The sequence below is a fragment of the Plectropomus leopardus genome, chromosome 24 (genome assembly GCF_026936395.1).
Source record: "Plectropomus leopardus strain MGB_pleo_1.0 chromosome 24, ASM2693639v1, whole genome shotgun sequence".
Taxonomy (NCBI): Eukaryota; Metazoa; Chordata; class Actinopteri; order Perciformes; family Serranidae; genus Plectropomus; species Plectropomus leopardus.
The window spans coordinates 11,982,496-12,252,133 of record NC_142199.1 but is presented as its reverse complement, the minus strand read 5'-3'; the positions used below and the strand labels follow the sequence as shown (position 1 = coordinate 12,252,133).

The following is a 269,638-nucleotide window of genomic DNA, read 5'->3' as shown; positions in this document are numbered from 1 at the left end:
CCTCATCCTAAAAACAAAAAATCTTGTCTCTGGTGGAAAGGCATGAGTCCAGTTTCCAAAACCAGTTGGCTACAACTTTGCATCTTGCTTTAGTCAGTCCCAACAAGGATAATGAAAGTCCCACACTGCAGACACACTTGTCGACGTTCAATTAAACAAAGGGCTTTTGCTATGCAACCATTTGCTGATTACACAAAATATTACACTCCATATATCTATTTTTTCCCTCTCACTTAAAGAGCTGATGCAAACTGCCTCCGTTTTTTTCGTAATGTGTGCAATTTTTCACAGCTTTGAGTTGCTTTTAACTTTCAGTTGTTGTCACCCAAGGGAATAGAGGCACAGAGCAGCGGGATCAGCAGATGTTTTCATATTCAAGCTCCACAGTTAAATTCAGAGCGCTTTGGGCTGAAACTGTGTTTTACAGTTTAATATAAAGTATTTGATTTGTCAGTAGCTGGTGTGGCCATTCTGTTGCAAGAATATCAATCAATTGTAAATCCGTAGCAACTTTGGGTACATGCTAACATGCTCACAGTGCAAACATGCTGATGTTAAGCAGGTCATGTTAGCCATGCTCGCTATCCGAGCATCAGGTGTCAATCTCTGTCACATGTTAACAACAGGTTGTATAATTATTGAAAACCATGTTTATGTTTGAGGATAATATGAATGGCATATATAAGATACCCACTGAGGATCTTCCACTTGCAGTTCCTACAATAGCCACATTTTAACATCATAAGATGAATGGAAGCACTTAAATATTAATCTTGACGTTCAAACAGACTTCTTCTCGATCATGCAAAAGATTTTTGTTGTTAATTAGGTAGCTGAACATAATTACCAAAGAAAATGTTGGCATTTCACATATCTGCAAAACACAGAAACAAATTAAACCACATTTGTACATTAATATGTTGCGGATACTTTGTATTTCTGTATGTTTCAGCAACACCGTTGTTAATTTGTGGTTCGGTTTGGTGAAAGACCATGCTTTGGCTTAAAAAAAAGCACTTTTGGTGGCACAACTCTGGTGGAAAACACAGTAATGTTTCTGTAAATAACAGTTGCTTTTTGTGGCTATGTCCCAGCAGGAAACGCAATAATGGGACTGTAAAAAGAAAGACAGAAAGAAAGACTATTCTGGCAGCAGGAAAAGCAGGAATGTCTGTGTAAAATATGACTGCTTTTTGTGGCACTATTCATAGTGGAAAGACAGCAGCAGCTCGCTAAAAAAAAAGACCCACATTTGGTGTCTAAAACGCAACTATGACTCACAAAAAAACGACCGGTTTTGTCATTTGTTGAACTTGAACAGTAGTCTATAGTATGGTAGGCATCTCGCTGGTGTCATGCCTCCCACCTTCTCCCTTCACCCCTAATTGACAATTTCATTTCATATATGGCACTTTAGAAATGTTGATATGATACATCATCAAATGTAATGATGATAATGTTTGCATTTTTTCTCTGGAGAGTAGGCTGTATAGTAAGGGTTAAAAAGTTGTGTGTGGGCATGTTTACTTGACTGACAGGTGTCTCTGACTATCGCACTCAGCTGTGGCATTTCACCCACCTCCGCTTCACCCAGCTTTCGGATTATTTTGGTAGCTCCCGAAAAGATGGCGAGAGCAGATAAACCCAAATCCTAGCTTCAAAACATTTAAACCTCAAAAATGTCAAAACTTCAAAACATTTCTTTGCAGTCTGTGGCAGAAATCTTTTTTTGGGCTCACACTGCCCTCCCTCTGATGTGTCTGACAACAAGAAGCCTGAAGTTTAAAATCAGGCTGTGGGTCACTTTACAGATTTATCCCCCATAACCAGGCTAATGACAGTAATGAAACACAAATGAGGGTGCTTTTCTTTCTGGTTTGCATAATTTTACAGTCATTACACAGCCAGAAAAAAACTGAAGAGGAATGCATATGGTTAAATTAAACAAATTGACCCATTTGCCCATATTGTGCTTAAGCAAAGCAACTTGCAACCCCCTGCTGACAGCGGTTAGGATTTGAACGACCTAAGCTGCTCCACCAGCCCCTAACAACATGATCAGCAGCTAAGTCGGGCTCCACCAGGGAGCATAAGACCTGCTGATGAGGGCAGACATGCCTAATCATCTGCTTCAATGCCAGTGGGAAAAAAAAAGATTAAAGTGAACATTGAATGCTTTTATGAGACAACTATTTTATACTCCATAAAGATTACAGAGGGTGTAGAGCTGATCTTTATGTCAGTATCGTCTTTCCGTCATGCCTATGGACATGTTTGGAGATAATCTTGAGATGTGCTGGCTCACTAGGGAAGTGGTAGGATAATCTTACAAGCCACCCAGGAGGATGCCCTTGGTTTTCCATGTGTGTTATCTTGGTTAGATTCTGCATGTGCATCCATTTTTGTATTTTAGCTGAAAGGGTAAGTTGCCGAAATGGCCCTCTTGTTGCACATTGCTTTGATAAGAGCTGTTCTTGTGCACTGTAAACAACGTTAAAAGAGCATGAGTGATCAGTGAGGGTGGAATAGACGCTGTACAGTGGAGCTCCCATGAGACATTCAAAGACATTTCAAAGTTGTATTGCTTTTGTGTTTGTGTGGGTTGCAGCTGTCTCAATATCTCCCCAGAGCTTAAAGATCAGTCCTAATATGTTCCATGCCAACCTCTGGCACTTTTTAATGCTTTCATCATTTCTGTGCTGCAATGGAACATATTACAAAAGACCTGTTGTGTCTTGCATTACTTTAACCTAGAGGTGAGTGGGGCGTTTGCTTTCATGCTGGTACAAGTGTTCCAGCTGTTGGGCTGTTGTAGGTTAAACTTTTGTCCACTTGTGGGTTAAGATGGAAATAGTGGGAGAAAAATACCTCTGGAAAATGTACATTTCTAAATGAACGACGTGTTTATGTAAAAGTATATGCGACAACCAGAAGCACCAAATGGATGGTACACAGAGACATCTGAAATACGTCCATTGGAAAGGCCAGCACTTTGAAAAAAATACTTGGCAGGTGAATGGATGAATCATCTATCACCATCCCTCACAGGATAAGTTTAACCAATTAGATGCAGCAAAGCCTGTTTGTAAGTTTAACTTCTGCCAAAGCTAGTTGGAAAAAGAGAAAAAAAAACATCTTTCCATCAAGAAAAGTCTTCAGTGCCATTTTTTGCTCTTATTTTATTAAAGAAATACTAAATACTTTATGCTACAATACAAGCATGGATACATTACACTTGTATGATTCAGACTTATCAATGTTTCTAAAATGATATAGTTCTGATTACACATAAATAAGCTGAATTTCTTTGGTGAGACATTAATGGCATTTCCAGTGATGACTGTGTCAGCAAAATTGAGCACTTCAAGCTAAAGCCAACTTAGTGTGGACACAGTCTAAAGTACAAAACCTTTTCAAATAAAAGTTGGAACAGAAGCTCTGCCACATTAACTGCCACCAGCCACTTAGAAGAGACTTTAAAGGAGAACACAAGAAAGCTGTAGTTTAATTACATCTTGTTAAGTGACTTCTGTGTACCCAAGTGTTGCAGTTACTTTGCTGCCTCGAGGTGCAAACCTGCCCTCATAAAGCAGGAGTTTGGTTTCTAACCTCCAAAGTCGTGTACATCAAAGAGAATAATTAATGGGATCAATATGTTCAGGTTTATTTCCGTGCCGGCACACTCATCACACGCATTCCAGCTGTGTACTGTATACAGTTTGAAAGTGAAACAAACAGGTCAAGGCTGCTTTTAGGTGAGCATCAGCAGTTTTTTTTCTCTGCTGAATCTCCACAGGCAGCAGGTCAGCTCAGTACCAGAAGGGAATCAGTGACACACATCTACCGTCTGTTGACCCATTTAGCCCATCTGTACAGTAGAAAAAAAGGATTTAAAAAGCACATCTCTGGTTTTGGAGGCAATATAAATAGGTCTTACAGTGACTGTTTTCAGATATATGTCCCTGTTACATTGTAAAATCTGACAAGTTGATCTAAATTTTTTTTAAAAATCTAGGAAACTGATTTTTTTGTTATATTTGCTTTATATCTACTTAGGTTTTTTTTTAATTAAGTTCTGTTTATTTAATTTTGTGAAGTAGTTGTAACTTAAAAATGACAAGTTAAATTAACTTCCTCTTTGTAAGTGTTAGCACAGTAGCTTAACCAATTTAATTGTGTTTACTCAGTGTATTACACATATACTTTGAACTGTAATAAACTACATTGTAGGTTTTTAACAATGCACTTTATTTCGTCACTCTGCTGGTTGCAAGTCAGTCTCATTTATATGTTCTTACACATGTTAACAAAATAGAACTTGCAGCTATTCTAACTCCACCTCATTCAAAATCTTCTTTGTTATGATCATATTAAGTTTGACTAACTTGGCAATGTGTTTCCTCGATTTTTTTGAAGATCAACTTGTCAGATACTACCTGCCAGACAGTAAAGAGAGAACAGTGTGGTGACAGATGGCAGCCTTTTATAACTCTTAGTTTTTTGTTTGGAGTCATTTGTTTAAGTTTTTTCCAAAGTTTTATGACCCTGAATCTTAATGGGAAGATTTTATGGTAACAGTATTTGCTGTTTACTTCCGTACATCAAAAGAAGAGGCAGTTAATGCTGTGCTGCAGACATCTGACCCTTTTCTGTCTTCAGGGCATGAGGGTACTAATTTGTTATTGTCATATAAATTTACAGTAAAATATGGAAGGGTTATATTGTGCCCTGTTACTGAGTCATTCCATAAATGTTTCACATACTGAAACAGCCAAACCATTAAGAGCAAATATTCGTTTCTATTTGAAGAGTCAGACTGCAGAGCCATTCGAGCATTATGATTGGGGGACTGCTTAGCGCAGTAAAGGAAGTGAGAAAGGATTTAAATATTTGTTAATACATTTTTATGAGGAATTGTGGGACCAAAGAATGATAAGTTTTACCTAATGTGTTCAAACAAGGCAGATGGACTGCCATCAACTTGGTAAACAAACAAACTCTAATGTTTCCTCACTCTTTGCCACCAGGGATCTCTGTCAATAACTCAAAGACATCTGCAGGAGTCAAGGGGCATGATGACGCAAAGTACAGAAGTTGCAACGTCCTGAGGGACCAATCATCATAGTAAAGGACAAATGAGACAAATTCCCAGATATTTAAATGACTGTGTTGCCTGTAGCCCTCGAACAAGGCATGGGTGACCTATTTGCTCTTAGAAGTGCTGTATGTCTAAATTTATTGTGTTATGCCGAACACCCTGTGAGCCCAATGACACAATATTTTGTTATAATGCAAAAGCCTGGAGGTTTTCACAGGGGATCATTTAGTTCAAAGCCATATATTTTGAGCTATGAATACCCATTGCACTCCACCACCAAAACAAAAGGATGACATTATCAAAGAGAAGTCAAAAGGAGCAAGAAAACATAAGCAGTCAGACAATAATGCAGGTTTTGAACAAACCCCAAACATAGCTGAACTTATTTGAAAACGGTGAATTGTAATGTTTGTTCTATGCTTGCCTTAGTGTCCACAGCACGAGCTTCGCCTGCCAGAAAATAAGGTTATTACCCCTTTCATGTCAAATGCGAAGGTTCAGAAAGCTGTTGCACCCCTTGATCATGCACTTATGAATTTTTAAAACTAGGTGCACACTCTCCAAAAGGGACGCTTTTGAGGAAAGACCGGCCGAGCAGGTTCACTTGTACAGACATCTCTTATGATCTTTAATAATGACTTCTCATCTAGAGACCACAGGGAAAGTCAAACAGCCTGAAATTCCTGGAGAGAAATCGCCCACCACACGGGGAAAAGCAAAGGCTTTTGCCACAGGATGCAGAGGAACATAAGAGATTGCTGTAAAACCTAAAAAGTGGCTTCATGGAAAACTTGGAGACCCGGGGAAAGACAAAACAGTATGAAATAAGTTACAATTACAGCCCACAAATGAAATGTTTGACCATTGGTGTTTATTTCTGTTGCCAGGGATTTTTTTTTTAATTGGTTGTTGAGTTTTGTGCGCACTGCTGATGTTTTGGAGCACATTGCAATGAACAACAAATAAAGGCCTCTGTGCATGCTCGTACCTTGCACACCAGATCCGGGCCACCATCCCCTGCACTATTTTAGATGAAACTTAAGACTATCTTTCATAAGAAACCATTTAAACCATTCAAGATTATTTTCATTTAATTTCCCGGTATTTCGTTAAAAATATATTAAGATTTTGGCAATGGTTGCCCTTTTTCACTGCATTTGTGAACAGAATTAATTGATTGGAATGTGTAGTTCCTGTGTTTTTCATTTTTTGTGTGTGATTCGGATCTCAGACTTTTAAGCTTAAGTCAGCCTGACATATTTGTTACCTATAGACTGTTGGATCACCCTTAGCATTTAAATTCATTTCCGTGGGTTTTTTATAAGGGGCAGATTTTAACTGGCTTTATTGCTGCTATCATAGAGCAGACTGTGTTTAAAGAGAGGTTGTGTTGTGTCCTGACCTCTCTGTGTCCTGTATGTTTTGGCATTGTTGCTCTCCCCTCATGGTCCAGTACATTTTTTCTTCTCCAGCGCTGTAATACAACACCAAAACAGAAACTGGCGTTTACACTCTGCCTCCCCATGCCCAGTCTTCTGTGGCTTTTCCACTTGCCATATTACTCGGCATGCATCTGCCTCTTCCTGAAGCCCTCATGACTCGAGGCGATGCCTCGGGGCTTTAGAACATGCGTAGGGGGAAGGGCAAACATGTCATGACCGCTTACTCCTCTGTGCCAGCTTCTCGTGCCCAACTCCCTTGACCCTAGGACTGCCTTTAATTATCCTATATGTGCTGAGCTAACAGTAGGCAGCGAGACTCAGCTGTGAGGAGCAAACAAGCGAGCTGACCTGGAAAAAGAATGCCTTTACTCTGAAGGACCCGGAGGGTTTAAAGGGCACTATATAGGAGAGCGTCTGGCAGGGCTGAAAGCATTGGCAATATCGCTCCCATCAGCCCCGGTTGGGTTTGTTTACCGTGTACTGCTGTTTCAAAACTGCAGGAGCACGATTGCAAGCCTCCACATGTAAGACAGTAGTTCTGCAGTTTTGCTGTTTGAGAGACTTGGCTTTTCTTTATACCAAATCCAGATATTATAATAGTAAGTGAAGGACTCGGAGGACACTTTAAGACCTTTGAGCATCCCTGTGGCTCTCATTCTCATTAGATAAGGGATTGAATGCTTGCGAGGCTCTGTTTTACAGGGCTATATCCTACTGCTTCCTCCTCCGAGCGTGCGCGGTAATTTAATTAAGTCCACTGACTTTTCCAAAGGGCAACTGCAAGAACCAACACAATTAATAAAATGGGTGACTCCTCTGCTCTTTGTTGCTCTTTGTTCCCCTTTCCTCATTTGAGTGGCTCAGCACAATCCCCTCACGGCCCCCTGACTTGATTTGCATTTAGAAAAGTCAAATCTAGCCTGTAATTATTCATAAACTTTAAGTACAAAGTAAATAGCACATGAAGAATTGGGCAAGTGGAGTTCTGACAAAACTCTTCCAGGAATTTATACAAGTGCAAGAATAATTTGTATGCAGGAGGCAGCACATGGGAGAAACTAATATGAAGCTTTGTTGCATTTTTGAAAATATGTGCATTAAAAATCTTTATTTGGTAATGTGTGTGGCTCTACAGCATAATCTATATTTTGACAAGTGATGGTGTCAGTGCTGGTGTGTGAGATTGGCGCTCCAATATATCCACATTCCTCTGGGAGTCTACTTATCCTTCTCAAATGTCAGTGTTTAACTGATGATGTCGCTTCCAAAATGGTCGCTCCTCTTTGGGATTTCTCTCTGAAACTGAGGGTTATTAGCAGGCTGTGCTGTGGCTCATAGATGGCTCAGGGGTCCCATAGGACAGTTCAAAGTGTAACGAGGTTAATTAGCAAGAATCACGACCTAGACTAAAGAAAACTCCTAAGATACAGTATAAGATGTCTGGGTAATTTATAACTTGTTAATTTCAGATTTTAGATGAAGAACTATAGAAGCCAAACATTATAGTTTTATTCATCTAAAGTAGGATTTAACTGAAACTGGTTTTCAAGGCCACTGCCAGTTTTTTTTTTTTTTAATAATTAGTGTATTTTGTGATATGTTTTAGTAATTTTTTGTGCTGTATCTTTTAAAGATGCACTGATTTCAGTTTTATTGGCCAATTCCTATCTTTCAATTCATTTATTTTATTTTTTTTAAGTGTGAATTGTCGATTCCAAGTTTGGTCAAGTACATTTTTCTTTGTTGTTTTACTGTAGTTGACAGCATACATTGAAATAGTAAAAGTGCATATATGATATCAAGAGTCATGTTTTATCAAGCATCAAAGAAAATCTGTGAGGAAGTAAATGTTCATAACTATTAGAAAACCTACCTATACCACAGTCTGCAAGTTAGCTCAAACAGTAGCTTTCTAATCATGTGTTGCGTGCATGGGAATGATGTACAACTTTTGAAAGAAGATTGCAGTTAGTTGCAGCGAGTTGAGACATTGTGCAGTGCATGCATGTGAATTTATCAGCACGGGATTGGCCATCACTATGACAGACCAGCTGGTAAGCAGTCATGGCCGATCATGCAGAACATTGGCCTGTCCCTGTCACCAGCCGATTGATCAGTGCATCTCTAATATCTTTCTATTTTACCCTACAATATTATTAAATCAAAACCAGATCCAATAAATATGACAAACTGCATGCAATTCTCTCAGATAAATGTGTAGTGTTTTACGATAGCCTAAATATGCATTTAATCTGGGTGTTATCCATCATATCAAACATGAATTACTGCATGTGAATGTTGCTTTACACTGGAACAAAACATGAAGTTAAACCTAAACACACACGTTAAATTTAAACACATACACACACACACACACACACACACACACTCTCATACATACACTTGTCCATAAGGGTACTTTGAGGATACATTGGTCATACAGTCACCAGCAGAAGGTCAGTGTCTAGAGGGCTGCTCCCCACAGCGGTACAGAGAAAGGTTCTAGGGTCAAACACACAACAAGCACCCACAGAGACAGTGACCGAAAATAAGCAGTGTGTGTGGGTGGCTGTTCGTGTATGTTTGTGTGGTCAGTAATACAAATACATATTACTAAATGTCGTGGCTAGTCCTAGTTGCTGTACATTTCATCATCTTGCCTTCTCTGCCTGCATGGCTCTGTGCACTGCACATATGTGTCACTGTTGACACATGCTGAGAGGATTACTAGTCTCCCAGTCTCACAGTGTACCAGCATCTGCTTTCCATTGCACATCTTGAATTTTGTATCTCCTCTCACCTGCTTTTAGCATACAGTCAGCAGCGCCACTTTGCAAACATACAGTACATATAGACCATATGTGTATTTCTGTATGTCTGTGAATTTTTAATGTTGTGGCGTGTGAGCAGGTCACTCGTGTACTTCATTTGAATTTCAATTCATTATTTAAAATTACAGCAGTGGTTGTTCTTTAAGCTCGTCAATCAGCTTGGGGGTTTATACATTTGGGCTGCAGGATTCGATAAGAAATTTCAGTATAGAAATATTTGCAGATATAATCATTATAATTATAAATCCTCTGACTTCAGATTCAACAGTTGATGCTTTGTTTCTGTAGTGGTAAAGAATCTGTCATCCCTTAGCATAAAATAGCATGTCTATATTTGCTATATCATCCACATCTTAATTCCCAATTGAGATCATGTTGAGAGCTTTCAAATAAAAAGGCAAACCACAGCATCCACTTCTCTTCATGTATATTTTATACTCTCTGATTCTTCTACTGTATTTCTACATCTGTATAAGTCCATATTTTTACTTTTACCAAGCAGGTCCTCAGAACAATGCAGCCTTTAGCTCTTAGGAAGCATTAAGGTCTGTCAGATGAATCGGAAAAATCATGCTTGGAGAGGGAATGAAAAGCTCTCAAAAGCCACATGAAATCTTAAACACTTTTTCAACGCTTTTTTCTTTTTTTTTTTTTCTTTTTTATTCAGCTAGCGCTGAACAAACTTAAAGGTCTCGCTCAGTGGGTATGCAACACTCGAGTTCTGTTTGTAGCTTGTTTGACTTGTTTTCAAATCGGGTGAGAAATGTTGACTGTCAAAAGGGCCAAACCCAAAAGTGTGAACTCAGTTTAGAAAGCGAGTGTTGAATAAAAGGAGTTTTATCACTTACAAAGTGTGAAGCCAGTGAATATGCATGATTTTATGAATAAGTTGGAGATTGTAGTTCATGCTGTCACACTGAAAAGAAATGAAATTGAAATCTTTCTCTATTTCTTTAATATGCACCTCAACGATATCTCTCTTGCGGAGAGACACACTTTACTGATGCATGATTCTCATTGTACATATTTGCAAACCATGAATATGTTACATTTGTGTATTTCGTATGTACCATATTAAGTTTTTATCACTGAGCTTACTTTATCTTTGACTTTGAAGGTGAAGGGGAAGGTGGATGGCTTGACACCTGAGCCAGATGGCTGCTAAAACTGTAGACCACTGTTGTAGACCAACAGACAACAAAACCAGCTGTTTGAAGTGTATTTAGTAAGACATCTATGCCACCAAACCTGTTTTTTTGGGAGATTTCTACGCAATTACCAGCTGGGATTGCGTCAACAAACAGACATGTTTTTAGTGAGACATCAACTGCATTTCCAGACATAATTGCACCACCAAACAGCACGTTAGCAAGACATCGGCTGCATTTCTAGCCATGATTGTGCTACCAAAACCAGGTATTTTTTAGTAAGGCGTCTGCATCATTTCCAGCTATGACTTTGGTAGCAAAACTGGTTACTTAAAGCTACAACATGATCTTTTCCTAACCGCAAGTGTTTTTTTGTAAACATAAAAATAACCACTTGTTAATCAAAGCATTGTAGACATGTTACGTTAAAGCATATCCACTACATAAGAATGTTTGTAGAAATGAAAAACACCAATGTTTATTCTGGCATTTGGGTTGAAAAAAACAACATGAGTTCAGTAACTCAGTTGGTAGAAAAAAGCAAACTGGATATAAGTCCTAACCTCTTTTCTTTTCTTTTTCTTTCAACCTGTATAAACTGACCCGAAGAGGTGTATGACACTGCTCCAAACATGTCTCTTGTATTCAAGCTTCACCCCATCAGCTCTAAGCAGTTGAATTAAAAATCCTTTGAAATACCTAAAAATATCTTTGAAACATGCTGGTGGGTCATGCATAGGGCAATTTATGCAAACCTGTCCTAAAATTAGTTCCATCACTAAGTTTGCTGAAAATCCTCTTGCAAGTGTCGATTTAATGAGCTTATATTTTGTGCTGTTGCTCCCGATATGGAAATGTCGTTGGCAGATGGTGCACCCAAACAAGTTGCACCTTCTCCAGGCATGCAGGTCCTGTACAACAGTGCAATATGCTGTTTCCACTGCTAATGAAGATGATACACACATGCAAGGACATGTTTGCATGTGTACATGCCACAGGACACAGGCGCCCTGTTTGAAGTCAATGCACAACTTAAGTCAATGTGGAATTAATGTTCAGATCTGTTTGTATGGAAGAAAAACATGTGTTTGTTTTACTAAGCAGCAATATACCATGGTTCTTTGCTCCTCTGAAGCATGTGGACCCACAGAGTGGAGGTTGCCATGCAAAGCTTTTTCCTTCAAACACTTCCAGTCTGTGAAAAATGAAGGGAAAAACATTCAGAACAACTGAAAGGTAAAATCTTTCAGTGAAACCTTCTATCAGTGATCAGACAAACCTTTTATGCTCAAGGGGACATAATCCTTTTTTGGGACTGATCCTAATACAGGATTGAGATCTTCGGTTCTTTGGGCAAGACTCAAACAACCACACACACCACGTCACTTTTTCCACTGTACTTCCAGGAGCCTGTGGCTATCTGAAGCCGCTTTCTGGCAAGTCTAAAGCCAAACAATCTTCATGTGCTCCAACTTTCCAGTAGTCATTTTTACAAGCAGAGTCTTTAAAATGAGGGAAATATCACTACATTTCAGATGTTTTTTTTTTTGGCAACACTCTTAGTCACAAAACTTACGGCTAAAAAGCAGTTATTTCCAGCATATTTGGTTGAGGTAGAACAAATGTAAACAGTGTGGCGTGACCGCATGAAAAGTGTGAAATGACTTTTTTGCGGCATGACTGCCCTTTACATGTTTAGAGCAGAGTTTACCTGTCTGATGATTCATACCATGCCAGGACTGTGGCATGGCTCCAGGGATGGTACCAGTAGCGGTATCCAGGGTGAAGGCTTGTGTTTGTTGACCCATAAACCACCCCAACCTCCTCCCTACATGAATTTCTTGCTCTTTATACCAGCTAAGTGGTCCTGACATTAACCGTCACCCACTGAGTGACATCGTTGAGCCAGCAAATTTGTGTATCCACCATGACAAAGGATCCATTGGCATTGTGTGGTGGTGCCGGCACATAATATCAACACAACGCGTGCTACCACCCCTTAATGCAGTGTTAAGAGGCTGTGGTCATTTCATGGCTTTAGACTCTTAGTTTCATTTCCCCAATGCTGCTATCCAATTATGATCTGATGTATCGGATGTATTGAACTCAAACTAAACAGAAAAGGATGTTGTGTCTAATGTTACCTCAATTGTCGACTTTATGAGGCACTACCTAGTAAAACGTAAACTTTCACTGTAACTCTATCCAAGATGTTTTTCTTAGCATGTGTAATTTAGTTAAGTAAAAGCTTCAGCCATCACAGAAAGATAGAAATTTGCATGAAATTGCACACTCTGTGGGTGTCCACAAAGGCAGTTTCTCTTTGTTAGTACTTTAAACAGATACAGAATGACACAGCAAATTGAGGTCCTGGGAAAAAAACACGTTGGACACAAATTGTTGGCAGATGTGACTTGAAATCGGTGGCTTTACCCTCTTGAACTCCAACCAAATGATCACTTTGGATTTCCATCAGCAGTTGACAGAGTGTATGTTTGACATATTCAAAGCTACAGTGTCATATGATTGCGGTCATGATAAACAATAAGACAGTCGCGCTCTGTCAGAGAAATGGAAAGGACGGGATGCTGATGCAGTCATTTCTGACTTGGTGAAAGACCACAGATGTGGACCGACACACCCTGCTCAAACCACACAGTGGATATTTCCACTCACTGAGGACATGAAGCATTTTAGCTGGACTACTTGAGGCAAAACTGGAAAAGTGTAAGATTTTATTTGACATTGATCATACAGCTTTGGCTTTGATGCATAAGGGGAATAAATAATGCAGCAGTGTTCTTGTAAAGGTATTACAAGCTGAGGTTTTTCTAAAAGCAACTTAGAGCAAAGAATGTGCCTCTAGCAAACGTGGTCTTTCTACAGCAGGACAACATTTAAATCAGTTCTGCTTTCCTGCCATTCATCGTCCAAGGACAAAATCCTGTCCTCTGGAATATGGAAAGAATTATTTAAAAAGGCGGTGTGACTATAAACACTATGTCACCCTCCATCAGCCTTCACATCACCACCCCTTTAATTCCTTATAAGCTGCATAATTCAGGTATGATTGCAGTCAACATTTTATCCTCCAGGTCCTTTTGAGAGCTACTATCCAAGGCCAGACTGGCCTTTTTTTTTCTTTTTTTATAAAGCTGTAAAAGAGAGGAGGTGTGAGGTTAGATGCTTATTGAAGCCACAGGCTGTATTTGATGGTGACTTTAAAGTCATGTTAACAGAATTTATAGTAGATGTATTCTGCTTGCGTACTGTTGAAGTCCTTCTGCTGCTCACTCCTGTAACTATCTTGTCTCATTGACACAGAGAGAGCTGTCCATTAAAGCTGTGAACTGTATTTTTTATGGTGCTCAGCATTGCATTTTAATGCCAAGACATTAATTCTAAGACATTTGTAAAATTGCTGTAAACAAATAGTGCTCTGGCCCAGATGATCAGCAGACATTAGTCATCTATCTGGGTTCATTAATTGCTTAAAATAAGATTGCTTGCTCTTGCTGCAGAGTTTCAGCCTCACATTAGCTGACCTTGTCCTTGCAAATCTGCTGCCAAAGGCTCTTGTCATTTATAGTCCTTGTTCTTGGTCCTTTGACAAAAGGCTGGATACGGAACATGCATCTCACTCTTTGTGTAAGAAGTGCATTTATAGGAAATGCAGTTTATTTCGATGAGAAACATGAGCCAAAAACATCAAGCAGAATAAGAAGACCTGCCAAAGACAACCAAAAGTGTCTGGTAATGTGCAGTTTGCCTTGTACTGATGAAAATGAAAGGCACTGGTGTTCTATGCACTATCGTGTTTTAAACAAAGGCAAAAGTACTACTGCCATAACACTGTCTCCATGGGTCTGCAGTGCTTAAAAAAAGAAAAAAAGGTTGTTGGATGGGAGAAAATCGAAAAGCTAAGATTGTAACCTTCAGTGAAGCAAAACGGTCAGTTTTGGTTTCAAAGTGACACCAGAAAGAATTTCAGTTTAGGACATCTCTGAATCAATCATCAGGTTTAATTCTGCATTTTCATACTTAACTCACTTGTGCATGCAAAGTTCCACCATGTTAACACATTATTGTTACCACCATCGTTTCATCTGAGGCTGTCAAGAATTGGGTCATTAGTTCAGAGGTATCACCAAAGTGTTAGATAACAGGAAATTGTAATTCTATCACAAGTGATAACATTAATATAAGACAATGTGGCGAAACCCCAGATTTTATTAAGTGACATTTTAATGCAAAGCAATGTTCTGATTATGATTACAGCAACTTAAACACTTTGTTAACAGCTAAGTCTGATATTTTTCAATCTGGACCCTGTTTTCTATCCCTATCTAACCCTATCCAAGTTTTTGTGACTCAGTGACTAATGGGATCAACAATTTCTGTAATGACTGTTGGAACTGGACATAAACCATGCCCTGTGGATTAACCCAATAATTTGACCTGATGGTGGCACTAGCTGCAAAGTCAGAGGATCACCAGAACTGGCTGACCGACTTTTGCTATCTCGATAGCCACACCACTATTCTGTCTAAAAATAACAGAAGAGGACCGTATAAGAGATCATATCCCAGAGGGGAAAACCCCATGTAAAGTGAGACGTGCCATAACCAAAAAAGCTCTACATTAGATTACAAGCTTCTGTGGCTTCTATGCCTTACAGTTAAGTAATTCATGAGGAATCCTTTTCTTCTCTTTAGTGAGAACTTAGAGGAAGACATTTGGAGAAATATAAAAAAAAATACAAGGAATAGTGAAGGTTGGAAAAGACGGAAAAAAAGAGATGGAAAAAGTAGAAAACAGATGACACAGAGCTCAGCAATGAAATATTAATGTGCCCACTGTGTATGGCATGGGCATTTCTGTACATTTCTGTCAGACTCATTTCCTGTTGTAAAAAAACGGGAGATTGCTTATATTACACAAACCCAAAACTTTTACTGCAGGAATGTTCATTTTTGTGCAGTTTCCTCAGGCTTCATAAACACATGGCACGGCTGGCTGCGGGACAATGAAAATGTCAGTAAGTTTCCCTCCTGAAGAAAAGCAAAGGCAGATACTTCCCCCTGGATACTGGCCGTGAATTCAGCAGCCATGTGCTGGAATGTTTTGTGATTGCTTGGTTTTTCTGACATGCCGGGCACAGAGAGTGGAGGAATAGGATAACATAGAGGAGGACGGTACTGAGGAACAGAAATTGAGGCATTGAGCAACAATCAGCACAAGCCACTTGATTCCCTTTTTTTTTTATCAGTCAGTATTTTTACATGCACAGATAAGTAGAGTTACTGTTATAGCTCAACTACTGCCCTTATTCCACTATACAAGCACTGGGGGAGAATCGAGTTATTGACAGAGGTATGTCCGACTCCACCATGGATGGTGGAGATATGTCCCCTTTCAGCTAGTTGCTACAGACTGAATCATAATGTTTATCTATAATTTCTACAGGGTAGAAAAGTGCATCGTCACCTACATAAAATCAAATGGCACTGAGCAAATTCTGAGTTGATCAATTTCAAGCCCAAAAAAAGGCCCACCAATGTCATATTCAGTATATGCGATATTTACAATATTTTTACCACATTACTTTGCCATAAAACGGCTCTTACCAATGGGGATTATTAAGCCGTTATATCAAAAACACCAGATTCAATAGAGAAAAAACACTGTGCACCACCGAACAGTGGAGTTGCTGGTCTACTGCTGCCTCCATCAGCTATTATGTGAGGTAAAACGGAGCAAATATTCAGATGTAAACTTAAACTGATTTTTTTTTTTTTTTTTTTTTTTTTTTGTGGTGGCTAAAATATGTTTTGCCGCGGCCTTGTTCACAGCAGTACATTACCCCTACCTAATCCTGACCTAAACCCTCTAAGGGACTGTACTTTACTTATCAGAGGAGCGGGGTGGCTGGGGTGTGATTTTTTTAAAATTAAAATAAATACAAAATACTACCATTTAAAGTTCAGGTCTGACTGAGGTGTATACATGATGGAGTAGCTTGACTTCCAAACACATTATCTAGCTGTGTTAGTCCAACTTTTAGAAATTTGATTTAGTACGACGTCAGTCAGACTAACATATTAACATGTATTTTAAAAGTCCAGTTTTAGTCAGACTAACACAGTTATCGACTTTTTCTTACATCATGTTAACAAACTGACTGTCTGCCTTATGGGATTCTGAACATTTTTACAGGCAGGAAACAGCAGGATATGCTATTTTTCAACCTTTGTGGAGAAAATCAAGGGGGGGAGGAGAGGAAAAGCAACAGAAAGTGTATCCTCCAAAAAAAATCTGTAAAAAGGCTCCTGTTAAAGGAGGGAACTGGCGCTGGAGGAGAGGGAGTAAGGAGGTGTAGCAGAGCGAGGTAGCCCTATGCTTAAAGAGGAGCAGAAGTGACAGCCAGGTTCTCATATCCTATAATTATAGCACCCCCATCACTTCTCCTCTCTTCACCTCCCATCCTCTTGTTCCTCCTTTTTAACCCCCAACCTCTCTATCACCGTCCCTTCCTCCCCTCATACATTTTCTCTCCACTCTTGCCCTGTCATCTGTCATTTCCATACCACTCTTCCTCTCGCCTTCCCCTTCCTCTCCTGGAGAGATGTGGGCCACTTTGAGCTCACCCATGGGGACGGCTTTGCTGTTAGCTCACCCAGCAGTGAAAGTTCATCTCCACACTGCAAGAGGGCTGCTGTTTTGTCATACACGACTGCTCTAGCAAGGCAAAAATCCAACTGAATTCAGACTGAGCGGTGCTGTTAACTCAGGGACTGTAGCCTCTCTGCTGGGACATGATATTCTGAGGTGTTCAAGGTGCTATGTGTCACTTTTTGGTACAGATATACCGTATATTATTACATAGCCAGCTTATTAGAAATAATAAGTTTTAAAACAAAACACTAAATGACCTCATAAAAACTGAAGTATATATGAAAATAAGACAATGCAATAAAAACAATGATTTGTCTGTCAGTTATAACTACAATACATCATTCTACTATCACAAGGTGGTCCACTGGAAGGGGAGGGACTTCCTGGAGCTTTTGATCACCGTGGCTTACTTAAAGAAAATTAAATCAGCCTCGGTCATGCAGTCATTTAAAAAAATAAAATAAAATGATTGATCAAATGCCTCAGCGGTGGTTTTGATAAGAAGTTCCTTTACTTCCAGGCTTTTGTGCCATAGAACAGTTCCACTAAATCTCGTCCAGTTTGCAACACAGAGACTGACAGAGGCTGAGCGTCAAGTATCTACTTTGTTTCATCCGTGATGTTTAACAATTCCAATGTATCAGTTCAGCCTAATGTGGTTTGTGTCTTGTCTTGAAGAGTTGAGGAAAAAAATCAGACCTCAAGCTTGCTTACCTAACCTGAAGTGTGTCCGACTATACAGAAAAGAAAAGCGAAAGCTCCCATTCACATCCTACAAGCCAGCCAACATCCACACAACAACTTTTAAGTGGTGAATCAATATTTCACAAAGTCTCCTGTGCTACGCGCTGGGCTGCAGAGGGCCTTCACCAAACAATAGGATCCTGACCTGCATTATTCATCCCTCACTCATTCACTCCTCTCTGACTCAGACACAGGGCACACAGGGGAATTCAACTTTCCCAAACTAAACTTCAGATAAGAAAACCTTTCAAAACATCTGCCTTCTCCATCCTTGGAATCCCTGCGGTATTTTGAGTCACCCCTTACCAGCCCTTAATAATGTTAACCATGTTGAATAATGCATTGCTGATTCATATCTCAGAGTAGGGCCACACCAAGAGCCCCTCCATTTGACCAAATTTCAGTGGGTAATGCAAACTAAATTTATTGCAAATTTTAACAATGTATTTTAGTGATTTCATTTCCACATGGTAAAACATCACATAAACCCAGGTTGCATCACATTGTATCAGACATGCATAAAAATCCATTTGCCATCAGTAATAGAGACAGATCTATTTTTAGAAGTACTCCAATAATCATTAAATCTAACTTTGGGGATCCAATAAGCGTAACTATGTTATTACAAAATGGCTCAAATACTGGCAGACGATTTTTAATGAACTTGACATTTAATGCTTCGCGGCTTTTAGTAGGTTTCCCCTAATGTCTCTTCATAACGTGTAATTAGGCACGGACTTTAAATAATGTGTGCGTGCAAAGGTTCCCAACAGAGGAGATGAGGATAACTCAGCCTTAATCAGTGTATTATCTCTGCTCCAGACCATTACTGAAGCCGGCTACCTAATGGCCTCTGAATTAGATGTGGAGCTGATTGCACATTGATTATAGGAGAATGAGGGCAGGGGATGTCGATCGCAACATCCAAAGTGACTTTAAAGAGCACAGAGAGATGGCAGAGGAGGGTCTAGTAAATGCAAAGATGAGTCAGGATGTATTTTACCCTCCAAGTCTGTCTAAACTTAACCTAATCTTACAGTACGTCTTGTAAAAGGAGGCCCAGCCAAAGTTAAAGCACCTCACTTCTCTCTGGAAGTCTCAGCCTTAAACTGGTTTAGTCAAATACGGAAGTGCAGAAACACACAGTGTGACATATACACCCTTACACCTCAACAATGCTGTCATCTTTTCATTGATCACCTCTTTTTAAGTGCGTTTTTTAATGCTATAAGTGTGAAAGAACCACCATTAAACACCAAATTAACTTCTTTGTACAATTACTTGACTATTTGCTTTTAGTTATGTTAAAATCTAGAAAAACACAGCATTAGCGTGTTTTTAGAGTCTGCTTGAAAAGGTGGTCTCAGGCACAATTCATTCGTCCTTGAGTTCAGTCTGCAGGAGGTGTGAAAGCTGCTATGCGATGCTACGTGCGTGCTGCTGACTCTGCCAATTATAAAATAACTTCTGTCACTGGTTAGGTAGCATGGCCACAGTTGTTCAGATGCACTATAGAAATCAAAAGAGATTCCAGTCAACAACTGGTCTGTTTCACACCTCACGGACAACCACAAGTTGCAGTCAGCGAGTAGAGTTGTATTTTTTTTCCATTCCTCAATGCCTCCTGCAAGGCACATAAACAAATGTGCCTAGTTGATTAAGCGAGTGGTTGCTTCCTCATCTTTGTGTGTGTTGATGGATTGCATCCCAACTGTGTGCGTACCACCAACTACTGTATCGGATTGTGTACACATGCAAGTGTGCTTGGGCATTGAACAGGATCACTAATGTGTAAGCTGACCGGCAGAGGAGAGGGGAGGGGTGAGCAATTTTGCTTCCACACGATACAAAACAATCGAACTTAATGTGAAAACACCTCTAGTGTCATTTTTTTTTAACCATGACCTAAATATTTCCATTGCATTATAAAGCAGTTTTAGTTGTTTAAAGTTAACCGTACCTTAACCACAGAGGTGCCAGAAAACATTCATAAAAGTCATATTTGGAAGTGTCTTCTGGGTTGTTTTTGGAAGGCGCTGACAAAACCACGATTTTGTAGTTAAGATCTGAGGAATCGTTGAGTGTGCTGTGCTGAGAGAAAGAACAGAGGGACGCAAAGAAGAAATACGAAGGGGACGAGAATCAGAACAAGAAGATGTCATGGAGGGACCATTTTACCGCCAAGCCTGCAGAGTCATCAACATTTCTCCTTTTACTCTTTCTCGCCCTCATTGCAATGCAAACCGACTACAACAAGAGCGACACCTGAGAGGTCCTTCGATTGCTGGTGAGTGTTGTACATCGTTGCCTGGGGCAGTGAGCAGGTATCACTCATGAGAAATCAAACTCCTCCAGTGCCAGACAAACCAAAGGGAAACCAAGAGGAAGCAGGGGTACTGTTGCATCAACATGGCACCGCTCCCTGCTTCCCCTCAGCGTGGCTGTGTCCGGCTTTAAAAGCCAGCAGGTGAAAGAGAGGTGAAGTGACCTCAGTGGAGCTCTCTTTGGACAGCGGTATCGCGGGACGCGGCACGAATCGAAGCCAGCTGTGATGATGTGCCAGAGACCAACTACAGACAGGATCTTCTCACTATCACAGCTCTGCACAGAGCACAGCAGAGGATTCAACAGAAACCAGCTGGCAGCCACGCTTGGAGGCTCATCGCTTAAAAGCACACTTAGATGCTCAGTTCATCGAGGTTTTCAAAAGGTCCTTTTGAAGACTCAAAAAATGTGCCTGACAACATTTTTGCAACAGACCAAAAAAGGCAAAAGAAATGTTTGTAGAAATCCACCTCATTCACATGCTTACAGTAGCCAGAGCTAGATTCATTTAAAAGTAATATTTAAGGTTTATAAATGATGATGCCCCTGTTCATTTATACCACTACACATCTTCAAGTGTACTGATTTAGCTTACTAATTTTGCAGCCCCTAAAAGGTTACTCTTCATCTTCAATTTATAATTCAAATGTTTTATTCAGCTACTATAATTTATTCAAGAAAGTTTATGAATGACTAACAAAGAACTCTCTCACTTTGTCTCTCCCACACACATAGTTTTGGTATGAATCATGCAGACACACACATTTACAGGATATGGAGTGAAATTACAGTCTTCAAGGACAGCAGAGTTTCAGTGTGATGTCCTTCACATCTGGCTTTAAGTATCCTCTGGTCATTTGGACAAGCTGCACATCCATTCACCACACCTGCCCATTAAACACATGTGCACTACTTACATATGCAGAGTTTGTACGATAATAGACCTCCAATTATTATTTTTTTCTTTTTTGACTTTAAACTGTAACCACAATCTATCCCTTAGACAATGAAAACCAGGTTTATAGTTGCAAATAAAACCACATTTTAAATCTCTTACCTTAATCCTATATTGAGCCTATGTAACTTTCACTGACCAACAACTCAAACAAAACAGGAGACCGAAGCTCATATCAAATGTGAAACCAAAAGTCAGTCTTGTTTTATGTAATGTAACATAACTTACGTACCTCGGTCTCGTGTGAAACCACAAGTCATTGTTTTAAAGTAACGTCAGTCCATTAACATTCAGACGTCTCATAAAAATTAACATTACTTAATGTCGCCCAACAAACATACTTATTTTAACTCGACTTAACACAGAGATGCATAAAGGTGCCCTTTGCATTGTGTTGAGGGCTGTGGCAAAGCATCTGTCCTTAATGAGCTGGGTATCCATTAATTGTTAAAAAGTTAAGATAATTTTTATCTGTTAAATTATTTTAATGTGATGATTTAAAGGGTTTTTTTATGTTACCCATTTCTTATATTTTATAATGCAGATTTTCATCCTGGGTGCATTTTTTTTTAAGTATTGTATTCATTTATTTTATCATTATTTTTCCTTATTTCCCTCTTTCCACTGACATCTATAGTGCTCTCTCTTCCTACTGAACTGAAGTTAAAGTTCATTGATTACACCTATGCATGGTATATTTAAATGACACGGAAGCTTGTGTCTGTAAAAATGGAGAAAAGGGGGGGTTTGAAGGACCGAAATGTTTGCAACATTTTCACATGGTGCAAAGTGAGTTTGGAATCAATGGCAAAGAAATCCATTGCATGACGAGACCATCGCCTGCCAGCACAGAAAACAATGATGCATGACCTTGTTAGAAATCCAGTTGAATGGAAATAACAAACTGACTGTGGCAGTTTATCTGTCAGCGTACTCCTATAGAACAGGGCCATGTGGTTAATTGATTGGCCCATTACTTTCTATAAATATACGCTACTGAGAAAGGCTGTGTGCGTGTGTGTGGGTGTTGATGTGTGTGAACATGTGTACATCATGCCAGCATGCTCCTGAGGGCAGATCACTATATGTCATGGTTGGTTGGCCAGTGTCGTCCTGTCGCATAGCTACAGTAGTCACACTCATGAATGAACACATAGTGGGAAGAATAAAGCATCTTGTGGATCTAACACCACATACACAAGCCTCAATCCAGTTAGTCATAGTACAATTTGAACAGTCCAATTTTGTTGATCGTTTTTTTTTTTTTTTTTTAAGTTGTTGTGGCACTTGTGTACCATTTGTCATCTTGACTCATCTGCTCTTTGGAAACACAGACATTTGGTTGTCATCATTAGATCATAGTTTGTGGCTTTTTAAACCTTTTTCCATCAAAGGCAGAACTTTATTTTTTTTTATTTGTGCAATTTTTTGTTTTGGGGTCTCTGCCCATCACATTCTCATGAACGCAATATCTCACGAACACCCCCAGGGAATTTCTTTAAATTTGGCACAAATTTCCATTTGGGATCAAGAGTAACTGATTATAATTTGGTTGTTAAAGATAAAAGGTTCAGTTTAATGTGACCTCATGTCCCTCTTGTTTTTATGAGTGTCATATCTCAGGAACCACTCTAAGTGTTTCTTGAAATTTGGCAGAAATGTCCATTTTGACTCAGTGATGATCACTCAATCACTGTGGCCTCAAAACATAATTTTAGCCATAATTTAAAAATGAATATGCTAAATATGATAAAACTTCAAGTACACAAGTAGGATGAAATTATAACGTGATCTTCTAGATTTAAAAGGTCATGGGTCAACTTCAGTGTGATGTTATGATGTTTTCTGGCCAATATTCAGCTCCATACCTCAGGAACAGAAATTGAGACATTTGTTCACATTCTGAATTGGGGACACTAATCTTGGGTGTCAACCTTAAGACTGTTGCTATCTTCTGTGCTGCTGGGTTAAAGATGTGTGTGAAGCATCCATGTTTAGGAATTTAGCCTCTTTGCAGAAAAATCCATATTTGAAGCATTGTCTACGATATGAGTTTGGACAGACATGGATGTAAACTGTAACTTGTGTGGTTGGCAAAGGCATACAACCCCCTGCCCCCAGTAATTATAGTTTCAAATTTGTACAATATCTATCTATCTCAAAACTAGAGTACACAAAAGATTTTGATGAAATTTAGTTGAAAGTTTGGCTGAAGGCCAAGGACAAGGTGATGAGTATTTGTACAGATCAAGGGATTTATAAGGTTTAAAGGGATTATTCAGATTTGGCAACGTTTTGAATCTCTTTATAACAACAAATCACATGAAAAAACTGAAACTAACAATGAATATAACCTACTAACAGCAATTTGGATGGAATTAAAGCTGTGTGGTATGTCACAGCTTGGAGAAGTAAAAGTATTGCAAAACAGACTAACACGTTGTTTTTGGCCTTTGTTGGGCAAAGAACATTTCAGAATATCTGCAGTTTTCAAGGGACAATTCACCCTTAAAGCAAAAATACATATTTTTTTCTTTTACATGCAGTGCTCTTTATCAATCTGTTTTAGTGTGAGTTGCCAAGTGTTGGAAATATCGCCAATAGAGATGCCTGCCTTCTCACTACAGCCGCCAACAGTATCATTGCACAAAAGGAAGCACAAATATTTCATTAACTTTATGAACTAAACTTGTTAGAATGGAAGCAAACTGGCAAATTTCCCACAGTTTTGTTAGGTTTTTTTTTAATGCTCCTTCAGTTATTCAGAACTTTTTGCTGGATAGTGGCCTTGAGCGATCTCTGAGCACCTTTAAGGGTAAATATGTGATTGAAAGATGTATTAAAAAGCTAAAACCTTCTGTTTGTAGTTACTGATGTGTGAGATAGGATGTACTGTGAATATGACACAGTGATTTGATTTGTTTAACAATGATTTACAGATGGGTTAATCCAGGTCAGGAACCTTTTTTAGGTTTCCTAGCATTTCTATCTCCAGGCCACTTTTTGGAAAGCAACACATGATGAGAATGAGTCCACTGTTTCTGCTAATGAGGACCTTGTGGGTATGAATTCCTTTCAGGATGTGTGTGCGTTTGAAACCATGTGTTTTCTGCATGTGTAGGCAAAAAAAGCACAGTATCATGCACACATTTCTCCAACTGTGGTGCTCATAAAACATGCACTACCTCACATGCCCCTCCAAAAATGTGATAAAACAAACCAAAATCTTGTTTACTGAAATGCATGAGTTCCTAACTCCCTCCAGGAGTGCGGCTGAACTATTGTACTGGCAATTACAAGTGTCTCTTTGTGGATGAGTTCATGCATACCTATTTGTGCATGTGTATTTTTCTGGCAAATTGTCTTTTAGCTTGGCCAACTGGATAACGTTACTCCGGGCCAAGTCATTAGCCACTGAAATAAAGCAGCTTTGTTTTGTTGTCATGGTCCACAAAATTCTATTTAAAATCAGGCTCGCTTCCAGAAACCGACGAAAAGAAGGGGGGGGGGGGCAAAAGAAAACAGACGAGGCACACTCAGAGTACAGTATCTGAAGCAAACTGCCTCTCCACTTTCACTGATCACAATTAATAAGCACCTCCTCAAGCAGAACATGACATGCTCATTTCAAACGTCACTGGCACGCAGACAATGCTTTAATTGGTGTTGTGAGGGATGGACGCTGAAATGAAAGCACATTTTCTAGGATAAATAGCGGGAGGAGCAAAGTGGGAAGGGGTAGCTGACAAAAAGGAAAGAAAAATGCAACTAATATAAAAGTCCTCGTTTTGCAGTGTGTGCAGAGAGAATCAGATTTGGAGATCCAAGAAAAGATTCTAATTACTTTCCAAAGTTTCCAGACTTTAGAGTTGATCTGAACTCAAGATAAGCTGCAAGTGAGAGAAATCAAATATATTCTCATTATTCCCTGAGAAAGTAAGTGTTCATACTGCACGTTGTCTCAATTTCAATTATAAGCTTGCTCCCATCTGTCAGTCACACACTCTTAGATTCTGTCCCCTCACACACACATAGAGAAAAAACCCAAATGCTCATCCATTACCTTTCCCTGTGTGTCTAATGGTCTGCTAGCAGCTAATTTAACTTCTCTGGGGCTCTGTGAGGTGATTTGCTGTCAAGCAAGGCTGAGGACAATTGAAACCAAAAGCCATGAAATCTTCTTTATTTCCCTTTTATCTCTCCATCAGAAAAACACAACATTACCATACCTTTTAAACTTTGTTATACCTGTTTTTGCATTTACTATGACTGCTTTTGTGCATTGCATCCGATAGGTTGTAGTTTGGGTGATATTAAAAAGCAAAATGACCTTGATCTCAAACTTTGCTTCTAAAAGCCATCTGAGGCTCTGGACTGACCTCTAATGGTGTAATTGGGACATTACAACCAACACATCCAGCTCAAAATTCAGTTTTCTGGGTTGGAAAATATTCCAGATTTTCTTCCCAGGACAGTTGCTCAGGATGCTTCATTTAGATGCCAAAAAATCAAGTAAATATAAACATTAATTGAGACAATGGAGCACATTCAGTGCAGTAGCCCAGGAGATTCTTGACTTGTAGTTTCAGAAGAAGCTCTAATATTTGGTGTGTTGTCATGCTGAGCTGGTGTGTTTACAGTTGTATTTGATGAAAAGTGCCCTTCTACCTTGGGCCACATGTGTACCAGAATAGCTTTGTGTTTATGAGTGTGCACCTTTCCTGTTAGGGGGTTAAACATATCAGTCAGACGTCATCTTTATAGGAAACACAGACTTGTTGACTTGTTGTGGCCCAAACCCTGCACATAATGTTCTGAGATGACTCATCTGACATTTTTCCATCACACACTCAACCACTGTCTCTATTCTTTGCACCACTTCACTCACACACGTGTTTAAGGTGTAATAAGAAATTTACACACTAAAGCTCCAACCAGTGTACCTTGCTTTTTTGGGTTTATGAAGGTGAGACTTTGCATGCTCACGCCTCACTGACTCTGACATTTACAGTCGAGTGACTCAGAATTTTTGTTCTGTTTGTCCTTGCATGTGAAGACAGAGGCAGAGCCATCAGGGCTCCGGGTGAGAATGACATCTTTGTCTCACTGATCTGCTGGAGGAGCCTTCGTGCCTGAAACTGCTTTCCTCTCTCCTACCTTTTAACTTCCAGCAGTTGCTATATGTCGCTTTGATCTCTTCTTGAAGCCAAAAGCTGCCATAATAATGGAGACAAAACATGCATACAGAAGCAGAAGAAGGAGCACTGAATAGCTCTTTGAAATATATGAGTTTGTGTTCCCTCTTCAGTTTTGAATTAAAAACTGAATTGCATGCAGGATCTTTTAATTTTTCAAAATGAAAAGCACCTCTTCTATCCATAATGAAAAAAAAAGTGTTGAAATGTAGTGTTCCATTTATCTTTTATGAAAGCAAAACCTGATTAGTGAGTGTGCTGTGTGTGAGTACAGGAGTAAGGGAGAGAGCTCTGTGAATCCTTGAGTGGACCGTTAAGGGAAAGACTACACTACTGTAACCACACACCACACAAACAATAATGGTAGGCCACCCAACAGCAAAAATGTCCTGGCTATCCCTGAAGTAGCTCTGCACTGCAGGCAGACACACCCCAGACTCGAGGTTATGTTTAAAAAGTGTATATTAGGCATTATCTAATCCATAATCTAATCTAATGTGCCAGTGAGCATACAGACAGTGGATTGGGTGAAGTCAGGTTCCAATTTTCTGTTTCATTTTGACGTAGTAAAAGTCAAAGATTTTGCAGAGGGGCTTTGGGATGTCTGTTTTTATCTGCTTTATCAGAAATTACTGTCAACAGCCATAAAAATCAGTTATATAAAATTTATATAAATCAAGGCAGGAATTATGTATAGCCAAACTCATCTGTGCAAACCTGCTTCTGGCTCAGATTATCACACAAAGCACATTTCTTTAGAAAATAACCTTTTAAGACATGCTTGTATATTCTCATACATCTTTAGACCCCAAAAATAATACTTTATAGGTGAATGGGATAATACTTTAAACTGATAGATATCAACATGAATCTCCCACAGTTGATTTCTTACATAAAGGCAATCATTTTTGTGTTGTACAAGTTTTCTGAAATTTTATGTGAGGCTTAGTTAAATATGCACATTTTGCATACATTTTCAGAACATAAATCTGAAATGATTCGAACGCCTAAATATGTATTAATGTAGAAAAAAGAAGACATTTTATGGCAGCAAAATAACCCAAAAATCTCAAAATTGACCATTGAATGAAAGAAAAAAAACATTTGTAGAGCCTCCCCTCAAAAAGTAACTGATGACCTTTGACTCAAACAGCAATGGTTGCATGTGCCTATGTAGAAAATTCAACTTCAGTACATGGTTTCATATCTGTAAAAAGGACAGGACTCAAAGAACTCAAGCGAGAAAGCTCTGCTCCAGTAGAAATAATGATCATCATTTGCTCTGCCAACTGAACATAACTAACACTGACACCTGCTCTATTCGTGATAGATAAATGAGGAAAGCACCATTAACACTCCCTGTTAGCTACAGCTGTGATTTTTTTTTTGTTAAATATGACTGTGCAGTGCTAAAAATGTCCATACATACATGTCTGGGTGTGGGGGAGTATAAATGAGGCAGCGAGTGTACCATAGAGTGTGACAGAGGTCAAGACATGTGATGTGAGTGACGTTGAAGATTGTTCGATAGATAATGGACATGTTGATTCCAGGAAGTCAGAATATCTGATCACACTGCTCAGTCACACAACTTGCATGGAAACACCTCATGACTACATACAGTACAGTGTTATTCAGATATATTATGTTGCTGCATGCCTGTCATACTGCAGCATATCTTTAAATACATGACATATCCAAATACATGGCATACTGCAAAAAAAGTTGGTTAGGTGGCATAACCATTGTGCAACCCCATACGGGCATAGCTGTAACGTACTACACCTGTACATTTTGGTATTGTTTAGCATTTGGTCATAGTAATAGATGCTCTAAGGAGTTGAACGTTGTGTTTCACAGGTATGTATCTTGTATCTTGTTTAAATGGTCTTAAGTCTGTTTTTTTTGGGAGTGAAAGTTAGCAAAGCATTTAACCATATCTGTAAATGCACTGTGCTAACCCAGCTAGCAGCTACTGTGAATTATCTGCACCTTCTCATCCAAATGTGGTCACTTCTAGCTCTAACAGTCCAAGGTGACAACAGCCAAACTTGAGGCTTCAGAACAGGAGTCCACAAATAAATTGGTGACATAAAGGTGGCTACATACATTATTTAATAGCCTTTAGATGATATATTATCCTGCTAATTCTAAATGACATATTCTGCTGTGATTATAGATTATATCAGTCTTTGGACTGTCATTTTTCAAACCTTAAGTGGGTTATTTAGCCGTCACCATCTTGGTTTTTCAGACCCATACTTGGACAAGATGTTGAAGTTGGCAAGGATTCCCATTCCTACGTCTCTTTTCTGATTGGCAGTTAGTTGTGGAAGTGACTTGTCTCTAAATAAGACCATAATCTACAAAATTAACCCCATGCTGTAATGAAGACTTGAAATGAGCAATTGAGACCATAAACACATTCGCAACTGTTTTCTGAGATAATGAATCAAGTCAAGAGTACAGTCATGCTCTTTTAGATTTTTTTTTTTAAAAAGGGGGGTAGGAATAAATTAGTGTGTTCCTGCTTCTTTTCAAACATGTTTTATTTAAGTTTAAGTGTCTTGAGTATTTGCTTATTGAGACTGACGTATATGTTTTGTATAGGCCTTCTCTTTTTTTTCTTTTTGATCAATGCACTTTGTTTTTAACCTTGTTCGCTTTTATTTGCCTGTTTATGTTGTGCCCCTTTTTTTTTACATATTTGAAATACTCATTCATTTATTTATTCATTCTTTTATTCTGTACAATCAGTCTTATTTTGCAACCAGTAGAGCCACCCCGTTTGTCCTCAGAAATAATGCAGGTTTTAGGCCCTTTGCGCTTAAATTTTTTTATAGAGCCTTTGACTGTGACACAGCATTTTCTTTTTCCCCTCTCTCTTTTCATAGAGGGTCAATAATTTTCCCAAAGCATTGACTTCTACGGCAGGTGTAAACTTTATCATATTTAATTCCATGGTAGCATATTGATAACACACAGTACAAAAGCAATTACCAGACATTCCATTACAACTTGGACCCAGTATACCCCACCAAAAATACCGACAATAAACACCATAACACTATGTTTCTCTTGGTTCCATAGTGAAGTCAACAAGACAAACGTGGCCTTGGTTTGGGGAGACAAAACTAGGACCGGATTATTCTATCCATCTTTTTTCTTTTTTCTCTTCTTGAATAAAAAATGTTATATTGTTTTAATATATTACAACACTCAACAGAAAACAAAGTAATACAAAATTTTCACAAAAAATGAATCTTGAGCAATGCATGGAGAAACAACTTTAAAGAGCAAGACCTATGGCACATTTATTCCCTCACACAGGTTAACACATTTTCACAAAAAAGGTGCTTAGAATCACAAGCTAATTTTTTCCTAACTGAGCACAGATGCAGCCCATGGAAACGGTGAACTGTGGGAAGCAGCAACATGCATGTGCACATGGTCTGACATTAGATGGCGCCATAAGCCTACCACAATCCCTCCACTTCTTGCACTTGTGAAGCTCTCTTCCAGTGACTTTGCAAAGCCCACTTCTATGGAAACCAAAGAAAAAGTATTCATTGTGAGTCTTTAGATTTAATGCTGACGTGGCTTCAATTATCACACCATAATTTGAGAAAATGTGAAATATTTGCCAGCAAATACCCACTTGACTCTGATATTTGAGAGGACTTGGACATGTTGGTTGTGGTTGTATTTCCCCATCAGAATTAGAAACAATACTGGAATTGATATTAGGAAATATATCAGCAAACTTTTTTTTTTCCTAGCACCTTATTTGGACCACTGTAGTCTCATTAAATCTTTGTGAATTTCAATGGTTCCTAGAAAAAATGCCTCAAGCCTCTTAGACAGGTAGTGAGTATACGCTCAGTATTCAGTCTAGCATTAGAGGTGTAATAAAATGGATCAGTCTTATGCATGAATTACAGTTGATATCAGCACACAACATCATAATCATAGTTGCTTTTTTTTTTTTTTTGCTTGGCAAAACGCATACTTTTAGCAATTCATACCAGTATTTACAGTGAACTTTAAACATGGTAAATTAATTTCCAGGCTGTAGTTCATTCAAATCTTGTTCTTATGAAACCAGCTTTAGGTCAAAGCATACATCCAAATAGTTCTCAATGTTTAACCATCTTTACAGACCAAATTGACATAATCTGCCATATAGAATATTTCCAAAGTGAGAAAACATTTTATGAATCAAATTACAATTTGTACATGATTTCTGTTATATTGCAGAAATATGGAGAAAATCAATAATATCTTCAATCAGATACCTCTTTCAATATTGCAACAATTTTGTAGGGTTGACTATTGTTCAGGGCTGGGTGTTTTTAGTAAGATTTCAATTCCAGCACCAATACCAGTACCCATAAAATGATACCAATATAGTATCTCATTCGATACCCATAATGCTGGTGGAGCGGTGTCTGGTATAGCCAAAGTTACAACATTTTTAGGGGCTTTTCTGCTGTGTTAGCTTGTAACAGCCAGGTAGATGTTGAGTGACTGTTTGCCAAAAGATTCAGAGGTTGCCGGTGCAGGAAGGATCAATGCAGGTATCTTTGGACTGATAATGATTTGATAGTACTTAGCTTTGGGTTATTATGGTCAATACCTTAAATGTATCATGTAGCAATACCCAGCCCTGACGTTCGGTGCCTTCATAAAATATCTACACAATTAGATTTCTGGTAATTATGAGTAATGTGGATACGATAGAACAGCTATAACAGTCTGGTAAGATCAGAAAAAAATACATCACTGCAATGCACCATGAAAAAATGACATTTACCATTTTACAATAACCAAAGTCAGACCCTTGGATATTTATTTTATGGGCTCCTAAGACTTCTTCTTTTTATATCCTTTTAGCATCATGATCTATGATGCATAATTGGACATATGACCCTTACACCATCCTGATGATGACATCATGCTAGTGTCTAAAAATGTGCGTCTTTACTCTTCTACTTCTATGCTGAAATTCCTCACAAACACCTACTTAGGTCACGAGCTGTCAAGTCTTTTTTTTTTTTTTTTTTAAATGAACAATGGGATAAAATCACACAACTGTACTTTAAATATCCTGAAGTAAAAAAAAGAGACTTTGGCACATTGTTCCTGCCATACAGCAGGTGGCAAGAGCACATTTAAGCAAAGTTACAGCCTTATAATTAGGTCTAAGCATTTTTGCCATAAGTGAAGTATTCTACATTCAATATTAAAGACAGAAACAGCAGTCTGACAAACACCAACATTTGGACTGCCAGTTAAAGGGCTTACTTACTTTTAGTAGATTGGCAAATTATATACTTTACATGTCAATTTTTACATATATATTGTTTTTATGTTTGTATATATACATCAAACAATGTAATGTTGAAAAAGTAATTTAACATTTGCGTGGTTGAACAACATTACCACTATGCACTCAAAAAATCTACATTTAGCAGCACTTACTAATGGGTACATCTTAGTGTCTGTATGGTGAAAAAGTTTCAAAACATTTTACGATGATAAAATGAAAAAATAACTAACGAAAGGAAACCAGTGTTTTCCGATTGATTTCCTTTGAGATATGAAGAATGAACTGACTGAAAATGTGGTCATGGTGACATTCGGAGTTGTGAATGGATAGTTTTTTGAGGTATTTCTGGTGGACTTTTTTTAATGCTCCCAACTCATGGACAAAGTATTATGGGCAAGGAACAGAAGCAACTTTTGAACATCCATTCTGTACAAGAAATACTAGTGGCTCCTGGATGTAAAAGTCTGTATAAGGCAGCAGCTGCACACGTAAACAACGCCACGGCGCTAAGATGCAGGAGAAGCACAGAAGGTTAATGAATGGGTTTAAATTCAGAGAGAAATGGATAGAAGGCTGACTGAGAGAAAACACAAAATGAAGATAGGGATAGGCAGTGATTGTCATTGATCGTTTGAGCAAAATCTCTGCAGAGATTAAGCTGGAGTTCATGGTCTGACATCACACCAGCGTTTCAGGCAGTGCGTCGGCATTGTCCGAGGACAGCAGCTGCCAGATCTGCCACCTGTCCCTTTGCCAGTCCTGCCACTCTGGGCTATGCGGCCCCATTTGGTTCTCGGCTGTTGAAGCAGAGTTACTCTGCGCTGCATTCAGTCTTGCTTGCTGTAGAGGGGGCCGCTGAGCCTCTGCGAGCTGATGTGAACTTTGCAAACTAGCCAGTCGATGGTGGGCATTATAAGGGGGAGGAAAGCGGCTGTCATTAAGCACAGCAGGGCCACTATCACCAGTGTTTGCCCCGCCTTGAGGTCTGGAAGTCGGGTTAAGTCCATGCCCGCTTGCTCGATGCATGCTGTTGAGGTGTGACGTAGGGTTGGCGTTGAGCTGCAGGCGTGACTGTCCTGTCTCCACATGAGGGCTTGTACACACTCTGGTGATCGGAGGGTGGGGTCTACACTCAGCGATGCCAGGCGCTGTCTGAGTCCGATGCAGCGTTGCCTGCTGCCTGCCATCGCTGTGGAGTCCGTCGAGACCTTCCTGTGAGCTGCGGGAGCTTCCCTCTGACATGTTGCCATGGGAACCTAGAAACAGAACATCAACTGCTTTAGTGGAATTCATAATAGTTGAATTCATTAGATACAAATATTACTAGTTGATGTTTTACATAAAAATATGTAAAAAAAAAAAAAAAAGCTTTAATGACAAACAGCAGGACTCTGATGACGAGCTTTAAAACTCACAGAAGCTGCAGTGATTTTTGAACCTAAGATGCTCAGTGCTGCTCCTTAAATTTAAATGCCCTGCAGGTGTTTGCTCTTCCTTGATAGTTATTAACCACCACCAGGTGTCAAGCTCTTACTGCTCTGGCTCTTTAACCACCAGGAACAAATATTGCAGAAGGCCTTGACCTACTGAAAGCAGTTTACCTGTGTATGTTTGGTCCTTGAGTGCTGGTTTCAGCGTAGAGTGCCACGTCCCCCAAATGTTAGCATGCTCCTCTGATATGGCGTCTGAAGGAGGCAAAAGTGAGGTCAAATTCCTCTACATACTCAGTAATACAGTCATCAAAATTCCCAAGTTATTATGTCATTATCATGAGACACTTTAGCAAAATAATGACTTAGTATCTCATATATAATGAAAATTTCTCAAATAATGAGTTAGTATCTCAAACCAATGACTTAGTGTTTCAAATAATAAGTTACTATGAAATAAATAATGTCTTAGCACCATAAAATGATGAGATTTTTAATACAATAATTACCTAGTATTTCACAACTATGACATGGTATTGCAAAATGATTAAGTATCTCAAAAATGAGCGGATTTTTCAAAATCAGTTATTATCTCCAAATGATGAGTTATTTTCTCAAAATAATGACAAAATGACCCGATAGCTCAAAATAATGAGATTTTTTTCACATTAATGTTTCTCAAAAGAATGAAAAACGTTTTACTTAATATTTCAAAATAATGACAAATTATACCAAGTCATTATTTTGAGAAAGATTGTCATTATAATGACATAATTTTTTTTACCAAATTGGCTTACATAGCAGATCAAAGCTAAAATTAGCAAAAATTGTTGTCTGGATCCAAAACGTATGAGAACCTACGGAACTGTACATATCTGATAGGGAAATCTAATTATCTATCACTGAGAATAATTAGCACTGTGGAGTTCACCTTTGGTACCCCAGGTGTCATTCCCAGGCTCTCTGCTCCAGCCGGCCACCTGACCCACCAAAGTGTACTGTTCTGGGACACGAAAGAGCGGCTCGCTGCCCGGGCTTCCCGGTTCCCCTCTCCGCTCACTCAGGATCGGGGAGTTGTTGTCGTAAGGTGACACCTCACCACTGGACACCTTGTTAGAGTCACTGGAGGAATGGCGTTCACTCAAGGTGAAGGGCTCCTCTGGTTGCAACAGGTCAGGACTCCTGTGGTTAATCACAGACAGAAATAAGGATAAAACGAGGGAAACAGCAGGCCACATGCATGGCAACGCCTCATGTGTTTATGTATCTGGGACTCACTGGGATGCTTTTCTTCTCAGAAGGTAGTCCACCACATCTGGATCTGTCTCTAGCAAATTCATCAAAACCTCATTTTGCAGATCAGGAGGAACCTAAAAAATATGTTAACTATTAACAAAAAAATTGAGTGACATAAATAAATAAAGAACTTTTTTTCTGTTACTTTGTTGGAGTAAATAAAACTCAACCTGTTCAGTGTTCTAAAGCAGGAATCCAACCTAATAAAACACAGATCTCTTTGAGCGTTTCTTTCTAAACTAATGCGAAAACAACAGGAATAAATACTGAGACAGTTGAATGACTGTTCTCTTTGCCTTGTTACTTTCATATCCAGTACATTACTTATTTGGATCTTCACCTCCACTCATCACTACTCATCAAACACATGGATTATGACAATGCACACTGCCTGCAAATGATTCTCATCCTTGACTGCTTTGAAGACATAAGCAGGTTACGAAACAACTTTCAGATGTCATTCATAGAACTTGAGCCGCCTACAAATCTGTTTTTACTCACCATAACTGAGCAAGTCACTCCTGATTCACTATACACGATTAATAGCACTTCATTGGCTTACTGAAAGAATGTAAGCCTCTGGGGAACGGTAGTGGCAGATTGCAAAACATTCTGGGTTTCGGACCTGAAATGACCTTGACTGACTAAGAACTCCAGAAACAGAAAGGAACAATGGCGAGTGATGAGGAGGTTATCTGGGTGAAATTATCACCTCTTCTGTTGTCACATGAAGGCCTTCATGCTTGAATTTTGTGCTTTATTTTATAAAGAAGAGGTATTGGAATGAAAATTCCTTGATTGGCAAGAGTTTCTTGATACGTTTACTCACAAGAATTCAGGTATGATTTTGGCCAAAAAACACTCCTCATCCATCCGTTATCTTGCACTCTATTTGTTTTATCTCACTCACTTTATTTGTATCTCTCTTTTTTCTCCACTAAAGTAGGCAGAGCTCTGCTCTCATGAACTAAGACACCACCATTGTCTGCTAAGCCAGCAGGGATTGTCTTCTTTTAAGCCTATGCAGGAATGTGAGAGAGAAATTGTGCATGACTGAATGTAAGACTGTGTGTGTTTAGCAGAGGAGTGGAACAATAAAAGGAGGAAGTAGTGAGGATGAAAGTTAGAAACACACACGCTCAGTGACTGACCATGAAGAGGGTTTGGTAGCTGGCGATCATCCTCTGCAGCACGGCAATGACAGCGGTGCTCTCCTCAGCCCGGGCCGAGCTCTGCACGCTGAACTCCTTGTCCGAGCTCTTCTGCTTGTGGAGCAAGTTGGGGCCAAAGATGGTGGCCAGGTTCAGAGACGTCATCTTGTTACCTGTGATCTGTATTTGCAGAAAGAAACCGTTCAGAAGAGAAGAGAAAGAAACCGAATTCAGACACACAAAAATATAGCCATGTTAATCAGCCCCTCCTGATTGGTACAAAATTATGATCAAAACAATTAATGGAAATTTAATATATCTCTGTGAATTCAGCACAATCTTGCAATTTTATCCCATCAACACAATTTTTTATGCAAAATTTGACCTATCATTGTAGTTTCCTGTCAGTTTCGTCAGTCATAGCAGTTCCCTGCAAAACATCTCCAAAATCACCTCTTTGTCTCAGGTTGTGAAAATGCAGACATTTTAAATGAATGTATCACTATCACTAATCATTTACTAATCAAAAATACTTTATTGATCCCTTGATTGATTAATTTTTTGCTATTTACTTAAAAAGCCTATTAATATGCAATATGGATTGCAATGTTTTAGAAAAACTGCCATTAAATGAGGCATTTTAGGCCACAACATTTGATGAAGCTGAAATCAGCTGATTCTGTTCGATTAACCATTGAATCTTTACTCAAAAATATTAAATTCTTAAAGTGCTCTAAATGAATTGTCCAGCTCCAGAAAATATAAAATCAGTAAGTGGCAGGAGATGTTTTAATCACATTAAAAAAGATATTAAAAGTTTGATTTTCAAATAAATGTACATTTATACATTCAAATTAACTCATCTGCAACACAAAACATGCATAAGAAGAAATATTACTAATAGGCATGTGACAATCACCTCATCTGTATGCACGTTATGGAAGCATTTGATAGCTGAGTAGAGTGCACCTCTGTTTAAATGAATGATTGATGGCGATTGTTGTTGCACAAAGAATGACGTGCATAGACAGTGAGAGAGGAGCAAAACTTCAAGTGTCAGCCTTCGTGAAAAGCACATAACAGTTACAAAGTAAGAGTCTGTGAGCCTGTAAAGCCTGAAAAATACTGCAGAAATGACATCACACTGTTTTGCTGCAATTAAATGGTCCTTTGAGACATTTCCTCTCTTCCCTCATGACTTTTCTTCTCCAGTTCCCACTGACATCTCCACCCTTCATCCATCCTTCATTATGATTTTCTCACCTTTCTCTCCAACATCCTGTGTCTCTTACCATGTGTCCTGCCCTCTCATTTTGTTACTTTGAGCAAAAAATGGATAAAGAGTGGCACATGGAGTTTGTTAACACTAAAAGTGTTGGAGCGACAGCTGAATCTGTTTCTGCCAGGGTTGGGTGATAGTGTGCATCCTGTGACATAATCAGCACCTAAAGTCGCAAGCCCTCCAAAGCAAGAAGGACTTTTTTAGAGAAATTCATATTCCTGCTTCTTTCCCAGTTCCCTCCCTTTCCACTCCCAGTCCCAAAGGAGAGACTGTAACTACGAGCGGCCAAAAGTATTGTTGTGTTATTCTCAGATACAGATACTGAAGCCATGGAGTCGTGAAGGGAAAAAATGCGTACGCATTTATGTTTGAGTCCAGTCGCATGTGCAAACAGTAAGAAAAAAACAATTTTCCATCTGTGCGCAAATATATCAAAACACGCTCTGCTTCTCACAGATTTGAATAACACATACACTCCCTGAGAGTCATGCCCACACACACACGCAAAGACCCTTAAAATAAGTCTGTATTTCTGTTGTTCTTTTCTTTATTCTTTGGAGTGCCAGGATTGCCTTCCTGTTCACAAGTCATTGTCAAGTCATTGTCATTGCTCAGATCAAGCAAGTCATAAGTCACGTCGTACAAAATTCAGATGATTCAGAAGATACACATTCACATACCATGCTTTGCTGGTTTTGTAGTGACTAATGAAGTTGGATGTTGTGGTGGTTGTTGTCATTGTTTTTTGAGCTGCAGACGTTGCATGCCATTGATCTTTTCTTACTACCTTCATCAACAACACAGTCCTTGTCTCCAATTTTTTTTATTTTTTGACTAGTGGCCTCCATGATAGCTGCCTTGTATGCTGGCTCTGTTTTAAGATATCTTTCTCAAGTCATGAATACCAAGTCAAATTCAAGTCAAGTCTTTTCTAAACAGTAGTCAAGAAAGTTTCAAGTCAAATCCGAGTCCCCTTCTACTCTATTAAGGAAAATAGGAGGCTACAAATTGGATTATATAAGTCAAGAATCCATGAATTATATTTAGGGTCAGAATAGGTTTTGATGGAGCGCCTTGGTGGCCCAGTGGCTGCTATGCATGCCACATAACCACAAAATCCTCAGTTCGATTTTAGTCTTGGGACTACATTTCAAGTCCACACTGCCATCTATCAAAATAAAAGGCAGACTGCCTATTGACTTCACTGATTTAGCAGTAAACTTCTATTATTTCTGTCACGCTCAGGATGGGAAAAAAAGCAAAATCAATGCAGCAGTACTCTAGATACCGTTTTTTATTATATCATGCATTCTTCTTCTTGTCAAAATGTGGTGCTCACATTGCCCACAATGCAACTCAACTGCTAGTTTGACTTGAGACTGGAGTTTGCTTTGTGGCATGACTTGTGGCAATTTATTAGATCACGCAGCTCTCTCTGGAGCCACAATAGGCTTTATATAACTTTTTTCACATACGCAGTAGCACTACCTAAGACCTGGAAACAGACCGCCTGAGTTGTTTCAGGCCTGAAGAAATATGTGTGCATACCAGCCAAACACAGTGATTCCTATCACTTCTTTATTCTTTTCCTCCCAATGAGGTGAAAACATAAGGCAAACACAAGGCTGCCCATAAGCCGTTTGCAAGTGTTTGCAGGCGACTAAAAGACACTATGTTCTGGACTTTTTTGAGTTACGTCCCATGTTGATAAAAAAAATAGTGCTTGCCTCCTGTCCATCTTTGTCCTGTCGGTCATGGGCGTGGTTAGTCACAGTAGAGAGGAACTCCAGTAGGCGGTGTAGAGTATCACTGTTGCATGCTGGGAGCAGGTAGACCATAAGCTGAGTAACAGTCTGCTGCTCATCTGGATCCAGCACTGCAACACAGATTAGGATTGACTGAGTGGAGAAACAGAAGGAAAGACTCAAAAGTGGAGAGGAGGCCAGGCAGAGAGGGAAAAGCAGGGAAGATAAAGCTTACATGTGGTGTTGATGAAGGCTGTGTAGAGCTCCTTGGTTAGAAGAGGGTCAGGCATGTCCCTGAGGAACTCCTTCAGCAGCGCAGCAACATCGTGAACACTGTGCTCCTCATCCAGCTGGACGTCAATGCCACGATCAAACTCCTCTCGTAGCTAAAGGAAAAGAATAGCATGCGTACAGGAGAAAGAGAGGAAGAGGGGAATTCACACATAACAATGGACATTATAATCTAGGTAGAACACACACCCACATGCACTCACTTCCCGTTGCTCCTCAAATTGACCTGGTAAACTCTGCAACTAGTTTTACCAGTATGCATCTTAATACCATGGATCTGACCTTTGGATTACTTCCAGAGAATTAGTCTATTGTTGGCCATAGTTATGGATATATAGGGCTCATCTGCACAGCATATTCACTTCTACGTGAGTTTTCAGACTCACAGTAAATTGGCATTGGTGGCAAAAGCATAAATGTTGACATTGGATTGTATCAACACAGACCGGTAGAGAATGCAAAATGGGTATTTATACTGAACACAAACCATTTAATTTAGTGAGTATATAATAAAGATGAGGTGTTATAAACATACAAAGGGGAAGAGTGGTCCATCTAAGCACAATGAATGCAGGACTATTATATTTAATGGAGCTAATTCCAAATGTTTTAATGGTTAAAAGAAAAAGAGCTAGTTTGGAACAAGTAATCTTGTCTATTTAATTCTCTATTTGCCTTTAAATGCTGTTCTGGATGTTCCCACATTATGACACTTGCACGAATGCTGCAGGAGTAGTCTGGAAACAATACAGTATTTTATAGACAGAATGCAGTAGATCAAAAAATGCTATCAGAAAAAGGCCTGATTTAGTATATCCACAATATGCTGTTCACACAGGCTATTCCATAAAGTCATTTTTTTGGTGGCCCGCCACACTTAAAACATCTCCTGCCACTAATTGATTTTATATTTTTGGAGCTTGACAATTCATGAGGAGTGCTATTAGAATATAGATATATATATATATATATATATATATATATATATATATATATATATATATACCATTTGTTAATTGATTACACCTTTTGCTGGGCAGAGTGTAGTCTGGGCACAGACAGAGCAGCATAACATCAGCCACATTGACAGTTAAACTAAACCATACATTGCAGTGTGTCTAAAAGTTTCCTTTCGCTTCCCTCTGTAGCCATTAATTTTTCAGCTCTGACCGGATCTACAGAGCAATTACCCAGCCTTTGATACAAACTCTGCAAACTGCTGCTGAGGAAAAATAGAACTAATGACAAGTTCGGCCCGCAAAACGCCAAAATTTAGAGGGGACACAGAATGATAAAAAAGGGACACACACACACAAGCTTTAAAAAACGGAAAGTGTGCTGACCCATACCCCCACACTAATTCTGCGGAAAGCAGTGGTTCACATTCACAAATCAAATTCAGAATATTGTCATATTCTGAATCATAATTGAATATAAGTGCTCATGTAAACGTTACCATTAAAAAAGACCAGAGAAATTGAATATGTGGCCTGTAGAGCCTCTGCTCCTTCGACCTAAAGGTCAGTCTTCTATTTCATTAAAATGTAATCAATCAAGTGAGGCGGTCCACCTCCACTATGCTGCAAGTAACCCTAGACAGCTGCCTGAAGGTCAAAGATGTGTGCTTGTGTCAATAAGTGAATGAATAACCACACCGCCTTAATAAACAGTAAGTGTGTCTGGTTTCCCTTAACTGCTACAAGTGGAAAGCTGTTAAAAAACATACAAAGGAAAATATCATGTTAAAAGGATGCTTCCCACATTGATTGACCCATGACGCCTAACCCTGATTTATGTATTCTTTTGCTGTTGAGTAAAAGGCAATAGATAATGAAAAGTGTAGGAGTAAGTGAAATAACTTAGTGTGCATGTTGTGCTGGTAAGAATATATTAGCTTGTCTGACAAATACAGCTTTAGGACATGCTCTGTTGGATCACTGTGCATGTATTGCTTAGCAATATGCAAGAAGAAAGTGTCATATTAACATGTGTGTTAGCTCTGGCACCATGGACATCACAGCATTTTATGGTTATCACACAATCTGTTCCTGGAAAGGAGGTTTTGTTTGCTGCTTTTGACTTTTGTTCAATCTAAAAGAATGTGTGAAGAGCACATTTTGCACAAAAAGATAATTTCACTCTCCATCACCAAAACACCAAATGAGCTCACCTGTCTGACTCTCTTCTTGGAGCTTCCCACTCTAAAGATACCCACGGTCTGCAAACCTGAGTGAGGAAGAAAACAAGTCAATGACTAGAGAACAATAGCTGTCTGTAGCACCTGTGAGATGAATGAACATGTATGTTCGCCGCTCACCATATTTCTCGATGTGCTGACAGCAGCTGTCGACCACCCGGGGCACCTGACGGTAGATGGGATTGAGGCTCAGCCTCTTGTCCCGGTGCTTCTCCTTTTTACTAGGGGTCTCAGCTGGCAGAGAGAGCTGCAGGGCCTCAAGCAGGCGGGACTGGTTGTCATCAAGGTCTGTGATGGAGTCCACTGACATGCCTCCCTGGAAAGGTGAATCAAGCATTTCACTTGGACAGGTTCAGCTGAAAGAACACAAATGCCTGATCCCAGGTGTGTAGCTCAGACTGGGATTAATTGTCTTATTATGTCTCACCCTCCTGCGTGCTCGGGGTGCAGCCTCAGGTGTATTGGGTGACGTTGACTCATTGGCTGTCTCAGATGTAGAACTTAAAGAGGAGTTACTGCTGGATAACTCCTTATTGGACGGTCGCTTGGTGGCAAACTGAAGGAGGGATGTTTCAAGAGTTATGGGCTGACCAATGGGATATGCCATAGTCAATGACAGTAATATTCGCAGATAAAGTGACAGACCTGTAAAATGGACGAGACGAGGTCGGAGGAGTCCTTATGTTCCTCGCGCTGTGGAGGGTCCTGACGATAGCTGTCTTGGCGCTGCCTATGCGTTCTGTCATTAGCAATGACTTGGGAGAGTGCTATACTGAATGCCTGGGGTATGCATTCTGGAGTAAGAGAGTAGGGATAAGAATTGTAAGTCTATGGGGAAAATGGCTTTTTTGGCCCAATGGCATCATGTGATGGACCTGGAAGTTGTAATTCCACACTTTGGTCACTATATCAAGTTGTCTTTAAAGTCTGGCACTGTTCTTGGGGGGCCTGAATGTCGGTTATAATAAAGAAAGTTGAGCAAAACTTTATTGTGGTTGAAAACTTAACAACAAAAGTACAAAGTTAGCTGCAGGAAAAATAAAGCTCTATTAGAAACCTCCAAAAATAGCTTTTAGACTCTGTGAACATGGAACAGGAACATCAAACACATTCCCAATAAAACGTATTACTTCTGTTGAAGCTCATGTGATGAAAGCTCAGCAACACACGTTTACTATGTCCTTTAAAGCTCTTATAACACCACTACACCACATCTGTTTTCCAAAATAAGACATCCCAGTAAGAAGGTTGGCAAAATCCCTGGATATGACAGACCACTAATTCTACTGCCTTTGACCAAAATAGCACAACTTTGATGACTCTCACCCACTAGCAATGTCATGTTCTCCACACAGGCCATGTTTAGAAACTGCTCAGAACGCACACATTTCACTCATTTTAAAGTATGACGAGAGTCCATTTGTTTTTGGGAAGAAGTTGCAACAGATTCTAAATTGAGCAAGAGTTTATAGAAAATCTGGTCAAGCAAAGCCATCGCAATTAGCTTGTGCAAATTTGTGTCGTACTACTGAGGAAAGAAAGCATTTGAAGAAATGCACAGAGATATGATGTCATACCGGGCCATCGCAGGCTATATATTCCATTATACAGAACCCCAAAGCCCGAGCCAGCAGCTGAGAAAAAACAGTGCAGCTGTTCAGTGTGTGTGTGTGTGTGTGTGTGTGTGTGTGTGTGTGTGTGTGTATAAAAGGGGCAAAGGAAAACAGTGAAGAGAAATGCATTCCACAACCACAAGTGTTCATGAACAAAATGACCACGACCAGTGTGACACAACGAATTTGCTCTGCAGCCTCACAGGCTTATGTAACACACACGCACACATACACATGCTTGCACGTATGCACAATCTGGATCGCATAATGTACAACGTTTCACGAACGTAATGCAAAGCACTTCATAGTGCATCCAGGGCCAGACCACATTTATCATGCCATGTCAGATTTTCATAAATCTACATTTTCCAGACCTACAACGCCATTCTTGGTTTTCAGCACCCTTTTCTTTGTAGAACTAGTTCTTTTGCAGTGTGTTTTTATTAGCTCGATGTGTTCTCAGTCCATGAAGAAAGTCAGGAAAGTTTACGAAACTTTTGTTTTAATTTGCCCAAAGTGCCACATGATGACTTTACCACACAGGACATCATGCTGAAAGTGCCAAAAATGATTTTAGAGACCAATTTGTAAATCTTTACTTTGACTGACAACCTTCTCGATACTATCGGAGGTAAAAACCCATAAAGTGCTCAAAGCAGATTTTATCTTTTGAGCTTTATTTGCAAATATAGTTTGACTGAGGTCTGGTCACAACAACTCAGATTACTGTGGCTGCATTACAGAAGCCAGCATTCTCCCTCTCTCTCTTGCAGAGAAACAGCTCAGCCTACTTCAAAGTGAAAGGCAGCGCTGGTATTCAGGGACCCTGGGAGAAAATTAAACTTAGAACCTCATTTGGCATGTTAGACCACAGATACATCTGAGCCATCTGCTCTGAAAGGGTAGAGCCAGGCATGACGCGTAGGGAAAACCCACCTAAACTTAGAATCTAAACTTTGCCCAGACATCACATATTTACATATTTAATAACATATTGCTCCAAAATATAAATTAATCTTTTTTCTTTTATTACAGACTATGACATATAATGTAAAGGCTTTTTGATGATTTTTTGCATACTTGGCAGAGTCAGATGAATGCATGACTGCTTTTTTATGAATTGTTTATGAATGCTTAGGTCAGCTCAAGAGCTTAAGTGATTTTATGTTTCTTTGCTTTACTAAAAATGACTGCACTCACAAGGGTGAGGTAATGACCATTATTTACGCATTTTGCACCATATCAGCTATGTGGGAACACTGCAGGCTGAGTAAAAATCATCACCGGTGTTGCTTATTTTTGACATTTCTATTAGGGATGTATGATAGCAGGAAAGTATGTGTTAATGTTGAACATTGCAATAACCATATTGTGCTAAACAGATCAAATACAGCTACAGCCCAGTTGCTAGAAAAAAATGTTGGCATTGTAGTGTCTGCAAACCACAAATCTGATAATTCCACACATTACATACATATCATTTCAGCATTTCTAAAGTGTCACAGTATGTAAGCCAATTTCGTCAATGGGAGGTTGATGGCGGATGCTGAGACACATAAGCAAGATGTCTGCCAAGCTGCAGACCAATGTTGGCGATAAACAAACAAAACAGGTCATTTTTTTAGTGAGTCATTTTATTCGTCTCCAGCTGCTTATAGCCACCAAACGTGGGTGTTTTTTTTTGTGCCAATATCTTATCATATGTTTTCTATAGGGCTGTTGAAACATGAGGTTTCAATGTTTTGCCACAAGATAGCCTTCAAATGTAATGTGTCCATGGTTTGCAAAAGGCCAACATTTATTCTGTCAGCTGGGTTGACTGCTCAAAAAAATAGCAGTGTAATATCTCATTTTTTCCAATGTGTTTTTCCCACACAAAAATACATATATACAGTGCAGACCTAATTTCCATGTGAATTTACTGTAAACACGACCTGGAATCAGCACAAATTTGACAAGTGTAGACCAGTTCATTTAGTCTCCTGCTCCTCTCTGCAACTGGGCTCCATTTGATTAAGTCTTTCTTTCTGCCAAATATGCTTTGCTTAATGCAGCAGAGTGGCTGCTTCTCAGAGCCAGTCCCCTTACAAGGAGTCCCTCCACTTAAGCTAAATATAAACTGTTAAGCCCAGTAAACAGAAACTGTGTTTTTATAACCTCCCTGTTCACCTGCCCAATGGGCGGAGACCGCAGACTGGCCCTGTGCTGAGTCGTGACCAAGAGACGGTGAAAGAGAAGAGAAACCTCTGAGTGCGTGTTAAAAGAACTTGGCGTACCTTTGTCTTTACTCTTCTCTTTTGCTAGCGAATCCAACTTCCTCCTCAGGGACTTTTTCCTCTTTTGCCCATCTGTGGTAGAAAAAAAACAAGAAAATAAATCATCTGAAACAAATGGTTTCCATATCTGCTCTATCTTATCTTGCTTATTATATTGAATAAGCCTATGTCAGGATTGCAGATGTAAATTAACTATGGGGGGGGGGGGTTGTCTATGAGCTGAAATCCATTTAACTAAACGTCAGACAGGTTCAGCTATGGTATTAGCCAGCAGAAAAACATATTAAATCTCTGGCTAATACGCATTCAGGATTTATTGTTGTTTAATATGTTTATGTGGAAGCTTTACATCCAGGTTTTGGGCTGCTCTGAAAGTAGGAAAGCCACTTGTCAGCTGTCAACATGATGAATGACTCATGAAGTTGCTGATTAATGATCAGGGAAATCTGGAAACCATGGCAAATGCAACTTTAAAGTCTCCAAGTCATCATCTGGAGCCAGGATGTCAGTTTGTGAAACCTCAGCAGCTTTTATTGCCATCATTTGGTCACTCTGCCATTAGGTTCTTTTGGTCATCAGATCTCTGTAAACCTCTTGTGGAAGACTCTGTTTTGATCCTCTGGTTTAGCAGCCTCAGTTTGAACCCCCAGATGTTCCTTCAGCTGTATCGAATAAGTCACTCGGGGGGTTCAGGATATTTTATCCAACCCCAACAACACGCACGATGGTAGTCCGTTACGTCAGGAAACAGGTTCAGTTTCCTCATGTGTCCAACTCTCTCTGACATATCTGAACAAGTTGCTGCTGTTCTTTGGAAATAAATTTATTTACACTATGGTGAAATATGAGAACCAAGCTGTAAGGAAAACCATAGCACAAATCCTAGGGTGCATGAGAGAAAAATAGGTGGAAAAGAGAGAGAGTGTGTGTGTGTGTGTTCGGGGGGGGGGGGAAGCAGATGTTGTGATGGAGAGTGAGGGCAGTGAGAGAGCGAGCGGGGAGAAGTACAGATAGGAAATGGTTTGGATTTTTGACAGATGGCTCCAAAAGCCGTACGGAAATCCCCCGAACCTCCCCGGCCCAACTTCCCAAGCAGTTGTGAAAATCTCTGATGAACTTTTGCTTCTTTTCTGTCTCATCACACCCTCGTTCCATCCCTCTCTGTCTCCCTCTTCTTTAATCTGTTTTTGGTTCTTGAAAAAACACTAGAAACATGACCCCATGGCACTCGGATAAATATGAGAAACAGCAGGGCTGAAAAGCCCACATTAGTGCTGCTGAAATAGCACTCACTCACACACACACGCGCGCACACACACACACAAAACTCTTACACACGAGTTGAAATATTTCCCTTGCTAGCACATGGCGGCCGTCAGGGGCTCTGGAATTCATAAGCAACACAGACAAGTACGTATTAAATCATGATGGGGAAAGGTTTAACCTTCAGCTGGAATGCAAGGCCCTGGATAATCCACCGGCTGCACCATACCACTGCTGCAGCGACCACTCCACTCCTATACAGTGCACTATGGGACATCATTTCTGTCAGTTATAATACATACTTTAGTCTGGACACAGCAATCTGGTGCGACATGAAAACAACTGTTTAGCTGGACAATTTAAACCTTTTTCAACTGGAATTATTAGCTTATTTTACCTTTTCTCACCTGTATAAAATTCAAACTAATCTGAGAAAGCAAAAAAGACGACTTTTTGCCTACTATGCAATCTGTGACTTATAGCCATACACAGACATGAATCCATTTGTGGGGTCAAAAGACAATTAGGCTGGGAACTACTGCTTGAACACGTTAATTGGAGGTAAAACCGAATGAGCACACCAAAAATGTTTCCACAGAAAAACTGTGGGCACCCACAGATTAAATACCGCAGCAGTTCAGCAGTTTTTAGTCTTTCAAATAAGTCTGCCAATCTAGGGTTTTTTATAATTTTACATTAAGGTCAGTTTACTTAATTTTGGCAGGCTGAACACAGCAGCTGCTAATCTACCACTGCCTCAATCAGTTAGCTTGTTTGTGTTATTGTGTGAGTTTAGTCAATCTGAACTAACCCGTTTAAATGCCAAAGTCACACAATAACACAAAAAAACTAAAAATCTGCTTAGTTTTGGACCCCTCCACAGCAGTACATTGCCTGCCTTATGAGTCTGCTTCTCCAAACTGGGGGCACACTGACTATCATCTACAAGAAGTCTGCAATACAAACTGGGAGCATGGGTATTTACTGGGAAGGGGAAACCTAATGAAAGATGCAACTTAATTACATTATAGGAAGTGTAGGAGCTTTCAAGGGAGCAAAAGTCTGGATAATGTGGCCTCTGCTTCTTTCGCTACTACTAGTCTAACACTAAATAAATGCAGTTCTCATTTAAAATTTGTTTGATCGTCCTACTGCTTGTGTCATGTTGTGCAGAACCGTAATTTCCCTTTATATAAATATTAGCATTCAATCTGATTGCCCACATATTTGCTTTCAGTTGAGTGGGATTATGTATATTTCTCTTTCTATAAACTGTGATGCATGTAGACATTTTTAGCATGGGTGGGCCCAGTGGGAAACAAACCACCATCCGTACCAGTTTCAGTGCTCTGCCCATTTCTGCTATATCTGGGTTAATTTGTCTAATTCTGTCATTTTCCAAACCCTTATTCACTTAATGGTTCAGTTTACAAGACCAAAATACAGTTGTTTAGCTTAAAGACAGGGCCTCAGTCTGCTTTTGCAATATTTAGGACCTTTTAATAGATGGAGGGGTGACTGCACTCAGCCTCCGCTGCAGCAGAAAGGGAGTTGTGTATCACTAAGAGGAGGGGGTTAACAGATACCCCATCAAATCAGGAAGCACACGATCCCAATGTGAAGCATGGTTTACATCTGAATTCATGTGCTGTCACAACTTCCCAAACATGGACCATACATGATTTCCCTTAAGTACACTTGAAGGATGACAAGAGGATGTGGTCTGAGGCTCGAATTTTGGCTTTTCTTTATGGGGCACTTGAAAATAGCTGCGCAAGCAAAGACGAGTTAAGAATAGCAAAAGAGCAGTTCCAGAGTCAATCACAGATGTGTTTTGTCACAGTTAACCAGTCACATACATGTCAGGGTCTTGAGAAGCCGATGCTCTCTGAAGCAGTAAATCCCACCCATATTATGTAACAATATGCAATATGCATTCACTTGCTCCTACCTTTTGGCATAGTTATCTGACATCCCAGATCATAGTCCTGGTGTAAACGGGTGTAGGCTACTTCCTGCAGCCTGGCCCTCTCCAGCTCCGACAGGCTCTGGATGTCAACCGGCGTCAGACGCACACTCCGTCCTGACAGGCTGCTCCAGGTGAAATCACCCTAGGGGAGACAAAAGTTGACACAAAGACTATCAGAACATGTGACAAATAAATAGTGGATTCAATAGTGAATGTTCCCTAGACTTGATGCATGTGAAAGAGAGTAAACTTTTGGCCTCTGCATTCTTTGACTATTAAAAAAGTATTGGAAAAAAATTATTTATGTGATTCTCATAGATGATGAGTTTGGGAGTAGGCTATATTAGATAACATGTACAATTGCAGATCTGCAAAGTAAATAACAAACATGAAAACTCTACAACATGTGTGCAGGATATAACTTTTGCAAATAGTAGAGCCTGAGCCAAACTTAATGTATAAAACTGAAGTAACCTCCACAGACAGATAAACAGAGACATAGTGTGCTGAGGAAAAAAGGAGCAAGTGAGGACATGAAGTGGCCTTGCACTGATGGGATTGCAATATGCTCCCCACACGTTAAGCAGCATCAAGGATGCAAAGCATATGTGGAGGAGGAGATGTGGTTACTATGCGGCCAAAAGAATATAGCAGCGTGAGTCATTGCACTCTGCTGCAGACAGGTTTACTTTGCAGTTTAATCTGTAATCAAGGTGAAATTGAATTGAAATGAATTGCTGGAAACACAGAGAGCGCTTTATGAACATTTGAGTCATCTACGTCTCTGGTCATGCATTCCTCTGTGTCTACTGAGGGAAGAGGTCAGGAAGAGGGAGAGGTTAAGAGAGAGGGGGAAGAGAAAGAGAGGAGACATTGCTGCAATTTATCTAATGCCTTATCCAGACAGAGGGCTTACAAGTGTACTCCAATGTGTCTGTGTTTATATGGTCTTTATTTTGTGCTGCTGCAACCACAGATAAACCCTTTTACATCAGTTTACATCTAGAAAGAACTGAATTTCATCATGAATAATGTTTATTCTTCTTGACATATTTATTAAAAATGGGTTTTTCTGAGGCTTTGTCCTCTTGTACTAGGGTAAATTTATAAATGTAGCTTTTTCTATGAGTTTTGGCCTTTCTTTCAAGCAGAAACTGTGTTTTAGGTGAGTAAAAACGTATGATATCAGTAGCACCAACAGTGCCCTTAAAGTGATACAGATACCAATAGGGAACTGATTTGTTAGCCATAATGTGAATGGAGTGGCGTGTAGTATAGCCATACTTTCAAACGTTTTGATGGTGTCTCAGCACACCAAAAGCTCAATCAAATACATCAAAGACTGTATGGACTGTAGCTGTTGCTGCAGGAGTGTGAGATCTTTTGTGAAGCTCTGTCCCAAGATGTTCAGAAACTAATTTTTCAACAGGGGAAGTGTCTGGGTTGAGACCTGAGAGTGTTATCTCCTTCGTGAGGCATCAAAAATGAGGTGACATTTCATGCAATGGTAGACGTGACCAAACAGCAGTTCTAACCCTGCTAACATGACTTTTCACATGTTTACGCTTGAATATTCAGTTACTCTTCCACTATACTGATGAACAGAGGCGTAAGAATGTGCTACAGAGGTCATTGTTCCAGGTAGCCTTCCAGTCATAGCTTGTATTTAGGCCTCTGATTGGCCAACATCGTCTTCGTCTTTTTGCTCCTCTTTGTATGGCTTCAGCTTAGAGTTATCTCAATTTTATATTTGTATTTTGATTTGGAGTGGGGTTTTTTTAACAGTGCTTGTGTGGATGGGTATTTCTAATTGAGAACGAAGGAGGGAACACACTGTTTTCAAAAATACAGTGTGCATGTGGACTGGGGCTGAGACAAACTGAATCAATCATTTTGAATCATTTTTCATGATTTAGCCCCCATCAACAATATTTTCTTGAAGTCATCCCTCCCGCTGTCAACTCTCTTGTTATTTGACCTCACTCAGTGCAGTGAAGCAACAGAGCCATCACTCAGCCATGGAAGGAAAACAAGATGTGGACACAGGCAACCTGGAGAGCCACCTGAGTGCGTGTGCATGTGTGCGTCACGAGTCGAGCAAAAACACGGTTGCACGTTGGCCCCTGTAATAGAGCATTTTATCCAGCACAGCTGTTTGTGTGTATGCCATTCCTTATCGCTGGCTGAGGAAACCCTTTTCCCCCCCGCTTGACCTCACACACAGCTTGAGGGGGGCACACACACATGCCTGTACACACCCGCACATACACACACACTGCAGAAGAAAAGAAAAACAGTTGGAAAAGTTAAATAAGAGGCCTCTCCTCAGTCTAGCTGGTTCTGCCCAGCAGGATTTTTGAAGGGGATGGATGAGCTTCAGTTCTCAAGTGTCAACCCATGAAACCCATGGAATGCTGACAGAAGAGCGAATGGGGGCCAGACTAAATCCTGGTATCACGGCTGGACTCTGGTAACAATGAGCTGAAAGCCTGTGTGACCTGCAGGGGCACGCATTCAAATTTACAAACCGAGACGTTTCAATGAAAGAGTAGATTCTTGTTGAATGATCATGTTAGACTATTTGTTGTCATGTTAAGACAAACCACATCTGAAGCTACTGTGTAATCACAGAGATATTTAGATATTCATTTTAGAACATTCTTCACGTGATTTTCTTAAAGTGCATTCAGATAAGATTATATGTTTATCCTGGTTGGACTTGTTGTCCAAGAACACTGTAAATCCCACTTCTCTCACTAGTGGCTCGCAACATGTCTGGCGAGCAATGCAGATCAATTGTGCTCAAAGCAGAGTTGGTGCACATGTCAATTTTATCGTTTCACACATTGAAATCTGCAGCATACTGTAATGTAAAAAAAGGAAGCTAGTTTGTGGTAGCTGCTGCATATTTTACCTTTTGAGACAGATTATTGGTATGAACCACAGGCATACACCTGGACCAAATCTGACTACACAGTCACCAAAAAAAATCTTTTCATGGCACTATCAGCGCGAAGGGTCGCTCAAAAAGGCCCATGTCCATTGACCAAAAAGCCACTTAAAACGCAGCAATGACTTGGTAAAAAAAAAACACTTTTCATGGAACTATCCTATCAGGAAATGCAGTGATGTCTTGGTACAAAACAAACGGTTCTCATGGCACTATTTTGGCAAAAAAAACAGAGGTGGTTTGCCAATAAACAACCACGTTTGGTGGCTGAAAATTCACTGGAAACACAGCAATGACTTGCTTAAAAAAACAACTGGTTTTGTTGTTTGTTGGTCTCCAACAGTGATCTGCCAAGGTGATGCACCATCCACCATCCCCTCCTACTCCCAATAACAAAGTCAGCTCATATACCATGTCACTTTAGAAATGTGATGATGTTATGATATGTATAAAATGTACAAATGAAACATATTCATAGTTTGTAGAAGCATGCAGTTCCAGCATTTTCTTTTGTGACTGAGCTGCAGCAGTATACTGAAAGCAGCAGAAAATCAGGACCAGGTTCACTTTAATGAATATATGTTAATTTATTGCAAGTAGGTGGTGGTACTATGTTACTTTAGAAATGTTGATGTGACTTCTATGAAATGAACAAATGTAATGTATCGGTGATTTGCAGGAACATTTATTGCCAATATTTTTGTTGTGGTGACTGGGCTGGCCAGGAATAACATTGTGGTAGGGAAATAAAGACTCCTCGTTTTGGCCTTTAAGAATCTTAAGTCTAAAAATACTAAAATCAGCCTAACCCAACCACGTGTTTTATGTTTGGTTGGGGAATGAATAGAACTTTCCCACAGGCTGCTAAAACCCCCAAATCCCCAGAAAAAATGTTATCGCTACGGCCCTGTTCTTCACCAGAGAAACAAAAGAAGAAGCCTCAGTTTTTCTTGGGTCGCAGAAGGACAAATAATACTAAGAGTTTATGATGAATGTTGTTTTCGAACTAAACATAATACAGAGTGTGTGGAAAGCTACAGATTTCAGCTTTAAATAGACCCCCTTTCTACTTTGGCACTTCACTTACTGGAGGAAAAAAAAAACGTGATTTGGGATCTATTTCAGCCTTCAAGCAATTCGAATCGACGGCCAAGTCTACCTCGTCAGACATTCAAGCCTGGTCTTAACAGCAGCAGACACAAACACAGGAGCTGATTGCCATGGTGATAACTCGTTTTGAGTTCATGATAAAAATTAAGAGTAGCGCTTCATGTTTTTTCTCATCCTCCCCTGTAAGAAAATCCTAATTTGATTGTCTCTATCAGTGGAGTTATTAAACTATAGCATACAAAGATGATATCACAACCAATCTCCTAACATTGTTTTCTAACCCATTGAGGTCACATGTCACTGGACCATGCATCACATTACCATCTTCTCCTTCTTTCATTCACTTCATATACGGTCGACTGCTCATGCACCATAACACTGAATGCCTTTGGAACATACAACCAAAGCATTCATAATGCCTGAACTCAGTGTGGGATGTAACACTGTTTGAACAGCCTGTATAGAGACAGATCTGCTATGCGGCTACTGTTACAATCCTTTAACTTTTTATGTTTATCTCCAAAATATAGCTGGTTGCTATGTCTTTACACAGTCTGTTTTTCTCCTTATTTATTAGCAGATGTTGTTTGCTGGAATGGCTGAGCAGATCTAATCAGATAATCCTAACTTTAACAAATGGTATTTTCTGCTGGTTCACTACACTTAATGCAATTTTGCATTAGCAGAAATAAACCACAATATATCATGAATGATTTGCAGGAAAGAAAATGATTAGACATGTGAGGTCAAAGAATGCAAAGAGTGATTTGAAAATGCAGTTCATAAAAGCCAAACAACAGCTCACTGAGAAGCGCATGGGTTTTGACCATTTATCAAAATACTGCTTTTTAATGCTAAATAAGGGGACTTAAAGTGAAGTGTTTTGTATGTAAAATGTTATGTAAAGCTTCTATTCAGCACCTGATTTTTTATTTCTGCTTTGTGAAGCTGACAGATGTTAAACTGGAAAGATTAATGACTTTGTTAACTGGACTGGCACAATGACGTTGAATGACTAATGCCATTTGGACATACAGTGCACTGCAGCATGTGGTTTCTGTTCTATTTTAGACAAAAGGACAATGGCGCAAAAAGCCACGGGCAGAGGAAAATGTCAGTTTCCGTGGCAACGCATACACAGAAAATCAAAAGGGGCCAGAAAGTGAGGGAAATATTACTATGGTAACACACCTGAAGCACACACACGCAGGCACTTGTTGCTGTGATGCACTGCGTCAGTTATCCCCAATTTAAGGTTAATCACCTCACTGTTATGATCTCCTCTTTTTAACATTGTTAATAATATGCATCATCACTCTTACACAGTTTGATTTTCACTGCCACTTGATGTGACTGTCCTCTCTGAATCATTATTGTCCTGATGACTTATTGACAGCAATTCTGTGGCCAATAACAAACAGCACGGCTCCCCCTTCCCCGCTCAGTTTTTCCTGAAGTTGAGTCATCAATGAGACCGTTATTAGCCTGCAGCGTTGTGGCAATGCATTGACAAAACCGTGTTATTATTGGTCACCATCTGGTCATACACTTGTGACTGACATGGGATAGGCAGCAGGAGAAAACAATCCCCACTCAAAGTAATATATGCATACACACGCTGCCTTCAAATGCTGTTGGACATATCCTCAGTGTAACCCAGTGAATAGAGACAAAGTAGCAAATCTTCTTTTCATGAAAAAAGCTCTCTGTTAATAAAGCCTTTAATCCACAGGCTTGAGCAATGAACAGGGTGAAAATCCTGCAAGACTCCAATGAGTTTTGACCCTAACGATAGCACATGGGACAAATGCCAAGGCAGAAGGCCTGGAATTAAGACTTTCCAATGTGTGTCATGGTCAGCCTTGTTTTATTAGTATTATCATTATACACTGTAACAGGTTTTCATCACAAATTTTATAATAAAGCAATCCATTGCTGTAGTACTATATGGTTAAAATGATGTATGGATTCAACTTTTTTTAGTTGTAGCTTTGCAGCAGTGTACACAATATAAACAAGGAATTTGACATGCGCTGACATCACTTTGTTTCAAAATTAGAAAAAAGTATTCAGAATGGCCTGAAATGTGAAGGTTTTGGTCACTTGAGTTGCTTTATGCGCAATTACCTCATTGTTTGAAACTTCCACTATGTTTGATATGAACATCTGACATTTTAACATTGCATACTGTTCATGACAGAAAATAAGGAAAAGCATAATAGTTCCCCTTTCAACACCGAATGGCTATTCACTACTTTGTACACTGAAATATGTGAACAACTTTTACATGGATTCCTGTGGAATTTTGTGCAGACTTTCATGGTTCCTCAATGATGGATCCTACTTACGTTAGTGATCCTCTGAACCAGTAGGTTAGGTTTTTACATATCTTAGTGAAGTATTTCAACATCTTGATGGATTGCTATAAAATGTGGTGCCGACATTTGCGGTTTCCAGAGGATGATTCCCACTGACTCTTTGGACTTTTCCTCTACTACTGTGCTACCATGAAGTTGACATTTGTGGTTCTGAGTGAAATGTCTCTAGAATTATTGGATGGATTGCAGATTACAGATCTGCCAGCGGGAGGGAAACACAGGCTGCCACTTGAGGCATGGACACTCGAGTATCTCTGCCTTCCAAATGTGTTTTCTACAACCACAGGCATGTATACTTACACATCTGTGATGGCAAAGTCATGCTGTCTGGCTTCATATAAACTAAAATCAAGAATGACGTGTGTGGTGTTATTCAAGGAAGGTCCAGGAAGAGATCACTTAGAGCGACTACAGACACTAAAGGAACATTCAAAAATGTGTACTTTTGATCTGTTTTCTTTCCTATTTGTGTTGTAGCTGGCTTTAAACGACCCTTGAGCAGAGTTTCAGTGCCACAGCACTGATCCAGAGGAATGTACAAGTATTTTTCAACACTTCTCTTTTTTTTTGTCTGTTACAGGTCAGCCTCATGCATGTAACAGATTGCTTTCACTGACCTGGAACCTCCTAAAGGTGCACATCTGCATCTAAGTGGTGACCACCCCCGCTTGCTGTGTGTGTATGTGTGTGTGAGCATGTTTGTACATGTTTCTGTCACACAGTTAACGATTAACAGGCTTCTCCACCTGTTTTGGGGTTGTCTTTGACGCAGCCTAAGGGGTAACCGAATTATGCATCCCGATTACACAACATACACAACCCAATGTGAAAGCAATTCAGTGGCATCGGGTTGTAAAATGTGAGGTTATGAGCCGTCAGCTGGTGAGGTCATGCAGTTGGAGTGTCATGTGGAGCTGTTGTGGTTGTAAATGCAGTTATCATACCACCCATTCCAATGCGAAGAGAAGGGCGGCAGCTACTGTGATTTAGACATCAGTGTGTCTTATTGCACTTAGAGCTGGCAGTAGATCCACATTACAATGTTGTGATGTAAGACTACACATCTTGTGGATATCGTGGTTTTTAAGGCTGCATTATAGTAAAGTTATGTAAATAGTCTGTTCTCGCTATTCTATTCCTTACCTTAACACACTTAGTCATAATTACCAAATAATAATCATCATCAATCATCAATAGTCAAACCTACAATATCATTGGTGCAGAAATAATTAATCTGTACAGGTCACTGATTATTCAATGTATTTAAAAAATATATATATGTCAGCATTTTTCGTAGTAGATTATGTCATTAGTATCATGAAAATGGCAAAAATGTGTTGCTTCCCACCTTTTTTCTGCTTTATCTCATAGTAATTATTTGGGTTTTAGTTTTATATTCTGTGGACATATGAAAATGAAGGGTGTTCATTTCATGTGGTACTACAGGGCAGAGTCAAAAGTGAGGGAGGTTGTGGGAAGAGTGCAGCAGAGATGACATTTATTTGTAGGCCAGTTTGGAAGATAACATTGCCCTGATTCTCGTGATGAAAAGTCAATTGGGATTTTCCATTGGATTTAGGGCTTATTGCAGAAAGTAAACAACAGTTTTTGATGCTCGTACATTTTGTTCAGCAAAATTATCGTCACAAATTAATACCTCCTTTATGACTTTTGAAGTATAAATGCAACTGTCTTTTTTGAAGAAATGTAAAGGCTTCAACATTTTTGAGTGGGGGATTTGATGCAGTATTTGACGTCATAAAACAAATCGTGAATTACTCTAAGGCATTTTTTATCCGCAGACCTTATCTCAAGCATCTAACCAAAAGCCTGTTGACACTGAGACGAGGGAACCAGCAGTGCTACAATGATAACTAATTTTTGCATTAGAGGACTCATTGCTGCACCACTCTGTTATGTATCCTTGAAGGTATTGTTGTTGGCACTGGTACTGAACACATCATGACATGTTGCTGGAGAACTATATTTTTACTTTGTTACCAATTTTTACCATTTTGACATTTTTAAATGTCTTTAAATGTCTTTTTAAATGTCTCTGCAATCATGTCCTGCTTGGAATGTGCTGAACTGCCCCCACAATTTCTAGTAATACTGCTCAGTTACATCCTTATGCTTTCAGAAAATGTGCAAAATTATGAAATGAACACAGAGACAGAAAGCTCAGTCCGTGTCCATATACATGTCTAACAATGAGTGATAAATGAAATTCAACACTGGACTTTGGGAAACTGTGTAGGTTTTTTAAATCACGAGGGGGAGGTGGGACACCATAATGCAGGAACAGGTCTGGGTACAATATGTATTTTTGCTTGCTGCATGGACATTTAAGCAACATTTACATTATAATTACATAAGTTGCATTTGGTCTGGCCAAGAGTATGGCTGAGTATACTGTAATAAAATATACCTCCATAAAATCCGTGGAGAAAAATATGCACTCACAAACTGGCCAAGTTACACAACTTCAAGCCTGTTTTGTCCTTCCCAGCATGCAGCAGAGGACAATCTGTCCAACGTTTTCATCCGAGAATCACATTCTGACAACAAAAGGGATGTTTTGTTTCAGCATATTGTGGGGGTAATTTATCTCATTTCCAAAAAGGAACCGAAATTGCAAAACTCGGCTAAGCATAACTGCCAAAACGTTTGTGTTTTGATTACACAACTTATTCCAACTACGCACAGCTTGATTTGGTTGAAATTTATGAGTACTAGCCATCTATGGAAGTATTTGATCATATTTCTGTTTTTCCTGTGAATATGACAAGCATTTTAATCAACTGCCAGCTAATATCATACATTAAGCAATAAATGCAAAAATATTGAAATGATTCTGGCTTGGGGGGGGGGGACACCACACATTAGTGAGGAAATACAGGATTTAAGAAATTAGCACAAGCACTAATATGTGGGTATCATCTTTCACTGCATTTTGTTTTTGTCTGCCTGTGCATTTAATGAGGGCTTTCTGGCTCAGTCACAGGAATGAGCAACTTGAGGAGTGTGTGCTCCAAATATCCCCCCAATCATTGGCAGGCACATCTAAAGCCCCGGGCGGACTTCAAACATTTTAAAGACAGATTAATATGAAGGGCCCACAGCAATAATGAGGCCCGACCTTGAAGACTTGGGATCTTGCATAATGGTTACATAAGCTGCAAAAGCAAAGAAAATCAGGTATTGTATCAACACTACAGTTGATACAGAAGGAGAAGTTGAGGTAAAGTGTGTGTGTGTGTGTGTGTGTGTGTGTGTGTGTGTGTGTGTGTGTGTGGTATTGGCTAAAGCAATGTGTGAATGGCGGTGCGACCACAGATTACATCCAAAATATCTGTCAGCTGTCAGACTGGCTTTATGTCAGAGACATTATAGTCCTATTTGCAACACTGAACTTTATGCGCACTAACTCAAAGTATTTAGACTGTCTTTGTGCGTATTTGTGCTGGAGAACAAACTTGAGACATCTGAAGTCTGTGCACAGGCTCGACTACCCTTTTCCCCAAATTCTGGCCAAAATGACATTTCCTATTTTTGTCTCTTAGAAGTTGTCGTAACTTTCCATGACAAATCTGTCATACTGTTTGGTCTTTTGTTTTTGTGTTGGATCTTTTGTTTCTGAGCCATGATGCTACAGTTCTTTCTGTATACGTGTGAATTGTGGGAAGTGAAACATCACAGCTTAAGTGTGAAGATCCACATTTAAATGTCCATATAAATTCAGCTCTTGCTTCACAAGAACTAGTCATTTCTCCATGGAGAATGCCTTACCAAACACTACGAATTGTTTTGAGTAACCTATCTCCCATAGTGATGGAGTAGACAGACATCACTGGGAAGGTAGAATAGAGCGCAGCTGTGTTTAACATGCTGGAAATTGGTCCTAACCCCTACTTTGCTTTGCAAACCATTAATTTGCTTGCAAGGCGTGTTGGGAAAACTTGAGATTGCTTGGGATGGTCCAGGGACTGGACTTCAAACTGCACTGTTTTATTTCTCTCCACTGTACATCCCGCTTTATCTCCTTCCTGTGCTTTTTTCAATATCCAAAGCTGTAATTTGAGAAAGGGGGTTTTTAAAATCCCACTTTTTGTCTTTCACAATTTTAGTGTTGTAACGACACTGAAATTTCAAACTACAATACAGCCACTTAAAAATCATCAATATTTAATGCCATTTTTGATGCCACTCGAAAATAGACATTTAGAGCATAAATTTAAATGTATGCATTAAAAGATACATATAACATGACAAGGACTACTTTTCTTGGTTGATAGCACAGAACAACAGAATAACTGTAGTTAACATTAATAATATGAGAGTGAGAAAGCTACTGGTGTGCCAATTCTTTGAAAAATAAGGTTTAAAATGTTTTAAAAAATGCATAATGGATATGTATTGATAAATTAATATTTTGGAAACACTACTCACTTTCACAGGTTCAATTTGATGAGCTTGCCATGATCTTTCACGTGTCTTTCATGATTGTTTTCTTTTGATGCAACATTGCACATGGAGGGGCGGGCCCTGGCTTTAAAATCAGAAAACTAGATAAAACAAGATGTGGCGTCTATGTGATGCAATTTTTACTAGTAAAAGACAAGCATAGTTTGATCATCAGTGGCCTAGAGGTGACGCCTGCCTATACTTCTGCTCTGAGGAACTCACTGGACTTGTTCAAACCACAGATGTTTAATGGCTGTATGTGGCTCTAGGAGAACATTATTGATCCAATATCACAGAAGCTTGTGCAAAGTGGAATTGTTAAAGCCGTCAACTGAAAGAATAAGCAGGCCTGCTTTTTTGCATAATCCAAATCTTCATCAAGACTTGCCACTTTCAGCATGGGGGTTGCTAGCTCGGAGGTTGCTGTTGTTTCACGTAGTGATTTCGACAGCGATTTTATAAACGTTAACACACAGGAAGCGGAAGGGGAGGAGAATGCCTTCTAAAAAAAGGCAGCAAATGGCAAGCTCTTACACACAGGATGTAGACTGTGTGTCTACAAGATGAGGCAAGCTTTTAATGTGTGCTGCAAGGAAATGATGGCTTGGTTATCTTTTTTGCCCCAACCCTCAGCCTACTAGAAGACAATACAACTGAACATCAATTCAAGATGTGGCAGTAGAGACAACACTTTTTTCTTTTTCTAGCACTTGAAAAGAATGATTTTTTATGGTCAAATTAATGTGCAATTCATATAGAATGGCTGCTTCTTTTCTTAGAAAACACAATACTTACCTCATGATTGTATCATTATTTGCTAGCTCAATAAAATGCATAAAAATCAAAGACATAAAATCAATAACTTCATATGCACCCTTATCCATATCAATTACCCAATGTCCTTTCTCTTCTGCCAATATAGCCTTCAGCATTTTCTCTTGTTGGATTGTTGGGTACACACACACACACACACACACACACACACACAAACAGACACAAATCAAGCCCCTTTCAGCTGTATATAAGTCTATAAATTCTCCTCCTTTCTCCCTCTTACCAGACTAGCAGGCTGAGCTAATGAAGCTGGTTAATCATCACTAATCCTGCATGGAGAGTAGATCACTAGTGATTGTTGTGTGTGTCCAGATTGGAGCATGGTGTGGGGGATCATGTGCGTTGTAGCATAAATAAGTGGGGAAAATGCGTGGCTCGCTCCACTTGAACTAAGACAAACTGATTGTGGCCTGACGGCAGCAATGGAGATGGTCTGAGTAATCAGCACTCAGCCCTTGACCTGCATGCATGTGTGTGTTTATGTGAGTTCCTCCAGGCCTCCATCTGAGTTATGGAGTGATTTGAAACTCAAATTAAGGTCACAACTCAGCAGTAGCCCCAACCACTGCCAAACAGAACTGAGCAGATGACAATTGGAGACTTTCAAACACCAGAGGTGAGCATGATTTTGGTAAGCGGACACTTACAGCTGGTGAAATGGAAGGATTCTTTGCAAGAAAAAAAAACAAGTGCCTGGTTGTTTTGTTTTTTCTATTCGTAGTAGATGGATTTATTCATCTCATCAGCATTAATGCTTAATTTAGATACTGATTTTAGTTGAACAAATTGCAATATTCTGCTTTTAATGCTTCCTTTAAAATGGTTTTGTGATAGTATAGCAACCCAATCACCAGAATAAATGCTTTCATTATTTGTTTCTGCAAACAATGAATATGTTACATTTGTACATAACTGGATTTGTTTAAACTTTACATTTCTTTACATTTCAACAGCTCTGTGGTTTAGATGTGGTTAGGTATAAGCACAAAAATGGCTTGGTTTTGGTTTGGAAAAGATCATGTCTCGACCTAAAATATCCACTTGTTATGGCTGAAAACACAGTGATTTCTCGAGGGGGGGGGTTGTTTTTGGTGGCAAAAGTCCATCTTTAAATGCAGTGTTGTCTTGGCAAAAAAACAACTGCTTTTCATGGCACTATCCCGGCTGAAAATGTGTAAAGTGTCCCAGGAAAAAAAAACAACCTTTTTGCGGCACTAAACACAGCAACATCTTGGTAAAAACAAACGCTTTTGTGGCTAAAAAGCCGCTAGAAATACAGTAATGATTTGCTAAAAACAGCTTTTGTGGGTTGTCAGCCTCAAACAATGGTCTGCAGTCATTTGCAGTATGATAACAAAGTGGGTTCATATACCACATCGCTTTAGAAATATTGATGTAACGCATGAGAAATGTACAAGCGAAAGGTATCCATGGTTTTAAGCATTGTGCAATGCCAACATTTTCTTCTGGTGACTGGGCTGAGTATAGCTCCAGACATTCAGGAAATAACATTTGCAGAAACCAACAGTGATGTAATGACTGTGGATCATGCACTCATTTTTCCTCTTTGTGCCCATCACATGCAATATATAAAAATTCCAAAACTGATTGGATGGAAAGATTCATGCTACCCCACCCTCAACCCCTCTCATGCAGGAGCCCTGCAGGATCCTACAGACAAAAATAGGATCCCTCAATAACTTCCCAGCTGTACATGTTTGTGTTGTATGAAATTACCGGTCTTACTTGTGGTTCCTGCATACTTGATATATGTTGTAAATCTTATCAATTATTGAAACAATCATAAAACTTGGACAAAATTCAAATTTTTGGGCTAAATATTACAGGGTTAGGGTCACATAATAGAGAAAAAATTGCCATAACAGAGCCCAAGTTAACATATTCAAATTGGATCTTCTGTCTGACCAACAGTCCAAAACCCAAACATATTCAGTAAACATATTTATAATTTTATTTACTCATGTTTTAGAAGGTGGGACAAGTGGATTTTGGGGGATTTTTTGTGCTGAAAATGGCTTAAAGAAAGCAATTTCTGCATTTTTTCTTTAGTTACCAATTTATATTTCTGTCTATTGACTTGTCATGTAATCGATAATGATTTGTGCTCCGTGCATTTGGAAAAGAATTGTTATATTCAGTGTACCTCCAATAAGACAGATAGACTTTTAATACATATGCAGTGTGTTGTGTGTTTGTGTGTGTGCGCGCACTTCATCTGTCAATCAGTCAAAATGGTTGTGTAAGTAGCCCCATGGGAATCGCTTTCCCATCGAACTCTTTGCAGTCTGAGTCGGTCTACTATGTCAGCACCGTGAGAACGGGCTCACATACACACACACACACACACACACACACACACGCGCACATGCATGCATAAGCACACTCTTCACTGAAACCACTCCCAGAGAAATAATGTGCAACTCCATCAATCCTGGAATGTTAAATAGATAGATTCAGAGATTAGAACTGGCATCTGTGCCAAAAAGCCGTAACGTATTGGGCCTCTGATGTAAAGTGGGAATGCGAATTATGCAGCTGGTTGGCGTCTCTTATTTGCTTCAACTGTGACAATCCAAAATAGAGGGATACGCACAATTGCCATCATCTTTCCCCAAGTTTCATACCATTAACACACACCTCCAGACAAGACAGTCGCACTACAACCATGACAGAGACCCAGACAACTTGTCTCACTGCTTCCTGCCGTGCAGACACATGACAGCTATGACGCTGGAAAAAAAAACATGTGACTTCAGCACAAACAATTACAGTATTAATGTTTCCAAAAGTCTACAAAGATATACCAGGGTACATTATGAATTCATACATGTCTGGTAATTAATTTCTAATATCAAGACACTAGTGCCATTAATCTGTCATCTCTGAAACAGCTGTTTTCTTCTCTGCTTGTCAAATTTCATGATAGATTTGATTTCGCACGGTGTGGCAGCAGACGTTTCGGTTGACGGTCGATTTTGCAGATACAAACAGGGCCTCCTCCTTGCATAAGAGGATGTCCTCACTGAAAACGTCCATGCAAAAGAAAATGTGGCATGTAGGATGAGTTTGAGGAAGTGGGTTTACAAGTGGCATTTAAGATAAGTCTGATTTCAGACTGAACCATTTTCGGTGCACAGTCTTGAACTGGAGTTTGCCTGTGTGGGTGCTCTGGTTTCCTCCCACAGTCGAAAGAAATGCAAGTTAGGGTAATCAAATCATCCCTATGTGTCAGCCCTGTGATTGGCTTGCAAGCTATCCAGGGTGTACCCCACCTCTGACCCCCCAGCAACTGTCAAGGATAAGTGGGTAAAGCTGATGGATGATTTCTTGGAATGATAAATACAAGATTGATTGTTTCATCTTTGTTCTCATATTTTTTGCTTCTATGTGGCTCCAAACACCTCCTCTTGTAACAGATCAGAGTGTGAGTGCATTTACTTAACACCTCAGTCTTTATTTTTCATGGATGTAAGCGTTTGCAAGATTATACGTTGATCCTATTAGGGAATAGTTAGTTTATTTTTCACCCCAGTGGCAAGAACATGAGCCGACAAAAGTACAGCACATTCGCTTGGTTTGTTCTCTCTGTGCTTCTTCCACCGTATCCATTTAACACAGCGGGATCAGAGCAAAGTCTCCATAAGACTCTTTATTTTCCACATGGGTGCCAGATCCCCCCCCCTCCTGCCTGTTAATCCTGTGCGGTAGTTAAAGAGCAGGGATTATAACCTGCTGGTCTGCTCCTCAGAGTCCACACGATGAAGATGACAGAGTAAAAGCTAAGCTGCTGTGACTTTATGGGACGCATGTGGCTTCAATTACGCACATCTTAAATACAATGTGTGCGCATTAGCCACGCATGCAGTCTTGCATTTGTTCAGAAGATTGCACATGTATGCAACACTTGGCAAAAACATGTATGCGGACAGACAATCATGTATATTTCATAGACTAGTAAAAGCTGCTTGCATTCAGAAGATACACTATGATGCCGTCGCTTTGTCTGTCTGTTTGTTCTCTGTATCTTCAGTGACACATGACACGAGTGTGATCAATGTGTCCTACTTTATTTTTGACCCACAACAATTAAAGGGCCCCTTCTTATACCCCAGGGCACTTCCTTCAGGAGGAGGTGGGGTCTGAGCTGTCTTTGTTGCTTCCGATGGAGATTGAGAGTCTTCCATGACTGGACTGGAATGTATGACCAGGCTGAGACAAGGCAGATTTCAGCCCCAGGGGCTACTGATGGCTGAACAGCCACAGAGCATGTTGTTCATGCTCGATGCTTGTAAATGCACATCATGGGCCTGCATCTCGCCAAGGGCTTTCGTCACACATCTTTCTGTGCCTTTGCTCCCCCATGTTTGAAAATTCCCCCTGAAAATTCTTGACTCCGCAGCAAGAAATGTTGGCTCCTTTTGAAAAGGAACCAATATGTCCATAAACTGGCCATTCATATCAAAGTAATGTAAACAATTCAAAAGCCATGAGCCGCTGTATTTAAGAGAAAACAAAGTAAATTAAGAAAAAAAGTAATTAAATCAGCGTTTAAAACCATCAGCCTTGTTTCAGTCCGGGAAGTTTTAGCCAAGTGTGACTTCCTGAAGACCAACGCCACACCCGTCACTGCTTTGTTCTTTCCGGACAGTGGATGTGACAAAGCATGTGTGTATGTGTGCATGCCTCCGTGCACGTGTAACACAGGTCACAGTCAGGTCAGCTGGTCTATTATTGATTTCCTGGCGGAAAGAGAATGAACACAGCACTCCAGTGCCGCTGCCCTTTCCAACACATCAACCACCCTTCAACTGACCGAAAAGCGTGTGTGTGTGTGCCCATAAAGAAAACTATTAGGTGTAGAGCACTTTAAACAGAGGCTGCTATGTGCTAATGGGGTGTTTAATTACTACAGTAAACTACTTATCACCTTCCCAGTGGCATTACTGCAGGAGAGCACTCAAAGTCGGTTTCTCACTGGGTCTGTTAAGTGTAGGGTTGATTAGTGGTGAGAGGTGGGAAACTAGATCCACAAAGCACGTACTACAAAGTTTAAACAAGATCCAGCACTGAAACATGATGACAGCAACAATCATCCAAAATTCACTCCACGGTTCTTTGCTGACACTTTGTCAAACAGTTAGTGAAAGTAAATGTCTGAAATTACGACCTCAGAGTGAGGACGTACGTACATACTGGGCTGTGAGCTAAATCTTATAACTACATCTACTGTTTCTTTCTCAAACATTTATTTTAATAAATGTCTGTAATGTCACAATCTGTCTTGAGGTGACACACTGTCAAGAGCAACATTGGCGAAAAAATTGGTTAATTAAGTTACTGCTAATGTACACTTTCCTAATGCTGCAGTTTTATATTAAAAGCAGTCAACTGGTGAAACATGAGTTGACTTTTGTTATGAAGTTCTCACAGGAAATGCAATGTCTTATATAGTGAGCTTAGCACTACCACTATCTCCATCAAAACTGTTTCTACTTTTTCGGCATTTGTTAACAGCAGATCAGTTTGAAAAATTGCAGGTATTAATGGAACAGTCATGAGCAAATCAAGTTAATCATGAACCAATCACATTTTACTGCCGTTCACAGAAACAACACACTGTGGCTCAGAAACTCGCAGGCTGTGTGGAGCCTATGTACAACTATAAATCAGCCTTCAGCCAACTCCTTCCACTGTACCGTGCTGTTCAGAAACGTATTTATTAAAACAACAATAATTTGTTTGGCTGTCCCTAGAACTCTGTGATCTGTAGTGTTAAACCACATCTATTACTACAAGTAACTGCAGGTGTTTCCAAATCAACCAATCTGTGAGATTTCCTGTTTAAAACTGTCATAAGAGTTCTAGCCACTTTAACTTTTGATCATTCAGCTGTTTTCCCTCGAGCCACTGCACTAACATGAATTTTAAAAAAAAAAAAAAAAAAACTGGCACAAGAGAGAGTGAAATTGACACAAAACATCTCAGAACTTTCCAGGAACTACTTTCCTCTGTTTTCATAAGCGGCAGAGTGGATTAATTTAAAAAAAATAAACATTAACACATCAGATATACTTGGCCGATGAAAACATTTTCAAACTACTATGAATCTACTCTCTACATAAAAAAAATGAATAAATAAAAAGTCTAACTTTGCAATGCGACCAACAATCAGTCAGCGCAGGGACCTATTTTACAAGGATACAGCTGATTTTGTCGAAACAATCCTGCTCTTTTCCACTTGTTTCAAGCAGTGAATAAATATGATGACGGCATTCACTGAAATAAAACTAAAAACATTTTTTTCCAAAATAAAAAGTACCTTTCTGAAATTTTGACATGGAAAAGGACACAAATTAAAGGCGATGCTAAATTCCCTTATCCAGTTTAAGTTGGACCTACAAAACTAAGTCTATCCGAACACCGCCATACCACTTTCAGCTTACACTTCACTTTAGGATTCAAGGAGAAATTCTCACAAAAGCTTCGATGCAAATGGCAAAATGTGCAAAAATACACGTTATTATCTTCATGCATAGGCTGCATAAACAAGTGAAGATGCAGCCTTGCAGAAGTGAAACGCTGCAAACACAAACACTGTTTGATGCATAAAGTTATCCATCTACCTGCCATCAATCAGTGCATAAAGGTCCTCACATTTCCTGTTACATGCTCTCATCATTTTACTATAAACAAGTGTCTCCCAGCACACATGGTAATAACACACCCAGAGGATTTCCCATGGATTTTGCTTTTTCATTCATTTTTACTTTATCATTTTTGCTCTTCTTTATTTATATTTTTGTCGTGCAAGAAGCAAAATGCAATGCCGTCACCTGCTTTTATCACAACTCTCAGAAACGATAAACACTTTTCATAAAAAGAAGGTGTGAGAAAGGAACAGAACATGTCAATAAATCTGCATTTTTAGCCGTACACTGATGTGATAGCCACTTACTTCCTCGTGCAACCGGTCCTGGTTTCATTAAATCTGATTTCAGCTTCCAGTGCGAAAACAGAAAACAGAGGAGGAATATTAATAGACTAGGAGGTAAATAGTGAGTGTGCCACGATAAAATGGGCGTGTGTGAGTGTGTGTGTGTTTGCCCATCCACTGCCACAACAGACTTGTTGATCCTCACATTCCAGTGGCAGCCTTGAGAGCAGCTAATCCAGTCTTACTCAAAGGCCCCTTGAACCCAGGTCACACTTCTTCTCCACACATACTCACAAGTTAAATGCATGGGCACACACATTAAATGGGTTTGTCTTGTGTGCAAATACGTGCATACCAGGCACATGAATGCACACAGCCGCTGCAAGTATAAACAGTGCATGGTGTCTCTAGCGAACCAAATGCACGCGTTATTCTTGGCATCATCTGGTATTCCATTTCTGATTCTGAATATTTCCTTTGCCCAGGCTCTCTGAGATGTCACCAGACTGGAAATTTGACTTCCACCTTGTTGTCAGATCATCTGTCTCTATCTGTCTGGGCTTGATTCTATCAGTGCCTCCATCTCCATAGGTTGGTCTGTCTTTTCTGCTTGCCGTGCTTTGCAAACAAAGTTGATCGATGGGGCAAGCACCTTTGGGCGCACGTACACAGCGACTATCAGCTAATCTCTGACAGGCAGTGATCACCATAATGACACTGACTGAAAATGACGGGTTTATTCAAAGCGACATATGCTAACTTGAGGCTACTTTTTCACACTTGAATTGTGATAATAACTTGATGATGCAGATGTTATCAACATCTGCATTGGCTGTATTGTGTTATCTAATTCCACTCTACTGCACAGTGCATATGTCACATCATCTTATCATGCTGTGAGACTGTTACGTGGAAACCAGAAGTACTAAGTAAATACAATATGCTGGCTTTATTTTATAAAAAGCTCAGAGAAGGCTACGCTCAGGTGCTCCAACAGTGTGGTGCTCTAAATAACGAAACAGTATATTCAAACTGCGCTCTGGATATACAAACAGCCCATGTAATGCCAGATTGCACCCTGGAGAGAGAGAGAGAGAGAGAGAGAGAGAGAGAGAGAGAGAGGTGCACAGGTCACAAAATAGAAAATCTATCTCTTGTGGAAAATTTTGATATTGTATTGGGCCACAACAAAAATGAATATATGGGGAAACCCTGCCAAACCATTTCACTGTTCATAAGAACCAAGCTACGCAAACCAAGCTTCTCATATTATTCACAATAACTGATCTAGGCTGTCTGTCATGTTGTTATGGTGTTTCAATCAAGCAAAGTTGTAGCCGTGGAGACAGCAACAAAAAAAAGGTTTCACCAAAATAAAAGTCTTCCAGCATTTTTATACCTGTCTTGTCTAGATTGGTTGAATCAAACATTACCGTGTTTACCGGCTTGGTCTGGTTCATTTGGGCAGCGGTGATCAAAGTAATCCAACTCTGTGGCAGACCAGAAGAACCAGAATGAGACCTTGATGAAGGGTCCTGTCATAAATCAACTCTGGTGCATTTTAAAATGGTTGGTTAATGGTAAAAATATGAAATGACCTCAATCTGACCCAACTGGAGGAAGCATAGTGGCTTTTTAGATAAAACCAGCTGCCGTAGCCTTGCTGCATGGTGCTTGTGTGTGTACTTTGGCTACAAGTTACTGAAAGAGCCAGTGCTCTCATCACCACGGGTGGTGGTAGCTACAAGTGGTTTTGCTGATGCTAGTGTGGCTGCTAACTACTAGGAGTGGCCCTAACATCAGTTTGCTGCTTGCAGACTGCATTTAGTAAAATGGGATTTGAGTTTGAAGTTCTGTTGTCATTTTCAGACTGTTTGTTTCCCTAATGTTGCCCTTCTGGAGCCAGGCCAACATTACTGTAAAGTAACATTACTTAGACTAGCCACTGACAGAGAAAAACATGCAGGCAAAAGGGGAAATAACGTCATGTAGTGCCTCCAGATCCTGTAGTGCCTCCTGGGTAATGCAATTTATTTAGGGCCATTGTGAGACAACAAGACAACCTGATAGAGAGGGCAGAAAAGAGCTTGTAAGAGATGCAAGTACGAAAAACTCAGCACTCCAGAGAGGTACAGGTGGCAGTGCCGGTAGTGCATAGCGGTCGTGCGTACCGGTGAGTGCCGGTCCTAGAGTATGTGTTATGTGTGCCATACTGTGTGGGTCAGTTATTGGTACTTGTGCATTCTCTTACACAAAAAGACATGCACCTTGTTAAAGAAAAGCACGCACAGACATTGTGCCCCACACCCTTTGACCTTCAGAAACACACTGAAGCCGTAAAACACATGACATGATGCTGTTTTAGGTCGTTGACCCTTTGCCTGGTAAATGGGATTTTTTTCCACTGCAGCCCTCAAGTCTACGAGCTTACTACCCCTCTCAAGACTATGACATGCAAATATACTAGTCTTTATACAACAACATGCAGGGCCATGAGATGCATTCTGCTGAGGTCTATCAGCTTTGGCTAGTTTTGGCATCGCTGTGTTGCTAAGGTCACCCGCAGAGCAACAGCTGTCTGAGGTGTTGAAAATAAGAGCAGGGATTTCTCCAGTGGACAGCACAATCTGTTCTTATTATTTAGCATCCAGTTCTGCTCTCTGTGCATGACTCATGTGCATCCATGTGTGGCTGTGCGGGTTGAGTGCAAACATCAGTGTGTGTGATCATAGTGGCCTGCAAATCTCCAAATACCCAGGATGGTAGACTTGATTAGTTCTTAGTCTTGATTCCAGTTCCATTTTGCAGCAAATCAGAGCAAATACACTGTTGTTGGTCTTTAAATCCCCAAACTAGGATGTAATACTTCTGCACCTCGCAAAGCAGCACCGTGATTGACATCATGCTCTCATGGCTTTCACACAGCCAGGAAACACATCTGACCTTTTCTTGAACCTACTGACCAACTCCACTAACTTTCCCCTCAAAGAAAGAAACACCTCTGGATGATGTCATGAAGAAACAAGGGCAAGAGCTTCAGCCATAAATCAAACTCCTTAAAACATCACATATTTTGTTCAGACTCCTGCCTCTGGTTGCACATCTTCCTCTGCAAACAGTAGATCAGATCTTGCCAGAACTTTCTCTTCTGCATTTCCTCCGCTCTGTTTTCCCTTCAGCCTTCGACCATCTCCATAAAAAGACAAGTCTTTGGGGAGGGCGGACTTCTCTTTCGCTGTTGATAATAAAACAAGTGCCTTTCCCTGACAGGGTCTAGAAAGAAAAACGAGGGACAAACGGTGTTGTCATGACGAGCCAGAAGTGATGGCTCTGGAACGTGAAGAGGCGTTTTTTGTCTTTCTCTATTCCTGCCCTGCTGGAACGACGCTACATGTAATACCAGACCATGGATACTTGCAAGTGGCAGGTTAAGTATGTAGAGGGCCTTGTGTCACAAACATGGCATGTATGACAAGAGGTTGCCAAGTCCTACTTGCATTAGAAAAGGGCAAAGCAAAGCGCTCAGCAGAAAAGAATCATTTCCTTTGCAATGAAACCAACAGTTTAGAAATTCATTCAGTATCTGTGTGCATTCCTTGTAACGGCACTCCTGCGAACAAAATGTCCACTCCTGCTACATTCTCCTTCTGGGTCAGCCTGTGCTTAGGAAAACTTCAATCAATGTAAATAAACTTGCTGTGTTGATGACTAAAAAGCCGCATGGATGGTGGATGACATCTGCCCACACACACACACACATGCATGAGCACAGCTGTTCATTACAAACACTGGAGCATCAAGGATGGGCATTCATGACAATTCTCTTTTGAATCAATCAATAATGATTTATTCATTCAAGCGTTGTGTTAAACCTTTCATTTTGCCATATGACTGAACGCTTTGTATGCCAGAGCTGTTTGTACTAGGAGTGGCAGGGGAGTAAAACAAACACACCTACTGCAACAGAACAAGGTCACACATCAGCAGGTAAGGAGAGGGACAGGGTGTTATAAAATGTTTGCTCACAGCATTATGGAGGCAGAGAGGAGGGAGAGCAGGGGGAGGAAAGAGAAGTTTCTGAAAACGATGGAAGCTGAATGTGGAGAGAAACTGCAAAGAGGAGAACAATAGGAGACAAAAGGGAGGGAATTTGGTGCTTGTCTAAACAGGTAGCTGCACTCTGGTTGACAAGGGTCCCTGGGTGGCTAGAGGAAGACAGCATTTTCTGTTTGGTCAGTGATGAGAGACAGACAAAGAGAGACAGAGTCAAAGATGAAACAAACAGTGAAGGAAGGTAATCAATTATTTCATCAATATGTCCTTTGTCTTGGTCTCTGTCTTCTCTTCAGTGTCAATCACAGCCAGGGCACAAATCTCAATGCAGTACAGTCTGAGTTCATCAAAAAACAATTGAACTTTTAGTAGTGTCAGCTGTTAATTCACAATCTGTAAAATGATGCAGCACTGGATATAGATCCATCATTTGATTGGTAGCCTTTTTTGAAGTTTACAAGATGTAATCATTTGCCAACACTTGTAAGCACAAATTGAGTTTTCAAGACAAAGAGGATCTTTATTTGACTATTGGCAAAAGCCTCTGGGCTGGTTGGCTCCCCTCCAGGATTAGCTCACTTACATCAAACTCCTGTGCTCGAAAACTTCCTTGTTCATTCAGTTCTCTGCTGTTGTCATTATGCGATGCCCAGACGGCGTATTATTTTACCCTGCACGCGACCTTCAGTCTAGAACACTTATCGGTGAATGAAAATCATTGTTGTAATGGTGCCAGTTCCAATTAACATTTTTTATTTGAGTAATACTTTGGTTTATGACGAAACTCCTGCAAAAATGATGACTCCTGACAAAATGATGAGCATGATGTAAATCATGTGAAGTAAGACAAAACTAGACTTCTGCACCTGCTTTTTCTCTGTTTTCAGGCTCGACAAAATCTAGCCTGGAATAGGAGACTTTGGCCAATACAGATCATTTCAGAAAGAGGGCATTCCTATTGGCTGTTCCACAAATGCAAATATGCATGCATACCGATTAAATGAAAGTCTGATTCAATAGTAGAAACCCTGCAGAGAAAGTTGTCATTCCAGCATTGACAACAACTGCCTACACTACAAAGCGACCCAAAAAAGGACTGCGGTTCCCCAACAGATCAGCAAACTTTCTGTTGCTGCCATTACACGGAATCGACCTGGCACTGCTAACCTGACACTGCTTCTGACCACCAGCCTGCTGTGACATCTCGACACTGGGTGATTTGCGCTGGCTGAATTTAAGCTGCGACAGCCACCAACCAAAGATCAATCTGCAGTACTGCTGCCGGCTCTTGTCTTGGCTCAGCTGTAGGGAACCAGGTGAAGCCACTGTTAAATGGATGTCAGCTAGTTCTTGTCTTATTTGTGGTCTGTCAAACGAAGAGAGAGAGAGAGAGCAGGGCAAGGAAGGGATGCGTAAAATGTATAGTAACATAATAAAACAATGAATGGGAAACACTGGGTTACTGAATGAAAAGTCTGCATATGCCTATGGTCGTCTGGTGGGAGGGGCGTAGGACAGAGAACAGCTGCAGGAGGAGACTGTATTTTCAAAGTCTGCAATTCTTTAATTTTGCCTTTTTTCCAGATTTCTGCCTACCCCAGTTTTAACACCAGATAATACAAATACCCTGCTCTAATTCATTGACAAAAAGTGCAAAAAAAACCCTGGTATTATTTTAAGACTGACATCTGTTAGCAACAAGTTTGGCATTTATGTGTCTGCAGACACTCATTGCTTTACAGACAACTGCTTGGATAGGATAGTCAGCACAGGCAATTGGAGGACATGTAAAAAAAAAAATAGAGAGGAGCTAGTCCCTCATTGTCTTTAAAAGCCTCTAAACATGAATTTTAAGCAAAGCCAGCCTGATAAAGCATTAGGAATGATTTGCCTTCTTGACATTTTCAGCGCCTTTGCATGTGATGAATCTGGCTTATGTTGACTTAAAAGGTTGCCTGTGTATCATTCTTCTAATCCTCATAATACTGGAAAACAAATTCCTTCCAAGACAGGAGCTGAGCGATCAATCCTGAGTGTTATATGTTATCCCTGATGGTATTCCATTAGTACAATGCTTTGACACCATAAGAAGAATATATAACACGTCACTACAAGTGGGACAAATGCATGGCTGCCTCAAGGGGGGATTAAACGTTTACGCACTGGCAACCATGAGGTGCTGTAACGCATCTCCCTTGCTTTCTTCCTGGCTCAGTCTTGCCGTCCTCTCCAACCCTGTGTGTCTCCAGTCTGCTAACCTAGAATCTGAAATATTTATCTGCCCTGGCAGGAATGGTGAAAGCCCACATTTGTTTATCATCTGCAGATGAAGAGCATCTTGAAGGGGCATAATCCTCTATTAGCACAAATGAATTTTATTCTGGAGCTGCCTCTTTGTCATATTTTAACAGCATTCTTGTACCAGATTCTTATAAATGTTGAGGATTGATGAGACAGGAAGAACAGCCTGGCTGGCAGTCTACTAGACTCTGTGGTGTGAACTCTTACGCCTTTACCTGCCGCTTTTTGTTATAACGTGGTGGTTTTAGGTTTCCCAGAGAACAGACTTCATATATTTACAACCAACAAATGCTGCCACAAAGTGGATTACCATGCCTGACTTCTGCTTAGACACATTTCCCAATGCAAACTATACTCCCTGTTGAAGCTTGTCAAGTCACAGTGCACACTCCAGACTAACCTTGCTAGATTACTAGATTTTTGCTGCTTGTTCATGGAATGTTGAGCATCAACAGAAACTTTGCAGACGTGTTCATATGCCTTGAGCACACCCACATACTCATATGTACAAGCTGGGCTGGGAAACCAAGTAACAATCTGATCAATCAAAGAGCCATGACATTTTACACAATGATGCCATTTAAGATTTTTTTTTTTTTTTTTTTTTGCAAAGGCATTTTCATTTAAGAAAGCACTTTGAGCTGTCTGATTTCCTGACATCGTCACCAGAGTGCTTACTAGCTGTAATACTAACTTGATAAACTGATTGTTGACATGATGAATAGATTAGTCCATCAAAAGAAAATGAATTATCAATTGTTTAAGTAATTTTTCAAGCAAACATTCAAGGGTTTTGGTTGCTATGAAATGAATATTCACTGGATTTTCTATCACATTAAACTAAATATCTTTGGGTTTACGCGTGTTGGTTGGGAAAAGCAAGCTTTACGAATTTTTCGCACTGCAACCAACATTTATTGTCATGATCCATTATTCTACTGATCATTTTCTCCATTCGTTATTTGGTCTAAAAAAAGTTCAAGATTGTATAGATTTCTCAATCGTGAGGCTTTACAGATTGTCTTTGAAATGTGACCTTTACATAAAGCTGCCTACCCCTAAATGTTATTAGTTTCATTCTTAAATCCAGTCACGTCACCTATTCTGGAGGCAGTGAACTGGGTTTTCCCAGCCTAGTCATTAGAAGAAAATATGGCCGCTGAATGATTCTGCAAACCAAGAATATGTTACATTTGCATGTTTCGCACCTATCATATCAACATTTCCGAAAGTGACATAGCATATGAGCTAACATTTCCATTGTTTGAGACTAACAAACAACAAAACCAGGCTTGATTTAGTGAGTGATTTCTGTTTTGTCAGTGTCTTTTTATGCACCCAACGTGGATGTTTTGGTGTAATCTGTTGCTGTTTTTCCAGCAGATTTTTAGTCACCAAAAGTGGATATTCTGTAGAGGTGCCTTGTTGTTATTCTAGTAGCATTAGGTTACAAACGTGGCTGTTTTGGGATTGTGGATGACAGACCACTTTCTGAGACCAACAACAAAAGTGGTTGTGATTTAGCTAGATATCTCTGTTTCTTCAACACATTTTTATGCACCAAACTTTAGTGCTGTGTAGCCACCTGTTGCTCTTTATTCAGCGGCTTTTTAGGTATCACCCATGGATGTTTGTAGCAACCTGTCACAGTTTTTCCAGCAGCTTATTAGGCTTCAAACGTGGGTGATTTGTCATCTGTCGCTGTTTTTCCAGTGGCTTTAATGCCATGAACAGTGGTTGTTTTTTTAAAGATACATTGCTGCTTTGCCAACGGGGATTCGGCCCCCAAAAGCAAGTATTTTAAGCCAAAGCATGATCTTTTTCCTAAACATAACCAAGCTTTTTGTGTCAAAACCAAAACACAGATTAACAACAGCGTTGTTGAATTGTAAAGTTTCAACATACCTACTACATAATACTGTACAAATTTAATGCATCTGTGGTTTGCCAATATGTTCCGTGCCAAATTTTTCTGACAACTGGATTGGATTTTTGTCATATATTTATTGGGTATACGAAAGCAGTCCAGAACTTGAACAAACAAATAAGAGTCCAGATACATCAGATGTCATTTCTCTAAAAATATGACATGCACTGTCATGGAGAACTGCATCAAGAACAATTTGGCCAGTGCACTGAAGCCTCATCAGCTGGTGTCAGATGGATTTTAGACACCATCACAGTGGGCCATGTGGCAGCAACTTTCGCACCGCACAGCCACGCTACAAAGCACAAATCCAGACCGCAACGTGCCGCCAGCCATGCCAAAGACAATTGTATTGTTTTCCAATCAATGCTTGTAGCTTTATGAGGGCTTCCAGCCACAGAAACATTGCTCATAAAGCGGAGACAGACCGCTGGAGCGGTGAGCGGAGGATTCCTCACCACCGGGGAGGAGGAGAAGAGGGGGAGGGATGGAAACAGAAGGAGGGGACAGAGGAGAGAGGGCGGATGATAAAACACTAGCATGTGTGCATGTTTAAATCTGTAACACAAACCAACTCCATTCCCACATTTGAATGAACCTGTTCTACAATCTGTTGCTTCCTTGGACCCTAAAAGTGCTCTAATCTTTGTCAGAAATATGCCAAACAGCCAAATATGAGTTTTAAAGTGCTGAGAGTTTTGTTTTGAAGGTTTAGTTCTCATTGGTCCTCGCGGCCTTGAACCATACCTAGTTGTTTTGCCCTGATGTGACCACCGAGCTTTGAGGTATAGAGTGTCAAACAAAACACCTGCGGCTAGCAGCACTCCTCTGTGTCTTTACTGAGCAGCTTTTAGTGCAAAAGTCTCCTCTTCAAACCAGGAAACGTGTGGTCTTGTGTGCTTGCATGTGTTCACACTCTATGCACCACATGTCACTTAAAACGCTCCATCACTGGAAGTTTTTGCATGTTGAGGCCCCCTTTTCTCTGCTCAAGGCTCAGATTTCAGTTTGAGTCAGTGACATTTTGCAAGGAAGGACTTTGAATTTGTTAAAACTTTATGCTCATATTTATTTGTTTCACATATTAAAATCCATGCAAGATTTGAGTGTAAGGGAGGTGGTGGCTGCCTGATATTAAAATGATTTATTGCTCACAAAATACAGAAAAGACCAGAAATTTTGCAATGCCACTTTTTATGCATACTATTAGTTCAATAGAAAGGCAGAGAGCTTTTAATTAAATATGCAAAGCTGTCTAAAAGTCTCCTTAATGCAGGAAATAAAAGTCTCTCTCTCTGTGTGTGTTCCTCTCACAAGCACACACACAAATACACGCCAAACGTGCAGTCGCGTGTTCGCGACAGCAGAAGATGTAAAAGCTCAAGCCGCCTTATCAGCACACGTCCCAGTCATTCTAATTAATTTATGGCCAATAAACCAAGTACTTACAAGATAGGAATTCTGCCTGTCGAGGAACACGGAGTCTCCCATGGTCCCGAATAAATATCCACATATAGTAAACCAAAAATGTAGATGCAACAAATGGTATCCCGTTAGAAAATAAGTCCGGAAAAAGTGTGTGTGCGCGTCGGAGCGGAGCGGAGAAAAAGAGTCTCCACGAATCACTTGTGTCTTCTCCCTCCCTTACATGCACAGACCTCGGACCTTGTAATTTATTTTTTTACAGCAAGTCGCCGCAGCTTTTAAGAGCTGGTGTCTTTACGCCAGTCAGAAGCGCGTGTCAAAAAACCATCTGTGCCAGACAGCACACCATAGTGCGTAATGCGTAACGGATCCATACTGCGCGCTCCGTGTACTCTGGTAAAGACAGATGCTGAACCAAAACGAGGAGAGGGAGAGTGAGCGCTGTTAGGTCAGCGACAGTATGAGTCGATACTTCCGGTAGAGATTTTCAAAATATAATCAGCATGAGTTTGGGATGTATTTCTACCCAATTACGAGCAGTTAGGATGGCAACTACGTTAATAAATGAAACAAATGTCTTGAGATATATATTTTTTTTTGTTTTGTTTTGTTTTGTTTTCTTTGTTTATATTTTTTTTTAATATTTTTTTAATTAAGAAATTATGTTGAACATAAAGAAAAAATAACATAATGGCATAAGTGTAATAATAATAATGATGTTATTATTATTGTTGTTTTAATAATAATAACAATAATAATAACAATAATAATTTGCATTACAAAAAGTGAACTTTGACCATCACCCAGATGCTTATATCTTCAATTTCGAACCTGTTTGTTCACCTCAGCCCTGATTGTATGCATGCATTTTGCATTTACTGCACTTTAGCTACATACTTAAGCATAAGGTATTTGACACTGAAACGCTTAATGTCCCCACCCCTCCCCCCTTTGCCTTTATGAAAAAGGAGGACTGACGGTTGAAGAAGCTGAAGTATCAATGGCAGAGGCTGCTCAAATGTTTTCATCTCAGTGACCCACAAATGGAGCTCCACAGCTGATAATATTTGACTCTGGAGACTCCATATAGGGAGTTTGCAGTTTTTGGATAGTTTATAGTAAAGAGCTTTAACAGTCTTTGCTGTAGGTGGAGACTGACAGATTTGTGTCATTCAGATGAATAACAAAATAAAAAAAAGTAAATGAGTAAATCACATTTATTTTATTCCAGGCTGATTCATGCAGTACCTCAAATTCATGAACTCAACTAATTGAAGAACAATGTAATGTTATGTTATGTGAACTATATCTATCAGGTATCAGACTAAATATTGTCTTAGATTATGGATCTGTTAATATAAAGGCTGCATTTCAGTAGTAAGTGCTGTTATTTTTGTTTTACCTTACCAGAGATTTTTTTTGCCTTTCCACACTTAGTCATTATAACCACATTACTGATGATTATTCGTCTTAATCTCATTGTGTAAGTATTTTATGAAATTACCAACTGTCAACCCTGCAATATCATCACAATATTAATAGAAAAATAGGTTTTTAGTAAAAATGCTTTAAATAAAAATCATCGATACCCCGTAGCCCAGTTGCCAGAAAAAAATGTTTGCACTGTAGATTTCTGGAAACAGCAGATAAGTTGCACTTATATGTTTCATATGAATAACGTTTCCTATGTGACGTAGCTGACTTTGGGAGCTGGAGGGAATGGTGGATGGTTTGTCGTCTAGGCGAGACGGCTGCCAAACTGCAGACCACTGTTTGAGATCAAAAAACAACAAACAACAGATTGTTTTTTTCGATGACTTGACTCTGTGTTTCCTTGTGGGATAGTGTCAGAAATAGCTGTTGTTTTTTTTACCAAGACATTGCTGCATTTCTTGCAGAGATAGTGTAAAAAAAAAAAGAAGAAGTGATTTCTTTCTGAAACATCAATGTGTTTCCTGCCAAGATGGTGCCACAAAAGCTTTTTATGCCCAACCTCACATTAACCACAGCAGTGTCAAAACCTAAAGTTTTAAAATGTAGCTTCTCCGTAGGTTGCATAAGCATACAACGCCAACATGTTTTCAGGGAATTGGTTTGCACCTATCCTAAGTTTAACTCTTTTTATATATCCTGTGAGAAGGGTAATTACAGCTATCATCACTGGGAATATATAGAAATGCATCACAGTGAAGCTAAAAACAAGTCAATTTATCATGACTTTTGGAAAGATAATATTTTGGAGATACAAGGTTTCTTCCCACTATTACAAATAGCTTGCTGTAGGCCTAATTACTGTAGCCAATAAATCCTAGTGGACATAATGTTCTGGATAAACTGCAGAACTAAAACTCTGATCGTTTGCTTCCATTGTAAAAATTATTTCTAATAACGAGCATTCCCTTTTTTAAAAACATGCTCTTATGAGCAACCATGAAAGGCCTGTCCACCACTGGAAGATTCAAAACTGGAGGGGGAGGCTTGTCTGGGTTTGTGTAATACTTAATGCAGAACCAGCATTGGGCAATCCGCATCTAAAAACTGTGTCTGCATCCAACCTCATAAAAAACAGAAGCATGCAAAACAAATAGAGCACAAGGCGGTTTTATCGAGGACACAGTGGCCGGAGAATATGAGCTGACCTCATAACACACACTTAGTGAGAGTTAATGAAAACCATTTGTTTTGCTGTGCAGGAGTGGGTTTATTGAGAAGGACTTATTCTTCTCTCTAATTTTAAACAATATGTGTGAATGAGTGAGTGAGTTAATGAGTGGAGAAAGACACTAAATTCCTTTCTTCTTATCAGATAGTGCTGAAGCCATTTAAAGAATGCTGAGGCATTAGGAGAGACACTTACTTTACTCTGAAATCTGGAGATAACAGATAAACAACTGAGGACTGACTCGTGCTGCGTGTAGTGCAAGTGTGTATCTCACACAGGCATCATCACAACCGTGCAGTGTTATAAAGTTACGAGCGACAGAAAACCTGTTCTTGGAGAGAATAGCCCTTTGAAAGACTGACCGCTTATCAGATCTTGTCTAAATGAGGTTGGTCAAACATTCGAGGTGTTGTTTAAAGTTACTCAGTACAGAAAAATTTCATTGCATGAATTTGGGACAGAAGGTGGAGTCCTTAATCCCTGAAATCCCAAATATTTTTGCAGAAGTTATGTCTCATTTAATGTTATCTTCAGTAGTTTTCTGTGTTGTGACATAATTTTCTGAGAGAGTGACCTACTTTGAACCTGATCAGATTCCAAACCCATCATATCCAGTCATGTTTGCATGCATTCATCATTAAAAGTGCATTGTGTAAAATATGACCATGAATTAATCCCGGATTCACGCATAGCATAGCATTGCATAGATGTTACTATTTTTTTCCGTTCATGAAAGTTAACTGTCAAATATTCAGTTTTTCCACTAAGTGCGCTTTGTTTTTATGCTTTTAAGCCTGTTTTTCATCACCAAAAATTTGCATTATTGCAGTTAACCGTTGCTGTTGCACCATGCTAACAAAGCTAGCGGCTAGGGTTCATCTTCAGCCTGTCACGCAAATTTGTTCACATTTGGCTCAAAAAATCCAAGGTATTGATGGCCAAAATGCGAAACTTAAGGCTTCAAAACGGGAGTCCACAATCCAAAGGATAATGTCACAGTGTTAATGTAATTACTCTCACTGCCAAATTGGGGAGACGGAAGTTCTGCACCCTAACTTAAATCACTGTTAATAAAAAATGTCAATGAGGACAGTGTAATATGGTCAAAAGCCCCAGAAAAAAAGTGAGTGGACCTTGCTTGTAATGGGAAATGGATGGTGATGTAATTAACCATAACAAAAAACAAAAGATGCCATAAAAGATAGTCCTAAAAAATTTACATATGAAATACAGCTGCATTCTTGTGGATTATGAATACAGAGGAGAGGAAAGAGGTGTTAAGAGTAATGTCAGCTCTTTTCCCCCCGTAAAACTCCTGACTGAAATTTTGATCGTGAGGATAGAAGCTGTGTTTTATGGTCCTGTAGGAGGAGCCCATTGTCTCCTAAAATGGTGTTTCAATTGTCCCAGTGTGACCATGGCTCACACACATATATAGTCCACAGAGCCTGTGGGAGAGGGAGGGAAGGCTGGAGAAGAGGGAGTACAAGTAGAAGAGAAGGGAGGAAAGAGGAGAAAAGGGCTGACATGGATGTGTGTTTGTGCATGCACTGCATTTGGCAGGAATCTACTACTGCACGTTAGAACACATATACTTATTTACTCATACTTATATTGTTTATGAAGGCCATTGCAAGGCTGTATGTCTGCACGTCCCCTCAGCTGGCCATCACTTCTCATATCATCTTGAAATTGTTAAAAAGATGCTGAAATGAGGCCCCCGTATGATCGTATATCAATTTCAAAGCGCACTCAGGATTTTCCACTGTTGAATTTGGCACAGTCTGTTTATGCTGATATATCGCATCCCTGCTATAAAGTGTCGATATGGACAAGAAGCAGCCTGGAGTTTGGACACCATAAGTGACAGCGAGGCGTAGTTCCAGTAATTTGAATCTACATTTCTTTATTTTTTTTCTTTGTTATCCTAAATAACCGTAAATACATAATGCTAAATCACCACCTTTATATGAACAGTGTGAGATTTCCAATATTATTTTACAGCAAACATTATTAGACCAGCCTATAATTCCAGAGCTGTATGGTCAAGGCGGGCTGCTTAACGCTAATGTTTACATCGTTCAGGCGGGAAGTGCAGCACCCTCCTTCCAAAGGCTGAATGCCTGGGTTGTGAAATCACCCCATCGAGTGGAAAGTATTCTGTTAAAGTGCTTTAAGACGATCCAGTAAATGACAGAGAAAAATCCTGCAAGGACTTCGATCTGTTTAATAAACACTCACAAAATAGATGTCGCAACAACCAGATCGAAGTAGTTGGTTGTGTTGCATCACATGCACAACATCGCCTCACTCTCAGAGGACACTGGGGGAGCAGAGGGATCAGGAATCATGTCTCATTGTAGTTCATAACTCAAAGCAACTATTGGAAAGGTTATTATCAAATACCTGCTAGAAGTATGAACTGGCAACATGATTTCTCCAGATTATACCATCATTTTTTTCCATATATTTTTTTAATTTTTTTTGTCATCAAGCTTCTGGAACCAAATATTTCCCATAGATGGGCCGATTACTTTTGCTGTTCGCGTTTTATGCCTTACAGCCATGACTGGAGGCATTTTGTTTCTCTCATACCTATGTCCATTCATCACATTGTTTTAAATGCAATCTCAAAAACAACTAAAAGGAAATTCCTTAAATTTGGCATCAGGGTCCAGTCGGACTTGATGAGCGGACTACATTTTTGTGGTCAAAGGTCCAGGTCACCGTGACATCATGTCTGTCTCGTTCTCATGAATGTGATATCTCTAGAGTGTCTTGAAGGACTTTAATTACATATGGAACAAATGTCTCAATGATGACCTGGTTAGGATTTGGTGGTCAAAGGTCACTTTGACCTCACAAAACACATTTTGGCCAAATAACCCTGAAATAATACCGTAATTATAACAAAGATTTACATACATTGCTAAAAGTATAAAAGGATAAAGTGATGGCATTTTATAGACAAAAGGTCAAAGGTCAGCTTTACTGTGACATTGCAATGTTCAGTTAAAAACACTTTTCTGAACAAAGAGGGAGACATTTAGTCAAATACTGAATAAGTGACATTAATCTTAAATGTCCACCTTGAAACTGTGCTGATGCACACCAAGGCTGCAACTTGACACATTGGCAATGGCATACAACTGTGATGTCTAGTTGGCGTTGTCTTATATTTTAAAATATAACTTCAAATCTACAGTCATTTTTTTGAGTACTCTTAAAGTAATTTTTTAGAAGTATCTGAAAAAGATTCCTTTTATTTAAAGTAATTCACAAGAATTCTCATAACATATTTCGAAAGTCTTATTAAATGTGATCCTCTGTCAGTTTCTTATTCGACACAGCTGCCCAAATTTAAGGAAAAAATAAATAAACAAGAAAATAAATATCAGACAATCATACAGCTGATTGAAAAGGACAACAGAGCAAAACAATGGAGTGTTTTCCTGTTCATTAGCTGGCTGTCTTTGTGTTTTATCTCTCTTTTTTTCACATGATGAACTTTGACCTCAGTTTCACAAGACAACCCAAAGAATGGATGTAAGAAAATGAGAGAGAGGGGAGAGGGTGGGGGGAATGGTAAAAACTGGGCACACATAAACGAATTTACAGCAGGAGCTGCACAAAGCAGCTCTGGGGGATGACCTCAGAACTTGGGAATGTGAGAGTGTGTTTGTGTGAGTTAAAGAGAGAGAGAGAGAGAGAGAGAGAGACTGCTTCACTCCTTCACTTGGGAGGTAAATACAGAAGAAACACATAGGCAAACAAATATACTAACGAATTATGTCTTGTCTAGGGTTTGAGACCGTAATCGCCCTCTAGAGATGACCGTCGTCCAGCAAATAATATGTTTTTTAGAGGAACTGATCACTCAACATCCACCAAACACAAGACACACACACTCACACACACACAACGTGACGACAGCGTGGGTCTGGATTCAATCTGGACGCTTCTATCAACAGGCCAACCCAGTTGTCCTAAATCTCTATACTCTGTCCTGAGGGCCAATAGATGGGGAGGAGAGGAAAGGGGGGCTTGGGGGGGGTGTAAGCAAAGAATTTTGGGTACTAGCCCGGCGTGGCTATATGGCTTTCATCTCCATACCACCTCCATTAGAGCGTGCTTAAAGCGGCTGGCAGGTCAAGACTGTTCTGCAGAGGGAATGCTCGGCCCTGACCTGAGGGCTACTACATTTTGCAAGATAGAAAAATATGTTTCGCAAGAGGAAACATTCAGAATGTGAAAATATCCAAGTAGAGAGGTGCACTCTGTTGAATTTCTGGATGCAATTTGGAAACACACACACACCACCTGCATACCTTGTGAGGAATATGTAATTCTGAGGACTTAATGGTGATTGTATTGTGCAATTTTGTAAATTGCTTTCCTAGAATAGAGTTCCCATCTTAAGTAGATTCCACACGCTCCACTTTCTGTGAAAGACTTAACTCCTTTTGCACATAGACTGTATGAAATAATGAATGTAGCTGCCATGATGCTTCCATTGTTTTGTGGCCTCCCATTTTGAAGCCTCGACTTTAGAATTTTGTGTTGTTTAGCTACTCTTGTACCAGGCTGTAAATGTTTTTAATTGTGCTGTAAATTTGGACATTTTAACATGAGACCCTGTGGGGATTGACTCGCTCTTGGAGTCAGCCTGAAGTAGCTATTTGGGGAACTGCAGTTTTATCACTTTTCTATTGTCTTCATTTTTCGGTCTCTGAGGTTGCAATGTAGTATTGGAATTATACTGAGTCATGCTCGGAGGTGTGCACCTCCAATTGAATTAGTTGTTGCCACACCCATAGGTGGGACTATGACTAGGCGTTAGTGTAAATGGATGTATTAATTTTTTACATGCACAGGACCAGCAAGGCTTGATCATCAGTATTGTACAAAGTATCCAACATCAACTCCCCCAGCATTTGAAGAATAAATTCAAAATTGCATTTAAAAATCTCATTTAAGGAACCAGATGGAGAAACAATAGGTCTGCCTTTAACGGCAAGAACAAGCAATTCACTTAGAGCGCTTTGTCAAAAATTCATTTCGTAATCCTACATCATGATTCATTTTTGTAGCTGCAGATTAATACTTGATTAAAATCAAGTGTTGGGTTAGGAATTAGGTTTGAAAAAGGAAATCAAAAAACTCTCCAAGCCTCTGCATACTTTCTTATTGTAGTTTGAATGTTGTTTGCCCATAGTTCATTCCGTTACAACAAGCTTTCCAAACATCAGGAACCACATGTTATCTCATGTCAACATTCATTCTCTTATACAAATGCTTTAGTTTCTGTTTTGGGTCATTTCCTATAGTTGGTTTGGCGATTGTTTGTGTGGGAGAAAGCACATGCACACTGACGTCTAGATGACAGTTTTCTTTATAAGAACATAGATAATGAAATGTTTATTTTCTCAGCCAAAGCAGACAGTAAATGTGTTCTTGGTCTTGTTCCAGTTAAAATATAGTCTTTTAAAACCAGCATTGTTGACCCAGTCACCTGATACGTGGACTGAAGGAATTGTTACATGTGTAACAACTTCTACGATATTGATTATAAAGGCAGCACTTCAAGTGAAGTGTTCAATCACACCCGATTCCAGTAGCAAAGTGCTGTTTACGCTTGTAGCAAATAAAATTGAGGTTGTTTTAAAATGGATAAAAGTGCCTTAAGAACATACCAGAGTGTATTTAAATACTTTTCAGTGGCCTGTCACAACTCTCTAGCACAGTATAAAAATATAAAACAGATTTTGGACGAGTCAAGGTGTTTGCATTTTTCTACTCTAGTAGACTCTAGTACCAGCATGTGTTTTTCAGTGTTTCTATGTGTGCTGGTGTTATTCATGTCAGCATGCATACCTCTCAGAGCCTGCATGTTTTCATTACCTGACTTTTAGTGACGTCATTCCCAAGGAAGAAAAGGTTTCAGGTTTTTGTTAGTGAATTCTGCCCATGTGTCTGTCTCTCCACTCATATGTGTATATGTTTATCTGTGTCTGGCCTCATCTGTCTGTCTCTTTGTCCGTCCATACATGTGCTGATCTGACCTTCCACCCTTCTACCCATCTATCCATCTTCCTGCCTGCCGCTCTGTCAGCTTGTTTGCCTGACTGAGAATCTCTTAGTAATGCTGGGTAGGTTTTTTATTTCAGTCAGATGGGCTAAAGCAGCTATGTGGAGTTTTAACTGGTTATGAAATGGTATTGATTTAATGCAGATGCTTCTATATGACCTACTTGAGCAAACAACACCATCAGTAAGAACATTGGCTATTTTCATAGAATTATTCTTAATTAGACGAACGAAAACGGGCAAAATGATTTACAACAAGAAAACACTGGAAACCAACCCTCCATCGCAATATTACTACATTTATATCAGAATTAACACAGCATAAAAGTTCCATGTGGTTGTTTTAAATACACAAATCAAACCAGAGAGAGTCCTTTGCTTGAAATCCTCAACATTGTTAATCTTGTACTGCAGTACAAGACAGTTTAAATTCCTGTGAAAGAAAAAAAATGTGCTTAACTGTTTGTTTGCTTATGTGGCTTCCTTGAGTCAGACTCTGCATGCAGTAAAAGAAACTGTACTTACTGATATGCATCCAGGGAAATAGTGTATTATTTTGATTTTTTAAGTACAACAAGATGAGGAATTAATGAATTAACAGTATAATCTTATCAAAAAGAGCAGTTTGATAATACAGAATCATTATCATCTTCTCTTCTGTCAAAGTTAAAATTGAGCTCATGTGCACCATAAACAAAACCTATTTGTGGCTCAAGTGTGACTGAATGGCCCTGTCATCTGTATAATAAGGGCTGTTTCACATAGAGATACATTGTCTTTCAGCTCCAGCTCCTCCACCTTAATGCACACTCACACTCACACACACTCACACACACACACACACACACACACACACACACACACACACACACACACACACACACACACACACACACACACAGAGTGTCCTCCACCTCCCACGCCTCCTTAATGTTTTCTGCCACAACAGTTGCCATGGTGTCTCAGCTCACCAGCTGTGCCGGACAGCACAATAACAAGCGTGTGTGTATTTCCGTGATAGTGTTTTCATGTGTTTGTATACCCACGTGTCTAATGTAATATAATAGTTCATTTTAAACTCAGTAATGTACCATGATTCTTCAGAAACACCAATTCTGTATTTCACATGTGGCCACCTATTTGTGTAATGTCAAGTCTGACAAATCTCGTTCTGCCCATTGTAGTTTTGAAAAAACATGCAGCCTCCGATCCTGCCATTCACAATTATTTTCACATCGAGCCAAGCTGTTGAGAAAACACTGCAAAAGGCCGTGGGAAAATAATTGCAGAGATTTCTGTATTTTTTATGTGGCCGGTGCATTTGCTGGCAGCAGGAAAGCAGAAAATAGCCTTTTCTTGTTGCTATAGCGCCACAGTAAAAGTGTTTGGATCATTATAGGTAACGGAGGGAGCAACACGTGATCCATATGGGCTTAGATTAAGGATAAAATGTCACAGAATTGTCTGGGGTCCTAAGATAATTCTTAAAAATACACTAACTCCAAGTCTGAGTTGAAGCCTGGACATGACACTGGGCATGTTCTAGAAAAAACAATTGACCAGAAATTAAGTTGCGTCAAAAAAATAATAATTTTGAGGAGAAAAAAACTTTTTCACTGTTGGGTCTGGATGCAAAATTCTTTTAGTTTCTGATTCACATAACACAGTAAAACAAACCGTAACTCACTTATTTTCTCTCTTTTGCAAACTAAAAGAAACATGGAAGCTTTCCCACAAATTCAGACATTTTTCTTTAATCAGATGTGGCAGTACTTAAAACACCAGCTCCACACCTGTTATAATACGCCAAGAGATCCGCACTAAAAAACAACAAAAACTCCTTTTCACTTTGTCGTCTTTCGTTGTCACCGCCACAGTTCTGCCTGACGCAGAGGGTTTAGACCGGCTCTTGAGTAAACTAAAGGAACAGCCGTTGAGGAGTCTCTCTCTGTTGAGCGAATCTCCAGAGACGCCTGCGAGGAGGGTTTGGAATAGCTTGAATAATAGAATAAAATGTCCACTGAGTGATGTGACGTGACTGTGTTGGCTCAGCCTCCCACTTCAGCTGAAGGATAGCATCTCTCTCAGCACATTTATCCAAACACTTAGCGTGCCTGGGTGTGTATTCGCACACAAGCTTTTGTGTGTATGAATCTGCCATCATGTTTAAGATCTATTAGCAACCATTCTGGAACATGTGAGAGGTTGCTTTTTCTTGTTTGTTTGTTTTTAACCCATATTTGATAGGGCAGCCCAACTGTAAACGGTGAGAGAGAAAGCAGGGATGACAAGCAGCAAAGGGCTGCAGGCTGGAATCAAACCTGCGCCACTGTGGCAAGGACACATACTTTGTACATGGGGCACCTGCTCTTCCAGTTGAGTTACTGGGTGCCCCGATAGACTGGTTTATGCTTGATATTTTGCATCAGCTTACACACAGACTTTCCTTCTGCTTTTAGGTCAAAATGTTTGACCATACAACACATTAACAATTGTGCAAAGTGTGAAATTGTCAAACAACCCCAGAGGCCTTATAAGCCCCACTGGTCCATTGATTTTTGGTCATTTTCAACCCCCTTGTGGCTGTCCACATGCAGTCCAAAATTTGCCACTGCACAGATTGTATGCATAGCAAGTGCGTCAACAGGATTGTACCACGTATAGTGTCTCGTTCCACACTCCAGTCCCGTTTGGTGGCATAATCACCTCTAGCTGCTTTGCCAAGAAGAATGCTCAATTCTTCTCATCTCTTGCTCCAGTGTATTTTTTTCTGTGCCTGGTCCCATTCTTATTAAGCCATAGCACATTTTATCCCTTTCTGTTTTTCTTCTTCAGCCATAAACAACAAACACAAAAGCTCTTCTTGCTCCCATGCGGTTGCCATATTCTCTTAATGAGCATGCATTGTTTGTTTTTTTTCCAAATGATTATGGCGGTTGGCAAGCAACATTTTGGCGCATTACGACCACTAACAGAAACAGAGTGTGAATCGGGAAATGCCACAGATGTATTAGTAGACCTGGATACTGACTCATTGAGTCCAGTGAGAACTGCTCACCTGGTGTATGAGCCCAAAAAGCTTTTAGCTTCCAAGTTTACTTCCATCCCAAGTTCCTGTTTCCCACAGACTTAATATTGTGATGATATTATAGATTTTAACACAGCTTTTTTCTCTGCTCAATTAAAGTTTTACAAAAATAAAACCAAGATCAAAAATTAATTTAAGAAAGAGTCATAAAATGCTTTATGTGCCACAGGGGATTTTTTTCACTTGTCATAGGATCCCTAAGGGCCCTGATACACCAAACTCAGGACATTATATAATCAAAGTATGACAGAGGCCTTGAAGCGCAAAACTACAACAAAATCTAGGGACGTCAGTTACATGTCGTTAATGTCTCTCTGGTCTCATGTACACGGGGCAAAGGGCAAGACAAGTTCATGGATTAATGACAGTTTAGTTGTCCACTTTGGAAGAGAAAAATCATTGGGGATAATTTTACACAATTTATCTGAAAATTTACTCTCACTGGGCAGTTAAATTGCCCAGCGAGCCAACAGATCACAACAGTCACTCCGTGTATATTGTGGACAGCGACTGATCCGTGCACACAGGGTGATGGGTGAGTTCTCATTCAATTACCTGCTTTCATGCAAATAAGTTTGCTGAGTGCTGCCAGCTCTTTGTTTGATCCCATGTTTTTTTATGCAAATCCAGTTTAAATAAAATCACACAAGCACCACAAACATAGGGGAGGACTGTATGAAATGAATGGCTGAGTGTAACATCCTCAACTTCCTTTATTATTCTGCTTGTTTTCTATGATAATCAGCTCAATTTAGCAAATGTTTCGCTTGTTTACAGTGCAAATCTAATCGTCTCATGATCTCTCAGCTATCAGGTGATAATCAATACAGGGCAAAGCTTATGGACTTAAAATTATGCAAATAATAATGACGATCGTAGATAAAAGACACCACGATAGAAAAAGTTGAATTATTCCTAAATGCAAGATCTAAAGACTTGGGTGGGACTGACATGTTTTCATCAACCCCTGCCCTTCTCCTCCTCTTCCTCCCTGGAGTTGGATCTCTATTTTTCCCACACCTTCCTTTTTCTTTCTTTGTATTTGAACATGTTTCTTTTTCCTCTGCATCTTATTGCTTTATTGGTTGTGTCTTTGGTACAGTTTGTCCCACCCTTTACCTCATTTCACCCCATCTCGTCTGACAACTGTTCCTTTTATTAGCAGAGCAGAAACAGATATAGTGTGTGTCAGTGTTAATCCGTCACTGTTGCTGTGGTCAGACCTCCTATGGACTGAGAACTCATTTGAACCCTCAGTGCCAAGACAAAATGCATTTTTTTGAAGTATGCATGTATGTATCCATATGTGCATTGCTCCATCTGCTCCTGCGTTCACTGATACTGTGTGTTTGCATAGCTGTATACACAGTGTGTCAGTGTGGCTGTGTGTGATCTGTGCAGCATGTAAGTCACCTGGCCTTAAGCATATCAAACTTTTATCAAAGTCAAACTGAGCAGTTCTTCTCAGTTCAGGGGATAAATATTTAGTCTGCAGTATAAACATAGCAGGCTTCTAGGAATGCTCTGTTCACAAATGACAGCAACACTTTTATCCTCGCACCGATAATACGGGCGAGGGACAAAACTGTTGATTCATCTGAATATGCAACACATGCAGTTATGAAGGTATGCTGTTCTGCTAAACTGGCAGTCTGAAGCCTTTGGAGGCATCCACATATCCTCACTATCATTATTTCTTGTGCTCCATACTAATTTCTCAACATATGTGACTTTAGTATGATTCAGTGTAATACTCAGGGATTGCCATTATCTTTGCAGCGATAAAATGTGAATTTGTAGCAGCTCTAAAGCTAAATGTTTGAGATTCATACATAATGAGTGCTTGAGTGGGGTTTATTTGTGAAGCAAGTAGATTACATGTGAAAAACAGTCTGCAAATCTGAACTAACACCAACTTCTTTATTATTTCCAGTTGTTTTTTTTAGAAACCTAAAAGCTAAACTGACAATTTTAGAGCATCTTGAAATAACAGTCTTAGATTAGGAGATCTCAAAGTTTTGATGACTGCTAACATTTTAGGGCAACAGCACATGATTGAGAGCAGCTAAAGTGCATACGGCATGACTTTTTTATGAATTTCTTTTATGAGATACTAGCACTTAACAGAAAAAGTCAACAGTGATACAGCCTACATAACAGTCATATTAGTTTCTAGTTTCCCATTATTAATACAACAGATTACACACAGTACAGTGTTTAACAGTGACTGTACCACTACTTTGACAAACCACACACAGAACTGCAGTATAACGTAATATTAAAAATTAAAAATTAGGTTATTTCCAAAAATAGCTGGGCACTGTAGTTTTAAGCAAATGCTACTAAAACAGGAGTTAATTTTCGGGACTATTTCCAACTGTGGATGAATACCCACTTTATGCTCCTTTAAGTATGCATGGCAGCAGGACAGTGTGTACGGGACTGACACAAAATAACAGATGAACTTTGGGGTCTGGGGCACAGAGGAATAAGCTGTATCCCGCTGCAGCTATGCAGACAATACTTGTTAGGTTTATTGTTGGTTTTTAATGGGATTTGTTGACATTAGAATAATCTAGAATACTGCTAGCCTTGTTCTTTAACCTCCCAAAAACCTTTGTTTAAAGTATAAAGTCCCAATTTTTCTGCACACACGTCCTCACTCTGCAGTGCTCGTAGGTTTTATGTTCTGAGGGGGTGTTTAATTTCCCAGACACTATTGTCATGTGGTTTAACATGAGCTTCACCAGCAGACTTAGTGTTTGTGTATGTATGTGTGTGTGTTTGGGTAGAGGCATAGGATGAGAAGAATTAGAGGGGAGAAGTGGAAGAAAGACAGGAGGTGGGGGTTGACAGATCCATCCCATCTCTTTTTCTCTCTCTGGAATGCAGCTGGAATCCAAGCTCAACTCCCCTATGGCTCCACTCCCACCACCTCATATCATGCTACACACACACACACACAAACTGGGTTTGCACTAGTTATTCCCCCTGTTAGGTTATTTTAACCATGGTTGCCTGTTCTAACCTGTCCAGCTGATAAGTAGCCTCATGCACACTCCTTTGTTGTGTGTAGAGAGGGAGTAGTTGTCCAAAGAAATGTGTTAATTGCCTTAAAAGTGTAGTTGGAAACTAAAAAAAACCCAACAACTTATAAAGTAACTCATATTTAATGTCACTTTATCCACACAACATGTTCCTCTGCCTCCTCTTAGTTGTTTTAATGGCATACAGTATGCAAGAGTCCTCTGCACATGACTGGAGTCTCAGGAGTCTCTATGGCAGCTATCAATCACTGCTGGTGAATTGAGGTCAAACTGTCAAACTAGGCAGTTGTCACTGCATGCCTAATTCTCGCCTCAAATGTTTTCAGAAACATATATTAGTTTATTGTTTAGCTGTATAATGAGAAACTTTGTGACATGGCCGCCATGTTGAAAACAAAGAACTGTACACCAGCCGGAGCAAACCTTTTCATAGTAGATTCTAGCAAATGCCATTAGAAGCACGATGAGGAGGAGCATCGTGATTTTTTTTCATAGATTATCTCTCTCATGCACTGCTATGTGGACAGTGAAATCAAATATGAAAAAAAAGTCATGTTCATAAAAGTTATCAAGTGTAGCTTTAAAGAGAAGCATGGTTTGAGGTATTTGGGTTCTTCCACACCATCAGCATGAGTCAGCCAGTAACACAGTGGTAGATAAAAAAGGAACAAAGATCTTAAGATGATTGAGGCTTTTTCCCCTAAAACATGACACACTTTCCACAGTTTATGAGTTACAACAATACTGTGATCTATAGAGTGCACACATTTTGCACAGAAATAACGACTAAACATGTGGAGCTGAGTTGGCTAAAAAATGTAAATGTTCCCTGAAAGTGGCACTCTCAGTCAGCCCTGTGCATATCATTTGGAGCCCGTAACATCAAGAAAGGTATGAATGATGTTTAAGGTAGATGATGTTTTGCTCCTCTCAACATCTTTATTGCTATTTTCAACTCTATTTATACTTTCAGTTGATGTTCCTCATGTTTGAAATTTCCATTGCCGAGAACTCGCACTAACTGCGTCAGAGCCTTTGAACATATAAACCATCTCCTAATGCTTATGTTTGAGAAGGATGCTTTCTTTGTTCTCACTCCTACAGCTAGGGTCAGTGGCGTGTTTACATCACCGAGTTGTTGCCATGGCAACAGACAGAACCTCGCAGTCAGAAAGAGGAGAGTCTGCAGAGTTAGATTTGGAAGTCATTGAAAGTAATATGAAACAAAGCAAGTGCAATTGCATTATGTTGCACAGAAATAATTGTCATTGTTCATTTCAATTTCATTATTTCAAACACAAAACAAATGCTTTAAATTTATACTACATTGTTTTATATGGTAAAACTCTATATGTCATCATCATTATTTGATTTTCGAAGTCGATATATATATATGATAAATGGTATTGACCTTAAGAATAATTTAATGTCACTCGGGCACGAGAATGCAGAAGCATGCAAATGAGAAAAATAAATTCTGGCAATCCTTTCTCTAGGTCTGATCTAAATTGTTTGATCTCCCTTGTTTACGACTTAAAAAAGTATTTCACTGCTGGAAAGATGGACTCTTGCAGTAGAAAGATGTAAATACTGGTTAAGGTGGTGCTACATGACCAGAGAAAACAGAGAAAAAGGGCTGTGGCATTCACTTTTGCACCAAACCAGAGTGCACTGCACCGCACTGGACCAATCCTGCTGGTGGGTGACGTAATACAGCATGGCTGGTTTAACACAGGAAACAATATGGCCACTGGCTGGTAACATACAAACAGTTAAACAGTTCACTAAAATACATTTCTTAAACCATTTTAGGCAATAAATAGGCACTGTATTAATAGTGTTTTGCTTCAGAAATTCATCAGCACTACCTTGTTTTACTGTGATGTCTGTATTTTCAGCCTCCATTTTTACATTGTTGTCTCCATTGTTTGGACGCCATCAGTATGGCGTCCAAACAATGCACTGCAAAATGTTTCTGAAGAAATTTTAGGCGGTAGATCGGCGTTACAGTAACAGGTTTATAATTGAGCAGTACTGCCTAGTTTTGGCTTTGAAACTGAGTTTGAGAGAGCCTCTAAACTCCTTGTGTTTATAGAAGTAGTAGTTCAAGAAACAGCCCCAGAGCCAGCAAAAAAAAAAAAAAAAAAAAGATCTTAAAGATTAGCAAGGACATCTCACCACTGGTTAGATGGTGTGAAGTTTAACATAGTTCATTTACATATAATACATGTTAATAATTATGATAAATAAGTTGTTCCCACAAGACTGCAACTGAGAAAAAGATAATTATCCAGCGCACTCACTTAAGTGCTTTTGGGAGTTAAGAGGCTCTGTATTTGTCACCTTTTCTTTTCAAGTTTAATCTGGCAAAACCATATTTTCACTTGTTAATAAGTCATAAAAACAGGAGAGAAAACAATTCACATCAGACTCTTTTTCTTTTCTAACTTGCCTCTCACAGCCTCTGAACTAGAAACCACACTGTACAGTATACCAGCATCCTTCAGTCCAAATGTACATCCCCAACTAAATCCTGTAAACACACTCAATGAACCAAATCTAAACATCTATTTTGTACTGTTATGACTGCCCGGCATGTTGGCCGTTCAATAGCCTGCACTGTCAGCAGAAAGCAAAATGGAAAGATTTCATAACTTCATAAAGCCAAACAGCATGAAGACATGCAGCTAAACATTAGAAAATACAAAGTTAAGCACACACTGCACATCTACGCACACACACACACACACACACACACACACACACACACAGTATGAGTGCAGTAAGTCATTTCAGAGCCTATTAAATCTCCATTAACACACAGCCTCCCTGCCAGCCCGAACTAATCCAACCCAGGTGTGTGCGTTTGTGAGTGCTTGTACCCCATCTCTCCACTGCTCCCTCATTCTCTTTCTCTCCCTCTCTCTCTCTTACTGTCTTTATATTCTCCTTTTTTTATATCCTCCTGCACCCAACACAAGTCTCCATTTCCCACGCTCTCCCTTAAACCTGGCAGCTCGGCAAAAGCAAACCTCCTCCAATTAGGTCAAATTAAGGCAAATTGCAGCTCTCAGCGGGAAACCAGACTGACACGCCTCATTGTTAATCTTATTAAGAGCGGGCATCTCTATAGTCACCTAAAGTCTGGAAAAGACAGCCATAGATTTCTCCTCTTTCAGTCGATTGGTCTCTCTTCATCATCAGCTCTGGCTAAGGGCTCTCACTGATTCTTTAAGGAGGTATCTCACATGCTAATTCACACCTGGGCTTCATCCGCAAGGTTTTATTTTTTTTAACCCCTTTATCCTTATTTTAAGTGTCTGAGAGTGAAAAACACACCGAATGAGATGATAAATTCGAAAAGACAAAGCATCTGCTTTCTATTCAGCTGAATAATGAGGCTGAAAGATGGTACACAGTGACAACAGGGTTATAAAATAGACAGAGCCGAACTGAATAGGATAGGATAGAAAGACTTTAGAAAATATCCTTTTTTTTGGGAACAATAAAAGTGAGCGACATTTTTATGCTTTCCCTGGGTTTCCTTTAGCCATGGTGGCCATTGCTGCTGATGTCATCCGCCCGCTTCTTGTGTTTATTGGAAACAAACTGGAGGACATGTAAAATGCATCACTTCCTGCACCAGTGGAATTTTTCCAGGTGGTACCTACTTGATGCCAAGTGGACAAAAAGGTAAAGCCCTTCCTGAGCTGGCATTAGGATGATTTGCCCTTGTGTCTTAATTAAATATTAATTAGCAATTATTTATAGATAGTGGAAAATTTAGATTTATTAAAAAGTAATAGAAGTAGTTATAATAGTTTTAGCGTAATTACATGCTTAAACATTTTATTTTCATCCAGCTTCTCCTCTACAAAAACTCCATTCTTCCAGTCTAAGTCCCCAAAAAGTAGGCCAACACTACTGTTTTTTAATGAGGGGGACTACTGGTTCTCAAAAACTAATATCTTTTAAACACACACTCATTCTTACACACACACATTCATGTTCTGGGAAGGTACTCTGCAGGAGAGAATATGATCTCTGCTTGGAAGTGACGCTGTTCCCTACTAAAGCAGTACAAACACACATTGTTATGTTTGTGTGTGTGTGATTGTGCGTTTGTGTGTGTATATGTGGGTGTTGGTGACAGTACAAACATCTCCACTCCACTGGAGATGTCTTATGAGAATACTTTGCAAGTGTGTAATAATAACAAAGGGAGCCCACATTTACCAGAAGATTTTATTGGTTAAATTGTTTTAACAGTAAGGAGGAAGGGCTGTTAATAGGCGAAATTAGCATGCACTGATTGTGTAAGTGTGGTGAAGACGACAACAGGTCCAGTGAGGTTTATATTTATATGTTTGCGGTCTACAATATATTGTCAGCCTGTGAAATAACCTTTTAAAGTGAACACATTTCAGGGACTGGGATCAAATTCTTGGTTTGTCTCCCTGTCCAATGCATTTTAAACAGTTTTATTTGGCCCCAGTGCTGTGAAATATGCTCTGCCTGCAGCTGGTATCAGCTATTGTGATGTTTTTGTAAGATACTTATGACATAGAGAGGCCGAGGAGACAGATGTGCGCAGCTGTGACTGCCCACAATGCAGCCCACCCACATTTTTACTGTGATTCATCATTTGTGCGGGTGTTTGTGCGAGTGTCCAGACAGCGCTGAATGTTCCCAAAGTCCTTCCAATTCGTGGGGGACTTATTGAAAGCTGTCTAGTACCCCCTGGTGGCAAAAATAATTAATTACACTTATTTTTGCAAGGAAAAGTCACATGCAGTTTACAGAATTACCCACTAGATGATAATATAACCAAGAATTACAGGAGTGAATGTTCTACCAAAACCCCATAGCCTAAAGTTGAAGCTTGGAAGTTAAAACTGAAGAAATTTCTACTTAAGATCAATGGGAAGTTTGAAGTTAAACACAAAAAATAAATAAAATGGAACCATGGTTAAGTTGCGATTGCTAAAATATAACTGGATGTTGCAGACTTATGCCAGGCACACACTGCACTAGAATTTGGCAGATTTTGGTTTTGGATTTTTCAGCACTAGAGCGTGTTTGAATTTCGACCAGATTGTGATATTCGGTAGTGTCATTCTGGTGTTCTCCAGTAGCACTACACGCCTTTTTGTTATTGGAATCTGTTATTGCGCTGTCTTTTGACAAATTCTCGCCCTCCACACACTATAGGGAACAGAACTGTTAAATGTATCATTACATGTCATTGTGAGCGGGATCTCATTGGTTGAGAATCCTTTAGTGCAGGCTTATTTTCACGCACTTTCTGTTGAACTAAAAATCTTGATTGAATACTTCAGCCACAAAATGATTATTTATATTGTATATCAATGACTTAATCCATGTATGTTGCATTCATGAATAAAACTTAGTTTTAGCTTGCGTGACTCTACAGTGAACAAAAAAAAATCAGACATCAAAGTCTCATTTATCCAGTCGTGTTCTCAGTACTTTCCCAACGCATGCATTCTCGCTAAAACCCTACAATGTAGAACTTTTCCGCATTAACAAAATGAAAATGAATGAATTAAAAGTAGGTTGTTTAAATAAATGAAAAATTACAAACATACACATATTTCTTATTTAAATATTAATGTATATAACCTATTTTGCAAATGAGTTTTTGTGTCATATAGGCAGAGCAATGTGATGGAAGGAGGCATTTATGAACACTAGTGCAATACAAGGTAAAGCTGATCACAGAGATATTTTTAAAAAAGTTTCCACTAGATGGCGTTAAAACACTCTGATACCAACTATCAATCAGCATTTTCATTATAATTCCTTTCTGATAAGAGATTTGGATGCAGTTTCCTCACATTGTTCCAGCTAACTTTGCAATCCTCTGACTTTAATGAAACACACAACATGTCTTACTGGAGGTATATGCATGAGCTGCACAATCCTCAACATGCACACACACCTGCAACCAATATGACTCTCCCCGCCTCGCCTCTGGAACTCGAGTGCTCCTTCTCTGAGCTATTTTTCTATTTATAGCCGCAGAGCTCCGGCTGTGTCTAAAATGCCTGCTGTCTCATTCTGCTTCGCTCCCTCACTGTCTGACACATTTGGGAGCGTAGGTGCAGGGCGCAGAGGTCCTCCAGTTTAAATCGCTTTGCTTTTCAAGGCCTGGAGTCATATTTATACACATCCTTGGATGACAGGGATTTGCTTTCATAGAGGCCGGTGAGACAGGCGAGAGGCCTTTGACGGGAATTAGAGGAGTTCGCCTGTCATTTATCTGTTTCTATGCCAAACAGATGTTCAAATGACGGTCAGTCCATTAGAAAGTATACTGTATCTGCACCCGTGTCACCTGAGTATCATGACATCACCTGTAATCCTTCCACACTACTGACCTCTTGACCCTTGAAAGAAACTTACAGCAGATGTATGCTGTTAACTGACTGCAATGTTTGTCACTTTGATCAATTTGCATTACTTGTTGTTTTACAGCTGAACAAAAACCCAGAGAAAAAGCCAAAGTTTATGTTATGTTATGTTGTGTGTTTCATTACACAGCTGACTTACTAATTAGTGTTACTTTGGAAAGTGTGCCAAAGGCAAGTCCAGTTGAATTCAGTGTTGGACAGTTGTTTGGGCCCAAGTTTGCTCCTAGTAGATAATGCTGACTCCCGGCAGCCTGGCCAAGAGGATTGAGGAGAGGAGATAAGATGCTGGGAGGAAGATGGCTCTTGCTGAAGGGAACACTGTGTGTTTCACTGTGTATTTCAAACAAGAACTTGGTTAATTGTGTAAGTCTGATTGACGATTCTTTTTAGTCTTTTTAGTTCTGTCTGTTTTTCAACAAAATAAAGTTTGAAGCCATGCTGGTGCAACTTTAGGCTCCAGTACGAAGGAGCTGGAAGGAACAGCTTATCAATATTGCCAGAGCTCATGTTATACTTTCCGTGTCTGCATAGCCAAAAGGGTTCTTGTGATGCAAGTTCTGTCATCTGCCCACAAGCCAACTGCCAGGGGTGGAAGTAACAAATTACATTTACTGTCTTTAATGTAACAGGGTCATTTGTATGTGTATACCTATGGAGCATTTTTTTGAATCAATGATTTTACTTTTACTTCAGTACTTTTTAGTTTTGTACTTTGCTACATTTCAAGTTTCAGAAGAATCAGTCCGGATAAACTGTGTGAGGATGGGAAAAAAAGCAAGGAGATGAATCAGCTCTGCAGCAGAGAAAAAGCTGCAGGTGTGTGTAGGTCGCAGGAGGGCAGTGCTCCAGAGAGGTGACACTCTACAGTCATCTGGCACTCTGGAAGAGACACATGTTGTAAATGTTTATATTCACTGGCGAAGTGTCGGGGGATGGAATGGGTGCAAAACAGCAGTAGCACCCGGACTGGGCCTTGTATTTAGTGAACAGTACAAATGCACACCAATGCAAGCAAATTAAGGAATATATTCTTCTGGGTTACAGTTAACATTATTGTGTGGTGGCATAGTTTAATATTTAATGCACCATCTGGCCAGCATGCTCCGTCACTGAAATCAAGCACACCTAGTGCCTAGATATACCAGGTGCATACTAGAACTGTAAGTCTCAGACAGAAAGTTGCATATGAACACAATGCAATGACTACAGTCAACAGCCAACAAGCACGTATGTTCTGCGCCTGACTGACAGGAAATACCCCTCCATACCAGCAAGGAAATAAAGGAAACCAGAGACCATCATGACACTATTTAGCCATTTAGCACATTAACAACACAATCAGATGTTGAAAGAACCAAGCATATTAACCTTGCACCAGTGAACATTAGGCAGGTTTCCATTAACCCTCAAATTGCAAAAAATAGGCTGGCTCTTTTGGGCATGATGCAGCAAAAGCTACAAGAGTTAGTTAAGCGGATCATCTGGAAGTTTGAATCCATAATTCTTCTGTGAAATCGTGGACTAGCACCATGCTCCCACCTTCATCACCTTCAGTAGGAAATAATAATGGCTAGTGCGGTGGCTGCTATAGAAATAAACCTGCTAATGGTTTGAAGATCCAACGCCATGCCATTCAGAGTGATTTCATTCATCAGTGGACTCCACTGTTGTCCGAGAACAGCTGACTGGCACTAACAAGGGCCAACAGTGTGGGACACACCGCAGCAACTTGGGAGGCAGATGCTCACCAACAGCCCAAAACTGACCGACGGCTAATTGTCGGCTTGGTGTTTCAGGGCCTTAACACGATCAAATGCTCACTGTGGTTCTACTGTTTTGACAGTAATCCCTAATGTGGCTGCATTAAACTCAACATGTTGCAAAAACTTTGCAGAGTGCTGGACTGGGGCTAAGTGGACTTGTTATATTAACATGATGTTTTGAGAACAAGGCTCACACAGTGACCTTCAGACACCTCACTCCAGATGAGAGTGTTAACGGCCACTGCGTTGCCAAGCAAAACTGTGCAGTCTCCCTTTTACTGTAATATGGGTTTGTGGTTGCAGCAGCTGTGCAGTTTATGTTGTTCAAACAGCTCCATGTTGTCTGCCTCGCTGATGATTTTATTGATTCTATGAGAAGTGCCAGGTTATTGATTTCTGTGGCTCAGTTTTGCTTTTGCACCTGCCAACGGTATCCATGGACTTTCTATTTATTGCTGGTCATTTTGTTTTGGTTCTGTCTCTTTTCTAGTTAATTCTAGTGATGATAAACTGATCGATAATTATCCTCAATGTGCTGGGCAAATTTCATGCCATTCTGCAAAACAGATAATTAGATATCTTGGGTGAAAAATTGAAAAGATTGATCCTCTGAATAGCTTCGTTGTGTTTTGTATTGTCAACAAGTGGATCCTCGGCCAAAGAGGTCCTCAAAAACTTTAAGAATCCCCCCTCTGGCTACTAGTTTTTGAAATGGAAATTGAGCGAAAGAAAATAAGTGGAAACTACATGAACATTTTTCTAAAAAAAAGGGAGTTTTACGCTGCAGTTTAAAAGATGACATTGACTTAGCTGCCCTTGACTCCTCAGGCAGGTCAGTTCAAAGGAGCCTCCATGTCAGAGAACAAATTGCTGCATTGCTTTCAGTGTAGTCTTTGGAAAGGCAAAGCTGGACCTGTCCAACAGACTCAGGCTGTGATCCAAGCTTGGTTCTTGTTTCCTCAACAGTAAAATCAAGCTGCTCTGATCTTGTGTTTTAGTTTCAGTCGCTGCATTTAGGATAAGCTGGAGATTAGAAAGAAAGAGGTTTGGCAGTTCAAATGAGAAGGAGAAAATCACCAGGGTGTCTATTAAAGTGAGTCAATAAAGGTGAAGAGTGGACAGGAGTAAGCTTCTGTGAAGAAAAATGAAATCCGGCAGAAAAGGGATGGGTGGGTGAAATGGAGAGGAAGTTTTGGGGGGTCACTCAGTCAGTAGCAACCCTTCTTTCAGTAGGAGCCCCAGGGCCTCGGCATGAAGCCCTGACCTGGAATTCCAAATAAATAATTCCCTAAACCTCCCCACAGAAAGAGGCTCACACACATAAATGAAGGGGGTGCACCAAGCAAAATGCTCAATTTCCCCAAAAGCACGGCTTATTTAAACTACCTTTCCAAGTATTTGGGGGTATATTTGATCAACGGACACCTGATAATTCTGCGAGGTAAAATCACAAACACACATGCATGCACAAAAGTACACACTCACAGGTATTAATTCTCAAAGCTGAGCTCTCGGAGTCGCCCAAATCCTGCATGTGTGAGCAGGAACATTCAGTTAATCTTTACTAAATACAGCACGAAACTCTTATTCAGAAATACAGGCATGCAGCAGGCGGTACGACACCAAGGTCAAATGCCCTTCAGTATATATAAGTCATTAATATCCACAGAGCAGACAGTGATGGTACAGTATATCTGGGCTGTAAGCAAGATGTCCTACGCTGAACTCAGATACACCAAATTCACCAAGCAACATTCAGATAAATACCATGGCTCGATATAATCAAAAACAAAATTGGATTTTATTCCTTTGGGCTCATTTTTCAACAGGACAGGATATGAACATGCAGTGTCCTCTTGATGTGCCTTATGAAGATTGTTGCATGCATGCACACACTCGCTAAGAAAGGACCCTTATTCAATACCCTGGGAAAATGGCGGGACAGAATTGACTGATATTGTTGTGGAGATCAGCAGACAAGATAAGATAAGATAATCCTTTATTAGTCCCACAGTGGGGAAATTTGCAAAAATCTAAATGAACACTGATAGATGAAAGTCAGCTCCAGGACTGAGGGGATTTGAGGCTTGATACTGCTCATATATAGCAGAAATTTCTTAGAACTATGAAAAAAGTTCCTCTGTCCAAAAGTGCCACAAAAGACACAAGGACTCAAATAAGCCTTCCTGTATGGCATTTCATCACACTGGTACCTGAACCCCACCCTCACTGATGCAGACCCTTGCCTTTATTAAATGCAGATCTGCTTTCAGTCTCAAACTCATTACCTTTGGCAAAACTTGGTTGTTAAAAAAGTTCAAATGAAATAGTTTAGGGTTCAGAGTTTGAAGCTGGAACTAAGTTTACAGTCCCCAAAATGGTGATTTATTTTAATTTTTCCCAAATAAACTCAAATCTGGCAATCATAACTCACAGATGTTCCTTAAGATTGGTCAGACACTTCAAGTTGATGTGTCGTCTCTAACTTGTTGCCAATGTGGCTGAGGTTCAGATTTGGGTTTTTATGCATTAAAAAAAAAAGCTTTTTTTTGGTTGGATATTGTTCCAATTTGTTCATGAAACGCCTTCACATATTCATACAAATTGACCTCGGGAGTATCAGTAGCTGTGCTGTCTGAATTGCCGGTAACACTAGCCGTGCAATTGTTTTGTTGGAGTTTGCTTCCCCTCTGTGGTTGGGGATAAAGTTTGGTGCAGATTTAGGAAGGGGGGGGCACATATCAACCATCGGCATGCTGAGTGCTGTAAGTCTTTGTATGCTGGAAATCAGTGCGTGAGCATTGTGAACCATCGTTAACATTGCACGTGTACATTAGTTGGAAACACATATGTTTAGTTCACTGTTTATCAAAAAACATGAGCATGTTTAAATGCACTTTGTAATTATTACTAGTAGAAATGATGACCCAAACTATAATAATTAAAGCCTTGTTGTAATAAACCAAAATTAAGGCATGATCAAATCAGAACATGACTACATGGGGCTAGTTGGAGGATCACTTTACTGCTGGACTACTTTTCCTATTTCATGTTTTCTATGAAATGTATGGGAGGGAATTTGGAACCTCACCATTAAAAAAAACCTTTAAATAACTCTTGAGTCATTAAATATACACAACCATTTTTTCAGTTTCTATATTCCTGTTACTGTTCCAAGATTAGACAAAGAGGAGTTGTGTTTGAGAAAAATGTTTTCACCCAGTGTGAGTATCATATCGTCAGCGTTCATGCTGATTGAGACGAATACATAAATGGGAAGTTGCAAACTGATCACACCATGGCAGATGTGAGAGGATCTTATCCATGCTTTCCCTCTGGCCCTTGACAAACCACATTACAAAGAACATTAGTGGACACAGGGGTCGCAATAATGCGCACATACACAAATACACAAGGGGATGACCATTTTTGCCTTCAAGACTGAGAAGTGTACAATTAGATCATCCACCCACTGCCGTCGGATTCTCTCCCACACAAAAACACATTCAAATGCACTAAAAGTAACTGGACACTGCTGCTTTCTCACTGGAGGAGAGGTTTAATCTGCACCAGACAGAGATTCTGGCTGCGGAAATTAATGTTTACTTTTCAGACGTCTCTATTTCAAACTGCTCTCTTTTTCCCTCATTGTTGAGAAAACATCCCAAAGGAGAAGTGAGATTGCTAAACCAAAACACTGCCAAACAAACCCCGCAGTTTCATATGGTTCCTTTCAGCGGAATACCATGGTAGCTTGTCCAAAAATTGCCATGTGAAGTATTGTGTTTCCTTGCAAAAATGAGAAGACGCTCAACATTTTTTTTTACACACATTATACAGTACGAGGGGTGTCTTTCTCAGGTGAAGCACATTAGATGCAAATGTTAATGTCATAGCCTGTTGGTCTCTAAACTGCATGTCACTATGTGTGCTGTGTCATGTTAGTTTGTCTAATTACTTTATTGCACAAACAGAGGTTGCTTTGTTATGATCTTCAGAAAATGATGATTCAGAAAATGCTACAATTGCATGATTAAATCACAAAGTTGCTGATGGACATATTGAACAAATAACAAATGGAGTTGCTCACAGCTCAGAAAAATTAAGGCGAATTCTAAATGGCACCGATGGCGTTCGGGCATAGACTGTATAAAAGAAGTGGCTGTAGCCACCATGCTGTCATCCATTGGTTTGTGGACTGCTGTTTTGAAGCCTTGAGTTCTCCTTCTTCATTTCGGTATTTGCCAGCTTGTTTTTTTGGAGCCAGTAGTGACCACATTTGGATTAGAGGGTCAAGCTGTTGAGGAGTGATTGGTGGATCTGGCACATGAGAACCCGAGGGCACTATTGAGAAGTCGCTGTGCTAGAGACCTGTCAATCACAAGGTAGCCGCGCCCTAAAGCACATCCTGCTTCATGGTCTATTTTACTCAAAATGAGACCATGATTTAGTGAGTGAGACCATAAATATTAAATAATTGGAAAAATAGTTTTGTTTTATTTTAGCATGTGTATATAGTTATCACAGCAAAGTGGTAAGGCTGGTAAATTAAAGTGGGAAGCAATAAGCGCTCAACTTTTCAATTCTACCTCCACCCAGCGTCTCAAAGTGGTATTAATGTTGATGCCACTGTTGCAAAGACTAGCGATTTTCTCCGTTTTCCTCATAGCTTAGCAACTATCCATTGAGAAACAATCTGCACTAAACAACATAATCACACACAACACTGAAGAGAGAAGAAAAAACATGCTGACTGAAGACAAGTCATTTTCTAATAATTTTAGACAGTAATATTTTATCTGTTTTAAAATGAAAGAATCCGAGTTACTTTGCTATGACCTCCATGTGTTGTGGATCACCTACATTCAACTGTTTTGAGAAATAACTCAGCCAAAAAATATAGGTTCAGATTGTAGGGTAGGGATTTTACATGAGATGGTTGCAAGATTTTAGCTATGTGGCAGCTTTTCACCTAACGTTGCCAACATTCATGGCAGGTATTATAATAATGCCTCATAAATTGTGACTATCATTGCATATTCCCTCAAGTAACAGTTACACTTGGACATTAATGACAACTGCAAAATCACTCAGTTCTCTTCCTGCTTTTGTTGTGCAATGGTTGATGCACCTCCTTTTGTGACATAAATCAGTCCTTCATTTTTCCCGTGAGATCGTTCCCGGAGGTAGGCAGAATAGCTTACACCCATACCAAAAACGTATGTGCACTTCCACCACAATGCAGCTACACATCAGGGCTATGGCATCTACAGAGACACCATGCATGGAATCTGACACTGAACTTCAAGTCAAAACACACACAGTAGGTATCTCCTGCAGGGATTGTTTAACCACTGTCAAAGCCCCATATAAAGTAGAAACCCAGCTTAACAGTGTAGTTAGATAGAGGCTACCAATGTCTGCTCTGGTGTCTCATTTGTTTAAAACCGCTTAGAAATACATTTGAAACTTTGAGTCACTCGCACTGACCTTTAGCTTCCCATCCTGTTTACAATTGAGAAGGCCTACGTCAGGAAAGGAAAAGAGAGAATTTTACCACAGCAACTGCATGATGTTAAGATGCAAGTAGCTCAGCTGAGAGGGTGTAATATAACTTTGTGTCTGTATTACTCTGAGTGTTTTCCCTAGCTCCCATGAAAACAGAAATATGTCTGGTCTGTCAATATGTTGCACATGTTAACAACCGGGCCCATTAAACTTAATAAGGACTATAATCAAACTACAGCCATGCAGACCCACATGCATAAATCCAGAGCCTCCCCCAGGAGGGGAACTGAACTGTACATGCTGCAGAGGTCAGCACCAAGATGCAGCAGACTAATTCAATTCAGTCTGATTGAGACGCAAAATAAATAAATAAATAAATAAATGAAAGAAATCAAACCTAAAATAACTTGTGTGTGTCAGGGACATTTGTAACAACCACTGCGTGTATTTATAGCATGACTCTTATCTGCAAACATTATCTTACGTATGATATGTAGCCACTAGGGGCTTCAATAAAAACCATAACAGAAGATGGAGTAATTCGGTCATTGCAATCATATTCTCGCAGTTAGAATTCTTTCTGTGTTCATTGTTCGGGAAGTTTTTACTAGAAGTCGACGTCTCCTTTTCTCCTCTCAAAAACAAACAAACGCCGTCATTAAAACCCATAAAAATACCAAAAAGCAGTTCCACGTTAAAAATCTGTTACTTTGATGCTGACAGTCCAGTTTCTGCTAATGCACGCTCACCTTTACTTCCAGATAACTTAAGATCGAGATGCTCATGAGTTTTTACCAAAAGCAGAGTTATCCACAGAGGTCTTTCCCTCTCCAAAACAAACATACCTGGCTGATTTAAACCAGTAAAAACACTGAAAAAGCCGTTTTGCTTGAAAAATCAGTGTTTCTCTAGTGTTGTTTGGATTGACAGGGGCTGCAGATGTACTGCCACTGACATTTGCTCGGCTTGTCTCTTTGATAACTTAAGATCCAGATGTTTCCAGTTTAAACATTTAGTGAAAAACAACCAAGATCTAAAAAGTGTCATGTAAATAATTGACAGGCAAAGGTGACCGTGTCCTTGATTAAAATTACAGATTTTTCTGGTTTTGAACATTGTTTGAAGCATTTGGTGTAATGTAAGTGCACAATTCAACATATGAAACATTAGTCTAGTTGTTTTTATGTGTTTTGATGTGGAAAAGTTACATACAGTATCATATCTTTAAATCCCATACAGACAAGAATAGATGGCCTTTGACTCCTGGCAGATCAAACTGTAAAATTAAGACAACAGTGAAGAGATCTAAATCAGAAATTACTGCTGTAAGCCAAGAAAATCAACCTGTGCTCCATCACTGTTTGGGTTTTGACAGAGGCTTTTGCAACAATGTGATCCTATATTTGACTCCTTGATCTGCGTTATCGTCCACTCACTCTGCTGTTTTCCTCAAGTGACACTGTGTGGTTAGACTTTGCAAATCCTTGGGAGAACTGTCCAAGGTAATGTATGAATTAGTTTTAAGTGTGCATTGTGGTGCGAGCATTCCAAAGATGTCGAACCATCAAGGTCTCGTTCCTCCGACGCAGCCTCCTCACTTTGAGGGAACGTAGGGAGGAAATCAGGGAGGAAAGGCAGGATGGATAGCTGTTAGGTTCACAAGTTCAAGACTCTGTTTCGTAGAACAGAGGGAATGTATTAAAACAGGGAATCTTGCACAATCTCCCAAATTTCAAATATATTCTATCATCTGCTGATAAATGGGTTTCTGTATCCCTGTTTTGTTTTTTTTTTGTTTGTTTGTTTTCGATTTTCGTTAGAGTCGCTGAACCAGTTCATTAGTTAAATTTGTCTCATTCGTGAGTTTTTGTGATTGATGATAAAGCGACTAACCATAAAAGACAGAGCATGTTCTTCTAGAGCATTGTGAGACACTGGGATAATGAAAGCCTTCACATGTAGAAAAGCTGAAAGGATAAGTCCAATAATCAATCAGCTGAAATTAATCCTATAAATTAATTTATTAAAATGTAGGCATTTAAAATAAATAAATAAGTTACGAAAGTGCTTTGCAGCACTGTCTGTCTCAAAATATGACAGAGATGGGGGTTTTTCTGCAACAATAAACATGAAATTGCCATCCATGACAAAAACGGCACAATGACCTTTAGTCTTACATCTGGATGTTAAAACTGCCAAAGGGCTCCTGCCCAAGAATCTTCCTGTGCAATCCAAAGGTCATAAAACCTGAAAATCCAACTCTAACAGGTAGCCGGTGAAGAGTATGTCCTCCCAGCTCTGACTAGATGCTTTTCTGCAGCATATCTTTCCAATGCTCAGACCATGTGTTATTATTGTTATAAACACCTCAGTGTGAACCACTGCTGGTAAAAAACACAACTGCTCTTGGTAGAGAGCCATGACCTGTGTCAGCACCCCAGCTTGTATGGTTCACAGCAAAAGCAAAGTCTAACATGTGACGTTCATACTGAAATGTTTTACAAAACGTGGAGGCTGAAACAGAGAGCATGATTTCTGATAAATGAAACACAACACCATCAACTTAAAAATGTTTTCACGGAATGAGTAAGTTGTAACATAAATGTTATTTTAAAAAGATTTTTCACATAGCCTGTGTGGGATTCCATTAAAAATATATTTTTATATTTATTTTTATATTTGTATTTTCATACTGGAAATTTTACCCATTCCAGCCCAGATTCACTCCCAGGACATCGAAATATGCCACTTGGGTGTTGTCCTCGGGGTCACGATAGTAATGCTAGTGCCCTTAAGCATCTGCGGGAGATTCACCAAGCTTTCCACAAACTCCAATGTAATTATCATTATTAGACAAGTCCGCTTAGGATGGGAGGAAGGACTTTGACCCAGAAGACCAGTGTTTGAGACCAACAAACAAAAACATCAGCTGCGGCACACTCAAAGTTGAGTGTTTTGAGCAACATCTACGATCTTTTCCCAGTCAAAATCATGTAGTTTTGTTAGAAAAACCTAAATGCTGACTCTCCTCTGGCTGCCACCAGTGTCAACACAGTAACACGAGGGCTTCTGCTCAAGCAGCAAAATGTCAAGAGTAGGGATGAGATCGCAATAAACGGTTTCTAATCGATCTGGGATTCTAGTGATAGTCGTGTTGTTATTAACATTGGAGAATGTTTGAAATGTTACCTTTTAAAGGAAAGATTTCCACACGTTCCTCACCAGTTGTCTTTTACTGGAAGCGCAGGTAAATTAAGTCCAGCAGCTTTGAATAGGTGGGTGTAAAGTGACCTCATGGATGCGCTTGAGGAGGAGGCAGCATATAAAATGAGGTATTTAGGTTCATCCTCTGGGCATCATGGATGTACCAAATCTTGCTCCAACCCATCCAGTGGATGCTGAGATAATTTGGTCTGGACCAAAGTGGTGGACTGACCGACCCATCGGCAGTGCTACTTGTATATAGAGCTGTGGCGCTGGCATGGATATAAAAAAATAAAATCATAAATTTTAAAAAACCTAAGAAAGCAAACAATAGACCAAAAACTGTTTCTTTTGCCTTCTTCTTCTCTGAGCTCTGAGTGCACTGATGTATTTCAGCAGTTATGCATAAACATAAATAAACATAGGAGGGGCGGGCATTCAGAGAATTTAAAGAATGGCATCAACATGTCAGCTACTGCAGTTCTAAATGTTAGTATTCTAAATGAAGACACAAATCAAATACTGACAATTCAATAAACACTTGTATCATTTCACATGCTTTGCAAGTTGGATCCCAAAGTTCCTCACTGCACTGAAAGCAGCCACACAAGCTATCTTCCTTAAAATTCAAATTGAGTTGGAAAAATCCAAATTCCCAGTCGTCATGACCACGGTTTACTTACAAAGTATGTAGAAAAGTGGGATTTTCTTTGTGTGAACACACAGAAATAACACCTACTTTATCATCATGGGTATCATTTAACCAATCAAAACAGATTATACTGAGACTCAACTGTTTTTGCAAACTAATAGCCCCTCTTAAGTCTTTACAACGAACATGACTTCACTTGAACAGACACCTTGAGAGGCCAGAGCAAGCAGATCTTTTCCTTCACTTCTCCTCTATGTGTGTAAGCAGCTATAATATTTTGATTGCGCTTGTGAATGCATGCAGATTACATCTCCAGGAGTCATAGCTCTGATGCGGGTGGGCCTCTGCTAAATTTAACTGTTATCAATCATTTAGTAGCAGTAGTTGTGTTTTTTTAACAGTGGAGATCTCATTTTGGAATGATTTTCCTCACTTAGCCCCTCTCCTAAAGCATTAGGGTAAGTGGCTCTAAAAATAGACTGTACAATGTCAACATTCTGGCGCCCCATAAACAACCAGGATTAAATTAGCCGACCACTGTTTCCTCTCCGAGCCCTTGTGCGTGTGCATCTGTGTATGGGTATTGCCAGCAATGCAGAAACTCTGCTCAGTGTAGGTTTCACGTGCTGAAGTTATAAATTCCATAGCGTTCCTGTAAAATCCGAGACTGTTTTTATATGTGCTATTTTGCAAGGATGTGTTGATATGACGCCCAATTCTAGAGTCAATCACTCCACAAGAAGAACCACTTCCAGTCACTGACCCTCCTGCTGTAATAACACACAGGGTACTTTCTGAGGGGTTTTTTTTTGCATCACTGTTCTTTGAACATCAACAACCTGACTATGGAAAAATAGCTATTGAGCAATGATGGCTAATATAACTGTCAAGGCGTTCCTTTTTATGTAAACCATTACATCTCAGCTTTCTCTCTTCCTCTGCCTTCAGCTCTTTCTCTCCGTGCCACGCTGTCCACCTCTCCCTCCTTAAAAAGGCATAGCACGAGACTTATCTGCACAGGTTGCCGTGCACACACACAGAGACACACACACATACACACTCAGTGGTATACATGCAAATCATTTAAAGTGAGATCTCAATCATAGCTTTTGGACACAGATTGTGATATATGACCATGCACCTACATTTAAAATGTGTCTTATCTACTGTCTAGTGGTACTGTTCAGGCAGTGCCTTTAATATTCTATCACTGCTATATTCTTTGTTGAAACATGATATAAAGGGCTCTATCCATGCTGACAGGCATTTATTTTATTACACTATGAAAATGAACTTGCAGAAACTTCATTCAACATTTCATTACCTTAATTTTTCTGACTTATTGTATCATAATGTGGTGATGGCGCTGGAAGATAGATCCATTTTGAAAACCAGACAATAAGCACATACTTATGCATGCAGGAACAATTTAACAAAAGATATGCAAAGATAAACTGGGCATGTGCCCAAAGGCCTTGAGGATTTTTTAAAGTCGGTAGAAATATGTGTTCAAGGATTTGTTTATATGGCAGTATGCCTATATGTAAATAAAAATTGTAGGGGTGTTTTGAAAAGTAGCCAATTAAATTTATTGCCGAATGGAAAGGAAGAAAAACTAATGTTCATCTTTACCTGCAATTTTAACATGAAAAACAAAGTGTAAACCCACAGTATGTTACATTTGCATTTTATTATGTAGCGGATATGTTGAAACTTTATGTTTCAGTGATACTGTGGTCAACGCGTGGTTAGGTTTAGGCACACCACAAACACTTGTTTCTGGTTAGGGAAAGATCATGTTTGACTTAAATAACTCTTCATGGCAGTATCCTGTTATAAAATGTAGCAATGTCAGTGTAAAAAACATCAGCTTTTCATGGCACTAGCCTATCAGGAAATATGTCTTGGCTAAAAACAACCGCTTTTGATGGCACAATCCTGACTGGAAATGTATCAATGTCTCTTCAAAAAACAAACACTTTTTGTGGCGCTATACCTGCTGGAAGCAGAGTGATGGGTCACTAAAACAAGTTGGTGGCCAAAAAGCTGTTTGAAACACAGTGATGACTGGCTTAAAAACAGCAAAGTTTGTTGTTTGTTGGTCTCAAATAGTGATCTATGGATCTGCGTCATTTAACATGTGAACTGTACAATGTCAGCATTTAATTCTGGTGACCGAGCCGTGTAAACTTGAAGAGTTCCTCTCTTCTCCACCTGATTTGGACCAATGTCCCTCTGATAACCTTTCAGATTTTTCATTAATTGGCACCAGGAAAATTCATGTAAAGTTCAGTTTTTTAAGGGTATCTATATACATGACCATTAACTGTGTGTCATGCTGGTTCATTTTGTATTTCCAAATAAAGTGCACTGCAACTACATCCGTGTAAAACCTGAAACATTCCCAACATAAAGTCTTGTTTACACTTCATCTCAGAAATTGTGTGAAATCTCCCAGCAGAGCAGCAGCACTTCTTGGCTTAGTATTTTTGCAAACACTCTGAGGTGCATTAACTTCATGGTCCAGATTGTACTAATGACTCCTAACTGATGGCCTCATGTTATCCTCCGTGGGCCATAGCAGGGGGGGAACAGCATGGAAAACAGAGCAGTGGTGGGAAACTCTTCTGAGTGAGAGCTCCTCGACATCTCCAAGAGGAAGAGAGGGAGGAGAAGAGAGTGTCGGTGTGTGTGTGTGTGTGTGTGTGTGTGTGTGTGTGTGTGTGTGTGTGTGTGTGTGTGTGTGTGTGTGTGCGTGTGTGTTAGGGAGAGAAAGAAAGGCAGACTGCGAGAACCAGAGAGAGTGAAGCCGGAGCTGCTCTTTGTGATAGGAAATGATGGGAGAGCTGTTTGAGGGCTGCATGGTTTTGACCCTGTGACCCCTTGCAGTCGTGAGAACTGAGTCCCGGGCCATGTGTCCTCAAGTCGCTCACATCGGCACACACAGGCGTTGCTGCACGTACACACACACACGCGCGCGTACGCTCTTAGTGGAAAGACAAGCAAAATACAACTGCGAGAGAGCAGAGTCGACAAAAGAAGCAGGGAAATTATCATACCTTCTCACCAGTGCATGTGGACTTGTGCCAACTATAAAGCCCCCCCCCCCCGCTAAAAGTAAGTCGCCCAAGTATGTTTTGGTAAGGATTATTTCATGTGCTGCCCGGCCTTTATTCACACTCAATTTAAAGCCTTTATGAAGACAAAAGTCCAAGCAGCTCCATGATGACAACAGCTGGAGAAAAAGTCTTTGTTGGATTTGTTTAATCCTCACATCTCCATAAGAGCTTCTTTAACTTTCCCAGAAGTACTTGGTGTGACCCTCACAGAGACCGAAAACAAAACCAGGTAGAAGCAAAGCACTGCTCCTCCTTCCCCCCTTTTAATTACCCATGTGCCCTTGGGCAAGACAACTGCCCCAATTGAAGTGGTTTGATACTGGCTTCCAGGTGCAGATGTCAGTGCGAGGTCAACGTGCTATAAAAACCTGTAAATCTTCCAGTTAGGCTCCAACATCTCCACACACACGCCTCAAGTCACGATGTCTGATTTGATCAGACAAATTCCACATGAACACTTTCAGGGTCCAGGAACAAAACATGCAATTATTAGAGATTTTGAGCAGTTGTGTCTTCGGGCATATACAGTACAGCTCCAGTGGGTTTGCCTCAGTTCTAGCAGAAATAAACAGTGTGTAAAGTCTGCTGATTGCTTTTGTTAATTGTTCCAGGAGCTGTCATATAGACTTGCTGGTTGTTTAAATCTAATAAGAGGTGAGGATGGAGCTAAATTCTGTTAAGCCACACGTTCTATAGTGCATCCATAAAAATGAGAGGAACTTATTGAAGAAACAGGGATGAAAGCATGAATGATTTAGGAACAGGATATTTTATGCATATATATTTTTCTGTGCCAGTTGCACAAATGCAAGTTCTCATACAGTTGGTGTAGATTTCAGGGGGGACGCAGAGGACATGCCCCCCCCTCCCCTTAAGTATTTATAACATGTGCATCATTTGTCATCAAAGTTTTTAAAAACTTTACCTCTGATTTCCACACAACGTAAGCCCGAGTGCTGGACGGCTGCACTTTCTTCTGCAGCCACCTCCGTGGGGAGAAGAGCGTGCCGGTGCTCCCGGACGGCGCTGCACCGGCTCCCCTCACCAGAAACGGTAAATCCCCGGCGGTATTCCTTTTGGCACGCTTCTCTATGTCATAGTCAAAGTGAAAGTTGGAGGATGGAGAAACATCCAGCGGTATGGAGGGAGAGGAGAGAGACGGGCTTATGGGCTCCTTTAGCGTCGGGATCTTGGTGCGTAAAGTCGGTTTCACAGCCAAGCGCTCCGGAGACGCACCTGCGTCCGCAGCTCCCGAAAACGGCGCGCCGCTGCTGACTCCCTCCGTCCCGCTGCCACAGTGTCTTATGATAGCGGGGTCCAGACTCCGGGTTTGGCGTAGCCTCCGTTTGGTTATGGCTTTGGAGGCAGGAGAGGAGCAGGAGAAGACGCTATTGAGGAGTCCTTGAGCGGCAGACATGTCTCCAAATGTTGGATCTCACATTAGTGCGTTTACTCTAAAGCTCCCATACGCCTATAAAACACGAGTTTAGCGATTACTCTCAAAAATGAAGTTCCGAGTAGAAGCTGGTGACGAGCTGGAATGTGCTGCATCTGGCTGCGCAAAGTGGAGAAAGTCCTCTGTGTTGCTGCGCGCTTTGGTCATTCCCAAACTAGAGTGGTGTGAGAAGACGGTGTGAGAGTGTGTATGTGTGTGTGTGCAACAGTGTGGGAGGGGGGATTCACAGAACTTGAGATCATTTCTTGCACACTGTAGTTTTGGCTAATAAACCCGTTAATTGTGAAAATACGATGTTATTGGATGATCCTTAGTGGGTGATCAATAAGGCCATCCACAAAATTCTATTCAGAAAAACAGCATTTTATCCTCCTTTATGCTTTCTATCACGACTAACTTTTTGAAGCTGCCTTCACGTTCAAAATGAGGGGTTGGGTGAATTTCTATAATTAATGAGTTCATTTTCATAAAGGTAATTAGGCATGTAGACAGACACAGTCATCAGACGGGCAGAGGGTCACACACACAGACATGCAGACATGATTTAGCCAGGGATGAAAATAGGCGTAATAATCCTCATCTCCCATTAATCCACCTCGCTGTCTGGGGATAATAGGCCTATCAGTGAAGCCTGCTGTGAGCTATTATTAGCCCAACAATAAGTGAGCTGTAGGATTAATAGCCAATGCCTCTCTTTATACACCTGTGCAGGAGGCTATGTTTGAGACATTTGTTTACACAGATGCTTGTGGAGGAGCTCCAGTGTGCAGAGATGGCCATGCGAGTGTGTGAGACACTGAGAGCACGAGCATGTGTGGCCCAGTGTGTGAAAGTATGGGAAAAATGAAAAGAGACAGCAGGGGTCCGGAGAGGAGGGTGCCGGACGGCTGATAAAGGAGCTTATGAAGCTACGCTGCATGACACACTTGCACACATACACACGGCGCAGCATGACATGACACTGATAACAGCTGAGATAGATATGACCCTTCTAAAAACAGTCTGCGGGGGGAAAGGATCTTGGGTCTCGCGGACTGAGCGAAAACACAGAAGCAAAACATGGTGTTTCACATTAGTTCATTATGTTTATGGAAAGAAGCCAGCACTTGAGGCATGTTTGCCCTGAATCGTGCCCCTCCATTTGGGGAAAAAGCCAAAAACAATATGGAACAATAGTGCATAATTGAGACGTGGCCTGATTATGAGACCGTGGGCCCCCGGACACAGAAATGCAAAAGACCCCACCACCTATAAAGGAGCAAGATATGCCGACTTTGTGCTGGCTTTGCCCCTTCTTGTTGGTTTGCTTCTCTCTGTAGTTCTCAGCATCTTTTGGGGGTTTTGTGTCTGTGTTTGTGTCATTTTGTGTCTTCTTGGAGTTGTTTTTTGTCTCGTTGTCGTTCCATTGGTACTTGGTTATTGTCACTTTTTTACCTTTTGGGGTAATTTTGCGCCTCTTTCAGGTATGTTTTTGCCTTTTTGGTCATTTTATATATTTAAAGTCATTTTGAGTCTCTTTGAGGTCTGTTTGTGTTTTTGCGTGTCTTTGTTGTCATTTCGTACCTCAAAAAGGTTTATAATATTGGTGTCTTTGGGTGGCTTTGTGTCTTTTTTTGTTGGTTTGTGCCTCTTTGAAATATATTTTTGTCTTTTTTGCCATTTTGTTCCTCTTTGTGGTTGTTTTTTCTCTTTGCAGTTCGGGTTAGGGTTAGGGTTAGGGTTAGGGGTTAGGCTTTGTAATTCCATTCCATGTGTGTTTTGCATTGTGTCTCTCTTTAAATTCATTTTGTGACTCTGAGGTTTATTTTTGTCCTTTTTGGTTATTTTGTGTCTTTTTCTAGTTGTGTGTCTCTTTTAGTGCCAATTTGTGTCTGAAGTGTCATATTGTGTTTCTTTGTAATTCCTTTGCTTACTTTGGGGTTCATTTTTGGTTGATGCGTGTTAATATGAGTGACATTTTTCAGATGAAGGTCAGGGAGCCGCTGGGTTTTTGCCCAGTTGGTCTGTTCAGTAATCCATCCGTGAATTAAGAAGATATTACGCAGACATATTTCTATACCACATATTTAGAAAATGAAGACCCTTGCAGCATCCTTGACTTTTCATTTGGCTGCCTTCAAACTCTTGTGCACTGCCCAGATTGTCTTTAACACATGATGTACTGTAAGTGTAACCATGAAAACATTTAGTGTGAAACAGTGATCATTTGACATGACTGTCAAAATACATCAGATGTGGTGAGGGTCGAAGGGAAGGAGATTAAATCCACAGGGCTACGCATGAGCCAGCCACGTTCAGTCTTATATACACACTGTCCATATTTGGTATACGATAGTAGAGCAGCACTGCCTGAAACCATTTTAAGCAAAAATGAGCCCAGATTGAGCCACGGCTGCAGAGACATGGTTTCCTGTGCTGGGGATCAGTGTAGATTTCATTGTCCAAGCCTGTTAGACAGATATGAATGAAAAGGTTTCAAGGTCAGGAAACAAAAGAGATCAAATTACTTGCAGATATAAAAACAATAAACCAGCGATACATGGCCTATTTTTATCTGTTAGCAACAATTAATATCCTTTATGGAGGAAATATATCAGAACAGTATTTTCCAGATTTCTTACCTCAACAATTTTTTTTTTTTTTTTTTTCAAGTGAGGAAACTCTGAGATTGGAGAATTGAATATGTTTGCAAATGTGCAGGAGAGTTTTAAATGAAAGACACACACATTATGTGCGCACAAAGTTCGTACCCTAGAGCAGACCAGCCAAATTTCACGTGTTTCTGGCTGTACATGTAAACATTCCCAAACTGTATGTATTTAAGGGCCAACATATTGTTCCAGTAGAGAAAGATTAGATTATTGAGACATGGTGAATTTTCTTTTACTGTATTTTGCCTCAAGGAAAATGATCCTTCTCGAAACTGTGCAAACTGAATACCAGAACAGCATGTTTTGCTTCTCTAAGGTATAGCGTGTATGATACCCAGGTTGCTTTCAGTTTGCAGGGTGGTTCAACATTTCATCTCAGCATATGATCAGCAGAGTTGTAATGTAGTGCATTTGTAATAGTACAATAAATTACCTGCAGGTTCTTAATCATGTTCATGTCATAGATCCCTAAACAGACACAGATGGCTCAGGAGATTTTATCCCTTGTAGGACCTACTTTTCATATGGTTATGGGGATTATAGGGATGGTAAAATGTGTGATTAAAAAAGGGGATAAACACAAGTGAATTACTGTAAGTGTTTGTCAAGCAATGCGTGGAGCTCTGTAAGGAGTCGGGGTCTTGAACGTCAGTTTAGAAACCCAATATACATTATGTCACTCATACACAGAGATACTCAGACAGAGACACACTAAAGTTTACTCATAGTAACAAGTCATATGTTGCTTTATTGTGGAAAATAAGTGACACGTGCATAAAACACAGACTATATACAGTATATGGCCTCAAAGTAGAGTACATGCATTCTTACAACTGAGGCAAATTAGTTTCATGTAGACTTTTTGTGTTACAATACTGACATCTGCTGGACATTCTATGACATTACAATACTAGTACCTTGTCCCTGGGAGTCCAGTTTCACTTATTGAATGACATGTTCATGCTGCTTTCAGTATTGTGGGAAATTTTTTGAATAGAACTGTGTATATATAAATATTCAGACATAGCAACAGTGGTGGAGGAAGTACTCAGATCCTTTCCTGTGAAAATAGTTACAAGTAAAAATACTGCATTGAAAATGGTATTTAAGTAAAAGTAAGTATCATGAGGAAAAATAACTTGAAGGATGAATATAACTAAAACCTTTCAAAATTAAAAAAAAAACACCTAAAATTTTCATTAAAAAAGAAGAAGAAAAAACTTCTTAAAATCTCAAAAATATAAACAAAATTGAAAGAAAAAAAACAACAACCCCAAAACTCAAAATTATATTAGAAAATAGAAAATGAATTTTCTGTGAATCAACTGATTGATTAATCAACTAATTGTTGCAGCTGTAGAAATTGTTTGGTTGTTTCATTTATAACAAAACATCATATTTTAAAGAATCTTCTCATGGTTTTAGAAAAATCCTAATTTGTAAAGTAAAGCTTTCAGATAAATGTAATGAAGTAAAAAGTACAATATTCCCTTTGAAATGTTACAGGGTAAAAGTATGCAGCAGGCTAGCATGAAAATAAAATACCTAGGTAAAGTAAAAGTACTTGGAATCCATTCTTAAGCACAGTACTAAATGTACTTGGTTACATTCCAACACTGCAAAACAACAAGGTGGTACTCGATTGTTAAGAACGGGCGAATCTATAGTGCATAGTGTCTATCTCTGGCTGACAAACTGCACTGACACATGTATCACATGAGACTAAATAAGATATAAGATGATAAACCCCTAAAATGCTGGTAACTTTTTTTCAAAAACAATATGTTTATTAATGTATTGATTGATTGATTAATGTTTTTCCACTAATCTCCCGATTTCATAGTGATGTGACACAAATGGGTTATTAAAGTTTCTGTGATGTCTCCAGACTGGAGGATATAAGTCATGGTACCTGGCGACCTCTCTGATCCTTGCCTGAAGTGATGCTTATTAAATATGAACACAGATGCTTTCTGTCTGGTCTCGCTTGCCACTCAATCACTTCCTGACACACTCAGAATATTTGCACTTGACATTGTTTGTTATGTAAATGTCAGTAAATTTTACTGTGAGCTGTGGATTTAAGGCTCATTAAAAGTCACTTAGTCAACATCTTTGCATTCATTTGTGGTGGGGGGCTGAGTGGGTGTGGAGACATTGCCAGTAGGCCATTCCAACAATATACCACTACCCCTGAATATCTCCCTCTTTTGCCCAGTAAGCAGATAAAGTCCCCATTAACTTTTTCCACTGCTGGATCTTTAGGGCCAATGCATGACGCAGTAACAGCTGTAGCATCTGAAGGACATCAGCGTCAGCTGTGGGACATCAGCGTCAGCTGTGGGACATCAGCGTCAGCTGGAGGACATCGGCGTCAGCTGTAGTCTTGCAAGGTGGAGACGTGTACGTCATCAGCGGGGACACCTGAGCACATGTTGCTTTGAATGGGAACAATGGCGGCGCAAACAATTAGCATGGAGGGCTAGCTGTTGAGAGTGTGTCTAACAGCGGTTCGGGTTGAAAATCCAGGGCGCGCACCGACAGAGGGGCAGGCCGAGAGCCGCGGTGGTGGCGTTTCCTCCCGCTTAGGTTTGGCGACGAAGAGCCGCTCGGTTATCTGTGAGTATGCAGGCAGACAGCCACGCTGATGGGAACAACCGGTGTTTTGTTTCTTGCAGCTGATCTCTCGCAATCACTTGCGGTCAGTTAGAAACGTCCGCAGGAGTTATCGAAGCGGAGAAGACAAAGTTAAGTCCGTGAATAAACCGAAATTTGGCGTTCAATTAGCAGGGGCTACAAACAATCCAGCTAAATAGCAGGAGCGGCAGCAGCAGCAGCCGGGGCCACATGCAGCTGAGGGGCCAACTCATAACTTAACGCTTTAAAACCTGGATCGATATCAGTTTACTTGTGATGCAATCATTTTATAAGCTATGTGACTCTTTTGAAAACTGGGGTAAAGAGGGCAATGACCAATGCAATGCATGTCCCAAAAAATGCAAACTGTAAATGTATGTGTGTGTGTATATATATATATATATATATATATATATATATATATATATATATATATATATATGTGTGTGTGTATATGTATATGCACGCACGCTTTTCTTTCTGCACTTTTTCCAGCATAATTTTCATGTCTAATTTTTGGCTCATTTCTGTACTATATTTTCAGGTAATTTGCTTTTTTTCAATTGTTTTTCTTTATTTTCTTTATTATTTTTTGCTCATTTTGGGCCATATATATAACTGTAACTGTATGTATATTTATCTATCTATCTGTCTCTCTATCTTTGTATATATATATGTGTGTGTGTACGATTTTCTTTTCGTACTTTTTCCGCATCATTTTCATGTGTAATTTTTGGCTTATTTTGTACATATTTGCACATACTTGTAACTTTTTTTCAATAGTTTTTCTTTCTTTTTTTCTTTCTTTCTTTTTTTGCTAATTTTTGGGCCATGTCTTGTTAGGTAGGGTTATCAGTTTTATTTAAAAAAATATTATTTTTAAAAAATGAATTCCACTCTAAAAAGGATTTTTTTTTCAACATTTACAAACACATATCATCTGCCTTGTTCTTTTCAAAAGTCATGTTTTATGCTCCAAAATTGGTCTTAAACACAATTCCAAGGTGCATTAAAATAATCTTAAAAAGTCTTTAAGCTGCAGGAACCCCGGGAAAGTGGTTTTATTCGTAGCTTGTTACTTCACTGCACTTTAATCAAATAAACCTCAAACACGACTGTTCTTGCCATAGCTATGAAAATGTCTTTGTTGTTGATTTGTTTCGTGTGTTTGTGTTTTTTTTTTACAGGCATGATCTTATTGCTTTAAATATGTTTTCGCCTCCTCCAAGGTTGGTGGGTAAGAAAAATGTGCTAAACTTTCACACTGGGTTGGAATAAGGTTTATTCAAACTCACTTTTCCAAAAATTTGAAAACAATAGTTTGAATCTTTAGAAGTGGGGCTGTATGAGCTTCTTATCCACAGTCAGTGTGTTACATACATTAGATGGACAAGCAGACAGGAGTACTGCCATACTGTATCGGCAGCAACATAAGAGTATTTTTGCTATCAAACAAACAAAAAAAAATCTTCATCGGTGTAAGTGTACACTATATTTTTTAATATTTCGCTGCTTCACTTTGCTCCCAGACAGCCCTTTCTTATGTGGAACTGAAGGTGTTATATTAGGGCTGGGCAATATGTCATTATGAAATGTATAATGTGATACTACATATGCATCATGCAGTTTAGTACTATTTTTTTTTCTTTTAATTTAGAGTTTTGCATTTATAGTGTTCATGTTGTTCTTTTTGCTATATTTATCTTATACATACCTAGCTTTGATATCCCTTTGCTGCAGTAATAATGCAAATTTACCCATTTTGGGACTAATAAAGGATTGTCATTCTCATGTCATCCGAAATTTTTGACATTGTAATGTTTTAACTATCTTGGTTTCAAAGGATGCATAACAGTAAAGTGATATAGTTTAATAAACTTCACAGACTTTTTAAGCCCTTCCTTTATTTGCCTTTACCCACTTAGTCATTATATCTATTTTGTCAAAGATTATTTATCATCTTAGCATCTCTAGTTTTTTTGTAGAAGAATCAATAGTAAATCGTACGGTATTGTTGCAATATTGTTATTAAAATATTGGATAAAAAATGTGATTGTGACTGTCTCCTCCACCAGACTGCTTTGAAAAAAACAGTAATTTTATCTCGCTGAATACAACAGCTGCTGGTCTACTGCTGCTTTGATCGATTAGTTTACTTGTTTGCTTGACCTTGGTGAATGTGAATTAACCCTTTTTAAGCACACCAAAGACACACAGTAACACAAACATTTTGATCATTGCAGTACTAAATCAGCAACTTATGTGTTCTGTGAGGTAAAATTACTTTTTTTGGCAAAGGAGTACTTTGGTTTTGAAGAGAGCATGAGTGGATGTGAAGGCCTCGGTGTCTGATGCTAAGGTAAAGCGGTAAATCTAATCTAAATATAACACACAATAAAACTGAAGTTGATCTTTTCAGGAAGCTGAAATGCTGCTGCCTCAGTCCGCAGCAGTGCTTTGCGTAGCTTCCGTGGTGCTGCTTGATCCTGATTCTCCAAACTGGGGGCCTGACTATGGATAAGTACCTCATACATACTGACTTTAAAAGATCCGAATCATCCCTCTAATATTTCGTGTGATTAAAAAAACAAAAGAAACAAGATGTCATGTGGATAAATTTTAACTTATTTCACCTGCTAAGTAAGGAAATTTTCTTTCAACGTGCTAAAACTTCTCACAATTAGTCGAGGGGTCACTGCTGAGGTGGGAAAAGTGCTGAAGTAAATTTATGAGATGGTGTAATTTAATTTCTATATCAAAAGCATAATGTGTATTTGAGCGTTACTTCTTTTTTTTCCATCGAGCGCTGCTCTGCTTTGGTATTTTCTTTGATGTGGACACATTTGTGTCCAAACTAAACACATTATCAGCTCCTCCAGACGGACCGCAGCGAGACTGCTCGGCACACACTCTTCATCCATCTCTTCTTGTCTTTGCGCTGCTTTAAAAAAGGTGGTCAGATCAGTATATTGAGTCCACTTTTCTCTTCCCAGGAGTACCAGATCGATATTATCTTCGCCCAGACCTGGGTGGACACCCGTCTGCGGTATAACAGCAGCAGCAGCAGCATGCGGCTAACCCTCAACAGGTACGCTGGAATTACTGCGGATATGCGGCTCTATTTCAAAGATATGTCAACATGCGGCTGCAGCATCGATGCTGTTTAGAAATTAAAGCATTTTATATCAACATGTTGTCAAAAGAGCTCGCTGTGACTTTTTCTTTACACTGTAGCGACTATTGTGCATCATCATTTTCACACTGTGATATTCATTTGAGAACAATATCTGTCTCTCTCTCAATCAGTCTCCCCGTGTCTGTCTGTCTCTCCTTCATCCAGCAATATGGTCGGCTTGATCTGGCTGCCCGACACCATCTTTAGGAATTCCAAGAATGCAGACTCTCACTGGATCACGACGCCCAATCAGCTGCTGAGGATTTGGAACAATGGAAAAGTACTCTACACACTGAGTTAAGAGGGACACAAACACACACACACACACACACACACACACTACAGTATGATACATGAGACAGAAGTGTGTGTGCACAGTGAAACAATGGCAGGTAGCTCTAGCAGCAGCAACACCCCAGATTTCAAACAAATGAAAGCACTTTCTTGCTTCTAACATTCAAATTTGGGCAAAAGGAAAGAGTGGAGCAAGCAGCAACGAACCAACTTGTGGTCCTCATTAATACGCAATAATTGGTGCATTTTGCCGCTTAATTCAGGCTGCAGTCATCTTCAATTCATGTTCATTGCAGTAGTTTTTGCAACAAATGCTCTGTATGTTCCCGTCAGGTTTATTATTAGGTGCACAAATCAGTTTGTGCACGTCAGAGCGACCACCTCCTGTCTGTAGAGTCCCTCAAAACATGGTTTCACATCTCAAAGGAACACTTCACCCCTAAAATGATCATTTGTGTATCAATTACTCACCCTGTGTCACACTGAAATCTGGTAGAAAACTTTCACACTGTGAAAGGCAAGCGCAAGTCTGAAGATAAAATGTAAACGTTTCAAAGACGACACAATGTAGCTCAGCATTAGCCTGCAGCTGCACTTTTAGGGTTCAAAGGGCCACAGTGCTGATAGTCATCAGCTTGCCAACCCCTGGAGGACACGTCTCTGTCCCTCTCCTCCAGGCTTCCAGCTAGTGTCCTCCTTCTTACACCAGAGCCTAAAGGAGGCTCTTCCTTCACAAATTCAACATAACACAAGGCAAGTAATTTATATACGCAAGATTTTTGGGGGTTGAAGTATTTCTTAAAGAGGAACTCCGCACTAAACTGTCCTTGCGCTGTGAAGTTCAGCACATCTGACTCATACTTCACTGACTCTGACAATACAGTCAAGACCTCAGAGAATATTATCATAAGAGTACGAGATTAGAAAATGCTGACACGCGTCATTTTCGAAGGCTGGGTCATTCTTGTTTTTAACCTTTGCTGTGATCGACAGCAGAGATACAGACAGGAAATGCAGAGAGAGACAACTTGAGATAATTTTGTAATAATTCAACCTGTCCTCTCAAATTCAGTGAAGTTAAAAATTTAAGGCAGCCCAGCTTCTAACTTTTTCAACCTAAAACAAATAGTTTATTCTTACAGTGTATGGTTAATTGTTGATAATGTTAATGCTAATCCACAGGTGAAAAACCATTAAAACATTTCCTGTCTGTATACAGCTGTCCTTTAAATAAAGGTGAAAAAGCCTAGAAAATGATAGCAGGGTGTGTGCAGTCCTTAAAGTATTAGAACGTCTCAATAATAATATGCATTAAAAGTCACTGAATAGTCTCGAATTGGAATTTGTAAAGTCTTGTCACAATTTTGTATCCTAAATGTCAGTTATCCATCTTTTCTGTATTTACTTATTTATTTTGTCAAATTGAGTCGTCATAGGACAGTATTTTATCCAAAAATATCTTTAAAACAAAAAAAGAGGGAAAGGAAAGTATTTCTTTAAAATAACATTGCAAGTCATACTACCTATCATCATCCAAAATAGCATTAAAAACAAGTGATAGGAGGGTATATCGTTTAAAATAGCATTAAAAAAGTCAAACTATGATATGTCTCACAAAATAGCATAAAAAAGTCATATAGTACAGTTTAAGGTTGCAGCTTTGGTATAAACAGGCCCCGAGGATTGAGGATTTGACATCGTGTGGTGAAACCGTGTAAATACAACTTCTGGGTCTGTCATTTGATGCCACGGGGTAGAAAAAGTCTCTCTCCATAAAGTTATAGTGTGAAAAAACATTTATTTGTGAACTGATCCACTTGGTCCCCATTCAAGTTAACGGAGGGCTAAACGAAGTTGTCCACTCAGCTGGCGAAGTCTGTATTGGCCCAACGATGCAGAAGATCCAGGTACCTTTACATCTGGAAAGGCAAACTTTTCTGCCGCCACTGTGAAGCTTTCATGGGAAAGGACGTGGCTCGGCCTCCAATATGCTTTATCCAGTTCTCTCTGTACATCTATGGGTATAAATCATGATTAAAATAAAAGCTGCATCAATCCTTCCCGTGTTCTCCGCCTGCAGCCGTTATCTGTTTCTCTTTCACTCCTCTAACTCGCCCTCTGCGTGGTTTCCAGACGGCTACCCACGAGACGAGATCGTGTACAAGTGGAGCCGCAACTCAGCGGAGACCTCGGACCAGAAATACTGGAGGCTTTACCAGTATGATTTCATGGGGCTCCGAAACACCACGGACGTGCTCACGACGACAGCAGGTAAGACAAACGGCAACAAAAGGTCAGCAAGTCCAATACACGAGTCAAAAAACGGTTTCAATTCATGACATTATGGCTGATGATGACATAAAACGTAATCAATCCATGCGGGGAAGCTCTTATCTTTCGTGGAGGTCAAAGGTCACTTTGAGCTAGCAGCTGGTCAGAGTGAACGGGACAGTCTGTGGTTTGCGCCGCTGTTCTGCAGTCTGATGGCAGTGGCTACAAATTAATGCCTGAAGCGCTTTTGCAGTTTTGCATCGGGGTGGGAAGATCCGGTGCTGAATGAATCATCCCGATTCCTGATTCATCCTGTGGGGAACGAGAGCGTCGGCTCAAAATGATCTGGCGATGCAGCCGATAGTTGTCGAGATATTTTATTAAGTATCACAATTTGAAAAAGGAAACGGACTGGCCGTCTTTTCTGTCTCCTAACAGGCGACTACGTGGTGATGACCGTGTTCTTTGACCTCAGCAGACGGATGGGCTACTTCACCATCCAGACCTACATCCCCTGCATCCTGACCGTGGTCCTCTCCTGGGTCTCCTTCTGGATCAAGAGCGACGCCACGCCCGCAAGAACGGCTCTAGTTGATGTGAGAAACTTTCCTTAATTTCAAAAGCCTTGTGTGACTTGATCCTCCTCGGAAGTAGTCATTTGTTGCAATACATTTTTCGCTTACACCCACCGAATTGGCAGGTGACTCCAGTCCTCCCTGCGGATGATCAGCAGCGCTGCTCATTCAAACCGCAGCTCAGACTAACACGAGGAACACGAGTTCACACACAAATCTGCATGTTTCACCTTCAGCTCTTCATTAAGCCGCCATTTTTGTTTCATTTGTTATTGCAGATTTTATGTTGTTTTTTCCATGCATGACGTGACCGTTGTTTTAAATTATTTTCTTCCCTCATTGCATGCTTCCCAGTAGCTCATTTGCTTTTCTTTGGATGAACGTACGGTGCCGATTTAAGGTGGATTTAAAGGTAAGAGTCCATGACAGTGTACTGTGCAGAGTGAATATGCTGCGTGCCTATTCTTTATATCCAATTTCTAATTGAAAATATGACTAAATTTGACCTACACAAAACACCTACAATATTTCCATTTTAAATTGCATGGGGTTTGTAAATTGGCCTCCGCGTAAACATCACAAGCTACAGTTCACCTTTATCGATCCTCACCGCAGAGATTCGGTTAACGCGGCAGCCCAAAGACAGCAATGCGGGTAAATAGAGACAAATAAGATATACATAGCGAAAGATAAATATTAATCTAAAATAAGAATATAAAATAGGAACTATACTGTGACGTTTTATGACTTTTTTCCCATGTACCATACTATGATTTTTTTTTGCTTTAAAATGTTCTGACTTTTTTCCCACTGTACTCTGACTTTTAATGATATTTTGCACATCCTCTTCAATGACCGTTATTTTTTTCCACATGGTATACTTTGAGTATTTGAAATTTCCACTAAATACTATGGTATGAATTTTTAAACGTTTAACATCACATTTACACTATTACTTTACGCTACGCTACGACTTTACATTATGAGTGTTTTTTCTGCGTCCTATACTATTTTAGTTTTTTTCGACATACTATACTATGACTTTAAGGTTTTTTTTTCTATAAAGTGCATGATGACTTTTTGCTATACAGTATACTATGAATTTTAGTTTTTAACTTATTCTACTGATGACTACTATTTAAAAAAAACTTGTCTGACTGATTTCTCTGCATACTGTACTATGACTGTTTTATTCAGAATGTAATACTTATGACTTTTTGAAATTTTTTCTGACATATTATACTATTTTTACTACTATACTACTGTTGCTATACATTTTTTCTCTATATAACTTTAGTATGTCTTTTTATGGGATTTATATAATATATTTGTCAACATATTTTACTATGACTTTGGAGTATTTTCTATATACTATATTAAGACTTTTTTTTTTTTTTTTTTAGCTTTATAAACATCCTATACTGTGATGTTTGATGACTTTTTTCTACGTCCTATTCTGACTTTTTGATTATATTAAACAACTATGATGCTTTATGATTTTTTTTCTAAATACTAGTATGTTTAGAAGATTTACATACTGTAATGTGACTTTTTGAAGTTCTCTACATAATGAAGAATTACTTTTTGAGTATTTCCGTGTGAGCTTTTCTTTTCCAGAATATTATACTATGACTTTCTGAACATACTATAGTATGGCTTTTTTGAGTTTTTTTCTACTTATTGCACAATGACATTTTCTGTACCATGACTTTAATTTTTCAATTTACTCTACTGTGACTTAAGTTTTTCCTCATACTATAATTTTCTAATGAATTTTACTGCATACTATGCCATGAATTTTTGAGTTATTTAAAAAACTCTTCTATGACTAATTTCGTTCTCTATAGTATACTAAGACTGTGTTACATACTACACAATGACTTTATTTCTTTCAAAATGCAATACTATGACTTTCGTACAGAGTATACAATAATTATTTCAGGGGTTTTTTTTTTTACCTAGTATGCAATGACTTCTTATGAGTATTGTTTTTTTTTTTGCTTATGATACTATGACTGAGGGTTTTTTGGCATACCATAACTTTTTTTAACTAACATTTTTCTACATAGTGTACTATAACTTTGTACCAGTTTTATATATTATAATTCTTGTCTACATATTATACTATAACTTTTAAGTATTTTCTACATACACAGGTATGGTGTTTTGAAGGTTTTTATGAGTTTTAGCATTTCCACATAGTATTACCTGATTTTTATTGAGTTTTTTTCTAAATACAGTACTATGATGACTCAAGTATTTATACCAAACTATACGAGGACTTATTCTTTTTTTCCCCCCTATTTGCTAAACTGAGTATTTATGAGGTTTTTCTACATGGTATACTATGACTTAATGAATTTTTACAGAGTACACTATGACCTTTATACGTTTTCAACAGACATCGCTGTGACTGAGTTTACTTCATGCTATGATGTATTTATTTTTTGGGGTTTTTTTTCTACATAATATATTATGACTTTATTATTTTTTCCTACATACTACACAATAACTTAATAGTTTAACCTAAATTATTACTATTGATTTATGAATATTCTGATTTTTATATCTTGCATGATAAACTATTATACATTTGAGTTTTTTTTCTGCATAGTATGACCAGGGTCGTTCCTAAATACAATTTTATAATTATTAAAGTATTTTTTAATCAAAGTAAGTGTTTTCTGTATGTTTTTTTTTCGCTACACACTAAACTGAGTATTTGAAGTTTTTTCGACATAGTGTACAATGACTGAGCGTTCTACATCGTACACTTTGACTTATATGAATTTTTAACATACATTACTGTGACTCACTTGTCTTTATACTATGACTTTTTGGGAGTTTTTCTATGAAGTGCATGATGACTTTTTTGAGTTTTGCTATATGATATACTATGACTTTTAGTTTTTAACTTATTCTACTGATGATGATTACTTCTATTAAAAAACTTCTCTGACTTCTTCATACTGTATTATGACTGTTTTATTCAGAATGTAATACTGTGACTTTTTTGAATATTTTTCTGACATATTATACTATCTTTACTACTATACAATTTTTTTCTATATATTTGTCCCTATATAACTTTAGTATGACTTTTTATGTGATTTATATAATATATTTGTCAACATATTTTACTCTGACTTTGGAGTATTTTCCACATACTATAGTAGGACTTTTTTTAGTTTTAGTATGAACATCCTATACTATGATGTTTGATGACTTTTTTTCTACATCATATATCCTGATGTTTTATAATTTTTTTCTAAATACTAGTATGTTTAGAAGATTTACATACTGTACTGTGAATTTTTGTTCTCTACAGAATGAAGAATTACTTTTTGAGTATTTCTACATACTGAAGTATGAGATTTTTTTTCAATATACTACACTAACTTTTCAGGATTTTTTGTACATACTATACAATGACTTAATTTTTTAAAAACATATACTTACTATGACTTTATGATTTTTTTGTCTGAATTAAACAGACTTAATTCATCAGTTTTGACTTTTTTTTACATAGCGTACCAGGACCTTTCATGAGTAATTTACTTTATAATATACAATGGCTTTTTCAATATGCCATAATGTGACTTTTTCAGATTTTTTTTGTTACATACTGTACTATAACTTCAGTTTCTTTTTTCTTTTTTTATAGTGTTAGTTTTTTGGAGCGAGTTTTTTCTACATTCTGTACTTTACTGTACTTTTCAACAAACTTAAGTGTTAATATTGCACAATGACTATGAATTTTTTTACAGAGTACACTATGATCTTTACTTCATGCTATGATGTATTTATTTTTTAGGATTTTTTTCTACATGATATATTCTAACTTTTACATTTTTTTCTACATACCACACAGTAACTTAATAGTTTTGGGTTTTTTTAAAAAATATATTATTACTATTTGTGATTTAGGGTCTTTTCTAAATACAATTCTATGATTATTAAAGTATTTTTTATCAAACCATACTTTGACTTTTTCTGTATTTTTTTTTTTTTTTTTGGTGTGTTTTTTGCTACACACTAAACTGAGCATTTGAGTTTTTCTGCATAGCGCTCAATAACTGAGTGTTCTACATAGTATACTTTGAATTCTATGAATTTTTAACATACATTACTTTGGCTGAGTTTTTTTTTTATACTATGACTTTTTGGGAGTTTTTCTACATACTGTACTGTGACGTTTTATAAATTTTTTCCTACGTCTTGTACTATGATTTTTTTTAGATTTCAACATATCCTAAACCTATAGAAAACCTTTTGAGTCTTTTAACACATGATGTTTTGATTTTTGAGTGATACTCTTCTATAACTACTAATACTCTACTCTTGTAAGTGTTTACAAGTTGGGTGTTTGTCATTGTCCTCTTGGCAATACTCCATAGGTTCTCTATGGGGTTCAGGTTTGGGGAGTTGGCTGGCCACGGTCAGCTCACCGCTTGGAAGTAGTTTTGGCTCTGTGGGCAGGTGCAAAGTCCTGTGGGTAAAATCAAATCTCTGGCTGCGTGGACTTCGGACTTGATAAAACAAAGTGGACCAACACCTGCATATAACACGGCGCCCCAAATCATCACAGGCTACGGAAACTTCCCGCTGGACTTCAAACACGCTGGATTCTGCGTCCGGTCGCAGGACAGTAAAATGGACGAGATGTGATTGAGGCTCACTCAGCAACGGGAAATCAGAGACCGCTCTGCGCACATCTTCACAAGGACACGGATGGATGGATTTTGTTGGCAGCCAAAAGGACGCAGGACTCTAATGCAAATTCAAAAATGTACTTCGGAGGATGCCACAGTATGGAGGGTTGTTTCCTCTCAGACGGGGGCGGAACATGCGTGCGGGTCGGCTGTTGTTTGTGGTCTTTGCAGTGTGTTCATTTGCAACTTTTTGGCTTGGCGTCATGGCAGGGGCCATGGGGCGATGGAACAGTTGTCTTTCAGTGCCGCTTGTTCTTTGATGTTGATTTGGTGTTTCTGGGCCTCACGAGTCCCTCTGCACTTTGGCTCCGTGAATGTTTACTGGGTTAAGGGGCCTCGCTTTCCTCCGCTTGTCTCGCACCAGCACTTCTGTTTTGCTAATATCGAGCTGCAGGTGTTGGTTGATGAATTTCCTTCTGGTTGTCATCGTCGATGCATCCAACAATGAAGGAGTCATCAGAGACCTTTTAGGAGGTGGCAGGAAACAGAATTACAGTCTGAGGCGAATACTTGCTGTGACTTTGAGTCTTTTCTACCACGATTTTTAATGAGTTTTTCAACATATTGTAGTTTGACTTTTCCAGTCTAGGTTTTTTAAATCTTTTTTTAACCTACTATATGATGCCTTTAATGATTTTTTTCTGCATAGTCCACAATGACTATGACTTTTTCTACATAATATATTATGCCTTTAATAAGTGTTAACATAGTCCACTACTAGGACTGGGTTTTTTTCTTCATACTATAGTACTGTTTTATTTTTTACTTTAAAATCTACAAACTAAAGTAGGACTTTTTGAAGAAATTTTTCCAGGGTGCTACGAATTATATTATGACTATTTAGAGGGGTTTTTCTACATGCCTTTTGAGTTTTTTTGTCATACTTTTTTCAGTTTTTCTTAATATACTGTGACTTTTTGAAGGTTATCTACATGCATACATGTATTATGACTATTTTTTGAGTATTCCAAATACTACACCACGCGGGGATTTTATTTTATTCCCCACAATATGATTTTCTACATACTATGCTTTGAATTTTTGATGAATTTTACAGCCTATATTGTGAATTCATGGCTGTTTTTTACATACTGTTTTTTAATACTATTAATTACTATTAATTCTTTTGACATTTTTCAACATACTATGAATTAGTGAATTATTTTGCTACATTGTATATGGTGACTTATTGAGTTTTTTCATCGTACTATACTGTGACTTTTTAAGTGTATTTTCTTTATACTATACACTTTATAGAACTTTTTCCTAAATAGCATATTGTGACTTATGACTTTTATATACCATGTAAGTTTTTCCGATAAACTGTTATTACTTTTTGAGAGTTTTTTTAAACACACTGAAATGTTCCATAACTTTTTTCTACATACTGGTAGATTTTTCAGGATACTATCTGACTCTGACTTTTAGAAATTTTTCTACGTACAGAAATATGACTTTTTAGGTTGTTTTTCTAACATACTGTACTACTACTACCACTACTGTATTGTTTTCTCTTTCATAGTATACCATGACTTTTTGTTATTCTTTTTTGTACGTACTCTACAACAACTTGATTTTTTGGATAAACTATACTTTGAGGTTTTTTTCGACATAGTACACAGTAAGTCACTGACTTTTTCTATATAGCATAATATGACTACTATATTATACTATGATATCTTTTTCTTTAAATACTAGGTATAATATGGTATATAGTATACTATGACTTTATGAGTTTTTACTAACTTTTTACTAACTTTTACTATTTCCAACATACTGTGCAATTATTTTTTATATCTTTTTTCTACATAGTATACTATAACTTTAATGAGTTTGATATACTGTATTATTTGAGAACATTCTATATATACTATAACCTTTTTTTCTACAGCCTATACTTTGACTTTTTTAGGTTTTTTTTATACTATACTAGGATCTATTTTTTTCTGCATACTTAAGTATGTAGGGTTTTTGAGTAGTATGGGTTTTTGAGTTTTTTTCAGCTTACAATTTATGTTTTATTTTATGCAGTGCCGTAATGACTTGATGACTTTTGCTACATAGTATACGGTTACCTTTTTTATGAGTTTTTTCAACATACTGTACTATTATTTACTATGAGGTTTTTTTGAGATATTATATTCAGACCTTTTATTACTTTTTCTACATAGTCCACAATTACTTTTTCTACATAATATACTACGACTTAAACAACATACTCTGACTTCTATATACAATCGTATAATTTTATAGGTTTATTTTTAAAAGCTACACATTAACTTTTTTCTAATTTCTAAAGTAGTACTTTTTGAGGTTTTTTTTTTCCAATATAGTATATAATGTAGTTTTATGACTTTATTTCTATAAACTATATTATGAATTTTTATAAAGTTTTTATACATACTATATGATGACTTTTTGAGTTTTTTCCAGCATACTGTACTATGACTTTTTGGAAGTGTTAAAACATAGATACATATAATATGACTATTTTCTAAGGTTTTTCAAATTACTAGACCATGATGTTGAAATATTATTTTCAACATTCTATACTGAGACTTTTTCATGACTTTTTATATACTATATTATGAATTTATGACTTTCCTACATAGTATACTATGACTTATGAGTGTGTTTGGTTTTTTTTTTTTAAACACAGAATGACTTTTTGACTTATTTCAGCATAATGTCGACATAGAGCACAATGACTTTCTGCATACTGTACCGTGGCTTTTTAGAAGCTGTTTTTGCAACTACTGTAATATGCTAAGTCTTAAGTCATCCTACATTTTTTACTTGGTATACAATTACTACAATTCTATATTTTTTTGAGTTTTTTCAGTGTAGTATAATATGACTTTTCAGAATTTTAGCTACATTATATACTATGACTTTTTGATTGTTGTCTAAGTACTTTGCCGTGAATGTGAATTTATTTAACATAACAAACTATGACATTTTGTGAGTTTTTCTACTTATTATAGTACGGTTGTTTAACTATTTTCAGCATACTCTGCTATGTATTTGTATAACTTTTTTCTACATAGTATACTATAACTTTAATGAGTGATATATTGTGTTATTAGAAAATATACTATACAATGACTTTTTCCCTACACCCTATACTCTGATTTTTAGAGTTTTTTTATACTGTACTAAGACTTTTTTTTCTACATACTTAAGTTTGACTTTGCAAGTTTTTTCCAACATACTATACAATTACTTTGAGTTTAATGCTATGCAGTGCACAGTGACTTAATGACTTTCTAAATAGTGTAGTTATTTTTTTCATGTGTTTTTTCAACATAACTATACTATGACTTACTATGTTTTTTTTTAAGATACTATAGTAAGACCATTAAATACTTTTTCCTACTTAGTCCACACTTTGACTTTGTTTACATAATATACTATGACTTCAATACGTTTTCAACATACTCTGATTTCTATATACAATAGTATCAATTTATATTTTTTTCTGAAAGCTACACATTGACATTTTTTCCACTTTAAAGTATGACTTTTTTTATTTCTTAAAAAATATGATATATTATGCAGTTTTCTGACTTTATTTCTTTATACTATATTATGACTTTTAATAAGGTTGTTTTTACATACTACATGATGACTGTTTTAGTTGTTTCTACATGGTATGCTATGACTTTTTGAGGGTTTTTTTCATACTATAGAGTGACTTTGATTTTTCCTTCATACTTTACTATGATTTTTTGGAGTTTTTTTTCTTCACAAAGATAAATGACACATGACTAATTTCTGAGGTTTTTCTAATTGCAATACCATTACTTGATAAATACTATTTTTGAAATACTATACTAGGATTTTTTTATGACTTTTTATTTACTATATTATAAATTTATGACTTCTTTCTACATAGTATACTATGACATAGGAAGAGTTGTTTTTTCTAAATAAGATACTATGAGTTTTTGAGTTATTTCAGCATACTGTTAGTTTTTGTCAACATAGTGCACATTGATTTTCTGCATACCATGCTATGATTTTTTTTAGAAGTTTTCTTTGCAACTACTTCAATATAATTTATAAGTCTTTTAAAATATCCTACACTTTGATTTTTTGAGTTTTCAAAGTACTATACCGTACTTATGGCTTGAAATAATTTTTTAGAATTTTTCTATGAAACTTACTATTCCATTTTTGTAAGTTTGATATACTATATTATTTTTCTACATATACTATGACTTTTGAGTATTTTTCTACGTGGTATAATATGATGGTGTGAGACTTGTGTCAACATACTGTACTATGACTAATTTTGACTTTTTGTAGCATCCTCCACTCTGACTTTTGAGATTATTTTTTTTTACTTATGATATGACCTTATCTGACTTGTTTTCTACAAATTTTCAATGTATTATACTATGACTTATTGACTTTTTTTCAAAATAGTGAAGTTAGAATTGTAGTTTTTTAAGAGATTTATTCTATGTAGTGCACAATGAATTTACATGACGTTTTGTACAGTTTTATAAACTTCAATACTGTTAACAGTTAATGACTTTTTTTCCACACATACCATACTATGAGTTATTATTATTATTTTTTCTACTTAGAAGATTTTTCAACATACTACAGACTTGTTGAATTGTTTTTTTCCATATTAAAGTATGACTTTGGATTTTTTTTTAAATACTCTATGTCTCTGTAAATGATATACTATGCTCTGACTTTGTAGACATTTTCCGACATACTGTACTCTGACTTCTTTAGCAGTATGACGTTTGTGATGTCTTTTTTTCTAAATACTGTACTGTACTTTTTTCAGTTTTTTTCAGGATCATTGGTTGAAACGTAATAGAGGGCAAGACCAAAAAAAAAACCCATAATTGAACTCCTTATAAAACTCCTTCAAGTACTGACTAACACGTAGAAGTACATGATTGTTGATTAGTGTTAACCGCTTGCTAAAATGTTTTCTGTAACGCCCCCCTCCGTGGTTAGAGTTAGAGATGAGGCTCGGTTCAGATATATACGTAGGGGGAATTACATATCAAGGGAGCAACTACGCCCCCACGCAGCTCGCCGTCAAACAGAGCACGAGCATGTACGTTAGCTGGAATTCCGTTTGACACCAAAATAACAAACAAAACTCCAGAAAAAATATGAATGATTTTTATATTTAAAATGTTGTTAGAAATAAAATATAGATACACGTCCATTTTATTTTATTCTATTTATTACGTGTTAAGATTCTCTTTCTTTTCAGATCATTTTCTTGATATCCTCGCAGCTCCAAACAGGAAAGCTTTCCCTTTTTGAAATAATACACCCCTTTATTCCAGTGAAGTTTTTCTAACGGCATCATTTCAACTTCACATTAACCTACTTTGTCGGCACAGTACATTCGCTGTTATTTTGGGCTGCTGTGATCTCCAGTCTTTCTGCTCGCATCTCAAAACACACACCGATACAAACAATAGCGACACCCACCCTTGTTGTGTGGGGCAAAGACCCTAGTTTCAGGACAGATTGAGTCTGTAGACATTATAAATGTCACGCAGTCTTGTGACCCGGCCTCTGATCCCGGACTGGTCAGCGTCTGATATTTGTTAGCATATTGCGGCAACTCACCATCACTACCGGACACGTGCGACACAGTTTGTTTGCCAAACACCATGTCTGTGAAACGGCATTTTGAAAATGTGTGTCTAAAAAAAACCAAAAAAACCCAAAAAACAGCAAATCTGTTTTTTCTGTTTTTCTCTTTTCACTGTCAATATTATTGGGCCCTCTGCAGAATATTTGCTTTGCACAGGCACAGCACGGAGAGACTGAGAGGGAAAGACGGCGAGCTTACGAGAACCAGGTGCAATACTGCTTTATACCGTGACATTAGCGATGATGTTTTGATGGCGTATTATTCATTAGGGCTGTGACAGTAACGGCGGTCATGTGATGCCGACCGCGGGATAGAGCTCATTACAGTAATCAGGTTTTTTTTTTTCCTGCAAAAAGTTACAGGTCTGAAAATGGTGTGTGATATAAAATATACGGTAAAACTTCAATTAACAGCCCTGTCTATAATGTTATTATTATTATATTTGGGACGGGGATCTATACGGGACTGGCTTTTAATTCCTTTCACAGCAAAGTTTGAAACATAATCAGATTGTCTCTTAAACTTCTTGAGGCTGTATTTTATTCTAAACCATGTGTTATTTTTTGTTTTTTAGTAAAATTAACTGAACGATTGAATCCTACCAAACTAAAGTTGCGTGTAGCGTGTTCATATTGTCCTTTTTAAACAAAAGTGTAAACACGTGTACATATTTGTATGCGTGATCTAAGCAGCTAGCTTAAGTTATATCCGTCTGGTAGCCGACAACCGTTTTTTTATTTATTTTTTTTTACATCCAAATAACTTCTATAAAAAGAGCCCCGTCGCAGCCAGAGCGGGCCTCTAATTGAGACGGGCCCTTATTTGTCTAAATCTGTCGCAGCCCCGGCTAGTAAAGCGGGTGTTAAATTGGGACCGGGCTTTTATTTGAAGTTTTACGGTAAACGCAGTAATAATTGTCATTGTTAACTGTGTTCCATATGTTGCAAAAGCTTTTCCAAAGCTCTCTCCTTCAGATCCCCGCACGCAAGGGTCAGCGACAGTCTTTCAGGTGATTCATTTCTTAATGTGTCTAATTATTTCTCTTATGTGGTATCTATAAACAGAGAGAGACACTCCTGCATGCTGTCCCGCTTACTGCTGACATATTTATTGCACCAATAAAACAACATTTTGGTCCATCAGACCTTCATCAGGTGTGTCAGCAGTAAGCGGGACGGTGCGCGAGACTTTCTCTCTTTGTTTGTAAAATGCACCGTCCGTCGGTGTGCGTCGCTTAGCTTCTGCACCGGCCTCGTGGACTGTACTTTACGGTGGTGGGTGTGTGATTTGTGAATCTTTTCTAAATATAAAATACTACCTTTTAAAGTTGTCTGTCCCCCACCTGCATGAAATTTGAAAAGACAAGTCTGCCCTCAGCGCTGAATGTTTTTGAAGATGACTGACTCGTTTCTTAGCGCCTCTTCTCCCCTCAGGCACGATCGGCGCCTATCTCAGGCCACCGCGGGAGGCCGGCGAGGCGGGCGAGGCGAGGCGGCTGACCGGAGGCCGTTTGATTCGACGACGATGGCCGGCGCGGCTAACACTCGATCCCGACCCAGCGGGACATCGAATCATCGGTGATACGGTCGATGCGGTTGATTCGGGGAAACCGGTTCGTCGCCCGAGGTTCTTCTCCTCCCAACCGAAGAACTGCCGTGCGGTCTGAAGAGAGGAACGACCAAAGTTTCAGAGGATGAATACAGCAGAGCTGCAACACAGCACCTTTTCGAAGGTGACTTGTTGGCTTCCCCCGGAGACGTTAGAGACGCGCTCCTGAAGGACATGACGACTTTGCCCGAAGAGCGGCGCGATGAAGCAAAGCACAGTTATGCATTCTTCTGTCACAAATGCTGTCACAGCCGTAACTGTCACGACGTTGGGTTTTGTGTGCTATTGTGGACTTTATTTTTGAGGCTTTTCCTCATGTTTTATTTTGTCACTGTCATGTGTGGTTTAACCTGCTGTCCTAAACTTACAGTTTCACGGCGTAGTGCGACATTTTGTGATGTTTTACGGCACACCGCAATACGACTTTTTCAACACATGACATCCATGACTTCTCTTCCATGACTTTTTGATGGTTTTCAGGACACACCTTTGACTTTTTTACAGTGTTTTACGTCTCTGTACCACCACTTTATAATGGCATACTATTTTACGACTGATCTTTAAAGCCTGCTCTGACTTTTCACGACACATTATATCGTGTCCTTTTTCTATTACGTTTTTTGTGGCACTACCGGGACTTTGTTCTACGACACGACGTACTAGAACTTTCACGGCACGCTTTACTGTGACTCTTTTTCATCATGCATTTGGCACAGTGTACTAGAGCGTGTTTACGCCACACCATACTATGACTTTTTTTAAGATACGTGATACTCTATACTGTGACTTTCTTTGACACCACTATACTATGCCTAATTTTAGGCATATTCCACCGTGACTTTGTAATGGCGCACTATTTTATGATTGATATGACTTTTGCACGTTGCACTGTATGACTTGTTGTGCTTGTTTGTTCTGCTTTACGACACACTACACCGTGACCCTTTCTATTATGTTTTACGGCAAGAATTACTGCGACTTTTTCTCTGATAATTAAGGCTCACGATGGCTCTGGTCTTGTTCTATCACATTCTAAAGTCTGATCATTTTTTACGGCATACTATACTGTGGCTTCGTAATGTTTCATGACACAACATACTTGAACCTTTTATGGCATACTTTGCTATAGCATATTTCTTTTTACGATGTGTTACGGCACACCGTAACTATGACTCTTTCCTGTCACATAACGCTGTGACATTTGTTGTGATGTTTTATGACGTGGCACACGAGAGTGTCACGTTATTATAGCGTACTGTACGATTTCTGACTATTTTCTGGCGTGCTTTGCTACGACTTTTCAGGACATACCTCACTGACTATTTTTAATCAGACAGCACTATGCATACCCTACTGTGACATTTTTGTGATTTATGACTTTGTGTGTATAAGATGGCTTTGTATAACTCTGAAATGGAGCATCATTCTGAGACTTGGTCAGGACGCACTTTTCTATGACTTTGACACATTACACGGTGACTTTATGATGTTTAGTGACACTGTGTGTGGCTTTTTGTGTCGTTTTGTAGCACACCAATATAATTTTCTGGCATCCTGCTTTTTCTGATTATTTAATGGCATACTACATCACACTATTGATCCTTTCTGACACAATATAGCAGAGCTTTCCACGGCATGATTTATTTTGAATATATATCGAAGGTATATCTTTTTTTGCGATGTTTTATGGCATACCGTGCCATGATTTTTCATGGCACACTATTCAATGACTATTGTGAATGGCGTATGACTGTTTTGATGGCATATTTCTTTTTTTATGATGCTTTATGGCATTTAATGACTATTGTGAATGACGTATGACTTTTTTATGATTTATGGCACACCATACCGCAACTCTTTATGGCATACTTCACAGCAACATCTTCACGACCCACTAAACGGTGACATTTTCACAGCGTAGAACTTTGTGTGTATGTGTGGCATGATATACTGTAAAAACATGATTTATGACAACGTACTGGAGTTTTTTACGGCATACTTTTCTCTTTGATGGCATATTTCTTTTTTTATGATGTTTTGTGGCACACTATGCTGTCACTCTTTATGGCATACCTCCTTGACTATATTGATGGCATACTGATTTGTTATGATCTTTTATGGCGTACTGTGCTATGAATTTCCATGGCATACTATTTATTGACTACTGTGTGTGGTGTATGACTTTTTTATGATTTATGGCGCGCTGTACCGCGACTCTTTATGACATACTTCACTATGATTTTGACCTAACTTTATTTTTGTTTTTTTTTATGGCATACTATACTGTGAAATAGCAATTTTTGACAATGTATCTGAGCTTTTTATGGCACACTTTTTTGATGGCATATTTTATTTTAATAATTAATTATGGCACACCGTACTGTGACTTTTCATGGCATACCTGGCTGACTATATTGATGGCGTATTTCTTTTTTATGATGTTTTTATGGCATAATATTTAATGACCATTGTTAATGGCGCATGGCTATTTTATGATTGATGGCACACCATACCGCAACTCTTGAGTACGACATCTTCACGACCCACTAAACGGTTACATTTTCACGTCGTAGAACTTTCTGTGTGTATTTATGGCATACTACACTGTAAAAATATGATTTATGACAACGTACTGGAGCTTTTTGTGGCATACTTTTCTCTTTGATGGTATATTTCTTTTTTGAAGTGTTACGGCACACAATACTGTGACCTTTTATGGCATACCCCTCTGACTATATTTAAGGCATATTTCTTTGTTTTCATGTTTTGTGACATACAGTGCCATGATTTTTCATGGCATACTATTCAATGACTATTGTGAGTGGCATATGACTTTTTTCTGATTTATGGCACACCGCACCACGACTCTTCATGGCATACTTCCCAACAACATCTTCACGACCCACTAAACGGTGACATTTTTACGGCGTAGAACTTTCTGTGTGTATTTATGGCACGCTCTACGGTGAAAATATGATTTATGACAACGTACTCGAGCTTGTTGTGGCATACTTTTCTCTTTGGCATACTGTGCTTTCACTTTTTATGGCATACCTCTCTGACGATATTGAAGGCATATTTCTCTTCTGTGATGCTTTATGGCATACCGTGCTATGAATCTTGATGGCATACTATTTATTGACTATTGTGAATGGCGTATGACTTTTTTGACGGCATACCTCTGTGAGTATTTTGATGGCATATTTCTTTTTTTATGATGCTTTATGGCATTTAATGACTATTGTGAATGACGTATGACTTTTTTTTATGATTTATGGCACACCATACCGCAACTCTTTATGGCATACTTCACAGCAACATCTTCACGACCCACTAAACGGTGACATTTTCACGGCGTAGAACTTTCTGTGTGTATTTATGGCATACTATACTGTAAAAACATGATTTATGACAACGTACTGGAGTTTTTTACGGCATACTTTTTTCTTTGATGGCATATTTCTTTTTTTATGATGTTTTGTGGCACACTATGCTGTCACTCTTTATGGCATACCTCCTTGACTATATTGATGGCATACTGATTTGTTATGATCTTTTATGGCGTACTGTGCTATGAATTTTCATGGCATACTATTTATTGACTACTGTGTGTGGTGTATGACTTTTTTATGATTTATGGCGCGCTGTACCGCGACTCTTTATGACATACTTCACTATGATTTTGACCTAACTTTATTTTTTTTTTTTTTTATGGAATACTATACTGTGAAATAGCAATTTTTGACAATGTATCTGAGCTTTTTATGGCACACTTCTCTTTCACACTTTTTTGATGGCATATTTTATTTTAATAATTAATTATGGCACACCGTACTGTGACTTTTCATGGCATACCTGGCTGACTATATTGATGGCGTATTTCTTTTTTATGATGTTTTTAATGGCATAATATTTAATGACCATTGTTAATGGCGCATGGCTATTTTATGATTGATGGCACACCATACCGCAACTCTTGAGTACGACATCTTCACGACCCACTAAACGGTGACATTTTCACGTCGTAGAACTTTCTGTGTGTATTTATGGCATACTATACTGTAAAAATATGATTTATGACAACGTACTGGAGCTTTTTATGGCATACTTTTCTCTTTGATGGTATATTTCTTTTTAGACGTGTTACGGCACACAATACTGTGACCTTTTATGGCATACTCCTCTGACTATATTTAAGGCATATTTCTTTGTTTTCATGTTTTGTGACATACCGTGCCATGATTTTTCATGGCATATCATTCAATGACTATTGTGAGTGGCATATGACTTTTTTCTGATTTATGGCACACCGCACCACGACTCTTCATGGCATACTTCCCAACAACATCTTCACGACCCCCTAAACGGTGACATTTTTACGGCGTAGAACTTTCTGTGTGTATTTATGGCACGCTCTACGGTGAAAATATGATTTATGACAACGTACTCGAGCTTGTTGTGGCATACTTTTCTCTTTGGCATACAGTGCTTTCACTTTTTATGGCATACCTCTCTGACGATATTGAAGGCATATTTCTTTTCTGTGATTCTTTCTGGCATACCGTGCTATGAATCTTGATGGCATACTATTTATTGACTATTGTGAATGGCGTATGACTTTTTTGACGGCATACCTCTGTGAGTATTTTGCTGGCATATTTCTTTTTTTGTGATGTTTTACGGCATACTATTTAATAAGTAATGTGAATGGCAAATTATTGTTTTATGATTTATGGCACACCATACCGCAACTCTTAACGGCATACTTGACTACGACATCTTCACGACCCACTAAACGGTGACATTATCACGGCGTAGAACTTTCTGTGTGTATTTATGGCATACTATACTGTAAAAATATGATTTATGACAACGTACTGGAGTTTTTTACGGCATACTTTTTTCTTTGATGGCATATTTCTTTTTTTTATGATGTTTTGTGGCACACTATACTGGCACTCTTTATGGCATACCTCCTTGACTATATTGATGGCATACTGATTTGTTATGATCTTTTATGGCGTACTGTGCTATGAATTTTCATGGCATACTATTTATTGACTACTGTGTGTGGTGTATGACTTTTTATGATTTATGGCACACTGTACTGTGACTCTTTTATGACATACTGACATACTATGACAACTACTATGATTGTGATAAAGCTCCACACTGTGGCATTGTCATGACCCACTTTATTATGACATTTTTCATGGCATATAACTTTTTTTTTTTTTTTTTTTGTTTTTTATGGTATACTATTTATTTATGCACATTATTAGCTAGTCCTTTTGTGATGGTTATGTTTGTTATTGTTTTGTTAATGTTAAGTCATTTTTTCATTGTCTGTTTTTATTGATGCAAATCTATATATAGTAGGTGTACATTTGTATATCATTGTTATTATTATTGTTGCTGTTGTGTTGTTTTGTGATTATTAATATTGTTATTATGATTGTGATGATCAGTGTCACTATTAGTGGTAGCAATTTTGGGGAAGCAGGATAGACATGATAGATATGTAAATCATTGCATAGGAGAAAGGGTGATTAGATAAGTTTTGACTTCTTCCAACTCCTTTTGTACACGGATCACTTTTTACCATCTGTTGTTGCATTCTTTTGTTATGCTTTTTACTGTTTTATGTTCAAAATAAACTTCAAGCAATACCTCTCTGACTGTTTTGGTTGGCATATTTCTTTTTTTTCTGATGTTTTATGGCATTTAATGACTATTGTGAATGCCGTATGAGGTTTTTATGATTTAGGGCACACCGTACCGCGACGGTAGTACGGTATACTAAACGGTGACATTCACGGCGTAGAATTTTCTGTGTGTATTTATGGCATGTTGTACTGTCAGAATATGATTTATGACAATGTTCTGGAGCTTTTTATGGTATACCCCTCTGACTATATTGATGGCATACTTGTTTGTTGTCATGTTTTATGGCATAATATTTATTGACTACTGTAATTGGCGTATGAGTTTTGTATGACTTATGGCACACCGTACCGCGACGCTCTATGGCAAACTTGTCAACATCTTCACGACCCACTAAACGGTGACATTTCCACGGCATAGAACTTTCTGTGTGTATTTGTGGCATTGTCTACTGCGAAAATCTGATTTGTGACAACGTACTGGAGCTTTTCACGGCATACTTTTCTCTTTGATGGCGTATTTCTTTTTTGCATTGTGTTTTTTTACGGCACGCCGTACTGTGACTTTATACGGCATACCTGGCTGACTCTTTTGATGACATATCAATTTTTTCTGATCCTTTATGGCATATTGTGCCACGAATAGTAACGGCATACTATTTATTGATGATTGTGTATGGCGTATGAGTTTTTCGTGATTTACGGCACGCCGTACTGCGACTCTTTACGTGATACTTCACTATGACTTAGATAAAGCACCACACTATGACATTGTCATGACCCACTTTATCATTTTATTATTATGACATTTCTTTATGGCATGTAAGTGTTTTATTTAATGTTATTTTATTCTATTCTATGGCATACTATACTGTGAAAGAACAATTTTTGACAATGTACTGGAGCTTTTCATGACATACCTAGCTGACTCCTGATGGCATATTTAATTTTAATAATTAATTATGGCACACCGTACTGTGACTTTTCATGGCATACCTGGCTGACTATATTGATGGCATATTTCTTTTTATGATGTTTTTATGGCATAATATTTAATGACCATTGTTAATGGCGCATGGCTATTTTATGATTGATGGCACACCATACCGCAACTCTTGACGGCATACTTGATCATTTACATCTTCACGACCCACTAAACGGTGACATTATCACGGCGTAGAACTTTCTGTCTGTGTGTATGGCATGCTATACTGTGAAAATATGATTATTATGATTGATTATGACAACGTCCTAGAGCTTTTTATGGCATACTTTTCCCCTTGATGACGTATTTCTTTTTTATGATGTTTTATGGCACACAATACTGTGACTTTTTACGGCATACCTCTCATTATAGATTATATTGATGGCATATTTAGTTTTTATGATTTATGGCATACTGTGCTATGAATTTTCATGGCATACTATTTATTGACCATTGTTAATGGCATATGACTTTTTTATGATTTATGGCACACTGTACTGTGACTCTTTTATGACATACTGACATACTATGACAACTACTATGATTGTGATAAAGCTCCACACTGTGGCATTGTCATGACCCACTTTATTATGACATTTTCATGGCATATAACTTTTTTTTTTTTTTTTGTTTTTATGGCATACTATACTGTGAAAGAACAATTTTGACATTATGTACTGGAGCTTTATGACATTATGTTTGTTATTGTTTTGTTAATGTAAAGTCATTTTTTCATTGTCTGTTTTTATTGATGCAAATCTATATATAGTAGGTGTACATTTGTATATCATTGTTATTATTATTGTTGCTGTTGTGTTGTTTTGTGATTATTAATATTGTTATTATGATTGTGATGATCAGTGTCACTATTAGTGGTAGCAATTTTGGGGAAGCAGGATAGACATGATAGATATGTAAATCATTGCATAGGAGAAAGGGTGATTAGATAAGTTTTGACTTCTTCCAACTCCTTTTTGTACACGGATCACTTTTTACCATCTGTTGTTGCATTCTTTTGTTATGCTTTTACTGTTTTATGTTCAAAATAAACTTCAAGCAATACCTCTCTGACTGTTTTGCTGGCATATTTCTTTTTTTCTGATGTTTTATGGCATTTAATGACTATTGTGAATGCCGTATGAGGTTTTTATGATTTAGGGCACACCGTACCGCGACGGTAGTACGGTATACTAAACGGTGACATTCACGGCGTAGAGTTTTCTGTGTGTATTTATGGCATGTTGTACTGTCAGAATATGATTTATGACAATGTTCTGGAGCTTTTTATGGTATACCCCTCTGACTATATTGATGGCATACTTGTTTGTTGTCATGTTTTATGGCATAATATTTATTGACTACTGTAATTGGCGTATGAGTTTTGTATGACTTATGGCACACCGTACCGCGACGCTCTATGGCAAACTTGTCAACATCTTCACGACCCACTAAACGGTGACATTTCCACGGCATAGAACTTTCTGTGTGTATTTGTGGCATTGTCTACTGCGAAAATCTGATTTGTGACAACGTACTGGAGCTTTTTACGGCATACTTTTCTCTTTGATGGCGTATTTCTTTTTTTGCATTGTGTTTGACGGCACGCCGTACTGTGACTTTTTACGGCATACCTGGTTGACTCTTTTGATGACATATCAATTTTTTCTGATCCTTTATGGCATATTGTGCCACGAATAGTAACGGCATACTATTTATTGATTATTGTGTATGGCGTATGACTTTTTCGTGATTTACGGCACGCCGTACTGCGACTCTTTACGTGATACTTCACTATGACTTTGATAAAGCACCACACTATGACATTGTCATGACCCACTTTATCATGACATTTCTTTATGGCATGAAACTGTTTTATTTAATGTTATTTTATTCTATTCTATGGCATACTATACTGTGAAAGAACAATTTTTGACAATGTACTGGAGCTTTTCATGACATACCTAGCTGACTCCTGATGGCATATTTAATTTGTATAATTTATTATGGCACACCGTTCTATGATTTCATGGCATACCTGGCTGATTCTGATGATGGCATATTTCTTAGTTATGATGTTCTATGGCATAGCGTGCTATGAATTTTCACGGTGTGCTAGTCAATGACTCTTGTGAATGGCGTATGACTATTTTATAATTTATGGCACACGCTACTGCGACTCTTTATGGCATACTTCTCAACAACATCTTCACGACCCACGCTACTGTGACATTTTCACGGCGTAGAACTTTCTGTGTGCATTTGTGGCATGCTCTACTGCGAAAATATGATTTGTGACAACGTACGCGAGCTTTTCACGGCACATTTTTCTCTTGGATGACGTATAATTTTGTTATGTTTTACGGCACACCGTACTGTGACTTTTTATGGCATACCTCTCTGACTATATTGACGGCATAGTTCCTTGTTGTGATGTTTTATGGCATACCGTGCTATGAATTTTGATGGCATACTATTTGTTGACTACTGTGAATGGCGTATGACCTTTTTATGATTTCTGTCACACGGTACTGCGAGTCTTTACGAGATAATTCACTATGACTTTGATAAAGCACCACACTATGGCACTGATCCTGGACTCAGGTAGCTTGGATATGGCAGCAAGGCCTGGAATTTGTTTTGACCTTTTTTCTCCCGTCGGCTTTTGCTGACTCTGTACTCCGATTTCCGCATCTAAGCCATCGACGTGCCCGCTAGACCCCATCCCGACTAGGCTACCTAAGGAAGCTTTACCGTTATTAGACAATTCTTTATTGGGTATAATCAATGCGTCTTTATTAAAGGGCTACGTACCACAGGCCTTTAAAGTAGCTGTCATTAAACCTCTTTTGAAGAAGCCCCCTCTTCTTTGTGAGATTTTAGCTAACTGTAAACCAATATCTAATCTCCCCTTTATTTCCAAAATCCTTGAGAAGGTGGTTGCTCATCAACTTTCTCCAAGATGATAGTTTATTTGAGGACTTTCAGTCAGGCTTTACACTTCATCACAGTACAGAGACGGAACTTGTAAAGATTAATAACGACTTACGAATTGCTTTTGCTGTTTTTGCTGTGAATTGCTGTTTTAATCCTTTTAGATCTCTCTGCCGCTTATGACACCATTGACCATCAAATGTCGCCGCACAGAACGGAACAGTTAAACGGCCTTAAAGGAACAGCAATAACCTGGTTTAAATCTCACTTCTCCGAACGTTCCCAATTTGTTCACACGGACGATCAATCCTCCGCACGTACTAAGGTCTGTTTTGGAGTGCCACAAGGTTCTGCGCTTGGACCGATCCTTTTTACTGCATATACGCTTCCTCTAGGCATCAATATTATAAAACACTCATAATATAAATAAATATTTATATATATTGTCATCGTTATGCTGACGATACACAATTGTATCTATCTGTGAAACCAAATGAAACCGATCAGCTATCTAGACTTTAAACATGTCTCAAGGACATAAAAGCCCGGACGGGCGGTAATTTATCGATGCAGAATTCAGACAAAACCAAAGTTATTGTTCTTGACCCTAAACACCTCAGATTAAGTTGATCTAGATGGCATTACCTTGGACTCCAGCACATCTGTAAGGAACCTCAGAGTTTTATTTGATCAAGACTTATCTTTTGCCTCCCATATAGAACAAACTTGAAGGGCTGCTTTCTTTCACTTGCGTAACATTGCAAAAATTACACATATCCTCTCCCAGACGGATGCTGAAACATTAGTACATGCATTTGTCACCTCTGGCTGGATTCCTGTAATTCCCTTTTGCCCCAACAAATCACTTAGGTCTCTCCAAGCGGTGCGGAACGCTGCCGCTCGTGTTGTAACGGGAACCAGGAAAAGGGACCATATTTGTCCTGTTTTAGCTTTGTTGCACTGGCTCCCTGTAAAATCCAGGATTGAATTTAAAAGCCTCCTCCTTACTTCCAACTTCTAAATGGTCAGGCTCCATCCTATCTGTCGCAGCTAATAGTTCTTTACCAAGCCTCAAGATCACTGCGCTCTGAAAATGCGGGATTACTTGTGGTTCCCAAAGTTTCCAAATGCAGGATAGGAACCAGAGCCTTCAGCCGCCGCGCTCCTCTCTTGCGGAACCGTGTGTCAGTTTCTGTCAGGGAGGCAGACACCGTTTCCAATTTTAAGGGTAGACCTAAGACCTTAACATCGGTTAAACCTGCCAGGGGACTTTCGACAGGGGTCAGAGAGCAGCGGGGACTAACGTATGACGCTTGAGTCACAGAAATGCGCGATCACTTTTTCTATGATTTGTGACAGTGGCTTTGTGTGTTGTTTTATAGCACATTGTGATGCGGATGTGTAATGGCATCCAAGTTTTTGATGCCGTTGACGGTGTACCATACTCTGATGCGATTTGTTTTACGAGACAGCGTACTTTTAACTAGCAACTTTGAATAGCATGCTTTGTTATGACTATCCTGATGGCATTTGCCTTTTTATGGCAAACTTGGCAATGACACATTGTGGCTAATTTGAGACAAAGTATACTCTGACTTTTTATGGCGTACTGTACTATGAGTCTTTGCGACACACTATACTGTGACATTTTTTATGGCGTAAAACTGTCTGCGTGTATTTAAGGCACGCTCTACTGTGAACATGTGATTTATGACAACGAACTTGAGCTTTTAATGGCACACTTGACTACTTGACATCTTCACGGCCCACTAAACGGTGACATTTTCACGGCGTAGAAGTTTCTGTGTGTATTTACGGCACGCTCTACTGCGAACATATGATTAAGATGACGTTCTGGAGCTTTTTACGGCATACTTTTGTCTTTGATGGCGTATTTCTTTTGTAATGATGTTTCACGGTACACCATACTGTGACTTTGAATGGCATACCTCTGACTATATTGATGGCATATTTCTTAGTTATGATGTTTTATGGCATAGCGTGCTATGAATTTTCACGGTGTGCTAGTCAATGACTCTTGTGAATGGCGTATGACTATTTTTATAATTTATGGCACACGCTACTGCGACTCTTTATGGCATACTTCTCAACAACATCTTCACGACCCACGCTACTGTGACATTTTCACGGGCGAGAACTTTCTGTGTGTATTTACGGCACGTTTTACTGTGAAAATCTGATTTACGCCAATGTACTGGAGCTTTTTACGGCACACTTTTCTCTTGGATGACGTATTATTTTTTTGCATTGTGTTTTACGGCACACCGTACTGTGACTTTTTATGGCATACCTCTCTGACTATATTGACGGCATAGTTCCTTGTTGTGATGTTTTATGGCATAGCGTGCTATGAATTTTGATGGCATACTATTTATTGAGGTGTATGTTTTTCATGATTGTGTGTTTTGCGACACACTATAATACGCCTAATTTATGGCATCCTCTGCTACGACTTTATGTCGACACACTACTTTTCCTATTTTGAAAGGTTTTTCACGACACGCTACACCGTGACTGTATACGATGCTTGACTGTAATGTACGATCACATTTTCTATGATTTGCGATAGTGGCTATTTGTTACGTAGATGTTTAATGGCATACAAGGTTTAGATTTTGTTGATGGTGTTGTTTTACGACACAGCATACTTGACCTTTGAATAGCATGCTTTATTATGACTCCTCTGATGGCATTTGCCTTATTACGGCATAGTGCAGTCAGACAGGGTACAGTACATCACTACGAATGTGCTGCAATGTGTAATTGCCAAGTTTGCCACAAAAAGTCAAATGCTTAATTGACGGTATCCTCTACTATAATTTCTGTCGGCACATTATCGAGAGAATTGTTTTCACGACACCCCGTTCTGCGACGCGTTTTACGATGTTTGACCGAATGAAACGCGACCGATGTTTTGCAATACTGTGGCTTTTTGTGTGCTTTTGTAAGACAGTGTGAAATGGATTTAGGAGGGCATGTAACTATTTGATTTGGTTAACGACAAGCTTTATTACGAGTTTTTCGATGGCATATGTGTTTTTGGCGATGTTTTACGGCACAGCGTACTAGCGTGACTCGGGGCAAACTTTGACGTTTTGTGTGGCGTTTTACGGCATACTGTGTCGCGACTCGTAGCGACACAGTATACCGCGGTACGTGGTATCACACGTACCGTGACGGTTTATCAAAGACTGAAGCGTGAAAGTATTTAACGTCAATCATCAATCCACTCCACTACGACTTGTACGTAAGACACCGTAGAACGACTTCCTTTGCGGGATAATTATACTTTGCCCAATTTATGGTATAGTGTACTATGACCTCGAAAGGGCACAGTATTTCCAGATTCGGTCACAGCGCACTGTCGTCTGGCTTTGTTTCACGACGCAATACGGTAGAGCTTTAAACGGCACGCTTTATCTCGACCGCATCGACGGCGCATTTCCCTGTTACGATGTCGGGAGACGTTTGCGTTTTGTTACGGCATACTGTACTGCGACTTAAAGACACAACATACTCGAAGCTTTTTAGCGATGTATCGTGTAGTAACTTTGATTTTGTCATCACACTATATCGTGTCTATACGGCTTAATTTAGGGCATTCTTTGCTCTACTGTGACACTGTAAGTTTTCAATGTTTTCAAGAATAAAATGATGTATTTAATGTCTTAGATTTGTGGATGTCTTTCTGTTTCTCTGCTTTGCAATTCAGAGGCGAGGAGTTTGATTTTGAAACCACAGCGTCCGAGGCCCAGAGTGATATAGAACGTCGAAGCTAACTAAGTGTAAGATGGCATAGCTGTGAGGGTTAAGGCGCTTGCTCTGTGTCCAAGTGATTGAGGGATCGAGTCTTGCTCATGGCAGGGGAGCTGTGAGAACAGAGCAAACCGCGGAGCTGTGAACGCGTGGCAGCGTAAGCCTTGACCTTGCTGGCGCATATTGTAAGTGCGTAAGTGCGTAAGTAAGTAAGTAAATAAGTATCAAAGTAAATAAAAAATACAAAAAATAAAAAAAATAAAATAAATAAAATAAATAAAAAAAAAAAAAAAAACCTAAGGGAGGAAAGAAAGAAAAAAAAAAATAACATAACACATAAATCCTATCTAATAATCAAACTAAAGACTACAAGTAAGTAGTAACTATTTTGGTTGGATGTACAAGTATTTAAGTGTATACATGCTATACCAAGTGGTATTTGCTTTAGCCACAAATCAGCTGCTAACACCTTCTTCTACCACAACCCCAGGAGGAAACATCGTCCACTCAGCAAATAAATAAATACATATAAAACATTGTTTTGGAAGAACTTTTATTTGTTCTTGGCAAAACACACATCATAACATACAAAACACTAACACTATATATATATATATATATATATATATATATATATATATATATATATATATATATATATATATATATATATATATACACATATACACATATATATATATATATATATATATATATATATATATATATATATATATATATACATATATATATATATATATATATATATATATATACATATACATATACACACATATATATATATATATATATATATACACATATACATATACACACACACATATATATATATATATATATATATATATATATATATATGTATATACACATATACATATACATATACACATATACATATACATATACATATATATACACGTTGGACTACCTAACCATTACACATGGCAGACATAGGCAATACACCCATACCAAACTGTCGTGCAAATTCCCCACTAAAGTTCAAACACATGACGTCTGACTTGTGAAGCGGGCACTTTAATACAGACACAGACATCAAATCTATACTTCAGCCATGTGACTATTACAGCTCGCTGTCCACAGGACGCTAACAACTGCAATGTTCAAGACAGCTGACATCTCACGTCAATTAGCTCTGACAGGTTCAATTACAGAACGAGCCCTCCGACATCAAGTCAACTTCAAATCTTACTTGGAACTATTCAATTTTCAAACCCTCTTACAAAATGAAAAGGTTCCGTGTGCACAGAAAACACACTTACCTGTCCGTAGAGACGCGCCACGGTGGATACGCTTTATGTACAATGACCCACACATTGGAGACTGGAATCCAGCACCGCCACGACGCACCCCTTGATGGGGTTCCTGAGGGTGGACAAACAACAGGCCGGTCACAAAAGCATGCAGATACAACACATAAAGCAGTAGGTAGCCGTACTCGACACTTGGCAACATTGGCCGTGAAAGCGATGACAACTTACAGCATTTCATGTCAAAACAAGTCAACGACCACTGCTCTGTTTGTTTCAGACTGTCAAATGACACAGTATGAAACAATCAAAGACAATAACGTTGGCTTCTTCTTCATTGTCCTTTTAAGTGCCCAACTGGCTGGAAAGCACTTTCACTCCCCAGCCAGTTGGGCACTTAACCACCACAACCACACATAGCCAGTAGGACACCGGCCCACCCAGTGAATATATTGAAAATTACCTGAAGGCGAGCGCGAGGACGACAGGAAAGCAGCCTTCCGTGTTTGTCTTCCGCTCCTTTTCTTTTTGAACTGCAAACAAGTCTGCTCGCCCACATTTTGATCTGGTTGTGAAAAGAAACAGACGGCAAATTACACAACGGAACACAAGACGCTTACGTCGTACAATAGTATGCCGTCCAAGACTGCAATTTCACACAGAAATGTGAAGATCGTAGAAAGAGGAACATGATGGAAGCTCACCTTGACTGAAACACAACCACTGAAGTTCATCCTTCCTTTACACAGAGGAGGGGAAGGACCCAGAGTCACCCAACAATGTCCAAAACCTCCAAACTCCGCCCACCACACCTAGCAAACCGTCAGAACAGCACCAGATCAGACCACAACAAGCAGTCCAAGACCACCAGTTCCAATCTTACTTTCAACAATTGAATTTTGAAGCCCTGTTTCAAAATGACACACGCGCCACGGTAGATACGCTTTGTGGACAATGACTCACACTTTGAAGATTGGAATCCGGCACCGCCACGACGCACCCCTTCTCGGGGTTCCTGAGGGTGGACAAACAACAGGCCGGTCACAAACGCAAGCAGATACAACACACAAAGCAGTAGGTAGCGCAGAGTGGACACTTGTCAACATGGGCCGTGAAACCGATGACTACTGTGTCATTTGACAGTCTGAAATAAATAAATAAATAAAGACAGAAAGAAAGACAATTAAATTGGCTTCGACTTCACTGTCCACCACAACCACACACAACCAGTAGGACACCGGCCCGCCCAGTAAAGATATGGGAACATTACCTGAAGCCACGCGTGAGGACGAGAGGAAAGCAGCCTTCCGTGTTTTTCTTCCGCTCCTTCTCTTTCCGGACTGCAAACAAGTCTTCTTGCTCAGATTTCGATCTGGTTGTCAATAGAAACACGTGGCAAATTACACGACGGAACACAAGACACTCTGAAACTGACACACTTGCATCATACCGCAGTATGCCGTCCAAAACTGACAGAAGTTAACACACAAATGTGTACAACGTAGGAAGAGGACGGAGACAGATAAAGCAGTAGGCGGCAGAGATGAACGCAGTCAGAACTAAACACGACGGAAGCTCACCGCTTGACTGGTGTCCGACCGGTTCCCGTTTGCTCTAGGAGAGACCGCATTCCCGCAGTGACCGAGACACCGGTCAAGAGCCTGGCCAAGATCTTTGACAGCTCCCTGAAGGACTCAGGTGCCATACAGAAAACCAAGAGCAAACTGTCCACCCGGCTCACAGCAATTGACAAACCTGGCCTCCCTGGAAAATTCAAAGCCTAGATCTACCAGTGTGGACTCCTACCGACAATACTCTGGCCCCTGTTAGTCTACAAAGTAGCAATAACAACAGCAGAGGCTCTTCACAAGTCCAGCAGCCACTTTCCCTGGAGATGGCTGGCTGCCCCTTCCTTTCAGTGGACAAACAGAGGAACCCGTTCCAGAGAACTGACGATGTACAGGGACTCCGCAGACACCAAAGTCGCAGAAAGTCGGAAACCTCGTGAAGACCGGGAGAAAGTGGCGGGCGCAAGACCTGTCACTAAAGCTGATGCGCGACTAAGGCGTAAAACGCCGGTGGGCTCCGTGGCAACGGGACACCATAGTATAGTATGTCAAAAAACCTTCCATTTTGACATGTCAAAAAATGTCTGAAAACAACACGTAATAGCTTGTACAGACACAATGTCAGAAAAAAGGCCTAAAAACACGATCATCTAGCATGCTGAAGACATATCCAAAAATGCCAGGTCAAAAAACAACAATTTTTGACTTCAAACGAATGGCTGAAATCACCACATTATAGCTTGGAGGGACATGTTATAGTAAATGATGTCATAAAAACTCAATACAGCTCAAAGATACACAATATGACTACAAAGATATGCAAAAATGACTATGAAGACTCACAAAACACACAGAAGACTCAAAATGACCACAAAGACACTTAGTATGGCTCAAAGACACACAAAACAAAGATATGTAAAATGACTACAAAGACACATAAAACAACCAGGAAAACTCAAAACTGACCAGAGACTTAAATCGCCTACAAAGACGTGCAAAACAACTACAAAGATTCACTAAATGACTACAAAGATGTGCAAAACAGCCGCAAAGACACTAAAAACAGCAGACACAAGATGGCCAGAAAAAGACTTAGAACGACCACAAAAGACCATAAATAACTGCAACGCAGCTACAAATATATGCAAAACAGAGGCAAACAGACATGCAAAACTACAACAAATAGTCAGAAGAGGGCCCGAGGCCTGAGGCCTGAGGCCTGAGGCCTGAGGCCTGAGGCCTGAGGCCTGAGGCCTGAGGCCTGAGGCCTGAGGCCTGAGGCCTGAGGCCTGAGGCCTGAGGCCTGAGGCCTGAGGCCTGTTTCAGAAAGCGGGTTTCGTGAAAACTATGAGTAAGATAACCCCGAGATGTGGGGAACTCTGGGTTTTCCGTTTCAGAGACATAGGTGAGTTAATCTCTGCGTCTGTGAAGCTAACTTGCTCACTGGCAGCTTTTGTCTCCTCCCTCTGACAGAGACACACACAGTTTCATTTCCTCATCGATTCAGTTTGGCACAAAACGCAGATCAAAAGGCATTAACTGGCAGAGGTTTACTGTATGTTAAAACAAAAATCCTGGTTGGACATTAGTTTGGAACTCAGGAACGTCAAAAATTACTGCTCTAAACAACCTCAACGAGACTAAACTGGGCTAAAAAACAATAGGCAAAATGATGATAGACACACAAATGTCCTCACAACAAAGACACAAAACGACCACAAAAGCAACACCAAGCAAATACTAAGACATGCGTGACAACCTCAAAGACCAGAAAAAGGCTCTAAATAACCACAAAGGGACTCAATGTGGCTACAAGGTCAGGTGACATCGTATAAATAGCAGTCAAGTCCCTGAGGAGCTGCTGCTGTGATGGATAAATGGTTAATGCACATAACCTTTCATTGTTTGTCCAAAAAAACTGTTCAAGTCATAGTGCAGACTGTTCAAAAAACTGATAACGCTGTCATAAAAATAAATCATACTATACTACATCGAAACATTGCACAGTATGTTGTAGAAAGAACGTAGTCGTTGTATTGTATGTCAAAAAAACCTTGTCAGCATACTTAAAAAAGAAAAACACTCACCAGGTCTAAAGTATATATGCCAAACTACTACAGATTTCCAAGATGAGCAGTAAAAATGCTCAAAATGATCACAAAGTGAGCCTGACAAGGACTGCGGAGAGATTCCAAACGACTACAAAAATGTCAACAGAATGACACAAATTCCACGACAAAGAGACGCAAAATAACTGGTGGCCTTTGGCTCTGGGGTTGTGGACTTTGTCACGTCTGCGTATATATATATATATATATATATACATATATATATATACATATACATATATACATATATATATATATATATACACACACACATACATACATATATATATATATATATATATATATATATATATATATACATATATATATATGTTAGACTACCTAACCATTACACATGGGAGACATAGGCAATACACCCATACCAAACTGTCGTGCAAATTCCCCACTAAAGTTCAAACACATGACGTCTGACTTGTGAAGCGGGCACTTTAATACAGAGACAGACATCAAATCTATACTTCAGCCATGTGACTATTACAGCTCGCTGTCCACAGGACACGAACAACTGCAATGTTCAAGACAGCTGACATCTCACGTCAATTAGCTCTGACAGGTTCAATTACAGAACGAGCCCTCCGACACCTAGTCAACTTCAAATCTTACTTGGAACTATTCCATTTTCAAACCCACTTACAAAATGAAAAGATTCCGTGTGCACAGAAAACACACTTACCTGTCCGTAGAGACGCGCCACGGTGGATACGCTTTATGGACAATGACCCACACATTGGAGACTGGAATCCAGCACCGCCACGACGCACCCCTTGATGGGGTTCCTGAGGGTGGACAAACAACAGGCCGGTCACAAAAGCAAACAGATACAACACATAAAGCAGTAGGTAGCGCAGAGTGGACGCTTGTCAACATGGGCCGTGAAACCGATGACTACTGTGTCATTTGACAGTCTGAAATAAACAAAGACAATTAAACTGGCTTCTACTTCATTGTCCATCGGGCTGCAGAGGACTTTCAGGGCTCCCTCTCCACAAAGCCCTGAGTTCACTGCACATCGCAGGAGTAGCAACAATCAGAGCAATCCAGAACACCACCAAAGCAGCTGAGAAAGCCACCTGAACACAAGCCACGGTCTGATGTTGACAGACCCAAAACACCCAATAACCCCAGGTTACATTACCGAGGAAGATGTGTTTAAGAACACTCTATAAACACACGTTTCTTTGCAGTTCACGTTATTTTTTCAGCTGTAAGTAGAATTTCAAGTCTACTACATAGCCCTAACAACCATGAAGACAGAATTACTTGTGGATCACCTGACAGGTTTGGTATTTCAATGAAGTCTTTAAAAGTCATACCGCTGTATGTCAAGTAATTCATAGCACAGTGTGTCAAAAACACTCATTAATAGCCAGTCAGTGTAACTCATAAAATGTATGAAAACTCACAGTGTAGTATGTCAAAAAATAGTATACTATTTTAAAACTAAACAATACAAGTCATAGTTGGTATGTCAATATATATCACACAATACATATCAATATATAACACACAAAATGTGTCCTTTACCTCCTCATCGTTGATTGATGATCAGTTCTTTAGCTTCTTCTCGGAGCAGCCATCTGTAAATACAAAAAGATTCAGTCATTTTATAACCTGCAAATGAGTTAACAACCATGGACAGAGGATTGCTTGTTTGTTGCCTGAGAGGTTAAACCCAGAGCCATAAAGCGCACACATCAGAAGCGGACAAAAATACAAGTCTGAAAAGTGACAGAGACATATCAGCTCTGAAGCCAGATAGATGCAGGATTAAACGTTTCATTGCCTGTGACCGTCTGTGAATTGTCTTGTTAAAGAACGCTCACTCTGGGGAATTGTTTCAATGTGTTTCGTGGCACTTTGGTCGCTGTTTCAGCTCAGGTGTTGCAGTCACTTTGATAATAGATGGCTTTAAGGTGCTGAATGCTTCCTCAGGCAGCGACACGTCTTGGCAAAATATAACGCCTGTGAAAAGCTGATTGCACTCCCAAATATTCCTCTTACATGTCTCAGACCAGCATGATGAATTTCTTTGGTGTTTTTAGAGTAAAATTAAAAGGAACTAAACTCCGAATTACAGCCATGATGATATTCAAGAACATAGCACTCCTTTATATCTCATATTGATGTTATAAAATCATTCTCCATATATAAGTTAACACTAAAAAGGGAACTGTTTATGATTTCAGCCTGCGGTGAGACGAGTGGATAGGGACCGTCTGCAAATTGCAAAACCGCTACAGCAGCGAAGAGAAACACTACACAGATATTCAATAACTTCAGTCTTATGCACTGTAGTGTCACCAAAATCACTGCAGCCTTCAACTGGCTCCTGTTGATCATACTACAACTCTTGGTTTGATATTTATTTTAAAAATCATAATTTTATGGAATTTTTATTAATAATAAAGTTTAATAACTCCACTTTTATGTACTGTAGTGTCACCAAAATCACTGCAGCCTTCAACTGGCTCCTGTTGATCATACTACAACTCTTGGTTTGATATTTATTTTAAAAATCATAATTTTATGGAATTTTTATTAATAATAAAGTTTAATAACTCCACTTTTATGTACTGTAGTGTCACCAAATTTACTGCAGCCATCAACTGGATGCTGCTGATCATACTACAACACTTGGTTTGATATTTTTTTTAAAAAATCATAATTTTAAGAATTTTTATTAATAATAAAATTTAATAACTCCACTTTTATGCACTGTAGTGTCACCAAAATCACTACAGCCATCAACTGGATGCTGCTGATCATACTACAACACTTGGTTTGATATTTTTTTTAAAAATCATAATTTTAAGAATTTTTATTAATAATAAAATCTAATAACTTCTCTTTTATGTACTGTAGTGTCACCAAATTTACTGCAGCCATCAACTGGATGCTGCTGATCATACTACAACTCTTGGTTTGATATTTTTTTTAAAAATCATAATTTTAAGAATTTTTATTAATAATAAAATGTAATAACTCCACTTTTATGCACTGTGGTGTCACCAAATTTACTGCAGCCATCAACTGGATGCTGCTGATCATACTACAACTCTTGGTTTGATATTTTTTTTAAAAATCATAATTTTAAGAATTTTTATTAATAATAAAATGTAATAACTTCTCTTTTATGTACTGTAGTGTCACCAAATTTACTGCAGCCATCAACTGGATGCTGCTGATCATACTACAACTCTTGGTTTGATATTTTTTTTAAAAATCATAATTTTAAGAATTTTTATTAATAATAAAATGTAATAACTCCACTTTTATGCACTGTGGTGTCACCAAATTTACTGCAGCCATCAACTGGATGCTGCTGATCATACTACAACTCTTGGTTTGATATTTTTTTTTAAATCATAATTTTATGGAATTTTTATTAATAATGAAATCTAATAACTTCTCTTTTATGCACTGTAGTGTCACCAAAATCATTGCAGCCATCAACTGGATGCTGCTGATCATACTACAACTCTTGGTTTGATATGTTTTTAAATAATCATAATTTTATGAATTTTTATTAATAATAAAATTTAATAACTCCACTTTTATGCACTGTAGTGTCACCAAATTTACTGCAGCCATCAACTGGATGCTGCTGATCATACTACAACACTTGGTTTGATATTTTTTTAAAAAATCATAATTTTATGGAATTTTTATTAGAAATAAAATGTAATAACTCCACTCTTATGTACTGTAGGATTTTTTATTAATAATACATTCATATAACTTCACTTTTACATACTGTAGAAGAATTAAACTCTGTCCAACCATCAACTTGCTCCTGCTGATCATACTACAACACTTTGATATATAAAACAAAAACAACAACATAATGTTAAAGAATTTATAGTAATAATAACATTCAATAACTTCCCTCTTACTTTGTGAAAATTGTGTACTGTAGAAAATTGAAACTTTGTCCAACTATCAACCGGCTCCTGTTGATCATAAGAGCCTATCTTGCCTACAGCCTCTTCAGCTATGGCTGTTGCACATCACACAATACCAAGGCGTATCTTTGTTTGGTATTTGGGCTGTCGTCATGATTTTTTAAAAAAATATCAAACCAAGTGTTGTAGTATGATCAGCAGCATCCAGTTGATGGCTGCAGTAAATTTGGTGACACTACAGTGCATAAAAGTGGAGTTATTGAATTTTATTATTAATAAAAATTCCATAAAATTATGATTTAAAAATAAATATCAAACCAAGAGTTGTAGTATGATCAGCAGCATCCAGTTGATGGCTGCAGTAAATTTGGTGACACTACAGTGCATAAAAGTGGAGTTATTAAATTTTATTATTAATAAAAATTCTTAAAATTATGATTTTTTTAAAAAATATCAAACCAAGAGTTGTAGTATGATCAGCAGCATCCAGTTGATGGCTGCAGTGATTTTGGTGACACCACAGTGCATAAAAGTGGAGTTATTAAATTTTATTATTAATAAAAATTCTTAAAATTATGATTTTTTTAAAAAATATCAAACCAAGTGTTGTAGTATGATCAGCAGCATCCAGTTGATGGCTGCAGTAAATTTGGTGACACTACAGTGCATAAAAGAGAAGTTATTAAATTTTATTATTAATAAAAATTCTTAAAATTATGATTTTTAAAAAGAATATCAAACCAAGAGTTGTAGTATGATCAGCAGCATCCAGTTGATGGCTGCAATGATTTTGGTGACACTACAGTGCATAAAAGAGAAGTTATTACATTTTATTATTAATAAAAATTCTTAAAATTATGATTTTTAAAAAAAATATCAAACCAAGAGTTGTAGTATGATCAGCAGCATCCAGTTGATGGCTGCAATGATTTTGGTGACACTACAGTGCATAAAAGAGAAGTTATTAAATTTTATTATTAATAAAAATTCTTAAAATTATGATTTTTAAAAAAAAAAATCAAACCAAGAGTTGTAGTATAATCAGCAGCGTCCAGTTGATGGCTGCAGTAAATTTGGTGACACTACAGTGCATAAAAGAGAAGTTATTTAATTTTATTAATAAAAATTTTTAAAATTATGATTTTTTAAAAAAAATATCAAACCAAGAGTTGTAGTATGATCAGCAGCATCCAGTTGATGGCTGCAGTGAATTTGGTGACACTACAGTGCATAAAAGAGAAGTTATTACATTTTATTTCTAATAAAAAATCCATAGAATTATGAAAAGAAAAAAAAAATCAAACCAAGTGTTGTAGTATGATCAGCAGGAACCAGATGATGGTTGGACAGAGTTTAATTCTTCTGCAGTGCATAAAGGTGAAGTTATTGCATTTTATTATAAAGTTTCTTAAAATTATATATATATATATATAATTTATTTATTATATTTATTTATATTATTATATTTTATTTATTTAATTTATTTTATATATATATATATATTATAAAACAAGTGCTGTAGTATGATCAACAGGAGCCAGTTGAAGGCTGCAGTGATTTTGGTGACACTACAGTGCATAAGACTGAAGTTGTTGAATATATGTGTAGTGTTTCTCTTCGCTGCTGTAGCGGTTTTGCAATTTGCAGACGGTCCCTATCCACTCGTCTCACCGCCGGCTGCTCATTGACACCAATGTTATTTCTGCAGCTTGAGAGACAGCTACTTTTGATAAAACTGGGCTTGTAGCACATTGTCTACCTTACAACGATGGGAAAGAGGCCTCGTTTATGTTTTGACAACGTATCACTAATGAATTATTGATGCCGGAAGTCCGAATCTGTGAATATCTTTCCAACTTTACCGAACTATAAATAATCTAAGTTTTGACTGTATTTGCATTACACCATATCAGGTAGCCTTTTGGGCTGGGGGGTAAAACACACAGCAAGTTATGATCGCAGTGCCAGCTTCTGCCAGGAGATGACGAACAGTAGCATACATACAGTAGCATACATACAAGCATAGCATACACGTACACATTCACTGTCTGCCGAATCATAATAAAGGTACATTGTACATGAATGGTATTTCTTACCTTGCTCTCTGAAGCGGAAAGAGACTGAAACCCTCAGAAAACGTCAAACTTGCAGACCGACGTCAGCAGACGAGACTAATAGCTTAGCACGTTAAGCTAGCGCTACGAGCTAATGGATACGCGGCAGCCACCGGGTTTAATGAGCGCGCGTGAAGTTACTTAAACCAGTGACCGCTTCGGCGACAGTTTAGTTATCGGCAGGTCACTCTCAATCTGGTTTTCTTCCGTTCACTTTCATTTAATTCGCTCTTGTCAAGTCAACACTGGTATACAGCTCCATGTTTGTTTGCGTGACGTCATACACAAACGTGCTCCCCACGTGGGAAGGTGAACGGCACGTCCTGCGTCTGGCTGCACGCACATGCGCATGCGTAAAACTCACGGTTATCAGGATTTTTTACTGAAATGTATTGAACATTAATATAGAACAGTCAGAAAGGAACATCGTGGCTATTTTCATATTAATCACATAAACATACATATTAATATTTTTAACCTGCACACTACTTTATGCATTGCGTTGCAGCATAAGGCACAGTTTTATATTTTACACACTTTATGCACCTTATATATATCTATACACCACATTTGCCATTATACAATTTAAAATTAGTTTATATTAGTGCCAGTTGTCTATTCCCTTATTTTTTACACTTATAGTTTTACACACTTAAATCCTCGACATATTTACAAGCTTTATTCAAATATTTACACGCTGTGTTAATGTTTACTCTAACTGTATTTATATTGTATATTTTATATTTTTTACTTGCTATAATTCTCCATGCTAGCATCAGAGCAACTGTAACAAACCACAATTTCTCCCTGGGGATCAATAAAATATTTCTGATTCTGACTCTGAAGAACTAAACTATGCGAGTGCAGCAATCAAATAAATTAAAATGTGTAGACAGCCGTAAATAATTAGATAAGTAAAGAGTAAATCACAAAACAAACAATAGGGGAAAAAAACATCAGAAAACACAAGCGGTCATTTAGGAATGAAGGAACATAGATATCATTTTTTCTTTTCGCTGCTTGGACACAAGTATGGGACTGATCACCCCCGGCTGGGTCGCCAAAGTGAGGGTGTCTGATGATCTGAGACCCTTTAGGGTGTTTTGTAGAACCAGATGAACACAACAACAACAACAAAATTATTTCTTTTCTGTATATATTTGCTGGTTCAGTTTGCATTTCCAAAAAAAATACACTGCAACTACATCGATGTAAAACCTAAAACATTCCCAACATAAAGTCTTGTTTACACTTCATCTCAGAAATTGTGTGAAATCTCCCAGCAGAGCAGCAGCACTTCTTGGCGTAGTATTTTTGCAAACACGCTGAGGTGCATTAACTTCATGGTCCAGATTGACATGACTGTCAAAATACATCAGATGTGGTGAGGGTCGAAGGGAAGGAGAATAAATCCACAGGGCTACGCATGAGCCAGCCACGTTCAGTCTTATATACACACTGTCCATATTCGGTATACGATAGTAGAGCAGCACTGCCTGAAACCATTTTAAGCAAAAATGAGCCCGGATTGAGCCACGGCTGTAGAGACATGGTTTCCTGTGCTGGGGATCAGTGTAGATTTCATTGTCCAAGCCTGTTAGACAGATATGAATGAAAAGGTTTCAAGGTCAGGAAACAAAAGAGATCAAATTACTTGCAGATATAAAAACAATAAACCAGCGATACATGGCCTATTTTTATCTGTTAGCAACAACTAACATCCTTTATGGAGGAAAAATCTTCAAGTGAGGAAACTCTGAGATTGGAGAACTGAATATGTATGTAAATGTGCAGGAGAGTTTCAAATGAAAGACACACACATTATGTGCGCACAAAGTTCGTACCCTAGAGCAGACCAGCCAGATTTCACGTGTTTCTGGCTGTACATGTAAACATTCCCAAACTGTATGTATTTAAGGGCCAACATATTGTTCCAATAGAGGAAGATTAGATTATTGAGACATGGTGAATTTTCTTTTACTGTATTTTGCCTCAAGGAAAATGATCCTTCTCGAAACTGTGCAAACTGAATACCAGAACAGCATGTTTTGCTTCTCTAAGGTATAGCGTGTATGATACCCAGGTTGCTTTCAGTTTGCAGGGTGGTTCAACATTTCATCTCAGCATATGATCAGCAGAGTTGTAATGTAGTGCATTTGTAATAGTACAATAAATTACCTGCAGGTTCTTAATCATGTTCATGTCATAGATCCCTAAACAGACACAGATGGCTCAGGAGATTTTATCCCTTGTAGGACCTACTTTTCATATGGTTATGGGGATTATAGGGATGGTAAAATGTGTGATTAAAAAAGGGATAAACACAAGTGAATTACTGTAAGTGTTTGTCAAGCAATGCGTGGAGCTCTGTAAGGAGTCGGGGTCTTGAACGTCAGTTTAGAAACCCAATATACATTATGTCACTCATACACAGAGAAACTCAGACAGAGACACGCTAAAGTTTACTCATAGTGACAAGTCATATGTTGCTTTATTGTGGAAAATAAGTGACACGTGCATAAAACACAGACTATATACAGTATATGGCCTCAAAGTAGAGTACATGCATTCTTACAACTGAGGCAAATTAGTGTCATGTAGACTTTTTGTGTTACAATACTGACATCTGCTGGACATTCTATGACATTACAATACTAGTGCCTTGTCCTTGAAAGTCCAGTTTCACTTATTGAATGGCATTTTCATGTTGCCTTCAGTATTGTGGGAAATTTTCTGCATTGAACTGTGTATATATAAATATTCAGAAATAGCAACAGTGGTGGAGGAAGTACTCAGATCCTTTCCTGTGAAAATAGTTACAAGTACAAGTACTGCGTATAAACAAAAGAAAGAAAAAAACAACAACCGCAAAACTCAAAATTATATTAGAAAATAGAAAATGAATTTTCTGTGAATCAACTGATTGATTAATCAACTAATTGTTGCAGCTGTAGAAATTATTTGGTTGTTTAGTTTATAACAAAACATCATTTTTAAAAAAAAATCCCCTCATGGTTTTTAGCAAAAATCCTAATTTGTAAAGTAGCATGAAAATAAAATACTCAAGTAAAATAAAAGTACTTGGAATCCATACTTAAGTACAGGACTAAATGTACTTGGTTACATTCCAACAAAAACAACAAAATGGCACTCGATCGATGAGAATGGGCGAATGTACAGTACATTATTGTTTATCTATGGCTGAGAAACTGCACTCACACATGTATCACATGAGTCTTTATAAAATATAATATGATAAAGACCTAAAATGCTGGTAACTTTACATAAAAATCAAACCTAATTTCAAAATTGTGATATTTCTCAGATTTAACTTAGTTTTACTAAACTATAGGTTTCTTTTTATGCTAATAAGATGTGCCAACCCCGTCTTTGATTGGCTGACCACGCCTTTTAGGAGGAGCCAATCAAATACGGGCGAAGGCACATTTCAATTAGCATAAAGACAGTTATATTTTGTAAGGCTGACCACTTAACTTAACTCTTTAGTTATCAAATTTCGGACAGGGAGTGCAGACAGATGACGTAAAGTAAACTAACAACACTCTAGCCAACGTGGCGTTTCCTTGCATATATCTAATGTTAGCTAGCGAGAAATCCATAGTTCACTGTTCATTTCTCAACCTTGGTCATTGTAATGCGCTCCATACTGTGAGTAATAAACTCTCTGTAAATAATCTAACTCGGCAGAGTCACACTTGTGGACGGGAACGATGCAGACTGATCATAAGCTGTAAAGACACCCGATATTATAAACAGCCTATCAGACAGATAACTGAGGGGGGAAAAAAATGCCACAAACTACACGCCGCTGTGATTGGTTGATTCCGCTGTGAGCATTTGATGACGTACGGCGGATATCCCGCCCACCTCTCTCCGGATATCTATTCTTGTATCAACCATGGTGCATTCATCCCACAACAGCGCCATTCCTCCAAAGTGTGCGTTTTGGTGGGAGACCCCTCGCAGAAAAGCGTCCGGCAAGGAAAGGGTTAAGGAGTTTATAGGGTCCAGATTGATGCCCCCTCTCCCACACGTCGCCATGAACAAATGAATTCGCGGGGAATTAAATATCCATTTCACAAAGGCGAACGAGTCCTGTGCTTTGAACCCGACCCCACCAAGGCTAAAGTCTTGTATGACGCTAAGGTAATGATCTGTGCAGGGAATTTAGCTCTTGGCGTTTTCTGCTTCGTCCAAATACATAATGTGTATAGGGAAAGCACGGTTGCTTGGGTAAAGTGAATGGTAACTGTATGAATCAACAGTAAAGATCTCCTGGGCCGCAGAACAATGACGTTAGCTATTGTTATAACACTAACTGTTGCCATTTCTTGCTTGGTTTCCGGGTCCCTTTTAATAGCGCGTTTCTCTCTGAAGCGCATAATTTAAGTAAAGACAGCCGCGCTATTTTATCGCTGCAGCTTATTTCAAAGGAGGCTGCTTGATGGGGCATTGACGATACAATCGCGTCACTTAAAATGACGTTATGAATCTTAAATAACAGTAAATAAACAGCGACAGCTGTGTGGCTAGCATCCAGAGTTAGCGACTAAACAAACGCACCAGCACATCTTCCCCTCTGACACTGACTACTGTCATGTATGAGTAATCAATGTTATGGTACGTTAACGCTATTGCATGTTGGCGATGGAGATAAGTTAATATTAACGTTTCGAGCATGCAGCGATGCATCAGCCGACTTTGAATGTTGTCGTGCAAAGTATTGTTTTCCCTTCCTAGCCGGCTAGTTAGCTAGCTAACGCTAATGATAGAGCGTTTGTTTACGCTAACGCATTCTAGGCTGGCTTTTGCTAACAGAGGTAAGCTAACGGTTTGCAATGACTGTTGTTGTAATTGCAGTGTTGTAACGTTATGGAGCTTCAAGTGTTTTACTCCAATAATTAACGTTAAACTACTATGTGAAATACAAAATTACAAGTTGTAAATCTTGGCTGCGTTCAGCATCTTTGCAGCAGCACGCAGCTAACGTTAGCTATTTACAATAATGTAATCAGAATCAGAATCAGAATCAGAATACTTTATTCATCCCTTTATTCATCCCGAGGGAAAATTCTGTCTTCTGTCTGTAAGACATGCTCTGTATTATTATTGCTAACGCTAATACGAATAACGTAATATAATAACATAATAATAACAACGAAAGGATTTCTAAAGAAATTTAGAATTTGGAATACAACAAACTCCAACGCCAAACTATGTTTAAATGCTTTTACCAAATGTTTAATCAAAACTGAAACTTTCAACATCAAATACAGTTCCCAGCAACTTCTTCTTTTTTTTTAAAATTAAGTTGAGTGAAAATGTAAACTAAATAAATGAATAAGTAATAATGGCTTCCTGCGGTTTCATTCAGGAAAAGGTCCTCCCATGCTGACACTTTGTTTGCATGTATTGCAGGCTGCCTTCCCTGGTATTGGCTGAGAGTATTACGCACACATTTTCATTCATTCATTTTATCATTGAAATAAAGCTAGTGTCATACTAGTCTACTAAGTACAGCATGCAGCACAGAAAATAGTGCAAAGACACTAATATTTTGTGTCGAAACCCAAGGAAAAGAAAGTAAACATTCTTAAAAATTGGAAATACTTACGGATGACATACTAAAGAAAACTACATGATTAAATTCACATGCATACTGACAAAATTAAAGTGTTCGAGTAATGCCATTAGCGAGACTGTCTGTTAAGCAAGACTGTCCTTATTGGTGCGTGTTCACATTACAGGTCATTGATGTCCTGATCGGGACGGACGAACATGGAAGAAGAATCCCAAAGTACCTGATTCACTTTAATGGTTGGAACAGGAGGTAAACAAGAACTTGTATCAAGTTATTGTCACCTTCTTAACTATATCATGCTCATAGTGTTTATTGTTGCAAAATCTCATGTTCATCAACTTGTGTCATGGTGCAGGTCTGTGTGAGTTTTTTATTTTTTTAAATGTGTGTGTTTTTTGGGTAGCTGGGATCGTTGGGCTGCTGAGGATCATGTCCTAAGGGACACTGAGGAAAACCGTAAATTGCAACATAAACTGGCTCGCAAAGCTCTAGGTCGCATGTAAGTTCATATTATGCTCATTCATACCATCAAAATGTATAACCATCAAGTATATCTTCTTGTAGACCTCCCTCGATAGAGAGAGCAGAATCACTGAATGGCTTGTTTTGAAGTTATTTGTTGTTTCCAGACAGACACAACGCTGTCAGTGAACACACTGAACATGACACCTGTAACTCAAACCATAAGTGTAGTGCACTCTATGTCAGTGTCTGCTCTGTGTCCACATGTTTGGGATTTGACCTTTCAAACAGTTTTTTTCTATATTTAGTTGAGACAGATAAAGACAGTGTGTTTTCTCTCCCGGCGGTAGGAAGAGAAGGGTATGGGCGAAGAGGCGTCGTCGTCAGTCTGGTACTAAATCTTCTCTGAAGACTCTCCCTAAGGAGGACGACAGCGATGACGCATGTGAGAAATCTTCCTCTGTCTTTGTGTTTTGATCCCAGTCTCCCTGAGCAATCAAATTAATCAGTCAGTTTTTTTTCTGTCTCAAGGTTTGATTTCGTCTTCAGAGAGCAGTGACGGGGACGACTCTGACCCTGAATCTTCAAATAGCGGGGACAGCACCTTCTCTGAGGATATCAACAAAATGGTAAAGTGGATCACTTCAGTTTTCATCCCTGACAAGGACATTTAAAGACCTTGAGATTTACATTTTACTTCTTTAGTTCTTATCGACCAAAAAACTCGCAGTGATTGTCACCAGAAAGTCACCTTTAAATCCTTTCTTCTATTGTAATGTTCATTTTTAGTAAACTCATAACGCACCTGTAGCCTTCCAGGTAAAAAAATGTTCTAGATCTTTGATCTTATCGGCACATTAAAGCGATTTTTTTTAGTGCAAATTGCTGATAGACTCAAAACCTTACTATAGACTACTATAAAATGTTCCTGAAGGTTCATATCTTTGTTGTTTGTTTCAGAGGGTCGAGCCAGACATTAACGTCAAAAGAGAAAGTGAGGAGAAGATCGTCCATGTTGACATCAACATCCCGGATACTCTGAAGAAGAAGCTGGAGGATGACTGCTTTTACATCAACAAGAGGAAGAAGGTACATGCGTGACCCAGGCGCCGGAATAAATGCTGGCGTCTTATGTTTCTGCAAACCACAGAACTGTTACATTTTCACATAATTGTCAAGAAGTTAAGTGTAAATGCGTTGTTTCAACAATGTTGTGGGTAACATGTTAGTTGCAGCAAAAAAGCACTCGGTTCAGGTTAGAAAAAGATGCCCAGTTTGGTTGCTAATTGCTGGAAATGCAGCAATGTCCGTAAAAAAATCTGTTAGTTTTTTTGGCATTATCCCAGCTGGAAGCAGTGACAGTTCTCTAAAAAAACACTCGTGATTATTGGCCATGAAGCCGCTTAGCTAGTTTCGTTGGTTGTTGGTCTCGTACAGTGGTCTACAGCTCGGCACGTGTTTCGTCTAAGTGCCATGCCATCCACCACCCCCTCCAGCAACTGACAACAAAGTCAGCTCATATACGATGTCACATTAAAAATTCTGATACTATGTGAATCAATTTTACAAATGTTACATATCTGTGGTTTGCAGAAACAGCAGTTGCACGTTTTGTTTAGGCACTGATTCAGGGACCTCCGATTGGTACGGTGATATATGAAAGCCTGCTTTAACTGAATTGACTTGAGGCTCGTCCACGATTGAACATGTTTTTCTCTCCTAGCTTGTGATGGTTCCCTGTCAGACGAATGTCGTGCACATCCTAGAGTCCTACGTCAAGCACTTTGCCATCAACAAAGCTTTCATGGCCAACGAGAGGTACCGGCGTCAGCAGAACACCACACAGAACAGCAGCCCACAGCCAGTCCCTCCAGAGAAGAGGTGAGTGTGCATAAGCTTTAAATAGACGGGGAAATAGTGTGATGGAAACGGACAAGCTTAGTCCAACATAAATCACCTGTTCAGACAGCAAGTGAATATCATCTGTCATCCTTTCTCCCCATATTGATATTATGGGATTTTTTTTCATTTACATGATTCATTTCTACATCTGACTCATGATCATGGATATTACCCAATCCTTCAATTTCCTTTATTTTTAAGTGAGGAGTTGTGTAAGGAGATGGTCGATGGCCTGAGGATCACCTTCGACTTCACCTTACCCATGATCCTTCTCTACCCCTCTGAGCAAGCTCAGTTCAAAAAGGTCAGCTCCTCCAGGCTTTTCCTGGCCGTCAATGAAAGCTCCCCCTGCTCCAGCAAGTAAGTGAGCCACGATGAAGCAAGTCTTCCATGTTGTTTTTGCTTGACTGGGATGCACTGCATTTGACTGCTGTGCTCTGCCATTAAGCTTCAGTTTTTTTTCTTCTCTTCTTTAATGTTTGAAGCACCCAACGAGAGCGCAGCCCGAGCCCGTTGGGACACAACCCACCCACCCCCCAATCTACAGACAGCCAACCAGCACTGAGCGACATTTCTGCCACCACACCCACTGCCCCAGCCCCCACCCCGAAACGCCGGCGTCACCCTGACATGGACTGTATCTCATTCCAGTCCCAGTCACTCAGACGCTCCACCAGGAACACATCTGGAGGCGACCGACCAGCTGAAGGAAGCAGTGGAGGTAATCACTTTGAACTGGATATGGTGCCATCTTGAAAATGCGTTTTATAATTGCATGTTTTATTAGTAATTTGATCCTTTATGTTTTGTGAAGCACATTTGTAAAATTGATTACACTTTTCATGTATGTGATGACTCAGGTGGAGGCAGTGCCACAGCATCCCCGCAGCTCAAACGGCGTTTGGTTGACACCTCAGCCCAGCCCAAGTTCTTCCTCAACCTCGACAGAAGTAAGACGCCGCCGCATAAAAAATATTACTTCGAATGACGGCTTATTCCGATAATACTATTACTGCAAGTTTCACCCTGACCTTGTGGAGTTATCTGCCACTAGTACCGCTTTTTTGGGCATTACTTTAAAGTGTGAATTTGTTGGGCCGTTTTACTGTTCAGGAAAATCCATCTTTGTTAGTTTGCAGCTTTAGCTACAGTGAGCGGTACAGTAAACAACACAAGTAAGCAAATTATCCAACCCATTCAGTCATCAAATTGGAGAAGTGGAAGCAAACTGAGAGAATATCAGACCGAGACAAATTCGTCAAGGATGCCAGGGCCCATTATTTGGCTGAAGTGTTATTAACTGACAACGTTATCCATACGACTTGAAAGCATAACGTTGGCGTGCTTACCCCGCATTGCTGCCATCAACCCTTGAGAACCACGGACATTTCCGAGGCTGGGTGCTTTTCATTTCAGCCTAGGCTGAGAATGTGTTACTGAATTTACCGTACTTCTTTCATATCAAAAAATTGAATTTGAAATTGAAATTGTTGCATTGTTTGCATTTTTTGCTACATCTGTGTTCGACGAGCTGTACACGGATCAGTGTCGATGTCATGCATTGCGTAAAACATTTAATTGTCTTATCCATTGTTGTGACAGCTTTCTGTATTTGTAGTAAAAAGTTTCGCCCAGTAGATGGTGCTATCGTACTTCTTTCCTCACATGTCCATCCCCTCTCAAGTGTTTAAGGATATCTTTGTACTTGTACTGGTACTAAAACTTTTAGCTGCTGGCATTAATTCAGTCATTGTTTATTTTGTTAGCCATGTTTCTGCAGTGACAAGCAACACAGCAAGAAGTGCATCTGGAAACATGTTGTTGTTTGTCTTTACCCAGAAACGCCGGTGCACAGCGGCTCATCCTCCCCATTACCCTTGACGCCAAGCAAAGAGCGAAGTGGGCCTTTCTACGGCCTTGAGAGCCGCAGAAACAATGAGCTTAATGAGGTGATGAAATTGTTTATGTGATGAACATAGCATTAGCCAGAGGGAACCGATGTCTTACTCAAGGACATAAGGATAGTTACATAAATGGCCTCCCTAACTGCAGGGAGATATTTTAAGCAACCTGTATTAATTGAAATTGTCAGACCAAGCCAAATAACTTGTAAATAAATCAATCTGGTCCTTGTATTTTTACCATTATCTCGCTATTGACTAGTCAGTAGAAACATATTAAACATTGATCGTAACCTTCAAATATCGTGACTTCAGAACCATGCGTGACAAAGCCTCAATGTTTCTGTTAAAATACTTTTCCTTTACTCTGTCGACCAGGTCCTAAGTTGGAAGCTGACTCCTGATAATTACCCTCAGCACGATCAGCCTCCTCCACCCTCCTACCTGTACGGATCCCAGCACCTCTTACGTCTTTTTGGTTGGTTTCTCTGATCACTTTACCCTCACTGGTTCACTTTTTCTATGATTTCAGCAGTTTGATTGTGTTTGAGGGCAACTTTCCCGCTTATTTTACGACTTTTATCCCATTTTCATTAGTTTTTTGTCCCTTTGTGCATCCTCTGCCCGTTCCCATGCTCACCATGTTGCTTTTCTCCCAGTGAAGCTTCCTGAGATCCTGGGAAAAATGCAGATCCCTGAGAGGAATCTCCGAGCCCTGGTCAAACATCTGGAACTCTTTCTCAGGTAAGAGATTTTGTGTCCAAATCAAACGTATCACGTTTTTTTTGCCGTCTCAGAGGTAGGTGCTTTCCGAAGCAAGAGAAGGACAGAAACTGTTAAATTAAAATAGATTAAAGAGATTAAGCACAGGTTTCTTCACACTGTGCAGATGAGAAAGTACCAATCTTTGTTTCACTCAGGCCTGGAGGCTTACAGTTAAAACATCTAGGCATAACATTGAAATCTCACCCCCCTTTTTTAAAAAAAAAATGCAATGTGCCGTCAGGTGGACAGAAACGGTGTGAAATCATGCAGAATTTCCACGGAGGATAAATCATTAAAAAGCGGAGGTGCTGCATTCAATTAACAGGACAGGAAATAGGAAGCACTTTGACTTAAAATGAACCTTGCCAATAACTTGCACGGTTCATTAACCGAGGTTTGACCCAGCTAAGCGTTAAAGCCCGACAGTAACTGCCAGGGTTGAGCTGCAAGAAGATCTCATTTCATAAGGAGAGAGGCACATAACCTGGAAGCTACCGCTCAGTCTCTAGAACACCCTTGACAAATACATTTTTTGCTTTATCTACACACTTTACCCCGATCTAGTGTTCCTGCTTCACAGTTGTGCAGTAAGAGCAAGAAATTAAAAGATTGAGGACAGTGGATTCATGGAAAGTCAAAAATAGTGATTGTCAGGAAAATTATTAATACAACAAAATAACCCGGAAACACCAAAACAAAAAGGCAAGGAAGAAAGTAAATGAGAACATGGGGGGGCGGAGGGGAGGGAGAGATGGAGTGAGAAAGAGCATGTGTTGGAGGGAGGGAGATGAGTGGGCGTTACACAAGCGGGAGTCTAATCTTTAAATCCTCCCGAGCGATCTTCAGTTCAGCTGGTCCCAAACCTGGGGGATTTAGGTCCTCTCATTCTCTAATCAAACACACGCAGTACCACCTGCTGCCACCAAGCAGTGCTATGGAGCAGTGCTGGGACAAAGCTGAGTCCGAGAGCCAAAATTACCTCTACTCAACCAAAAAAAAAAAAAAAATATATATATATATATATATATATATATATATATATAAATAAATGAAGCCGAGCTTAGTACTCTGTGCCACAAACTCACAAGGTGGTCTTCTGAAAATAGCCTACATCCATGTGGGAAGAGAGCGGTGTGCAGTACGATTGCAGCATTCAGCTACATATGTTTTCTCGCAGCAACTCTAAAGCTGCATTGTAAACGCGGTTCTCCGCACAAAATAAAGCACTACATTCTTCTCAGCAGAATATGCAGTTCCTCTTGGCACAGCATATCGCGCAGTGTCATCAGTGGTTGGGGAAATGTGGAAGGAAAGCCTTTTAATTCACTCCGGTGGCACTGGACTCCAAATCATTGGTGCATCTCTTTGCATAGAACATTATTCTGCAAAATGGCACCTTCAATAACTTGGATGCAATAGAGAGTGAAGTGCTTAAAAGTAAATCTTGCAATTTCAGTCTCCTCTGCAGCGCTGTGATGAGTCGCTAAAACAGGATTGATACTGGTCAGTACAGAAAACACAGATTTTTTTTGTCTCTCAGTAACTAATTAATGTTTCCACTGTGTCGGAGACTCTGCAGGACACTGGACGCAAACTAAAACGCCGATGTCTTTTGGGAAAGCCTTCATGCCTTTTACTCTGAAATCAGCCTTGTGGCAGATTGTGCAGAGCGGGGTGAAAACTGATTGATGTCGCAGGGACTGAAGTGCAGTGCATTCTGGGATTTGGCCGCAGTTGATCTCTCACTCTCCCTTTCTCCGCAAGAATGATTATGATTAAGTGTGGGTGTGTGTGCACATGTGTACGCACACGTTATGCTGATTTACAATGTGTATGCTGAAAGCGGCTTGCCTTGTGTTATTACTGATCTAACAGCAATAAAGATTAGCACAAGGCTGAATTTCTTGCACCACGGAACATTAAGCAGTCTGATTAATAACTATGCATTGAAACCTGTTCAGTACTCTTCAGTGAAACCTTTTGAATCAAATGTATTTGCTTTTAAGTAAAGAATTTGGCTCAAATCACCTTAACTTCTACACACCAAGTCATGCTGACCTGTGATTCATTCACTGTGGGGTCCTCACGTGTTCTCCTTATTGTCCCATTAGGTTGTTTGTTATTCGTTGTCAAAGCGTTCTTAAGTTCTCCTCTGATGAGGATAATTTGTTTGCATTGAGATTAGGAAGGCCGGTGGAGCTAAGATGAGATGGCAAGATTTAGAGGATTTGGCCGAGTAGCGGATACTAAGAAGATTCTGGATTAGTTTTCCCCGCTACTGATTAGATGGGAGGAGGGGGGGGGGGGATTTTTCACTCTTCTCTCCCTGACTGTTGGTCAGTCATTCTCATGTTCTCTGTCTTTCTGTCATAGCGATTGGTTCTCTGGTAGTGCTGGTGGTATAGGGATGGATGATGGGGCTTTGTGTCTGACATATATACCCGCAGGCAGAGGGCAAGGGGTCTGGGATTTATGTGGAATGAGCCAGGGATATCTAGGAAAACCAGAAGTGAACTGGGACGTGACATTTGAGATGCTTCCCTGTCGTTGCCTCATTTAAGCCCGTTGTGTCCGTGCTGTCGGTCATCTGACAAACACCTGATGTTGAATATTTAATGTGAACAGGGCGGGCTTCTGAACGTTGCCGGAGTCAAAATATTTCACCAGATTTCCCTCTCTTGCACCTCCTCTTCTCCTCCCTCTTTCTCATAGGTTTCTGGCCGAGTTCCACGAGGATTTTTTTCCCGAGTCTGCATATGTGTCGGCATCAGAGGCCCACTACAGCATGAAACAACCGAGACCAATTTATTGAAGGAGACACTGGCCATTGTGTTTCCTTCCCTTTCTTGTCTCTACCCTGACCCGCGCTCCGGCATGTCTAGACTGACCTGTCGAGGCTTGTGAACAGAAGAATAAATAGCAGAAGTCTCTGGAGTTTGGCTGCATTGTGTTTTCCTGGACCAACCTCTAACATCAGTTTTCCAGCTGGGGCCTTATCGAACTAGTTGCTTGTACCGTGTCACTAACCCTCGCTCGTGCTCTGTTTGTGGGAATGTCATGCATGTCAAGCCACCCTGCTCCGCTTTGCATCGGCGTTCTGCTCCGAGGCATGTCGAGTGCTGTGTGTTGGCATGCGCTACCATTCTGCAGTCTTCATATGAGATTTAACTCACAGGAGACGCTGACCCATGAGTCCCCACTCCAAGCCTTTCCAAATTGTCTCTGCTTTATTGTTACCTGGCTTCATTTTTTAAGGCCAGGCTAAGGCTAGAAAGTTCTAACCTTCCAGATATTAGAGGCTGGCCAAAACAACACAGCTTTGAGTCACTCGGCTATGGAAGCTGTAGCAAACAGCACTGTTGGCAAAACCCCTTTTCTCCTGCGCTGACTTTGTCGCTCTTTATAGCCACAGTGTTGGAATATTTGGGCCTAATTGTATCAGGCAAACGGACACGGATTGTTTTTATTCTGTCTGCCCAATTAACTAGTTTAGGATAGTCTTTAGGACATTGCTGGTTTGCTTGTTTGGTAGCTTGGTCCCTCTTTATGTAGTGACTTTCTTTAGCGCCTCATAAGCGGCGCCACCAGTGGTTCTCCTGTGGATACGGTTCCTCTAAAGCTACAGCAGGACTTGTTCCCCCCCCTGTCTTGGAGATGCTTCGCTTCTTTTGCTGAGCAAATCTCATTCGCTGACTCTTGATAAAACTTCAAAACAGGAATGTTGTTCTTCCTGTGGATCTCTCTCCAGTGTTAATCTTTTTGGATACCTAATGTCCACTCAGCGTCCATGAGATATTTTCTTCTTTCCTTCTTTGTCTTGCTTTTGATGTTGTCCTGTGCGTGTCCAATAAATGTCTATCTGCTTTTTTTATTTTCATTTTTTCTGCCTGTTCTTCTCACTGTGGCCACTTTCTCACAGAAAGGATGCGGCACAACAGCTAAATTAAAAAATAAAATCAAATTCTGTTTTTAACATATCTGAGATAGAACCATATACAGTTAAAGACGCAAGGCTCGAGTATTTGTACATTTTATAGCTCGTTTTAGACAAGCTCAGTTCATTAAGTACCATACGCAGCAAAGTGACTGATGCCATTTCTGAAATAAGAAATAATCTGTTTATAAACAATTGCTTGAAATTATATGTGAATGCAACTCCTACAGCAATTATAAGGGTTAGTTGTTATTTCATTGGTGAAATGTAGATTAAAAACACCTGTTGATCAGTGTGTTATTTATTACCCAGGATCACACTGGGTGTTTTACTAAATTGGTAATGAAATACTTGACTTGGCAAATTCCAGACCAGATAATACACAATTTGATTGTCTCAACTGTTTCTTTACAAATGTGTCTGTCTATCAGTATGATATCAATATTTGTACTGTAACTTGTTTGTATAATAGAATCGAACAATTTCCTACGTTTTGTATGCTTTTCTGTCGTATTCATTTTCAGTAATGTTTGTTTTCTTTCAGCCCAGTTTTAAAATAAATGTTTTTTAAAAACTCATCACATTGACATAAAGCCCTGTGATTATGTATGCCCAGACTACCGTAGCCAATTTTAGGCATTTCATTTTTTTCCAATATGTTGTACAATCTTAATTGATGCCTGCTCATTCCTCCACCTTGTCCTGCCTTTGTACTTTTCACTGTATGATGAATCATGTAAATTGATATGAATCTCTAAAACCCTCCCAAAGCACTTCTCTATTAAAAGTTAAATGCAGACAGGAGAACTTTATCTGCTACTGTGACCTTCAGTGTCTCTAGACGAAAGCTGAGTAAAACTTCAAATATAGCTGCTGCAGTTTGACAGCTTTAATTTGCCGCCCTTGTAAACACAACTCCTGTGTTTGTCTTTGAGCTACTTAAAAGCAACCCTAAATAATTCTAGTGCCCTTATTTACATGAACATGAAACAAATTTGAAACCAGATCAAAATTGATTCAAAGCCAAAGTGGCAAAGCAGATCTGTTTTTGATGTGGTACGATAAGTAACATTGTTCTACTGGTGAGCAAAGCACTCAAGGGCGTTAATATCCTCGTGTGGGTAATCAGTTGTGTCCTAGGATGTTTCAGGACAACATTAGTTTAACTGAAGCATGCTGAAATCTTCAGGCCCCTCCGGAGGACTGTCATGATAAAATTGTGAGCTTTGGGAGCTATGCTATGAAATCATAACCGTACCTTTGAGGCACAAAGTGCAGCCCTGATTCCAAGAAGTGGAGATGCGCAAACAGTTTAGGAACAACATTTCTCAATGTACAATTGCAAAGAATTTGGGGACTGTACCATCTGCAATCAATAATATTGAAAGATTCAGAGAATGTGGAGAAATCTCTGCAGAACATTCCTACGTGAGCTCGGTAACATTTTGGGAAACCATTGTTGGTAAACACAGTTCGATGCTGCATCTTATGCAAATTAAAGCCTCTGCCATGCGGAGTGAAAGCCATATATCAACATCATTGAGACATGTCACAGACTTATCAAGCAAGAACAGAAAAAATGCCACTATCAAAACTGCAGCAACTAGTGTCCTCTTTTTTAATGGTCTGTTATTTTAGCTTAGCATAAAGACTGGAGTCAGGGGGAAATGGCTAGTCTGGCTCTGTCCGAAAGCTCAAAAATAAACTTGGCAGCACATTTTATAGCTCACTGTGCATTAGTCGGTGTAAAATAATTTGTTCCACCACATGACTTCTGTTTTTGCATTTCAGTTTGTGTGTGTATTAGAAGACAAATGACATATGTGTTTAAATTTAGAGGTGCTGCTATGTATGTTTTTTCAGTTTTGGAGTACATTATAGGAGCTCCTTCCCCGTTACCAGTTTTTATGCCAAGCTAACCAACCAGCCTCTTAGTTAATGGACATGGGAGTGGCATCAATCTTCTTGTTTAATTCTCAGAAAAAAAGTGAATAATCAAATTCCCAAAATGTGATGCATATCATAACACAGTTTGCCAACATTTGTCAATTTGCTGTTGTATGTAAAAGTTATTGGCCATGCTTCTGGTGCACACTTGAATACCCTGAAAAAAGGTGTACAAAGTCTCTTCTTGTATACATTTAGCAGAATGTGCTCTTAGTCTGGTCCCAGGATACCTTTGGGAGGCTGACTAACCTGGCTTCCCAATAACAGGGTCCTAATGGGTTTAGTGGCGAGCCCTAATTGTATTTGGACTCGGTCAGACTTCTTGTAATGAACTCCTTATCACTGCAACCTAAGACAGCACTCTCTAGCCTGCTGCTATCATGTAGCCACAAAAGCCACCAGTTCGAGCCTCTTCATGCATCTCGAATCGATTTCCCGTCTTGCGCCGTCTCTATCCACTTACCACATGATTCAATTGTTGGGGGGGGGGAATGGGATGTAATGAGATGTGAGCTATCACCTCGTAAGTGCTGCTGCCCGCACCTTTCACCTGATTCCGCCTCTTCTTTTGTTTATGTCCCCCCCACTTTCATCTGGGTCCTATCTTTCCATCCCAGTCTGTAGTCTCTGTCTGGCTTCCTCTTCAATCCCTGAGTGGTTTTCTTTTCCTGCCCTCACATCCATATCGCCATCTCCTTTGTCTAGTGTTTCCTCTGATTGGTCTTTTGTCTTTCCCTTCTCTCTTCAGAACTCTTTCGAGACAAAGGAGAAAACAGTGAAAAGCTTTTGGCTGGTAGGAGCGTGCAGACATATCGCTTTCCATCCGTTTATCTAACTTTAAAGTGTTTTGTGCTTCCCTTCTTTTGCTTTATCAAGGCATCCTTTGACGCATCCATCCTCTTACCCATCTTTATCTAAGTCTCCGACAGTCCCTCTCTTCGTCAATCATCGTCATTATCCAGCTTTTTAATCCCCATCGTCCCGTTTTCTCTATTTTCACACTTGCACCATGGACCAAGAAGATGGATTGCAAGACAAGAAGGTGGACACCAGCCCCTCTGTCTCATCAGACTCTTCTTGGACATCATTTGACCTTAGCACTGACCTCACATCAGTCAGCTCTGACCAAGTATTAACTCCTCTGACAGCTCCCAGTGGCTGTAAACCATTCGAGGATCCGCACCCAAAGAAGTTCTCATCAGCCAAGGTCTCCTCCGAAGCGCGAACAAGGAATGTTGCATGGATGGAGACGTCCTTTCTCGGGAATGATGAGTAAGCACATTATTGTAATAACGTAGCATTCGTCAGGGACGAGGTGAAGACAAGGGTCAGGCTCTTTTGTGTGCAGTTTGTTGGTGAGAAATACAAATTTGGACACTTTTTGCAGTATAATTGCACATATTTATTTTTCCGCCTTGTATGTAATTGTGTACTGCATATGTTGCATGTATTACAGCAAGACGTACAGATATTACAATCTCTGGAGTCAAGGTGTTCTTGCAAACAAGACGCACCATTCTTGTCACTGTCTGTGACTCCTGTGGTGAAATGCACGCATGATTGGTTATATTAGATTCAATTTTAATCAAGGCTAGCAGTAAACATGCCATTCCCCACGATGCATTCAGTTTTAAATACGCCACCTTGGTTTGACCTGCAGTTGTAATGACACGCTCGGGCTTGTCAGTGTGTTTTGAGCTATATTATTTCTCACATTTCCATCAAAATTCCATCAGTGGGTTGCATCACGGTATGATGACGGAGACTACATGTAATGTAAGCGAGTCCCTCGATACAAACACAAGGTCTGATCAATATATTTTCCTTAAATCCATCAATATCAATGTTTAGCTTTACATACCTTTTTGGGCTTACAATGCTTGGTCCTTTGACATTTTGAGAAAGGCGTCTGATCATCTTAATCATAAAAAAAGTTAGGTGAAAGCAAGATCACCCCCCCTCCACCCACCCTTCAGGTTGAGAGGGAAAGTAACACTAACTTAGAAATGACGGGAGAGAAGAGGATTAAAGATCTCTACCAGTACACGAATGCAAGTGCTCTCTCCGAGACTTAGCTTTCAGCCCACAGTGGCGATGATTATCTGTTTCATCTGGTTTTAATCATTCTGTAATGGGAGTGTAATTCCCAGTAGCAGGACTGTGAGGGTGGATAAAACAAACCCGGCATTAGTTGAGATATAGAGACCATAAATCACCTCTCCTTGAATTCTTCAGAGACTTTCTGTCTCTGGCAGCTTGATGTTGTTCATCAAGCCTTTGCTTTCTTCCCATGCTTCATCAGTCCACCATGCCCTGATACATATAATTACCCTTCCACAGACAGACATAAGTCTAAACACACTCACAGGGTGACACTCACCATGTCATTAAATCACCTCAGACTCCCTGTGGAGTGTTCAATATATTTACACAAAGACTGATTAAACTTTTGGGGGGAATATTTCAGAGCCAGCTGAATGTGAATGGATTTTGCTCTTTTTATCCATCTTTGTCAGTCGACAGGTTTCCATCTCCAAAACGGAATGTCTCGATAGAAATGGCAAATGTCAGCTCAACATTTTCACATTCAGGTGTGGAGAAAGACAAATGGGAATGTAAATCTCGCTGACAACACGAACATTTTGCAATGCACTGTTGCTCTTGGGCACGAGGTAGACTAAGATGAAAATGTGATGCATAATGTCAAAAAAGATACATGCTTTAATATTTACAAAATGCATCTTAAGTACTTTTTTGTCATAGTTTTTTAAATATCAACTTTGCAGTTATTCCTTTTTTTTTGGTTCTCCAAGCAGTTTTTAAAAATTACATGAATAGTTTGATGTCCTGGGAAACACACTTACATATGTTGTCTTGCTAAGAATTAAACAACTTTTAGCCTTTACGTCCCAAAATGCTGCAACAGTCTGCAACAGGCTCTGAGAGGAGCTGTAGTAACTCTCCACTCTTTTTGTGGTCCGTCCTCCTCCAGGTCTCCTCATATTTCTCTCTTTCCTCTTTGTGCTGATCTGTGTCTCAGTGATGTGCAGAGAAACAGTTAATGTTTTGGTGCGGTATTTAAAGTCTAAAAAGGTTACAGCGGTCAGTGCACTTAAACTCTATTGGCTGTTGCATTTAGGGAAGCTTAGCAATGATTGGACCATCTGGAACAAGATGGGGTGCTTCACGTGAGAATAATAATTTCTGGATATAGCTGATTGTTAAATAAACGTACTGTTGTTGATCTTGCTGTGTCGCGCTTTTCTGAACTAAACTAAAACACAGATGTAAAGAGAGAGAGAGAGAGAGAGAGAGAGAGGGCGGGAGAGGGAAATAAAGAGCCAGCCCCAAGGATTATACCACAGATAAAGAGACTGAGCAACTTTTTACTTGCTACAGTCACCTGACCCCATCATCACTCTTTCATACCTCTAGATTCCCACCGTTTTGTTTTTCTCCTCCACTCTCCGTGATCTCAACTGCTCCACGACTGTAATTTCTTCCTTTTTTTTTTTTTTTCATTTGTCACCCCACCCCTACTGACCAAAACATAAAGTCATTTTGCTGCAGTTGGGGTTATTGTTTCTGTTGGAGCCTCTGCTGGTGGCAGGCTGAGGATTAGGATACAGTCGGGAAGAGAGGCACAGCATGATGGCACACTGAGTCATGAGGTAGGATAAGATATATTTACTTACATCTCACCATCTCTGTCTATATGATGAGCTTTGTAGATGCGTGTCCTGCTATAGTGAAGCTACAGATGGTTTGAAATTGCTTCATGGGAGTGAAAAGAAACATGCATATTTGGCTTTGTGTTTTCATTTAATTTAATTTCCAGTTTATTTTCTCTAGATTCTTTATTCAGACTTTTCTGCTCAAAATGCTGCATCTGTTCACTTTTGCCCAGTCGTGTTACAGCACAAATAATCAAGTATATCGCAGTGTGTCTCCATGATCTGCCACACTTTGTGGCTCATTTCATCCGAACAGAGGCTGCAAATGGTTGGGTGTTCTGGAGACTTTCAGAGGAAGTTGTTTCTATCTCGCCAGGCAAGCGCAGTGTGTGGCAGACAGACACTTTCACAGTTGGGTGGAGGCACTCTGATCTGAGCCCTCCCACTTATCTTACTGTAGTAACTGCATTTTCTACTTCTTTCAAGCTCTGTGGTTTTGACATCAAATTTGAGAGGATTTAAAGTCAGGCTTTAGTGTGAGGCTGTGCAGTGCAGTCTGTAGCATGGCCGCTGCCTAAACCCACATCCAGTTATTCACACTGCTATTTTCCAGCCTAGATTGGTAAAAGTAAACAACATTGTTCCACCACTTGTTCATCTTTTACTTGAGGCATTTAAGTGTGATGGATTATTACATGTTTAATGAGTTTTGTAGCCGGAAGACAATCATCACAGTGAGTTCCGAAAATGTTTTTGTTCTGTTGTCTTTCCTATCACGTTAGTAATTTAGTTTGTTGCAGCTGTTGAGTGAATATAAAACTAAGCTCATAAAACATTATTTACTTAAAGTTGCACCAGTCGATACGCTTATATTTACAGTGGCATGATTGAGGATGTGTAATGTGTAAAGTGTTGCCTGTGGTGATGAACCCGCAGAGAATCATCACCCTCCGTCTTAGTCGTGCTAAAAGACCCTCTTTAGAGTCAGATGTTCAATTTCTTTGGAGCATACGTTTAGTTTTAATGTTTTTTTAGCCTGTTTTTCTCTTGCAAAAATAGCGTGAGTGTTAACACAGTTAACCATAGTTGTAACTGCACTGTGCTAACCAAGCTAGCAAGAGTTAGGATTAATTTCACCATCTCATCCAAATATGATCACTTCTGGATTCAGAAATTCAGATGGCCACAATGTCAAGCTCCAGGAGTCCACAAACCAATGGGTGATGTCACGGTGGCTCTGTCCATTATTTTTATACAGTCAGTTATTTCCCCTCAGTTCTTCATTGTCTTTCAGCTCACTGTATGGGTTTCATGGACCGCAATGTTTCAGCAGAAATCATCTAAAAACCCACTGTTCACCACCTGCGCAGCGCCAAAGGACAGCCAGACAGTGTTGGCCACTAGCTGTTGAAATTGATGGAGTATGTAGCAGCCAAAGAGCCACATATTTCCCTTGGGAGTTGCTCGACACCAAATCAGGGCAGTAAGGAGAAGGAATATTGGACAACAACATGACTCTACATGAGTGTCGAGTCCATGTGTGCTGAAAGTGTAAAAAGCAATTGTTTGCAGTCACATTTCCTATCAACTTTGTAAATCTTTCAAATGCAAATGTTGTGTTTGCTGGTTTTGATGCTGCCTTGAAAAGGTCGAAAAAAAAAAAATCATAATAATGAATGCATTTTACATCCAGAGCCGTTGTTTCACAATGCGTCACACACTGCTGCAAAGTGTTTCACAAGTGCAGTCAGAGCTATTATTTCTGATGAATGATGGCAGATCGAGTATGAGCATTAGGGAGATAGTGTATGAAATAATGTTTTTTTTAAAGAATGGAAGTTGAGCATTTCAGGGCTTTTCAAATGATTCAGTGGCTCGTTGGGGCAGTTTGCTCCTTACTGAATTAGTCTTCAGTCATGCTATCGCTATGGCTGCACAGTGACATGGTTCCACAGTGATAGCAGCTTGGCCTTTATGATCCAGTCACACTAGATAACCTTGTATGGCAGGTCTTGGTGCATGAACATCACATTCAACATTCAAGGTATGGATGTAAGATGTAAAGTAAGATGTAAAAGGAATGCATGCCTTTTTCTACAACACAGTACCAAAATGTCTAAATCACTCCAATGTCCACATTTGAGTGTAAAATTTTGACCTTTAATTGCGCCTCCGCGGACCTCTGGTTGAATTGTGAGCATATGCTGAATGTGTGAGGAATACAGACGTCAGAGTTGCAGCCATTTTGACATTTAATTACAGTACTTTTACTGGGATAACACATGCAAGATTCACCAAAAACTAGAGCACTGCTATCTGAGATGGCACATTTTCACTATTTGACAAAGTTCTGACCTTTAAGCTGTAATTAGATGTCGGGAGACGTTGTCAAACTCAGAGGTAATTGAACAACTGTTTTGGTGCCAACAATGTGGAAGCAGAGAAGGCAGAAGCAACAGATTTTCTGTACTGGTCAGCTGGTGGCTGGGTCCGTTAATTCATGGTGTATTATGACTGATAGGAGAGGGTATAATTAAAGAGAGGATGAATCTCTATTCTCCTTTTAATGAAAGAGTAAGGACCTTTGGCACTCGGGAGTGAGCCGTCTGTTCCATCCAACAGACTTTTAGCTGTGAATGAGACGTGAGTGATACAAATTATGAGAACTGATGGCAGGCTATTGCTTTGTTCTGAACAGCAATGACATTGTATTTTGCCACTTAGGAGTCCCTGCACCCTGAATTTAAAACCCATCATGTTTTATTTTGCACAGTGAGTCATCACCAAGATTCGCTGTTCCTTTGTTACTCCCATCTTCCCTTAGTATTTCCTCATTTTTCCTCTCCTCTGCTTTCCCATGACAGTCTACATCACATTACATAAAATAAAGCTCATGGTAGTAAGTGGATAAAAAATTGCCTTTACTTAGGAGACTCTTTTGCTTGCATTTCCCAGGAAACAAATAGGGTTACATAAAGTCTACAAAGCCTCCAGATGGACACGATGGAGGTTCAGTTATTTGGCCAGGAGTCATTTCCAGCATAATATGCACACACAAAAGTTTTTAGGGCATTTAGGAGCTTATTCTCATTCCTTAATCCCATATTTGTTCCCTACATGTTCACCTTTGCCACTACCTAGCATTAACCTTCATAGCAACCTCAACCTCGCTTTGATTCTAAATCCTAACCTTTGAGCTGGGGTGAGCTGACACATTTATTTAGAAAAAAAAATAGGATTTCTGGCAGTTTTTCAGACCACTTCATGTTGGTTCCAGATCTGCTGAAAAAATGCTAGCAGATAATACAAATCAACCTTTTTTTTCATCCTGTATATAGAATCATACACGCGGGGTCATGAGCATGCACGAATCAGCAGTCACGACCTTGTAGACATGGCTATAGATAGCTACTTGGCTAAGAGTCAGTGCCAGGTGGCATCTCAGAGGTAGCAAATAGAGCTGCCTTCCTCTGAACTTGGAATAGCATTATATCATCATGTCATTGTAAAAAATTTTGTCGAACATCCATTTGCATTTTGTAACACAAACAAACTGATATTGCAATATCCAGAAGCCAAACTCAGCTGTTAAATGATCACCCAAATAGGGTGACAGCAGAGGACATCTCGCCATGCAGCCATAAATCTGAGGATAATCAGACAGGCAGCACTTTTCACCAGCCAGCTCAGTGTTATAAAGTCGAGTGTTGGCGATATAGGTACCGTATATCACTTTGGTCATCAAAATAGTGCTTGCTGCAGATGTTTTGTTGGATTAGGCCAACGACTGGTGATTTCTGGCATCTTTGAACCTTAAATGCAACTAAAATCACATCCTCTACTATTTTTATTCACTTACATGACTCAATAAATTCTAAACTCGCAATTGATCCTGACAGGAGAAGGCATACGCTGCTTGTGTCACTTTAAAAATAAATATGCAGCAAGCCAACACAGCATTTGAAAAATAAATACTGTATTTCAGCAGCAGTGCTATGGGCAAACAGCGAAAATAGAGGATACAAATGTAGAATGATTTTTTTTTTTTTCCTGTGTGGACAAAACATGCTTCTTGTAGATCCTTTGTAACTTACCCTTGAGCCTTTTTCTGTGCAATAGGCGCTGCTCATTTTTTTTTTCTGCTTGTACAGATCACTGCTCGGGCCTGAAGCAGAGCTCTTGGCTATTTTGAAACCTTCTTGGCTTTAAGCTTAGAGTGCCTCGTTGAGTGTCTGTCTTGGTCCATTTTCTCTATATTCTGTATTTCATACCTGCAATGGGGTAATTTCAGCACTCCACTCTGGTTGCGATCAGTTTTCTGGACTCGTACTTGTCTGATTTTGCCAAGATGGAGGTTTTCCAGAACTGTGGGTGGCTTTTTACTGCAAGGTGGGGGTGCAGAGCGCAGCGGAGCACACAGGCACTGTTTAGCATACAGTAGGTCAGCGTCTGCCAGGTAAAAGCACAGGGAAATGTGTCAAATCGAACAACACTTCTTGTCAGGGTGTAGCCTGCACCACTGTGTGGATTCAGTGATCAATAATCGAGTGTAAGTAATGCGAAGTGAAAACATGGATGCATATTTCCATCTTCAAGAGACCCCTTTGTTGTGAAACTGTCATGGCACTTTAGTGTTACCATTTCTGTCCAAGCACACCTCTTAACTAAACAATTAAACAGTGATAGTTCCCCAGTACCAGACAGATAATGACCAGCAGCCAAGAGAAAGACAATATTTCCTGATATGTTCTCATATTCATCGCAGGCCCCTGAATGGAATTATATTCAAATCATTTCGCAGAAGACTCTGTGATATCATTTAATATTGTATTGTTGTCCAAAGAATCAAAATATTGTATTGCGATGCAACTTGAGATTTACACCCCTATATTTTAGTAACCCTGGCTTTTTAGTCCCCAGACATGGGTGTTTTGTAAGCAACTCACCTGTCTTTCATGGAAGATAGTACCATGAAAAGTCAGTATTTTAAGCCACGACGTTTTTTTTCCCCAACTATAACCAAGTGGCATTAGTAGTGAAACCTTACCACATGTTGAAATGTAAAGTTTTAGTGTACATACTAAATAATACAGTAAAATGTAACATGTCTGGTGTGCAGGGGTGCACAATCGCAACATTTTTTTGGCGATTTGGTTGCAGTCCATTAGTGCGCCATGATATATTTTCACATAAGTGTGTGTGAACCCCTCTCCACACTTAGTTTTTCCGCTGTGCCAGCTGCCCACTGGCCAGCAACTCTTACTCATTCTTGGAAACAAAATGACATAAATTGCCTCAAAAACGACCTCTAATTGTACTCAGCAGACAGTCAACATATTCATCTGATTGCCCCATACTATATGGTACTCAGAATGTACTGATGTCCAATCCGAAGGACTCATACTTAATATTTATACCTTCACATCTGAAAATAGAATTTACCCAGAATATAAGTGATCGGTTAACTGAATTAAGGGATAATACAAGAAATGTAAATAATAAAAGTAGTGTGAGTGGTGGTGGCCGGGATCTGATGGCTGTTTTATTTCCAAAGTCCCGGCTTCGGCCCTGTCTTTAATTTATTATTTATTTATTTTTACTTTCTGAATTGTTAAAGTTTGTGTAAGCTATGCCATTGAAATTATTTTTGTCCACATGCAAATGCAGAGGAGTGAAGATTATCAGTGATGACCCTCCTGCTCAGCCTCTGTTATAGGGCCGATGCCCCTACACACCCACAAAGACGGGGACAGTGTTGATATTATAGTGTTTTCATAAAGTTTGTGCTCACCCTTCTCTTGACTGAGAGAGCGAGGAAAAAGGGAGGGTAGAGGTAGTTTATGTGATGCGTGTGAATAAATTTTCTTTCTCACTCTACACAATCAGATTTTATTGTCACCAGTCCTTGTTTATCTCCTCTGAGTCAGCAAGGACAACTGCACTATTATGTTGCGTCCTTCTCTCATTGTATATACATTATTGTTGTGTTAATCTCTCGCTGCCTGCTGTATGCCCAGGGGCACAGCTGACCTCTGCCCGCTCCGAGTGAAGAGAATCACATCACAATCATTGATTCTCATCCATGCACAAACACACATTTATACAAGAAATGACTACTATGTGTGACATTTTCACTTTGTGGCTTGGTAGTTTAAGAGTGGTATCAGACATCTTTGTGTCTGAGATACACACTTGCACACACACACACACACACGCACACACGCACACACACATGCTTGCTGTAAGTACAGCTGCTGATGTCTGTGCTTAGTAGCAGCTCTAAAGTTGGCACACATCTGTTCATGCATTGATCCACTCCCTCTGTGTGCAAGCTGTGTGTGGCCACAGGGAGTGTGTGTGCCGGACATACTGCATATCACACATCTTGTCATCTTGGATGATGCTGGGTGGGGGTAGGTTTTCCCAACATTGTCCCCTGCTATCCCACGCCACATGACACTCTGCGTGCGTGTGTGTGCGCGCCGGTATCCGTGCATTTATGTGTGTGAGTGAATGGAGTTTATCCCTGCTGGCCCAGATGCCCCAGCTAAATCCATCACCAGCGGTGCTGCACAGCGGTGCTAAGCTGGAACATTTGGCACCATGCTAGGAATGAAAAAAGAAAAACAGGAACACACTCAAACATACACATATGCACACGCACACACAGAAAATTGAGTTTGGGGATTTTTTTTTTTTTTTTTTAAAGAGATTCAGAGGAAGTGGATTTTTTAGTGGAGGAGTTGGACTCAGGGACCGGGACAGGAGCTCTTTCTCCGACGCTCTGAGCCTTTTGGTGGTGGTGGGGCAGGGGCGTCCATCCCACTTTCTCCACCCATTCATTCCTTCATCCGTCTGGTCCAGCTGACAGGATGGAGCCGTGCGACGACGATGACGAACTGGGGATGTTAACCGCATTCCAGTAAGTTGTGGTGTCCCTTGACGCTTCTTGTCGTTTGCTTGCAGTGGTTGTTGCACAGAACACTTGTCATCGCCATGCTGTACTTATTTGCAAAGTAGAATTACTTTGAGTTGAAGATACATTTTCAGCCTTTGCTACCTCTTTCAGGACCTCCCAATCAAAGTGTTAAAGCTCTTTAGTGAGGGCTTTGTCGATTAAGCTCCATGGGAGGTTTACATGGAGGCTGCTGCTGGTTGTTGAAGACCGTTTTGGGCCTCTGACTCGGGGTCACGCATCCTTTTTGAATAGTTGTGCTCTTTTTTGCCAATTTTTGCTGATAGATCTTTTGATGCCATCCCTTATTGTTGTTTTTGTTTTCATCTGAAATGCAGTAGATTGATTGTTTTGTGGATTAGATTTTTCCTGTTGTTCGCAATAATCAGCTCTGCATTGTGTTTAATTATGTCACTTTGAGTGTAACCACAGTCAAAAGTAATTTGACATTTTTGAAGCAGTTTATACACTATACAAATCTTAAAAAGATGTGCGCAGCAAGGAATCAGATTGCAATTAAAATCGGTGGCGGCGGAAGAATTGAGATTTATTTACCTGAAAGTAATAACTCACCAAAAATACTCCGTTGCAAGTAAAAGGCTCATTCATAATTGTATTGATGTAAAAGTGTTAAAATGATGTTTGTTTTTTAGCTTTAAAAAAGCTGTCATTACATTTTAACGTTTCTAGGGAAAAGATCAACCATTTAGCTTCTCAATACATGATCAGTTTGTCCAAATAAACTACTTTTTTGTTTTAAATTTGTGCAAACGTTTTTGAGACCAGCCGTGTGGCATATTGTTACAGAAGCACATGCCAGCAGTGTTTTTCTCGGTGTTCTCGCTGTTGGTAAAAAATGTTAACATTCAGTGTCAATGTAGATGATGGTGATGATGGTCATGCTGTATAGCTAGTAGCCACAACTAACATGGCAGCAGAATTAACTAATTGAAGTGCTTGCTGTTACTGTTTGGCAGTAGGCTGACAGGTGAGGTGCATTTAGCTGCATGGGGGTAGTAACAGTAGTGAATAACACTTCTCCTTGAAATCTTGGATTTCTATGGCAAATAAATCTGGATTTTGTACACAACATGAAATAACTGGTGACCGGACATTGCGTTGTTAGCTCAATCTGTACAGTTAGCCCATTAAGCTGTTAGCGGTATTGTCAAGAGATTTTGTTTTTAGTTCTTTATAGCAGAGCCATCTCCACAAAGAGATACTACAAAGTAGTTAAAATGTGTCCTATTAAGTGATTTCAGGCATTTTTGGGACTGTAAAAAAAAAACTGATCGCTGCAGTGTAGCTGCTGAATGTTTCCAAATTCATTCATTGTTTACAATGACAACTACCACAGCTATCACTAAACTCAAAAACAATTGCGTTAGAGCTGGAAGATAAAAAATGGGTGGGGCAGCATAAGATGAACAGCTGTCAAATAAATGCAGTGGAGTAAAAAGTACAGTATTTCCTTGTGAAATGTAGAAGTATAAAGTCGCATAAATATAAATACAAGTTGCGCTTAAGAGTGCAATTAAAGGGAAATGCACTTATTTTCCACCACTGGTTATGATTGCACAAACAATCCATTTCTATGGATACTTATTGTGCTACGTAGTGCTCAGCTGTACAGTTTTGCATCCCCGATCAAACTGAAGTAACTGGGATATGAAATGGTAGTCACATATTAACAGGCCTCTCTGTGATATTCTTTTATATTTCTGGATATAATTGTGCATTGATGTGTTAAATACTGCGTGTTGCAGTTGCTAGTGATCTCTTTGAGGTCAAAAAGCAACACCACCTCTTTTCTCTTCATTATCTCTTGACCATCATCATAGCTGATCTGTGCAAGTTGATGGATTTAAAGCCGGACTGTCTTGCTGCAGGCTTTAAAGCAGCCATATTGTAATCTTGCTCAGTGAATTGACGGCACGTGAGTTGTGCGTTACATAAGGCGGAGGTGGCTCCAAGCAGCAGAGGAATCCAGGACCTTGTAATTACTGAACACACTTAGAGATTACATCATGGATTGAGGGGGTTTAGCTAGCTGGCTGCTGGGAAGTGTGGCCGTGTGCTTGTGAGGTGTAGTCTCATAAAATTTTATTTTGGCCATAAATTTATATGCACATTGCTTCTTACACTACGCATATCCAGTATGTTAATGCAGGATGGATGGATGTCTACTGCATGTGTGTTGCAGGCTGAATAACTGAGGGTCAAGAGGGCAGTTGATAATATTATTATTGTTACTTCTACAGCCAGATGGTGTGTTTACTCTAACTGATCATTTGGAGTGATCATCCACACAAAACACCCCCCCCCCACACACACACACACACACAAACACATTTGAATCATGTGATTGATGGACTTCTCAGCTAACCTAATGTTTTTTAACAGTAGTTGATTTGTAAGAAGACACATATCTTAGACTATTTTACTAAAACACGTATGAGCTAGCAGACAAGTCTAAGTAATTAGTTTCATCATGCATAAATGGTTGAAATAGTTGAAATAGCTGAACAGTTCAAAAAACAAAGAAATTGATAAATGAGGAAATGACTAAAAGACAATGGCTAAATGGATGAAATAAACAGATGATGAATTAACAATTCAAATAGCTAGGATAGGATATCTAAAATATTTTATAAATGTTGAAATGGCCTAAAAATCAAAGTTAAAAGTAATAAAGTGAATAAGTTAACTAAAATAATTTGTTATGTGGTAAAATTTTATGGGTAAATAAAATTAAAAATTAAATAATTAAAAAAATTACAAATAAAAAATAAATACATAATTGAAATAGCTAAAAGTAATGGATAAATGGTTGAAATGTCTGGCTTCTGTCACTGGTAGTGTAAAGGGAACTGATAATATATTCAGAAAAAAAAATCAAATTTTTTAATCAAGTATCCCCATTAACAGCGATGTTTGCAGGAGTGGTGTAGAGGATTTTGTTTTGTGGCTAGAGTTTAAATAATGACTAAAATTCATGATATGTTTGGGTTTTTTTTTTTAACTACAGTAGTTGGAAGAGAAAGTAGAAAAGAAGTGAGCTTCCCCTTCTGTTTCCTTTTTTTTTTATTTCTACATAAACATAAACCCGTGCAGCTGCTGGTCAGCAGTGGACTGTGAGATTGAGGAAGCGCCAGATCGCAGCATCATTGTCGAAGGATTACAGCAACGAGGTGATAGGTCATTGGCCAGGAAACATGTGGCCCAGAAAGCAGACAAATGAAATTTGATTCAGATTCAGACTTGGCTCTGCTGTGTCAGTCAGACAGGCATGGACTGATTTCTTTTTTTTTTTTTCTTTTTTTTTTCAATCTCTCCACCTGCTGTTCCTGGTTTTCAAAGCACTGATATTCCAAATATTTGAATGTTGACTCAGCAGCTGCAGAATGAGTGACACACATTGGGATACCAGTGAAATCAAGTATACCTGCTGTGCTGCTTTTCTCATTCCTATTGCACTACAAAATGCTTGCAACAAAACTAGGTAAAAGTAAGTTCGGACCCCTAACAAATGAATGCAAAGAAATCACACCAAAGTATACTGTATAGCCTATGTTATGCTGTATGTTGCTGTACATAAAATACAAAATATACAAGATTATACGACAGAGTTTGATAGTCAAGCTAAGATGGACTTTTGGTAACTAAGAACGAAGGCATTTTGTTGTTCAAAAATGTTTTAAACTTTCCATTTTTTATATATTTTTTACTTATATATTGCAACGTCACAAAAAGTGCACCATAGTATTGCAAATCTGCCCACAGAAATATGGTGTCACCTGTGACTGTCGCTTTGATTGCTTTGATTTGACAGCAAATGTGTAGTAAGCAACTTGCTGCTGTTTGCATCCATACAGCATGTGGCTGTTTCTGCATGTGTAAATACAAAAAAGATTACTGACAACTTGCCAAAGTCAAGCTGTAATTACTAATGAATTCATTTGTAGCACACCCTAACATAAATTTTGTTTTTACTGCGCCTGTACACTTATTATTTTGTTGCTGGCTGGCCTCTAAGGGTGGTAAGAGGTCCTATGATGCATTATTATCAAGATTCACAAACGATGATATTATTGGGATTTCGAATGTTTGCGATATACTGAGTATAACGATAACAAATATTGCAGTATATGCGATTTATTACCTGTTTCGAGATGCAAATTTTAATCCCAAAGGATAAAAAGACATCTGTTTTATCTAATACGATGAAGTTTTAAAACAGTATTCAATTTAATACTAGTAGTGACAACAACATAATTTTTATATTAACTTTTTTATTAACATATCACAGTCTTTCACTAATCCTAACCAGTTTTTTTGTTGCCTAAACTTCAGGTAGGAGTCTGGATGCAAATCTACGTGGTACATTAATGCAGTGTTTTGTTACCTAAAAGAAACATCTCTGAACATAATCCAGGCAGCAATCAAGTTGTTGCTGCAACAACATAATTAAGAAAGTGGTTTAGTGACGTACAAATGTAATTTCTAGGGGAGGGGGTTGCAAAGCTTTTTGCATGATGGATAGGACTGGCAATGAAAGGACTCCATATATTTCAATAATTGTTATGCAAGATGAAAATATTGCTATGTTCTCTCTCCTTTCCTTTCCTTCTCTTCCCTGACACAATATGACGCGTGATCAAAATTAAAAGCAATTCCCTGCCGTGCATCATGCAGTATTCAATGCACTGGAAGCACTAGTGCATTTGTGCTGACGTTTGTATGTGTCCTGGAAAAAATGACTTTCAACAAGACATTCTGTTACCAAAAAAGCTGACCACATTATTGACCAACAAGGGTGGACTGTCAATACCAAATAAGTTGCCAAAAACCTTGTATGTTTGTGTGCAGCTGTGCTGGCAGGTATCGACGAGGCATTAGCGGGATGTTTGCTTGTTATTCTGGGCTGCTTGTTGTTGGAGTTGTGTGTTTATTCTGCCTCATTGTTGTTCATGCTAATGGAAGTGGGTGATGATAATCTAACAGGGAATACCACTAGTCACATAAACACAATATCCTCAGTCTGAGGTAGTGAGTGTATTAGAATGTGTGGACTAGACATGTAACCGCATGTTGCACTAAGTGGGGATTTGTGGTCGCAAATCCGTCAGCTGTTTCCAAACAGTCGGAGGTCTTTCATAAATGTCAGATGAGCTAATGTGTGAAGCCGCAATCCCTTAATGACTAAATGCAGATATGGCAGCGGCCGGGGCAGTTAAAGAACGTTTACATTCAGCAGGGTTATCTCATAATGTTTATCTGTGCATGTCTGCCGGGGGAAGATTTAAAACCCATATGCCACTTAGTTGCATTATGTCCCGAGCTGTGTTCTCTTGCATGTTAAATGACAGATGGATGAGATTTGGAATAACAAGTTTTCTGTCACCCTTAATATTTGTTTGTTACTTCAACTTTTCATCTCAGACTCAAAAACATATTTTTAAGTCCAGTTGCACTTAATTTAGCTTTTTTTTGGCATTCACACTATCACACAAATTCAGCATCAGTGAGTTGGCAGCAATGGCGTATGTGATTTAAGGCCTTTTACAGCCAGTTCTCAAAATGTGTATTTGTGAACAGGCAATACGATTTACTTAAAACTTCCCGCTAAAGAAAATTAGATAATAATGTGTGCGTCTCCTTTTCCATTTTCACTGTGTGTGAAATTTACCTCAGCCAAAATTGAGGTTGGCATGTTGATTAGTTTTGAACTATAAGCTGAATTTCAATGTCAGGCAGGAAAATGTTTTGCTCTATGGATATACGAGATTTAAGTCTCATTTGTTAGGCATAACAACACATCACGATCACTCTGCATCAGTTTTTGTGGGCTAAGTGGCTTTAAATGAGTTACCTCTCAAGGTGAATTATAAATTCTAATATCGCAGCAGCTGGTTGTATATACGGCTCTGTTGGTTGTCAACAAGAACCTGGGTGTACATATCTGGGTCTGTTTGCTGACCCCATCTTGCTCAAATATGTTCCGGTTCCCTCACCCTAAATAAGAATGACAGGGAAAAGAAAATAAGTTAATTAAGTATCAGTAATTTTGCGTATGCCTTGATCATCTAACTTGTAGCAAAAAATCAGTGCATGTATTTCCCCAAATATCAAACCATTAATTATGAAAAAGCATTGAAGTGGACTGAGAGGACTTGATTCTTCTCATATTTTAGCGTATATACAATGTTAAAAGGTTTTAAGTAATGACGAGGTAAATGAATGAAAAAGTAATCCATGCAAGCAAAAACCTATAGGCTTCAGACCGTTCTGAGTGCTCAAAATTTCTTGGCCAAAGGTGATGTCGGTTTATGACAGACTTCTTGAAATGTTCATCTGCTCCAGGCACGCTACTGAAAGTGTTTACGTTACTTAGTGAACATTGCTACATGCTAATGTCAGAGAAGCAGCTTTTATTGTTGATTATTCACTGTAGAAAATCTCTGTTGCTGTTATTCCCTGGCTGCAAGTCCACTGTTAAATGTAGCTAAATGTGAACATCAGGGAAACGTGTAACCCTGGTTGCCGATGTTGTTTATTTTTCTTAAATTTTAGATCATATTCCAGTCTGGTCGTGAAGCTTTTGGTTCAGAAGCTGTTATTGGTGTTTGTTCGCACTAAAACCTGCCACTATAGTCAGTTACAGTCATTCATACAGCTGCAAAGAAGGTACAGAGAAGCAGAAATACTGAAAGCTGATCAAAAAGAGCAGACTGGGCTTTTAGGTAGAGAGACTTCAGGAGACAGCCACTAAAACAGAGTGTTTCAGAGTGTGAGTGGATACAAGTGTTCCGTCACAAACAGTTTGGGGACAATTAAATGTTTTTCAGCGATTAATGCATACAAACACGTTCAAGTAGCAACCTCAAACCTGAGGATACCTCAAGGTTTAGAGCCAGAACGTGAGGATAATAGGTAGTGTTATAGGAATGCATTCATTAGCAAATCACAATTGTGTTCATCAAATATTTACAGCTTGTTATCAGCACCTCTGATTGCTTGGACACATCTGATGGCATTTCAGTTTGCCAGTTTTTGATGTAATTCTCGTGGAAAGTTTCCATTATTTGTAGTGTCACAGTGTAACACTCCAGTCCAAACACACTTCAGCAAATAAAATTGCTTTAAAAGTGCAACACAGAAAACACCACAATATGGCCTCTGAGCCTCTGTAACAGAGAAAAAACAAAACAGTTTATTTATTACTTCCTCTCTTGCCCAGAACACTTCCACCATTACTCTGACTCTCACTTTGTTTCTCTCATCACTGGGAGCTCTGCCCAGTTATGTCCAGCAACACTGGGACTGTTGCCCAAACCAGAACCCCTTGGGCCCCTTTGTCATCACACATTATTGGTTCTTAGTCTGGTAATCACACTGGTCTCTACATTCAATAAGCAGCATTTTTTTCATACATTATGTGTTTTTACATAGTTGAAAATGTCTGAAATTGGTTGTTAAAATTGTATTTCTATATTTCTTCTACTATTAAGATGTTTTCTTTTTGCTTAATTTTGTCCTGGGGTTGTATTTACTTCACTAGACTTGTGTGCACACACATTTTATGTCATTGGATGTTTGTGTGCGATTGTAGTTGGCAGTCAGACTATTGGCTGGGTTGGTCGCCCCGAGAGATGTGGCTCTCAAAAAACAAAAAAAAAAAAACAACTCGTCAGCATTCAAGCTTAGTGAGTGCATGTGTGTGTAATTAAATGTCACTCTGGTCTTGAAGAATCCCTAATAGCACTTGATCAATTTGTTCAGTCTACATATGGCTTCCATCTCTGCATCTCGATGTGTGTGCAGACCAGGCACGGTGAAAATATGTGCATGGCATGCAGCCAGTGTGTGAATATACTCTAGAGGAATATGTGTTTGCTTGGAAGATTTTTTATGTGTGTTTACAGCTCAGGCATGCCCGTGTGAAAGCCCACGAAAAGCTCAGGGGTCCAGGGCAGCGGGCAGCGTACTAATATGCAGCGAGGTGACAAATAGCCCCCGTCGTTCCCCACTCTTCCTTATCTACTAAGTGTCTCTGACAAGAGCCAGTTATTGAAAAGGGACGTTTAGTAGGCTGACAGCAGCAGGCATGAGGAAAGAGGGAGAGGGAGAAACAAAAAGCTGTGCCAAATGTATTATTTGTGTAAACCCACATGGAGCACTCAACGTTTTTAATGCGTCAGAAACAATCTGGTTGCTGCCAGGTACGGTAGGTTTGCCAGGAAGATAAAAACTCTTGCTTTGGGAGTACATTAAACACAGTTTGGATCTAAAAACACTGTTCTCATGGGCCTGTGGAAAAGTTTTACATGATATTGTCTTGAGGAACATCACAAGGCTTTGACAGTGTTGTTTTTGGTGTTGTTTTGTTTTATTTAAATGAATGGATGGATAGAAAGTATGTGATCTTTTTAATCAGTCTACAGCACCACAATACATCTGAAAGTCACTGAGAAGTCCTTGTGTTTGATATCAAACATCTGACTCAGCTCAAAAGGAACTACAAGTTTGCAACAAGTTTTTGTCCTTGTCTCTGGGTGAACTCACTGTAGGTTACATTAAATCCACTTTCAAATCTTGCCTCAACATTGTTGGCACGCGTTGTATTATTTATACAAAAAACTCCCAATTTGTGTGCTTATAATGCCTCAGTAACAGAGAACAGAAACATTATGAAAAGCCTTCTTGATCCCTGTCTAGTACAGTGGATCAGATATTATCCAGAGACAAAGTATTTTTCAGTGCTTCCAAAGCTACAGTTTGTAACTTCAAAACAAAAAAAGAAAAAAAAAATAGTTGCTGAACTGTCACTCCATCCTCACAGTAGCACATGAGAAAGATAGTCTGTCAAAAAAAGTATGTCCCTCCTCTGCATAGTGCTCCTAATGGCATTTGCTAGAATCTACCCCAGCTGAAGAAAAACAACCAATCAGAGCCGAGGAGGCTCTAACGCTGGTGTTAATCTTGTCATTCACTGCTTGTGAACTGGGGTCAACGGGTGGTGATTCATAACGGTGAAATTGTTTTCAGCATGGCAGCTGGATCACACTTTCCCATTTAACAGCTTAGCAATACAATAAAATATGTCTCTGACAACATTTGAGGTTTAGAAATAGACAATGCAGTCACAGAATCTTGATTCGTGTTCAATAAGTGCTGCTGTGTTTTACAGTTTGACAGTTTTTGAGCAGTGGTTGGCATGATCGACAGCTGTTAGAGACTCATCGGCTTTGGTCTCCATAGCTTATTTACCCGTTCATGACAACTGTACATGGATGAATTTTGATGAAACTTAGCAGTTTAAATGTTATTAAGGCTTAAAATGCACAATTAAGGGCACAGTTGCTTTGAGTCACAGTGCGCTGAGCACATTGGAGACTTAAGTTTAGCCCTTCGATAACTCTAATGGGGATACAATATTTCAGTCAAGCAGCTCTTTTAGACTTTTGAATTGTTGTCGGACTGAATTGATAAGATCCTACTAAAAAAAATCCTACTGAAAAATATCAGCTTTGTTTGCTGACCCTTTCTCAAAATACGCCCCTCACGTGATCTTGGATAGCATATATTGAACGCAGAAAAAGTATAAGCCTTCTCTTCTTTTCTCTCATCCCTTCCCCGTGTCATATAATCCCTTCCCCTCTACGTCTCCACTTGCCCTTTACCCATCTCTTTCTTTCATTCCATCCTTCAATCTCCTTCTCTCCCAATCCATCATCAACTCCCACGTCACACCTCCAGCTCACAGCCCCTCACTTTCGAACATCCATGTCTCCCTCCATCCATTTATCCTCCCTGACCTTTCCCTCTCTCTCCCACTCACACCCTCATCGTCTCTCCCTACATGCACCTCCCTCGTCCCCCCTTATTGTATCAATCTAGTCCGTTTCTCCTCTTTTCTCACACCCTCCCTCCATCTCCCCTCATGCAGGGTTGTGTGCCCTATCAGATTAGGCCTGTGTCATAAGGAAAAGAGAGAAAGAGAGAGATTGACGGTTGGATTAAAGGGGGGCTGGAATGAAATTCTATGATCTCGTTGTTTAGACGAGTCACATAAAGTTGCTGTATGTGTGTGTATGTGTGTGTGTGTGTGTGTGTGTGTGTGTGTGTGTGCATGCAAAGGGTGGCATCCGCTTTATCCCTTGTAATGACAGAGAGCCGGCCAGGACCGCCTGGTCTTGCACTGTTGCATGCTGGGAAATAATGCATGTGTTATTGGTGTGATGACAGGGAGTTTAATGAGTGGCAGATTCGAATTGTATTAATATATCATTGTGATGCAGTGTGGATTAGACAGCACGTTAAGTTACTGTATAATGATGGATTGGGATACAGAGACTGGATGTTACAGAGCAATCAGGCATGCATTCAGATAATAATTAATGAAAGATTATAGGATGAAGTATTATTATGATTGAATGCCTCACACAGTGCTGTGACACAGGAAAGCAGAGTATGACACGTTTTTTTGTTTTTTTTTAATTTAAAAACAAGACACCTTCTGTAAAATAATGATAATTTCAAGGTACCTGGTAAAGTAAACAAATAGTCACAAAAAACATTATTTGCAATCTTAGAGACTGACAAATATGCTGAATGCATTTCCTTGCTAGCTATTTTAAATGTTTTATTCTTGCATTCTTTGCACAGTTTGCAGCCTTTCTCTCCTTGTTTTTAAAAAATATATTTATATTGCATTTAGGGATGTGCATTTAAGATCATTTAGCTTTTAATAACCAGACACCCACTGGCCGGTGATCAACTTATTTTTAAGGAAAAAAAAAAAAGAACGCAAAATCACGTGAAATTCAAGAGGCCTTTCCTTTTAGTCTTGTGCTCCAGTGACTCAATGAGCTTTAGCACTGCATTTCAAAGCACCATCCATTTAGAGGTGGTGAAATTTTAATATTTTGTGATGTTAATGTCTTCCCTTTTATTTTCTGCTGGCTTTGCTGACAAACAGGCGGCGATGGCAACATTAACATTCAGAAACATAGTGCCACTGTCCACCCCTGTCTCCACTTCACCCCTCTGCACAGTGCAGTGGGAGCTAACTACTGCTTTCTCATTCGGTGACATTCTGTGATTACGGCTGGTAACCTTTTTGTGGAAAAATGGCAGCAACCCTCCAGTTTTCTTCCAGGTCGCCCTGGGGAGTAAGCGGCTTAATGTTGAGCTGCAAATTGACGGTGTGAACATGCACTAAGCTGTTAGATTGCAGTCTGTTTTGCAGCTGCCAGTCCTCCCTCTCAGTTTTCGACCAATTTTAAAAATGGTTTTCATGAGTAACTAAAAAAAAAACTTGGGGCAGTATGGGTCCAGGTTGAAAAAAAAATACCAATGTAACCCTTTGAGGCACGGCAAGACAAGGCATCTTTATTTGTATAACACATTTCATTCAACAGGGCAATGCAAAGTGTTATACACAGCAATGAAATATAAAAACATAATAAAGGATACATATTTACAGTATAAGTAGACAGAGTAAAAAGATAAAATATAAAAAGTAAAATGAATTAACAAATGATTTTTGAAAATGATGTATGAAATGCTTTAGCTTCAGTTTTCATGGGGATCATAGATTTAAGGGAAGGCCGTATTTTACTGCTTATATTTCCGTTTGTTGGTAGACGGCGACCTCAAGTGGCCGTCGTAATTATGATGGTAGCAAAGGAGGAAGTCATGTGACTGGACGGGTCAAACCAAAACACAGGACCTTCACCCAGGAAAACGCTGTTTGTGTCCCGTGTGAAACCAGCAGTCAACAATGAGCTATCTTAACTAACTTTTCCTTAACCAAAAATTGATAAACAAAACTGATTTTGTGCCTAAACCTAACAGAACTTAAACCTTACAAAACTGAGACCGTTTGACATCACTGTATATGGCTTACTAGTAGGCACACTTTTTACCTGTTCCAAGTATTATAATGGTTTTGAAAACAACTGATAACAACTGCTATCCTTCATTTGGTGGGCTGATAACATCTATGCATTTTAGTTGCCTAAACCTTACCTCATGTGGAATACTAATCTCAGTCCGCAGAGCCTTGTGCTTTGTATACCACCCCATCTACACTCACCCCCTCCCTTGTGACTCTATGAAGGTGTCACTCTTCATGAACTGAAACAAAGCGTCGCGGGGTAACGTAATCCAGGTAGCAATCCGGTTTCCAATGAAGCCATAATTTGCAAAGGTTTTACACAACCATATCTTGTAGCAGACAGGGTTGTCTCTGCATATATTTGTCAGTGATCTGCAGAATACAGAACAAGCAGTGGGATGTAAAAGGCTGCTGCAAAGGTGATAGAGATTTATGTATGACCATCACCACTCAGAGACTCAAGGGAATGTCAAAGTCATCAAGGTAGAGCAGAAAAACAAAGCTCATCATTTCATTATCTGTCGTCAGCTGGTCAGCCACGTTTAGTTGGATATATCAGCTATGTGACTTTATTCTTCTTGAAGCAGCCTCTGGTAAAAATCTCATTACAGGATACTCTTGTGATCGTTATTTTGTTTGACATGCTACATCATGCTCTGTTAAAGGGGACAGAGGAGATATGCAGATACAGTTACAGCACGCACACACACACAAACGGACAGGTTAATGATTAACTCTACGTGTGTGTCAACCATCATAGACCACAAGGGGAAAGAGTGACTGAATGCCAGTGTTGTGTGTAATAATGCAGAGCACATGGTTGGTCTTTCTCGGTTTTCTCTCACACACAGTCACTCACACTTGAATGGTGACCTTGGGCTATATTGTTATTCATTAGTGGACAGAGGTGGGCAGACTGCCTTCTCTCTTCTTATCTCTATGGGACACAAACCAGCAGTAGGATGCTGGTGGCGTTCCTATCTATCCTCGCTGTAATAAGAATCGCTGCTTTAAATCAGCCGAGTGGAGAGATCAGACAGCAGCCTTGAAAGATAAAAGAAAGGTCCTGCTGTTTTGTCCGTCAGGTGCTTAACACTTTCGTGGACTGTAGAGATTATTACTTTTTGTAATAAAACTTATCTTTTTTATTCAGAATTCGGGAAAGGAAAGATGAGTGGCTTACTTTATATCTCACACAGAGGAAAATGACTTGCAGGCAGAATAATTGGCAGACTGGCAATTTGAAAATGGTGTTAGATAATGATCAGTGAGATGCATTTATTATGGGCTTTTTCAAACAACATGTATGGATTACTTCATAATATCTCACCCCCTAATCCCAGTGAGCTCACCTACAGACTGTTTTGCTAATGACATGTCATTAAATCATGGCTGGCTCTGCTGTGACAGACACAGGGGAAAAGGTTTTCTCTTTAAGTCTGAAGACTAATATCTGAGGTGGCAAAGGGGACTTGAAAGTCATAGAGATATTAGACAAGAGAATATTATCCAGAAAGTGATGTTATATGCTGCTTTACTGTGGACAGGGACCTGCATTAAGACCTCGAGGCAACTGTTAGAATGACGTCATTTTCTGGACGGTCACCACTGGGAGTGTTACGGGGTGACGTAACCCTTTGAATTTGTTGTAGTGGTTGATTTTTATTAGTCATTTTGTGCTGTTGAAAAAAAACAACTTGTCATTTAAATATTATTTGCACAGGAAAAGTGAGTATAGGAGATTTACAGAAATAATGACTGCTTTTAGATTTCATAACATTTAAGGGCAATATGATCACATGAGCCTGAGTATTTTTGCTCATGTCACAGAAACAATCATTTGTCTTTTCTACTGTGATTGATTTGACTATTGCTATCAGTTTTTTATTTGTTTGACCCCAATAGAGTCTTTCCATCTGAATGTGACAATCAGAGGTACCATCTGCTGTCTGTCTACCAGTCAGCTGCCAAATGCACCTTTCCCTTCTGCTCAGAGAACATGACTGAATGCTGTTGGATTGATTCATCAGCTGACAGGAAAATAAAAGGTTTATTCAGCACACTGTTATATCTACTACATATCAAGTCATTCCAAATCAAAAGCCCAAAGCCAAAGTAAAGTCATGAGTCATTGCTGTTGAAGTCAAGTTGCAAGTCAAAAATATAAGAAAACAGAAGTTGTAGAAAGAAAATATTTCTTGCGTGTTTCTTTTGCTTGTATGTTGTTTTAGTGCTTGTGTTTTATATTGTGATTTTCAAAGTTGTCACTGTTTGAGTCCCTTTGAGATGGAACGCTGCTCATAACATGAACAGAGAGGCTTTGAAAGTTGAATGGTTGGGCAAGCCACTGGAGGTGGAATCAGTGAAGTGTGGAAGCAAATTACCATCTTAGAAGGAAAAGGTCTTGCACGTCCTTCACACACCCCACTCAAAAAGTTAAGAACGCAGTTGAATAAACCACTTTCTTGAGTATATATTATGCAGTGTGTGAGTTTCAGTGAACTGAATTGCTGTCTTTCCAACGTTTGAAGAAGGACGACAAGTTATAAAATCAGTTTTAGAGGCAGCATCACCTCACATCCAGCTCAACGCGGTTATTGGAAAATATCAAGGCTACTCAACTCACTCTTTGTCCTGTCCTTTGCATCCCTTTATGAAACAAGTCGTAATAATAAAATGGGAGTTTGTGGGCCCTGGCAAAAGTTCATTCACTCTCCCTCGTTTCTTCATTCAACCCTCCCTCTCAGCCCTTATTCCCCTTGGCCTCTATCCATTTTCATACATCCCTGCTCCCCTTTATTATCCTGTCAATTTCAAATTAGGCAACTCCTTCCTCAATCACTTTATCCAATCTCTTAAGCCTAAAGGTACCGCTCGGATCTCTTACCCACACAGGAACCAATCATTTGTCACTGTTACCTTCACCAATCCAATCAGCTCCTCCAGGAGTCCAGTGCTTCCAGCAATTTTATTCTCAACAATTCGCTGTGTTCAGAGGCTTTATTTTGCTAATCTGATGCTTAAGGCCAACTTTCTGCATTTTAAATTAGAAATAAACTAACTGAATCTGCATGTTTAGATTGTTTAATCACACAAACGTAGTATCCATTTGAGGCTCTTCTAAGATGCAGGCATGGGCATACCAAAACCATAAATCCAGTACAGACATCGCATGTGCTTGTTAGAAGCTCATATGATGCTTGCTGTTCTTTGGTCTTCTGTCAGTGTGTCAGGTTAAGTACATCAATGTTATATTAATGCATTTGAAATTTGGTCTGGGTGGATGAACAGAGTTTCCTCAGGGTTAGCTCATTGTCATCCGGCCCATTTTGAATCATTTCTGCTGCCCCCCCCCCTAACATTAAAGGTGCATTTTGTCAATGTCCAGCCACCCAGTCCAACCGAATGGAGGGCAGTATTTCACCCTTTAGATGAACTATTTGTAATTTAGTCAGTTTGGTCAAAACAAGGCTGCTATTTTATGATCTTTACGTGTGGCGTTTGTGTATAGTTTACTTTATAGCTTACTTAGTTCAGTTCTAGCAATGCCACAGTAACAAAAAATCAGTCACATCATGCCATTTGAACAGTTGATCGCAAATTGTAAGAATACAGTTTGTGTTGTCATTAGTTACACTGAAGATATGTTTTGGTTAATAGCCAGCGTTAGATGTTACTTACCAGTCTAAAAGAACACTGCAAGTTCAACATCAAACCGGATCGTTTTAATCTCCAAGAGCTGTCTCCAGTGTTGGAAAGCCACACAACCATTTACTCTAGTTTTGCTTCTTACGTTGCTTCTTTACTTTGCCATGGAACATTGTTTCTTTCTGGGAGCTGCTTGTGATGGGGATAACAGTAGTTTTCCTGGAACTTCAGCCATACACAGTACTGGTGCTGACACTAACTAACTAATTCACTGAGACTGTAACTTCTATGCTGCATCCGTTTTCCATGTCCAGCTTAACTTCATCATCCTCTCCTGTGGCACACTAGAGGCTACAGTGAGTCACTGTCGCCTCTCAGGCCGGGATGTATTATTACAGAAGGGACAGCCGGTCCCTGGCTGCTTGGCAGCGAATATCTCTGCAATACAGTATATATGCATGTTGGACATAACATCCAAGGTATTAACCTCTTGACACTCGATCAGATTAATTCATTTTTTTAATGTTTTAAACTAAAATTATTTCCAGATCTTACAAAATGCACCTTCAAGAGCTCCGTTCATCTGAGAACCTCCAACATGGAGATCACCAGTCCGCTACAAAGAAGATTTATTTACTAAAAAAAGTCATTTAATTTGAAAGCTCTAGGATCAGGATTTATTGGGGATGGCTTCGGCTCAGGAGATAGAGAGGTCATCTACCAATCTGAAGTGGTTTGTTGTTCGATCTCTGGAGTCTACACATTGAAGTGTTAAATTGCCAATAAATTGCGCGTGAATGTTAACCTGAAGCACGTTTTAGATGCACGTTTAGCATCTTTTATGGTAGCCTCATGTACGGATGTGTAAATGGGTGAATCGTGCTCATGTTATAAAGTGCTTTGTACGGTTGCTAAGACTAGAAAAGCTGTACATAAATACAGCCCGCTTACCATTCGCTATTCCTTAAAAATGCTCAGTGCTCTCAGTGATGCCCAACACTAGATATCTCAAAATAGCTTCTGCCTGTAATAAATTCTTACAGGAAATTGAATATACAGTAGATAAAAGGGTCTTCATTCATTTGTCTCGCGCTCGTCCTGAGTTGGAATGTGACCCATCCACTACGACATTATGAAAGGGCAACAAGGCTTTTTATGTATTGCTACTCACAAAGTGTGTTCGATGTATGTGGTTGCCTGTGCTTTCATGTGTGCCTAAGGGAGGGCTGGGGTCAGCAGAGAGTCTTTGCATTAAAGCTGCCTGTAGTAAATCAGCTGCTCTCTGCTGTCACTGCTTTGCACCAAGAGTAAGGGACAGGCATTATTTACAGACATTTATTTACATTTGCAGACATACACTGAATTTCCTAAGCTCATTTACAATTGAGGTTTGCATACATTTCCAACTTCAAGGAAGCCACTGGTTTCCATTTATTTCCATGTCACATGAAAGTTAGATAGCCAATGGACTGTACCATTGTTCACATCTTATTGCCTTTGCCTATTTGTGCCTTGCTAATGGCGGAGCTCTGTGGACGGCAGTGTCATGTTGCCGGTTGTCCCACCACATTGGCGCAGACTGAAGTATCTCAATAACCATTGACAACGCAACAATATAGTAAACCCCAGAGTTACAGAGTATTGGTGTAGCACCTATACTCTGTAAATCTGGGGTTTTGGTTACATTACCTTACCAGTGTTGTCCTCATGATAGTGACTTGCCATCATGTTTATGGTTACAAAACTGTAGTCAATGATGCTTGAAGGAATTTAGAAAATGCAAATGTATAACAGTGTATCGTGCTTTAGAAAATGATTAGCAGTGATAAAACATCTACACATCACTGTATAATAATTTAAGATGGAGCATTATTTTAGGTTCCGGTATCCTGGGACAGTCTGAGATAATATTCTTAACAACTTTTTTCTTAGAAAAGAAAGTCTCAAACTTCTTAATGTGATCAAGAATGCAGTCTTGCATCACCCCCCAGAGAAATGTTCACGCTCATAAATAGTGATTAGACTGTCCTCAACCATCAGAATAACTTTTATGAATTCTTAAATCTCGTGGCATTCAACTTGAGGATATCTGGTTCCATTTCTCTCATTTCATGTGTCGCTTGATATTATGTCTCCCCCCTGCTGTCCTGATCTGACAGCTCTGCAACTACAAATGTAAGAAAACGCCAGAATCCCATTTATTCTTACTTGTCAGGTAGGACTGTTGACACTGGGGACAATAGTGGATGAAATAACCCACTCGTTGTCTTTTTGGGGATTTCCATTACTGTGCATACTGATGACGCTAAGAAAAATGCACTCCTTTTGTTCATAAGTGGAAAACATGCACTTTCTTTCATTACACGCTCAGTTGAGTGAGTTGGATTACATGGGATGCTAAACAAACTTTCCGCTCTTTTGCATTCAATTAAGGTTTGTCATCACCACTGGGGTTCATGTGTAGTTCGTCCTTGGCACCTTGTGGCACGGGGCCAGCAGAAGCAGCGTCTTTAACCATCTGTGCACATGACTTGTTTAGGTTTGATGACAAGCTCTGTGAGGGGATGTGCGTGTGTGTGCACAACAAAAGAAATAAGTGTCCTTGAATGTTGTCCTTGAAAGGCAGTTTGTCTTGAGTCAATTTCTTCTATGTGTAAGTGTATTAAAACGCATTTGTTTTCAGTCCAAATAGGATTTGGGAAGTAATTAATTAAGATGTTTTGCAAAGAAAATTCTGAAATATTTTGTAAACACTCAAATAGTTTCAATCATAAGTGCAAAATATATTGATTTCATGACTTATGTCTTCCATTTATTTCAAGAAGAGGGCTGAAAAATTATCCAAAGCTGTTTGTGGTGTACAAGACTAATGCATGCTTGCATCTCAGCGATGGTGCACGCATACAAGCTCACTTAGTAAAACCAAGCAGGAGGGGGGAAGAAAAAACCTGAGAGACGGGGTCCTGCTCCCATCAGCGTCCCATTCTGCCGAGTCAGCTTTCCTCTGCCCATCACAGCTCTCTCTCTCCCTTCTCTGCCTCTCTCCTTGCTTCCTCTTCACAACCAAAGCACTTTTATCCTCCTTTTTGTCCCCCCTCCATCTTTCATCTTGATTTCCTACTCTTGTATCCTACTCCTTCTCCTGCATCCACTCCTCTGCCCCTGCAAAAAGGGACCCGCAGCCCTGATGAGCGGAGGGCAAAGCCGGAGCCAGAGAGCATCCGTCATCCGTACGCTTTGCCCCCCCACCACCGCCACCTCCCCTGCCTCCCCTTCCCTTCCTCTCTACCCCGTCCCTCTTCCATTCACTGTCCCTCCCTCCTCCTCTCTTCTACCCTGCTTGCCGCGGCTAGGATCACTGCACTACCATGCGCTGAGATGGAGAGCACACACAGTGGGCTTATTGCAGCTCAACTGAGTCAGGTGGAGAGCAGCGGAAAGGGCTGACTCGTTCTAAAGAGAGCAGAGAGGAGGACATGGGGGGGGGGGGGGTTGACCTTACTGTCTATGTCATCACTTAAGAACGCAACATTGAGGAGAGACAAGGAATTGGACTGTACCGAATGGGGCATTCAACAAGGGTGATACTCGCTGCCATTTGAGTGTGTTTTCCTAAACTGAAATTCTGTGTTCGAGAGGCTTTTGTTGACTCTTGATATGGATCCGGGTTGAAACGGGATTGTCGGGGATTTGGATGTGGATTAGAATGCTGATGTGGAGCTCCTGAGCTTTGGGTCGTAGCACGCTGTAGCAGGACCACATGGACATGTTTGGGTTCTCGAAGATGCCAAAGCTGTCGGGGTGAGTGTGTGTGTGTGTGTGTGTGTCCTTTTTGCTGCTGTTCTCGGATGGCAAATCCTCTGTTTTTTTTTTACTTTTTATCCCAGTTTTGACAAGTGCCACTTTCTTTGGAACAAAGTCATGATTTATTTCTTTCAAGGCTGATCAGAAGTTTCTGCGTGGAATACCCACTGGTGTGTGTTGCATCTCAAAAGTTTTATCACTTCTACAATAAATGAAAAGAAAGCGTTTCAATAGAAGGACTGTGGTGACAAGGCTAGAAAGAAATGATGAAGGGAAACCAAAAAGGACGCTGCATTTGATATGTGTGTGACCTGTGGTGCCTTAATATCAGAGGCATTGATTAATGGGTGTGTGTTAGGGGTTGTTGCTGATGTATTGTGTCCTGTTTATGTGAGCAGGTAGAGGCCCCGTTGGGTTTTTGTCTTATTTGTTTTTTTAGTGAGTAAGAAATGTTGAAATCTGTGAGATATAAGTCATACTGAGATATGCACAGTGCCAACAGCAACAACAAATTTGTGGAAAATAAAGGCAGAGTAAAATCACATAGCCCACGGGGCAGGCAGGCAGGCAGGCAGGCAGGCAGACAGATAGATAGATAGAGGACGGACAATGGATACTGAAAAGGACACAGAGTGAACCACTGGAGAGCACAGAGCCAAAGGAAGAGTTGTAACAAGACTACCAAGTACCTCAAAAGATAGCTTAGTTTAAAACACTGTTTCAAAAAAGAACGTTTACCCACAGCAACCCTATCCACTCCCCGTGATGCACAACCCCGCCCACAACTGGACAATAAAAGCAAACGATTCAAAAATTCAATAAAACTCTTGATTCCAGATTATTTTTATTCAGGTAAGCTATCTGGCATAGCGGTTTTACAAACCAAAACCACTGGTTTAAACCAAACCAGCCCTGAAATGTAAAGACACACTAAGAAGTCTTAAGACAGCGGAGAACTCTATAAGTCGGAGCTACAGCGATAATGAAGAGCTCAGTACACAACAATCCCCGCTCACTGTGATACATGCACACTACGAGATACCATGCATGGACTCACATGCACGCTAATATGTTTGCATGATCCCTGACTCATGTGTGGTCATTTCACTAAGCCCACTAAACATGGCTCATGGCAAATCTCTTAAACCTACACACTCAGAGGCTAGCATCTGGAGTGCATTCTCTGCTCCTCTAAGGAAAGAAGGAGAAAAAATCAATTAAGTCTCCGTAGTAGTTCAGACTTAACAACAATACGGCTATTTCTACGCAAGATTTTACATTGTAATCAAAGACAATCATACACTGAAGTTTGACCAAAGTGTAAGGGGACACGTGACATTTGAAGTTTGCAAAAACTCAACTATGATCAATGCCAATGCAAAGTCAAAGGAGGATCTCTTCGCTATGGTGGACACACAGCTTAAATATAGTGTGTGAGAAAGTTGTTATGTGACTTTACGAAACTACGCAAAGTACATAAGTTAATGTCACTTGCAACCACTACATTGTTAGTTTGAAACCACTTTTCTTAATCATAACCAAGTATTTTGTTTTGTTCCTTAAACCAAACCATTCATTTTTATTTTCCTAAAACTAACCAAACTGCAACCGTTTGTAGAGGACTTTGCTTGGGCATTGTTGCCAGCATGCAATTTTAACATATTTCATGCCCACCACCACATAATAGGCTGTTGAGAGATCGTGTTTATTTCACATATTTCCGTCAGACTGTGTTGCCTAACCACAATCTTTCCCCCAACGTCACCAAGTCATGTTTAGGCCTTAACCTCACCAAACCTTAGCCAGAGCTTTGTCACATTATGAAATTGATTTATTTTTCAGCAGTGATTTGTAACAAAAGGGCATAGAAATACAACATATTTCGTGGTTTAAACTGGATGACTTGTTTGCATCGCCTCTTGTCATTAGATGTCATTGGATCTGTGGTTTAGTAACACATCACTTCATCCTACCGTCCTTACCTTGCTTTGCTGTGTATTAGCAATGCAAGTTTTACAATACTTTCTCACAAAAATAAGTCTGCTGTTCTATTACCATATGAAGTAAGTTTTTCATAAAACCAAAGCAAAACACTGTGCTCTCCAGTGTTTTAATACCTGTGAAGCACCATGTTAACATCTATAATCTTGTGGAACTATCCCTGTAAATCACAAGGAGAGAGAGAAACAGTTAAATTAGTTACTCCAAAAAACAAATAAAATGGAAAACATTCATATTTTGCCACATTAATGGAGACAGATGAGTCACACAGCGCAGAGGAAAGTGCCCAAAATCTGCATGTGTTACATATTATCACATTTTTATCTTTATTTGACTTCTGATTTGAATAAATAGCTTCCATTTATCATAAGAAGGGCTTCCTCTCCACCTCGTTCTCCAAGAGTTTTACTCTCGTGGGAACCACTTGCACTTCTCCGTATGCTTCAGCCAATTTATAATGTCCGCCACTCCCATTAATACACATTTGGCTCCATCCGTTGTAGACAGACTGTAAAATGGCGAAAAAATTAATAATGGCAGAACGCTAACAGGCACCAAGAGAGTGTTTGCATCACTGGCAAGTTTGCCTTGCTTTCCCTGTACCCAGATGGCCGTGGTGTATCCATGAGCTGTCATAATACAGTTTTGGAGCCTTCTGTTTGCAGATGGCATACAAGCCAAGTTTGCTTCATAAACTTTAATGAGAAGTTGTGGCTCATTTATCACCTTTTAATGTTCGTAATAAATCATTCATTGTAAGATGGGAGTTAAAACAGCTGCAGCAGGTGAGAGGGATCTGTGATCCTTCTTGTTGTGTTTGTTGTTTTTAGTCTGAATGTGGACTAATGAGAGTTCTGTCATCACACATCTGGCTTTATTTGGGGAACATTAGCCTAATCTGTCTTATCCATGCATCCTAAAGACAAAGACAGGACCTGTGTCTGTGTGTTTTTTTGCGATGGGGAAAATGTTGGCTTTAGTGTGTCGGAATTTGGCAGTGAAACTAGCCAGCAGGGCTTGTTTGTGTTCTGAATATCAGATTACAGTAATGCATGCCAAATTGCCTTCTGCTTAATGCCAATGCATGCTGCTACTTCAGAGGGCAAAGTTCCATTGTACCGAGAGCCATCTGACAAGCTGTGGCATCCCAAAGAATACTCTGAGTCATTTTCCAATTTTGAGTAAATCAGGACAGTCATTACTTGAAATCACCTGTAATCTTTTCATAATCACTGCAGACATTGTGATAAAAAAGTAACTTCTTTGCGTATGTAGAAATCTTAGCCTAAAGACTAGAAACACGGGGAAGGAGCTTGCCAAGCTCCAGCCAAAGGTAAAAAATACACTTTCTAATAGCATCACTAATATTCACCAGTTAACACGATATATTTCTTCACCTTGGAATAGACTTGGGTTGGCTGTTTCCCACTGCTTCCAGTCTTTACGGTAAACTAATTGCTTGGCAGCTCTAGCATTTATTATTTGACACACAGACATGAGAGTGGTATTGATCTTCAGCCCTGTGATCAGAAGAAAATATTGGCATTATACATTTCTTCAAACCAGGGATATGTTACATTTGCACATTTCATATGTCATGATATATGAGCTGACTGTTACTTCAGGATTTTAAGGTTGATGGCATGTCACCAAGAGACACCTGCCAAGCCGCAGACCACTGGAGGCCACTGTTAGAGGCCAACAACCAACAAAACAGGTTGGCAAGTTATTGTTGTGTTTTCAGCAGCTTTTTAGCCCTCAATGGTGAGTGTTTTTTAGCGATCCATGGCTGTTTTTCCAGTGGAATTTTTTGGCTCCAAATGCGGGGGATTTTTGAGACTGTTCTCCCTGTGGCTTTTAGCCCCCAAATGTGGGTGTCATTTAGTGACCTGTAGCTGCTTTTCATCCTCCAAGCATGGATGTTTTTTTAGTTTACCCATGGCTGAGTTTTTCAGCAGATTTTCAGCCCCCAAATGTGGGTGTTTTCTGGGGATCAGTCGATATTTTTCCTGCCACTTTTAGACCCCAAATGTGGGTGTTTTTTGCGACCATTGACAGCTTTTTCGGTGTTTTTTTTTAGACCCAAAATGTGGATTTTTTTTTAGCAACCTATCACTGTTTTCCCAGCCAAGATAGTAGCACAAAAAGCAGTTCGTTTTTTAACTCATGTTTCCAGTGGGGATTCCCCCCCCAAAATCAGGTACTTTAACCCATAACTTTGTCTTTACCCAAATTAATCAAGTGGTTTTCATGCCTAAACCTAAACAGATGTTGCCTCAGTGTTGTCAAAACATAAGGTCAGACTAATCACTACATAATAATGTGCAAATATAATGTCTCTGTGGTTTGCAAAACCGTCCAATGCCAACATTTATTCGTTCAATGAGGCTGCGATCCTTTAAGTTTAGCCAAAGCTAATATGAGTGAGCAGTTTGAGCTGGTCAAAACTCAAATTTATGTATGTTAAGTTATGTAAAATATCCAAACATATCCTTGAACAGCTCTGTGTAGCTTGTAATACTTGTTAGCCACTTGTATATTTCCACAAACTTGTGGTTATTTGGTGTAGGTGGACATGCAGCTGCACAAAACACACAAATCAGAGGCTGGCGAGGAGAAAAAATACCATCAGGCATCAGCGATACCACAACCACCCCCCCACCCCATTTTTCTCTTTCTCACTCTCGGCCCGTAACCCTTAAAGTTGCACAATTTTCTTGATTTGAGTCTGGATAATCCTCCTAAGGGATTTGGTTGGGGATCACTGCAGGAGGGGCTGGCAGGGTGAACACACTGTTGGCTGTTTCATTCAGTATATGAAATCACATCACACATCTCTCTCTCCCTTACCTATCTGTCTACTTTATATGGCAGCACATTCATCCACTCCGCTGTGTATCTATCTCTGCCTGTAATTTAAACCAGGTACGGTCCGCTTCATAGATGTGCTTCATCTTTCAAATTGAGACTGATACGGTTTTTGATTGTGTCAGGATGCTGAAATATGTTTAAAGGCATGTTTTTGTTGTGTTTAAGAAATGGGGATGCTTTTTTTCTTTGCTTTTAAGTACAGAATCACAGTAGCATCTTTAATTTCAGCCCAGCAGAATAACACATTTGTTATCTCTCAGTGCTTATTTGATAAAAGATACCGGCTCTGAAATGGAATACTTTAATCAGTGCTTCCTTCTTTCGCACGTCATCTGCAGGGATTCATTTCCTGGTGAGCACTAATATTCTGTTATGTTATGATTACCACATTTTACTTCCTATGATTCCAGTCATATCTCACACCAGATAACAGTGAATGACTGGAGCGATGTGCTTCATGCTTCCACTCCCCCTTTGACGAAAGACCAAATTTGATCAATTATGCAGATGAAGCAAAACCCATTTTGTTCCTTGCTCTGTTCAGATCAGAACTTCCTTCCCTCGCCCCTTCCTCGCAAAAACAAATAACTTTTAGAATAAGCATCATCTCCCAATTACGCTTTAATTCTCGAGCAGCGAGCACACTGAAATTTAGACACAATATGCCAGCTGATCAGCGATGCACAAAGTTACGCTCTTATAGAATTTTTCCCCAAAGGAGTGCATCACATGTTCTGTAAATGTTGAAAGAACTTAACATACAGCATGTGTTTCTCTGTTAGCACCTTTATGTCTCATTAATTCTGCATGGAATCTGCTCAGTGCATTATTCAATGGCACATTGGTGAATACGCTTTTGCTTTATGAATGTATAACTGCCTTGTTGTAACCAAGCTGTGACTGCCAAAGTTCAACTGGAAGTGTTTTCTTTTTGCTGAAACAACCGTCTCTTTTCCCCAAAGCCCATCATAGCAAGGCATGTTCTGGTGTTTGCCCCGAGGTTGAACCCCATAGCAATCCCTGAGAACAAAGGCATCAAAACCACCCATGTGTCCCAAGATGACTCACTCAAGTGACTGATCTTTCTGAAGTTTTAACTTCATTCTAACATACTCTATGTTGAGTTGGCAACCAGCTAAAATACTGCATCTTTTAACTGAATATTCTATTGCTGGTGTGTTGAGGTTCATTTTTAGAATTACTTCGGGATAGAAACTGCACAGCGACATGACAGATTAAAGGAAAATCCTCCATCTCCATTATTAAACCAACAAGTTAGGAAATATCTCTTGGGAGTTTGGTGTTTGTCCCTCCAGAGTAGAGACTCCGAAAATTTCCAGCCCTTCACATTCCTACGACTTCAAATACAGATGCTTTGTCACACCCCTCGGCGTTTGATACTAATGCACATGGCACTACGCAGTGTATCAAGGCTACGTGACGCATAGCTGAAACACATCATATGTGACAAAAGGTGAGGTTTCCTGGGTGTAATTCTGGTTTTGTATGACCCATCCACCTCCCTCCCTCCTGCCCTGTGCAACTTTCTGGCTCTTTATACTACATCAGTTGCTCTCAGCAACCTCTTTTACACTGTTCTGTTTGTTCAAGGCAGAATTATAACAGTGTTAGGCCCAGGACAGCTGGGGAGGAGACGCAGTTGGTGGCTAACTCAAAGAAAAAGATCAGCAGCAGTAAATGTCCTCTGATTGGGAAAACAGTAAGGTTCAGGAGCTCCTTGCCCTCTGAGCAGAGGACGAGATCAGTCCCCATATAACAGGGACGGTAAATGATTGTTATTGTCATGCTTTGCCAGTGTAATTATTCGGAAAGCGCTTTGTATGTTATGTGTCATGCTAAAGGCACTAGAGACATTGTTTTAAACATAGCTCCCGGCTGCCTCTTTCGGGTTCTGCAGTGCTGTCATGCATCTAAAATTGCTGTGATGCCGCCGTTGTTTGGTTCTGCATAGTGCAAAGGCAGCATAAAGGAGGGACTAAATAGCGACCCTGTAACACGATCTCTGTGTAAAAAAAATGCTAGCGGCAAGTGTTGTCACTGACGGGTTTACGTAGGAGTAAGTTGAAAGCCTAAAGACGCTAAAGAGTGCCTTTAGCATCAATATTACACATCAAAATGCATGAGAAAGTGTCACTATCTGACGACTTGGGAATGATAAAGGCTGAAAATCTTTGCCAAGATAATCTTTACTTTTCTTTAATTGTCAATCATCTGTAGGTCTCTATTATGGGGTTGTCCATGTTCACTCTGTTCAGACATGACAGGATTAGTATTACACTCACAGTACTCATGTGATAAGGTAAATTTACAGCCTTTTTTTTTCTTTTTTTCTCTCTCAGCACAGTCAGAGCCCTGCTGTGAGTTTCAAAATAATCACTGGAAACCATCAAGGGAATATAAAAGCTATTTGAACCCACTGACTGAGTGACACGGATATATTGCCAACCATACACAGCCTATGCACCTTGCTATACCTACCCCTTTAATCCTTTCATGAATTTCATCACCTTTTAGATATGACATGTAGAATTTAAAAAAAAATGTATTTCTTTAAGAGATTTCTAAGCTTCAAGTACACAGAAGTATCAGCAGGCTTGACCACTCACACACTGTCAAGTAGATGAGTGTATGAGGATGTTTCACAAACACAGTACTGTACATGCCTCTTAGGAAGTGCATACTCCATAATTTATCGCTCTAGCTCTGTTTTACTACATACAGTGGGCAATTCTGTCCCTGTAGAACCGAGGGAAAGATAAAAATATCTTGCATTATCCAATATTTCATATTCTCTCTCTCATACACACTAGCATTCTGGTTTGCAGCAGGGAATAGAGACAGCACTGTGGAACAAATAAATCAAACATGACAGGCAAAATGTGAAATTAATAAATCCTTGGCCTTCAAACTGAATAGCAGTTTTTCAAGCAGGGGGAGCTTTTATTTAGTTGCATATTTAGTTGCTGTGCACTGGTGGTTTCATATCAGCTGGCATTCCTATGAAAGCCCTGAGAGGCAAGTGAGAGGAGTCTCTCCTGAGCTCATGACTTAAGAACAGGTGCCAAAAGGTTTTGGTTTATCTTTCAAAGTTCATTTTTTTCCATCTAAGACACAGGTGTAAATAAAAGACACCTCTGATCAGACCAGTCATTCTTAGAAATTGTGCTAAGGTCTCGTAAATAGCATATTAATAAATTAAACTAGTGTCAATTAAAATTCATTCCTAGCCAATATTTTTTTTTTTTTTCATACTTGTCTCTCAGGGCTCCTGTACATTTTCCCTCTGAGATATAGTAGATTTTTTTTATTTTTAACTTCTCATATCCAGCAGTCTGTTAGAGTGAAGATTAAATGAGAAACAGTGAGAAAGAGAAAATACAAAACTATATGCTATCTTTGCCAACATTGTGCATTTCTGAACGTAGTAAGCTAATTATAAGGTGTAGCCTTGGGAATTCGGGCAATTGAAAAATAACACAGAACTAAAGACAGTAAAAAAAAAAAACGATGTGTAAAGTCACTAAGTGACGAGGCACATGATGGATGAGCTCACACTGACTGCAGCCAGTTGCCTGTTTGCTGATACATCTGTTTGCTAAAGAGGCGAGTGGAGTGATTAGTTCTGCTCCAAATGCTATCACATAATACTTAAGTGCCACTGTGTATTCTCAGAGCCACGCTGTCACCCACACACACACGCTCAGTGTACTGTAAAGCCCCATACAGTACAGTATGCGTACATACAAATGTATCCACGTGCACAGGGACACGTGTCCAAACCTGGCATGTATCTATATGTGAGTCCCATTACTCTACTGGTCGAGCATGGCTTTTACTTCCAGATTGTAAGTGCATCATTTCTCAAAATGCTTCATAAAACACTTGACAGTGTGGCAAAATGTTTATCCGTGGCACATCGACTGCACTCTTTATTTCCTTTCTTTCTTTTTACTGCAGGATTTTCATTCAGACATTATGATTCAAGAATCCAGACATGAGTGACAAGTGTTTCTTATTCATCGTAATGATCACCATCCTCCTGTGTAATCTGATTTAGGGAGCGTTCAGCAACGCTTATTCTGCTGTGGTATTTTTAGCCTGCAGCATTATGCTTCAATGTTGGGTGCAGATGTTCTTGCCAGCTGTAATGTTTTCAGCCTGTATGTGTTTTGACATGGACTGAATGCACACCCAGCGACAAATGAAGTCACTCAAGTGTATTTAGCATTCATTCACACACACATCTTGTGCAAACTGCAAGCAGATACACACTGCACACACACACACTGTTCTTTAACCTTTACGATTGACTTGAACCAAATAGAGGTAGTCAATGCTTGGTCGTCACTACATCACGCGAGTACAGTCAACCAACCAGAAACTAACTGGCAGTGAAACTCCCCTTAGGCATGACCTCAGTGAATGTACTACCCTCCAGTCTGAATATGAATCAAATTAAAGGGCCTCGGTACCGAAATTATTTTTTAAGAGATCTAGAACAAACATTATGTGATGAATAAAACTTATTTTGCAATTGAATGTGCAGAAATTGAGACATCATTTCTCTTGTAAGGCTGCAAAAACCTCACTCCATAATGATGCCTTGACTGAAACTGCAGGATCACTGCAGTATACTTTACAAAATGTCTGTAAAAAGGGAAAATCTAAGCCCTGGCTTTTCAATCCTTTTCTTTGTGACAGACTGGGGAAGTAAGGTGACTGGTGAGTAATTGCCTTTAGTTGTCTCGTGGGATCCATCTGTTTGATCCTGCTCCTTAAGTTGCACCTTGGTGCTCATTCTCAGATCCATTATCGGTGCCGGTTGCAATGAAAATTCTCAATATTATTTTCTCCTCTCGCCCAGACTAAAGTTCAAGTGCTTTTCTTTTGCAGCCAAATACAAAAAAAATGTTGTTTCAGCAGCTGCATAAACATAATTCAAAGAGGCAATAATCAGATTTCTTTTAAAAATATCACTTTAAACACTGCTCCGCCGCCCTTTGTGTTTTCTGCCCCCCTGGTTCCACAGGGCTTTATATGACATTTACAACGAATCAATGAGATGTGCTGTGGACTGTGTTGTCCAACAGAGATCTACTGCTGTGCCGCAAAAGGTTGAAAAGCAACACCGGAAAGTGTTTATAGGTCTGTGGCTGATGCAGATACAGTGGCACAGTGACAGATATTACTGACCTACAAGCAAGATAGCCTATTCCTTTAGCAAAATATCTTGCATCATTTTCATCTTTTCTTGATACAGCTTTATCTTGTCCTCGTGTAGTTTTCCTTTTTGTGACCTGCCCTTGTAACCGCTTTCATTTAGAATTATTTGTGGGTAAAGGTAAGTGTATCTTGAAGACCAAAGCTAATATATCATCCAAAGCAATAATGAACTTCGAGCTGAACAAACCCTACCTCCATTTGCATTGTAAGGGTCACTATTGATCCTTGCTTCAGCTTCAGCACCCTTATCACTCCAGCAATCCTGTCAATCAAAGCTTTGACTTTGCCTCCCAAAGGGTGACACATAATTTACAAAATAGACTTTTATGTGCATGTCTTCAAAGTCTGCATAAATAATTAATGTTTATACCAAAGTTTAACTGTAGTCATCCGTGAAAGTATGTTTGAAGTAATATAGGTTTTCATGATTAATTGAAGAATTCACACTTTTTTCCCATCTTATTTTCTTTCAGTGTCAACCTACCCAGCAGCCTACATACAAATCTTTAAATATCTGTTAAATATCTTCCGTTTTTATGGTTTCTAACTGATTTATATTCTGTTTTCGTTTGCTCACATTCTCAGAAAGATCCTGTACTTTTAACCCTCACCACTGACAACTTGAGGCTTCATCTGATACTATCTTATCTTTGAAATGAATAAACTTGTAGCTGCACCTGCTGTCCCCCAACCAATTGCTGCAGAAAACTTTCATCCTGAGGGGAAATCTGATGTTTCGAAAACGCTCAAGAGCTTGTCTCAAGCCGTTAAATGTCATTTGCAGTTAATGCCTACCAAGCACATGAAGACTTTGAAGATTTTTAAATGATTAAAGTGTGACACCCTCTCACATCTAAAGACAAATTGAGTTTTTAGTCACAGGCTAAAATATTTTACAAAGACTGGGGATCTTGCAGGACCGTTTTGTAATACTACAGCTAAATTCTTTTTCAGATTATTTCCGGTCCTGCTCCTGGTCGAAAATATTACACCAAACTCTTTTTGGTGTGCAAACACATAACCCTAGAAATACAAGAGGAAGACAGAGAGAATGAGAGGTCAACCGTTAAAAAAAATAAAGATCTCTCACTAGAACAACTGATGGTTGGTGGATCAGATACTTACTAAAGACCAACTCCTCTTCACTCCAAAACAGTTTCTCCTCTTTTCCACAGTTCAGAAGAACTGAGACTTGACATTCTTGCGCCTTCCAAGTGAATCTGAGTGAACTTTTATTAGTTATTTTATATTAGGTTGTCACTGTGTACCTTTTCCTAAACCAACCGATGCATCTTTGCTCTTTACGAAGTAAGTTAGATTAGGTACGTAACTTTACGTTAAGTACATAACACCCATCTGTGTTTCTTTTCCTAAACATCACCTTACATAACTTTACTTGCCTAAACCTAACCTACATAACTTTAAATCAAGTACATAATTTTTTGTTATGTGTGTAACTTTACGCCAAGTACGTGACCTGACAACATCCATCCATATTTATTTGCCTAAACCCACCGTACATACCTTACATATGTAGCTTCACTTGCCTAAATCTTACCTCACTTTGAGAATGTAACTTTACATTAAGTACATAACGTGATGAGGCCATCCATGGGATCATATCATATGTGATCACTATTCATATGTGTCATATGAATAGTGTGTGTTTTTTCCATCAGATAATACAGAAACCATTGTGTGATTCTTTCCCCACCTTACACCAAATGATCAATCTCACAGGAGCTCCCCACAACTCCATTAAGACTAATGGGTTTTCTGACTACCTTACACCAAATGATAGAGATCATGAGAGCCCAAATAAACGGAGGTATATCTCTCATGATCGTATTGCAACATTGGAAATATGTCCGCGGTTTTGCAATCGCTTGAAAAGCCATTTGGTGTAAGGCGGGCATGAGGACATTGAGCTTCGATGTGTAGGTGTGTGTTTTGCCACGGTCATGAGTTTGGCGAGCAGCCTGAGGAAGAGTCCAAATCTTCTCATTGGGAAAGGACAGGGTGTGCCCAGTTCTAGTCTGGTACACTCACAGCGTGCTTGTGTGTGTGTGTGTGAGTGTGTGTGAGAGAGAGAGAGAGAGGGGTGGGGGGGGGGGACGGACGAGGAGAGAAAAGTCAAGAGGAAGAAATGATAACGGATGAGTGAACAAATAGAGCTGGAGCCTTTAAAAGTCTTTTCCAGATGGAGTGTTTACAGAAACCGCTCTCATACACTGTTTGTTTGAGGTGATGGGAGCTTCGTTGTAAAATGAGGATGCTGGGGCTGGAGGTTTAACCATGCTGGACAGCTGTGATTGATGCAGCTGACTGTGTACTTATTGACCTAACCCTGATGTGTCTTTGTGCTTGTGTATTGCTGTGTATCTGTGTGTTAGTAGACAAAAAAATACATTCCTGGCACCGCACTCAATTGAAAATTAGTATTCCCATCCTGAGCAGTGCTGTATAATAGAAGGGGAGCTGTCCGTGGTCCTGAACTCTGCTGAGTGAGAGCCTCAATGAAGCAGCTCCCTCACTCACCTACTTTGATGTCTTTGTAAGGAGTAGCTTTTTATGTGAGCTTTTAATTGATTCCATCATCACACGCCGTTGGCATGTTTCCACATCAGAAAGACCAGCCGGTGTTTGTAAGGAGTTTCGTCTCTAGAGGATATAAAGAACCAAATCCCACTAATCAGCTCAAGCACAGTTCAGTCTTTATTATCATCTCAGAGGACAGTTAATTTTCAGGGGAGGGACTTTATAGTGCTCAGTGCAGCACAGTGCAACATGACAAATGCAACATTTACCCGCAACCATAAAATAGCAGAATAGTGGTGACTCACTGCCTCTGCAGTTGGTGCTGATAGACTATGGATTTCACAACTTGGTGGCTGACGGGGAAATTCAAATGACTGCATATGTTGGAGCATTGTTGCCTGAACATGTGTGAGAGGACGGGGTAAAAATACACATTTAATAACCTTTTTAGATATTCAACGTGAGTGTTTTTTACACTAGATAATTTCCAGACTACAGAATTGCTGCGGATATTTTATTTTTATTTATTTATTTTTTTTTTTGGCAGTTCAAATAGTTCTATACTAATTTCCGACAACAACAACAACAACAACAACAACAATCAACCAATCAGAACTATGCTAGTGGGATTAAGAATGGAGATATTATCTTCCTGAGATAGAACGTGAAAATACTTTATGAAAAAATGTAGACTTGGGCTGCATGATGAAATTTGCGATAGCACTGGTAAATACTTGTGCTAAATAGACAGATAATGTGTACTCAGTTCCCAAATGTAAAGTTTTTACACAAATGCAGTTTATCTTTATCGACAACCTTTATCTTGTGTTTCTAGAGTTACGTGCTGGAATTGTTATACTACCTAAAGGGAGTTTCATGTAATATTTTCCACCAGGTGCAAGATGTGAAAAGTAATCTAATTGTTGCAAATAGTGACCCTGCAAGATCCAAGTCTTTGCAAAATGTTATAGCCTGTGACTAGAAACTCAAATTGTCTTATAATGTCAGAGGGTGTTAGGCTTTAGCCTTTTAAAAGTCTTCTCAAAGTCTTCTAGTGTATCATAAGCATAAGTCAACGACCTTGCTAACTGACGCTGAGCTGACTGACAGTTAACAAGCTTCCTAAAAGGACAATGATGTTATGGGACATTAAGTTCACATTGTTCATTTAAAACAGGCCTTTGTACAATCAACTCATGTCTCGTAACTCTCCTCTCTTGTGGAGTCGTTTATAAGGTCAAATAAAGTGAGTGGTGCAACACAGCAACACATTTGCCTTCCCAAATTCACCAAAGTTGAATTGTGTAGAGGGCGGCACGGTGGCTTTGTGGTTAGCACTGTTGCCTCACAGCAAGAGGGTCCCTGGTTCGAATCCCGGTTGGAACGGGGTTCGGTCCGGGCGGGGGCCCTTCTGTGTGGAGTTTGCATGTTCTCCCCGTGTCCGCGTGGGTTCTCTCCGGGGTCTCCGGCTTCCTCCCACGGTCCAAAGACATGCAGCTCAGGTTAATTGATGACTCTAAATTGCCCTTAGGTGTGGTTGTGAGTGTGTATGGTTGTTCGTCTATATGTGTCGGCCCTGCGATAGTCTGGCGAACTGTCCAGGGTGTACCCCGCCTTCCGCCCGATGACAGCTGGGATTGGCTCCAGCCCCCCCGCGACCCTTACGAGGACAAGCGGTTACAGAAAATGACTGACTGACTGAATTGTGTAGATTGACTTTGCCCTCGTGAGCAAATTCACTGATTGCAGCCCCTTGAGATTTTGCTTTGACAAAAAAAAACTATAAAACCCTCTTTGCGAACAGAAATCTGCTAAAATGAGCACATTATCAGACTGAACAATAAAGTGAAGCAAAATAGCAATTCAGTCTGATTATCAGGTCTGACACCAGAAGCCTTTAGAAACAATGGCTTATCCAGAGTATTGATGGCCTATAGTGCTACTCATGATTGTTGTGAATGGAAATCTGTGGTTTTTCGATGGTAAATGGGAGAGCTTTTCAGTTTCAGATGGATGGTTGGAAAATTAATCATCTAAATGGAGGAATCCATTATCTCCTCAGTTTATGAGTGACTGAGATTGTTCTTGAGAATATTTGTACTCAGAAGTGTTTCCGGATCCTCTGCTGCAAATTAACAACTTTGTGAAACTCCTGCAGTTTTGTTTTTTGCTCTGCTCTTTTTTTTTAAACTCCATTATGCTTGTTTAGCAAACATCTGTACTCTGCAAGATGTTCAGAGAGCATGCAGAACGGAGCTTAATGTTCAAGTGGTTACATAAAAAGAAAGTATGTGCACACATTTCCACGCACACACACAGTGTGAAATGCACTGAGAGCCAAAGCATGTTGCCTTCAGATAGTAAAGCTATATAAAGTAAGACCACTTCCAGAGCAACTTTTAACAACGTGCACCGATGTTTCATTTATGAACTGCACAAAGTCATGGAGAAAGACTGAGTGAGCACTAAAGAGTGAAAAGAGCCAACCAATGGAAAGAGGATGAGGACTGGAGGAGAAGAAGGTCAGGCGATGGCTGGAGTTGTCTTGCTAGGAGCTATGAGTGTGTTAAGTTGGAACATTAATGAGCATAATGAGGAAGACTAAGAGGAATGAAGGTCCATTAGTGAGCAAATTAGGAAATTACTAGTGACAGATCAATGCCAGATTGGACAAAAGCACTTAATCCAGTTAATTCAGATTTACATGAAACTGTGTAATCGTACGACATTATGTGCCTTTGATAATTAATGAATCATGTGATACGAGGCTTCAACTAAGGGGTTATATATGCAGCCCAAATGCCAGAAAAAATGTTGTCATTATACATTTCTGCAAAGAATACATTACATTTCTACACTTCATATGCACCGTATCAATGCTTATGTGCTAACTTTCTCATCTGGAGGGGGAGGGGATGGTGGAAGGTCTGTCACCTTGGCAAGATGTCTGCCAAATTGCAGACTGCTGTTCTAGACCAACAAACAAAAGCGTTACTTTTTGCTGAGTCATTGCTGTGTTTTCATCAGCTTTGCAGTCACCAACCAGGGGTTTTACTTAGCAACCTGTCACTGTTTTTCCACCGGACATAGTGGCATGAAAAGCGGTTGTTGGTTTTTGTCTAGACATTGCCGTGTTTCGTGCAGAGATAGAATCATGGAAAGCAGATGTTTTTTTTTTTTTTTTACAAGACGTCATAGCGTTTCCTGCCAGGATAGTGCCACAAAAAAACAGTTTTTACCAAGACACTGCTGCATTGCTGATTTTTTTTCTTGTCTTTTATTATTATTTTTTTGCCAAAACCAAACCACATGTTAGTCCTAGCATTGTCAAAACACAAAGAAACCTCACAAACACACCTCAGTAAACATTTTCCTCATGGTCTCAATCGTTAATGTCAAGTCTTCTTTAATCAAGCACAATGCCCATTTTGGAAATTATGTTCCCATATGGAGAAAAGCAGCAAATCCTTCAAGTGGGAAGCTGAAGGAAACCAGTTGAAATATCCCATTAAATAAGGGGGGAATACACTGAAAATTTTCATGCAACCCGGAAGAAGAGATCTTGTATCTCGATGAGACCTTCCTGGCTAAACAAAATACACACATTTTAGATGAACATATACACATACATAGACACTACAATGGTATATATCTGTCATCAGTACTATAGCCAAAGCTTTATTTTTTGCATTTGTGTCTCTGCTGTATTTTTTCTCCTATTTAAATCATGGTGCATTGATAACAGGGCATTCATCACACAGTTGAACACGCCTCAAAATTTATGCTGCCTGTCTGACACCGATTACAGCTGACATTTTATTATCGCATAGTGTGACACGCAATTAACCTGTAAACTGTTATCTTATAGTGTTTATGGGGTGAAGTCAGTTACACCATGTATTATGGTATCTTTAAACTACAGCCACAGAGAAACATCCTGTATTCTTTTACTCGTTTTTTGGCTCTTTAAACCAGAATGTGAGTTTTTAATGGAGCCTCCTGCTGAGTTTGAAGATGATACAAGATGATGCTTGAAATACGCATGCTAAGAGTTACTTCAGGCTAATTGGGAAGTTCTGCACAAAGTTTTTTTCCTCTTTTCTTCATCTGTTTTCTGAGATTTACATGTTGAGTACTGTGAGATCTCTTTGCATCTCATCTCCTTAGCCCTTAGAGCTGAAATACCTTTGATTGCAGTATATTTTCCAAAAGCACTTAAGTCATTATATCAGTGCATAAAGGGAAGACTAGGAATGATTCTTTTTTATTTATTGCAGACTCAGCTGACATGTTAAAATGAATAAACTGTAAGGGAGGTGACCCAAACCCCGATGTACATTTTCTGTGTATATATTACCACTCCACCCACCACTTAACCTACATGTCCTTACACTCTGAGAGGGGTCCTCAGCTCCGCCAGCGTGCAGGACATTCAGCAGCTGAGCTTTTAAAAGACGAGGGAAAAAAGTTGCTTAAATTACCCTAGTTGTTCTGCAGAGTGTAAAGTGGTGAGAATTGGCAGGGGGAGGTGGTTTTTACGCTACTGGCTGTAGTGAGTATTGTCATAATGTAGGCTAAAGCATCTTGGGAGAGCTCTCTCGTTTTTGTGCAAATTCAGTCAGTCTTGATAAAGATCTTGAGGGGTTTTAGATTTAATGTCCCATGTTGACTATGGGTGATCTATTCAAAAAAGGAAGGTCAAACTAAATTATTTTCACTCCCAGCAGTAAGAAGTAGCCAGGCCATCGGCAGAAACGGCCCTTTAAATGCCCTCAATCCTGGGGCGGGATCTTTGCACTGCTCCAATGTCATGTTTAAATCACAACTTAAACTCTTTGAATTGAAAATGTGTGTTAGTAAAGGTCAATGTGGAAATGCCCTAGTGACTCAGTTCTGTTTCTGCTCCTGACTTTTATTTAAGGAGACAGTCAGATGGAGGCTGACTAATGTTAGGGTTCAGTGGCACAGTAGAGTCCAAAATATAGAAATTAGTCACAAACTGTATCAGGTCTGTTAGTCTGCAGTGCATATAAGTAAAAGATGTCGAGTCTTGGTCTAGCACTGCCATTGTGGCATCAGAAATATATTAAGTGATGCAGGGATCTGTTTTTTGTTTGTTTGTTTGTTTGTTTTGTGAAGGCAGACGGGGATGTAAACATTACCCTGGTACCCTCGATAAAAAGTGTAGCTGTAAAGTTGTTATGGATGTTCAAACTGTTGTAGTCCCAGAACTAGGACTATCACAATGTTTTAATGACCTCCACCAAACATAACTTATAATTATTGTTGATGCACAATTAATTGTGTTGGTTTACTCTTTTCTTAATTCATGGGCTATCTGATATTTTTGAAGTAATGGTTTAGAAAATGGAGCGTTTGAATACTTTATTGGTCAGCGATTACCATGGTGAGGATCAAAGCATTCAGGTCAGCCCTAGTATTTTAGGGTAAACAACAAAACATGAAAGTCTCTTAAAAGGATACTTTCCTGATTTTCAACCAGGTGTGTGTAATCGCCGTGTGGAGAATTGTGTGCAGATGACCAGTGCTTGACAGTTATCATTGGAGATAAAGGAATATTTCTAGTTATCATGAGTTGTAGAATTCTCTGTGAATGTCATCATATTTACTGATGAAATGTAATGAATGTCAGAGAAAAAGGGATTATAATCCACTCTGATGGGCCTTTACATATTAGGCTCATGTGTACATGGTACTATAGGTATCACCTCAGCTGAACTCTAATGGATTACTTCACTGAACATTAATCCAAATCAGAGCTGCAGTGTATGAGGAATAAAACATTTGTTGCAATGCACCCAGAGCTCAGTGTTTGGGGCTGTGCGTTCTTGCTGACTGGAGCATGTGGTGGCTGAGCGGGGAGGTCTTTGCCAGCTGGCTCCACCGCTTTCTGTGATAGGGAGGCCTGACATATGATGCAGCAAAGAAAAAAAAATCTGACTAGCATCAGTAACCACCATCTTTGTTACTATTTAGTAGTGTTGTGGTGAAATACATTTGGATGAAAAGCTGCAATTACTCTTTTTAACTCACACAGTGATTATGCCTATGCGCAAGGTAATGCTTTGCTGTGCAGTCAATTACTGTGATCTGTTCTTTTTCTTTTTAGTGTTTTAACAACCTAATGAAAAGACAGAAAGGATCGATACCTGTAACAGCAGTCTATGAGGAATTAGCCATGGCAAATTAATTATGCAGGGAAGGTTTTACAAGCAAAACAAGCATCGGGATTCTAAGTTAGTCAAAAACATGAAAGAAAATATACTGGTCTGTTAGTTAAAGCCCCCTTTTCCACTCAAAAATTCTTATGTTCCTGGCTGCTAAAATGTCAGACCCTGATTGTACTGACATGTCACTGGAAAGGTGTTTTCACATTCCTCTACTGAAGGGGACGATGTGTGTACAATTTCCTAAAAACTGAGGTTCAAATGTACTCCATGCAAGCCAGATTTTGTCACTCATACAAAATCCAATCACTGTCTAATATGGTTAACACATGTCGAGACATATCAGGGAACAGACTTTGATACACCACCAGCAAATAAATCTGAAACCTTCAGTGCAGAGCGGACCTGTCAGCACAGAGAGCAGAGTTAGTATTAGCATAATGAAAGTTTTGACAGCAAACATGAGAGAGTGTGCAGTTTTTGGATGTAAACTAGACCAACCCACTGTGAAATCCAAGCAGATATTACTGTGTGTTTCATATCCACTAGCGCTGTGCAAGCCACTGCCGGTTACAAGCTAACAAGCTAACATAAAGAAATAAAAGATGCTCACCATTCTGAAGCCGCTGGCAGGCTGCTCTTGTGCACTGTTTGTATGTAGACCTATGAAGTATTGCACCAGAAATTGTATGCAACCCACATAATTGTAAAAGTTGTGATCACATGACTGTGCGTTACATGCTTAAGTTATAAGTGGGAGAAAGAGTAGATCTGTTTCCTCTATAGATTTTCTTAAAACTCTTTTATTAGGGAAAACCCCATTAACCAAACTTTAATCAAAGTAGAGTGTTTTTACATACTTTTAGATGTGTCTGGAGGGCCCCTTTAAAGACAGAGGCAGAGGCTCAAGCTTGGCAGTACTTGCACAGGCAGTCTCTTTATACTAGCAACCTGTCAAAATATATTAATTGATCTATTATCTATGAATGTAATCTGTGGAATCTATATATTAAGACAAGTATACTATATCACAGCCTTAATTGTGTCTGCCTGCTTCTGCCTGTCATCCTGATGCTGCCTTAATGTCTTTCGTGCCACTACGATTTAAAAAGTATCAGAAACATAAGTTTTTTTCTTAAATCCTGTGCAGACTTTTCACTCAAGGAAAGAAAAATTGATTTTGTGTTATGAAGTTTAGATTTTTAGCAGTAGCGTGGATGACAGAGAGAAATTGATCCCTGGAGGTACCTTACAGTGGCCTTTTCAGCACCCTTAAGAACAAAGACCCCTGCCACTGCATTTGAACACTTACATTTGGATTCCTGGTATGTTTAAGCATCAGAATAGTGGGGAAACAGGGGTAAAGACCTTATGTTAACACAGGAAGTTTGTGCAACATCAGTTGGACAAAAACTCTGCTGCATAGTTCATCGAGAAGACAACTTTCAGGATGTTGAGTGCAGGGGTTACATTTCTAGCAACAATACTTTGTGTTGTGATCTGTCTCTGTTCGTAAGTTCCCGCACAGAGATTCTTTAGTCAGTCACCTTTTGCACTTTTAGAAAAATATCTGAGGTAGAAAAAAAGAAGAAGCCTAAACCATGCCAACTAAAAGATTGAGGGTGCAGTTTTCGGTGGTACTTTAGCACGCAGCTGTAAAATTAGTTTGACTGCCATTGTTATCAATGGTAAACACAGCTATCTGATTTTGTGTGCTCATTTAGTGCAATTTGATAGTGCTTGAGCTTGAATCCTCATGTAAATCCCTACATTTTGCTGATAGAGAGCAGCTTGGAGCACTGATGAGTCACTGAATGGGCCCACCAGACACAGGCTCAGAAGCCCTCAGTATCAGGGGCCCCCCGGCCTTAACCTGTAAAATGTCATGCAAATTAATGTGTACCAACCAGGAAAAAGATTCAAAATGATTAGAAAAGACATGAGTATACCTCAAAGAGAAACAAAATGACTTAAGAGACACAAAATGACCTCAAAGACATGCAAAAAGCCCACAAAGACACGCAAGTACCACAAAAGATTTTTAAAAATCCATAACGAGAATCAAAAAGACTTTAGAGAAACAAAAAATGACTAAAAAAAAACACACAGATACCTTAATGAGACAAATTAACTTAAAAGAGACACAAAACAACAACAGACATGCAAAGAAACTATAAATACACAAAACAAACAAAAATTACACAATTATACCTGTAAGACAAAAAAAGAGAATGAGATGCAAAGTAAAATGACTGCAAAGAGAAGCAAAACAACTACGAAGAGACACAAAAATAATCCCAAAAAGACACAGATATATGTCAGAGTCTAAAATTGACCTTTAAAGAGAGACAAAATAACTAAAAAAAAGATGCAAAGGAATTTCAAAGAGACATAGAATGGACAATGGCGTGTGTTTTGCTCCTATGTGAGAGAGGTGGTCGGGCCTTTGGCATGCCGGTTCCCAGGGGCCCATGGTCTCATAATCGGCTCATGGCTTGGAGGTAGAGGACCTTGAGAATGTAGTAAATATCATCATATGATGCCTACAAGTGGGTCTTAAAGTGTAGTTTTTGCCATGGGGATGGCAGTATCACTCAACTATAATTTTTGTCTCACTGGCAGAACCGTTTGCCCTTTTCTGTCTCATTCTGACATAAAAATGTTTTTTTTTTTTTTTGCTGGAGGAAGACTGAAAGTGAAGAGTGAAATATTAATGCCATCCAGGTGAACTTTAAGAGTCAGTTTCCTCTCAACACTTTGCGCTGTGTGGCTCCAGCTCAGAGATGGAGCGATGTTTCCACACACGTCGCTGCTCTCTGAAAAGCCTCTTACTCCACACACACACTTGCTTATACAGTACATGCACAGTTGCACACACTCTGTCTCTCCCTGTCTCTCGTTTTCTCTCCCTTTCTCATACACAAATACTCATACTCTCTCACACACACACACAGCATGGATTTGTTTTCTCTGTGATGAGAGGGATTATGGGATAAAGGAGGCGAGGCCACAGCAGTTTAGTTCAGTTTGGACCAAAGCTGCTCTCGGCAGCAGCACAATGACAAACACAGATGAATGTCTGGCTACACACTGGAGATCTGCACAGCCGTTAACGCCGCGGCCTCTGTATATTTTGAGCACAAGACCCTCTGATTGGGATTCTAGAGTGGCGGTGGATCTGTTTTTCTTTCGGATGACTGAAGATCAGCAGAAGCTCGAGCGTCTGACTGGAAACTGTGCGTGGCAACAGAATCCAGGGGAGTTTAACTCAAAAGCCTGGGAGTGTTGAAATGGATCTATTGCCTTCTTTGTTTCACTTTCTTTGAAGTCGCTCTTAATGGAAGCATGGATGGTGTGTGTATTTCTTGAGACAAGTGAAGTATCATTGGAAAGCTTTTTTTCTTCCTCAGAATGACTGAGAGGGTCTGACACTTCCACCAGCAGCTTCACTGCACTTCAGTGAGCTTGTTTTACACTTTTCATCCAAGGCCAAGTTTCTTTTTCACGCCCTGCAAGAAATGACATGACTGACTGATGTATTCAGCCCATCAGCAGCACAATATGGGAATTGATCAGCTGGATTCCTACGGTGATGACGTCCTCATCTAGTACGCATTTTCGTCTATTTTAAGAATTTGCATCGACTGCAGAATCAATTATGGCCTTTGATTTCAGTGCCAGACGCCCAAGAGCTGAGGCTGTGACGTGTGACGTCTTTCTGATGCAAAGCACGCTGTGGAGAATACGCTGTGTTACAAAATATCAGTCTAAATCTTGGCACTGCAATGCCATTAATCTACTCATTGTTACTGTAGCTATGCATCAACTCGCTATCACAGATTTGAGGTCAGGACAATAAAGATGTCCTCACGGTTTATGGCTGTGGAAGGAAGTGTTCTCCGAAATAAATCAAATATGAAAATGAAGTGCATAGATAATTGAATTCAGTGGCGTTACTCCGGCTTGATGATTTTTTACTGCATTCAGGATCATTTCTGAGGAGAGTTTTATGATCTGTGCATGATTAGTCACTGTAGCATCACAGCTGATTCAGGAGGGTGGTCTCTTCAATTCTTATTATGGGATGCACAAATCATGCTGAGGTGACACACTGGACTCCTATCTCCTCCCCCTGTCTCTCTCCTGAAACCCACAGTGACATTGTTTGAGTAATCTGCGATAACCGAATCAGCTGTCACATCAGTGCTTTTCCCCCGCTGCACGCGCACAGTCTCAGAGCATGTACCACAGCGCTTGCCTGTGCACGCAGCTATTGATCGGCTATCTACGGACCCGATGAGCTGTTATTTGACTGCGGTCGATTGCACTAAGCAGTGCTATCTCACACTGCAAGCCACACGCAGAGAGGCAAGAGGTCACACTAATGGGGCTGAGAGGGATCTAACCAGGGTGTCTGAGTGTTTTATATCCAAAGAGAAGGGAAAAAAAAGATTTATCTATTCACCTTTGATTCTTTTCTTAAATTATGAATCAGTGGGTACATGTGCTGTGATGTTTATGCATGAGTTGTGTTCTCTGTGGATCTTCTCCCTGCATAAAAGTCCTCTAGCCAGTCTAAAGATTTGTTGCAGCTTTTCAAAGTCTAAACCTGTAGTTTCGTATAAATACGACTGAATATTTGTTTTCTTAGAAGTAACTGTGTGCAGGTGATACTCTTGTGGTACTTCTAAAATGACATTCTGACTAGCATAACTGCTATGATTCAAAATGCTGAGTTGAACCTCCATCAGAATATTGTGGTTTTACTTCACTTCTGGAAAGATGTATTTGAGAATTGCTTTAATTATTGCCCACACCACATTAACAAAAACATCAACAGATACTAATTTTCCCTCCTTGTTCTTTTCTTTCAGCCATAAGAACAAAATGTCAGGCTGGCCGCCCCCTGGCCCAGGCTCCTGGGGTGGACTGCAGGGGTCCCCATACAGCTGGGACAGCATGAACAGCACCAGGGAGGGACGGGACTGCCTCACCACGTATGTACAGTGTGATCATAAACACCAGAATGCATGTGCTTACATGTTTGGACGAGGCGTTCTCACTTCAAACTGATTAAAAATGCAGACGCTTGGACAGTGGCCCTTGGCGTGTGATACCAACGTACCTCCACACCTTTTAGCATCATTATTTAGAAGCTCCAAGCAACTGATGTGGTACAAAGAGCAAGAAAGTCAACTTTGTGTGGGAGGGTGGTACCAAAAGTCAGCGGCAACTAACAATGGCATGTAGTGCGTCATGTGATGTACATGACATATGTGACCTTAGCAAACCAATGATAATAATAATAATAATAATAATAATAATAATAATAATAATAATAATAATAATAATAATAATACTAAATCCTCCTAAATGAGTGCAGTGTTGTGAACATCGTGTTGGTGGATGAAAGCAGATAAAAAACATTCCAGCACTATATACAGCAGAAAGTTAATTATTTCGCCGCTGATTTTTATCTGCTATCTTAATATCTGATGTCAGACGAGCACAAGATCGTATCAGTTGTTGCCGGATCTTAGAAGAATGTGCTGCTGAGACGGAAAAGTCTTCAACAAAGTTAATTTTCTCCTGATTTGTCTGAAAAATGCAGAGAACCCAGATGTGCAGATATAAGAACATATGTGGCTTGTGTGGCTTGCATGTGGCCAGTATTTATGTCAGTAATTTGGAATTAAAGAATCTCATATGTCATATGTGCTCAAATTCACTCCTCCCATTAGAGTAAATGGAGTCAGGACCACTACTTAACTGCGGTGTGTCAGTGGAAAAACACATGTGACTCACATACAGAAAATGACCCTAAATCATATTTATTTAAAACCAAACCATAATATTTTTCCCAAACCTAACCAAGTACTTTAATTGTCGAAATCTAAAAATTAAGTAAATTTCCATTGGTTTAAGTTGATTTAAAAAGAGACTGCATGCATGTAATGAGCGGAAACTGTACATTTACTGTGAATACTGAAATTAATTTTGAAATCATCCCTGAGTGTCTAAAGCTGACCCTAAACGGGTACTTAGACCGTCACAGTTTGACACGTTGGTATTTGACAAGCTGGGAGTGAGGAGGTGTTGGTTTCGATGATGTGCAATCATCACTACAAAGCCTCCCCAAACTGTATGGACGGAGACTGACACAGACTTGCCACAGCAAGCCTACACGCCATCTGCTGTAAGTTTGTAACAAGATGACAAAAGCTGATTTGCTGTTGAAAAAGGTGGCGCTGCCTATGTTCTAAAACCAGCCACTGGCAACTTAACAAGCTGAGTCACAGGCGACACCATCCGCTAGCTTGAGTCGAGCTGAGATGGGTCACCACACACTGCTGTAACTATCTTTGCATTATTCTCTTTGCAAAACTTTGGTCTGATCTGGGCTTAAGAACGGCACTTCTGAGAACTCTGAGGACTCTATTTCAGAGTTAAAATGTAAAAAAAAAAAAAAAGTTTCCGCCTGCTCCTACCTCGTTTTTTTCAGGTAATTTTGCATTCCACTTGTGTGTGCAGTGCCTGTTGTCTGTGTAAATCTGTTACGCAGGAGGAAAATTTCAGCCAGGTAAATGTGCAAATCCTCAAATTGGACTGGCATTGAGGGCTTGGCATACAGAACGTTTTGCACAATGAATCCAGCTGCTGCTGCAGAACAGGCAGACGTGTCTGATTTTGATAAGCTGTGATCCAATTAACTGCATTGACATGGTGTTTTGATGTACAAATTGCTTTATGCCATGGTAAAACTATGCTGTGAATTAATTGATGTTGTATGCATATGTGTACCTTTTCTTTGTTGGTTTCCTTCTTCGCTTCTGCTCTCATTTTCCAGCCGTTTACCATTCCTTTTCTTCTTTTTCATTCCCTTTGCCATCGTGTTTTCTTTCTTCACCTTCTTGTCTTGCACTTCCTTATGTCTCCTTTAATCATCTGTTTGCTATCTATTTTCCTCTCTTTAGAGCTATATGGCCTCCTCCTGCCTCCTCCTTTTTGTCTTTGACCTTTCCTTTTCTTCTGTCCTCTTTGCTTTGACCCCTTGACATCAATTCCCTTCCCTTGGTCTCTCTGCTCTCCCATCGCTGGTTTGCTTGGCTTCACTGGACAAATGCGGCACTGACAAAGTAACATGAGCAACACTGGGCATAATAAGATAAGCTTCAATACCACTGCCTTCTGTTCTTTCTGTCTATTTTATCTCATGCTATAACCTTACCTTATATCATCCTATACATCCTTTCTATACATTCTGCTATTTTTCTCCTCTTTCCTCTGCACCCCCCACCCCCCGCAACAAATAAAATTCTTCCCCCTGCTCTCCCTATAATGAGGGGTCACGTATGACATGGGAGACAGCTCTGGTTATGTACCTTTGCTCTCAGTGAAAAGCTGTTGGCTTCAGATGAGGTGTGACAGAGATTAGATATCACAATTGGATTTCTGCGAGACAGAGAAAGAAAGAAAGACAAAAGAGAGCGAGAGTGGGTAAAGCCAATGGATGATATGATTATACTGGACGGATAACTCCCCTAACCTCACCTAACACGATCTAGCAGGTTTTTACGTGCTGTTCTCCACTCAAGTGTCAGTGTATTTGAAATCCTTAAAAAACACACAGCTTGACTATATTCATCCAGCCCAGTCTCCAGAATATAACATTGGAACTGTATGTTTTGCAAACCATGGATATGTCGCATTTGTCCGTTTTGCATGACATAGTTTAAATGCATAAGCAGAGCTTTTCAGCAGACACCATCCGACCACTGTTCCAACAAAAGTGGGTTGGAGCAGTTTTTGTAGTAACAAAAGCAGGTATGGCAGATGCCCAGCTGTGTTAGTTGTGCATAAGAGGGTATTTTTTTAATGAGAGTAGAAAACATGTCCAGTCATGGTTGTATCAACAAAAGCAGGTATTTTTTAACAAGTTTTGGGACACGTCCAGCCATTTTTGTAGTGACAAAATCAGGTGTTTTTTGTTGTTGTTTTTTTTTTTTTTTAAATTAAATTAAATTAAATTAAATTAAATTAGAGTTCAGAACGTTTCCAGCAGTGATTGTAGCGATGAATGTGGGTGCTTTTTAATGAGAGTTGTGGACATATTCAGCTGTGTTTGTAGCTTACAAAAGCTGGTATTTTTCTAATAATAATATGCTGATTTTCACAACTCATTTGGCTGATGACTGATACCAGTATCAATATATATCCAGTTTTTTCCCACCTAGTTTTAGTGATTAAGTGGCTTCTACAGAAGTATTAACTTCACATTATGCGTACTGTTATTGTGATGGCCCATCAGCAAATGGAGACATAAAATACAATGCTTTTCAGGATACATAACATTGATTCATTGTGATATTTGCAAAAATCAGCATGTTGGCCAATTCCGATATTTCACCTTTTAACATATCCTTTGTATACACATACAAAACACACACATTTAACATATCTATTGTTTGCAAAAGCATATAGTGCTAACATTTTTTCTGGCAATTGGGTTGATTTATTTGAACAAACGGTCTTTCAAATGGCCATTGTTACATGTGAACTCTTACCACATAAATAGGTGCATGTTTAGGATTTTACTTGGTCTTGCATGGTCTGATGTATCATATGAAGAGGTAGCTCCTGAGTGAGGACCGGGCGAATCTTAGTTGTTATCACCACAGCTTCGTTTTTTAGGTAGCTTCTTGACATCCACTTCAAGATGTCTACCAGACAGTGATGCGTACTCCTACGCAAGCGTCGAATTAGGGGAGTGACGAGATTAATAGGCCTGTCTGAACAAAGTTAAATGCTTGAAAAGTCTAAGTGCCATTGTGAGAAAAATCCTGCAAATCTGGCAGTGCTATAAATGAACTCTCCCCACTTGTTTGCAACATTGCCTGGGTTGGCAAAAAATAAGGCACAATTTAAAACAAAATAGAAAAAACCTTGCCAAATTATTATCGTCGCATAATATCTGTCACCCAGACCTTCTCATATGCACAGTTAAAGTATGTGATGCCAGATGGCTAAGTCTAGGTTAGCTAGGTCTGTTAAGCTTGTTATGTAACTGTAACGTACTACTCTTTGCCCTGGACTGTATTACATCTTTTTGACTCATCCATTGAAGTTCCTTAAAACTTTCTCTTGGTAATGGACTTAAACCTGAAATGTAATATTATTCTCAGCATTTTTCCATGTCGGTATCCCTGAAAAATTTGTCGATAGCCTGTTAAATACAATAAAGTGTAGGCTTCTGAAACCATTTGGCTCTGCGTGATTTTCCCCATCCTGACAGGCGGCAACACCAGGATTTGACCTTTTTGTATTCAGCTCTCCCCTGACCCCCTGACATCGCAGCGCTGGGATTAAACCCCACTGACCCTGACAGGGAAGATGAGCCCACATCACAGATTGGAACATTGCTTCATTACAGACAGATTTAGTTTGAGATTTCGGTGCCGTATCTACAATACAGATCAATGCAATGATGAGGGAGAGAATGAGAAAGCGCAAAAGGGAAAGAAGGTGGCAGAGATTGAGACTGATCCGGATTGGTTGGATATAAAGTCGCAATGTGTATGGCTGGAACATACTTCATCAAAGCTGCAGGTGTATAACTAATATATATATACACATTAAAAATATTCGTGGGTTAAACCACATTGGTCAGGCAAAATATCAAAATATTACCTGATAAAATAAGAGAGAAAGTTTAGTGTCGTAGCATCTGTGACTATGTGAAGGGTAGGACAGATGAGGCAGGAAAATATATTATGCTCTGCTATATGGACAGTTGAGGCAGACAAAGATGGAATGGAAGTTGGCCAGGTAACAATGGACACCCTGTACTGGACTTAATGTGCAGAGAGGAGGCGATGGCTGCCAAGGGAGCTTTTTAAGCTGTGAAGAAGGGAGGGAGGTAGAAGTAGAGACAGAGGGAGAATGAGTTAACCCCACTGAAAGCATATATCACCTCTTAATTAACAGGCACTCAGCATTCTCAGTGTCCCGGTCGAGACAGACGTCTGAGGTTCAGCGAGCAGGAAGGTTTAATTTAATATGGTACATTTACATTTTAGTGGTGCTCTCATCCTGAGTGACTTGCAATAAGGCAACGAAAAGGACAATGTGATATTTCACCAATATTAACCTACATTAACGCTGCATTAAATGTTGGTGAACCCATACAGCCAGCAACAGATCTCTCTTTAATCAGGGAAATGCCACCATGGCTTGGCGTCGGTCCATCGCAAAGAGCAAGGATTTATTTCCAGACACACCATTTTGCATTGTTTAACATACATATACTGAGTAAAATCGACCTGATAAGCTGCGGGGAAAATCAAATAAGTAGTAACTTATATGGACTTTTGCTCAACTTCGAAAGTTCTTGCTTTAATGTTTTGAGCATGCATTACTTTATCCACTGACAACACAGCCTCACAGAAATACATGAAATAGACCCAACCTCTTAAAAAGGCATCATGTCGTGTTTGCATGAAATGTGTTGAAATAACAAGCTGGAAACAAGAAAACTACGTGAGTGTTAAGTCTATTACGAATGGTCGCAGCAAGATTGTGGTTTTGGTTAAAATAACTATGCTCTGGACATAATTGACATACTCTTAACTGCTTTAAACTGTGTGTCTAACACACATATATCATAATAAAAACAAAACAACTTTTTATAGCATCAAACTTATCCAAAAAATGAGCATTTGAACATACATTAGCATAGTAGCAAGTTAAAATTTATTGGATGTGAATTTTGATTTTTTTTTAGTTTGGCTAATGTCCCATCTGCTTACGTGGGGGGGTTGAACAAGACAAAAGATCCTCATTTGCTTTACATGGGCTTTGTTTTCATGTTGGTGTGAGACCAGTCTGCTACCTGAGCATTAACCTGACAAACCGAGCGTTTCAGGGTTTTGTAAATCAAGTCCACATAGATTTAAATGACCATTGAAATGCACTTGATGGCCATATACATGATATTGTGAAAATATGATGATAATAGCAATCATCAGCAGCAGTTAACAGACCTTTTTTACCTTTACACCTTAATATTATATCATTGTGACTTGATAACATGATCATTGTGCTCTGATTTGGAGTAGTCTGCAGACTCCTATAGGGATGTCAGAGGCAAATTGGTTCCAGATTGCACATTTGAGGTGTTTTATGAATGCGCGACCTGTGCTCTCTTTTAAAAGTGGCTCTTAAGCGTAAAATGTTTTGCTAATGACCAAACCTGAGCCAAGGCTCTGACTTATGAGCAGCTGATTGGATAGCTCAAATCATTTATTATAAGTTTAATGTTTTCTTTCAGAGCTCAAACTAATTCCCACTGTAGGGATGACTGAATTGATTCGATTTTAATGTGCAGTATATCATATTCTTGAAGAGACCCTCCTCTAACAAGCAGCACAGGTCTGATCCCAGTAACTGTTATGGTGCTCATTACCTGCTACATGTCCTCCTGAAGTGAAACTAGCTGAGTCACTTTTACATCATGGACAAGTGCGTCAGCAAACTGTATGTGAATCAAAGTCAAGGGGAATTGTACGATGTCCTTGTTTTACCACAGAGAGTATTGGTTGAACTTGTCTCAGTCACCATGTTCCTCTTCTCCTGTATTTTCCAGCCAAGTGTCCCAGAGCAGCTCCCTGGAGGAGGTTCACCTGGATGGGGTCCCACCCACCCCTCGCCTGGTGGAGATGAGACGGGACCCAGTCCTGGGCTTCGGCTTTGTGGCAGGCAGTGAGAAACCGGTGGTGGTCCGCTCTGTCACACCAGGTAGGCTGTGGCAGTGTCTTTTCTGATATTACCACAGGGAGTCACCAAAGTCAAAGATGGTCGAATCCAACATGCCGGGGCTTTAAAGCTTATCTTTGATAGAAATAACTATCAATATTGGTGTCACACAATCCATATTCCTCAAGCGTAAAACAACTATCAAGAAAACAATGTGTCAACTCAAATCATTTCTCTTACTTGCCTTTAGCTTGTTTACTTTGTTGTTTCAAGTGGTTTCACTAGACATGCATGCTTATACCTTAACTTTGTTGACTGAAACCCCATCGCCCCAAACGCCCAGGACACACTGCATGCATGAGCAGCGCATGATAGCAACCTTCCCAAACTGCTGCGTCTTGCACGCTCGCCATGTTCAGACTGACAGCGTTGTTGCTGTGACACTGCTGCAGAGCTGCCTGCTGCTATGACTACTGCATTTCCACAATTATTAGCACATATTCCACTCATTTATGAAGACGTGCAGGATCCTGCAGTCAACAATATGGTCCTGAAAATATTTCGCAATAAAATGCCTTGTGCCAACAACTGACAGGATTCTGTCGACATAAACGTTGTCAGAGGGCTTTTATTTTGAAAGGGAAACAGGAGCGTTTATTTAAAACAGAGAGATTTGTATTTCCTCATGTTTTTGGCCAATATTCTTTATATTGAAACTGGAATAAAAGGTCGTATAATGTGAATATAATTATCAAAACACCATTTTCACCATTTTTCACTTTCTGCATTTTCTGCTGGTAACTGCGCACGTCATGCAGAAAAAATCAGTGGCTGCGTTAATACCGTACATTTTGACACACTGCGGTTAATGTTTGGTTAGGTTTACGACAAAAACCACTTGGTTATGATTCGGGAAAGACTGTTTATAGAGCACAATTCCCCCTGGAAAGACAGTGATGTCTCTGTAAAAAACAAACCCCTTGTCATCGCATTATCTCCGTTGGAAAAAGAGTGGCGGGTCACTAAAAAACAACCACAGTTGTGGCTAAAGCAAAACTGGTTTTGTTGTTTTTCCATCCTAAAGCTTGGCGGGCATCTCTTCTGGGTGAAGATCCTGTTTTGGCGTAAAATACTTGATTTTTAAGACACTATGAAACAAGTGCTTTAAGTGGCACTATGCCAGCATGAAATTTAAATGCCTGTCGTGGCACTAATTCCCGGGGGCACACAGTGATGACTCACTAAAAAACAGCCTTTGTTCTCAAACAGTGGTCTGCAGCTTGGCATGCATCTTGCCTAGGTGACACACCGTCCCCATGTCCACCTGATGACAACTCAAGTCAACTCATACTACAGCACTGTAGAAACATTGATATGATATGTGTGAAAGGTGCAAATGTTTTATATTCATGGTTTTCTTCGAGTGACTGGCCTGTGAATTTTGCATCGCTTCCTGCGAGCACATGGTTATATTCACAAAATTCACTTTAAAAGACTGTCTTTACCTGCAGAGTCTTCCCTTAACAATACCACATGGATCAAGTTTGTAATTTTTGAAACAACGTGAGGGATTATTTTCTGCTTCAAAGGTCGAGTCAACCCTATGGATGTTTTGATTGACAGCAAGAAGAGCAGTGCTCAATGCCTGCACCAAAAACAGTCCACTTCGATGGGATTATATGATGTTAAAAGAGAAAATGAAATAAGTGTAACATAGCAAAGTAGGAAAACAAACCCTGACTCTAGCTGTGCTAGTGTAGTACAGGAATCCCAGAGTTTGCATGATGAAAGATTTCTCTGAATGACTTTATTAGTTCCTCCTTACTGTTTGCAGAGTGCTAATCAGTGCACGTAGTCGTTGTAATGATTGTTTAGAAGGACACCATGCAGACTGTTGGCTTCTCCAGCCCATGATTGCGCAAGTAAGCACTATTGACCCCATGCAAGAAACAAAATAAACACAAATTTATTTTAAGTTGGAACCGTTGTTTATTTTTTGGTTGATTGGCTCATTGCCAAATTAGTGCCAAACCGCTGCCTACAGTCTCCTGTCAGCCGTCAGCTTCAGCTTCAGCGGCAGCACAGACACACACACAGTGATTAGGCATCTCACTGATCAATCGGCACTGAATTCCAAGCAGACAATTGAACTAATGAATATTGTATTAGGAGTTTTTGGCCAAGCAAAGGAATATATGTGCTTGAGGACGCAGCTGTTTATCAATTATCACACCATATCCATTTTTTACAAAATCACACACACACACACACATTTGCAGTATTCATTCAGCTGCACCGATAAATATCTAGACAACCTTTGGCTGACAGAGTGAAACTCAATTTGCTGTTTGGTCGACTACGGCTTGTTTGCATGTGTTTTTGTGCATGTAGGTGGTCCATCAGAGGGGAAGCTGTTGCCTGGGGATGAGATCATCATGATCAACGATGAGGCCGTCAGCTCAGCTCCAAGAGAACGAGTCATCGACCTTGTCAGGTGAATACAAAAAACCTTCGGGGACACTGTGATACATCAGAATCAAAGCCGAAGTATTTGAGGTTAATCAGGCAGAGAAATACAAAAGAAATCCTTACCCAAACCCGTGCTTACGTTTAATGGCTCAAATTTGAAGGGCCGGTTCTCCTATATAATGGTGTCCAGCCAGCCATGCACATTGTTGGACTTTTATCTGTCTGGATGCTGAGAGATCCCTTCACCTGTTTTATTCTTGAATCATAATTTTTTTAATGATGTGAATACCAAAAACAAAGTGGTGTTCACCTTTAAAGTGGCAGAGGTGGATATATCTTAAAATCTCAGCCTATTTAAATCAAACCATCTTCATGGATAGATGGATATGTATATGGTGAGCGAGAATTTGGGGAACCCTCTAAACTGTCATAATCTATAAAATCCATTGATCATTGCATACTCATTCTGAAACAGAGTGTGGTTTAAATGCTAAATCCTTGAACAAAATTAAAGGACAGAATACTTTAAATGCTAAAATATCGTCTCTACGTGGTTCTCAACATAGAGATGCCTTAACTGGCTGGCGGCTAAAATGCTAACTCCATTAACAGCCCTAAACATTGGCAACAGTGGCGACAGAGCTAACATAATTAATCAGGGGGGAATCAGAGGATGAGCACTACACTTACTCAGCGCCACCGTGCCGATAACGGCGAGATACACAAATGCACTACACAGGCTGAAAGAGCACTTTACTACAGCAAACCACAGAGATGCTCATATTACAACACACGCAGAGGTAGTGTGAATACGCTCTGCTCAGAATGCCATTACTCAGCTATATCTTTACATATCAAACGGTGGTTTGCTGCTGTATCAATGCTCTGAATGTTGCATACATAACTTTTAAAATCTCGTCTTTAATTTCACAAAACTATGTGCAACTTTTTTTAAAGTGCTTGCCAAGTATGAGTCATGCTTTGTACCCATCTGCATAATGTTTAGTTAATACAGTTCTGCTTAACACACAAACATAGTCATCATCACATAACATCAAGACAAATAAATATTCTGAATTTATAACAAGAAAGAAAAAGCTATCTCAATGCACTCTGTCAACCGTGACTGAAGTCATGTTTCGATTCGCTGGAAATGCTGTCACTTTTTTTTCTAATGGGAAACTAATGAGTGTATGTGTATGTGTGTGTCCTTCGACTTTTAACTGCGTCTGCTTGTAAGTGGGGATTGCCAAAGGCATCTCATTCCATTTCAGCCAAGCTAATCAAGTTCCTTCCCCTTATCTGCCATTGTTGTTTGCCATGATTGTTGCTTTCTGATGATTTCTGTTGACTCTGTGATTTGCTGTCTTCTCGCTTCAGGAGCTGCAAAGAATCCATCATGTTGACTGTTGTCCAACCGTATCCTGTGAGTAAATCAGCTCTTGCGAAATGCGCTGCACAGTTTGTATGCATCAGATATGTTTATCTAAATAGCGCTGAAATGAAATTGAGGAAAGAATTACTCTGTATATATAGATGTGTTGCTGCTCTGAATACGAAGTTTCGTTTCCGTTTCTCTCTCTTTATCTCGGCCTTGTAAACCACTTTCACTTAAAAACCATTCATTCATTGAACATATCAGAAATCAGAACATGGTCATCATGACTCAGTATCCCCTGTTTCATGCAAGGTATATAACCAGCAATTCTCTGAATTCTCAAAATTTTGAAAAATAAATTCACCTCTAGAGGTGGCAGTGTCTGCCCTTGATATCATATTTGCAGAGGTGTAGATTTGTGGCTTGTACCTGCAATTTTCTCACAGTTGGAGTACGCCTTGACTCTCCTCCAGAGCTGTGAAATGCTGGCCTGCATTTCAAGGAGAAGGCTGGTGTTATTCAGTGCTTTTCTTGTTGTCAACAATCCCATGAAAAGATTGTGCCAGAAAAAAGCTGATCCCACTGACATTTATTGTCTGTACATAGAGCCAGATACTTATTTATCTGTGCCATACACCTCCATTACTGTCTAAAACAAGGTAAAACAGTTCAACAGTTTTTAACAATAGAGCTTTCTATTATATCACACAATGACTTTGCCCAGTTTTTGACTGTTGTTAGTGTTTTGTCATGTGCTGTTTTCAAGGTCGAGATAAATATTCAGGGGCCTTGACACATCAGGCGGACGGCAAACTTTTTTTCCTTTGTATCATTCTGTGCTCCCTCTCTAAATTCAGAGGCTTTTGCGGGTCCGTGAATGTAGCACAGACATAGCTCTCCATGACTTCTTTTGGTTTTCAGCCACAGTTTGCGTCTTAAGGGTTTGATAATCTGTTGATCCATTTAGATCTGATCAGATCGATGGAGCAACTGCTGTGAGCGAATGCAAACTTTTAGACTTCAACAGCACTCCTAATACACAGTCCAGCTCCAAAAATAGTGGCAGCACGTTTTAATTGTTGCAGGCCATCACAAATAAATGAATGTATGTGAAACCCTGTGGTATGGAGAATTGAGTGTGAAGAAACGAGGTAAGAGAGTCAGAAAGTATTAAGACACGTACTAATGTTTTGGTCTGTCAATAGGATTTGTTGACAACAAGAAGAGTTCTGTTGTGTCTCTGGTAAACAAAATATTGTTTGGTCGGACCTTGTTTGCACTTAACCATTTTCAGGAAATGAAAGTTCATTGAGTTAATTGTTTATTGATTTTCTTAGTGGTACATGTATTGCTAATGTGCTTGAAGCATGTTCCTTTTTTTCCACTTCTTCATTTGTGCATGTGTTTATGCTTCTCTTATCTCTCTCCCTCCCTCCGTCTGTCTGTCTCTTTCTTCTCCTGTCCTTCCTCTCTCACTCCCTGTCTCAATTTTTGGACGTTTGCCTCTTAGTCCCCTAAATCGGCGTTCATCAGTGCAGCCAAAAAAGCCATGCTCAAGTCCAATCCGGTCAAAGTGCGCTTTGCAGAGGAGGTCATTATAAACGGCCAGGTTCCAGTCAGTTCTACCACACACACACACACACGCACACACACGCACACACACACACACACACACAAACATGTACACACACACTTATGTATGACCCATATAAGCAATGCCAGATGGTTACCTCATAAGACAGACAGTTCCGTGAATGCCAGACAGATAAGACAATCACAAAAATGTGTTGTGACATGCCACTTTGATGGAATCATTTCATGTATTAAACCTCACCTGTCTTCTGCTGAGGGGACCTCAAAGGATGAAAAAACTGATCCTATTCCCTTCTTTGCAGAACCCGGTGAAGGACAACTCTCTTCTGTTCATGCCAAATGTCCTGAAGGTCTACCTGGAGAACGGGCAGACAAAGTCTTTTCGCTTTGACAGCAGTACCTCTATCAAGGTGTGTGTGTGTGCGCGTGTGTGTGTCTCTGTGCGCCCCACCCCCTATGGCACACTCTGCAAAATTAGCAGTCTCTGCAGCATCCATAATTACAAAGGGAGGAATTCATTTAGAGTGCAAATTAGTGTGTCTTGGTGCACACACACAGACCATGAAATTCAATCACTGTTTGAGTTCCATTTGTTTGAGCAACTCATTTATTCAGGCAAGGTGGCAAAGAGCACATTTAAATTTTTTGACTTGTGATCCACCGTGGCTCCCGGTGTGTAGATCAGGGAGCAAAAGGGCTGAGTCACTACTTTTCTTAGCTTTTCTTAGGGAATACTGTAAAGTTATCTTAACAAGGTCTTTAGTTTGATGATTAATGAAATTTATTTTGTCCTCTTAACCCTCATTGGAACCTACAGTCCTCCATAGGTTGGTCAAAAATGACCTGTATTAGAATTCTGTGTTTATATTAAATATGTAAGGGATAATTTCTGATTCAGTGTTCATTTTCAATTTTGAAAGGCCAACGTGAAGGCACGAACCATCCAGTGCACAGCTAAGGAGCAAAGACTAGTGTTGTGTTTAAAGTTAAGAAAATAATATTGATCATTGTGTTGCAATGTAACGTTCTGCGTGGAAACCTTAGGTCCTGGCATTCATGCAGATGCCATGCTTCACCCACCCAAACACTACTGCATAGCAACACCCGATGGCAGTGCCCCCACACAGACAAAGTGTGTACGAAGTAAAAGCAGGATACACAGAAGGAGATGTAATAACAGAAAGCCAAACTAGAGCAAGACAAAATCAAGCTAAACTTACATTAAATATCTGTAAGACAACATAAAAGCAAGTCTATAAAAATGAGTTTTAAGAATTGATTCAAAAGGAGTAACTGACTCTGTGAGCCTTATATCCTCAAGCGTGTCCCTCCAAAGCCGAGAGGCCCTGATTGTAGGAGCAAGGTTTCATTAGGATTTAAACCTCAACTTTGAAACGGACAGAAGGGCCCTACCTGAGGGTCTAAGGCTGAAGACTGGCTCATATTAGGTCCTATGTGCTATGTGGCTTGGGGCCAGACCCAGAAATGCTTGAAAGGTGATAAAATCCTTAAAATGAACAGGGAGCTTATGGAGTGAGGCCAGGATCGAGATGTGATGTTGTCTTTTAAAACCAATAAGAAAAACACACTATTGATTTATTGACAAAGGAAATGGGAAAGCATTAAAGGGCTTAACCAAATGACAGATGGCGGTGAGATAACTTTAAAAATCATTTTGGAGAACAAACAATATGGGGAAAATATTTTGCTTTGTATTAGTGAGGCTAAATTGGCAGCAGTGCTCCAACATTGCAGTCTGATTGATGTTTTGCCGCACATATCGCATCTCTACATGTTTGTTCAAAACTGAAAGTACACTGATTTCTTGTGCACTAACTGCAAAAACAGTTCGCTGTGATGATACATATAAGCATGACTATTAACCCTTTTAAACCTAAGCAAATTGCCTTTTTATTTATTTTGAAAATCCTTTGGGCATTTCATAACAATTTGCTGTTTGCCTTTTTTCAAAGCTTTAAATACTTGTAAGAGGCATCTCGATGCTTTGCAAGAAAACTGATGTCCATCCAGTTTTAAAAAAAATAAATCATGAGGTCCATTTACTTTAGGATGTGATCCTGACTCTGCAAGAGAAGCTGTCAATCAAGTGCATCGAGCACTTCTCCCTGGTGTTGGAGCACAGGACGGAAGGCTCTGGAAGCAAACTGCTTCTCCTGCATGAACAGGAGATGCTTACTCAGGTAGGTGATGTTTCCTCTTTGTTCACTTTCTCTGCCTCTTTTGACTCAAACACACACACACGCACTCAGTATTCAAGCAGCATTCGGACCACAGTGTCATTTATCAGCGCTGGCACAGCAGGGGCGACAGCTCACATTACACCTACACACACACACACACACGCGCGCGCACGCACACAAATACACAAACACCACACAACACGCACACTCACCCGCAGTGCCCGCTACATTCTAATGAGGTTGCAGGATCACAAGAGGACAATTTTAATATTCATACCACACAGTTCAGATGTGAGGTTTTACACATGGCACGCACAATGGCAGTTTAAGAGTCCCTGACATGCTTAATAAAACCATACACTTCACTGCAATACAGCTGAGTGTCAGTCCTAGTGACAGGTGTGTGGGAGAGGGCTGTTAGTCCTTGAAATGTTAAGTTAACTCCCTCACTCTTTCTACACTTGCATATTCAATAATTCATAAAATGTAATCAATATTTAAAAGATGATGCTGATTTCGTGTTTTTGTCTTGAATAAGAACCCGAATCAAATGCAGAGAGCTTTAGTAACAAGGTTACTGCTGCTGAATCACACAACCATGTATTTAGGTTGTTAAGTGGTTATAATATCAGTCATGTGGCACTACTAATGCAGCTGCTGGTGCTGCAACTGCATCTGCAATCAGCAGTGGTGGAATACCTCACTCTACTTCGATACATTGTAAAGGCCAATGTTGTACTTTTTATTCCGCAGTGTTTGTTTGAGAGCTCTTTCTCTGCAGATTTTACATTCAAAACATATGTTTGGTTTATAGAATATGATGGTTCAGCTGCAGTATGACAACATAACACTGGCATGAGCCGTTCTGATGCATAATGAATATGTTTACTTTGGTTCTTTAAGTCACCTTCCACTCCAAAAAATGTCTGTCCTTGACTGTACTGACTTGTATATGTGCAAAGTTTGTTTCTGGAGAGGTGTTCTTTTTACATTCATCTAGTGAAGGGTGGGGTGTGCGTGCTTCCCTAATATGCAAGATTCAAACGTACACTAGGCAGACTAGATTAGGTACGTCAATAATTAAAAAGCCAATTGCTGTCTAATACAGAAAACGCATATCGACAGGGAAACAGTCTTTGATTTGACACTGGCCTAATTAATTTTGTCATTTACACTGTAGATTGATACAGAAAAGGTACATTTTTTTGCGTAAGAAGTGACCAGAATGGAGGAAAATACGTGTTTGATGTCAAAATTTCAATTCTGAGGCGCCTGGTGGCTCAGTGGATAAAGCAGGCGCCCCATGTATAGAGGCTGTGTCCTCGCCGCAGTGGCCGCAGGCTCGACTCCGGCCTCAGCCCTTTACTGCATGTCATTCAGTCTCTCTCTCCCCATTTCACGCTTGTGCTGTCCTGTCAGTTAAAGTCAAAAACACCCAAAAAATATCTTTTAAAAAAAATCAATTCTTTATGTGGGAAAGAAGGTTTTAGGCAAAATATGAATCATCGCTGAGTATTTTTACATGCTTTAAAAGCTGTCTAGAGGGGGACTTGATGTGTATTTTGCTCATACCATCTCCATTCCTTTTCTTCAGTTAAATTAGTACTTTATTTTCATCATAATTGTGCTGATTCTCCATTAATTTTGTATTAAACTTCTATTAAATTGGGAGAAAGATCAACATTGATGCGATTCAGGCTCACATATCCTGACTTGTAGTCCCTAGTATGGCTCAAGCTGCTAAAACACTAGATTCTACAGTTCCCATAATACAACACCATGGTGTTTTGTCTGACCCTCTCTGCCTGGAAAATGCCCACATTCTCCACGCCTCACAGTTCGTAATACCGGCCACTGCTAGATAAGATTACTATTCTACTGCTGCTGTGACCTCTATTACTGCTACAATTATAGCACACCTTTCTTTCCTGACTTTCACTCAGGACTTGGACTGAAACTGTGCAAGGACTCAAACATTTGCCACTTCTACTCATCTGTGACATTCCGTTTATCTGTTCTCTCTTTATTCCTTCCTGTCTCCTTCCTCTGACCTCCAGGTGACCCAGAGGCCCGGCTGTGACAAGATGAAGTGTTTCTTTCGGATCAGCTTCGTGCCCAGGGACCCTGTGGAGCTGCTGCGGCGAGACGCTGTGGCATTTGAATACCTCTATGTACAGGTGAGCAAGATCAGTGAAGTCCGAGAACGAATTCTGTAAAAACTGCTTGTCGACTTTGAGAGGGACGATTCACAAAGTTACAGAACAGATACTGTCAAGACAAAATCCCCATTTGCAAATAAACTCCTCAAATAAGCCCACTGTTGTATAAACCTCTTGTCTCTGAAATAATAAATTGCTTCCCCATAGGATTCGTTTGATAATTAGTGAAAGTGAAATAGCCTGAGAGAAAGAAAACTAATCATCTTTTCTTGTCAGAGTTCAGTGTTTTGTGCTTCCGAGTCCTTCATCAGGGACGGGAAACTGTTTCCCCTTTGAAGGAAGCTCAAGCCACAAAGGTTGAACTTATATCAGCTCAGTGGGGATGTGCTGCCGCTTGGATTCGTTCGACAGAGATGAAATGCACTTGACAAAGTGTGAAAAAATATTTGACATTCGGATCTTATGTAACTTCCTCCTCTGCCGCAGAGTTGTAACGACGTGGTCTTGGAGCGGTTCGGCCCAGAGCTGAAGTATGATGCCGCGTTACGATTGGCTGCTCTGCAGATGTACATCCTCACGATGACAACCAGGCAGAGTCAGAAGGTTTCCCTGAAATACATCCAGTAAGTTTGTGTGTAAATAGAGTTGCGGGTGTGTTTTGACACTACAAACATGATCTGTAATGTTAAACGGTTGTACAGCCTGGAGCTGCTCCATCAATAATAAATAATAGACCTACTTAGACAGTTTGGGTTTTTCTTCTAAAAGTTTTTTGATGGGTTTACAGATTCAGGGAGTCATTGCCCTGGTTTCCCTCCTTGGCTGGAGACATCTTAAAAACAAAGTTTACTAGTTAAACAATCAAACCACATAATCTGAAGAAATGTCAACAAGGCCTCTAAGCATTGGGCCTCATCCAAAAACCACTCACACAAACAGATTTGTTTTTCAAGTCACACAAACAAGCAGTTCAAAAGAATTCATGGCATCCGCTGATGCTTTTATGTTAAGAATTTTTACCAACAAAATTCAAGTTTTGTTCAAGGTTTTAATCCCTCACAGTCAGTCACATATTGTAAAAAAAAAAAAGGTCTTTTATACTGAAATCAATCTCGGCTCAACAGAAAGGAGTGGGGTCTGCCGCTGTTTCTGCCTCCTGTTGTGCTGTCCAGCATGAAGGAGAAAAACATCAAGAAGGCTCTGACACACATCCTCAAAACCAACCAGAACCTCGTGCCTCCAGGGAAAAAAGTAAGCACTTCTCTTTGTCTCTCTTTGCCCTTGTTAATAAACTTCTGACACACACATATGCACACAAACACACTGTCTGTTTTCTGATGCAATATCCTAAAATAGCCTCGCTGCCATCCGCAACCTTGTAAAGGTTCTCACCCTTGTCAGCCCAAGACCCTTTGTGGAGCCAGACCTTGAATGTTAATGTGAACAACAGGCTTAATGTGTTATCAAACTGTGTGCATAATAAGATATTCATATTCACACGCACACACATGGTCAGGGGCCGCTGATCCGACTTGAGCGGAACTTTTGAGCTCTTTGTGAAACTGTTTTAATGATACAGGCAGCTTCTGGTCTGTTTATTCTGTGACACCCAGATTTAGTTTGACATGTGCAAATCAGCAGCATGGCACAACAAACAACCTGTGCAGTGGTTTCAACTCCAAGGGTAACTAACAACAGTTTTTGTAACTGGTCTAGTGTTGGGCAAGACTGTGAAATAGGCTGCAATGTCAATCTCATTGCAATCTGTCAAACCTCATTTAAATCATCAAATACATTTTTATTCTCTTACGTTTGTCACTTAGACACAAAAACATGGAAAATATGGGCCAGGTTGAAAAAAAACAATTATCTTTTAAGTGAGTGATTTACTATCAGCTGTCATGCAAACAGGGTTATCTGCAAGGGAATCTCTGTTAGACAATGTATTATACAGGAGGGCTATCTTAGTCTGTGAGAATACACAAACGCTTTCATACTGAATCATAAGTGCATGTGGATGAGGCAAGAAACACTGAGGGAGTACAGCAGCACTGTGCTGTTATTAAAAACACATTTGTGTTGGTGACACGTTTGTTCATTGCAATGAACATGGGCCCCGTAGTTTATTTTGAGTTGATCTCACATACATCACAACACTGCCAAAAATACTCAAAAGAGCACCAAATATGCATTAATCCTGGCTAATCCTTGCTTCTAAGAAGAGCCTAGCTGTTTAAGGAAATTACTTTGCCTTTTTTTTTTAAAAATGACACTGCATATCTTTGACCTATTTTCAAAGATTGAGATCTTCAGTAGTGATGAATGAGCTTGGGGCTTGAGTGACTCAGACAGAGCAGGAGTGTAGGGTAGAGAAGAAACCAACACATCGCTGGTTTAGCTCTGCTCATGGAATTTCTTTCAATAAGAAAACTGTAAAATAAAACAGAATAACAAGTTGCCAGATCCTTAGATCCTCAAGATTAGGTATGACTAGTATGTCCCTGGCTACAATCACTGTTGTCATGATCAATGGAAAGTCTGGACGTGACACCTCTTTCAGAGTGTTTATTTGCACCGAGGTGGGAATAGTCACTGTGCAGCTTTTCTGCTATTTACACTCACCCCTAAGACATGTTATTTTGGATCCCACTGTGTGTTGTGATTGGTCAGTACCCATCATGTTGACAAATTGAGGTCGGAAGTGGTTAGAATTAGGGCAAAGAGGTCATAGTTAATACTAGCCAATCTTGGATATTCTCTTAGATAAAGGTGGTGAATTTATAAAAAAAAAACTTACAAATGTGCAGCCAGACTTAGTTAGTAGTCGTGTTCTACAAAGCTGCTTAATGCACACTGTGAACATGAACTTTCGCTGATAAGCTGAATAGACCCATTGGTGTTTAGGTCGTATTTCTAGGACACCCAGGAGTATACACCCAAGTGTAAATAACCACATAGTTCCACCCCGCGTACACCTGGGTGCAAAGAGCATCTGCCCACCCCATTGTAAATGTGTTTCAGATGCCACCAACTCTCTGAAGACACCAATAATTTCACTGACTGTAAGAGCTCCTCTTTGTGAATTGGACTGTTTTTACAATGAGGATTGTTTGCATAGAATGGGGCAAATTTTGCACCAAATGATTTGCATATTACAGAATTTTCATATGTGCAAATATCACATGAGCACAGAGCCAGCATTTGCTCTGCAGCGTGGTTCAGGGTGCATTTTCACCCTTTGCGGGTGCTCTGCGGGGTTTCCTTTTTGTTAGATTTACTGCAAAACCCGCAAAATCCTTGAGTCTGAGCTCACTGTGTTTCTGTAATTTCACCATACACATTCAGGGTGAAATCAGCAGTTTTCAAAATTAATAAATCAGACAAGAAGGATCATTGCAAATTAAATTATCTCTTCCTTTAGTTGAATGTCTCATAGCTGGCCTGACATACATAATAATGAGGTCAAAAGTGTAAAACCCTTCAGAGTTTGCACAACGCCCTTAGTCACCATGTGGATGAATCAGATTTTTCTTTTTTGTATGCTGCTGTAAAAGTGCTACTTTCCAACTCAAACCAGTAGATGTTTGGATGTTAAACTGATGTTAAGGACACATGAGAGTATGTTCATAGAGGTTGGGCTCCTCTTTGATTGGTTAAAGGATTTACATATTAAAAGAGTGGATGAAAAAAAGATGTGTATATTCTGTAGATGATTCACGCAGTCTCTGAGCCATGAAGTACTCGCTCAAGCTGAACATTTGGGCAACATCACTCATCAGCAGGCAAATTAACTTTGCTCTGTGCCCAACTTAATCTACCTAACACAGCTTCACGTAAAGGTTGAAGGAATGTTAAAACGCTAAACACACCTTAACTCTATATTTGTGCATATTTATTTTCATAGAATGCCAGTCATACCAAAGGGGTATTGAGCTCTTCCCTTCAAGCCGGAGCAGTGTGATTTGCTGGCTAATCATTTGCATTCACAGTGGCAGTTGATATCCCCTCTGCTCATTAGGGAGAAATATGGCAAAGAAACACCAACAAACTGACATGCAATTTAAAACACTGACGCTCCAAATTAGCTTTCTTATTACGGCCTTGAAGTTATCACTCATCCCCTCGTTGAAAGAGGCCGCTCACTCAGTTTTGTGGAAAGGTGGCGGTTAAGACTGAGCAAAAATTTCATATAAACAACATTATATTGAATGAAGATGTCTGGTAAGGTCAGACATCCAATTAGCCTTTTGTTGCTGAGACTGATGATATTTCTAAATTAGGATGCAACATCAGGAACATGCGCAATATATATTATACCATGTAAGTCTGACAAATGTTGTCAGTGACTATGAATGCAGCTTGGCATTAGGCTTAGCTTTTGCATTACAAATGTATTGCCTTTGTGAGCATAACCCAACCGCCAGAATAATTTTTAGCATTGTGCATTTTTGCAAACTACGCATATTTTTACATTTCATGTATAGCGGATATTTTTTTTACATTTCAATTTTCAGATGTGACCAAGCTGTGGTTAACACTTGGTTAGGTTTAAGTACAAAAATCCCTTGATTAGAGTTAGGAAAATGACATGTTGTCTCTTAAAATACCCAGTTTGGTCTCCGCAAACACAGCTGGACATGTCCCGAATTCTTGTTTTAAAAAAGGCCTGGTTTGGTCTCTACAAATATAGCTGGACATGTCCCGAACTCTTGTTAAAAAAATAAATAAATAAAAATGTGGTATGGCAAACATGGCTTGGCATGTCCCAAACTGTTGTTGAAAAGCACTTGCTTTTGCTGCTACAATCGCAGCTGGATGTGTCCCCAACTCTTATTAAAAAGAGGCTGGTTGGTCACTACAGACACAGCTGGTCATGTCCCAAACTCGTTAAGAATACCTGATTTTGTTGCCGCAAGAGCGACTGGAAATGTCCCAAACTCTTGTTAAAAATGACCTGCTTTTGTTATCTTGAATAGTGGTCTGCTGCTGTCTGCTTTTTAGCAGAAAAAAAGACTTGGTTAGGAAAAAATCATGTTTTGGCTGTTTAGCCACATACTTGGCTGGACATGTTCCTAACTGCCACTAAAAAACACACGTTTTTTAATGAGTGCGTGTGTGTGTGTGTGTGTGTGTGTGTGTGTGTGTGTGCGCGCGTGCCTGTATGTGTTTGCAGTTTAAGCATCAGTGCTTTGCTAAAATGCACATTTGGTACTTTCAAGTTTGAATTTAAAAAATCCAATTGATCCTAAATGGCCGGAGGAACTCACATCCACAGAAGCAAGCCATAAAATATTCTGCAGTGGAGCAGCGCTTTGGATTTTGATCAGATTTAAATGACATGATGGGATATAATGGAAAACCAGTGGTCCAGACCAAAATGGCTTGAGAGTGCTTTACATCCTGACATTAGAAGACAAATGCATCTGTTCAGGTTAAAGTGATTTTATTTGCAATGCTTACTAATGTATTTCACTTCTCTCTGTGCAGCTGACTGCTTTGCAGGCCAAGGTGCATTACCTGAGGTACCTCAGCGAACTCAAACTCTACGGAGGGAGGGAGTTCAAATCAATACTTTTGGTAAGGCCATTAGTTCCAGAAAGGATTTTTAAAAGTTTGAAAACAAACTTGAGCCTTGCATCTCTCTCAATGTCAAAATTGTTTAACTTTTACTTGTGACATGCATACACAACTTTGTGCAGCAAGGGGAGAAGCAGACAGACGTGACGCTGTTAGTGGGCCCACGCTACGGCATCAGTCATGTTATCAATACCCGGACCAACCTAGTGGCCCTACTGGCCGATTTCAGCCACGTCAACCGCATCGAGATCCTCACTGAGGATGAGACCAACGTCCGACTTGAGCTACATGTTCTAGATGTCAGGGTGAGAACAGCCCCGTCTAACAGTACAAGCAAACTTTATTCCGCCCCACACAAATATAGTATATGCTTTTTCCCCTTTATTTCTTGCCTCTTTTGACATTGTCTTACTCTGTTTGCCTCCTTTTTCCACAGCCTATCACACTAATCATGGAGTCCAGTGATGCAATGAACCTGGCCTGCCTAACAGCAGGCTACTACCGCCTCCTAGTGGATTCAAGGAGATCTATCTTCAGCATGCCTCACTGCAATAGCACAGGAGGGGATGACACAAGTGAGTTATTTTGTGTGCCTGGATGTGTGTGCAGTCAAAATAGCATGGATTTGCTACTTATTTCTACAACAAGGCACTGTCAACAAGTCATTCACAGCTCAATGTTTACAGTCAGTATTGCAATTGTTTTTTTTATTATAGTGAACTGATTTGCATTTGGATGAAAAAGTGTATGTTTTTCTGCACAGTTTTACTTGTGTCATGAATGCTATAGAGACAAGTGGCAGGATCTCTGTCCTGGCAGAGCGCACGCACACACACACACACACACACACACACACACACACACACTATATAACCACAGAGACATTTTGAGAAGAAAAAATCTTGTGGCTTAAAAATTGATGCTTTACAGTGCAGCAGAAAACCTCAAAAGTCTTGAAGTGGCGCACTCAAAAAGTGTAGTGAAGAGGAGGCAGCCGCATTAAAATTTAACCAACATAAAATATAAAACACATGAAATAATAAGACCTTGTATTTCTGCTGTCTGCAGGTCAGGATCGAGTCCTGGAGTGGCCGTATAGCACATCTTTGGGGGACAACGAGGAGCCGTCAGCCAGCCAGGGAGAGGTCTATAACAGGGACTCTGAGTATTCGGACAACGGACGGAGAGAAAACAGCATCTCTCCTTACTTTCATGAACCCCAAAACCAAGACAGAGACCCTGGGACACGGAGAAGTCCGTTGCCACCTCCTCTTCCACCTGCCACCAGACACAAACCTCAAGACTCACCTCGGAGCGCCAAAGTGTCATTTATTTTTGGGGGGGACCCACCTTTGAACAAGCCTAAGAACTCAGGCTATGAAAGACTGTTAGAGAGCCCTGAGGTGCCCGAGCACAGACCGGCCTACTTGCACAACAACACAGACTTTCGGCCACAGGACAGGGTGCCATTTCAGTTCAGTGGTCTGGCACATGTCTATAGTAACATTATAACTGAGGAAGGTGGCGAGGAACCACTGCTGAGGGATCTGTTTTATCATAACACAACAGACGATGCAGAGGATGACGACGATGCTTCCTGCGAAGAAGATTCCACAGGAGGGACACCTGTAAGTGAGGACAGAGGAGGTGGAGATGGAAACTGTGGCAACCAAGGAGGGGGGTTAACCACAGCAGCCGGCAAAGCTTCCTTCCTCACGCTTTCTGGTTCCACGGATGACATCATCGACCTGACATCACTGCCTCCCCCTGAGGGAGACGACTGCGTCGACGACGACGAAGACGACACACTGTTGCAGACACTCAATCTTGCAATCGCAGCTCCACCACCAGGCTTCCGGGACAGTTCAGATGAGGACGCAGCACCCGAGGGAAGGCCGCTAAGCACACAGGACAACGATGACATACCGGTGTCGTTAATTGATGCCATCCCGACACATGGGGAGGGGGAAGGAAGCAGGGGAGGGGAGAGGAGGCTGGATAGTGCGGTCATGAATACTCTACAAGCACTGGAGGCTCTCTCTGTCTCTGAACAGAGGCCTCCCCCACCACCACCCGGCAGTAACAATCCAGGTCTGTTGAATACAAATGCAAGCAAAGCAATGTTTAATCACTGTCTTTTACATCTTTGTTTAACATTGTTTTTCAGTCCTTTTTGCTCACCATGACACACCCAAAATAAATCCTGTGTCTGTGGTCTTGAGTCTCATTTTAGAACACTAAAAATGTTTGTATTTTTGTTTTTTATGATATTTTTTTATCAGAGAAAAGTTCAAAATTATTGGGTCATAACTATTTCCCCCTACTGTAATCATTTTTTGCATTTGCGTTTTTTACATTTTAACTTTAATTCTCTGTGACCTCTTGCACATCTTAGGTTAGCAAATTCCCAAAACACATCCATGACATCAGAACAGAAGCTATTTGTATAATGTGCCTCCTCAAATTGCCTTGCCTAATGCCCTCCCCTGTTTGCCTTGTGTTCCAAAAAACCTGGCAGAACACCAACAACTCAGCCCTTTCCTGTTGTACTTTGTTATGCTAAGTGCTGTTTTCTTCTGTGTAGAGAAGTTAATATTAGCACGTTATGTTAATATGCTATGTTACTATGGGGGTAGAACTTTGAGAGGGTACATTTCAAATATTGTCGTTAGTCTGTGTAATATTAAATACAGTAGACATTTAACAGCAGTTAGCTTAATGACCCATAGTAAATGTTGTATCTCTTATCTTCCAGGTGTTTACACTTCTCAAGGCTTTAGCCAAGAGTCGTCCTCAGATTCCGGCAATGAGACTAACTCCTCAGAGATGACTGAAATCTCTGAACTGGCAGCTTCTCACAGGCTAAACGAGAGCCACATGCGTCTTCTGGTGGCCACAAGGGAAGGGTACCAACCTTTACTTGAGGAGAAAACAGAATTCCCGGTCTCACCCAGCACAGTAGGAACGATACAGAAGAAACCCCGAAGTCCAACACGGCACCTTCAGCCTCCAGCAGTTCCTCCAAGACGGAGCCCTCTGTTGGACACTGCATCATCAGGGCTGGACAACTTGACGGTGAGATCCCAGACTAACATGTCATCCACTCTCCAGCGCCCAAGTTCCACCACACCAGGGGGCAAGCATCACAAAAAGTCTGCAGACTCTAGTGGGAAGTACAACACCTTCAGCACAAGGGAAGGTTATCGAGGTGGGAGTGATGGGAGCCGTAGTCATCTTGAATTGGACCAGCGCACATCGTTCTGTGAGAGGGGGGAGAGCCAAAGACGACAGAATTCTATTTTGGTAGAAAACTCCGCAGCCGAGGGCGTTGGAATGAACAACCTCCCCCGTGACCATCATAGAATACCCCGCCCTCCCTCCACTACCTCTGATCGCCTGTTAGATGCTGTCAACTTGGGGGACTGTGGCGCAGATAACGAAGCTGCAGCTGTTGAGCAAGATGAACATCTAGTTGTGGCATCATTGCTGTCCCCAACCAAAAAATCCAGATTAGGAGGTTCGGACCAGGGATCGGACATACAAAACGAGCATCAGCCGATTTCCAGACAGCAGAGTGTTGCACGGTTGTGTGAGTACCATCTAGCAAAACGGATTTCCAATTTGCAAGGAGAAGCCCACAGTTCACTCCAGGGTTCTCTGTGCTCATCGCTGGATGCTGGTGGCAGCACGAACAGTAGCGCCTGCGCCACCCCAACTGACTCACCCCTCGGCCCCAGTGCGGTTGAATCGAAACACCACCATTTGCAAAGGCACCCACTTTCTAGTTCCTCCTCCTCATTACTCAGGGTGCTAAACTATGAAGATAACAAACCTGTAATCCCTCGTGGCAGCCAGAGCACTCAGGGAAAAGACCTCCACCCTCATGCTGACCCCACCCTCCTTCGGAAAATGCTGCCCAACATTCACCCTCCCGCTGCTGGGGCTGAACCAGGCCGCCCCTCCTCAGCCACACCGTCCAAGCATAAAGAGACAACAGGTACTGGGAGCAAGAGGCCCCACAATGATCTGCATGCTAAACAACAGGCCTCTTTTAAGGCGCTGAACCAAAAGGAAGGCAGCGAGGCCTACAGACAACTGATTAACTATCTAACAGTCAGCCAGATGCATCAGGGAGGGAAGCTGCACAGTGCAGGCATGGGTGGGGCGGTAAAAAAGGACACCAGACGCTTTATCACTAGCAACCCTCAGCTTGTGGAAATGGTTAAGAATAGGGGAAACACTATTGCTCGCTGCCCATGTATGCCTTCCTCCATATCATCCCCATTCCTCAGCCCAAATTTAGTAAACCCTAATGCAACCGCTTTCCAGCTGGCAAATAAAAATCCACAGTCATACCATTCTGCAACGCTTCCTGCCAAACTCAAGAGAAGTCCTGACATGCATGCTCAGAGACTGAATGATGGTCTAGATTTCAGGCCAGCTACTACTGAGAGGAGAAGCTCCTTTTCTGGCCTGGAGAGTGAACTAGAGAGGAGTGGTATGGACCCAGAGCACTTCCTGTCACTGTATAAGAAAGAAGGCTCTATGAATCGTAATGGGGGATTTGTAGCAGGTGGAAACCGCGAGGGTGCCACTAACCACCCCCCACCTCGGTCAAGAAGCCAACCTAGTAGCAGCACTGAGGACTGGTTCAGATCAGACCCGAGGGCAAAGCATGCAGTCCGTCAGTCTCCTCATTCTCGTCCTAATGATTCTCTTTGTTTCTCTGCTGCCCCCAGTGTGAGTGGCCAACGAGCAGACCCCAACACCATCTCACTAGGAAGGGGGGACCACCCCTCAGCTTTTGTCAGGCAGACATCAACTACTAGGGCTTGCATTACATCTCCAACTCTCAACACACGATCTCCATCTCCTCCACCACCTCCCCCACCACCTCCTGTTTCCAATCCCTTGCAAGCCAGCGCTAGCTCCAGCAACTCAGGATGCATGCAGGATACCGTCCATTCGTCCCGGACAAACCACATCCAGGCTGTGACCCCCACCCTGCCACAGACCGATCCTTTCTGCAACAGCCTGCAACGGGGCCGAGAGCTGAAGCGCAGCTCCAGCAATGTGACGGACAGGTCTGGTAGCGTGGAGGTTCTGTTTGATAAGCCAACTCGAAGCCGGAGCCAGCAGCCCCTGTCACCATCTGTGCCCCAGCAAGGTGAGACCAAAGTCCAGCGGAGGCCGACAAGGAAGCGGTTGTCCAAGAGCTACTCCCAAGGCTCCGTATCTTCCCACACGTGCTGGTCTACAGGCAATCGGGTAGATAGTCGAAGGGCGTCTGTGGCGTTTCCATTGCAGAAAGACAATAAACACATGAAGGGCTCCCAAAAACTGGACACCAGTCCATGGAGATGCAACGGGCCTTTTAGCTACTGTTTCTTTAAACGTAAGAGTGAGGGAGAGGATGATGACATTGAGTGGGAAAGGCCCAGACGAAGCCGTGGTGGGAATGATAATGACAATGGCGGTGCCGCTGCATCAGCTATATTGCCCTGTGGCTCAGCAGTGGATTTAGCTGGGGAGCAGCTGTACGGGGAGGTCCTCAATAACATGAGCTTTAGCGACCGTCTCTCAAGAATCAATGCACTCAAGGACCGCATGTATGGCTTCCCGTCTGGCTTCATTGATGTCCGCCGTGACGCCAGTGAGCTCATTGCGCTAGTGAGATCCAGTGTGGGTCGTTACGACCGTGGAGCTCAGATGCCTCTCCAGGATGTATCCCAGTACAAGCAGCTCCTATCTGTTGAGTCAAAAGAATTAGGCAGGGCGTGCCGGAGGATGGCGCAGGCCCACAGTAGTCCTGAGGAGATGCTGCTAGCTGTGACATGTAGCTTCCAGGTGCTGTGCTGTCTGTGTGAAGCTTGTATGTGTCTGGTGAGGGGGCTCGGAGCCTCAGCCTCTCACCAACAGAGAGAAGTTGTGGCAAAGGTTGACGAGGTTGTCATGAACTATATCTGTTTGCTAAAAGCGGCTGAGGCTGCAACTGTGGGAGCACCAGGGGAGCACAGCGTGAAAGCCCTGGTCCGCCACTCCAGTACAATGTCGGCCATTGCTAACGCACTCACCCGCTCCCTTAAAACGCTGCTTAGCAAGTAGAGGCTACTCTTTATGCTTTATAGTGTGGCCTACACAGTCAGTAGAAGTCTGTCTTTGAGCATCTAGTTATTTTTGATTCAGCTTAAAAAGTTATATATTTTTCATATAATGTCTGGATGGTCTCCATATCAAAATCAATTAAGTGTTGCAGTTGGAAAAAACATTAGTTACACAAAGTTACACAAAACTGGGGAAAAAATGATGCTGAAAGGCAGTCCTACCTGACTGCACTTGCTTTTTCTGATGACAATATTGTAATGTAAATTTACAAAGCCATACTGTCACAGACCTTTGTAATATGATATGTACCTAATAGATTTTACCCTGTGCATTATGTAACTTATTTAAAAAAAATGTATATAATGTACATAAAGACAATATGATTATATCATTTGCCGTAGCAGTTTCAAGAAGCCATTGAGTATTCAGATTAATTTGCTCTAATATTGTACAGGGCTGGAGAGAATTCACTTTCAGATCAATAAAGTCATTAAGTGCAGTTTTACCACAGATATTTATAATGTATCCATAGAAATGTAAGTAAAGTGCATCACTGTTAGCCCAGTGCATAAATTGTGACTGTCATTGTATTTATACAATTCCACCTAATGTTAGGTTGAATTTCTGAATGACTGTTAAAGTGAAATAATTTCAGCCCTGTTGCGTTACGATGCAGTTTTTCTTCCTTTTTTGTTTTTGCAACATGAAAGGAACATTTGTTAGAAATGTTGAAAGTACAGGGACACTAGAATTTCTCTTTTAGCACTGCTTTATAATTTAGCACATAGATTATTTTCAAATAACAATATTAAACAGTAAATAACAAACTGTCCCCCCCCAAATTCAGATACATTTAACTATGATAACACATGCATAATAACATTTAAGAAAACATTCAATTTATTACAAATATTTCACATTGACTACTGTGTTAATTATATCTAATAAATTTTAAGTTTTTGTGTTTTATTATCAACTGTTTTGGAATAGATATTGTGCTTAAATTATTTATTATTCCACACAATGTATCAAGATACAGGTATGTCTCTTGAGAAAGAAATTAAACTCCTGTTTTTTTTTTTCAGTAATTCACCGACCTATTAAAAACATTTTACATTTTTTTTTGTCTCTTACCATGTCTTTTGGTTGAATCGTTTACTGTAACGTACAATGAGCGCTCGTGTTCTGAGCGTTATTTCATCACAGAATAAAAATGTAACAGCCAATAAGTTTAATGTCAATTTATAAAACTACTGTCTGCATACATTGAAGCCATCATGTCAATATAGGATGCCTGTTGCATAGCATTTGGTAAAAATCATACAATTTGTTATGATGCTGTTCATATTAAGATGAAAGGTACGCTGTGGATTAACTTGTTTAACTGAATGCAACATGCACATCTGTTTGAACATGTTTTCTTTTGTTGTGTATTTATCTAGTTACAGATATTTGATTCCTACATGCATTACAGGCGCAGTAAGAGGAAGTCACAAGGTGAGTCAGAATCAAATCCCAAATTTGATAACTTTAGACTCGACTTGACAAAATCAGCAGAAAAAAATTAAAGTTGAGGACCGCGGACTTGATGTGGGACTTTGCACGGGACCTGACTGCATAAACTTGAGACTTATTTGTGAACACCAAAACAATGACTTGCTCCCACTTCTCACCCATACAGTACATGATGTGTTTGTTTGCTTAAAATGAATTCATGTCTGTTCGGCCATTCTTGCACAGACAAACTGGCCTTTAATTAGAGAGTCCAGGTTTATGTGTTGTTTAGTATCCGTCTTGCTAAAGTTGTTGTGGTTCACACTATTGAGCAAGTGATGGGACACATAGGACATAATGAAGAAGAAAACAGGATTACTTCATGCAGTTTATCCCTAATGGGTATTAAAAAGATCCTCTATCCATGAATTAACATATAGAATTAAATAAACTTTAACTTTAATAGATGCGCGTGGCCACACCAAGCATGATTAAAAATGTTTGCTGTGGCCACGCGCATCTATTAAAGTCTCAATCCGTGCACCAGCGTTTGTCATCATCACGTGATCTTTCTCCCAAGCAGCGGAACAGACGTAGGGGAGGAGGAGTGGCCACCTCTTTTGCATATTGGGCGCCTGTTGTGCACGTGCTGCGACGTTTACCAATCAGGTCCACACATGCAGCAAACCACGCCCGCGCGGCAACTCGTGTCGCGCGCTTCAGCAGCATTGTACTGACGGTGCCGCAAACAAAAGTTTGTAGTGTCTCCTTACTTCCATTAGAAGGCTTCAGTGGGACTCCTGATATTATTTTGTTAAATTCGAGCAAGTTTATCCTTGTCGCGAGTTTGTAAACTTCATCGACGCCTTTGAAGGATCTGCAGAGTCCACCAGCTGAAGCCAACAGTGGAAAAGTTAGCGTTTGGGCACTCAGTGGGGTTTAAAGTTCAGCTAACAGAAGCGTCACCGGCTATTAGCAGGTAGTTAGCTCCACATCTCAACAGCTTAGTTTGGCCACAATGGCAGCTATGTGCCAGCCACGACGCGCCTTGGTGGAAATACCTGCTCCACAGCCCAAAATTGCAGGTAAGTGTGGAATATGTCAGCTTTAATTTAGGCTGCGAAAACTGCTGTAAGTTGTGTTCTTTGTGCAGGTCGCGCCACTTTTGCTATCATGCTAATGTTATCACAAGCGCGCGCCCACAGTACAAACAGTTGGTTACTTTAGCTGATAATGTTACTTTTTAACAGCATTTTATTGAAGAAAGCGGCCTCAACTTTTTGGAAATAGGGTTGTATATGTTTTAAATAAAAATGCACTGCACCGTCGTTTTATGTGACGCGCCGTATGCTGTGTTTGCCATAAAACAGCGTTTTCACAGCAGATGTTTTGACATGTTGTAGAAAAAAGCACAGGTGTGCTCAGTTATATTAATGACACCTGCATTCCAATTAGGGGAGACACTGGTATTGTACATGTTGGGATGGCTTACTGTGAAGATTAATGGAACTGAGTTGCGCTTATGCATTTCTTACTGTGACAAGTCATAAAAACCTGCTGTTAAAATGGTCTTTTGTAGGAAATATTGACACGAACCACAGTCACACAATTTGAATTAATGTCCTGTTTTTACAGCTCGGATGAGGAGGTCCTATCAAGAAATACTAAGTGCTCGTTTGGCCCCATTTCCACTTCCAAGAGGGAGAAACACAACTGCAAATCCAAAGCGGGTACACTCATGTAAGTACAAACAACTATCACTAACCTGCAAAACCAGTTTCTAGTTTTTAACTACTGAGTCCCTTTCACTTCAGTGTTGGGGAGTCTGACAGCTTACATCAGTAAATCACAATAATGTTCAGAGCAGTAAAACTGCTGCTGTGTGTCCGGAAAAAACAACAACAACAATGCAACTGCATACCAACTGATGACTAGTCCATTTACATTAGTTACTTGAAATGCATCCCTCCTTACCTACTTATTATTGGTCTTTACTGTCTAGACAGTAATTATAATTCTTACAATACTCAAATATAAATGTTCAACCCCTCTACTAAAAGTGTAGATAAAAACGTGAAGAAAAAAAATTGCAAAGCTTGACGGGCAACCAGGCACAGATGTCTGAAATAATCGACAGTGGCTGGTTCAACATACCATAGTTTCTAGGCCACTTTGTTTGCAACGTGTCACTGTTTTGGTTCCTGTCCTGTTCATAATTTTTGGTATAATCATTTGCACTAAACTGATTAGCGGTTCAGTAGCTGTAGTAAATAACTTAACCTGCGTTCAAACACAGAAATGACATAATAAATCATGTAAATATAAACATAGCCGTAGGAGAGTCCACTACTTTATACTATACAAAATACACAGAGCAGTTACGAAAAACTCAATGAATATCTGCACCGATATGATATGTCATGTACCAAAACAATATTTTTTTACCAAAAAAATGTGATCAAGTGACTCTAACATAATCATTAGCAAATGTAATCATAATTTTTTAAAATATGTTTAACAAATTGCTGTTATTCTTACTACCAGTTCTAATATTAAAGTGTACTGTGGTGCTGCATGTGGTGTTGCTGTACTGGCCCACTTTCATTTCTTTCAAATGTATGAAAGTTGAATACTAGAACGTAATACGAGTGTTGTGTAGGCTATATCACTGTCAACTTATGTTTTTTGTAAAATGTTAATATGTCATGATAAAGTTGATGTGTGCACTTCTCTTGTGCTGCCCTGAGGACCACTGACCTAAGTTTTTTTCTTTTAAAAACCTCTAAAATGGTCAGCTTAAATGTTGAGTTTCAAACACTGTCCTAATTCTATCCCTTTGTTTTGCAGTGGACTTGTCCATTCGTGGAGTGTGGAGGGGAAGGATAGAGGAGCAATGTGACAAGATGGACGAGCAGCATACCCCTCTGTCCAAACAGCGGCTTGTACAGCTCATCAGGTCCCTCATCTTAGTTGAGCAGGTATCCATGTTAGCCATGCTGCATGACAGTATTAAGAAAAGAAAAATGCTCTGACTGGTGATGCGTGGGTCGATGCACAGCCTGCGGGCGCAGTTTAGGTAAATATGTTAGAAAAAAATCGCATGCTTTGGAAAGGCGGGTCATAAAGTGAGTAAATAATTAGTAACTTTCAGAAACATAATCAATGAACTCAATTTGGGTGTGGTTCATTAGTTAAAGCATGACTTTATGGGTTGTTAGCAGCATATAACGAGCTCTCATAATGAGCCAGGTTAGTGGAGTTTTAATAAAAAACAAAACAAAACCTGCGCGTCACTAGTTTCAACAGTGTATGGCCATTAATCCCGAAGTTTCCATGCAGACCCCCTCCTTATACTTCAGTGCCACATTTCTTTTGTCATGGGCAGCCGAGGATGTTCAATTGTCACCTGACGCAGTTTTACTTCTCTGAAAGTAGAGCGTGGTGGTTTGAAGGTACAGAGCATTTTTTTACTGAACGAATAAACCAACGTGACAACCAAACTGTTGATTATCCCACTCTGGGAACCCTTCTTTAAAAATTAATTGACATAATTACATTAGTTTTTTTTTTTTTGTAATTCAATTATTTTTATAGGAAAAAAAAGCATTTTTAAAAAAACAAATTTGGCAATTTTAATAGAAACCTGGGGGAAAAATGTAAATTTCTATGTATTTACTTAGTTATTCATTTAAGAAAACTGGTTTGAAAGGCTTGTTTTCTTTAAAAAAAAACCCCACCAAATATGACACCATTTATCACAGCTAAAACCTGTAAAAGCAGAAATTAGTGTTGGATTTTTAAATTTCCAACTGTCCCCGATACCGTCCATATCATAAAGGAAGTTGCAATTTTTTTGACTTGAGTTTGGATCTTATGTGTTTGAAAAACACCAGGCAGGTAGGACAAAAAAAAAAATATTTTGGGTCCTTGAAAAGTCACAGAAAAGTAAAATTTTGTCCATAAAAACGTGTGGTGGAAGCCAAAATGCACTGAGCGTCCACTACGTACAATGTAATGTGAAATGTACTGTGTTGCCTTTCATTTTAGAGCCAAGATCCCAGGATCCTAGCATCGGACCTGAAGTATCTCCAGGAAGACCTGCAACTCAAGAAAGCAAATATTTACAGGTCCATACCTTACTCACGGCTTGCCTCCAACAGGGACGCTCACTGCTACAGAAAGGCATATCCTCACCTGGTGGCATTCAAAGTGAGTAGTGGTGCTGTTAAGTCTTGTCTGTGTAAATGATGAGACTTTTTGTAAGGCTGCAGATTAAATTTTACTTGTTTGCTGTCCAATTTTCGTTTGCAAGAAAGTGATGTATTTAATTTTAGACTCATAAAAGGAGTTGTTGGCTCTTCAAGCACACCCCTGCTATTCTTTTCACAATGAGCTTTTTGTCTTCATAAAAATAATTTTTCACCGATATATGAAAAACGACTCCATATGTTACCTGGCTGTGAGCTGAGCACTTGTGTCATTCTGAGCCGTTACCTCCTTATCCTCCCCCTCAGGTTTCGTGTCAGGAGTGGGGCCAAGTTCTTCTGAGGAACAAAGAGTGGGACGCTGTGTTGGAGCACACATTGATGGCATGGCGCTACACCAGCGAGTTGCCACAGTGGGATACGGCAAGCCATAACGCTCTCAAAGAACAGTGTTACAGCATTTTGGCAGCTCACAGCCTCACTGCTCTGCAGCACCTACACCCTGGACCCGACAGAGGACGCGAGCTGCTCAGGAGGTAACTCACTCTAGTTTCTGACGACCTGTAATGTAGTAAAACATTTATTTAAACAGAAATGGTGGTGCGTTCAACACTGTTGTGTCACACGGGTGATTTGTCTTCATACATGGCAGTGTTTAGTTCATTTTAATTTAAAGGGCTTTTAGGCGTTAGAAACGTGTTAAGATTACCGAAGCAAGTGTGAAACGTAAGCAAAACGTGCAAGTATAATAAGTAAAGATCTACTAGACATTTATTTACATACACTTAGCTGCTGAATGGGTCAGGCCTCTGACACACCCATTTAACAGAGGTAAACATAAGAATCTCAAAACCTGTTTCACACTGTTTTGGAGAAACATGTTCAAGCCGGAAACCGTAGCGCAGCGTTGCAAAACGTGTTGAGACTGAACATGCCCCAGGTTTGAATCAATACATAGTGTACATTGACAGCGTGTCAACGCGCACACTTTTTATATATTACTGAAGGAATAATGATCATCATGATAATCTCAGTCTTTTGAGTTATTTGGGTTTCATTTTATTTCAGTGTTTTTCCCAGCATGTACATAACAGGAAGGTCAGAGTGCACCAGTCATTTAGTGGTGCCTCTGTTCACCAATAAAATCTCTTAATTTTCCCTTTTATTTTGTGGCACTAATAAGAGGTTTGCATCAGGTTACCAACACCATTCTCAACAATACTTGATTAAGAAAAGGTCAACTCAGGGGACAGAAGACCTTGATTTATGTGAATGATTACCTTTTCTAAAACTGTTCCGAGCATATTTGAGCAGCGCAGACTTAAATTGTGATTTACTCGCGGCTTCCCACGTTTTCTTTGCTGATGGGATGGCAGCCAATTTCCGTCTTAAATACCCAGCTGAGGCAATGCGGAGGCAGCATGGGCATCCTACTGGAGTCCTATCTTGTCACCTGTTAAATGTAAGTTCCAACCTTTTTACCAGCCCCTAAGGAACTTAGTTTGCTTTGTTGCCTTGCTAGAAGTTCCACTTTGTTTACCACCCAGGGGCCAGATGCATAAAAAATATTCATTCTTATCGTGCTCATGTTCAATCTGACTTTAGAAAGCGTGCCACAATTCAGGATCAGAAATCAGATCAGAAATTATTATTAACAGGGAGATTATGGCTCAAATGTAAATATGAAGTATCATAAAATTATAAGAAATGTGCCTTTAACAATTTACAGATTACTTTGCAACTTGCAAAAATAACAATATCAGAGAAATTGGCAAAAGAGCTAAAGTTGGTTTTATTTTAGGGTGACATCTCTCACCTTAAATGTAATTTTTGCCTTCATGTTACCTGCACCGATCACAGCTAAAACTGTGTACACATGGTCTGAAGAACGTGTGAGGTGCTCTCATTCTCACTGCACATTCTTTCCTTGTAAATACTAGCCAATGTGTGGAAAAAGGCATGTGCATGTTTTTTGGTGCATCACTTATACATCTGGCCTCATGTGTTTACTATAGCTCTCACTGAGATGCAGCACATTTGTGTGTCTTGTTATCAGTCATTTCACCAAATTCTAGCAGCTAAACTATGATTCAGAGTACAACATTAAAATGATTGTTGCTTACATTCTGAGGTAGCTGCTAAAGTGAAATTACTAGTTAGGTAAACACTTTCTGTGGGTGCAAACTATCTAGCCTCTTGATGAGCTACGGAGCCAAGATGTAATCATATCCATAGGTTCATAAGTAACATTTTCCTAAAGGTGCAGGCTGTTTTAATTGTAAGTTTGTGTAATTAGTTGATTAGGCCAAAACACAACAAAATGTTGCATTGAACTGAGAATCCAGGTGAAAGTCCAGCAGATGACTCTTGTGTTTCTCTCTGTAGGTTGAAGATGGCTCGGGTGCACAGCCAGTCCATTTTGCCTTGTGTTCAGGAGTTGCAGAGGATTATGGGATGTGCTGATGACACCTCCACGGACACAAAATAACAGGAGAAACACTGTCTAACCAACTGGCTACACAGTGGTGAAATGTGTGCCTCATAGATGACCTAAATAATTTATTTGAGTTACAGGGCCAAAAACCTTGAACTTGGTAGTGTATGTTTGGAAAAACCACAACAGTATTCTTCCAAAGGACAGGGAGCAACTGGTAATGTGCAACATAACACAGGTGTCAAAAGGTAATGACAACTACCTTCTAAATGGGGAAAATGCAATAAAATCTCTTATTTAATCACATTGCATTTGATATCAACTGGGAAGTATTTAGTATAACATTTGTTGCACGCCACACCTCATGATTTATTTATCATTGGTTAATGTGTCATTGATGTGTTAACTAACTGCCTATTCCAAAAAATGATTTATTTTTAGAGGAGAATTCTCACTGAGAAATGATGCATTCAGTTGGTGCTGGCAGAAATATCATTAAAAATGTTTGTGTATTTTTTAGAACTTTGTTTCGAGTAACTTTTGCATTGATCATGGAAATGTTAAAAGTGAAATGGACTTTCTTGTTTCTGTATTTGTGCGTGTGTGTGTGTGTGTATGTTTTTGTTACTGTTAATACTTGAAATTGTGGCCTTTGCCATCTCTGAATACAGTTATGTTTTGCGTGTCTGTCTTGTGGCCTGTTGTCTGTCACTGATTGCACTGTTGCTGTCTGCCCTGAAAACTTGAAAAATTTTGTTTAAATAGATTCCTTATGTTAATAAAGTTGTTACGTTCGTATCATGGAAATTGTATTCATCTGTTTTTTTTTTTGTTTTTTTTTTGCCTCACTGTATTTTTGAATTTTGTATTCAGCTTTTTCCATGTTGTCCAGCAAACTTACTCCTATATTTATTGTTTTAATGTTGGAGTAAGTAGTTGGTGTTTCATAGTAGCAGTTTGATAAATACTACAGTAATTGCAAAGATCAAAATGGTGGTCATGCAGTTACGAGTCTGCTTCACTAGCCGGAAGTTATCCATGTAATTTATAGCGCATACTGCAAATACGCTTGCTGATGTGTCAAGGTGTGATGCCTTATATTTTGTTTTCAGCCATCATCTGTAAGTTCTTTCCAAGCATCTATTTGTGAATTGTAGTCTGCCTACAATTAGTGCATCAGTCAAGTTCATATACTTGTCTTGTTTTTATGAATGGAAAGCACCACTAAAAATAGTGGTAATATTTGGAGAAATGGATTTGTAGGGTGTGGACATTGATTTTATATGGTTGGGAAAGTTTATTTGTAGACTATGGAGTTTGCAAAGCGGCTCGTTTGGACACTG

At 39.6% G+C, this 269,638-nt stretch overlaps 6 protein-coding genes across 24 annotated transcripts; 4 read left to right on the top strand and 2 right to left on the bottom strand.

Moving 5' to 3' along the window:
* Positions 1-29,350: 29,350 nt before the first annotated feature.
* On the bottom strand, positions 29,351-113,849 carry LOC121962792 (rho GTPase-activating protein 6-like). 2 transcript variants are annotated; one of them, XM_042513094.2, is made up of 14 exons: positions 113,142-113,849; positions 48,238-48,397; positions 45,024-45,095; positions 41,780-41,928; positions 41,562-41,690; positions 41,255-41,450; positions 41,108-41,163; positions 38,882-39,032; positions 38,629-38,777; positions 35,620-35,799; positions 34,451-34,542; positions 34,104-34,354; positions 33,344-33,427; positions 29,351-32,998 (listed from the first exon to the last, which is right to left on the bottom strand). In XM_042513094.2, the coding sequence occupies exons 1-14, from the start codon at positions 113,631-113,633 to the stop codon at positions 32,421-32,423; spliced, it is 2,739 nt and encodes a 912-aa protein (XP_042369028.2). In that variant the 5' UTR covers positions 113,634-113,849; the 3' UTR covers positions 29,351-32,420. The 2 variants fall into 2 exon arrangements, with proteins under 2 accessions (XP_042369028.2, XP_042369029.2); XM_042513095.2 differs by lacking the exon at positions 113,142-113,849 and adding an exon at positions 76,677-77,520.
* Positions 113,850-117,035: 3,186 nt separating this feature from the next.
* LOC148185505 (uncharacterized) lies at positions 117,036-161,868 on the bottom strand. Of its 7 annotated transcripts, none has more exons than XM_088074180.1 (7): positions 161,574-161,868; positions 157,100-157,152; positions 152,842-152,893; positions 152,583-152,690; positions 152,342-152,443; positions 151,891-151,993; positions 117,036-122,391 (listed from the first exon to the last, which is right to left on the bottom strand). In XM_088074180.1, exons 2-7 carry the CDS (start codon positions 157,105-157,107, stop codon positions 122,372-122,374), a joined length of 393 nt encoding a protein of 130 aa, XP_087930306.1. In that variant the 5' UTR covers positions 157,108-157,152; positions 161,574-161,868; the 3' UTR covers positions 117,036-122,371. The 7 variants fall into 7 exon arrangements, 3 of the variants coding, with proteins under 3 accessions (XP_087930306.1, XP_087930307.1, XP_087930305.1); XM_088074181.1 differs by having other exon boundaries at positions 117,036-122,388; XR_015775815.1 differs by lacking the exon at positions 117,036-122,391 and adding an exon at positions 156,249-156,351 and having other exon boundaries at positions 151,527-151,993.
* Positions 118,804-139,511, top strand: LOC121939648 (gamma-aminobutyric acid receptor subunit gamma-3-like). 6 transcript variants are annotated; one of them, XM_088074174.1, is made up of 8 exons: positions 118,804-118,942; positions 120,148-120,189; positions 121,954-122,048; positions 122,301-122,431; positions 124,563-124,700; positions 125,139-125,296; positions 136,576-136,634; positions 137,059-139,511. In XM_088074174.1, the coding sequence occupies exons 3-8, from the start codon at positions 122,029-122,031 to the stop codon at positions 137,204-137,206; spliced, it is 654 nt and encodes a 217-aa protein (XP_087930300.1). In that variant the 5' UTR covers positions 118,804-118,942; positions 120,148-120,189; positions 121,954-122,028; the 3' UTR covers positions 137,207-139,511. The 6 variants fall into 6 exon arrangements, with proteins under 6 accessions (XP_087930300.1, XP_087930299.1, XP_087930302.1 ...); XM_088074173.1 differs by having other exon boundaries at positions 120,148-120,197; XM_088074176.1 differs by having other exon boundaries at positions 120,148-120,197; positions 122,267-122,431.
* Positions 161,869-165,511: 3,643 nt separating the features above from the next.
* On the top strand, positions 165,512-176,735 carry LOC121963915 (MSL complex subunit 3-like). Of its 3 annotated transcripts, none has more exons than XM_088074291.1 (14): positions 165,512-165,758; positions 167,360-167,442; positions 167,597-167,692; positions 168,006-168,100; positions 168,187-168,284; positions 168,616-168,744; positions 169,379-169,536; positions 169,759-169,917; positions 170,043-170,278; positions 170,418-170,507; positions 171,397-171,506; positions 171,837-171,936; positions 172,118-172,202; positions 174,936-176,735. In XM_088074291.1, exons 1-14 carry the CDS (start codon positions 165,660-165,662, stop codon positions 175,033-175,035), a joined length of 1,638 nt encoding a protein of 545 aa, XP_087930417.1. In that variant the 5' UTR covers positions 165,512-165,659; the 3' UTR covers positions 175,036-176,735. The 3 variants fall into 3 exon arrangements, with proteins under 3 accessions (XP_087930417.1, XP_087930418.1, XP_087930419.1); XM_088074292.1 differs by lacking the exon at positions 165,512-165,758 and adding an exon at positions 166,078-166,232; XM_088074293.1 differs by lacking the exon at positions 165,512-165,758 and adding an exon at positions 166,299-166,432.
* Positions 176,736-176,882: 147 nt separating this feature from the next.
* Positions 176,883-261,295, top strand: LOC121963003 (FERM and PDZ domain-containing protein 4-like). Of its 5 annotated transcripts, none has more exons than XM_088074286.1 (16): positions 176,883-179,376; positions 231,804-231,926; positions 238,571-238,722; positions 241,072-241,174; positions 242,530-242,575; positions 244,038-244,142; positions 244,423-244,530; positions 246,190-246,321; positions 248,379-248,498; positions 248,967-249,103; positions 249,605-249,731; positions 253,968-254,057; positions 254,180-254,362; positions 254,494-254,632; positions 255,126-256,148; positions 256,813-261,295. In XM_088074286.1, exons 1-16 carry the CDS (start codon positions 179,114-179,116, stop codon positions 260,160-260,162), a joined length of 6,201 nt encoding a protein of 2,066 aa, XP_087930412.1. In that variant the 5' UTR covers positions 176,883-179,113; the 3' UTR covers positions 260,163-261,295. The 5 variants fall into 5 exon arrangements, with proteins under 5 accessions (XP_087930412.1, XP_087930416.1, XP_087930415.1 ...); XM_088074290.1 differs by lacking the exon at positions 176,883-179,376 and adding an exon at positions 181,420-181,775; XM_088074289.1 differs by lacking the exon at positions 176,883-179,376 and adding an exon at positions 188,546-188,700.
* A 1,026-nt stretch (positions 261,296-262,321) lies between these two features.
* LOC121962861 (uncharacterized) lies at positions 262,322-269,102 on the top strand. The gene is made up of 6 exons (XM_042513177.2): positions 262,322-262,741; positions 263,292-263,396; positions 264,504-264,634; positions 265,704-265,865; positions 266,171-266,397; positions 268,247-269,102. Exons 1-6 carry the CDS (start codon positions 262,675-262,677, stop codon positions 268,347-268,349), a joined length of 795 nt encoding a protein of 264 aa, XP_042369111.1. The 5' UTR covers positions 262,322-262,674; the 3' UTR covers positions 268,350-269,102.
* Positions 269,103-269,638: the final 536 nt, after the last annotated feature.

Excerpts from the sequence above, each read along its gene's own strand:
- LOC121963003 (XM_088074286.1), top strand. The coding sequence starts at position 179,114 with ATGGACCAAGAAGATGGATTGCAAGACAAGAAGGTGGACACCAGCCCC. Across the intron at positions 231,927-238,570 it reads GGACGGGACTGCCTCACCAC|CCAAGTGTCCCAGAGCAGCT; the intron begins GTATGTACAGTG and ends TGTATTTTCCAG. Across the intron at positions 244,531-246,189 it reads ACAGCAGTACCTCTATCAAG|GATGTGATCCTGACTCTGCA; the intron begins GTGTGTGTGTGT and ends CATTTACTTTAG.
- LOC121963915 (XM_088074291.1), top strand. The coding sequence starts at position 165,660 with ATGAATTCGCGGGGAATTAAATATCCATTTCACAAAGGCGAACGAGTC. Across the intron at positions 168,101-168,186 it reads GGACGACAGCGATGACGCAT|GTTTGATTTCGTCTTCAGAG; the intron begins GTGAGAAATCTT and ends TTCTGTCTCAAG. Across the intron at positions 168,745-169,378 it reads ACATCAACAAGAGGAAGAAG|CTTGTGATGGTTCCCTGTCA; the intron begins GTACATGCGTGA and ends TTTCTCTCCTAG.
- LOC148185505 (XM_088074179.1), bottom strand. Across the intron at positions 152,691-152,841 it reads CGGATTCCAATCTTCAAAGT|GTGTGGTGGGCGGAGTTTGG; the intron begins GTGAGTCATTGT and ends ACGGTTTGCTAG. Across the intron at positions 152,444-152,582 it reads GTGGTTGTGTTTCAGTCAAG|ATCAAAATGTGGGCGAGCAG; the intron begins GTGAGCTTCCAT and ends TTTCACAACCAG.
- LOC121962861 (XM_042513177.2), top strand. The coding sequence starts at position 262,675 with ATGGCAGCTATGTGCCAGCCACGACGCGCCTTGGTGGAAATACCTGCT. Across the intron at positions 263,397-264,503 it reads TCCAAAGCGGGTACACTCAT|TGGACTTGTCCATTCGTGGA; the intron begins GTAAGTACAAAC and ends TTTGTTTTGCAG. Across the intron at positions 265,866-266,170 it reads CTCACCTGGTGGCATTCAAA|GTTTCGTGTCAGGAGTGGGG; the intron begins GTGAGTAGTGGT and ends CCTCCCCCTCAG.
- LOC121939648 (XM_088074174.1), top strand. The coding sequence starts at position 122,029 with ATGCGGCTAACCCTCAACAG. Across the intron at positions 122,049-122,300 it reads ATGCGGCTAACCCTCAACAG|CAATATGGTCGGCTTGATCT; the intron begins GTACGCTGGAAT and ends TCCTTCATCCAG. Across the intron at positions 136,635-137,058 it reads GGTCAGCGACAGTCTTTCAG|GCACGATCGGCGCCTATCTC; the intron begins GTGATTCATTTC and ends TTCTCCCCTCAG.
- LOC121962792 (XM_042513094.2), bottom strand. The coding sequence starts at position 113,633 with ATGTCTGCCGCTCAAGGACTCCTCAATAGCGTCTTCTCCTGCTCCTCT. Across the intron at positions 35,800-38,628 it reads AGGACAAAGATGGACAGGAG|ATCACAGGTAACAAGATGAC; the intron begins GCAAGCACTATT and ends CTGCAAATACAG. Across the intron at positions 34,543-35,619 it reads GCTACCAAACCCTCTTCATG|GTTCCTCCTGATCTGCAAAA; the intron begins GTCAGTCACTGA and ends CATATTTTTTAG.